Raw genomic sequence first — 288358 nt, 5'->3', positions numbered from 1 at the left:
GAAATGGTGTGGCTGTGTGTATTAGTCTATGACTGTGCTTATAAAGCACTCTTAGTTGTACTAAGGCGCAAACGTTGTATTTTTATCTTAGCTTCCCTGAAAAAGCATCTGTCAGAGAGAACGCTTTTGTTTTAAGCTTCTCACCGCATAGCCTGCTTCATCCTCAAAGTGTCTTGAGTTCCTTTGCAAATGGGTGCACTGTTTTTTCTTTAGGAAACTTCAATGCCTGTGCTATGTCTGCAGTGGCACTGAATGAGGCTCAAAGGCCTTGATTCTGCAGTGGGTATGAAGCGATTTAAACCTTGCTATGGATGGTGGGATCGCGCTTACTTGCACCAGAGGTGAAGCTGGACCTTGGACCTGGCCTTCCTGAGAGAACCAGGGCATTGTTATTGCCTTTAGCTTTTAACATGATCCTCTGGATTTTCACCTCTCTGGGAGCCATTACATGACAGTTTGCAGCTTAATTTGAGCATCTTCACACCATGAGTACTCAGCTGAGCATCTTACCACAGCAGCTCATGGTGTGAAACTCTGTTTGAAACGGTGTGAATTGGGCAAGAGAAAGGCTTGTTAGTATGGGTAACTAATTAGGCCAAAGTCATTTAAATAACTGTTTCCAAAGAGCTTTGAGCCTGGACACCCTTACACTGTGTGCTCCTGAGCTACAAGATTTACATGGGTGTTTTTAGGGGGGAAAACTGTTAAAAAGGGCAGAAAAGCTCTGCACTTACAGTCAGTCAGGTTATGAATATCCCAATCCAGCTGCTTCAATCCTTATAGGAGTAATTTTGAAGTGGGAAATCCCATTAAATCATAATAGAGCTCTTAAGTAGTTCCCTCTGATGAATTTGTGGCACTCTGCAAGGTCCCATAATTCCCAATGTACAAATGAGGAAACCAAGGTCAAGTGGCTTAGCCAAGGTCATGTAGCAAATCGATAACCACTCCAGCCTGTGCAGGCAGCACCTCTCTCATTGACTTCATGCAGCTCTGGTTTCAGCGAGCATGCTGTCAGTGCTTGCCAAATGGGAACAATCGTCCCACCAATTCCCAATTCTGGTGATGGAAACCCAAGGCCTGAAAGGTTGAATCGTGTTGCTAACCAGGTACATCTTTGCGCAGGCATAGCCAGGATACAGGAGCAGTGATGGTCAAGAGACCCTTTTTTGTGGTTGTTTCAAAACAGCTCAAAAGAGAGAAGGAACTGACAGCTCATTATCGCTGGGGCCGTCAGGAGCAGGGCCTATCAGGGATGCTGGTACACGAAGGTGAGGGACTCTTCCCTGTGTTGTCCACCCTGAGGCTGTGAAGATCAACTGCCAGGGCAACAAAGTGCCCGGAGACAGTGACAGACGCTGCAGAGCCCAGTGAACTGGGTCTGGGGCTCACCAGATCCCCTGGGAATGAGTCTGTACTTGTGGGAGCGTTCTGAGAGACTGACCCTATAAAAAGGCACCGTCCTGCAGCCATGTAGTGCATCCCTGCACCCTGGACCCCAGCAGACTCATTGACCACAAGGATCCAAGGAGTACAACTGAAAGAATTTCCACTGACTGACTGAGAAGACATTGCTGGATCCAAGGGATGGTGATCCTATTTCTCTTTTTTCTTCTTTATTTCCTTTCTCCTTTTCCCCTTCTACTTTGTATCTTCTATAAGAATAAGAACCTGCCACCTCCTGACACAGTTTTAGGGAGGTTTACAATAAAAGGAATTGTTGTTTCATTTTCCAGCCTCTGGAGAGCCTGTGGTTTTTCCTGTGAACTGTGCAGAGTATTGTAGAAGATCAGCTCTCCTTTGAAACCCCAGTGGGATGGGACATTTTCTTCCTCCCTGCATAGAGACTTCTCCCAGTTCCTGCTGCTGTTGCTCCCTGCAAGAGCTGGGCTTACAATAAAAACTCCTACATCATCACCTCTTGCTCCTCTGCATGGGGGAGAAGGCCTTAGGGGTAAGGTGAGTGTACTTCACAATGTGGTGTCGCAGCTCTGCTACCTTCAAGGCTCTAAGGCTTGGCCATTCAGGCTGGGGTGATTTTGTTGGTCTTCTACCCTAACCATAGCAACACTGCTTAACTGTCCCTGACAGACAGCTCTCTTGTTCTTAGGATCTTCAAATATGGAGACTCAGCAGTCTCCTGGTCCCCCCACTGTCCCAGTTTATCCCAGTGCCCTCTGCCATCTGTCACAGTACCATTGCTTTCCTGTGGCATGTCAGGCAGCAGTCTGAATCCCATGCACTCCATCTGTGTGAGGTGCTCTGGTTGCACTCCACAGCGTGTCTTGTCATCTGTGGCATTTGCCTGAAAATGCAGTGCGAGCGTGTCTCTTGCAGGTGGTGCCATGTTGGGGCAGGAGCATCTTCCCCGTGGTGGCAGAAAATTGCCTCATGCAAGACCTGTTGGCTGTGATGAAGGCGAGAGCCTCTGCCAGCATCTGTGGGGGACTTGTCAACCTGTTCTCCTTCCTCCCTTCCCACTGCTCAGCTCTTATGCCTGTATTTCAGCTTCCTCCATTAATTTCTTTTGCTTAGGTTCGTGAAGGGGAATGTACTAATATTTTGGGGGTATTTCAGGAGCAGGGATTTGTGTGTTCAATCTAAGCTTGCTTCCCATGTGGCTGGTCCCAACGAAAAGGGTTGTTTTTTCCGGAATCAGGCTGACTAATTCTGGGTCCCTTGGGTTGCTTATTTCAGTAACACTGATGTTCACCTACATGAGTCCTCTTTATCTCTGGTTACCATTCCCAGCCCTACTAGCTGGAGTTACAGAGAGTGAGAGATGCTGGATGTACACATCTAGTGTTGCCCAAGCAGGAGTGTTTGGCAGTGGCTTGCTTCCTGTTTTCTTTTCTGCACCTTTTCTTTAGCTAATTCATAGCTGTTTGATTGTGGATTCTGCTCTTGCAGTTACTGTGGCCCAGTGCTAATGATCTGCTGTTTCCTTTCACAAGTAAATGGTACAAAGGAGCAGCAAGTAACCTGGAACCTGCTGTCTGAACAAGCATGTGTTGGGATAAACCTACTGCCAAATGGCTTCACTATGTTTTCCGTGGTGACTCCTGCAGCCCCATGAGATGGTTCTCTGGAAGGCTGAAGAGGAGAGGTGAACTATAAGGTGTTGTTCTCCATGTCAGGCTACTCCTTACTTTGCTGTTAGGTCTCTTAAGGATTGCCTGTATTTCATGTATGTTTTTCTCTGCTTTCTGATCAGTATTTCTATGTGTGTTTGATACTTGCCACACCTCTGACATCCCTACTCCCATTCAGCTTAGCCTGCAGAAAAGGAGCTCTCAAGAGTACTGCTGGTAGAGTTGGGGCAGGAGGAACATCAGCAGACTGTCACCATCTCCTATAGCTTTATGGTTTTCCTGCCACTCCAGAAAGGCCCTGACCTGACTTTTGCATTGTTGTCCTGATGTGGACCTGCATGGCCAGCACTGGCCTCAGTGCTTAGCATTTCTTCGCAGCACAGCATGAGATCTGGTATCTGCCCATTATGATGGGATGATGGATGGGAGCTCCTGCAGAGGAAAGTTTGGTCTTGTGTTGCTCCTAGAGGCTATCCAAGCCCGGCTTCGAAGCTGGCAAAGTGGATATCTTGTTTTGATGCTTTTCATGTCTTTGGTGGGCAGTTTTCTGTTTTTATTTTGGGCTGAAGATCTCATCATCACAACTGATGCTGGAATAACACCCTGAAAGAGAAGCATCCCTGAAGAGAACCCTCCTTCAGCAGTGCATGGCAAAGCACTGATATTTCAGGTTCAGTGGGAGGCACAGGAGATATTTTGGACTACAAACTGTGGCTTTAAAAAGAATACTCAACAGTGGTCTGAGGCTTTCTTCGTGAAGACTTACTAACTTCGGATATATATTGTGTCTCTTTTTGTATGCAGGCTCTGCAGCAAGACAGACTTGTTCCAGGGATCATTATGACCACAGGTATTAGCTGTTCCTTTTGTATAAGGGGTGACTTTAGGTCCCTGTTCCCTGCCATCATGTGGTTTGATTTTGCCTTCATTCACATCAAGGCATTTCTGACAAAGCTGCTTGTTTTATGTAGCAGCTGTGTTGTCTTAATGCAGCTGTAATGTGTGTTTGTCCAGGCATTGCCTTTGGGTGACAGCAGGACTAGGAAGGTGTTTTATCAGATCATTCACAAGTACTAATAATCTCTGAGTCTCTCCAGTATCTTTAGATGTCAGCTGTGCTGCTTTCGCTTTGTGGGATGGGGTTGTAACCTGAAGATGGGAAATTGCTTGTGTATGATTGTCTATGTTTCATTTTAGCTCTCCCCTTCTGGCTGTTTCCAGCAGTCAGAGAAGAGTTAGTCCTTGTATGCCAGTTCCTTAATCATGTGTGGGGAGTTCAAACATACAGCATAGTGGCATCAGAGAGGATCCTAACCGCTTGGAGCGTTGCTTGTACTGCTTACTGGTGGCACTGGAGATCTTCCCCTGCAGTCTGGACCCCAGGAAGCATTCCTGTCCCTGCACCTCTTGACTGCCAGTGTAGAGATTACGGTAATGCTGCTGCTTCCCTGGCTCAGAAATGTGTGGTTTGTGTGTGTTCTGATTTCAGGGTTAGAGTTTGCTGATTCCTTTAGCTTTTGACAAAGGTCACTTGTTATTCGGATGTGAGCTCTCTGGCCGGGGTGAATTTGCTCAGTTGCACGCAAACGTTTTGTTTGCTAGGCTCCTTTGCTTTTCACCTTTTCCTGTGATGGAGAGATTTCTGGATCAGAAACGTCTATTGCTCTCATAGTGTTTCGCATGCAATGCAGTGTGTTCCCAGTTTATATTGCTATTGTAATGTGCTGCTGTGTTGCTCTCTTTTTATCCAGTTCTGGTTGTAGCGTGCTGGAGAGCCATCCCACTCCTTCAAATACCATTTGATATTTTTCTCATGAGTGGATTGTGGAGGTCACTCCCTCTTTGAGTTTCTTGTTGCATGTGTGTCTGCTGTGTATTCATTTCCTGCAACTTTTGCATTGAAACTTCATGGATGAAGTTGTATTTTAGGCTCATGTAACAGCTTCTGCACTCACTGTACTGCTTAGTATTTCAGTCTAGTTTCCCTTGGCATTCAGTTTGTGACTTGTATTTTCTTCATGGTATTGTGACTGGTAGAGACATTTTAATTTGGTTGTATTTTGTTGCACCTTTGTTTCCTTACAGTGCATCGGTCTTTGCTGTGCAGCATGTTCACTGATGTTATGCTTCACCATGTCTTTGCCTGCTTGGTTGTGAACTGCTGGTTTCATAAAACTCAACCTGGAAAGGGATGTCAGCCATGTCGTTGAGGTGTTCCAGTCCATGTTCTGAACCAGCATGTGCAATACTGTGTTGTCTGAGCAGCTTCTTGCCCCTTTATTAGGTTAATTTTAGTAATGCTTACAGTGTTTAGTGGAATGCATAGGGGTTTTCTTATTCCTTAGTCATTATTTACAAGTCTTCATTCAGGCAATTTCCTGTTGCTTTTTACTTAATGGTGTTTATTTCAGTTATTCTTGAAGGCCACCAGAAAGTTGGACATCATGGAGCTAAACACACACCAGGGTAGGGAATAGAGGTAATCCAGATATGCGTGACCCCCAGAATTGGGAAAGCACCCATTACAACTCTGACTCAGACTCTGAGATGACGGAAGGTTCTGGACAAGAGTGTGGAGACAGATATTTCTAGATCCAGGTTGTCTTTTCATCAGGGTTGATCCAGGCAAAGAGCAGCTTTTCATTCAGCCCCGAGACCGGTTCATTGCATTGCTTGGAGCAGCAGCCTTCATCTCAGTTCTCCTGCTTGTGCTGGGTTGTGTCTTTGCTTTCATAGAAGACCCTTGTGTGCCTTCCCTGAGCTGTTGTCTGAGTCAGGTTTTTCTACTGCAGGCCCTTGCAGTTCAGACTCTGTCAGATCATGTGTCTTTGTGGCATTTTTTGGGTCTTCCCTTTGGGCTTTTGCATCTTTTGTGCCTACTGTACACAAAGCAAAGGGTACTTCTTTAGAGTATTTTTCTTTGTGGTGTGCTTGCTATGCTGTTGAGAAGCATGAAGGCACATCTAGCATCAGGTCTACAAGAACAGACATTTTTGCATTTCAAGTTTATCTCGGTGAAAAATGGCTTTGTTGAGCCTATTCAGGGGTTTATGTGTGGTTTTTTTCTCAGCTTGCCTGCTGCCATGACCAGAGGTTCTTGTAACATGAAGCAGCCTTTCTCCACCTTAGCAGTGTGCTTGCTGTTGCTTTTTCTCCTTTATCCAGCCCCTCTTGTAACTTCTTATTTTTCCCATAGTGAGCTAAAGAGTGTCCTATTGCTGAGCACAATGTCTTTCAAAACCACCCACTCAGGGACAGGATCTGGGGCTCCTTTGCCCTGTTTGTTTGGGTTTTCTTTCTTGCCACTTTCATACCATTCCCTTTCATGTACCTGCAGGAGCTGACTTGCTTCTGACACTGAGTTTAGTCTCCAAACATAAAAGAAGAGAAAGTCAGGACAGAAAGATATTTAGGCTTTCTTCTTCCTCCACACCTGCTGTTCTCGCTCTTCAGGCACTTCCTAAGGATAGAGTTCTCCAAGTTCCCAGTCATTATCCTTTATATAAGCATAATACAGTACTGTAACACTTCCTACGGGGAAGCTATCTATTGTAGCAATTTGTAAAACAAAAGCTGGATTGATCCTTCTCCCATTGCTCCCCAAAAAAGCCTCATGCTGTTCTTCAAATGGGAAGTCTGAAAGCCTTCATCAGAGTAGTTCATTTTTACATGACATTTTTACACTCAAGCAAAACTGAAAGCAAGGCATAATTTGAAACAGCTAAGCTAGGCGTTAGAGCAGAACCACACAAGTAAAGTGCCTGGGATGATGTAGTTGAATACATTGCAGTTAGAAAAATGACAGTGTACAAGGACCAAGGAAAACTAGACAGATTAATGTGAATTAGTAAACAGCAGACTTTCAAGGCAGAAAAATCAAATTGAGAACGTTATATTCAAAGGAATCAGGTAAGAAGTACACTAAATTGTACCTTAAACAAGAAAATAAGAAGCTCTGCCTCCAGGCAGGGTGAATAAAACAGAGGCTTGGGACCATGGAGACCTAGCTCCCACTTGTGTCCCTGCCAATGGGCTTTGTGACCTTGCTCAGATCACCATATGTCCTTGAGCACTAGCTTCTGTGCTTGTGCAATAGAGCAGGTACCTGACATAAATGCTGCTTTTTAGGATCAGCAGATGTGGCTAGCTCCAAAAGAGCCAGCTGAAGGTCCTTTCTGTATGGACTGCCTCAGCACCTGTCATCTTCCAGGGATATCACTGATGGCTATTGTATGTAGCTGATTCTTTGCTTATTTATTTTTTCCCTGACGAAAAAGGGCTGTACAAGGTGTCAAATGGTTTTAGCTTACGTTGGATTTTTAAAAATCAACTGTTCATGATTATATGCAGGGAATTGAGGCAGAATAAATATACTTCACATACAGTGGCTCTTTCTGATCCCAAAACCTGCATTTCAGATCAGATTCTTGTTCTTGAGCTGTCCTGCCTGGCCAGGTACCTTCGTGACAGTAAGTAGTAAGCAATATGAACCATGTCAGAAACTAAACAAGATTTCCAGTGGACTTTTCTGATGTGTCTAAAAGAACCAAGGTTCATCTGACTTCCCCACAGCTGCTATTCTGGTCCTGTTCCCCTGAAGCTAAGTATTTGAGCTGTGTATGGATGGAGCGGATTTCATCCTAATGAGTAATTTGCTAAATGGTCTTTTCCGTTGTTATCTTGCAACTTCACCAGGCCCTCACCTTGCTTTGTTGATCTCTAATGGATGTTAATGAAATCAATGGGCTGAAAGGTATCAGGCAAACACAGGGACAGTGGGAGGTGGTGGCTCAGAGCAAACATGTTTGGGGTTTAGCTGCATGGAGAGAAGGAGGTACAGAGTTAATCTAAAGAGGTGAAAGCCTCTAAATCTAAAATGATGAGGTACCAGTGGAAATCAGAGGTGCTCAGTGTCTTAGTGGAGGTACACAGACCTCACAGTAGCAGGGGAGGAGAGTGGGATTTTGCTTGATGCCAGAACATGTTACACCAAATAGAAACTGGGAAAGGTCAGTGAGACAAATTCCTTTGAGCACAAGAATGGAGGACTTAGAGAAGAAATGAGAGCTGGTCTGGGGAGCAGCTGTGAAGGCAGATGGGAATCAGTGAATTATCCCATGACTTTGGTCTCCTATGTGATCATCCCAGCTCATGGTGCTCCATGCAGCAGCCATAGCCAGGCCCCTGGTCATGTTTTTCCAGCTGCCTGTCAGGTGATGGATCTCACATTTGCTACTTGCTGAATGTTACTAATACTTCATGATTTCCAGGCAACTTTATTTTCAAAGGCATTTTAAATCTGCCTGGAGCTGTGTAGGTTCCTGCTGTCCCACTGTACCTAGAAGGGGAAAAACTACTTCACCTTCTGCTTCAGTCAGTTGGCTCATCCCTCTCTTACACTAACTCAACACTATTTATTTTTTCCATAATTCTGGAATACTACTCTTTATTATGTAATAAATGTTATCTTTTTTTTTTTTTCTTGTTAAAAGCTTTATTGTTGAAGGTGTTCAGCCTGCCTAGGGATTTCCATTTCACTTAAAAGCCTCATAGATTTCAACCTACTATCCACCCATCACAACTTGTTTGCCATGAAAGGTGTTACCATGCCTGCTTGGTTGGCAAGTCTATGATGTGGCTTTATACAGCAGTTAAGAAAACCTTTGCACATCGTGTTCATCAGAGGCTTGGTTGTTGGGGTTTTTTTGTTGGTTTCTTTCTCCCTCCCAGTTATTAACTTTGCTTTATCCTAAACAAGTGTTCTGGCTGCTCTAAACGTTGGTTAAAATCTCATTGAGTGGCTAGAGTTTTACAGTGCATTTCCTCTTGTCTCTTCTAGCTATATTTTACTGTGTGATCTTTTGCTGCTGGTTTTTGGAAGAGCTTTTCGGTGACTTAACTTGGGAGTTAATACTGACCTGCTTCCTTGGCTTCAGCAGCTGTTCGTGCCCTGGTGCATCCTGATCTGACGTTAATGCTGTAATGAATTTTCTGTCAGCCTTTTGCAGTCAATAATTTTGGCTGTTGCTGTAAGTCATTCATTTCTGGAGCAAGCTCCCCTGTGATATCCTGAGAGTGAGAGGAAACATGCATCTGCACAAATAGTCGGTCTGAGTCCTGATGGAGAGGTTCTTAGGGGGTGGAGAAGAACTCAGCCTATGGGCTTGTCCAGAACAGTGATAGCTGTGAACCCATGTTCTGACATTTTAGTTGTCCTAGGAGACTATTTTACCTTTTTCAGGATGATTTAGGAGGATGTGAGGTTTAGGATTCCCATTCGAATGTTATTTATCAGTTTTGTAGTATCTTCCAGGCTGTTTTCTTCAGCGCCGTGTTGATTCTCTGGGGACAAAGGAAACAAAGGAAAATGCTTGCAGGAGTGATAAAACAGGAATATGACTAATATCTCCTCTCTCTCTCCATAGTGTTTTTTCACAGATCAAAAATCAATTAAGGGCAAATTTCACTGGGAACTCTTTAAACAGTGTAATATTTCATTAGAGATTATTGCAGACTTTCACATTTGCAGCACAGGTGTGAATTACAAAATTAGCCCGATTCTTTTAATAATTTCCTCAGAGCTAACATTGCTCCAAGCACCCTGTGTTTAGTGCAAGCTGTGCAGCTGCTGTTGGAAAAGGTGCCATTTTTGTCCTCCCCCACATCCTGACAGAGACCTAAGACTGAAGGGTTTCTTAGTGTGATGGCAGCCTTGCTGGGCACAGGGTTATGGACTGGAAGGAAACGATAACTGAAAAAGACAAGACTATTCTAGGCAAAATAGACAGGGACTATAAGATGAGTGGTTTGGGTTTTTTTCCCCTATCCCTTCTTGAGTTGTCTGTTACTAGCATAAGCCTCTCTCTTTGTGAAATGTCCCTCTATTATATAACTTGCCACCTCCTTCCTTAGTCCCTGGATCTGTCCCTTCTGCTGTCTAAACCCCACAACACTGGCAGTGCCAGTGCATTTTCACCAACATCTGGATTCCTAACTGCCTAAGTCCTCTGGATACAGCTCTCCTTCTAAAATCTTCCTTTCCTGAAAGCCTGAAGAGCTGAGCAGCATGGCTTCCTCTGCTCCACAGCATGCCACCCCCTCAACCCCAGTCATTATTCCTCCCTAGAACTTGCCCTTTTCAGTATCCATTTGCTATGTGGTACATCTTTCCTTATTCAAAACCTGGTTATTGATTCTTATTTGGGTATCATCTGTCTTACTGAGACTCAGTGAGTCAAGATTTGGAGGGAGAGGCATCATCTTTTATTAGTTCAAGAGTGATAAACCTGTGTGAGAGTGAAATAGGTGAGGTTTTGGGATGCACAAGGGCTGCTTGAGATTTATTCATGGGCTTGATATAGGGTGTTTGCATATCCAGAAGGCTGACTGAGCTTGTGCCTTCCTTGAAGATGTTACCTTTCCCTATAAACTTCAGCTTCCTCTTCTCCTGAAACCGTTACAGCTACAATAGCCCAGGTGCAGAAACTTAGCCCTCTCCTCCCTTTCACTTGAAGCCAGTAAGACCTGGATTAGTCATAAGAGCAACCTAGACAACAAGTACATCTGTGGTCATCTCATGTACCTCCCCCCCTCTTTTCCATTCTTGTCCCTTGATATTAGTTGGTTTCTCTCTATTCTTTTTCCTTCTGCATGGCTTACCCTTCTCTGGGAGGGTGTTGAAGATCATCTTGGTCAGGTTGATACTGGCACTGCAGGGAGGTCCCACTAAAGACAGTTGCCAGGAAAAAAAACACAAACATCTGCAGAAACCCACTGGCCATATTTGCCTTCCTGTAAAACAGTAGGAAGAGGCAAATAGTTATACATTGCTTGAGTACTCTTGTGAGCTCTAATTATATTCTTAGAGTATTTTCTGTGTCTGATACTTCTCATCTGTCTTAATAATCCTTGCTGGATTGCCCTCCTAAGTGTTTGCCCAGCCTTTCCTTGAGCCCCTGTAAACTTTTCACATCCCCATCTTCTCATAAGCACCTACCACTTTTCACAAAGCGAACCATTTCCTTTCATTTGCTGTGAGCCTGTTTGATTACTTTCCTTTGATACTCCTAGTTCTTGGGTTGGACAAGATTGCTAACAAGTAATCCTCACCCACTCCTACAGTGGACTCAAGATTTATTAAATCCTCCTTACCTGCTTCTTTTGTAAGCTGAAGCATCCCAACCCATTGAGCTGTTCTTTACAGAGAAGCCGTTGAAGACCTTATATTGTACTTGTTGTCCTTCTGTGAACCTTCCCCTGCTGTATTCCTTCTCTTTGCACCTCTGTAACTGTGGTGACACCATCCATGTAAGTTTACCTGATTGCTAAAGGGAGTTTTGGGTCACTTTGTGTTGCTTGAGTGACTAGAATTAGCTATCTGTTTTGGAGAAGCTGGCCCTTATTTTCAAAGGCTTTTTATTACATGAACGTTTTCAGTGAAACAGCAATTATTATGAATTCTGAAAGAAGACTCTTTGCAGCTTCCAATTACAATTCTGGCTGCATCAGATTTGAATGTCATTTGCTATTTAGGGAACATTTGAAAATGCATTTTGGGACATGTCTTTCATTTCATCTATGGTGGCTAACATTATTTCTAATGCTAAAGGAAATTAAAAAGTGCTTCCTGCTTAGAATCAATTAGTTTTAATGAAAAGGTAAAAAAGAAGTTGCTATACTGGCCACATGGTAGCTTCACTGTAGAGAGAGGAAACCAACATATCTGAAAGCAGTGCCAGGATGGTGTATCTGTGCTGCTTTGTAAGTTCAGCTGCACTCAGAATGACTTGGTATGGCTTTGATGGCCTTTGAAATGGGAGGCAAGATCAAGCTGCAAACCAAGCTGTGTCTGCTCTAAGGCATGTCCTAAAAATGCTCAATACATCTGATGTGTGCGCAGACAATTCAGTTCAGATGGGCTGATTAGGTCATATGCCATTTATTCTTTTTGCCTGTTGGAAGTTCAGCAAAGTATAAGGGGTAAAGGCTTGTGAGATTTTGGGGCTTGGGAGCTGTGGTTTCAGGATCTTCTGGTTTGGGAACTTCCAGTTAACTCACGTTATGTGAATTTAACTCATATCAGATGCTGGCGTGTTGCTTCACCTCTGTTGGGTTATCCAGATCTCATGACATGGGGTTTATGCTAGCCAAGGAAAAGGAGTCGACCTGGCATAAAACCTGCCATGACACAGCCTAATCAGATCTGAGCCATCAGCAGAGCCTCAACTGAGTCAGTACCTTGTGTCCCATTCAGGGGGTGCTGCAGCAGGATTTAGTACACTCAAATGATGCCTGTGGGTGCTTTCTTGCACTTGTGTTTGTGTTTATACCTTTCTTGTTTGTAAACATGTGCAAGTAGATGGAAAAAAGGTGGCATAGTGAATTCCAGCATTAAGTCAAGTGACTACTGGATTTTATCAAGAGCTCACCCAACTCTACTAAAAAGTCGGTTGTCTTGTGTTAGTTTGGAGCCCTTTGGTTTGGTCTCAGCTGTTTTTATTCTCTTTATGGTATTTACTGAAAGAAAAAGAAGAAAATAACTCCAGGTGGCATTGCGCAAAAATTGCATGTTTAGAATGAGAGTGCTGCATTTTGACTTTTTCTCAAACACAAGTGTGATACCTTGCCCCCTTTTAAGTCAAGTACTGGTTTAGAAGAGTAGAAACTAAAATTATAATCCCCCCCCCCCCCATCAAAATCCCACTGAAAGCAAACTCTGCATTGCACAGTTTTCCTCCTCTCTGTGTGGAGAGAGGTGGTAAGAGGAGGTTGGAACAGGAGGATATGAAGAAGGTACCATGTGTGACAGATGTTAGTCATGTTGTTTGACGCTCAAGCTGCAATTAGTTCATCGGTGAGGATGGGGAAATGTAGAAACATAAATAAAACTTTAATTAAACATAATTGAACATACTCATCCAATCCAGGGGTGTTTTTGTTTGTTTGGTTGTTTTTTTTATTTATTTTTTTTTTAAGATGCATATTATTAAGGAGTCTGGTAAAGCATTTTATTTAATGTCTGAGTAACATTCCTAACTTGATTTGTATTTTGTACTCCCAAAAGCTGTTTGGCTAGGAAACTCCAGAAACACTTGAATTTATTTGAACTGTATGTCCTGGAGCCTTGCCTTGATTTGGATGATGTGTTTAAGCTGAGGGGAGACCGAATAAAGGAGCCTCGCCATGTGTTTTGTGCAGTGGCAGAGGGTTTTGCAGGCAGAGATTTAATAAGGGAGATTTGTTACGTTTTGTTCAATGTTACTGTTATTTGTATGCCACTTTTCAAAGCCTGCATGCTTCCTGCAAACATCTTGGTGTACTTGCAGGCCTGTCTTGTGTTTTGATTTTTGCTTGAAAATGGAAGGTAGAGTTAAGGTTATTACCTCTTTTAGGCAAATAGAGGTATTTACAAAGCATTCATCTGGGCATATGTGTGTGACCCAAAATTATGCTGCTTTTCACCCCAGAGTGATCGATAAGTTAAAGCTTTCACAAGTGCGTTTGTGTGTGGTTAAACCTAGCTGAAATCTAGAGCTTGTGGAGGTGATTAAAAAGATTTAATCAGATACTGTATTAGGTTGCACTGTCTTAGTCCTGACATCCAGACTTCAGAGAGAGCCTTTGGTCTGGGCTTCCCAGCAGTACTGCTTCCCGTGATGGGCTAAGCAATGGGGTGTGAAGCAACCACCAGCATCCAGGAGCTAGAATGCCCTGCTCAGCCCTGAGGGACGCCATTTGTTTCTCTCTTCAAGCCTTTCTTCCCTCTTGCTTGTTTAAACGTTGATAATCTCCTTGGTACAGTGGATATTTGTTGGACTTAGCTGTAAAGCTCCTGCAAAGCTCAGGGTGAAGGCAGGGAGCAGCTGGCAAGACGTTCCTCTAATGGATTCAGTTAGCCCTCCCTGCCTCATGTTCTTGTGTCCACTCACCTCTTTATTTTGCTTCCTTTCTCTTCACTGCCATCTCCTTGCTCTCTTTATTCCACTTCTCGCTTCTCTGTTCCTAGCACCTGCCACTTGGATTGAAAAGTTCCCATCTGCTCATCACCTGATGGGACACATCCCTGCCCAGAAGCTGGGAAGAACTGGTACTAAGTAGGAGAGATTCAAAGATGCAAGAAGCAAAATACGTGTAATCTTTTTATTTCAGGCTTCTGATGGTCAAAGTGGATGACAAACCCTATTTCTGCTGCTCCCTCCCTTTGTTTAAGTGAAGGGGAAGAGTGTGGCTCTGGAGGATCAGTCTCATTTTGTCTGGCCTCTATGCCATTGTAGGGAGATCCTCAGAGAAATCATGTAAAAGCATGTGCCTCATGGAAGTACTGCCTTCTGTTGTGAATTCATAGCACCCTGTGGTGTGTGCCTTTCTCTGAGCAGGACCTGAGTGCCGCAAGCCAATGAGGGAAGAGCCAGAGCAGAAGCCTGCTGAGTTGCTGCATATTCACACTGACTCAAGATACTCACCACCTTTTTCAGCTCTAGTTATGTGGCAACATTAAATATGACCATGGGCATCTATCTAAAAGATTAAAGTGTATCTGGCTTTTTCTAGCCATGCAGGTGAATGAAATTTTCCCTCCCTCTCCAGCTCTCCATAGAGACCAGCTCCCTGCTGCCTGGGTTGCCAGCCAGCCACAAGCTTAATTGGGGCTGTCATCAAAAGAAATGAGTTTCCAGATGAGCTGAGTTCAAGCAGGTCTGGATCTGAAGCGTGCAGCTGCCCATTCCCTTTTGTCCCCCTTTCCCTTCTGCCTTCTATTTTTTCTTCTCTCTTGCCTCTGTTTCTATTTTTTAATGTTTTATTTTGAGGTTATGAATGCAATGTGCTCCCCTGATCATGAGGGGTGAAACTCGGTATCCAAGTAACTTCAGAGGGGCACGCAGGCAATGCAGTGCAGTGCAGGGACCTGCTGCTTGAAGGGTGGTGTAATGCTAGTATTGTGAAGCATTGGTCAGGGGCATGTTCCTTAGAATCATAGAATCAACTTGGTTGAAAAAGACCTCCAAGATCATCAAGTCCAACCGTTACCCCAGGACTGCCAAGTTCTTGGCATGGAGCATCTCCTGCCTGCAGCCAGGCTTCTAGAAAAGGCTGGGAAGGAGAGAAAGTCTGGTGCAATTAACATCTCTTACAGTCTGTGTCCTAGCATCCTTATTCATCTTTTCACTTGAACAGTCTCTAATGCTGTGCCCTAGACAGGGTGGGCTGTTTCTATTAGGCCACTGCTCTGTGTGTTGATCACTTGTACCATCTCAGTATTTTTTCAGTACTTAATCTCATGTTGTCAGGTTTTAAAGGCTGGGCTTTGCTGCTGCCCTGGAGTGGCCAGGGCTGATCATTCCTCTTTCTGACTCCCTTCTCAGTGCAGTGCAAGTGTGATTAATTCCTCAGAGCACCACTGCTTTCGGTAGCACTCTAAACACTCCCAGTGTTCCAGAGCTATAGTAATGATTGAAGTGTGATAGGACCTCCATTATGCCATGGAGCAAACTCTTTCCAAATGCTTGTGTCCTCTAGGTTTGTCTGGGGCATAGAATGATCTTGAGAGGTTGAGCTGAACAAAACCTCTCAGAGACTGCAGATTTTGGGCTATAACTCCAGTATCTCTACTGCGATATCCTCCATACCCTTAAAGTACTGAAGTCACCAAGTACTGTTGTTTATCCCGTTTTTCCTGAGCATACCATGTAGCCTTCTCAGTGCTGTCATCACTAGCTCAGGTCACCAGATAATACAGCTCTATCTCTTAGAGATAAGTTGTTCCCTATTCCTAATGTCATATGGCAGTTTGCTTCCTAGATCTCCTGAAGACCAAACGTGATTCCCTGTGCATCTAGTCTGGCAGAAAAGGTCAAGGGAGGTAGCAGGAAGAGGCATGACAGATGGAGAGACCACTCTGTGCTGTGAGAGAGCTGGCAATTACTTATTGATTAGCTCAGGAGGTGATGCTTCAGCTTTTGTAAGTGGCATTGGTCTGGAGGGGGCTCCAGCGCAGATGCTGAGTGAGCACCTGCATTAGGGAGATGGGTTTTTTTTGGTGAGTAGGGTTGAGGAAGATAAGGGTAAATCCCACCCCAGGCTTTGCTGTCTCTGAGAAGTCTCACTTAGCCTGGTGCTGACAGCTGTGTTATTGAGTGAGAGGAGGTGAGGTGAAGCCTGGGCTCTCCTCCTTTACCCCCATGTCAGCACAAAGGCCAAGCCATTGGCAGTGAAGAATGATGCCAGCAGTTCAGAGCTGTAAGTGTTATCTTATTCTTTTCAGCACTTTACCCTGCACATCACCAAATCTACTGAGGGCTGGACTGTGGTAAACAGGGACCATGCTGCCCACAGCAGCAAACCATTTGCCTCTTGACCCACTTTGACAGGGAAGCAAAGCAGGGCTTCTCCCACCACATGGGGATTTGTTCTAGCTAGCAAAATTCATGGTTTGGGAAGCCATGGAGCCAAATGCCACTGATAGGTTCCATAAAGGGCTGGATGATTTTATGGCCAATAATAACATTTGTAGTTATACATGCTACAGTAAGATAAGGCTAATCAATTCTCATGCTTCAGGTCAGCAGATGATTGCTGCAGGGGTCAGGAAGGAATTATTTCCTCACCATTTACAGCTTTACTTAATTGGCCAGATGCATTAAGAGCCTTTTAATTATTTTTTTTTTCCTCTTCTGTCCTCTGAAGCATATGGAATTAAGCACTTCCAGAGACAGCGCTCTGCACTGGTAGGGCACCAGTGCTCCTGTATGGCAGGGCAAATCTTGCCTGCATTAATGAACCCTTTTAATGCTGGGATTTTTGCTGGAAGTTAGCAGGGTGGTTTTTATTCCAGAAGAGGATATTTCATTACAGCTTCCTGATGTAACTTGGAGGAAAATTCATTTGGTTCTTCAAAGCGAGTAATGTGTTTAGGACCTGCTCTAAGCTTGGGGCCAGAGCTGGATGGGAATTTTCCACTGCAGTGGAAATGCTAGTTGCATGGGCATAGCAATTTCTGTAATTCTTGATTTATAGCTTACACTGGACAAAAAAGCTAACAAACAAACCACCAAAACCCCAAAACTGGGGCAAATCCAAATTGAAGAGCTTTGTTTGGAATTGAATCATATTCTTTGCTTTAAATGAACCGAAACCTGCAGTTAGTAAATGCAATGCTGGAGAGCTTCTGCCAGGGCTGGTTTTGGGGAACTGTGATGCAGATGCTCTGCTCCTTGGCATGGGCTGTCCTCCGTGGGGCGAGCTCATCTTTACTGTGCTCTCTAGTGCCATGCCCTTAGCCAGGGGAAAGGAGCATCCTGGAAAACAGACTGACAATCCCAAGCTACAATTCCTATGACTCCACATGACTTTGCAGAAACACACACCTTACAATTCCAACTCTGAAAGGATCTTAAGGCATCCCAAGTTAAGATAAAACTGAGTTTTTCTTGATTCTATTCTGAGTCTCACTTTGAGGGAAACTCCATTACATCAGAGTTGGTTAAGCAAGCAGCAGCACAGAGCTGTTTGGGCTCCTCATACCATTTCCTTGCTGCTGGCTGGAGCCGGGTATGTTATAATCCACCTCTGCGCCAGCTCAGGATTTGTCTAGAAGTGCTATTCTCTTTCATCAGGGAAAAAGACACATGCCGTTCATTTAAATGAAAAATGCATAATGTCTTTTCCTCTTCAGAGGAAACCTGCAAGAGAATTTTTCATTTCAGAAGCTTTCCACTGAAAACCTGCTTTTTTGCCAAGGAATATTTTTTAAAATTCCTTTTTCCATTTGATTAAAACAAACATAATTTTAAAAGCAGCAAACCTAGGATGTTTAAAATATTCTCTTTAAATTAAAAGCTCTGGTTGCTTTGTGGGACTTTGAGATGAGCTGAAGTTTGCCTTGATTCAGACTGGAGCACCAAATTTCTTCTCTACTGTTTATTTTTTGTTTTGTTTTGTTTTGTTTGTGGGTCGTTGTTGGTTTTTTTTGTTTGTTTGTTTTTGTTGTTGTTTTGCAAACTTTAGGAGTTGCTGAACTTTTGTCTGACTTATGAGAGCAAAATACATAAAACATCTCCCCTGCTCTTCAGAACAGCAATACTGTATGCTTCCTTACTCTAATTTGTCATATTTCTTTTAGCAGGAAGGGAAGCTCCAGGCAAAGCCTGACACTGCCATATATGTTCGACAAGTGGGCTTCATAATTTGCTCCAATCTCCCTGATTTGTAGCCATTTTTGGCTTCTCGTTCTGCCTTCTGTCTCTAGAAGGGCTGTCCCCCTCCAGCCTCAGGGCAGTGAGCTTGATGTGGGAAAGGCTGCCTTGCCTCTCCTGGTCTGTCCCCATGCTGGAGTAAATGTGAGGTGCATAATGAGGTTATTAGGATGATTATAAGAAGACAATGATGTGAACTGTGTTATCTCCTCTGGGACTTCGACTGAGGTGACTATGTGGGAGACTGGAAGTTGCAGCAAGGTAAGAAAGAGGAGGGTGGGAGTGAGACTGGGGAGCCTTAACTTGGGCTGTGATGCTAAGGAAGGTCTTAACTGACTCTGGGGTTAGGCTCCTCTTGAGGCAGCTTCCAACTTGTGCAGATCGTCATTTTAATTCTTTCTGCAATGAAAGAAACTCAATTTATTCTTGCTCCTTAAAATCCCACTCTGCTCCAAGAGCAGATGGGGTCCTGGGGAGTGTTGTGGAGATTCAGACCCTTCCCATAGGCTGGACCAGGTGAAGAGTTTCCATCTCAGTTCTGCAACAAATGCTTCCCAAAAAATTTCATTCAGCTCATCCATAGGTCAAATAAACCCTGCAAAAACTCCACACTGAGGGAAAAATCCATATTTATTTTACCTACGGGAATCTCTGCTTCAGGATTCAGCTTTCTGAAGTACCTTGCTTGGGATGGAAAGGGTTGCAGGCAGCTCAAAGCATAAAGATTTTAAAAGGGAGAACATTACAAGGGCATTCTCCTAGCTGAAGGCAAGATCCTGCTGGGCTGCTATGCTCCAGTGCCTTGCAGGAGAGATGTATCCTTCTGTCCCGGCTTCTGTCTCCCTGTATCTGAGCACATCAGAAGTTTAAGTGCACTTATTGTCAGAGAATATCTCTGAGGGGGTTTGGTCCATTCCCCCATGCTCACAGAAGGGGTTTTGGATTCTGAAGTGCTGCCTGGGAAAGCAGTGACCCTTGCAAGCTTGAGTTGTCATCCTGAAGTTGTCAGAGTTGCTGGGCTGTGTCTTCATCTGCAGCAGTCATACCTCTCCTTTTGCCTATGGAGAGACAGAAATAAATAAATCAGGGGTTATTAATCAGATTAATTGTAAAACTTACACAAATCACTGCCCTCTTTCCCAGTCTATAATCACTTGCCTTCGACAATCGATCAGATAGTGCCAGTCAATATTTTAGTCTTTTTCAATACCAAGGCAGCAGTACTATGGTTTGTGCATTGGGCAGGGATAGTATAGACCACGCAATTATTATTGCCATTATTTTAATAAAGACTGGGAAGAGTGAAGTTCACCTGCTACAATGGGAACTTTGGACAAATGCACCAGGAAAATGACAAATATAAACTTTCAGCTGTTTTGCTTTTGGTCTGCATTTATTTCCTATCTGGTTGAAACCTCCTGCAAAAAGCTCTACTGGACCTGCATGCAGGGAGGTCTTGGCTGAGTTTCAACCACTGTAGCTTCAGTTCTGCCTTGTTTTTGAATCTAATATTCAAGTTATAACTGAGTTCCCTCTCAGCAGAGCTGTCAATAGGGGAGAGGGAGATTATACCTGTTCTCCCAATTGGAAAAAAATCTGCTATTACTAGTGAAATGTTGAGACTTTAGAAATGCAAGTCAGTTCTTCATTTTAATAATGGAGAACTGACTGTATGGGTGGGAGAAGCAATATGACTACTAATTACACACAAATTCTCTATTTCTTTTAATTGTTTCCATAACTTGATTTACTTTTGAAATACTCTGTGAATACTTTGCTTATTTACTGTCTCTTCATATTACTATCACTTTTCCTGCCCTGACTGATGAGGCACATTCATCATTTCTTTTCATTTGGTATGGACAGGTATAGTTGGTCTTAATATAGGAGCTTCCTTAGAAAAGGAGCTTCTGGCAAAATGGCTAATATAAATTTAAAACAGAATAAGTGATCTATAGGGAAGAGGTAGAAGTAGTTTGAAACTGAAGAAAACACTTCATGAACATCACTTCAAGAGCAAGGAAGAAGATCTAAGCAGGATCAACTTATTTTGTAGATAAGGTGTCCTGGTTTCTGCTGGATTAGAGGTAATTTTCTTCCAACTTTCAAGTTGGAAGTGTTTTCAACATTATTCTCATGTTAAATTCGAAACACAGCACTGTACCTGCTACTAGGAAGAAAATTAACTCTATCCCAGTATAAACCAGGACATGGGGAAAGGAAAAGCTTGGGTCAGTATAACTGGGGAGATCAAAGAACAAGTATTGAGACTGTGTCTTTCCTTGGTCCTTAGGCCATCAAGGTTCCAGTGAAATACCTCCAGAAGCATTTCTGAATGGCTTTAGGACTTCACTTGGACATTCAGGCTTAACTAGAAAGGTACAGCCACAGTGTCTGCATAACCCCTAGTGTACAGCATATTAACAGACACAGATGCATGCATTTATCCTTGTGTGTGTCAGGACAGCAGGGGAATACAGCTCAATTTCTATGACATCAGAGGAAGATGTTGCTAACCCGACCCTCTTCAGCAAACCTTTTGCTTCCTTTCCATATTGCTGCCTTTCTGCACATTTTGGTCACACGGTGAGCCTACCTGTTATGCCTCAGAGATGTTCCTCCTGCTTCTGTAGGTAGCCAAAAATACTTACTAGCTTTCTCTCCTTTATTGCTGCATCCAGGGATCCAGCCAGGTGTTTCTTGCTCAGCTGCATGCCCAGTTCTCTTCTTCTTTCCCACCTATTGCAATAGCATTTCTTCCTCCTGTGGAGCTGTTGGACAGCTGTGTTCAGCTACAGACTGCAGCTACTGTCCTCCTTTGCCCACGCTTGCTGAAAAAGAGGCTGTAACAGCTATTTTAATTTCCTCAGGTTTAGCTTCAGCTTACTGCTTCTTGGCTCGAAGGACCCTTACATAAATCTAACCTAACCAGTTTTCGTCCAAGATTCAAGACCTATTCTGTATCTTATTTCCCGTATGCTCTTTATAATTCTTTGTCTGTGGACAATTTTTGCTTCTAATTTTGCAGTGCAAGTAACCTAAACTGGCTGAAATAAGTGTTTCAAAGATGACTTGATTGTAAGCCAGCGCTGGGGGCTGCCTTATATAGATGTTTCCTAAGCATTTTCTTCAGAAATAGTCAGCCCAAAAGCTGGTCTCAGAGGAGGGTCGTGGTTCAGAGTTATCAACGCAGGTTTTTATGAATCATGAGACTCGCACTCAAATTTAAATTCAGATAAAACATGCCAATTGAAGTGTATCTTTCCCTTGTCACTTCTGCAGAGAAAGATTTTATTAACACCAATTGCATGGAAACAGGGGTCAGCTGCAGTGCCCCCATGTAGATAAAAAGACATTAATGCACTTAGGCTGTGACAGCAAAGTGCAGCTGGTTTTATTTAATGTTCCTTCTAGATCCAGTGGGAGTTTTGAGTGAATGCTGCTGGACTCAGGCTGAGTTCAATGACAGATCCCTGGGGCAGAAAGGCTGTGAAGGAGCATCCTGTGGCAAGTAGTGTTGGTAGCAAGATCTCGAGTGGCCCCAGTTTATGTGGTAGCATGTTGTGAGGACCTTGGGATCACTGGAAATGAGTGAAGGATGCTGGATCTGAGGACCAACAGATGATCACAGGCAAATCCTGCCCAGACACCTGCCAAGCTGCAGTGGCTGGTTGCTGGCATACCTAGTGTCAAAGGGCTGGGAGCATACATGGAGTTATTTCTACCACTCACTTGCCTGAGCTCAAGCCACTGTCAAGGTTTGTGTATCCTGGTCTTTTCTTTCCAACAGATTCGTTTTTCACTAGCTCTAATTACTGTCAGTGCTGGAGATGAACTGTAGCCTGACCCAAGCAATGGATCTGGAAAGCTTTGGGAAAGGACTGTCGTTGATGTGAGAACACGCATCCACAACCCAGTCCGGAGTCCTGCATCCACTGTGATTTCTCTCGCAGGGTCCCTGAGCAGAAAGGCCGTGGCCCTTGCACAGAGCACAGGGCAGGAATGCACATTTCCCAGTCCCATGATACTGTCCGCAGCATGATGTGATGCTGCTGCGACTTCCTCCATTGCAAGCTCAATCACAAGCCTTGTCTCATATCACAGGACAGCATTGTTAAAAAGGCTGAGGTTTTAAAGCTCTGCTGCGCACTCTGCTCCTGCCTGGCGTAGCCAGCTGTGATGATGGATGTATCTCTCTGTCCTCGGCAGGAATTGTACAACACCTCATGACTGTGATGCCCTGTCAATTAGTACATCTTCTTCCATCAAGCAGACTATTTTGATGAGCCTGAAGCCGGCTTCCTGAGGTGTGGGCTGCAACCTGCCTGTGCCTTTTGCAGCACATGCACCATCTCCCTGCTGAAGGGGGTGGGAGCTGCTTCTGGAAAAGCTTTCTCCTTCTAGGTCATCTAATTTGAACCTTTCTACTAAATAGGCTGCTTGACATTTTTTGATATAAAGGTCAACATCCTCTGATAGACTCCCGGATTTTAAGGTAAGTGGAGGAAATGGCATTGGTAGGCTGATTTTGATAATGATACTAATCTTGTATCTGATCTTTGATAACGATACTAACCCTGTCAGTGTACTGCTCATATCTCTGAAAATGTGGCTGGTGTCTTTCTTTGTCACAACCAATGCTTATTAGCACAGAGGAGCTTTACTGGAGACTTTAACTTGTGCAAGAGCTGCCATACTGAATGCAGAAAAGGAAGCTTGAATTGTTTTTAGGTAAAAAATCAATGAGAACAAGTGGTTTTGGCTAAATATGGTAGCAACCTCCTGAAATAGTTTTCCCAAAATTGATACGTGTTTGCTGATTAATTATTGTAGCGATGAGTATGCATTAGACACACCAGTCAAAATGCATTGACAAGTGGGGACTTTTTTGTTTCAAAAAACGTCTCCAAATGCTACAAATCCTTTTATTCAGGCAGAGGAGGACAGAGGCTACATTTATTTGTGCTACTCAGGAAGCCATGAGGTTTGGGAAGCTTTGTGCTCTGGGAAAGGTAAGAAGTGGTTCAGTACAGGGTTGCATTGCATCCTTATAGGCTGTGGGCGATGGATTGTGAAGCACCTCTCATGCAGTATGTTGGAGAAGGTTTCTGGCCATTGTGTAAGGGCTTTTGAATTGCATAAGGTGGAGCAGAAAGAAATATGTTAGGACTGGGAAGATTTATCTATCCTTCAGACCCAGTGGTTACAGTGCTGGGGTGTGGAGATTTGGGTTTAGACCTTCTTGGGCTCAATGGCTTTGGGACCTTGGTCTTCGAGGCCAGATGCTTACTCTTAAAAGCAAGGCTGCAAGCATGGCAGGGAACAAAAGCTGCTAGCTTTCCTCCCAAGAGCTGCTTGGTCTCTCTGGAAGACTGGTCCATACTACCGAACTGGTGATGGCATCACGATTGCTGCAGTAATCTTTTGAGCTCTTACTGAGCCTGGAATAGGAAGAAGGTCTACCTCAGTAGACCCTTAGTGTGTGGTTGCACAGTACACATTTATCTAGAGAAAAATGCCCAGATTAAGACTGCAAAGTATGTTCGGGATTCCTGAGAGGACTCTCCCAGCAGAGCTTTGCCTTACCAACTCTGATCTCCCAAGGACTCTTCAGGAGATCAGAGTTAGCAGGGTCTGGTTTCCTGTGTATTGCTGCCCTTCATGCTTTGCTGTCTCATGTGAATGCTACATTAAATTTCTCAAGTTAGGATGATACAATGGTCTTCTAAATGGTCCTCTGGTTCCAAACATGATACATAGCATCAATTTCCAAGTAATCTTAGAGCCAGATAACTTGCAGTTTTCTCATCTTCTATGTAAACGCCTGTTGTTTTTTTCTCAGGAGCTCCACGTATTTTGTTCTCGGAACCTGGCTTATCCGAGTTTGCTTTCTCCTCTGCACAGTTTGTGTCTCTGCGTATTGTCATGCACTTCCCACAGTCCCAACAGCCTTTATTCTCCTGGCTTATGATCTACTGCTGAAAGCTGATTAACATCTCTCATCAGGTGGATCAGTTATTGCTCTGTATCTGGCTCAAGCCAAGAGGCTGTAGATGTTGGATTTCTTTGATAAGGTGCCAAAGCGTCGTTCTGAAGTCTGAGCCAAAGCACTTAGTAATGCTTTTCCCATCTCCCACCATGGTAGACTCCCAAATCCCAGTAGAAGCAACTTAATTCTATTACTTGGTCACCTTCTATCAAGGATTATCAGCCGTATCAGAAGATTTGTGTTTCTTCGTTTTCTTTGTGTTTGTTAGGTTCTCGCTATCGTTTGTTCCCTGTTGAGAGAAGTATAAAACTCCTTCCAGGTGACATTTGCAGAAAAAATCAATTGTTTATCAACATCCCAGCAATCAATAAGTGCAGTGATAGGTGCAACTGTCTCTATTGGAGCTGAACCTTGATTGCTAAGTAGCCAGCTTCTTTGCTAAAGCCAATTGTGCCTGATGCTTGGCTGTTCCTGTGTGGTCAAAGCTTGGAGGTGATCTCAGAGCACAAGTCTTCAGGGGAGCAGAGAGTTCCCTTTTGCTGTCCCAGGCCCTTCCCTTCCTCAGGACAGTGCCTCTTATTGCTCTGTGCTCATTCTCTCTGATCTCTGCTGTCTAGCTGTGAGAGCTCTGTAGCTGCTTGCACAAATGTGATCAGCAGTCAGGAAGGCATCTGGTCTTTGGGTATTTCTATACCAAGCCACAGTTTCACAGTGAAGAGGAGAACCATGGAACAAGATACCCAACCCAGTTCCTCACCCAGAGGTGAGGATATCTTTGCTTACAGACAAGCAGATACTACTGCTTGCAAGCAGTGTAGTATAGATACAAGCACTACAGTATAAATACAAGCAGTAGTATCTGCTTGTCCCTAAGTATTTGGGCAATCATATTATGGATAGGCTTGCATGCTTGACTAGACTCTCCTAGTCTCTCTAAGACTCTCCTCCCTTTTTCTGAAGCATCCTAATGACTGTATTGTTTTGCCACCCCATTCTCTGGGTAAGCATACTGTACTAGTAGCTATCTCTAGTCATCCGTTGTCTTCTTCCTTCTGTGCTACCTCTACCCAGCTGGTGCTGCTGGTGGGCACAGAGCTGTGCCCTTTGTCTGGGATAACTGCAGGGCTTTCACTGTTGCTTTAAGCTGTTACTTGTTATCTCATTAAATGAGGGAATTTAAAGATGGCCCTATCTGCACAGGGTTCCTGAGCATGAGATCCCCTATCTTAACCAACTTTGAGGTCTCCTAGTGACTGCCATGTGGCCAAGATACCACTTCACAAAAATGAGGCTAGGAGCTGGAAGAGTTAACATAAGCAGCTCACAGACACGTTGGAGAGTTACATCATGTTGCTGTGGAAACTAACTTTCTGAAACCACAGTGATATATGGTAAAGCTTTGGGTCAGCGGGTAATAAATTCTGTTTAAAAAGTGATTTTTTCCCCATCTGCTGATGTAAACATCATTAAGAGAAATGACGGCTGAGAGATGGATTTCTTTTTATATCAATTTTCAGACAAAGAAAATAATTTTTTATAATAAAAAAGTTGCTGGAAATCAGAGAGTGCTATAAATAAAAAAATAAAGAAAGAGCACTGGTGATGGAACAGAAATTTTCTGTGGTGATTGGTTTACAGCTGTCTGTGATTTAATGGGAACTTGCAGTTTCTTGTGGGAAGCTGCAGCAGAGCCCTGGACGGGCTCCATAAGGTGAGGCTTTGCAAATTGTAACCTGGATCTCAAACTTTTGAGGACTTCAGCTCATCATTCTCCTATGAGTACGCTGTCATCTGTGCTTTCTTGTCCTGCCCATTGCCATTGAGAATGCGTGTTTCCAAACAGCCTGCAATGGGTCACAGACTGGGTCACAGTGTTACCAATGGGATGCTTGCTAAGCTGTGGGGTTTTTTGGGTTTGTTTTTCACCCTTTGGGATCCAGGAAGGCGTGGAAGGAGGCAGCAAAGCTATGTCAGTTTACACAAAGCAGTGTGACAGTCCCAGCTAACTGCAAGTGTGTTACTGGGAATGCAGACAAAGGTGTCACCATGATTAATGGGGTAATTAATAAGCAATTAATGTGCTTTAGAGCATGGCTATACCTTTTATCTCAGCCATCCACTCAGCACTGATCCACTTTCTCTGATGGCGAGGGTTCAGAGTGGCTTGGGCAGACAGAGATGATGTTTCCCAATTTCCTCCTTGATGCCACCAAGAGCACCACTATAGCACTCAGAATTGGCACATCAGGGAGTCTGCTTTGGAGAGAAGGAAATTTGGTTTGGTTTGGTTTGTTTTTTTTTTTCCACTAACTGATGCAATTTAAAATGATTCAGTGGTTTGCCCTTGAAGTGAATGCTCTGAAATATCCTTCTTTGGCAGCTTCTCCATTCACATCCCCAGACTCTCTGAAAGCTGGCCCATGTGCAGGTCCCCCACCTGGCATCACAAATTCACATTTCCCTGACCTACAGCATTGCTCTCAGCTTGTCCTTCTGCCTCCTTGCTCTCCCAGCTCAGCCTGCATTTTACAGCTGCCCCTGTTAGCCCAGTGTGTTCTCTCAGTTATATTAAAGCTTATCAAGGTGTTATGCTCATGTCTAGAGCTGAACAAGAAATCTATTTTCTATTTCCTGGCAAAATTCTGGCATTTAATTTAAATAGAGTTTTTGTTCAAAAACGCCCTTGTGAAACTATTTAAAAATTTGTTATATATTTTGAGTTGATTTTGGCATTTAAAATCAATTGGTGTATATATATCACGTCCAAGTGAAAACTTGCTTTAGAATGAAAATCAAAGCATTATATGCCCTCATATGCAGGAAACTTGATGTTTTGATGTTATCTAAACTTTCAGGTAATTTTTTTGTTTGGAAACAAGAACATGTTGGTATTGGCATGCCCAGATGAGTTGTTTTTTTCTTGCAAGAAATCAGCATTCTCCTGATGGAAAATCCCCAAGCAGTTCTGGTAAAAGCAACCAAACCTTGCCCACATGCCATCCTTTTCACTCCTCAGCCTTAAGACTTGTGCTCTATGAGCAATCCCAAAGGCTGATAAGTAATCAGTGTAGCTACTATAGAGAATATCATAGCAAAATGTAATAATGCTTCAACGTTTGTGAGCTATGGGGATAGTCACAGAGGGCAATTGATAAATAATGCTGACCAGGTCAACACGAGGCAGAAGGTGCCACAGCTCTGACACAGCAGAGATGGGAAATTTTGCACTTTGTCATAGACTAATGGAAACATTAGCAGGAATGAAACCTCACTGGTTGCTTCTACAAAGCAGAGGAGGAGAAAACCAGATGTGTGAGATTGCAAGAAACCTCATCCCCCAAAGGCCAACACGTGTGTCATTTGAGCTTGGTGTTTCAGGATCCTAAGTGATTTAAGTTGCCTCTTTTTATGAAGACCAGGTGCACTGCAGAGGAGCAGCCTGTGCGCTGCATCCATCCGTAGGATAGATGCTCACTCAGGAAAATGCTTCTCTCAAGTGCTTGGCTGAATTTGCTGCACACTGGATGTGGTCACGAGTATGGAGACCATGTTGATTCAGGACCATGGTGCCAGTCTTGCATGGTATTGGAGAAACTCATTCCTTATTGGATCCTTGTCTGTACTTCCAGGAATGGGGTTGTGCTTTTGCCCCAGGAAGCTCTCCTCAAACTGCCTGCACTTTTAAGAGCACTTACAGTCTTTTGTTTCTCAGGCCCAGCCTGGCACATGGGTAATTTAAAGGCCACTTTTAGCCTGCCTATCTGCCAACACAGCTTGCCTACTGTAACCAACCCATTCATGTCGGCATTTGCTGCTCCTTCAATATTTGTGTCAACTGTGATCTTTGCTGGCATCAGCCTCATATTTTCCCTTCCAGACTGTGGAGAAAAATCTCCAGCATCCCTGGGCTGAGAGCAGAGCTTTCTCTGAACCCTGCCTGAGCTCCCTGTTCCCTCCAGAGTGAGGCACTGCTCTTTGGAGGGGTCAACATTTCAAGTCTAGGGCCCTCAATTCTTTCACCTCCTTTTTGTATGCCTGGCAGGATTACGGGACGTGTGGTGGTGAAAGTGTCTGAGCTGTGGCCTTAGCTTGCCAGCAGTGACGAAGGGGGGAATGATCTTTCTGTTAGTGCAGTGCAGGCCATCGCATGCTATTGATTTCTTTAATTTATTTTATTATTAAGCAGAACTCCATTCACAACAGTGCAATGCACTGCTTTAAATATTAATGCTTTCCCCCACTGCTCTCCTTCTCTGCCCCTGTCCTTCTCCTCCTGTTCTGCTGCAGGTGCCTCAGACTGACAGGCAGCTGGAGGGTATTCCCACCAAATGATTAGCAGGTCAAGGACAGTGCATAAAGCACTCAGCTGCGCCCCTTTAACATGGAAGCAACTTGACTTTTATTGCCGGTGCTGAAAGCATCTACAAACATAGATTTAGCATCAGCCTCCAGGCTTAAGATACAGCTGTTATATTTTTCTTTCTCCCTTTATTTTTTTTCCCCTCTCCTTTGCACTAATGTAATGCTTATTTAGGAACTGCAGCCATCTGTGTCTGCTATGGATGGCACTGTTAAATTTGCTATTGCTTTCTTTCCTCTGGTTTGATGAGACTCCCAGTGCATAGAAAATTTCCCAGGACAGCAGAGACTTTCCTTGATTGCTTTTTTGATAACCTCCAAAGGAGATTGTTCACAGTGCTCTTTCTCTGCTGGATAAAGATGGACAGCCAGAGAGCTGAGGATCCTGCCTTATGTTGGGTTAACAGGTTTATAAAGAGACAGCCATAAAAAAAGCATTGATGAAGTTAGAGGTGGTGGCTTTATCTGCAAAAAAAAAAGGGTGGGAATGAGGGGAAGGGCTTTGACCAGAGCTCTTCCAGCTCCTCAGAGCAGCTTGCGTTTGACGGTGAGACGGTTCACGTGGGAACTGGGACAGTTGCAGTACTCCAGGGAATTTTTTTAGTGTTTTCAAGTGGAATAATTCTGCCTCAACAGATGGACAGGGACCTATCCCAAGTCAGCAATCTGGCGAGCAGCATGTGCCGCGGGAGCCTGTGGCACAACTCCGTTCCAGCCAGGCAGAGCAGGGATGGGTGTGTGGCTTTGCCATCAGGCACTTGGCTATTTTTGTCAGGAGAGGCAGAAGTTGATATCTTCCTGTTTTGTCGCTGAGTTGCTTGTAAATGGCTAGTGTTCGCCCTTGTGAGGAAAGGTAAATCTCAAAAACACCCCTGAAGGGAAGAAAAAAACCTCCCTCATTTGGGCAAAGCCCTGTAGAGAGACCTGTGCTAGACAGAGCCTGCAGTCCTACAAGTTATTAATCTTTCAATCCCCCTCTGATTTTGTTCAGTGTTTTCTATGTCATCTACTCCTTCTATGTCAACTCTTCTCCCTGGGAATTATAGCTCCTCTTTGATCTAGGTTCTTTACCCTGCTGACTGCCCTCTTAATGGGAAAGTTTATCTGAAAATGCTCCTGCGTCTGATGAGGAATCATGGGGCTTTGGCACCAGGTGGTGGAGGTGCTGCTTTATGGTTTATAGGTGCCAGGGAAATAGATTGTGTCTGACCAGAAACCCTTTGGCTGCATGTATTTGGGTACCCATAACTGTTCCCTGGCCCGTGTCTGTACTTCTGCTGTCTGAAGTTTGTTTATTTGAAATGGACGAAACAAGCTATCAATCAAACTGGTGATAATTAGCCCAGTTCAAAACCATGTCAGGGATTGCTGCAATCGTGAGATGATGGAATTGGCCAAGCTCCAGATGTCAGGAAATTTGGTTTATCTTTCTAGGATGCCTGAACATCCCTGCATGCCTGAAGTTCACAGACTTGATGGAAGCACTTTGGCTGCTACCAAGGCTTTTACTGATGCCTCTCCATCCTTTGAATCCAGGCAGTCAGGAACATGTGATCATGCCTTCCACACTCGGATACAGATCCTGAGATATGCTGCCAGCATCCTGCAAAGAGCATGGTGTGTTTGGCTCCCTGAGCTGGTGGTGTGGATTAGTACCTGCAATGCCACAGGCACTCACACACACACCGCTAGCACATGAGAGCCTGCAATATGTTCCTGCAGCTGTCAGCATGATGAATGGATGTTATGTTTTGTTTCCTGCTTTATCAAATACTAATTATGTATATGATAATTCTAAGCATCATGGCTACTTTTGGCTCATTTGGTTTTTCACTCTCCAGACGTAGCAGGGTATTTCTTCCCCCTCCTCCCCTCTCATTCTTGAAATTCTGCTATAATTGCTTCTCTCTGGCTTTTTCTACTCCAAATGGGTCAGTGTATTGATCCTGCACTTTGATAAGGTCAGAAGAGACCAGCTGTGACATTTCAAAAGAGATTTGCTCCTCCCCTAATGGGCTTAGTCATCAAAGAGTTTTACAGGGGACAGGGCAAGGGAGAGATTGAATTTAAACTTACATATGTTTATTTAGGCAGTCTGCAAGGCTCTGAATAGTGGTAACTTTTGAAAGACCAGAGCATCTGATGTATGGGTTGCGAACTCTGTATATGATACTGACCATCACAGCAGAACTTCAATGAACCTCAGTGTCTATGACCCACGTTACAGCAGATGCTGTCCAGGTAACTGGATGGAGTGGCATTAACTGATCACATAGGGTACAGCAAAAAGGCAATCCCCATACCCCACTTTTGGCACATCTGTAAACCCTGGGCTGCACCTTCAACAGGGTGTCTCCAGCTATAGTTAATCTCTGATCATTCAGAGGAAGGGAAGGAAAAAGAAACCTAAACCAAGCATACGGAAACAGCAAGCAACATCTGTCTGGTCAAATGAGCCTGGAGGAGGAAAACAAATAAATGAATTCCTTCCTTATGTCTTCAGGCAATCAGCTGAGGTCTTGGGGAATGAGATTGGGCTGCAGCTACTGGCTTAATGAGGAGCTCCGAGGCTGAGAAGCAGATTATGCAGAATTTCCTGTTCTTGTCATGGTTGAGGGGAGAAGGAAGGGAGCAGGGGCACGGAGGTATGCCCTGCGCCATCCAGCTCCACTCCCTCCAAGCCTGGGGTTTGGATTTCCCCCTCCAGCTGGATTAAAGCCTAGCTGTTCAAAATTTATCTGCTGCTGGGCTAATGATGTCAAATGAAGACAATCCACACCCTTGTGAGGTCCTCCAGTCTTCAGTTTCCCTCCCTTCTGGGAAATTGCACTGTATTTTAGGATTTATCTGACCTGAACTTCCAGGCATTGAATCTCGCCATGTCATTGTCAAAGGCCTAGGAAGTCCCCTGCAACCCAGGATATTTCCATGTTCGAGATGTCTAGACATATTGTGATCTCTTAAGCAACAATTTGACAAACTGAACGGGCTGAGTTATGAGTTTTTCCACTCTCTCTCGCCTCATTTGAATGCCCCCTGGTGTCTCCTCTCCTTGCACGGACACAAAGGGCTGAGGCACAGTCTATGGAAGAGAAGGCTGGTTGCACATGGTTGAATATTTAGCAGCTTTGTTGTCACCCCCATGTCCTGCTTGGCCAGTCCCAGAGGCAGTACCTTAGGAGGGTTGAGCGGCTGGTACTGAGCCCAAACTGACAGCATCCTGTGTTAACCTTTTATGGTCCACACTTGCCTCACAGCTCTCCTGGAAAGGAATGTATTGATGTCCCCTGCCTCTGAGTGCCTCATGGTTGCTGAAGTTTGTAGTAGTTGTATTTTCTGCCTAAGACATCCCTGCATCTCCTGGAAAAGCTCTCTAAATGGAGAGCTATGGAATGCTCTGTACAAGGGCTAAACTTCAATTTAAAATATTGAAGGGCTTGGTTTTGTTCTTTTTTTCCATATGGAGTCATGTAAATGGAGATAAAAGAGGGGCAAAATGGTGGGTAACAGAGAGAGCAAATGCAAAGGGGCAGGGAGAGCTCAGTTCCTATCCCTGCTTGGATGAATAGTCACTCTATGGAAAGCATTTTTAGTCCTCGCTGCAGTCAGTGCTTTCTGAGGTAATCTCCCATATTGTAAGTAGCTGCAATTTGCATTCCTGGTTCCCAGAGGTGTTATCTTGCATTTAGTTGCATCAGAAGACATTTTTCCCCAGTAATGTACCTAGGCAATGTAGATCAGGGGTGAGCAGCTTGTGGTGAAGGGACCATGTATGGCTGAACAAAACAGCCTGTATGTTATGTCACCTGCTTGTTGAAGGTGTACGAATGCTTATCCTCTTGAATCCATGGATCAGGGGGCCCTCGATCGGGGTAGGCTCTGTTGACACCTGATAGAATAGGGTGACTAAAATGTATTTAGTGGCTCTGTAATGGGCCATGAATCCTGCCCCTTGTATCTGATCTCATTTAGCCTACTCTGTAGCCTACCCTGTTCTCATCATTACTTACTGCATGACCTCTCTTTCTGCTGTCTATAAATGTGCCCAGCAAAGAGTATAGCTCCAGCAAAAGGTGAATAAAATGCCAAATGATGTGAACAGGGTGCAGAGCATTGGCATTGATTTAAACTGCCTGGAAGTACCTGTCAATCCCAGAGCAAAAGCTTTTTGTTGGTGTTTTTTAGGACTAAGAAGTGAGGTCATAAAGTTTTCAGGATATTCCAGGCAATGGCAGAACAGTTCCATTAGGCTCTCTTATCAGATTCTCTTTGTCTTATTTATCTTTCCCTTCTCTTCTCCATCAGGGTTGGAAATGCTTTCTCTAAAGGGCTGGTTATGCATTGCTAGAATGGGCAGCTGCAGCCTTTAACAGAGTAAGCAGACATGACACTGTGAGGTAATGCAAAAATTCAGCTGCTTAACGAAACATCTGGCCTCCGGGTCCTCCCCAGATCCAGTCCTGCACGCTCTCGTGCCTTGAGGCTCGCCGTCAGACTCCCCAGGATGGGAAAGACGTGTTTCTTGCCTGTCTTATGTACACAGAATGTTTTCCATGGAGGATTTCCAAGGTACCAGTCTCTGAAATGCTTCTGGCTGCTGCTTTTGGAAGCGCTAGGTAGACATCTGTCAACTTGAGCCCACAGAGGGAGGCTAAGGGAAGGTCACTTATTAAAAAGTCACTTTAACTAACTTTTTCTCACCTGGGTCTGAATAATCTTGAGGAACAGAATAGCTTTTGGTGTTCTGGCTGTGATCCCAGCTCTAGCCCTGCAAATCCTGTGTAGCTCAGTAAAGGTAGAGCAGTCTGAGAAAGCAGAATCAAGCAGGATGTCTCCTGCAAGCTGGGGTGTTACAGAACCATGCGGATGTATTAAGTTTTGTGCCATTACTCAGGTTAATGCTTTGCAAACACTATTTCCAGACAAGAAGCAATAGCTCCGATAAAGTTTAAATGAGTTTAAAGCCTGGGGACGAAGTCCTTCAGCCTTGGAGTGGATGCAGCAGGACATTTGAGTCCTCAGAAGTGATTCTGAGATATACAGCTCCCCTGTTTCTGTGTCTGTCTGGGGTATAGTGTGAGTTGGGCAGGCACAGGGCTTCCAAGGTTGAGAGTTTGAGGTATGTTGGTATTGCCAAGCTGAAAAGTGCTGCATGGGCTGTGATGGTACCAAGTCCCCTTGAGGACCTTCCTGCATGCTCCTGGATGCCGTGGCATTGCACAGGCTGCATTGTTAATGGAGATGCAGTGAGCTGCAGGGTTCAGGATGGGGCTTGGATGCATTGGGAAGCTGGTTTGCCAAATGTGGCTTTGGGTTCAGTGCTGATGGGGCCTGCCAAAAAGTGTCTGTGGGCAGGCAGTTGAGATCTTCATTTCCTTTTCTTTCACTCTACTACTGCTCCTGTTAAACCCTCTTCACTGCACTCACCCTAATGGCCCCTCTCTTGGTTTATGTCCTTCAAACTCTTCCTTTTAAACACTTAGTTATCACTTAGCTGAACTACTATATACAAATATAGCTCTTTTGATCTTCCTAAGTAAATCGATACCTCATGCCCTTTAATCTTTGTGTAGGGGCTTTCTTGCAGCTCTCTTCAATTTACTGTCTTTGTAAGTGTTGTCTTTGGGCCTGATTCTCCACAATTTCAAATTTCCCAAAGCCCTAACACTTGCTCACAGGCAGGAATACGTGGTGGCTCCTTGTCACCTCCATTTATCTCCAGTGGCACAAAGCGTTATGTACAGAGCATCTCTTGTCCCCTTGGACTTCTGTGGCCGTTCACAAGCAAACTCAAACTGTACCTAGAAGTGAACTGTGATGTAGCCCAAGCTCACATTCCCATGACAGGTCTTATAGGACACTGGAAACTAAGGCAGAGAGCCAGCCTCAGGGCTGCTGTGCCATTTTGTGGTGAAGGGCAGTTGTTCCATTTGTGTTACGGAAAGGAATTTCTGTGGAAGTTGGTGGCTGTAGAGATGAATCCTGCGTTCTCTGCAATCATATAGCAAATATATGACACAGGTACAAGCAAACCCAAGAGGAGTAAAAGGAAATGAGCTGCAAGTAGCAGCTGTTTGTCCTTTCATAGTGGGTAATGTGGGCATCACTTCCTGAGCAAGGCAGCGCTAGCCCTGCCTGGCTGCTGCTGGGGCATTTTCATCCATGACTGGTGAGGTTAGATTGCAGGCTCAGCAGGAAGCTGGACCCCAGATACCCTCCCAAGGCACATGTGGGGTGAGAGGCACTTGTCATCACTGCGGCAGGGGATGATTACCTCTTGTCAGCTGCTTGGTTGGAGCCACAGGAGCACCAGGAGTGTCTTGCTGATGTACAGTGTGGGAGGTAATCTTGTGCCCTGATTTAATGCAGGTGTCAGACACAGAGTCCAGCTCACACTTTATCCCAAGTATTTAGCCTGTTTGGTATGTTACACTTGGTAAATAAAACTGTCACTGAAATGGTCTTGAATGTGGCTTTAGGGCAAGAATTAAGGCTCTCTGTAGGGCTTGAAGAGACCATTGTGCAATTCCTCCCCCTCTCCTTGCCTGGACTGTTACCTCCAGTTACCCTGGAACTATTCCACCATTGGATTGGGAACACTGGGAAAGTCATTTAAAGCCATTACAGCAAAAAGTCTTCCCCCCTCCATTTCAAATGAAAGGTTTATAATAGCAATAAACCTCTTATTTTAGCATCTTGTTATGGGTCAAATAAAAGCTTACCAGAGCATGAGACAAGAGAATCTCACCGCTCTGCTCATCCCCAGTGGATAAATGTAGTAGTGCTACCATGGATCATATAGCTTAATTAGTCACTATTCTCTGCTGTTCTTAAAAGGAAAAAAAACCAAAACCCATCTAAAAACCTTTGCAAAGCCTAGGCGGGCTGTCCATATCATATTTCCTGTGTTCTAAGAGGTGTTAATGAATTCATTAATCACTTAATGGCAAGGAGGGTCTTTAGGGACCAGCATCACAATTTACTGCTCCCAGGAGGCAGACTCTCTGTCACTGATCTAAAGTTTCGGCTCCACTAATTTGTGCCAGCACAGCCACTGAGCTTCTTTCTGCCTGCAGTCCTCCCAGCATTGTGGCTATGAGAAGCATTGCAACGGTATACCAGAGTGACAGAGCCATGCGTTTGCTGTGTAAAACCTTGCAATGAATAATGTTCTGGTTCTGAAGTGTTCAGGGGCTGAACAGGGCAAAGAAAACATCCCCCCACCCTTGTGGTTGTGTTGCTTTCATGTCTTCTTTCCACTGGGACAGGCTTCCTGGGAAAACTACTACAAAAGCTCCTTGCTATAGGCTTGGGAGTGCATGGTGAGCCTCAGAGGTTTCTTGCTCACTTACAGGAAATACAAGCTATGGCAGCGTGGCTGTATAATTTGGCCTGGGACGGCAGGCTATGCCATGAAATGAGTCTGTGAATCTCTTCTAATTGAAGAACGTCAGGGTGATGTATTTTGACTGAAACTGTCAGTTGAGATGTGAATTTGAATGTTTGCATTTCTATTCTGCAGAAAATGTTGATTATTTCAGTCTCTCGCCCTTGTTGCAGAAGAGTGGCTGGTGCCAAAGTTCCCTACAAAATGGCTCTTTTGGCTAATCACATGGCAGTTCATGGAGAGGAGGACGTGAACAGATCCCTCCTCTCTGCTAATTCCCTTCCACCAGCCTGTCATCACTTTGCAATTTCACCTTTTTAAAGTTTTTTTCTTCCCTGCTTTTCTGTTATCCTGTTTAACTTCTGCTCTGATTTCTCTTTCCTTCTTTCCTCTCAGTCTGTTACTTTCCCAGATTGGAGCCAAGGGAAGTGAAATACGTAAGACTAGGGGTAGCAGTGTGGGCAGAGCTGTAAGCTCTCCGTGGCTGTCTGTATGCAGGCATTTGCTCCCCATGCCTGGTATCCTCTTGGGATTCGCTCCCTGCAGTTGTCTTCTTTGCTCAACAGTCACCACAGGGACATGTTCAGATGAAAGGCAGGACAGAAGCTACATGTCAGACTGAGAGGAGAAAGGAGGGAGAGAAAGTAGGAATACAAAACCACTTCATCATAGCAAATACAAAGGGAGGCAATTTCAATAAATGCCAGATGGTCAAAATTAAGCAGAGACATGTAGAGCCCTACATGTCCAACTGTTTACTTTGGCAGGGAGCTTCCAGCTTTTTAAATGAGAGCTTCCCAGGCACCTCTTCTCCTGTGCTTTCTTCATCCACTTTGCTCATCCTCTGGACCCCTCTTCTTACTCCACCCTTTCTTTTTCTCCCTTTGGTCTCTTTCTTGGCCTCTCATCTCCTACTGCTGCCCATAATTCACATTCCACCTCAAATGCTGCCTTACATAGAATCACAGATTTGTCTGGGTTGGAAGGGACTTTAAAGCTCATCCAGTTCCAACTCCCTGCCATGAAGTGGGACACCTTCCACTAGACCAGGTTGCTCCAAGCCCTGTTCAACCTGGCCTTGAACACTGCCAGGGATGGGGCAGCCACAGCTTCTCTGGGCACCTTGTGCCAGCGCCTCAGCACCCTCACAGTAAAACAATTTCTTATTAATATCTAATCTCAGTTTCCCCTGTCAGTTTAAAGCCATTCCTCCTTGTCCTGTCACTACAGGCTGTTGTAAAAAGTTCCTCTCCAGAACATAAGAGCAAAGGTTTATCCATGTATGGAAACTAGTCTTCATCTACCACAAAGGGATGTCCCCATTCAGTACCAGGCTTGTTGAATATGGGATCTTACTTCATGGCCAGGCAGATGGCGTGTCTCCTGCTGGGGCATCAGGATGGTATCTGCATGGGGCAGAAACATTGGAGTACCCCAGCTCTGGGGTTGTTCTTCCCCTGAGCACTGTTTTTTCCCTCTCCTCCCCGGGGACTTGGGTCAGCCTTCAGTTTTCTGTTCTGGCTGGAAAGCCAGCAGGATGCCTTGCAAGCAGAGGCCTCAGCATGCCCCACTTATGCCAGCAAAGTGAGGGGAACCTGACGTTGTTCAATTTGAGCACCACCACACGACATGTTGTTCCAGACAATGTAATCAGGAGGGCCCTTGTACACCACAGGTGGAGAGATCCAGCTAGCTATGGGCTCTTTTGTGTGCCCGTGTGCTCTCTGCATTCGAGACATTTATTATTCTAAATTGCCTTCTGCACATTTTACAATAATTACGACTAGTGTTTGCCTTGTTATCTCCACAGTTACTAACAAGAATGCCATCATTATTCCAGTCATTAGCAAAATGGATGTTGTTGTCCGGAGCTGCTGGCTGTGGGAGTGCTTTCAGGAGGAGACTCGTGCTCTCCGGCCTTGCTTGTTCCATCTTTCTTACAGGGAGATATTGTTGTTCTCAGTAGGGTTGAACCTAGGGGGGTGAAGAAAGAATGGAGATTACATGGAGAAGAACTGGTGTGAGAGAGTGCTGGTGGGTGTCAAGTTTAGCAGCAGTAAGCTCAGAGAAGCTGCTAATGGCAACATCAGTAGAAATTAGAGAAAAAGCAGCCATTTTCCCATGCTCCTTCTGTGTTTGGTGTGCCTTAGGTCTGCTCCTGGCAGTACAGTCTGATACCTCTCCCTTTAAACCCATGTTTCTTGGACATGAAGAGATGCTTTTGCTCTGACAATTGAAATACACCAATGAAATGGAAAAGCCCGGAATTCAGCTGACAGCACTCAACTGCTGTGAGTCCAGCAAACCCATTGCCTGCATGGTGGCACCTATCTCATTAGCAATTGGAAACTATAGCAGAGACTGTGGACTCAGTGGGTCTCCCTTGATAAACCCTTGATAGAGCGTTGGGTAGATTACTGTTTTCAGTTGGGGTATTTTTTTATTGTGGCCTCCCTCTCAGTATCTGGCAAACCTGGAACATTTGGAAATTCATTTAGATTTCCCTCATATAAGGGTGAGGGGAATGGGAAAGAAATTGTACCCCCCAAAACCTCCTGTTTTGCCTTGATGCCTTTTGTCTCATGTCCTAATGAAAATGTTGGACTTCAGATTTCAACTCTTACACACATTTTTCTGGAAATCTCACCAAGCTGTTTACAGATGCTTGGTGACCAAATCAAGCATTTTAAGTTGAGTAAGAGGTTTCATTCAAACGCAAATGATTGCTTTTCTCATTTTAGTAGAAAAGGAATTTATCAGAAAAAAAGGAATTTTAGTAGAAAAAGTATTTATTAATTTTTCCTCAGGTTTTTAAATCTTTGGGGAACTAGAGGGGATCTGTTTCACTGTGAATCTCCAGGGAAGGTCTTATTGTCTTGGAGTGTTAAGACAATATGCACAAACACAGAGGCAAGTAACAAGTGAGGTTTCTTTGTTTGTATTTTTTCTCCAAAATATTGATGTTTTGCACCACAGTGCAAAAATTGCCGCATTCTCCCATGGTTCATTCTCACAAGGTTTGGTTTCTCAGTGTTTAAAACATGCTCACATTTTTGCAGGACAACCATGTCCTTGATACATTTTAACTATGGAATAACATTGGTTGTCCTTGCTTTTATAAGAAGCTAGGGAAAAAAGTTACTTATGATCATATTTTCCTCCTTTCTAAATGCAAATTATTAATTCAAGGGAAGATGTGTAATTGTTTCCTGATATTAGGTATTTTTTGGTGTGCTCACATCTGAATACTAGCAAGCAGGCCTTTTTTCCATTACACTTTGGAAAGAAAAACAAATTTCAGTCGGACTGTATTTGTTGAATACTGATTAAAGTAACTAAACAGAATTGAGAGTTTTCATGGGAAATAAGGTATAAAATGTGACCTACTATGTTCAACTATTTCCTGTATCTTAGAAGGCTATCAGCAGATTAAATTGTAACTATGATAAAATACATCTCATAATGCAAATCATAGAATAATGTGAAAGGATTTGTGTTCTACCAAACCTGGAATACAGCAGAAGTAGTAATATACACATGTAATGAATGACCCAAATCTGCTACAAAACAAGTCATGCATGTGTATATCAACTTACCCCAATGTGTGATATTTAAAGGGTCTCCAAGTCCTGGGTAAAGCCAAAAGAAAAGGTGATCTGTGATTTCTGTGGAAGTGACCTTAACCCTGAGGATGATCCTACAGAAACAAAATTAGGACAGTCTGAGTGATCCCATAGGCCAGATTCACAAAGATGCCTAATTCTTCTGGTTTGTGACATAAAGAGGAGACAATCTTGTTCTTCAAGAGTTGTGGCTCCCATCAACAAAATCTGTCTTGCCCAGTATCACCACTTTTCAACATGGGAAACCTCAAGTGGTTTACCATAGCTTGATTTCAGCATGCTGTTTGCCCTGGGTTCAGCAGTAGCAGTCATTTTTCTCCTTCTTAGTAGCTGGTGCAGTGCTGTGGTTTTGACTTTCAACCTGGGAACAGTGCTGATAACACCAATGTTTTAGTTGTTGCTCAGTAATGTTTACTCTGATCAAGGACTTTGTGAGCCTCATGCTCTACCAGGAAGGAGGGGAAGCCGGGAGGAAGCAGAGACAGGACACCTGACCCAAACTAACCAAAGAGGTATTCCATACCACAGCACGTCATGCACAGGACATAGAACTGGGGGGAGTTCCCTGGAAGGGCTTGATCACTGCTGGGGCTGAGCTGGGTATCGGTTGGTGAGTGGTGAGTGGTTGTATTCTCTTCCCTTGTTATTTCCCTTCTCATTATTATTATTGGTGGTAGCACTAGTAGTTTGTGTTGTACCTTAGTTACTGGACTGTTCTTATCTCAACCCATGGGAGTTACAGTCTTTCAATGCTCTCCATTTCTTCAGGAGCTGAGGGAGGAAGTGGGGGGAGTGAGTGAACAACCTGTGTGTCTGGGTTTAAACCACGATGCTGTTGATAGGCAGCCCTGTGCTATTAACTCGTGTGACCAAATGCCTAGACATCTAGTGTCTTGTGGTGGCTGAAACTCGGATTAAGATTGAGACAATGCTGGAAACTATGAATTACATCTGCAGCTTTGAAAAAAGGTTAAATGGATTATGGGCTGCACCAGAGAAAGGAGAATTGGTTGGAGTGAAGGCAGAAAACTGGAGTTTTGTGACCAAAACTGTGACTTTTCATGTGGGCCTAAGCAGCTTCTTCTGAGAAAGACCTTGCTATTGCCCTGACTGTATTGTATTGCTTTTGGGCCATTTTAGTTCACTGGTAACTGGAGGTCACTTGAGAAATGGATCTTGAGCAGTATGCTCATAGAAGGGCAGATTTACATTGACAGCTTGCAATGCTGCATCTCTGTGTTGACTTTAAACCATCCAGCTCTGTACCTAGCTGTGATTTCCTACCACAGTGCAGGGTTTAGCGTGAGTCTGGATGCTAGTGAAGAGCAGACAGGAAGCTGTGCTTGAACATTACTCTGAAAGAACAAGGGATCACTGGTGGCTAGTTAATCATCTTCCTAATATGGTCAGCTATTGTTGAGGGAAGTGTGCAGAGCTTCAGCCTTCTCAAAAAGTCCTTCACTGTTTGGCTGCTGTAAAAGAGGGCAATGGTTTGAATTATGGCAGGCTCAGGGCTTCTACAAGATGAGCTGAAATGCTCTAATGGTGCATTTCAGTCTTCAGAAAGCTCTAATTGATCTTTGATGCAATAAGCCCAATTCCTGAATCTGATAAATCCAGCTATAAATCTGATAACTTATCTTTGTTGATAACCTCAAGTGCTTGAAAGGAGACAAGACTACCATTTGTTGGCAGTATTTGTTTGTACTAAAGACCCTTCTCCGCTGCTGTCCTGCATGTCCTCTGGTGTGCAGTGTGTGTGTGGCCCGTGAACCTCTGAGCAGGCCCTTTGAAGTAAGTTGGACTTGGTGACTTCAGTGTCCTGTGCCAACCCAGGATCTTACTGCTCCCGTTGAAGCAGTAGTAGCATTGCTGGACTTTCTGTCCATCTCTGGTCAGAGACCCTGCTGAGAAATTATAATTAATTCGACAAGACAAAGAAAACAAGAGAAGCAGAGGGATTAAAACTAGGGCTGAGTAGCTGGGAGCTGCCACTGCTCTTGTTTATGCTGAGTCTCTCCATGGGGAATGTTCTTCAGTTTGTCTCAGCATGCCAAGAGTCCTTTAAGTGAGAGGCTGCGGTTTACAGAGTCAACAGATTTAAGCAGGCTACGAATATTAATTATTAATTACTCTTGGAGAGTGCTATACATTAGATTGGTGAAGTAGTTAACAGCTCTGCCTCCTCCTCCCTGCAGACACACTCTTGCTGTCAGATTTCTCTCCCTGACTAAGACCCCAGTGCTAGAATTAGGCCAGAAACTATTTTCCAGTTGAGTGGCTTTTAATGGGCTCTCCAGACTTGCTTTTTGCGTTCTCTGAGTGACTAGGTATGTGGAGAGGAGAGACAGTGGGATTGATTCATACTGTAAGAAGTATTAGGGTTTTAACTAAGTGGGGCTTGGTGCAGCTTGAGGTTGTATCTCGCTCTCCAGATGTGCCCACTAATTACCCACAACATAGGGCAGGGCTCTGCTCTGGAGAAGCCCATTTGTAGGACTCCTAAAGGAAGCTGTATTTTTGATGAAAGGCACAGCTGTGGCCTTTTTTGAGTAATATCTTGTAGAGAGAGCATCTTATCAGAGGCTCAGTGTGTTGGAGTCCCTTGTCCCACCTCAACTGGGCAGAATAAATGAAGTGGTGGTTTGTGTAATGAGTTTTGGATACTGTGGCATGTCCCAGCTCTCTGCAGCTGTTAAGGAGGTGTTTGAGTGTTGCTCGCAGCTTTTAAAGTCATTAAGGTACGGATTCCTTCCCAGGATGCTCCTCTTTGTGTGATACACCATGTCTTGGTTGGGACATGTGCTCTGTTAAGTTCATACCTTCTTGTGATCTGAAGTTTTGTCCATGTGAAGGGAATTGCCATGGGAGAGGAGTGCCACAAGGGAAGCCATTTTGGTATTATGTTGTCGGGGGTCTCCTGCTGAGCTAAGCCAGTCTGAGTTTGGGCTGGTGATGTCTTACAGCAGTGGATGGTAAGAGACACTCCAAAATTAGAAGGTGAGAGCCCAAGCAAAGAATGAGCCATGAGTATCTGGGGAGATGCAGCTTCCCATTGACTCCAGCTCTTGAACTGTTTGGGTTCCTCCACCTCCCTGGATGAGTCCCTGGCGTGGCAATCTGGGATAAAGCACAGTCCTAATTACAGGAATCACTCAAGCAGCAACAGAAAGGGCAATGGAAAAAAGGCTTGGGAGCTCCTTCTGCAAGAGGAAGAGCTATTGTGATCTGTTAGCAGCTGACTTGTTTCCAAACACCTAGTACGCTTTGTTCGTGCGCTGTATTAAATAGCCTGCAGAATTTAATTCCTCTGGGAAAAAACCCAAACCAGAGCAGCCTCCCCACCCCCATAGTACGGCAGTGTTGTAATTGGGCTGTGACAAAGCTGAATGCCTCCTGATCGGGGAGGGGTTGCTGTTTGTAATTCTGCGTTGTAAGAGCGAGGCAGCACAATCCTCTGTCTAGGCAGACAGTTTGGCAGGGAAAGTCACAGCTGGGTGATTCCAGCTCCCCCAAGCCAGGGATTTTAGAGTGAAAATGCTGACAGATCCGCAGCAATAGCAGGCAGGACTCTCATAATTTATTTTTAATGCCATGCTGTCTTTAACTGTGCAATTTCCTCCAGGGTGTTTGCTTTGAGATTGCGAGATAATTACATCTCAGAAACCAGGCTAATTACAGTTAACAGCCTGAAAAAGTGAAAGCCCCCATTTCCCCCCTTCTCCCCCCTCCATCCAGGTTTTTCCACCAGCTTTCCTTCTGACTGCCCCTTCACACCGTGGCAGCACCAGTAAGGAAGTTGATTTGGCACGGTGCTGGGACGTTCCCTTCCGTTCTTGCCCCATGGAGGTGACGCCCCATTGATTTGTGTTGGGTGGGGAAGTGGCAACCACTGCCAGAAGTCTGATGGAGAACTGGATAGTGGGAAGGTCATCACTGGTGTGATGGGGAGGAGAAGGTAACGCTTGTGGGGAGGACTGGGAAAGGATGGTGCCATGGTCAGTGTATCAGTGCCCTCTGTTGGGTAGACTAGCCTGCTTAGCCATGTGCATGTTGCTCTGTTGAAGAATAATGCTTCCTTCAGGCAAGTGGAAGGAAACACAGTATTTTCCAGGCCTCACTATATGTGAGCTACATCCAGCATTGTGCATGCATGAAGTTAGCTGGAGAGCACATTTTCTCCCTTCAGCTTTCATACCTCAGTTCATCCACTCCCATTATCACCTTGAGTTATGCAATTACATGCAGGGCATGAAGTATGTGTTGGCAAACCTTGGGCTGAGATTGATGTTGGGATCCTATCTTGAGGCCTACTTCAGCCTTCCACTGTCCCCCACTGAAAGGTGCTTCCCCACTCCTCCTGCCCCTGTGCTGTTTTTTCTCCATCTAACATAGGCATTTATTTTAGTGATGGAGGGGTTGTTAAGTGTGGTGAATTGGTTTTTATAGGACAGTTTATACCTTTATTAGTCCAAATGGGAGGAAAAAAAAAACCAACAAAAAAAATCCAACCCAAACCTGGCAAGTGTGTCGGCTTGGAGTCTCATGAGACAAGAGCAGCATTTGCATCCAAGATGTGTCCTTGTTTCTGTCTCTATCAACTGGTCTAATAAAAGCTCTTAATGTTTCCTACAGGCCTTGTTGCCTTAATTTATGAGTTTGGTCAGGGACCAGGAACCCACTCGGCTGTCAGAAACACGGAAGGGTGGGAGGAATGTTAATTTTAATGGGAACGCAGTGTGGCAAAGCAGTAAGAGCTTCCTAGGAAAGAGGCATGTGCTTTCCCCAAGAGCCCAGGGGTGGCAGGCTGTGGTTCGGGTCCTCATGGTGTTTCAGCCGGCCTTGGCTCTCCTTGCTCAGGCTGAAGTGACCGCAGTACAGCTCCAGCACATTAACTGCAATGCTCAATGCAGCCCATTCTCCTTTGGAAATAATTCTGAAAGCTTTAAAGGCTCATCCTGCCTTGAACATCGCCTTGCTCTATCACAATGTGGTTGCCAGGCTCCGTAGAGAATGACAGCAAAGCTTCAAAGCAATGCAAAACCCCCTCCCATCCTCCAGCAGCCTCAGATGCTGCCTGGCAGCGTAAGCAGACGCTTGCTTTTTCGTGTTTTAACACGATCTGGAAGGTTGGCCCCTAATTCTTGCAGTCTTAAAAAAATAATTAATTTTCTCTTCTGGGATTCCAGATCAAGGATTAATTGAATGATTTATCCTTTTTTTTTTTTTTTTCCTGTTTCCTATTGTTTGTTTTTAATGATTAAGATGATAGTTGTAAAATATTAACAAGTTCTGGTAGAAATGTGATCCCTGGGAACTTTTTTTACTCTGAATAAAATACCAGTGAGATTGATTTAGCGAAGCCGGTTGAGTTGCTATGTCTTCAAAGATAATCTTAGTTCTGCACGAAGGACCAGATTTTCGAGAAGTATTTAGGCCTAACTGAAATCAGGTGCTTAAGCACCTTCAAAATAAGAGAAGCCTCCATCTGTAGGGAGTGATAGTACTGTGCGTTAAATCAGCCAGTGTGTGAGACCTTACTTTTTTGGCTGCGTAATCTTTTCAGGCGGATCATTTCCTCTGGCAAACCACTGAGCTTGCATGGAGTGATTACTCTATGAATAAAGCCTTTCCTCTGCTGGAAACAGCCTGTTTCCCTGGAGGTCACTGTGGCTTGTAAGGTTTGAAGCTGCTGACAGCTCCATGGGTGCTTGATGTGGTGGTATTTTGGTTCAACTTGGTATGGGGCCCATGGCTTTGCATGGAGATAGAGCTTATGGTGTTGCTTTGGCCCATTTTGCTTTGCTCTCCTTCTGCTTTGTGTTTGCTGATCTACAAAGCATTTACTCCTGGCAATTATTCTGATGAGGCAGGGGGTTATTTGAAAGCTGCAAACGGAGCTTTCTGGGGAAATGTCTTCAAAGGATGATCTTCCAACAGAGGCTGTAATTGTTTAATGATTTTCTATATGGATTTCTGTGTGGGCTGCTGTGGGACAGCCAGAGCTGTTCTGTCAGCAGAGAGCTTCTGCTCGTGCTTCGTCCTCTCTTCCCCTGGCACTTGGTGGCTGGTCAGCTGATTTCTGGGCATTGTTGTAGTCTTTTTATATACATTTCCCTTGGTTTTTACTGCTCTACGTCAGATCCAAACCTCCAACTTGTCACGTTTTTTTTTCGAGCTAAAGCAGTTGACTGTGCACAAATGTGTGGTCTCTCGCTTTGCCCCTCTAGCATCCTTAGTCTGCAACACTGCAGTAATGTTGCTTTAACAACCAAAATAGGGTGGGAGCAGGACCTCCAAGCCATCAAGTCCTGCTTTCTGCTGATGAAGCCTCTTGTCCCTCTCTTAGGCTGAAACACCCCTTCATATTGCATTGGATTTTCCCTGAATTGTTTGGACAGTGAGAAGCCTTATTCTAGTTTCTCACTTAAATTTATTCATGGGTGATTTGTGACCTTTTGCTGATGTTGTCCTTTCACCTTAAATAGCACTTTCTCTTCCTTCATGTTAAACCTCCTGATACACGGAGAGAGAACAATTTTATCACCTCTCCACCTTCTTTTTCTTAGACTGACAAGTCAGGCTTTCCTAGCAGCTGACTCTTGTGAAAGGCCACCACCACCATCCTCTGATGGTCTGGATAGCTTTCCTCTGAGCCAGTTCTAGTAGGAGCTCACCATCCTTGACTCCAATTTTGGGTTACAAGGGTTGCAGTGTTTCATGTGAGGTCTCACCAGACTTTGTACAGTGACCCTTTGCCCACCTGAAGTACATGCAGATGCTTAAGAAGCCCCAGTGTTTACATGGGCTTCTGTAACATGCAAGACCATTGTGTTTGAGGAATGGTATTTTAAAAGGTTTGATCCCTTTCTTAAGGAAGTCATAGTTGAAATTCCTATTGATTGCGAAGGTGTGTGTCCAGGACTGAATAAGTCTCGTTGCTCAGTGCAGAAGTGGTGAATTCCTCTTGATATGATAAATCACGTACTAAAGGCATTGGTATGTCTGATTGTCCCGGGTTTAATAGTAGCAGTCATTTTTCTCCTTCTTGGTAGCTGGTGCAGTGCTGTGTTTTGACTTTCGAGCTGGGAACAGAGCTGAAAACAATGATGTTTTGGTTTGGCCAAGGACTCTGTGAGCCTCATGCTCTGCCAGGGAGGAGGGGAAGCCGGGAGGAAGCAGAGACAGGACACCTGACCCAAACTGACCAAAGAAGTATTCCATACCACAGGAAGTCATGCCCAGGAGGTAACTGGGGGAGTTACCCAGAAGGGCTGGGTGGACTGCAGGGTTGGAGGAGGTATCGGTCAGTGCTTGGTTGGGCTGGGGGGGGGGCGAGTTATCAGTTGGCTGGTGATGAGGTGTTGTAGTCTCTTCCCTTGTTATTTCCTTTATCATTATTATTGGTGGTAGCAGTGGTGATTTGTGTTATACCTTAGTTACTAAAGTGTTCTTGTCTCAACCTGTGGGAGCTGCATTCTTTTTGATTCTCCTCTCAGTCCCTCTAAGAATAGCGGGAGGGCAAGAAGGGGGGGTGTGAGTGAACAAACTATCTGACGGGTTAAACCACGACACTGATAGAGAGCTGAGAGGAGCAGGCTTGAGCAGGCTCAAGCAGGCAATGACAGTGTGGAGCCAGTGACAGGTCTTCTCTTCCTGTCTCCTTGGCTTTGCTCAAGGAGTAAAGAGCATATAAAAATTGTTAAATCCTCTTTTTTGTAAAGAAAGAGAAGAAAAAAGGCAAAAATGTACCCTTGTCTCCCTGACGGATGGAGGCAGGGCTTATGCAATGCTGAGAAGGACTGCAGAGGCCTGAATTCTGAGCAGGCAGAGAGATTTTGGACAAAACCAGTGCTGTGATCTCCATCTGAGCTGATTGAGTCCTTTTACACAGGTGGGAATGCAGGGAGTAGGCAATCAGGAGAGGTGCAGGAAGACGCTCCTTTCCACAGAGGCACATGGTGCTGGGAATGGCTGTTGAGTCCCAAGGTTGGCTGGAGATCAACTGGAGATTCTGTCTTATGGAAACAAAATCCTTCTGTTTCCTTATCTGAGCCCCATAACACAAAGCAGATGTAAAGGTCTAGTCAAGTCAGGAAATCTTTTGTGTGCAAGGTGGAGGCAAACAGCAACGATGTGTGCTGCCTGCCTGAGAAACCCATGCAGAGGGAAAATTAGGCACCTCTGTGCCAGAGAGATCTGGCTCTGCAGGGGGAAGGGGCACCATGCCTGCTGTAAAGTGTAACCTGACTTTCTCAAGTGGTCCTGAGTTAGATAATGCCTGTGGCATGATCTACGTCTTTTGCAGGGTCAGGGGGATGCTGCACCTGATTCTGCCTCGCCTCCATCATCTCCAGCTCTGCTCCGTGGAGGTCCCTTCTGTGAGCAGCTGCCTCCCGCATCACGGCACTGCAAGTTGCTAAACAGAGCAAGAGGAAATCAGGCACAAGCTGTGCAATTTGCAGATGATCTGTGTACCTGCTAGCTCGTAACAGATGTTTTCCTTTGCATGACCATTTGTGAGTTTCTTTCTTGTCACAGTTTGTAGTAGCTGTAGTGCTCGGGAGTGAGTGATATCTTACACCTGCACAGAGCAGCATTTCTGCCTATAAACTTGCTTTGCAATTCCAGAAATCTCCTATTGCATAGAATTTTATATCCAGTGAAAACAATGACAAAATAAGGCTGCATAATATTTTTTACATGGGCTTTGGGATAAAAAAAAAAAAAGAGAGGAACTGCAGAAACTGGATGGGATCCATGTAATTTCATATTATTTTCAAGGGGTGGCCAGAAGCAGGTATTGCAAAGGGAGGTTCAACAGAAGGCAAACCTGCCCTGTGTTAGACCTCCTCCATCACCACCAGTAGCTGGAGAGTGCCTGCAATATTAATATCACTTTCAGCAGCAATGTTGGTATTTAGCAGTTGTAGCTCCGGCTATTCTTGTTATCCATGTACCTGCCTGCTTCCTCTCTGAAATGTCACAAATTCTTGGCTACAATAACTTCCCATGGAAGTTAGCTCCATAGTTTAATTATGCATTGTGCAAACCCTGTGTTTCCTTCTGCAGGCCTCTGCCAGGGTGGTGTCAGCAGCACAGAAATGCTGGGTCAATCATTATCAGATTGCTTCTAAATGGCAAAACATCACCACAGCATAACTAGTGCAGGCTCTGATTGTGCTTTGCTTTTCAGTCAGGCCTCTAAAGGATAAAAGGACTGCAATTCCTCATCTCCAGGGCAGGTTGGCAGGTGTATGGGAATATGATACCTTCTTTTGGGCTACCCATAAGGGGAAAGGGGAGTCTGTCTCAGAAAGGCTGTCGATTTTTCTTGGTTCCTTGCAAGCACTACCAGTGAGCTGCCAGACTGGGATTTTGTATAACTGTGCAGCAAAAATTGAAATGAGCCAAGGAGAGTCTCACGCTGAAGAGATGAATTTTGCAGAGAGCTTTTTCCCTGGGATGTGCCACTCTCCAGGATAACTAAAGCCTTTTGGTAGCTTAGGCTCGAGTGTTCAGGGATAGGTGCACGTCTGTGATGGGAGAAGGATGATCTCTTTGGGAAGACAGTGATTGTCCTGTTGCTGCACTGTGTATTGACACTCCCAGAAATGCCTTTCTTGTCTGCTCTGGAGGCAGATGATGCTAAACTATGCAGATGACTTTTGGAAATTTGCTCCTATGTGCATTTTGCACCGAATTCCCATGTGGGCTTACCTACAGAGATTTGTGGGAGCCTGAATTCCCCATGGGTGCTGCCAGAGCATGCTGCAGTCTGTCAAGAACGGCTGCTTGCCATCTGTTGCAGAGCTGGGCAGTAGAGAGCAGGGGACTGTGACAGGTTTTAGCAAAGTACCTTTAGGCACAGCATCCTTCAGTACAGCTCGGTCCATACAACAGGATCAAGCCTCTCACAGTAGCTAAGCTAACACCAGAATATGCATTTCTTTTCTACATACAAGCCCCCTGCCTCACAGTGTGAACTTGGCTTCATGGAAACACTTGGAAACTGGTTGGGCAAAATGGGTATGGGCAGTCAGGTGTATACTTGTACCCCTTCAACTCAATGCCTCTTCTTCACTTCACAGCATGAACCAGTCTACTGTGACAAGAAACTCAAGGAGATTTAAGATGGCAGTTATGGGCATCTTGCTTCAGGCATCCATACTTTGGAAGTAATGGACTATCAAGGCAGGGCAAAAAAGAGGAGGGAATGGGAAAGCAATGGGTATCCCATGTCACAAATGAAAGGCAAACAGACATTTTTCTATGTGTAGCTTCAAAAACCTGGGACAAAATAGAAGCCTAAAAATTCCTGAGACATAGCTCTAAACAAGGGCATGGTCAGTTCAAATGTCCTGGCCATCTTATTTGAAGGAGCCCAAAGTGATATTTAAGTTGGAAATCTAGAACAAGGTCAGGGGAAAGGCGGAGTCTTTGCCCTGGGTTGCAGGCTCTGACAGTGTGATCCCCTCTTGCTCTGTATGCAGGTGGGAATCTTTCTTCCACTCCCTTTCCTGTTGTCAGATTCATGCCCAGATAACTGACAAATTCATCTCTTTGGAGATCAATTACAGTGTCTGTCTGCAAAACCTGGAAATCCAATTAACTCCCAAATATGTTTTTTCCTTGTTCTTTCTTTTTTTTGTTTGTTTGTTTGTTTGGCTTTGTGTTTTGTTTTGTTTTTTTAAGTTAAAAAAGGGAGGGAAGAGCATGAGACAGAGAGAAACGCACTGCAGAGGGGGTATAAATCACCTCGAGAACTTTTCAAACATTAACATAAACAAGGACGAATTTCAACTTCATTTGTCTCTTTTTGAGATTCTGTCACTGATTTATTTTATTGCTCTCTCTGAGCCTCTTTTTTTTTGTCTTTGCTTGAATTTGGGGTCAGATGCTGTCTGTGGAGCAGAGCTGCAGGACTGGATGGTGGACACCTGTGGTGATGCCAGGATGTGCTGCCTGCGTAGGGCACCCTCCATTTCACAGGGCTGTGGTCCACTTACCTGAGGTTTTAAGGGGTTAAACGGTCTCCATCTTGTAGGGCATTTGAGGGCTGATAAAAATGGATGTTCAGCTCTGCCTGGGTCTGAATGAGCTGGTAGGCTGGGGAGGAGCACGACCCACTGAACTTCCTAGGAGGAAATAACTGCTTCTCAATCACAGACTTCTGACTTCTTGCAGCCACCCATAGCTGGCTCTTCAAATTGAGCCTCTCTGTCTTAACTTCATGTCCTTGATATTTTAGGGGACTTACTCTATTTGACCAACTCTACCATGTCCTCAGGACTCTGAACACCTTAAAGGAGACTTTTCTATGTGAGACAGTCACATGTTATCCATGGGAAAACACACTGTGTCTGTTGACATGCCTGAAGGTAAGCAGGGCCCAGGTGTGTCTCAGGCTGATGAAATGTACCTCTCACAGAGATCCTAAGAGAATGATTGGGAAATGTTACAAGATATTTAAGGGAAAGAAATAAAGACTGATGTATTTGTGATGTTTCTGGCTTTGGGAGTTGGCCAATAATGAGTCTAGCAAGCAGTCAGTGATATAGCTGCCTATCAAAGCAAGGAAGTATGAATGGTAGTGGAATCGGAAGAAGCATCTTTGTCTGAATAAGAACTTTTTCTGTATCTCAAATGCCCACTATTTGGCTGAAGACATTTTTGAATATGAATGCAGACACCTAACTGTGGTGTTTGGTACTAGTGACAGGTACCGAGCATCTGTACAGTAGCTGCAGATATGATGTGCCCATCTGGAGTGGCAGCAAGCTGGGATGGTGGATATTCTGGGACATCCCAAACAGGATAGTATCAGACCTGGTTTCTGGGGCTGGAGAACCTCTGTCTTGCTCAGGCACCAGGGATTTGAACCTGAGGGATCTGCGCTGCTGTCTGTAGTCCCTGTCCGCCTCCTTCAAGAAGCCTTAGTTTTCATTCCAGATAAGGATGAATAATCCTTGGGGGTTGGTGTGAAGAGGAATTGTCACCCTTCCATCAGCTCTAGCAGAAACTCTTCAAGAGGCAGTTAACAAATAACCTTCCCTTGGGATAAATTAGCTCCCAGTCCCAATTCAATAGCTGCTCATTTTAAGATGTCCTTGTTACCTTGTGTGAGTGGCTGATCTTCCTTTGAATCCTGCTGCGTTTTCAGACCCCGTGATTGCTGCAAGCAATCATGAGTTCCACATTAACAGCTCATGCACTGATTGCACTGAGCAGTCCCAACACAACCTTTTGTGAAAAGTTTTGGAAAGTTGAGCTTCCTGCTATGCTATCAGAATGTTACACAGGTCTCACTCCATCGCATATTCTGGCGGCTGAATCTTCAAATGAGGGCTGGTTTGCAAGGGCTGGTGTGCAGAGATCTGTGCCTCAGAGTCCAGCTTTAGAAAGAAAATCTTGTAGGCATTGTCAAAGAAACCTGGTGATGGCACAGAGTTGTCCAACAGCCTCCAGGCAGCCTGGAGCAAAGGTTCTGAGATGTGCAAATAGTAATCCAAATGGATTTTTATTTTTTTATTTAACTCCAGTCTAACATTGTTGCAGAGTGGGAAAATGACATCAGGATAGCTCCAAAGTAAACAGCATCAGAAAGAAAACCTCCTGCTGTGTCATATTGCACAGACCTTCCAGTGGGACAGTCTTTCCCAGCTCTGTCGAGGCCCATAGAATCATAGAATAGTTAGGGTTGGAAAGGACCTTAAGATCATCAAGTTCCAACCCCCTGCCATGGGCAGCGGCACCTCGCTCTAAACCATATCACCCAAGGCCTCGTCCAACCTGGCCTTGAACACTGCCAGGGATGAAGCATTCACAACCTCCTTGGGCAACCCATTCCAGTGCCTCACCACCCTAACAGGAAAGAATTTCCTCCTTATATCCAATCTAAACTTCCCCTGTTTAAGTTTTAACCAATTACCCCTTGTCCTATCACTACAGTCCCTAATGAAGAGTCCATCCCCAGCATCCCTGCAGACCCCCTTCAGATAGATACTGGGAGGCTGCTATGAGGTCTCCATGCAGCCTTCTCTTCTCCAGGCTGAACAGCCCCAACTTTCTCAGGCGAACTTCATACAGGAGGTGCTCCAGTCCCCTGATCATCCTCATGGTCCTCCTCTGGACTTGTTGCAACAGATCCATGTCCTTTTTATGTTGAGGACACCAGAACTGCACACAATACTCCAAGTGAGGTCTCACGAGAGCAGAATAAAGGGGCAGGATCACCTCCTTCGACCTGCTGGTCACGCTCCTTTTGATGCAGCCCAGGATATGGTTGGCTTTCTGGGCTGCAAGCACACACTAAAGCCTGGCTCATGTTCATTTTCTCACCAACCAGCACCCACAAGTCTTTCTCCTCAGGGCTGCTCTGAATCTCTTCTCTGCCCAACCTGTAGCTGTGCCTGGGATTGCTCTGACCCAGGTGTAGGACCTTGCACTTGGCATGGTTAAACTTCATGAGGTTGGCATCAGCCCACCTCACAAGCATGTCAAGGTCCCTCTGGATGGCATTCCTTCCCTCCAGCGTATCAACCGAACCACACAGCTTGGTGTCATTGGCAAACTTGCTGAGGGTGCACTCAATCCCACTGTCCATGTCAGCGACGCAGATGTTAAACAAGACCGGTCCCAACACCGATCCCTGAGGGACACCACTCGTTACTGGTCTCTAGCTGGACATTGAGCCATTGACCACAACTCTTTGTGTGCGGCCATCCAGCCAGTTCTTTACCCACAGAGTGGTCCATCCATCAAATTGATGTCTCTCCAATTTAGAGACAAGGATGTCGTGTGGGACAGTGTTGAATACTTTACACAAGTCCAGGTAGATGACATCAACTGGTCTACTGCTGTCCATCAGTTCTGTAGCCCCGTCATAAAAGGCCACCACATTGGTCAGGCAGGATTTCCCCTTAATGAAGCCATGCTGGCTGTCACCAAGCACCTTGTTGTTTTTCATGTGCCTTAGCATGCCTTCCAGGAGAATCTGCTCGAAGATTTTGCCAGGCACAGAGGTGAGACTGACTGGTCTGTAATTCCCCGGGTCATCCATTTTCCCTTTCTTGAAAATGGGGTTATATTTCCCTTTTTCCAGTCGTCGGGAACTTCACCTGACTGCCATGATTTCTCAAATTTGATGGCCAGCGGCTTAGCAACTTCATTTGCCAGCTCCTTCAGGACCCGCGGATGGATTTCATCAGGACCCATGGACTTGTGCACGTTCAGATTATTAAGATGGTCTCGAACCAGTTCCTCTCCTACAGTGGGCCCAAGCTCTTCATTCTCACAGTCCCTGCATCTGCCTTCCAAGACTTGGGTGGTCTCTCATGTACCAAAAGCATTGCCACTGTTTGCAAAGATTAAGACATCCTTATTAACAAGGCTCTCCAAGAACAACAAACTGAAACATGCAGGCTTCCACATGTGCTCTAAAATAGATCTTTGGCTCTCAGGACTGTTGTGAGGTTTTTACTTCCTCTCACCCCAATGGCAGCTGTATTGTCAGGTATTGTGCATTGATTAAAAATCTCTGTAATCAAATACTGACAGGGGAAGATCCAAATAGTTGAAGAATGACTCCTAAAAGCCGCTACTCAGCTGTGAGTGAATTCATCCAGAGACTGGTCTGTCAGACTGGTGTGCAATACAAAATTTCTGCTCACCTTCATGTCCAAAGCTCCTAATGAACTGCAGCGGTGGGTATCAAGATAAGTCTGTGTCCAACAGGGCAGAGTAAGCTACAATCAGTTCTTTTGTGGGAGATACTGCTCCAAGAAGCCATTGTTTTAGACAAAACCCATTACTCAATTTGTCAATCCCTAGTTACGCTTCAAATTCCTATATCCTAAATCTATGGAATGGATTGGATAGTTTAATTGGAAATGTGAAAAGTAGGGTGGAAATCATTGCTGTGCAAATTGTATAGAGTTTGGGTTTTTTTTCTCTTCCATGGATGAGCTGGACTTCAAAAGAATAAATAAAATCTGTTCCGGTAGCTCCCAGTGAGGAGTATATTTCTTTGGAGGAAGGAAAAAAAAAAACCAATCACTCCCAATATTTTATTCAACTCAGAGTGAAGCATTTTGATTTGGAGGAATACAGCTAATTTTCTTATGCCTCAAAATAGGTCAACTTTGAAATAGAAAATGTCACATTGAAACAGAAAATTGAATAGAAATGTTTAGCAAATTTAAGATTACATAGACATATATTTGGAAGTTTAACAAGCTTATGAATGGAAAGAAAGCATCCAAGCTATTTATAAATCAATTAGGCTTAGATTTAGGACTAGTTTTCACACTCTGCAAACTGCATTTCTTTTTCATGTAGAACAATCTCCTTCCTCCATCAAAGCCTCTTCTCTTAGCCATAGCTAAAATTATATAGCTATAATATAGCTGGAATGACTATAGCTATACTGGGTTAGCTAACTGCTGTATTTTAGTTTCCCAAGGCTCTCCAGGCATCTGGACATGTTCACTTGGGAGTGTTGGCATTTGTGACCAAGGTATGGAAAACCAGGGTGAGTGCTGCTGGAGCTGGTATTATTCCTGTAGGACTTCTCAAGGTTTGGCCTCTTTCCCCCATTCCCCTGAAATTGTCCTATACCACATCTTCTTTTCACTTTATATATTTATATTTATGTATTTATATATATATATATAAAAAAAAGTCTTAAAAAGTGTTGTCTCCTTTCTGTTGTTTTTGTTTGATAGCTTTCAGTATTCCTTCACCATGTCTCTTTGCAGCATCAGTTACATATATGTAAGTAGTAAGTCAGTTTCTATTGTCACTCTGGGGGGGTGGTTACCAAACTGTTTACTGAGTAACAAAAAGAGGAAATTACAAGCCATTAACCAGGGATAATGTGTTAATAATTTTATGACGGGACAAACAGTTGGAAAAGCCCACAAATGGTGGTAAGGAGGAATCCTGATATCTATTGCCAAGAGAACCACCCCTGAGGAGATAAAACCTCACCGTTAATAATCGAAGTTGATGCAACAACTGTGAGATATTAAAAATTACTTTGGGGATGGGTGGTAGGATGATTGTTACTACTTTCCGAGTAAAAGTGGCAGATAAGCGTTTTGGAAGGTGTTTAGAAGTTAGTCCTACACGGAGTAAATGCAATGGACCACTATATATGCTCTTGTTCGGTTCCATAGAGCTGCTGGGCTGGATGCTGGGGATTTCTGGAAAAACAGGCTAAAGGGTGTTAATGCTTTCAAGCAAACATGAATCATCCCAGAGATAATAAAGGGTTTGAGGTTTTTTGGGTGCCATCTAATTGCATGACACTTAAGTCCACTGAGCAGTGCTTCAGCTTTAATGCTGTGGAGCACAGAGCCACAATCTGCTGCTGCAGGTTGCCTGTTGGTTTGCACCTAAGATGTGTGATAACATGCCCCATCCCTCTCACCCCAGACTCTGTAGTTTTAATTATTTCTACTTTAAAGCCCATATCTGTAGCTGGTTTAGTTTCCATCTAGAGAGCATCCTTTGAGACTCCTTATGACCCCCCTCGGAAATGCTGTGGATGTACAACAGGAGCTATTAGTTAATAGGCTAATCATAAAGTGTGCCTCTGACCGTCGTACATGGTCAACTGCTGCCATTTAATGAGTCATTTCAATTGCCTAAGACTTAGGAGTAAACTGCACTGCTCAGCTTGCGTATCTTAAACCAGTCTGAGAAGTTTTACCCCATTCACCATTTCCAGGAGGATTTCCTAATCCTTCTTGGGGGCAGAACTTCATATCTACAGTATCTTCTTTCCCATCTCTCATGAGGCAGGATGAGCTGTACTTCTTCCAAACCAGCAGCAGATCCAGCTCTTGAAGTGGGCAGAAAGCCATGCAACTGGGAGTAGCTGTTTGCAGCTGCCAAGACCTCCCATTTGTATGTTTGTGGTAGAATCTCATAAACCAGTCTCTGCTCTGCTTTACTGCTAATTTAATGATTGGAGGAAAAACTTGACTGTTTATTAAAACATTAGACAGTAAAGTTTAACAATAGACAGTAAAGGGTTTTGGTGTTCCATCCTTCTGATTGTTAAAGCAACAACAGGTCGGACTGAAGAGGGACCTGCTCCCGATCTCCGAATCCAGAATAACAGTAAGGATTTGTATTATGACTGGGTAGTGCACTGTCTGTCAGGCAGGATGAAGAAGTTGGGATTACCGCTTCCGTGCACAGCAAATCCAATATCTGAAGAAGGTCGGGGTCTCATCACAAGGTTGACCTGATGATGGCAGAGGGGATGGAGCAGCACAGCTGTCTTTAAAGCCCTCTGTTGTTGCTAATCAGCAGCACTAAGTCTCTGAATCTTGCCAAAGGTATTTACTCCATCGTTTTTTCTCCTTCCTCCCTGCCAGAAGGTATCTCTGCTAAGAGGCCTTGGTGGGAGCCAAGTTCTCCAGTGGCGGGTCTGGAGGATGAGAAATCTCTGCCAGCTCTTCTCCTCGTAACACCCTAAGCTTGTTCAGGCACAGAGCTCATGTGATAATTGGGTGTAAAAATACGTTCAGGCAACCTGGTGCAGGTTGATACCTAGCTCTGAACTGTGAAAGTGATTTCTTAAGGTTGGGTTGTTAGTTTTTTGCACTTTCTCTGGGCCATAGGGCTCTCTCCCAGTGTCACCTCTTCAGCCTGGCTCCTGTGTTGAGCTGGTTGGCCTGGCTGCTCTTGCAATTAGAGGAGAATGACAGGACTTCCTAGGGTCACTCATCCTGTCTAAGGAGAGCAGAGTATCCAGAGGGGTTGACCTCTCTGGACAGATCATAGTTTGTCTGTACATGGTTTTTTTTTTGGACATCTGACATGTGGACAGGCTAACAACTTCAGGAGCAAATCTGGCTTCAGACCCTAAAATACAGTAAATGTGTGCTTCAGCATCCACATTCTTGGGGCTCCCTTGGACAGCCCTGGCTGCAAGCACAACAGTCCTAGTGAGGGGTGATGGGCTTCCTGTACCTTACTAAGCTCTTTCAGTCCTGGGCAAGCCCAGTGCAAGTCATCTTCTAGCTCAAGTCTCAGTCCCGATAGAGGTTCCCATTCACTGGGTGCCTGGTGGATCACACAGGAGGGTCAGTGGTTCAGATGCAGAAGAAGCTTCTACGCTTCTCTTGAACTGCAATGTGGTGTGAAATTGAAGTGCTGCTGGAGATGAACGTGGTGGCTGAGGAGCTGGTTCTTTTGGGAGCTTTATCCAATGGATCCCCAAATGTGAGAGCAGGGTAAGATGTGACTTTGCTAGCTTGAAGGGGGACAGAAAGCAAGTGTGCACGTGCACCAAGATAAAAAGGAGAGTGCTGATTTCTTGTGGTCCTGGCATAAAGCAGTATTTGCATAAGCTCAGAAAATTTTGGGCACTGGGCTGCTTTTCTGAGTCCTCCAAAAAGGCTTTGGAAAATATAGTTGCCATGGCATAGGAGTGAAGGTGCTGTTGTGAACCAACAGCCTTCTCCAGTGGTGTCTGAGAAATAGCAATCCCTTTGCACACAGATATCATGTGAAGTCTTCCAGGGATTTGTGGCAGGGCTTTTGCTGTCTATCTACAAGGGACCTGGGAAGAGGAGCAGACAGAAGAACAAAATTTGCAAGGACATAGCATTATTCAGGGCAGTGCCAGCAAAATCTGACTGCAAAGAAGTCCAGAAGGGTCACAGCATACTGATGGCTATGTGACGACACATTGCAAAGGAGATTTGTGGTTGCCAACTGAACACGGAGAAAAATCAACAGTGGCCAACCTGTACAGTGGCATGATCTAAACGAGCTATTTATCTCTCTGGAAGGAGATTATAGAGGCATTGCAGGCCATTTCTGGAAATGTTAGCAGTGATCACAAGGGCAAGAGCAATGTGAGGAAGAAATGGACAATAAAACAGAGCCTGTTATTATGTGACTGTACATCCCATGGTACTTGGGTGCTGTGTGCATTTCTGGTGTCTGTTTTTCATGGGGTCAGGCACAACAGAAGATGTGAAAGGAAATTAGAGCTACTTATTGTAGCAGCAGGATTTTCAGTGACCAGGAGACCTTAAACTGAAGAGGACTGAAGGAGCAAAGGAGGAAGAAAATTACGAGTGGCTTGGAGAAGGTGAACATGGAGCTGGGAGGATCTCTTCTCTGGCCAGACCTAATGCTGTACAGAGGAATAACTATGGGTCTCTGTATTCAGCAGTTAGGACAGCTGAACTGTGCCAGCACCCAAAAAAGTAGATCAGTGAGGGCAGATCAGTAAGAAGTAGCACACCTAATTGGAACCCTGCTGCCATTTGCCTGTAGACAGAAAGTTACACCTTGCCCCCATTCCTTATCCTGGCCATTCCCAGTCAGCTTCTTTTGCTCGGTGGAGGGTTGCAAGCCAGGTAGCAAGAAGGTGCCATATGTGCATCGTGCTGTCATCTGGGCTGCACTGGGTGACAAACTGCAGTCCTAAAAGACTTAAATGGACTCACCCTGACTGCTCAGTACTGGAAAACCTCTGTGCATCTGAGGATTAAAGCCTGGCCCCAGTGCAAACAACGGAGTATTTTCTGGTTGAAACCAGTGCACCAGAATTTAATTCCACGTTTTAAAGGCTCTTTAAATCAGCTGTGATATATAACCAGTCTTCTTAGCCTCTAAATACCTCAACAAGATTGGCAGTGCTTCGGAAGGGCCATGGGCAGGATTAATGGCAAATCCGTAGTCTGGGAGAGAAACTGGGGAGCCCAGCCAGGGCAGAGCGAAGCTGCAGAGCTGGGATTGCTTCTGGCTGTGGCTGTGGTGTGCAAAAAAAGCTGGGAGCAGGTGAAGCCCTTTGCTTTTTAAACACCAAAATGCTGTTGATGGATTTCTGTTCGTGCATATGCCGCTTGGATTGTGTTTGTGCATGTATATTTATATACATACACACACATCCTTACCTCTCCACAAGTACACGCACCAAAATACGTACATTTCCTCAGCCTGCATCTTTCTGTACGTTGCAAAAATACGTACAAAAGAACAAAATCAAGTCCCTTGCCATTGCTAAGTCATCAGAAACTAATATTACAGCTACTGGGCTTTTTTTTTCCCCTGAACTATCTCCACTTCAAGATCCTAATTTAATGATTCTTTCTGTAGCTCTTTACATTCTATTATTTATAAGAAACAATATTCAGTCCTCCCTTGACAGTATTTGCAGGGCTGCAGAAAGCAGTGCGGCAGAAAGGTGGTAGAACAATTTTGGTTATGTTTCCATAGCTACCTAGCTGCTAAATGTGGTTTATTCCATTTTAAAGTCAACCAACACACACGCATGCACACATACGTACCCTCTCACACGCAGGCACTCACAAATTACCAGATGAAGTATATTCAGACTAATCCCTGGTCTGCCTATTACAGCCTAATGTTCCTGCGATTTGTATATTTAAAGGGCTGCTTGCTGCATAAATAAATGGGAGGGCAGTGTTCTTGCTGGATATAGCAGGATGATAAACATATTGTTTCTTTCTTGCTCTCCTCTCCAACGTGTGTGTTCCAGTCGGTCGCTGTAATATTATTATGGATATTTTTACCCAGCCGTTGTGTGTGGAGGAAGTCGGAGGTAGGATGGTGTCCTCTCGTGGTAAATGGCATTTCTGCAGTCTAAGAGCAGAATGGTGTTAATAGCACCCATGGAGAGAAATTGGGGGAGGAAAACGGGGTCTCCTGGAGCTTCATGGGTATTTTAGAGACAAACCTCTTTGGCTGGAGCTTCCTACTTCTGCAACTGCATGCAAAGCCATCTCAGCAGCCCCCATTCCCCTGAGACATCCCTATGACCTTTGAAGGTTCCTTCCAACCCAAAGTATCCTATGTTTCTATGCTTGTGTTGCACAGCGTTCAATGTCAGGCTGGAAGCCACTGGTTGTACTCAGTTTTCCAAGCCCATCACTGATTTGAGTTGAAGGAAGAAGAAAATGAGGCAGGAGGAACTTGGTTCCAGCTTTCTAGAACAGAGGAAGTTTGTTGTTAGGAAAGATCCCAGAGATTGTAATGGTGGGCAACAACACTGCTTTCCACAAGGTAGAGGGGAGGGAAGGAGTGAGGATGTAAAGAGTAAGTTTAAGGTCACCTTCAGAAATGCCTAACCTGTCCCCTGGTACCCCACAGGGGCAGCATCTTGCTCCTCAAGGGGATGCTACAAAGAGCTGGGAGGGGAGGAGGCAACTCTTTGTCCCCCTGTACACCCCACCCTTGCTGCTCTGCCTCTGCACAACAGTGATTTTGTTGCGAGGATGTGAGGATGACAGGTAGCCTGATGGTTCCCACTGCCTCCTTGTTAGTGCTGTGCATTTGCAATATGTGCTCTGATGGCTCAGCCTTGACAGTGCCCTGGGGCAGGTAGTGTCCATTCTAGCTGGTAGCTGAGCTGGCTTTACAAATTCTTCCTAGCCTTGCTAAAGAAGGAGACCTGTAGCTTGGGCATCTGATTGCTCTGGAGAGACTTTGAGGGATCACTCCCTCCCAGTTACACATTTTGTAGTGCTTTGCTGGTAAGCCTGCTCTCCGTCTCTGTGAAATGGGACAAGTAAAAGCCAAAAGCAAGACAAGAAATAGCTACTGACAGGAACAATAGCTAGAGAGTCCATAAAAAAATAAGAGAAGGGTAAAGACTTGCCTAGCAGGAATTTCCTGCCTTAAGGTTCAACCTGATGATCTTAAAGGTCCTTTCCAACCCCTTCCAACCCAGCTGATCCTGTGATTCTATGAGAAGGGTAATACATATATAAGGAGGGTATAAGGGTTGTGTGTATATATTTGGGTAGGGTAGCATTTAGCTCTTGTCCATCCACACTGGTCTGAGCATCCAGCCCCCACTCCCTCACACACCTCTGCAGCGTTATCCTTTGGTCATGCCATGACTCCTGAGAACTGCGGGTGGCCTTGTTGGTGGCATGTATCCGTAGCACACAGTGGTGGGAATAGTGGGTGTTGGAGCAGCGACAGCTTTTACTGTGAGATGGCATGGTTAGTGGGATTCAGCCCTCTGCTGTGTCCTGGCAGCCCACGCAAGCCCCTCTCAAGGGATGCTCTGTGGTAAATGTGTGCCAGAGCTGTCTTGCTCCTCTAAGCAAGGTTAGTGATTGCTTGTACACATCACGCTGCAAGAAATCTCTGTGGTATTATCAGTTTACCAGTATTTTCTGTGCCCTGTTACTTTTTTTCTCTCCCTGTTTCTGTAGAGTAGGAAGTGTGGTCATGGTGATGTTATCTTCCCCTCCAAAGCAGCAATACTGTTCAAGTTTCCTCTAAATCTCAACAAAAAGATCTCATAAGTGGCTTTTTGCAGTGACAGGGATAGGAAAGTCTTACCTGAAGTGGAGAATTTTTGTCACCATTTTCTTCTTATTCTTCTGCTTTCTTCTTCTTTTTCTGCTTTCCTAGGAGAGTGAAGACCTACATTATTAGCATTTGTAACCAGGTGCAGAGCAAATAAACCACCATTCTAAACCAAACTAAAACCCTCTGACCATCCTTCATCTGCTCATACTTCTTGTTTTGCAGATTCCTTCTGCTCCACAAGGTTTCCTGGAGTCTGCCAAGATGCCAGGCACAGTCACAAATTCATCCTTCTAGGTTGCCTCTACTGCATAAGGAGTAACAGAGCCAGTGGATACCTTCAGGTGGGTCACTGGGATTCAGCTCAGCCCCATGCAGCTGTGCCAACACAGGAACACTGTGGCTGTTTTTGCATGGAGAACGCATCTGGGAGAACCTGGTTCAAAGCTTGACAGATTTTATTGTCCCAGCTATATTTCTTTCCGGGCACAGACCTACTTGTGTACCAGACCCAAGCTGCTTTGTGCACCAGCAGTTTGGGTGTCCAGGCTTTTCCTGGCTTTGTGGGGAAGATGCTTCCACCTTTCTTTGTGAGTTCTTTCCATAGTGCTAAGCAGTTAATGATGCTCAGTGCAGAGCCAGCCTGTTCTGCCATGCAAAACTGGATCCCTTTTTCTTCCCAAGCTGCTGCAGTCGCATCCTTTCATAGACTTGATTTTCACCTTTGATTGACATATTTTTCACACTTTTCTATGCAGGAGACCACAGAAACAACCCCAGGGCTGTTTTGGGCCAGGCTGATGACTGTGGTCATGAGCTGCTCACATGGTCATCACCTCAGGCCTTGGTTGTGGACCCTGATATGCAAGCAACATACGCATGAAAATGAAAAACTGAAACATTATTAATAAGGACAGCCACAGCAGCCCCTAATTATGTTATTTTCCTCCAGAATGTGAGATGTAATATTGGGCCAAGAGACATCGTCTTTAATGCAGGTGTCCACTTTGTGACCAAGATGTCAACATGATTATTGTTGACTTGTCTTGGCATTTAGGGACATTTGTCTTTGTTGCTTTCTGTCGGACCTGGACGGGATGGTGATAAATCAATTCCCTATGGCCATGGTACTCTTCAGTGCCACCACTAAGTGTGATTCTAAGCAACAGCAATAATCACCATGTCACTATTTCCAAGGCAAGTTTTGCTGTCTTTGTATTGGCACTCTTTCATCTCCAGCTCCCCAACAGCCAGATGCTGGAGGTCAGTGTGTTTTGCTGGCTCTGTAGTGGCAGGTCATAATCTTAAAGCTACAATATTGTCAAAGGATTGCACTGCAGGCCCCTCTCTGGCAAGAAACAGGTATCACAGAAAGATTTATTCCTGTGTTTTCTGCCCCTTTTGCCACCAGCACAAGGCAGGAAATTAGTGGAACCTGGCAGAACACAGCTTTGGCTTTTCTGCTGTGGGAAAGGGATCCGCTTTCCATTGCCCTGGGAAATGGCAGAGTTAATAGGGAAAGCTGCTTCCATGCAGCAAAGACATGGCTGGCTGAAACACTCATCCAGCCCTCCCCTCTGGATTAAAGAGGGCTTTTTTTTTTTAATCAGTTCAATGTTTTACAGCTCAAATTCAAATAGGAGCTTAAGAGCTTAATGAAACATAAGAATGTGTTGGCATGGATGGGCCATTTTTCCTCTCTGTGCCTGATGAGCCTGTGCACAGCTCTGCTTGGTGTCAACCTGGGGAGGAAAATACCTGTGCCTTACTATCACAACAATCAGGTATGTACAAGCTTTTCATTGGCTTGCTGGGAAGGTGAGACACTCAGTCAGACCTTCAGCTAGTCAAACAGGGTTAATCCTCAAACAGGGTCATGCCATCTTAAACTCACTGACCCAGTCTGCCTGGCAACCCTTTGCATGGTTTCTCCCTCTTCCCCAGTGCTAACAACTGTGGCTTTATGAGTACTAGATGCAAGTGGTCCTTGGGGCTTTTGGAAGCTATTGTAGGGTGCATTAAGAGCCATCTCAGGTGCTGCCATTCCCAACCTGGTTCCAGATGCTGCCTGAATTTAATTGCAGATAGGTGCCCAGCACATTGGGAAGCTTGTTGCTATTAATCATCTGTGGTCAGCCACTGTCTGCTTCTTCATTTGGAAGCCTCTGAATCCCAGTGAAGTCTCACCATCATCTGCCTCTGGCTTGGTCTCTCTTGTTCAGTCTCCTTCACTCTTGGATGCCTCTTGTCCTCTTTTGCCAGCCTCAGCAGCTGCCCCTCTCTTTCTCTCTCTCTGCATGCCCAGCTCATATCACAGAGCAAATTTCCAAAGCAAGAACTTCACCAATAACCTTGTAGTTACTGTGAGAAACAGCGATTGTCCAAGAAGCCAAAGAAACTCCAAGACACAGATCACATATCAGCAAAGGTGGCTTTCTCTGCCCACTGTGATGTGTCCTATGGAAGTGCAACTGGCTATTGTGTAATAAGGTCAGAGAACAGGGAGTATATAAAGCCTGGATTTAAAAAAAAGGCAGAAGAAAGGGTGCTCCATTTGGGGAAGGAAGAATCCTCCCAGGCTTCTGGACCAGATCCCCCCAGCTGGCATAAATAAAAAAGTGCTAGACTGGTTTACTCTAGCTGCAGCTGCTGTAAAATACTTTTCCCAAAGCATTTTCCTGCTGAGCTGGTTTTCTTTTTCTACTTTCCTCCAACTTAAAATGTCATTCTCAAATCTAGACACGCAGCCCAATCGGCAACTAGCAGCCAGCAGGATGGCTAAGAAACATCAGGCCCAGGCTGAGTTCAGAGACAGAAATGCTGTGCTTCCCATGAATAAGTCCAACCTGTTCTCTTTCCCAGCACTTCCAATACCCTTCCTCCAGAGCACACCACAAGGATCCCTCAAAGGCACAGGGCTGTTGGACCTGACAGCTGGCAGATGCACCAGATCAAGCTGGAAGGAGGAGCATCATCTTAAAGGACTCCTCTAGCGTTGGCATGTGCAGCTCTCTCAAAGTCCCTGCTAAGCCCCAGCACCTTTGGTGTCATGGTGCAGCACTGACATGGGGTTGGCCACACCAGCTGGAGGGCATGGACCTGTGCTGAAGGGGCCTCCTTAAGCATTTCTGTTGCTGCTGGCTAGGTAAGCTTGTGTTTAAAGGCGTCTTCCTCAAAGTCAGCCATCTGTGCTGTTTTCACTCTGAATGATAAACACTTAAGGGTCACCTGCTTTCTTTAATCTCCTCTGGCTTGTATTCATATGAGCTGTGCATCATATTAATTATGCTTCTTTTATTCTTGTCTGTGCCAACACAGGGGTATTATTACTGCTATTGCTTTCTCTTTTCATTATTGGTATGCTCTCAGTCACTAGTGCCTAATATTCTGTACCACGAGAGTACACTTTCCTGATCACCTTCCTTCATTAAGAAAACTTAATTTTACTGCTGATGGGAAATGAATTGGATTAAAGAAAACAAACCACCCTAAAACAACCATGAGGCTTCTGGTTGGATTAAATATTAAAATTAATAATCCAGTGCTGCATTCAGCTCTGTATTTATGTTAATATTTAATTCAATAAAAGCCCATGTTTTAGAACATTTTCCCATTTGTTTAAAGCTACAGATGAAATTGCAATTTCTGAATAAAGTAGAACAATACGTGGCTAACTGTTTTATGGTAATGAGGGGGAATGGCAGCTCAGAAATCTTCTACCTGGCAGGGAGGGGGGATTTAGCAGCGGGAAAGGGAGCGGACAGCAAAGCTGCAGAGGAATGCAAATCCCGCTTGCTGGTGGAAAGCTTGACAGCTAGGAAAGAGGCTGCAGCTTGCAAGGCAGCAGTACAAAGCCCAGGGACAGTGAGAGTTCTACATGCATCAACCACTTGGCTTCAAAATGTGTGTTGCCACTGTTGCATGGGGTATTTTCTTTGTAGCATCAAAGCGCTTGATGATGTTTGCCCTTGGGAAGGATAACTGATGGACTGCCAGTGAAGATTCAAGTCCTGGGCTGGGGGTGTATCCTGTCTGGCAAGGACACATTTGGATGCCTTGCGGGTTCACCACTACTCATGCCTGGGATGTTTTCTCTAGCAAAGCCTGATAGCAGAAAAATGGTCCAGTGGGGGTGTTGCCACAGAAAGTCTGAAATTTGGATAAGACTTGGGATTGAATGAGGATATGGAGTCTGGTGTGAAGCTGGTCTTAGACTGAGTTTTCTGTTGATGGCTTTGAGATGCCCTGACTCCTGTTGGAAGTACAAGGCAAGGTGAGCTTTAGTTCATTTCCTTTTCTAGTACTGAATCGAACCTGTCTGAAGTAGACCTCAAGCACTACCACAGTCCTGAGATTCAGGACATCAAGCATTCCAAGCATGGCAAGGTAAACCGAGTCTGGGAGGAGAATCCATTGCCTAGCAGGTTTCATGTTTCAGTGTAGAAAATCAGCTGGGAAGGACTTCAAAAGTCCTGCTCAGTTGTCCTTATTTTCCAAGGGCTGGAAAATGGATGTTCTTGCAGACACTGGTGCTGGGGTTTTGGCTATCGGGAGATATTACAAACCCCCTTTTCTTTTTCAGGAGAGCTGTGATCTTGAAAACCAGAATAATTATGTTACGTGGAGCATGTAGCAGTGATCAGTAAAATTGAAGTGCCTTGGAATTGAAGTTACAAGTGAGTTTTCTGAAGTTTAGATGCATGCCCAAACTTCCTTGAACCTTTTGGGGCCTAATTAAATTTGAGGGGATTTATAAGAACCTGCATGGAAGATAATACTTTTTTCTATTAAGAAACTGCTTAATAAAACAGATTATGTGTAAAATAGAAATATGGGCTTTGCGAAGAAAGAGTGAAAAGACACTAATGAGCAGTGTCTGAGTGTTAATGAATCATATTAGCATGCCATTACCTGTGAAGATTATAAATAGACCAACCAGTTTTAGGTTTCCTTTCTCCAAAGAACCTTAAGTGATTTCTGAAGGTGGCCTGATGTAGTTAGTCCTGCTTTGTAGAACAGGAAACTAAAACAGAAGTGCCTCACTCTCATTCACTCTCAAGCTTAGGTGAAGGTGACAATGAGGACATTGTGGTTATATTTTTATATTGTATGGTTTGGTCCTTGAACATTGAAAAGTGCCAGGCGCCATCCTGAACTCTAGGTGCGGAGCAGCTCTTCCACCTGCCTAGAGATTGAGAAGCTCACAGCTCCAGCAAGTACCTCCCTTCTTGGATACCAAGTGTTTTGCTCCTTTCTAGACCTTGTGTGGACTGTGTCTACTCCAGAAAGTATCCTACATGGGTGATGGTAATGGGTCCTCAGGGCACTTGGCAGGCACTGAGTTCCAGGGCTCTGCTGACATCAGAACTTGTCCCTTCTGCGTGGCTGCTGATGCCTGCAAGCAGTCCCACCAGTCAGGCAGTGTTGGTTGGGGATCAGGGATCTGTTTTATGTGGTACCTGTGGTTTGTTGATTACTGTTTAAAGAGACAGTAAAGCATATCTCTCCTTCATCATCATGTCATCTTCAGCCTGTTCAGTGGAAGCCAGGAGTGATTTAATTTTTGCTTTCTTGCTCTTTTCAGCTCTTCTGGGAGCTGGCATTGACATCCGTGATTGAGAAGAATCCCAATTATAGCCAGATAGGACTAGGAAAGATGGGCTGTTAATGGTAATATCATTAAATATATGTTCATGGATGTCTTTGTCACCTCAGCCGGTACTGTGGAAAAGGAAATTACTGCATTTCACTGGGGCTTAGCCTACAGAGACTGACTTTGAGAAGGAAGGTAGAAAAGGGACAAAATGCCAGTGTGCTGGGGAAGAGGGAGCACAGCTCGAAGGCGATGCTGGGCCACACAGGAGCACTCCTTCTTTATTATTTACAGCAAACCGCCCTGTTGCAGCGAATGGACACATTCAATAATATTCTGGATGAAGAAGCTGGGAAGAGGCGCTACTAATAATTGTGAAGGATGTCATGAAGGAAGAGCTAATGTGTTTAAACATATGGGCTGGGATTCCTCTCACCTCACCCATCATGTAAATTAGGTGAGTGCTCATTTTAGGTCTCTGTAGTCTGTGCAGAAGCAGGTTTCTTCCAGAAGATGATTTGTCCTGTCCCAAAGGGAGCTGCACAGCCTGGTGTTGCAGACCTGGGAGAGTAAGGAGCCTTCCTTGCATTCTTCCATGGAAGAGCTGTAGTCTTACCAAAAGCCATGGGACTTCACCTTTGACATCCTCTAATAATGTAGGCAGATTCATGAGCCACGTATGGGTGGACTGAAAAATGTAGCTATTGCATCACCAAAGTGGAGGACAGAGTCTTCAGCATAAGGTTGGAGTAGAAAATAATATTTTTTCTGTCCATTTGCCTGAACATTTACTGTTGCTTTGCATCGCTACCTGGTTTGGGGATTTTTTCCCTTCTTTTTTGGAGGAGTGTGAATGTGTTTTACATCTTGAAGCACCTGGATTAACACCAGCTTGCAGAGACAGAAATGGGCTGGGATATGGAAACAGGCATTGTTTTGGGCTGGACTCGTCCTCTGCTCCCACTGTGTTGCTCATGCTCAGTTGGGCCAGGATGAAAGAATCACTTGATTGGAAGGTGTTATCTTCTTTCAGGCTGGGGATCCCAGCATGCCCTTGCAGTGGAAAGACTCTCACTTGGGTGTCTTGCTATTTTTTCCCCTGTATTTTTGAACACATGAGGTGAGAAAAAGGCATCGATGACAATATTTTGTCTTTTACTGCTGGAAGCAAGGATGAGTTGCTTTGTTTTACCAGACGTGTCTCTGCAGGATCCTGGCAGGTTGTCCACAGACTGCAGTCCATGATGGCTGTCCTGGGGAGTGGGAAGGCTGTGACACTATGTGCTGGGGGAGAAGGCTTTTTTTTCCCCTTCTTATTTCATATATGTTTTTGGAAAGTCTCCCCTGTAATCACAGCCCTCATCCTGCTCCCAAGCATTGCCTTGAAGGCAGCATGCGAAGCTGAGATTCCTGCAAGGAGATGAAGGTTTACTGATCACAGGTACCTGGCGCTCCATAGCTCTCCCAGCTCATCTTGCCATGTTTATAAATGTGCTTGAACTCAGGCTTACAAGCTGCCAGTCAGAGCTATGCCAGGATACACAGGTATCTGCTTATGGACGCTTCTGTGCCATCAGGGAGATGTCTTCAGGAGAGTTCCAGGCTGGGCAGTGGTCCTTGCATTTCACCTGCCACCCTGTGAGCACAGCATCCACCCTTAAAATCCTAAAAAGCCCTTTTATTCAGAGCAAGCAGCATCTTCCTTCCTGCAAAGAGAGATGTAGCAGAATTGCAAATGTTCAAGCCCACTAGGATTTTGCTGCACATTCAGAAGCACTGTGTAGGGTTTTTTTTCCCACCTTAGGGGTTTAGGCTGCACAGCAAGTCCAGTAATGAACTGTTACTCTGGAAAATAAGACTTTCATTAGGTTAGGATTCTGCCAGGGTATTTGCGTTCCTTTATAATGAACCATGATATTGTGCAAAGCCCTGGCATGGAGCAGAGTGCTGCTTATCTCATTGCTATCATTTACCCACTTATCATGATCAGATACCCTTGCCTCAGCCAGGTGCTACAACTGGAAGAAGGGAGGAGGACCGTGGTAATGTTTCTGTCTCACCAAGAAGATTCTGGGGGGGTTTCAAGACAAACACAGGTCAAACAGTAGTTTTAACTCTTAATTGCAACCCTGCCTTCTTGTTACTGATCTATAAAGAAATGCTGATTTTCTTCCTTTTTTTTTTAGGTGTTTATTATTCATCACTAATAGGTACTGAAATTGCAATGCGTGTGTCTTCTGGTGTGAAAACATTAATAACTGCTTTGGCTAAGCGTGGAAAGATCATTTGTTTTACAAATACACAGAAAATTCAGGCCGGCTGGGATTAAAGCACAGCGTTTCTTTGTAGGTAAAGGTTTTAGGGCACGTTTTATCATGAGAAAGAATTAGTTTTATATAGATCTGTGCCTCCAAAAGCAGATGTGGCCAGGCTTCTCACCCACCAGCCACAACCTCAAGCCACAGGGCTGGTAAAGCAACATATTTAGATAAGCAAGGCACGAGTGCGGGGACGGGGAACTATTTTTTCCCTAAGCAAGGCATGAGCACGGGGACAGGGAACTATTTTTTCCCTATCTAAGGGTCTTGATCAGAATCCATGCTTTCTTCCCGCATCTCTCCTTCATCTCTGCACTCAAGGCTGTGCAAGGTTGGATCCTGCCATGACATTGCTATCACCTTGCACTATTCTCATGTGGCTGTGGCACCTCCTCCCTCGTCCCTCCACCAGGTTTTGAATGCTCTCCGTGCACCTCACCTCCATCAAGGACAAGGAACGGTAAATCCCAGCAGCCTCCTAAAAAAACCCCATTTTAATTAAAAAACCCCATCATAACAGAGCTCTAAAGGACATGAAACAAAACAGGTGTGGAGCTCCTCTCTGCCTCCTGTCTCCTGCCTCCCCCCTCTCTGCAGTGCTCTTCAGAGCAATTTTCATTTAAAGCTTTTTTGATTTCATCAGCTCTGGAGTCCATCAGCGGTTTTCAGTGCTGGCCATGCAGGCAGCCTGGTAAGGATGTTGCTCAGCTTGGAGTAGCAAATAGCCTCTGGGGCTGAGCAAGGTCTTGTCTGGGCAGGGCTGGCCGGGGCTGAATGCACAGGGTAGCAATGTGACTTCCCCAGTCCCAGAGCAGGCTGATGCTGCAGAGTGAACGTTGCGGTTGGAATTGGTTGCATCAAGGAGGAAGAGGAGGGTCTGAAGGTCCCTTGCTGTCAGGACTGGCTCAGATGAGTTTGGGGCTACAGCCCAGATCAGTGCAAGGACTAGGGAAATCATAGAGAGGTGTTTTGGTGTCCAGCTGGAGACATGGCATGCTGCTGATCTCACAGGGCAGTAGGTCTCTTTTGGAGATGGCCAGCTATCAAATCTGAACCCAAGATTGTCCTAGCTTTTCTGGTCCATTGTAGTGAGTGACCTCTTTTACCCTATTTTACTTAACATATATTTCATGACACCAGCACTCACAACACCAGAGCTGGGGATGTCCAACTATCTTGCCTGTCCAGGATCAGCACATCTGAAGACCACTAATCTAGGCCGGGCCAAATGTTTCAGACAAAGGTGTTTCCAAACTCTGTTGCTAATGTTAAAACATGATTTGAGGTTAAACATGTGGCATTATCACTTAGAGGAGTCATACATCACCTTGAAGAGGGGAAGATGATGCTGTGGCCATTCTTTTATTTAATAGCCTCTTCCCCACCCCACAAGTCCAGCAGCTAAGGCGAGCTGGACAAATGAAAAACTTCTCAGCTCACTGCTCAATCATCCACAAAAAAGAAAAAGAAAAAAAATTAAGTGGTTTGGATCAATGAAAGTACAGACCCTTTGATTTTTTTTTACTCTCTTACTAAAATAAACCCTTTTCCTTCCCACCCCAATTAATTTTAGATCGAATGAAATGATTTATTCGATTTCAGACTGAAATGTCATTTCAGAACATTGACTAAAATAATATTCCTTTTTACAAAGTGGCAGAGCAAAAAAGTTCAACTTCTAAAACTCCTTCTCTTCCCACATGGATGTAGGAACAAATCTGTTTTCTGGTGAAGTTAACCTTTTTGGTGAGTGCTCTATGGCATTGTAAGGCCCTGGAGAAGGGGATGCGACCTTGTTGTAACTTGGCCAAAAGCATCTTCATTATCCAAGAGCTTCCTCCTACTTCTCTGCTGACTGCTCTTTAATCAACTATTTAAAACCCAGCTTGGAAACTTTCATCACTTTCCAAATCCTTAGGACTTTTAAACCAATAAATAGAACAGGAGAAGATGTCATACTGGTGGCCTGACCTGTCACACTGGTCTGAGCCTGACCCATACAGGTGGGCTGCAATGCTCGTGCATGGGGAGGTGGTTCTGGGACAGGAGGAGAGGGAGGTGTTACTGAATGGGCAATCAATCTGTTTTTGATGGAGTCTGAGGCCATGAAAACTACAATTTTCAGGCTGATCTGTAGGCAGGGCTCTACAGGGATTAGTAAAGATTTATTTTCCTTTTTCTAGAGTGAGATGAAAGGGGGGAACGCGAGGGAGTGACGAGTAAGAAATCCTACAGAAAGGAACTCATTATTTTTTATCTTTTCCAATGACCTTGTTTGTTTTATTCTTATTGAAAGCAGTTTCTTTCCTTGCGAAAGCTTGGAGATATCTGGAGACAGGGGCCAGAGAGAAAGGGGAAAAAAGGGATCTGGGTAAAGAGAAGGAACATGGAAAATAAACAGAATAAATATAGACCAAGCTGGGAAAATCTTCTGAGTGCTCACAGATGCTTCTCCACAGAGAATCGCGTGTTGGGGTTAGGCACTGTAATGAAGTACCACGTTTGGAGGAGATGGGTTAATGCTCATAGGGAGGACAAGGGCTCTAGGGAGCGCAGTGTCTTTTACCTCCATTGAGAGCTCAGGATTACACACACACGTGCATGTATGTGCACACGTGTCTGTGTGTGTGTGAGGCAGTATTGCTGAGCCTGGCCCAGGAGGCACCTGCTGTTGCACGTGAGTGAGCGCTTGCAGAGGGAAGCAGATGCCCATGGTACTTTACAGGGTCTTTCTCAGCCTAGCTGTATTTATTATATGTAAAACCAGACCACGTGGGGAGCAGAGGCATCTTTTGTATGACTCTCTTGGTCCTCACCTAATTGTATCTGTGCATTTTCTAACGGACTTGCTTCAGAGTCATTATGAGAGGGAATTTATTTGTTTGGTTTTATTTTTCTTTAACCTCCCTGTTCTCTATTTAGCCTCCCTAGTGGGAGCATGTGGACTCTTAAAGAAGGTAGCAGCATCACAGAAGATACCATCCTGGAGCTGCAAGTCATGGTGTGAGGGACTACCATTAGATCTTGTGAGTGACCCAAACCCAAGGGCCAGCTCTGCCCCAAGTGATGCTGCCTTTGTGGGGTGAGAAGAGCCCCCCCCCGGCCCCTGACAGGTGCTCCATGACCCTGTTAACCTTCCATGGTTCCCATAACCTGTATAGCCCCTGGGGCAGGAAGCACATGTCCGTGGCCACCAGTGTGGCTTTGTCCTTGAATTGCAAAAACACAATGGCACATTCCTCCACACTGTCCCTGTAACTGCATTGACAGCTTCTTCTCTTGCATTAAATCGGTGGCATTTATTCTCTAAGCCCTTGTGTTAAAAAAAAAACAACCTAAAAAGCAGGCCTCTCAAAGGTGCAAGGCCAGCTGTTAACCTGGACAAAAGCCCTCTCACCAACCGGAGTGTGCCTAATTTTAGATAAAACCAACCCTTGCTTTCAGCTGGTGGCTTGGGTTAATCTTCTCATGGTTACTCATAAATACTTATGAAAATGCTTCAAGTGCTCAATTTACATAGCTATACTGTCTCATAAATAATTCTGAGTACTAGTATTTAATTATGTGACCTATACTGTGGAGGGATTTTTGCCTCATTTGTGGAGATCAGAGTCTTTCTGAACAGAAACCACAGTATTAAGTGGACATTGAGTTGCTGTCAGAGTAGCCATAGAGAAGAAAGGGATGAAGACCCAGATCAAATGCTTACCTGTAGCTTGTTATCAATACTAGCACTAATCAAGGATAGTTTAACTTATGTACAACTTTCATGCCTACTTTTAGGAGCTGCATTTTAACTGTCAGGAGTCCTAGAGAAGACCACTTAGGAGCAGGGCATTATCTCCCAGTAATGGTCATGTACTTGGCCCTTGGTATGTGCTGAAGACTCTGCTGTGCAAACTGGAGGACCCTGTTACCTATAAATAATGTGTTTGCAAAGAGGATACTGGATATTAGCCCTTAACAAGTGCAGATGCCAGCCAGCCATGCATGGAAAACTCAAACTAAAGGATTTCAGGCTGGCTCTGATAAGCATTGCATTCAGTGGGAAGGCTCCTTCTCTAGATTTAGCCCTTGGAATTCAAAGGGAATAAAACCAAAATCTGTTTTGTGGTGTTTTTTTTTGTTTTGTTTTAACACACTGAACTGAGTTGCATGTAAAGCCCACCGAAAAGGAGTGACTGAAGGTTGTGTGATGGTGAGCAAAGGGAGAGAAAGGAAAAATGAAATGGAAAGGTCTTTGTAGTAAGTGTGCTTCAGCAAGACTTCCCAGCTTGATGGCTGGGCTCCTGTGTCCTGGAACAAAGCTGAATCCTACTGGGCTGCCCTCTGCTTATAGGGGTACACACAAATAATCCCAACCCCTGCCTCTAACTGCAGCAGCAGAGATTAGGTTTTAAACAAATTCTGTCTTCTGTCTTCCTCAGACAGAAGAAAATACTTTTTGATTTCAAGGGAAAAACACTACCACAGTGTTCCCCTATAAAAGGCAGCCGGATGGACCCAGCCATCACCTCAGGGGTTTTAACCTTCCCAAGGGCAGAGAGCAGCTAAGAAAGGCAAACCTCTACCCATGGCACCCGAGGTGCCTACCTGGTGTGTGGTTCACTGCCAGCAACCAGCATCACAAGCAGTGGCTATCTGCTAGCATGAGGCAGCAAGGGGATTATAAATAATTTATTCTCTGGGCAGAGGGGGAAGGAAGAGAGTGAGCTTTTAATTAAAATGCTATCTTACAGATCAAATAAATATGAATAAGATGCCAAAAACAACTGTATAAATCCCAAACATTCTCTTGTGTTTTAATTATTTGTGTTGATAAAACAAGAGTGAAGGCATTTTACTTTGCTTGGAGGACGAAGAGGCAAAAGGTTATGCTGGCATTTTTTATGTTCTTTTCAAGGAACAAATGTTTCAGAAGCACAGATCTGACAAACTATAATTCATATCAGGAATTAAATTGGAATTTAGAGAACAATTGTTAATATTTCAAAGTAATTGTTTAAGAAATTATCATTTTGGTATCTGCCTCAAAAATAATTACCCACCACTAATTTTTCTTTTTCAAAGGCTGCTATTTGTTGGAATGGTGGAAAGATGAGGAGTTTTTGCTGTAAGCTATTTATGTAGCTCAAATGAAGAGATAAATACAAAGGGACTTTCATGTTCCTAGGCAAATGAGTCAGACATTAGTATGGCTTCAAGCTCAAAAGTGGGCTTTGGAATTATTTGAAAATTTGGGGTATTTATTATGGATGGGATTTGCAAGTCAGAACAGGCAAGTGAAGAATCAAAACCTGTGCATATTAATCAGCCACAGGTCCTCAAATAAACCCCTACTGCTTGGAGAAACCCTGCCTGTCTGGTGTGGGGTACTGGAGCAGCAACTCTTCATCCAGGTATATTTCAGACCAGAAATATTTCCCTTGCTTGGTGTCAAAGAGGATGAAGTCGAATATGTGTGCTTTTACCATTGGCCTTTCAAACACAGTCAGCGCAGCCTCCTAGATAGTCAAAGAAGATGTGACTGTCTGCTGCACAACCTTACTGCACAGCCCTACTGCCTTTGCTGCCTTTTGGGATGGGTATTCCTATTTCTGATCTTCAGATAGGGCATCAGTAAATTGAGACATCTGTGTTCTCATGAAAAGCAGGCTGGTAACTGAATATTTAACAGGTCATGGGAAAAAAAGACATGGTAGAAGAGATCTTAAACATCATCCTCTGCATCCCACAGCTGGAGGTGGTGTTGCCCAGATCCTGTAGCATCCTGCCACTACCTCTGCTGTGCTATGCTGCTGGAAAGTGTGTCTTCCTCCCTTCAAACATTGCTTTCGTCAAAGGATGAAGAGAAACTGCAGTGGCATAGCACCTGGAAGGGTTCAGCAAATGACAGTTTCAAGGAAATGCTGTAGACATCTCTGTTCAGTGATAATATAGTGAAGGGAAACTGTTTCCATGAAAACACAGTTTCAGCTGTAAAAGGAGAAATTATTGTCTGGGTTTTGTTAAATTTTTTCTGTAAAATTATTCATCCATCTTTGTTAGGAATAATTCTTAAATGCATTTTGAAATATCTCACTGACACACACACTTTTTTAACCAGGTAGTTTTACCCTTAAGTAGCGCTGAGGTAAATGGTAATTTTTAAAGTGCATAGGGCAAAGCAACATTTTTCACTAAGTCTTCTAGAAAAGGCTATTTCTCACCACAGAAACAATCCTTTTTTGTTTGAACTGTTACCTCAATGTCAGGATACTTTCTGGCACTGTTGGCACCTGGTACACCTCCTCAGTTGTCCTGTTGGCTGACATTTCCCAGCAGGTTGGTCCCTGCACCCTGTCAAGGACCTGTCCAGCAACTTTCTGGGGGAAGATCCTATGGCTTTTGGGTTGTTACCTTGTCTTTCACCCCCTTCATGTTATAACTCCCTCTCCCCTTTGATCTCAAGGACACCAGACTCTCATGGAGATACTGATCTGGAGGCTAATGAAGAATACAGTCGACCTTTGCAGATGCTGTGATTAAAGATTAGCTGAGAATGTGTGGGGAAACCCTCTTTCGGCTCCATCCTCCCAGGTTGTTGTGAGTATCCCGATTATGAAGCAGATCACAGGGGTTGTGTTGGAAGACACTGGTATTAGGAAATTAGCAGGCTGCAGCAGGAGCAGTAATTAAGGCAGCTTTGTGTTTGACCAGGTTTGAGGATGTCATTCCTGTTTGCATGCTGCTTGGATTCAGAATCCCCTTACACGCCTGGGGTTTGGGATCCTGCTGTGCCGTATATGCCGTGCTTTTGAAATAATTGCTGTGGTTTAGGAATTAATTGTGGCGATTGCCAGAGAAGAACAAAACACAGGCAAAATAGGAATGGTTTGTGTGGTCCCACTGCTGCTGCTGCCCACAGAGGTTATTGGTAAAACTTCTGAGGATGGGGAAGAAAAATCGGGGGGGAGGAAATGTTCTCCTTCTTCCTGGAAAATGAAGGGTGATGGATTTATACTGTCCCAGACCTACTAAAGCAAGACAGCATGAAGGTTCATGGTAGCTCCTGCTACATGGAAGAGCGTGGAAAATGTGGGGAATCAGTAGGCACCTTGCTCAGCTGGCCCATCTGCTGCTGGAGGACCAGCATGGTCTCTGCTGCATGATGGATACTGGCCTGGCTTTCAGTGGATGAGGGAATAGGGTTTGGAACAATTCCTTTGGGAAGTCAATTTGTAGCATAGATCTGTTCATAACAGATGCCTCTGCCAGGAAGTTTTCCCCTCCTTTTACGCCAGTATTTCCCTATGTTTAATTTAAACTCATACTACTTGTTTTGCATCTGTGTAGAGACATTAAAAAATGTAATACTGATCTCCCTTTCATGTTTTTTATCATCTCTAAATATCAGAGCTAACAACCCAGGTTTCCTTTGCTCTTTACAAGTGTGCCTCATAAATCATCCACAGGCTATTGGGATCGTTTCGGAGCAATTCCCCGCCATCCCTGTCCATGGGAATGGACTGCAATTTCCACATGGATCAGATCTGAATTAGTTATCTAAACCTACAGGCTAAAGCAACTGTGATCCTCCTCTCTCCTGTAAAACATTAATTTCATTAAGGCTAAAACTGTTTGATGGATTTTTTTGTCTTCTCTGATACACCACAATAACAAGGGGGGAAGTGGAAAGGGAGAAGCCAGTCCTTTCCCAGGTAAGGCTTGCCACCTGAGAATATCCAGGGTTACGTATTGGGGTGATTTCCTTGCAGTTGTTCTGAAAGTAATCTGCCCACCTTGCAGATCTTGCCAGCATACCAAGGAGCTCCTCAGGGTTTTGAAGTAGGATTTGGCCACTCAAAGGTAACATTTCCTCGACATTCGTCGGCGCAATCCCAGGCACAGCTACAGGCTGGGCAGAGAAGAGATTCAGAGCAGCCCTATGGAGAAGGACTTGGGGGTTCTGGTCAATGAGAAAATGAACATGAGCCGGCAGTGTGAGCTTGCAGTCCAGAAAGCCAACCGTATCCTGGGCTGCATCAAAAGGAGCGTGACCAGCAGGTTGAAGGAGGTGTTCCTGCCCCTTTATTCTGCTCTCGTGAGATCTCACTTGGAGTATTGTGTACAGTTCTGGTGTCCTCAATATAAAAAGGACATGGATCTGTTGGAACAAGTCCAGAGGAGGGCCACAAGAATGATCAGGGTACTGGAGCACCTCCCATATGAAGATCGCCTGAGAAAGTTGGGGCTGTTCAGCCTGGAGAAGAGAAGGCTGCGTGGAGACCTCATAGCAGCCTTCCAGTATCTGAAGGGGGTCTATAGGGATGCTGGGGAGGGACTGTAGTGATAGGACAAGGGGTAATTGGTTAAAACTTAAACAGGGGAAGTTTAGATTGGATATAAGGAGGAAGTTCTTTCCTGTTAGGGTGGTGAGGCACCGGAATGGGTTGCCCAAGGAGGTTGTGAATGCTTCATCCCTGGCAGTGTTCAAGGCCAGGTTGGACGAGGCCTTGGGTAATATGATTCTATTCTGTGATTGCCATGTCACCGACCTGTCCCCCCTGGGAGCACAGCCTGTGGTAGAGATCCTCTTCAGCTGCAGCCAAGGGCTGGGTTTTGAAGCATTCCTGCTCTATGAAGGATGCTTGCAGGATCAGCTTGGAGAATGCTAGGAGAAATAGCAGATGCCCAGGTAACTTTTCACACTGATTTTCCAGCAACCCAAACATGACCAGCTCTACCTAAAAGAGTGACTTAGCATAGCAACATAACCTGTGGGTCAAAGCTCTCACCTTCCTGTTTTTAGTCTTTAAAGGCTTTATAATATTAGAGCAAGTAATTTGACCTATATAGTGCTAGATCTAGAAAATGATCTGACAAATCTGTGAGCATCCAGAGCATCTTCAGGAGCTTAAAAGAATAATCACACAGCAGTTCACTGCTAAGTATTTGGAAGAGTTCATTCACAGTGGGACATCTTGGGCACCCAGGATGCTTTATCAACTTGCATGTATATTCACAAAGGTTCATGGTAAGACATGTTTACTTAATCATGGCATAGTGCCATTTATCATAACAGCAGTGGGGTACAGCCAGTGCAACTGAAAATAAGAGAACCAGGTTTCTGAAAAAGATTTTGTAAATGTGAACTAGTTCTCCCCAGTAATCACCAAAGAAGCAAACCATCAGAGGCTCACAGGCTGTCAGGAATGGACTGGCAGTGCTCCACAGAGCTACTAGTGGGCATTTGGATCATGCTGGCTTCTTTGGCCAAGGAAGCGACTGTTCTGGCTGAGCAAAACCAAGGGGAGTATAGGAGAGTGTGATCTGTTGAAATGAGGAGGAGAGGAGTTGAACAACTTTTTCCCTCCTGGGAAAGCTATGTATTTGCACCAAGGATAACTTAAAAGAGAGATATGTGTTTATCTGTGTTGGCAATGCTGCAGGTCCCAGGAGGCTCTCTGGGTAGTGAGGGAGGTGTCAATATATTTTTTGCATACAGGATAGCTGTTTGTGAGGAAAGTACTCTAATTAGAGGAAAATATTTGATCTCCATAGGCTTTTGGTGGAATATCTTAGAAAGGCAGCAGATGTTGCTGAAATTATTTCATTCAACTGTTTTCTCCCCCTTTTCTTCCCTTGTTTTTTTAATGAGGTGCATTGAATTAAAACTTGATAAACAGCTCAAGGCAGTTTATTAGGGGGCATCAAAAAATGCTCTAAATCAAAGCTGACACCTCATCCGAAGCAAAGTACATGCACATGCACCAACATTTCTCTGCCTTACTTTTGAAAGTCCCAAGTTACCCATAACCAGCAGCTCACCCTGGAGGCTATCAAAGGCTCCCAAAAACATGACATAACAGAGCCAGCTCATATACCTCCACTGCGGTCAGCACATCATCCTGATGATATGCACTCTTCATGTTCCTGCCTTGTATCACTCCTTTGTCCCGTAATTCACCTTCTCCAATGAGCCAGAAGGATGTAAATATGGCTCCTTAGTCTTAAAAGAAAGCGCACATAAATATAGGACTGCCTTAAAGACCTTCCAGAAGGTCTTATGGTTGCATCTGACTTGACTTATTCAGAGTGGATTTGGGTGAGGAAGTTTAGAATGCAGGAACCTGAAGCCAAGTGTGATCTTCCATTCAAGGAGACTTGTAAAAAGACCCATTATAGAATATTTTGCCCAATAGTAAAATATGATATTACAGTCTGTAATGGGTTGGTTGTGGAAGTACTGAACTAGTTCTGAACTGAAGTACAGTGAGAGACAGCATCTGCCACAGGCTCCACTGAACAGGTGGAAAATGATTCCTTCTGTGTAGATTAGGAAATGGGGCACGTATGGAGAAAATGTGTGGTGGCCTACAACAAAGGGTGGGTGGAAGCTGACAAATGCAAAAGACCGTACCACATCCCTGTGTGAAATGCTGTCTTTAATGACAGAAGTAAAGGGGTTTTCCCCAGAGAAGGGGGTGCTGTCCTCCAGCCCCTGCAGAGTACATGCTGAATGCTGTCAGTGTGTCCTACAAGCACCAGCAGCTCTGTTCAAACAGGGAATAATCACAGACCTTTCTCCTTGAAATGTTGTATACCGAGGGTCTACAGAGAACTAGTTACACAGGCTGACATCAAATACTGCCTGAAATCAGAAGCCCTGTCAATGTGATTACAGAGGCAAAACAAGGGTCTTTATAAATTTGCTTCTCTTGTGTCACCCCAAAAGCATTTGCAGGACACCACATTCAACCCCACAGGACAGGTCACTTCATTATGTTGAGTGAGTCAATACATTGATTAGTTTATCAAATGATAAACAAGGTTTCAGCTTTCATCAGGGTTGTGAATATTAATTGATTTGACAGCCTGAACCTGAGTAAAACAAGTAGAAGGGGCATCAGGGCATCACTGTATTAATTAGCCATGTTGAAGCTGCTTTTAGCTGCTTCCGAAGTTTAATCAATATGCTACATTTGAGTCCCAAAAGGCTTATGAAAACAGTCTTTGAAATCCTTTAAATTGTTGCCTATGTGAGGTTTTAGATTTTTGGCATATTCTTATTCTGTTTTTCTTCCTCCTTTTTTCTCCCTCCTGAAACCCATAGTGACCCATAAGGACTGGTATGGGTGGGCTTTCTTATTTGTATTCTAAATTTACATTTACTAGGAATAGAAATAAAATGAAGATTTTCTGGTTTAGTACAATAATAATAATAATCCTGGATATTAATGAGCTGGCCTCTGCCTTCCAGTTTCTATATGCAGTAAATTACTTCTATAGACTTAATCTGATGTGAGTGGGCACGGCACCATTAAAATCCTGTTTTTCTGAGCTCTTCCATACCATTCAGAGTTGAATTTAACACAAAGCAAGGTTTTAGCTTGTTAAGATGTTTTACTAAGAGGGAGGAAGGAGAAGGTGGAGCTGAAAATAAAGCTGGGAAGGAAGCTGTGAAGAGAAGGGGATGGAGGGACTGTGACCACAGGATGATGTGGGGAGATGGGGAAGGCAGAGCCACTGCTGTATGATAAATCTCAATATTGCCCTAAGGAAAGGAGTTGGAGGAGACAAAAGGAACACAGTGTGCATGAAGAGGAAGTGTGCATGAAGAGGAAGACATGAAAGCAGGGATGAACTGGGAGACAGTACGTGTGCTGTTAAACTTTTCTCCAACGCTTGGATGATGAGGGCATGAAAACACTGTTGAGGAAGAGCAGTTCAGCAGGGAAGGGGATGAGGGGTTGTCCTATATAGGTCTTTGGGAAGTATCTCTGACCTTCATGCTCTAAGGCTGCCTGAGGATGGCACAGTACCTCTGCCACCAGCCAGTTTTACAGGGGGGCTGATCAAAGTGTGATGAAGGAAAGGCCATGCATTCTTTGCAGAAATGTCCTCATGGCTGTCTTCCCACAGTCTTTCTTACAGCTTTGTGATTAATTCAGTGCTTGCTCTAGACCCCAGGTGGATATGGGACACCTCCTGTCCCACGGGATGCCTGAGGGCTGAAGTCTTGTCTGTCCTCTGGCCACTGCTCTAGCAGACCTATGAGTATGCAGAGACCCGAAACAACTTTTCTGAATCCATGAATTTTCTAATTTGTTGCAGTGTTCTGCTGTTGTGACTTCTTATTCTTTTTCAAGACAAAACTTCCCCAGATGTGCCCATAGCAGGTTTCCCAGCACACTTCCCGTCGTGCCTCCAGCGATTCCGCTTGTGTTGACTCCCCAAGGTCACTGCTATAGATGTCACAGCAGTGCAGTCAACACAGGGAGACCAATAGTGCTTGAAACAGTTCTCAGGGCCCCAGCATAATTATAACAATTATAAAGTCAGGCCCTGAGCTGTGCTTTCTGATGCACGTATCTGCCATGCTCACTTCATTGCATGCATAGATCCTGTTGTTAATAATGGAAGATGCCCCAGTCTCTCCAGGGGCAGCACTCTTTGCTACGGGCAAGGTACTAAATCACATTTGAAGTTTCTAGGCCAAAATATTTTACTTTTATTTTTGAGAAATAAAGTGTGAGGCAAATTTCTAGGCCAGACTATTTTGGCACACCTGGTAACAGGTAGAAAAGTAGGCAGCCTTGCAGAAAGTGAAGGCTAGGTCATCCTGTAGTGATGGTGTAGAAGTGATTATATGAATTAGAAGGACTGAAAGGGACCCAGAAGTTGTTTGTGGCACACGACTCCATACGCAGTTAACTCTTCCCTTGTCATTGCCAGTGCAGAACCCCAGGAAAGTGAGAACATCTCAGCAAAATACTGGGAGGCACCCGTTGTTTTTCAGGTCTTTGGATCACCAGCAGCTCAGAAATGAAGAGGATGACACTTGAGAAGGAGTAATCAATGGTAAACTGCTGTTCCAGTGCTCAGAGCATGCAGTGGGAGATCAAAATGATGCTGATGGCTTCCAGTACCACTTACAGAGCAACACTGCCCAAACCTGTCCCCTTGATTTTCCTCTGAAGACTTTTGAAGGGTTTGCTGGTCCCCTGCCTTCCTGGACCCTAAAGCAAGGAGTGAAGCCACTTCATGTGTGGGACATGGATAGGAAAGGGCGAGGCAATGCTGCAGGACAGCATGAACCAGTGAGTGAAGAAGGTGCTGAGGAGTGTCACTGTAGAGAATGCCCTGACAGCTTCAAAGCTGTTTTGGGAATGAGCCCTATGTGAGCGCTTTACTGTTATGTCACTCCTTCTGCTTACAAGAGACCAGAGGGAGACCCAGGATTGTGCATTTATGGTGATCAATACTTGGGATTTGTCCAGAAAAATAGGAACAAAATACAGTAGATCCTGGTTTTATTCTAGGGAAGCCACGAATGGTGTCAGAGGAAACCCTGGTCAATATGTATCATGTATACAGTCATGTACACTCACCTACTTCTGCGTTACAGCAATGGGAGCTGTCTGCCATATACTGTGCTCTCATCAGCCTTCCGTGATGCTTCTCCCCACCCTACTAGGGGTTATCTAAATGAGACTCACCTCATACATGGGATTAGTCCTTCTCCTGTTAATCTACCTCCTCTGGGGGAGAAAGTCCTTTGAACAGAAATAACACATGCTTCATGTCATCATTAGTTTTAAAAATATAAAGGAAACCCTCCATCAGCACTGTCACAATTACCTTCCCATTTTCCTGCTTCACCTCATTAAAAGGAAAATGTTACAATTAAGGCACGGACGGGAGGAACAGATGAAGTGCCTTGATGAATCAGCACTTAGTCAAGGGGTTTAAAAATATTAAACCTTTCTCAAGACCCATCCTAAAAGGGAGCATTTCTTATTTGAGGGGTGCTTTCTCAGCTCAGATCCATCACTGGTGCTAAGGATATATTGTACAGTGGTGTTGCCAGAGGAATGCTGTTTACTCAGGCACATCTGCTGGTGCTCCACAGCAAGGTCATACGCTCCCAGGACGAGGAGATTCTTCTCCCTTCACACCAAAGATGGGGTGGGGTTTTTTTTGTACATGGAGTATTTTAAATGGAATTGGACATCACCTGCCTTTATTCTTGCTTTTCAATCCCATTTCCCTCCCTATGGCATGTCTTCGTTAGAGTTGTGCCTTTGTTCAGTCAATTACAAAAGCCCTTCAGGTTTTTATTTCATTTTTTAGGTCAGGTCCCCACTGTAAGAAGGGAGTAGTGAGCAGGCATGGGGAGCAGGGGAAGGGTTGTTCTCAATACATACCAAATCCCATACCAAATCCTTATTTCCTTTGGGATGGCAGCATGCCCAGGGCCACCCCATGAGTTACCCTGGGGTGTGGTGTTCCCCTTCAATGCACTACTTACTAAGCTAAGGCTGCTTCACAGGGGACATAACAATGCCTATAATTCATATCCATTTTCAACATATTTTTCATCCCATTTCAAAGCCTTTTTTATTGCCCTCGTGACCTGAAGAGGAGATTTGGGACCGGCCATTCTCACGTTTGCTACACAGTTGGTAAGTCCCAGCCCTCCTATAATGAAAATGTCACTAATGATAAATATTTAACGGGATGTGATGCTTATCTTTATATTTACTACCCTGACCTTTATATATTTGGATTTTATTTTATGTTTTATGTGGCTTGCCTCTGCCTTCTCACAGACAGACAGCGCTGCAGAGCAAGAAGTACTGCAAGGGCTCAAAGATTGCTGTTGCATTATAAACATGAACACAGTACATACAATTAAAGAACTTTAATGCCTGGTATAATTACTGTCTGCCGTTCGTATTAATGCTCAGGGTGATATAGTGAAGCAAGCCATTCAGACACCAAGGGATCTGCATCCTGAGGGACAATGGAAAATCATTGCTTATGAGCTTGCGATTAATTATTGTGCTTTGCATGGAGAGACTGAGACTTTCCAAAGCACTTTGCACCCATAGTTGATTGAAATGCCTACATAGGAATGACGCTGCTGTGCATAGCCTGCAGGCAGGGTGCTGCTTTATAATCAAGCAAGGACATGACATTTTTTCCCTGTAATACAGAAATTGAAAATTTGAGAAAAAAAAGGTGTAAGGAGAATGCATGGTTAAGGCATCTTAAAAGGTAACAACTGTTTACTTGTCAGACTTCTCTGGAAGCCTCCTTGGCTTGCACTGGGGTATGCTGGGACCATGGGGAGCTTACCCCTGCTGCAGAGTGACCTGTCATCCGCCTTGTCATGCTCCTCCTGGGCAGGGCAGGTTGGCCAGCCTCTTGTCAGAGCCTTCCAGGAGCAGAGGTGGGATTTACAGGTGTTTAGCAGATCCATGTGGACATGGCTGCCAAGAAACCAGGCAGCACCCACAGCAGTGGGGATAGGGAAATTCTGCAGGCAGTTGCATTTGGCAGCTTTGACTGAGCCCCACGTCCATTTCCCCTTTAAGGAGGGGGGGGGGGGGGAAATGAAAGAAAGGAGTTAATAGGCTTGATTGGACTTTGCTGAAAAACTTAAAAAACAAGGGGAAAAGAAAGTGCTGAGGCAGCTCCTTTCTGAGTCTTTGAACTTCAGGCTTTGAAAAAAGGTGGGGAAAATCTTAAGGAATTAACGAGGACTACTGGGAAATTACTCAGGAGGAACTTTCAGTGCTTTCAGCTGGGAAAGAAATAGAAAGAAAACTCTTTTATATATATATACACACACACATGCACACCGACATTTGCATGCACGTATATGTGAGAGCGTGACCCCTTCAGCCAGCCATTCATCATCTTGTCTCTGATTTTCTTTTAATGACATATTAATTCTTTGACTTGTTGGCATGGTGGCTGGGAAGGGTGAGAGCTGCCTTTCTCCCACTGTAGGGGCTGTGGAGGAGGCAGCTCGGCAAAATCCCGGGGCTGCCACCGCTCTGTCAACATTTGCTGAAGCCCAAGCCTTGATCAGAATAGCTCTCCTTTCAGGAAATATCAACTTTTTTTTTTTTTTTTGGTTAAAAAAGGCCTCAAGATAAATATTCTTGGATGAAAACCTATAAAAAGCTCAGACTGACAAACTATTTTTTTAGGCACTTCTTTTTCTCCCAACAAGAATATAGCTGTCAAGAGAAACAGATGTTCCCTATGAAAAATCTTCTTTAATTACAACTCTGTCAAAAAGCTGGAGACAGATTTCTCCCTTTTTTCCCCCAAGCCCATTAAAATGTATGTGAAAGGCCAAGGTTTTAAAGCCATGGCTCCTATCATAATATAATATTTAAATAAAACATTGCACTATTAAGGAGGCTGAGTACCAGCAAAGCCACAGGTTGAAATGCATGGACAAATTCAAGTTTCTTAGGGTTTGCCTTTTTAAAGTGATGTGTCAAGCTTAAACTTGAGCCTTCCCTGTCCACAGAACCTGCAGTACTGACCTGCTTTGGGGGACCACTAAAACAGACCAGCATCTCTGTGAACAACCAGATTTCTCACTTAGTCAGGTAAGATGAATCTTCCATCCAGAGTTCAGGACTTCTGCAATTCAGGCCAAATATTTGCATAGTAAATCAAGAGTTTCAGATCTGGCCATTAGCCAGAAATTTCTTTAAACCTCACACTATTTTTTCAGTAATTCTTGCCATGTGTCCAGTAAATACTTTCTTTACTAAATATATTAAAGCACTAACTGGCAGTCTTCACTTTCTTGGGGCTATTCAGCTCTCCAGAAGCTTGCAGACGATGGCAATGTGACACAAATGTTAAAGAAGGTTTCTCTGGCTCAGCATTTCCCTGAGGCTGGCAGATATGTGTTATCCAGGGGAATAAAGTTCTACTGGAGATAGTGGCAAGAATGCAAGGTTGATACTTCTTTATTTATTGTTTACAGTAATTGGCTAGAACGTGGCTGAGTAGTTGGATGAAAATAATCAATAGTTCTTGTAGTTCTTGTCCACTAATGAATGATTTTCCAGCAGCCGCTAATGCAAATAGGTTTCATTAAAATAGCAAATCCTCCCAAACAAGAAAATTAACGAGAGCTTATGAAACCTATGAAATTGTGTGGGTCTTGAGTATCTGACAGAGATGACAAATATCTGCTGTTGATATTTTTGGTAAACAGATTTTCTTTTCAATTTTCACTCTTGTCACTTAAGTAATAACAATATTTAGCAAATGCATTATTCCTTTCTTGGAAATCTTCAAGTGCAAAATGTGTCAGCTCCAACCCAAGAAAACATTCCTTTCCTGAGCAACCCTCACCTGCATGTGCTTAAAGTCCTGCAAATTCAGTGCCCTGTAACTGCATTAATAAACTGGGAATTTTAGGAGTTAAGTCTTTTGAGTAGCCCACTACAAATGAAGGGGACAGGGCACGATGCAGCCGTTGCTTTTCGTGACTCCTGTGAATAAAGTGATGTGAACTCAAACATCCACTGCTGTGTTTCAGCCCAGCAAGTGTGTGTGCAGGGCAAAGGAAAAAACCTGGGACTTTGTACCAATACTGCTGGAGGATTCTGGGGTCAAAAGAGGGTGGGATAAAAGAAAAGAGATTGAACTGCTCGGTGTTTGATGATATTTCTTGCTTGGTGATTTTGATATTTCTTTCAAACTGCTCACTTCACTTCCATTTCTTTTGTCCAAAGAAGAAACCTCAAAAAAAATATTTGTTTTGGCCAGCGTAGATCATAACTCTTTTTGCCCTAGAGGAAATTGGAGCTCTTCATCCACAGCCCCTCAAAACACAAAACTCCAAAGCCACTTGGTGAAAAGTTTCCAGAGATGTTTTCTCAGTTTCTGCTAGAAGAGTCAAGAGTCCTTTGGGGAGCAGTGAGGATATTTTTGTAAGTGACAAAACACATGCAAACTCTCAGTGACAGAGAAACCTATTGCTCTGTTTCTTGCTCTGGGATATCTTTTACTTCTTGTTTTCTCCTTCTCCTCCTTCTCCTTCTCTTCTTCTCTTCCTTCTCCTTCTCCTTCTCTTTCTCCTTTCCCTTCACCTTTTCTCCTTCTCCCCCTATCCCAGTCTGTCTCCCCTTGGTCTTCTCTCCCTTTCTCCTCCCCATCAACCGTCACACACTTGATGGAGAAGGTTCTCAAAGGCAAGAGCAGGTTTGAGGCACCATGGGTCTTTGCCAACAGCATCAACCAGAAGCAAGGGTTTCGGATGGGAAGTGGCATTGGTAATCTCCCTTCAAGGGAGGCGCTCTCATTTTTCATGACGACCAGTCCTTTTGGGATGTGGATTAAAAGAAAAATCATTTCATTCGCTCTTTGGAAGCCAGAGCTATATATCAAGGTCCTTCTCATTCCCCCAAGGACTAGAAATCGGTTTTTCATGCAAGGATTGAGGCTATCCTCTGTTAAAACTAAAACAGTTGTCTGCACTTTCATCTAGAGGTCAGCAGTAGAGATTTTTCTCTAAAAGCTGGATAAATCCAGGCTATTAGTGACTTTACTTCTCACTCCTTAGTTATTGTTTTTTAGTACACAAAGGGTGAAGAACAAGCAAATACCTGTGCTTCCCAACTTTGCTCTTGTCTGTACGCATTGTCCAAACATCTCATGCTCTGGACTTGCGTAGTTTTGGTGCTGTGATATTCCTCTTTGCATGCCATGATGTGGATGCAGATGCCCACGTCTGCTTAACCCTGGCAGATGGCATAGGGAAGGTTATTTTCAGAGGACAACATGCAGACTGGCTGGAGATTCAGATCATGAAGGTGGCAGCCCAGTACCTCACTCATCAGGTGGGATGGGTTTTGCTTCTGTAAGGGTGTCTTATCCTCTATCCAGTGCATCCTACTGCCACACACCACTCGTTTCCTGCTCCCTCTGGGATGGTTCTGTGGCGACAGTGACCTTTCAATCTTTGTCCCATCTTGGCTGCATGGAAAGCTAAGAATAGAGTTCCCCAGTCGTCACACTAATAGCCAAGTGCTTGTGGGAAGCCAGGCAGAGCTCTTGGGTTGTGTTTTTGGTACCAGAGGGGTTTGCAGAAATCTCAGCAGTTCAGGCTTAGCTCTGTGAAGAGAATTCTTTGCCATCAGCCATCCCAGTGCAAGTCCTCCTGTCTTGTGATTCATAGCACTTAGGGACTTTCCAGTATAACACAGAAAGTCTTGTTACAGGGATAGGGAATTGGGAATGTGTAAGCCAAAGCTAGACAAGTATTTTGGCCATTGGAACAGTCTGGTTGCATAATATGAAGCCCATTAACTCAAAACCCAGCCAAAGATCTCAACTAAAATTGCAGGCATAGCCTTAGCACAAGGAATGTGCTTGCTCTTGGCTCTGCTACAGGCGAAGTCACTTCTCATTCCCTTCTCTGCCCCTCTAGAGCACCACAAAACATCTAAGACAGAAAAATGCCATTCAAGTGACCTCAGCCAGATCCCCATGTCACTGAAAGTCAGGAGAATAAAACTCCTTAATATCAATGTAGTAGTAAGCAGCAGCTAGCACTGGGTGCTAGGTGGAATTTCCACAAATCAAGTACACCCCATGCTGCTTTTGTTGTTACTTTTATACACAAAAATTGCAAGTTAGTTCACTCACAGTTACAATGATTAATTGTTGATTTGCATATAATTATAATATCTGCTGTGTCATTCTCTTCTGTTACTACGCTTGTGTGGAGGAAAGGTCTTCACCTGGGCAAGGGAGTTCTTGATCTGCAGGTGTTTTTTTTAGTATTAGAGTATAAAGAGGGTAGTTCATCTAAAGGACACCCTCATCTTATTTTGTTTCCAAGTTGGCTGGCTAGATATCTACCTTGCCAGACTGTCAAATAACTCATCCTATATACAATAGACCCTAAGTGCTCTGGTTATGGTCTAGAGAGTAAGGACTAAGGCTAACATGTTACAGAGAACAGGGACTTCAAGCAACACAGCATCAGATTTCAAGCAGCACAGCAACCCATGCTAACATAAAGGCCAACTTCTTAAATCAAGATGTTCCTATAACTAACTGTTTACAAACACAAGGTATAGACAGATTCAGTAAAACTTATTTCAGTAAGACTTAACTGTGCGTCTCAACCTTGTCTTGGTTTCACTGTAATTGCTACCAACCCTGTCCCTGCTTCACTCACCTGGCATGGGGGCTGTGGCACTGGGCCGTTTCTGCTGTCTGGGCCCAGTATCATTGCAGATAATGGGTTTCTGAAGCTATGCTGCACTCCTGTGTCCATGATCTTTGCAGCCGTAAATCCTGTGTCTCTGTCAAGAACAGTGATTGAGCCTGTCTGGCATAATTTATTCCTTTGGAGCCCATGCAGTTACAGCAGAAATTATCACCTGCTCAAGAAACAATGCTTGGGAGAAAATCTTTCCCTCTGGAGGGCTCCTATGGAAAAACAGAGCAGTGTTCACAAGCCACCGCCATCGGTATATATCCTGTATCCCCACCTGCCCACTTCCCTGTGATGTCTGGAGCCTCAGCAGGTTGCTCACACCCATGGCCTTGTCCTTTCCAGCAGCTACATCACTAAAAATACCCCAAATGCCCCCCACCCTGCAGGGCTTTGCCTGGTGATGGCAGCCAGGGAGGGGCTCAGCCTGAACTGAGTGGGATGAGCCATTTTTCTCCCAGAGAAATCTCCCCTGTAGCATTCCCTGCTCTCCCTGCAGCCCCTCACTTCATTGTGGCTCTAGAGCCAAGCGTGAAGTGTGCTTTATTGTTTGTCACCTGAAGCACCTGAAAAAATTACACAAATCCATCAAAGTAATGAATCTTCTCAGCAGCGGCAAATAGACAGAGACAGACAGGCACTCATCCGAAACAAGCCATCTTTAAAAATTAATACAAAATAAATAGTTGGCCTTTTGCTCTATTTCTAAGGGGTGGCTACCTGGCTTGGCCAAGGGAACAAGCAGGCGGTGGCTTTCGATAGGAGTGTGACACAAGGGTAGGGACTAGTCCTTCTCCAGGTCCCTGTCACCCTCCGCCCTCGGCAGCATCTGATGAGTCTGGGAACGATGAAACAAAACAGCAGTCGACGCTGTGTTACGCTGATGACTGCCAACATAGGAAACAGACGGATTTTGAAGTGTGCTGAAGCCTCATCACTTTCTTCCAGCCTTTTCCAGCTCCCTCCAGCCCTCTGGGCTCTTGCACCAGTTTGTCTTTGTCTAAGGAAGCTTGTAAACTCCTTAGGGGAGCGACCGCACTTGCTTTTATGCCTGTACACTGCTTGTCAGTGTGTGGACTCCGTAAATAATAAACAGTAGTGTTCCTGTCTCCTCCAAGCTTTCATTCTGTTATCCAGAATGAAATATAATAGATCTCTCTCTCTCTCTCTCTCTATATATATATAAAACAGATATATTAACAGAGATAATAGTATATATTAATAGATATAATAGATCTATCTCTCTATAGATATATCTCTATATAGTATAGTATAATAGATCTATCTATATGTGCATTTACATATATATATACATTGTGTATCTGTGTATAAACGCAGACGTATAAATGTATTTAGTGTATATATTACCATTATGTGGACTAGGAGGGGACAGATCTGAGACCACTGCAAGCAGGACAGGAATATATCAGGTGCACACTGAGCTCCTCTGCTCCTATGCTATTCCTACAACCATGCATGCATCCCGTCTCCCAGTGCTTCCTCCCGTTTTTGAAGCCTTTTTAGCCGAGCCGTTGCAGTGAGTTTTGAAAGATGTAAAAAGACTCTTCTTGCTAAAACTTGGATAGTTTTACAAAAAAAGCCTGCCAGTGGGGGAAAAAAGAAATTGAACCCAGCTCTCATTGGAACAAAACCTAGAGAAAACTAGTGATTAACATACCTGGGAGGAATTACTTTATATGGGGTTCTGTAAACCTTAAAGGTTTGCGTAGTTGGTGCTGTGTCTTGAGGCTGGTATCACTGCTGAGTGCTGTCTGAGCCAGCAGAGAAGGAACGCTCTTGGGGACAGGGCATTTCACTGCTGGCCATGATCCCACTCGTGCAAACCTAAGGGAAGCAAAACAGCAGAAGGCAAATTGCTTTTGACCACAAGAATCCTTCTTCTGTTCGAACCTCTCCCATCTTGAGTTTGTTGATGATTTTTTATTTATTAGTCTACAAAAAGGCGGCTGTGCCGGTACCTGCGGGGCCTGCCCTTGCCCTGCAGGAAAGCACAGGGATGGAGAGTGGGAAGGAAGACGGATGGATCCTGAATTGTTTCTAATTTATGGGGCTCTCTGATTCCTGCTGCCGTATGTCTCCAAGAAATGACACCACTACTTCAGGAGCAGAGATTAATCTGAGCCGGCAGGAGAAGGACAAAACAAATCATCTACTGCAGGAATCTCATTTGATGCCTGTTAGTAAGAGCACTGGGATGAATGGCTTTTGTAAAGACTGCACTGCAACATGCTTTTTTCCCCTTTTCTCTGCTGTTGTGCAAATTAAAGTCTATAAGGTGTGCGGCAGAAGCAATCTCAGGGTTGCTGCTATGAGAGGGCTGGAAGCTAATCCAAAGGTGCAACAGTACATGTGTGCATAGGGACAAGGTGGACTCATCCTGCAGTGCGCTCCCTCTGATCACATCAAACCCACTTTTTCTAACCATGAGATCACCAGGCTGCTGCCCAATTCAGCGCTGTGGTGCAGCCTGAGACAGCTTCTGCACCCACAGATTTGGGCCTGTGTGGCTCTGCAGCAGTGCTGCAAGTCTCCCGAAGGGGCAGAGCAGTGCTTGCTGGGGATCATCCCCATGTGACCAAGGAAGAGCCCATCCTTCATTAAAACAAGAGCACAAATTCCCAAATAAGTAAGCTGGCAGGGTCAGGGCAGCCTGCAAAGACAGCTGTGGACTTACAGGTGAGCCATACAGAGCTATGCAGAGCCCAGCCTGTGCTTTTCTTACCTTATTTTGTCCAATCTGTTGCCCACTGCAAAAAATCCTATTATCTTTATCCTATCCAAGTTCAGCCATGGCTGGAGCGGTACCTAACACTGAGCACTATTCCAGTGCTACATGGTGCATTTCAGATTGATACAGAATCAATTTCATAGATTTACTTTCTCTTTTTTAAGGTGCAGTCTTGGAATAGCTGAGACTGTGTAAGGTGCAGCTAAGCATGTACTTCCACAAAACAATTCGTCAGGCCCCACTGTAGAAACCTAATGATGACTGTAATTTATTGCTGACAGACGATATTTATCACCCCAGCATCCTCTCTTTCTCTTTCTCTGTCTCATTAGGAATGGCATCAATAATGTTTATTGTAGCTTTTAATTTTTTATCATTGGTATTCTTACCTGTGCTGATGATGGCTGGCTGCAGATGAGAAATGGCATTAGAGCAGACAGAGGCTTTGATAAGTATTCAAGGGTAAATGATGAATTTAGGAAATTCTTCCTGAATGCTTACACAGGGTGTGTGCTAAAGCAGAGCATGTTCTGATAGAGGGGGAAAAAGGGGGTGCTTACTCACCAAAGCTCGCCCTCCATTTCCAGTGGGGGGAGTGTGTACGGTCTGCGGAGGATGCTTAGACCCTGAGCCCTCCCTAGGGAAAACCCTAGTGCTCACCCATGGGGTTTCCTCCAAATCACCCCAAAACACTGCGCTCCTGGCCCCAATCTGGTGCCAAGCAGCTCCCATGACAGTGAGCAGGAGCATCCTCTGCAGTGTTTCTCGCTGCTCAGTTTACAAACAGTACCACCTTGCCACCCAGACCACCTCTGAGTAAATGTTATTTACTTGTTTTTTTCTGCACGATTTGCCATTGCCCCTCCACTAAACGAAGCTCGGCATTCCTCGATAGATGTTTGCATTTTGCATGCAGCCTCTTTTCACACCTATTAAGCGATACTCTGGTTAAATGGAAATCTGTGAGTGTGCTGGCAGTTGCTTCACTGCAGGGGGTTGTTTGCTGCCTACACTGGAATATTCAGGTGTTTGGACTGGCTGACAGGAAGATGCCCTCGTGAAAAATTATTTTCCTAGGGCAATACTTCTCCGCTGAGCACAGACTGCTCACATCATCTCACACGATACCAAGAAGCCCCAGGGTGTCCCAGCTTTGCTCCCACCTTACGTGGCCATTTGCAAAGTTATAGGGCACCTATTTGTGCCCATAAAAATAGCTGAAATACCCTCAAACCTTGAAATTTTTCCCATTTTCTTACATTTTCTACTGACCCTTTAGGACTGTGCTGCACTGGGGTTTGAAGCCCTCTGAACTGTTGGGACCAGCACTTCCCAACTGGTTCTTTTCTTCCCCCTCTTTCCAGACATGAATAATTACCAACCCAATGGTTATTTTAGCATCATTATAGGAGCCTCTCAGACTAGCTGGTCATTTACAGATTAGATAGACATTGCTTACATTGTTCATAACTGATTATGAGATTGACAGTTTGGCTTTCACCCAAAATTTGAAGTCCCAATTTAGCGTAATTGGAACCGAATAGCTGAGCAGACTGGGGGAAGGGAATAGTGGCTGCTGACAATTTAGTTAACGCTGATTTTATTGATGCCTGAAAAGCCTTTGATGTTGCAGGTTACTCTTTATAGGGCAATAAAGTTTATAGTTTGGGCTGTCCTGGGGGAGTAACTTCTACGTGTCTCTAACTGCTCTCAGGCGATTGCAGAAGCCATTGCCAACCCCAGCCTCAGTTTGCTCATGAATAATCATAATCCAAGCAAAAAGCTGAAATACGGTTCTTATCTTGGAATAAAAATTCCTGAAAAACAATGGTGACCAAATTAATAAGTAATCCCGTACAAGTGTAGGATTTTATTGCTTAAAAAACCTTTCTAATTACTGTATTGTGTTTCCATCCTATTCTTTTATTTAATTCTTCCATTTCTTCTTCATAATTTTGTCCCACAAAATGTTGTGATTTCTGATGCTCACTCTTAACATATTTATCGTCTTTTGTACTTCTATTTTCACAATCGCTCTCTGGTGTAGGCTGGGACTGGTACTTCTATAAGCACAAGAAGATCAAGTGTTTTGTCCAATGCAATAAAAAAATCCATGGCAGGAGCAAAACAGATTCAGGATCTCCAACTGCCAGTGTTAATGACTGACCAGTGAAAGTCTGGCCAGAGCCACTGGCCCTGCTGCTAAAACACCAATTAAAAGATACCTTGCCCTGAAGCATAAGATGAGCAGGATGGAGCTGAGGATCCTTCAGCAGGCACACTGCCGCTCAGCTGGGGAGGGAAGCCCAGCACAGATGTGAAAGCAGCAAGGCCACTGAACAAAGGCAAATGTTTAGGCAAGTCCCAAACAGGCACCAGGTGGGTTTCAATCTGCAGCCCCAGGAACCTGAGTAATTGCAAGCCAAGATGCTGGGGGCATTTCTGGAGGGGGCTGAGGGCATTTTTCCCCATCCCAACTTCTACTCTCCTTCCCTCTGACCACTGGATTATCTATAATGTACAGGCAGAGCTCCGGTTCCTGGTCCTGTGGCTTTGAGCTCATTTGTCAAGCCCAGAGATCTTTATGAAAAGCTGTTAGCAGAGCATTTACTTCCCATTTCTCATCCTATGCTGTCATCACCCTCCAAGATTAATTAAAGAAAAAAGAAAGACATCTCGTCTCTCTTTTGTTTCCCCCTTCCTTGCTTTTTTTCTTTTTTTTTTTTTTTTCCAGCCCCTTTCTCTCCATTCCTGTCCTGAATATTGCTGGGGAGCAAAACTCAAAACTTTCCTCTTCCCTCTTGTGGATAATATATCAATTTTTTTTGTTTGCCTCTCTGTAAGTGGAAGTGGTTGGGTGAGCTTTGTCCTGAACATCAATTCTCTCACATGGCCTCAGCTGCTAAAGCTAAGCCAGGAAAGATCCCAAATCCATTGACTTATGATAGCTTTAAGTGCTCATTTCAGACTTACCGCACCAGTCCCAAGGGTTGGTGTCCTGATCCTGAATTGCCTCCAGGGTCGAACAATGCTATCCATCTTGCTCACCACGGGGTAATCGGGTGCTTTTGTTCAGACACCAGTTCATATATGAGCTCCTTGTACCATTTACTTCTATTAGGAGCCATAACCTATGCTTATCTGGTACAACAGTCTCTTCCACTGTCCTGTGTGCCTAAGAACCCAAATACAACGCTGTGTTTGCTGTAGCTCAGGATATTCAGTATGCTTCTGAGCCCACTGCTCCCAGCTGTGTAAGCAAATTATGCCAGTCCTACTCCTTCCCCTGCCACCTTCCCAACCCCGCTGCCTTGGTCCCCACTCCATCCACGTGCCTCCTGAGCTCCCATTAATGGAACTCCAGTAACACCCTTCTTGGGTGACTCCTTTTCACACTTTTACACCTTTTATTCAGTGGCAAATTCACATGTGTTATACAGAGGTTAATTTTGCAGTCTGACTCTCCTCATGGCTCTGCTTCTCTCCCCAGTCTGACCAGTCCACCCAGTGGCTGGCTGTACCTGACCTGCAAGTTCCCAGCACACTCCCATAAAATGGTGCTTTTGGTCCCTCTTTTGGTGGCACAGGGAGGAGGAGATGCCTTCTCAGGCACGTGTCATTGCCACACACAGAATAAAGATGAGAAACCGTGGATCCTTGGCCAACGTAAATCAATATGGATCTCCCATCACCAGTGGAATTAAGCTTACTACCAGCCGGGGGAGTAACCCAAAATGCTGCTCATTGGAGCAAAAGAAATTTCTGCAGTAATTAGATCTGGAGCATGATTACCCAAAGGGAAATGAAAAACAAATGCGAGTGACAGATATTTCCAGGATAACTGCAGTTATTAATGCTTTTCTCTACCAGTGACAGGCACAAGGGATTAGTATTGCCTGAAAGAGTCTGGTTTACTGTGGGAAAAAATGAGGGCTGGAAATGGAGCAAGTAGAAGGCCATATGCTGCTCGGTGTGCTTGTAAGGTCCTGGGAGAATAGCTTTAGCCAAAACAACAAAAGGCAAATATGTGAGGCATATGTGAGAAGAAACATGAACCTGTTGCTTGTAAGTTTCCAGTTAAAAATAAAGTTTACTCTGAATTAGTGACATTACTTGTGAGTGCCCTGGCACTGCTTAGCACACGGGGTGAGTCCTGGACTACAGAGCTGGGGCTTGGGGTAAGCGTGTTCAATTTAAATGCCTTTTTCTACTGCCTTGTGTTATTTGGGTAGTAGCATGAAATACCAGCCCTCTCACTCATACCTGCACCAGTAGATCTTGGCACGAAGGAGGTGTCCATCACCTCTGTGCAGCTGGTAGGGCAGTGCCAAGCTGCTGCAGAGACCTGTCTACAGCACAGAGCTGCAAGAGATCTGGTTCTTCCCAGCAAAGCAACAGTAGAAAAAGCATGAGCTGGCCCACGTCCTTGCTGCACAGCTTGGGCAAGTAACCTCAAGCTCCAAGTGTGACTAAGCATGGCTGGGAGCTGCGTGTAGGCTGGTGAGGGCATGGGAATAGCACGGGCTAATCCACCCTATGGTTTGCTTTTGGGTGTGTGCACTTGTAAATGCCAACTCTGCTCTGAGAGCATCACTCAGCATGTCTGGCTTCCATGAACCATATGTGCTCACTCAAAACCATCAAATTCTTCTTTTAATAAAAAGTTCGCAAGCAAGTAAGGCTAAAAAAACCCAGCACTAAAATAAGAACAAGGTTGAGGGTTTTTTTCTTTTAAATATAAGAAATGCTGACATCCAGGGAGTAACAACATCGATTTCTAGCACAGTTGTTCATCAATAGGCACAATTTAGATCAGAAAGTTTGTTTTCTGGCATCTGCTGTGGCCTGTGTCCCCCGTAGGTGCTGGAAATGGCCTGGCAGAGGCCCCACCAACCCATGACCCCATCTCTGCCAGCCTCTAGATGATTCAGGGAAAGCTCAAGACCTTCATAGCAGGCAGCTGTATGATAACTTGTCCACATTGAGCTGAAATTTTAGCTAAAAATCAGATATTTAATAGACCATCCAAAACACATGGCACCATAAGGGCTCCTAAGCATAATCAGTCATCTTACCTGATGAAAAGCCACTTAACGTTTTCATCTCTCCTATAGATTTGATACAATGGGCAGCTCTGCAGTTGGGGCACATAAACGTGGTTCTGCTGAGTCAGGTCTTACGTTTAAAGCATACTGAAAACCTACCTGCCCCCATGGCAGGGGGTTGGAACTAGATGGTCTTTAAGGTTCCTTCCAACCTAAACCATTCTATGATGATTCTATGACCTGTCCTTTGGGTGGCAAACTGTAAAGCATCCCACCAGTACTGGGGAGGAGAACACCCATCACCTGGCTGCTTAGGTGACAATAAGGTGTGGGAAGCTACTGGGGAGGTTGGAATTGCCATGGCTCAGGGAAATATCAGTATTTCAGATGAGGCCTTCCCCCATACCAGTAACCATCATCAGACAGCCCACCTACTATAAATACCTAATTCCACAGGATGTCTGGTGTATTCCAGCTTTCAAGGCATTTAAGGATGATTTGGCCTTTTTTAGAATGAAATCTAAGTCTGACATGAATTAACTTTTGCTGCTGAGGCTCTGGTTCTCCACAGGACACCTGGCCTGAAAATATGGGAAAGGAAGACAGTATCTGTGATTTCCCACCTGGCGCCTGTGTCAACTTTCACAAGAACTCATGGATGAGATAATGCTTTTTTAAGAATGACACTTACCTCTCCTCTTTACTTCAAATGGGTCTTGAAACATCCCTTCAGATACCTGGCAAATGCTAAAACCTGGGCTGAAAGCAAAGTGCAGCTTCCTCCTACAAGACATATGCAGTTAGAAGCCAAGCATCTTATAAGCAATAGTCAGAAAATGACATAAACACCAACACCCCAATGCTGACAAGAGCAGCAAGAAAAACTTCATCTTCCCAAATCTGAGAACTGCTTTTGTTCATGGGTGGAAAAATCCTCCTCTAGTTGTTACCTAGCAGAATATTTCAATAAACACAGGGACTGCCTCTGTCCCTCCTTTAGAAATGGTAACTTTTCTCTTTGACCTGAAAACTGAAAGTCTTTGGCCAAAAGATAACAAAACACAGAGGATGGTGGGTGCAGACTGTTGGAACTCCAATTTGGTATGGCTCTTCTTTGTCTAAAGCCAATTTCTACCCCACCGCCACCAATCCCACAACCTCCAAACCCTCTTATGATTCCATAGCTCAATATTCTGATGAAGAAAACTCAGCTGGAAAGACGCATCCCTGGTAGGAGCTCCTGGATCTTTTCCTATGGGAAAGCCAGATATTTATTTAAAAACTGGACTGAATCACTACAGACACAGGGGAATGTCAAAATATTCCACAAGTAGGAAGAGGAAGGAATACAGCCTGTATATAATGAATAACTCACAACCTGGGCAAAGCAGAAGTTGTAGTGCAGCCAATCAAAGCAAAGCACTGCTAAATCCATGTTTACAAAGGGGAATAGCACTTTGTGCCTTGGTCAAATCATCTTCAAGCAGACAGTGTAAACTGAGCACTGATACATCAGGTAGCAAAGAAAAACATAACACAATACTCGAGAAATATAAGGAAGGACAGTGAGAACCGGGCAGATGTGTCATTCCCTGAATATGGTCACCTGGAAGCAAAGCATCTTGACTGAAGTAGCCAATGTGCTAGGAGAGACTGGTGTTGCTGGTGCCAATTTCCCTCTGAAACACAAGGGAACCACAACATGGAATTTATGCTTAAAACCTCAATATCGAATGGCTGAAACTAGATGAATGATCCCCCTCCCACATGCTGTGTGAATGATTTGCAGCAGAACAGAGGGATATGATGAATTAAAGTCTTTGAAAAATCCCGCTTGAAACCATCCAAGAACTGCTTTCCAACAGAGATGCATTCTGGGGAGGACAGAACTAAATTTTGCTGCATATAGACTTGTATAGTCCTGCCAGTTCCCATTATAATGCCTTTATTTATTGTCTCTTAAACACAAATGTGAGATAACTTCAATAGGCAAAGAAGTTGTTTTGCTCAGTTGGCCAAGACTGCCACTTTTAAAAATACTTTAGAAGATACTTAAATTAGGTGGGGAAATGCAGAAAGTTCTCTAAAAAGGGACAGAATAAATTTAGAAATCAGCTTCAGAAGTGGCTGGATTCTGAAAATGTCTACAACTAAAAATAGAGGGGAAACAGATGATTTTTTTTCACCCCTCTTAATTATATTCTCTCTTGTGTTTCGCTCCTCACATTGGGGTCTTTTCTAAGTGTACATCCAGCCTACGAGCCTGTGCATGGTAAACATTTTTGCTGTTATTCTTGACTAACTGACAGCCCTGGGAGCCATCCAAGCACAACCACAACAAACTCTAGTAAGCCAAAAGCGAGCATCAATACCAAAATGCCTCAGAGCTGGTTGGGAGCAATGTCATGACCAAATTCATTCCTGCTTGTGGGACTGTCAGCTGTATAAGGTCCCTGAGCCACAGAGCTTCTGGGGGTTTCTTGGATGGGATCTGGCAGAAGCAAAGCCCTAGTGCAGGTGTCTGTCTCTGCTGAAAGCATATTTTGGGGTGTGTAAACTGCAAAACTGGCTCATCACTAACCACATCTGCCTTTTTGCACCATTGTGCCATCTGCTTATTGATGGCACCTTACAGCTCTAATGCAGATGAACCCTGCTGCAGCACCACAACCCAAACCAGAGTCTCTGGGTGAAAGGAAGAGAGGCATTTTTTGACCCTTTGACTTTAGTAATAGGGGTGACAATGACAGGAGCATCAGGGATCTCAGCACACCCTGGCTGTTTCCCAGCAGCTTAGCTTGTGGAAAGGTTTCTGCTTTAGACTTACCAGCTGCTTGGCATTTGGGAGTACTCCAGCGTCGATCAAAGCTGGATGAATTAATGCAGAAAAAAAAGGAGAATCTGTGATGAATTCATCCTTCACTGTGGCATTAGCACAACCCTAACCCTGCCCCTCTCCTCCTCATCAGCAATGAAAAATGCATCCTCTCTGCCAACAATTACCTGTTCTGGCTCACCCCTCCGAACGCCGGCCCTGCTGTAAATGCTGTGCCCGCAGCAGTGATGGATAAGCCCTGGCTCGGCCCTGCCACACAGCCATCTGCCACCCCAGCTCCGTCCCTGTGCCCCACCAATTGACACTCTCGTTCCTTTGCTGCGGATCAAGGGCAAGCAGGGAAAAAGAGTGGCAGTGATAAAAGGCACCTGGAAAAGTGTGAATTAGCCCACGGAAAAGAGGAGATGAATGAAAAGGCATAGGGAACGGGAAAAAGGGAAGGTGAAAAAATGGAAGGAGATGCAGGCAGGGACTACCATGCCTGTGTCTATAACCCTCACTGCTGGGAGCAGTCATGTTCCCCCCTGTGCTTTATTAGGCTCCTGATGGCTTGTTTGCTTGCTCTTGGCAAGCCCTCAGTGCCAGGATGAGAATGTTCCTGAGCTCTCCCTAGCTGACACACTGCTCATCACCCACCATGTTCTACAAGGCACAGCAGAGGAGGGCACTGGATTAAATTATTCAAATGGCAGCTGTCAAGAGCAAAACTAAACAGGGAGGTGCTGAGCAGCTAAAGAAAACTCCTCTAGTGGCAGGGTGACCAAAGCAGAAAGTGTCTTGGTAGCACCTCCATATTTCTTTTATGTTTCATTCTCCTACAGGTTGCAGCAAGGTATTTGAGGATGGGAAGCTTTACGTGGAGATGTTTGGGAAGTCTTTGGAAACCTCCTTCCATTCTTAAGGAGAGAGAGAGGCAAACCTCTGAGAAACTACTGCTTTGCTGACAGAACTTTTCCAGGCTGGGTGCATCACTTCCACCACCAGAGCAAGCTGAGAGGGACCAGGCTGTCCAAAGCCCCTCCCAGCCCATTATCTTTCAGGTTTACCATGTCTTTCAGATCTTCAGTTTGAGAAACTCTGCTTTCAAGCAGAATCACTTTGGAGGGTACTTGGTTATTTTCACTAAAAGCTCTGGATTAAATTTATAATGGTAATAAATGCATTTTGGTTCATGGGTTTGATCCCAGATTTGCCCTGAGCTGCTCAGGTAGGAGGAAGCTTTATGTTTGAGCTGAAATCCTTCTTCCATCAGGATTTATACAGAAAAAGCATACAGCAGGGGAGAGGCTGGCACTCCTAAAGATGCTCTGAAAACACTCACACTAGCAGAAAAAGTCCCACAAGAATTATTCCCCCAGTGCCAGCCATGCCAAAACCCAGGACACTGTCCTTGCCCATCTGTCAGCTCTGCTTCTGATACTGAACAAATCACATTTATGGTGGTCATAGATTTAGAGAAAGCTGCACAAGGGCCATAATATGGTGAGCCCCTTTAAAATGAGAGATAAACCATTCTGTTTCAAGGCACGCTATAAACACCAACATGCCTCTCAGGGAAGCTGGAGAAGAGGCACAGCAGTATCTTGCTTGCAGTTGTCTGCCTGGATGAGACCACGTACCAGCTACCAGCAGCAATGATAAGGATCTCTTGAGAATGCTGGGGGGAATAAAAGCAATAAAAGCTTTCCTCAACATGAGGCTTTCTCCAGCATTAATACAATAACAATTACTTGAGAGGATCCCAGTTAGTCCTTTCTGGGGGTAGGAAGAGCTGGGTTTACTCTGTCCCTTCTACTTCAAAAGTGAATTTGAGAATCATGCTATAGAGGAGGCTTTCAAAGGCACATTTGGCCTCTGCAGAGTCAGGACAAGTATTGATGCATTAGGGATCAGGATGTTGTCATTCCAAAAGCATATTTTGGAAAAACACATTTTCCTCCAAGATTCAAAGGTTCTGAGTATTTTTGTCTAGAAAAGATGTGTGTTGTCTGGTAGACAAAAGTTTGGGAGTCAAAGAGAAAATGGTGGCAACAAAGAGAAAAATTACATTTCCCTTTACTCTGTTTTTTAAAGCCTCCTAATTTTGCAAGCCACCTTAACACTTGTAAGCTAAAATATTATTTTTAAAATAGAGAAGCAGTCTCCTTCCTTCCTTCTCTTCCCCCAGTCCTCCTCTCACACATTTTTCTCTAATAGAAAGGGACGAATTTGACGTTTTGGGATATATTCCCTGCAGGAACTGTAGAAATGCCACCTGCTACCTGCATGCTAGCTTTGATCACAAATCAACAGCACCCAGTTCTGTACAGGATCTCTTGATATTTTAATGGCAAAAAATGTCTGGCCACTAATAGCAATACATCCTGAACTGCACAGCCTACGGTTTTCTGTAAATGCCAAACACTACCTTGTTATTTGTATCATTCCTAATTGCACCTCCTTAATTACAAGAAGCAAAATAATTCATTATATTCAGTTAAAAGACCTCTAAAACCTTGCACTTCAGGCTTGGCTCTCTTGCAAGTACAGAATTATCATTGGGAAGGGCATTTAGCAGCTCTGTGCCCAAGTTCCTCTTCATCCATGCCAATGGTAGGAGACTTGCTCAATCCCCACCTACTGGCACCATGTGCTGTTACTGAACCAACTGAGCATGAGTAGCTCAAGCTTTCTGCTGAGCCCAGCTGCCAAAAGCCAAACTGGGAGAACACAAGTACTGCTGATCAGAACTGGAGGGCTGCAGGGTCTCCTAACACTGGCTCCAGAAGTCCTGCTGTCACTAGTGGGGTATTGGGATAAATGCTCACATTTCTCAGCTGAACCCCCAGAAAAGTCTTAATTAGGAGAAAAGGGTCTAAGGGACCTTGCATCAACCTCTGCCATCTGGAAGTGGGGATCCTTCCTCCTCTCGGCCCATGGATAGCCAGGCACCTCCTGACATACCATGAAAGACAGGGAGGCACACTTAAAGATTTCTAAAGCATTGTCCTACAAGGCTCCTTCACATCCTCTTCCTTCAGGTATTGCTGCAGACCAGTGTTCACAGACACAGGCAAAAAACCCATCCAACCTAGTGCCAAGAAGGATACTAGTATCAGTCAATGTGACAGTGAGGGAAACAAAGATACCTGTATTTCCAGGAGCTTCTTTTATAGTTATTATATCAGCCACCATGGCCAAGTTAAGTTGAGGGACTCACTTGACTTGTGTATTATGGACCTTAAAACACCAAGTTAAGATCCACAGGTTGACTGGCTGCTTTGCTGTCAAGAAATCAGAGGCCAAATGGTTGGGTACTCCCCTAAGTCTCATACCAGGTTATTTAGCCACCTGCAAACCCCTAAGTGAGTTGGGAAGCCTCTCTCCACTGGTGAATTCCCCTTGCCATAGGCTACAGTTCCTATACTTTCACTGGGTTATAAAACTGAACCTGCACTGAAATAAGATATGTTTGCACTATTTTTCTTGAGAAGCCAAGTGACCACAACCTTTCTGCTCAGTGCTGCGTGGCTGGAAGAAAATTAGGTTCAGCTTCCAAGGGTTCAAAGTAAGGGAGGAAAGAAAAGAAATATATATAATTAATTGGATAATGTTAGTTTGATCCCAGGCCTTAAACTTACGAAACACAAATACATCCCCTATAAGGAACCCTGTTTGAAAGCAGAGACTTGACCAACATGTGCAAGTGAGGCAGAGCTTCCTAAGGCTGCAGCATCCTATCTGAAAGGATGCTTCCAGACAGTAGATCTACCACAACATCTTTTTACCGTCTGTTACCTCACTTCTCTGAGGACCAGGATATGGCAAGAAGCCCTGAATATAGCTCAGAGAATATAGCTCTCAGTGCTGAGGGTTCTTCTGACATTGGGAGAGGAGCATCTTGACCGTCTTTGTGCCAAGCTGTATTATAAACAGCACTAGAGCCACTCACAAGTCTTCAAAGTTTCCACATGATTATGTGAGCAAATATTTGGACTGGAAGTGCTGTTAGTCATTATTTGCAGTTCATTTTCTCTTATTTGTTCTCTGTCTTTTAAATAATAAAAAAGAGAAAGCCAAGATGACAGCTTACAGTGTTCACAGAAACGACACCTGGTTTTTTGAGCAAATACCTCGGATGCAGCCAGCCAGCCTCTGCAGCTCCCTGGGAAATGCTGCAGCAGGGGCAGCCTGTGCCAGGCTGGAATTGGCCTCTTGTTCACAGCCACACTGCTGGGTACCACAGCTGCTGCGGCAATAACAGGCCCTGAGCATCCACTGTAAAAATCCCTGCTCCTGGACTGGCCTTACTCCTGCACAGACCTTTTCTGGACTTGGCATTCTGGGGCCAGTTCCCTGTTTCCAGGCTTCCCTGGATTTGGACGTTTCACTACTTCATTGCTATTTGGAACCTAATTTGGAGGCCTGATCTTGGCAACAGCTGTTAGTCAAGCTCAGGGTTTAGCACCATTAATCACATCAGAAGGCAGAGGTGTTACCGACAGCAGGAAACACTGCAGCTGGTGGCAGGTGTCTGCAGATACAGCCCCCAAACATGTCCACCAAGGAAGAGTTTACACCTACCCATGTAAGTGCAAGGCTCCCTGGGCACAGAGGCACAAGAGGAGCTATACAGTAGTAGAAGAGCTCCGCGGTAATGCTGGCATCAAAACTTACTCAGGCATCTTTGTCTCCAAAAAACCCACCTTTCCAAAACACCTACAGATTATATTTCCAGCAGCATATTTCTCTGTGTCTCCAACACCTTATGCCTCCAGCTGTGTTGAAAGCAATACGTACTGAGTGCTGGAAGAAGCACTGGGCAACAGCTAGAGGTGAGCCAGCACTTCAGTATAGACAAGCTGAAAGCAAAGTGTGGTATTCTTCCTTTTGGCACACTCATGGCTTAGCAAATGCAGGGAGCCAGGACCCAACGCCTGGATCTGGTACCTTCTGCATTAGGGTCATTTCTGTCTATCCTAACACCTTGCTTCCCAGACATGAATGGATGAAGTGGCTCCTTTCAAAAGGAAGTCTTGTTTACCCCAGAAAATCTGGACAGAACATGTCAGTTTAACTTAAGCTCCCTGGAAGCATTTTGATTTCAACAGAACATCTCCCCAGAAGGCAGAAACATCTTGGGGCGGATGTTTCTGCTCTGACACCTGTTCCCTCAGGTCTGAGTCCACAGGGGAGACCAGCAATATACAGAACCGCAGCAAAACCCTCTAGAATCACATTCAAGGCCTTCCACCTCCAGTGAGATGTTTTTGGCTTTACATAGTCACTTGTAGAATAGAAAGGATCTTGTTTCTGTGGAGAACATATACTTATTACAAGCATTTGTGCTGAGAACAAATAGGTCTTTCTGTGGGAATGACTTCAAATATCCTTGCTGGGAAGGAAAAGAGAAAAATCCCAAACTGGGAGAAATACTTGGCTCAACAGAAATAAAGTTAACGTAATATGGCAATATCCCAAGCAGCTTCTGTTTAGCAGATAGTCTCTCCTCTGACTCATGTATTGATGTGGCTATTAATAATGCAGTGTTATAAAAATCCATCCTTGTAGGAGGAAGGATGCTGTCAAGACTCAAGCAATTCCTTATTTTCAGTGAAATATGGGTAACATTTGTGTTGTGTTTTCAATTCCTCTTTTCAGGTTATTTTCCATTTCCACTTTAATAATAATCTTTATGCCTAAAAATAGCATCTCACTTTTACAACTGGAATGACCTTTTATATTACGTGTGGATTAGCACGGAAGAGCAACTTGTTCAGTTTAGAGCTGACAGTAAGTACTGCTGCTTTTACCTCTGTCACTTTTATCAGTTTAAGTTGTTCTCCATTACTACAAGTTTGCTCATGGGGAAACTGAGGCAGACAGCAAGAAAACCACTTACTTGGCACTGTCAGCAGGGTAGGGTCTAGGAGCAAGGCTAAGGATGCTGTGCTGGTTAGGAGATGCTATCTTCCTTGGAAACACAACCCTGGAGTCCTGAAAAATGTAATTCATTTAATCATTAGCATTTCTTTGAGTTTTTCTCCCCTTTCTTATCCCAAAATAGTGAAAATTGTCTCTCTGAAGAGGGGCTTCTCTTTCATATAGAGAATCACTGCAGTGTTACAAAAACTCCTGTTTCTTCAAAAAGCCATGGCTTGTAATTAATGGTCTTTGGTACAGCACCAACAGGACATTTTTAATTCAGGTTTCAGGTTCAGTCCAGCTGGGGATATTTCCTGTTCAAGCTGCCACAAGTATCCTTCTTAATTTTGTACTTTCTGGGAGCATTTGAATTCAGTAAGGACTACAGCATCAAGTACCACTTGATTTTAATATTAATAGCAGCTTCTTCTGATTCTGGAATTATCTAGCTTAGTTTAGGAAATACATTCTCCGTGGCAAAGTCCTCATCCCTTGTTTTACAATGGACTCCCGGAATATTTCAGAATTTCTGTTTCCTTGGACTGCTTCCTTCAAGAGCCCATGCTGATATTTGCTAAAATACTATAGGAACCACTTAGCAATTTCAAGCAGGATGTTTTTCTTGGCCCAATAGAATAAGTGTCCAGATGCTTTCTCCAAAAGAAGTCAAAGTGGTGCCATACTAAATGCTTAAACCTTTTAAAGAATAAATACTCCCTCCACCCAGCACACCTATCAGGGCTGATAGAAATGGGGATAAATGCAAGTTCAGCATTACAGATGCAATCCTACTCAGGCCATTGCTTCTCAGAAATCAACCTATATGCAAGCAAAGTTATCAGATTTTCTTGCTGCAGGGTTCAGGGCTATCCATGAAATAAGTTATACCTGCAGAAAGCTAGTAAGTCCTCTATGCTGCAGCCAAATGTTGGAGAGCAATCCGATAACCAAACCACCACACTGGAGGCACCTTGGCGTGATAAGCCATGGGAAGAAACAACAGTTCTGCTCCCAAGAGTTCAAACATCTTCAGTCAAATCAGACAAGCAGGAAGAGCACCTTAAAAAGTAAGAAGATATTAAAATAATCACTGAATGTTGCATCTGAATTGCCATGAAAGTCTTTTGTGCCATTAGAGTGCATTCTGGTGATGCCTTCTTACAGCCTACATGGATTAGAAGTGCTGAGGATGAAAACAAATGCTCTCTTCTGTGCATGTGAGCTCAGAAACTGGGATTTCTACAAGAAGCACTGCAGTCAAGACAGTCTGAGGTCACTGAGCAAGTCCGTAGTGACAAGGCAAGTCCAAGGTCTAGCTGGGTGGTTCAGTCCACATGTCAGGGTTTGGATCAATGGGGTGTGTGGCCACCACAGTTATGGCTGCAAGCAAGGACCCCAAAATATCACTCCACTGCCTTCTGTCTAAAGAAGGAGATGCAAAAGAAAAAGGGGAAAGCAACCCACAGACGAGCATCATGCTCTTCCTCATGCATGACCTAGCACCAGCAGCAGGGTGACCTTGCAGGCGGGAGCATGATGTGCACATTTGTGAGGTCTTTGTCTGCTCAGGTTGCATCATCCTTTGATCATCCTTGTGTGGCCAGCAGGGCTTGGAAAGGTAGGACCAGCTCGCCTCTTCATCCATGGCACTCAGCTTTTGGCCCTGAGCTGGTCATCTGGGAACTGCAAAGAACCAAGGCCCTTGGTAGGTGCTCATGTCTTGCAGCCCTCAGAGAACCTCCTCTCTACTGGGGCAAACATTCCTTCGTTAGAACTGACCTCCATCAGTAATTTTTTATTCAGAAAGTGTTTTAAAATCAAACAAAACACACGCTTAGGGTTTTCAGTCTGCTCTGTTGCCACCCTTGATGAAAGAAACACTTTTTCTTCCAGCTTTTGAAATGTTTTTCCCCCCCTTTGGCAAGACCTTGGGCTAGAGACATACTGAAATAAAGAACATCTCCACCCCCCACCTATTTTTTTTAAATAAAAGATTTTTTCTTTCCACTTATGATGGACTTCAGTTCTGCAGCTCACTCTAATGCCAATCAGTGCCAAGCATGGGCTGCCTGAAGATAGTTTTTTAAGGCTAACTGCGTGATCTCAGACCCTGGTTTACTGCCAACCTCCCAGTCAGTCTGTGATAAAGGCTGTATTTGGAATTGTGTATTTTTCACATGTCCTTCCCAACTGCAGTCTCATCACTACACTAATTCTACTCTTTTTCTTCTTAACTGTTCCCTACCTTGCTTGTAGAAGAAATATGATGCAGATGAGAAGGAGGGAGTATGTTTCTAGCACCCAGTAGGGTGAATCAACCACCATATCCAGCTTTACCAGGCACTGGATGCCAACCTGGAGCAAGACCTTCGAGCACAGCCTGGGCACTGTGGGGAAAAACTGCCCCAGCCATCCCCACCACTCTTTGCTTTACATTTTGCCTCCAGAGTGAGTCAGCAAATACAGACTATTTTTTGTTATATTAAAAACCAGCAGCAGTGATTAACTATGGAAGGACATCATGCCAAACCATGCTTGCATGCACTTTAACTTGCTTAACAGGAGCTAAGGAACATGCTGGTGCCAGCAGGACTAAAGCAAATAACAGCTTCTGATGGGGAGAGGGGAGGTTAAAGACACCAGGAAGCCGATATCAGGGAGGTAGTAGCTCAAACCAGATGAGCCAGCAGCAGAAGGGGTTGCCTGGCTGCACTCTTTGCTCCAAGCATTACCCTAATTCGGATGACTATGTGCAGATAACACTACAGCAGGCTCCAGTGTGGACCACATGCTCTTTTATCTGCTGGCACATGTCCTCTGACAAACCAGCCTCAGGGCACATGCGCCACCCGCTTGTACAGCATTAGGGTTGCTGCTTTGAAGGACTTCCAGAAAGCCCTGGAGGTCTCCATGTGAGTGAATAGAAGTCACCTTTAATGACCAGATGCAAGACAGCCTCTTAAGAGGCAGCTGCAATATCCTTTCCTCTGCCTCATATCAATTTCCATAAAATGGAATCTAGCTTCTCATCAATTCTTTTGCAATCACTGACCCATTTCCCTTATAAGAGGGAGCAAGAGCCATTGGAGCTGGCAGATATCTATTTTCTTCCAGGTTATGCCTTAGCCTCTCTCATCATGAGCTAACATGAAGTGTCTCTTCAATTTGTCCCACTCTTTCCATCTCCCTTGCATTGAGATTTCCTGCCAGCCTTGGAAGAAATATCCTGTGTCTCCTACATCTCCTTCAGGGATTGGGCTTGGAAAGCCATGATGAAGAAATGTTCCTGGAGAGAAAGTGGCTTTTCCCACAGTAGTTAGGCTGAGGGCTTGTGGATCACCTGGCAATTCCCCATCCCATCCCACCCTGCAAGCTGGACCAATGTCGAACCACCCCAGAAGCTGATTACCTGTACTGAGGCAAGTGTTAATTTTTACCTATGTTAAATGCTTCTTTGAATAATGTATTGGTTATTTATTCTGCCTGAGAGGAAGGTCAGAGCATGCATTTAAATGGAAATGCTCTTTGCAAAAGCTACAGAAAAGATCATTAATTACCTCTGCTTCTCAGCTGGACCAGATTCTAAAACTGGGCTGATCAGGAAGATCTTGTTATTTATTTTAGATTACACTAAACTTCATCTGCTTTGCAGAGGGTTTCCCAGAACATGCCTTAAGTTTGTCAATAACCTCAAGTCTGCAGTGTTCCCTTCTCATCACCACTCCCGTAGAGGTGGAAAGGGTTTCTCCACACTTTCATAAATACATTTGATGTGTGAAGCTCTGAGATTAAGGCACTCCAACATCCTTGCCTTCCCCCTGCCACAAGCCTTCAAGCTGCCCTTTGCTGAGTGAGGGCTGCTGCTGACTTGCACCATCTTCAAAGAGCAAGCACCCAAGGTGTCCTGAATAAACAAGAACAAGCAGGAGGCTAAAAAATAATGTGAACTAGATAACTGGGCCTTAACTGAAAGTGAAGTACTAGCAGGCCTCCCTGGGATGGTATCATTGGAGGAGGTCTCCAAACATGCTCAGCTTTGTGGTACTATCAGAGCTGCACTAATACATGACTGATTTTCCAACAGCACCCTCCAGAAAGAGATACTTTATTTCCTGACAAATCAAAATTAAAGGCACCTCTGATTTTTTTTTCCACTAAAAGCTATAGCACTTCTCATTTGTTGAATTACTACATTTTAATCTACTTTTCAGTAAAACCCTATTAGCAAGGTTTTGGTGGGACAATGGGAAAAAGACATGACCCTGAAACAGTCCACCGCTGAAGACAATCAATCACTTTTTCTACCCTGAAAGTAAGATTTTTTCAATTAAAAACCACAAAAGTTTTGTGCTTTTTTGGTTAAATCCTGCCAGCTCTGCTTGTGCTAACACCAGCATGTACATATGCAACACAGATTTATCCTGGGACTACTGTAGAAAGCCAGATTTGGGTGGGTTTGATCCCTTATAAAAAAAATTGTTTGTTAAACCTAATAGCATCTACTTTCCTCCTAAAATAATGTCTGCAGCAAAATGATCCTATTGGGATCCATATGAAATAGCAGCACCATATAATTAACTGGAATACGGTAGAGATATTGGGGACTTTGGGTGATGATATTGCAGAACTGTTCTCTCATACAGGCAAACAGATCACTGTATTACAAAGGGGAAGACAAAGGATTATTATTATTGTGTTGAAGAGAGGCTTGGTTTAATACACAGTAGTGAAAGGAAACCTACAAGTGAAATAAAAATCCTCTAATTCATATCCATACTGTTAAAATTACAGATAAAAGAGTGATCTTGGATGTTCAAAAGGCAAGTAAAATAGCAAGACAGATAAAAATAATATACATATGGCTGATACCCAAAGTACCTCAGACAAACCCTATTGGATGAAAGAGTTTATCATGAGGGAGAGGAGGGGGAGGCTGAATGTATAGGCCACAGCAGAAGAGGATGAATTATTTTATGGGCTTTCATACTTAATGGTCCAGTTGGAAATGACATGAAAGTCCACAATTTTCAAGGTGACTGGTTTGATCTGTCTCAAACAGACCCTCCATCATCACTGGCCACTCTTGAAAATCTCAGCGAGGCATTCTGAAGTTGTCCCCAGAGACCTGCTGAGCAAGAGGCAGCATGTCTCCACGTATGGCCCCAATCCAAACTCTTTAAGCAAAGGCTGATCTCAACAACGTTTCTGCTCTCTAGATTGGATTCAAAGAGTTCTTTCACCTTTTCTGGCCCAGCAATAAAAATATTTTCATTCAGGAACTAGGGTTTGGGGTTGTTTTTTGTTGTTGTTGAGTCCTATGCTGTGAGTGCTTAGATGGTGTCCACATCGGTGATTTTTGTCTTGGATGCAATAAAGTCATTAGTGACTTCAGTCATTTTTGCATGTCCAACCTCTAGCAGCTTGTGCATTGCAATTGCTGTGATGATGGCAGGCAAGAATGGCCCAGGTACCTGCTATAAGGCAAGTTCCTAGCCCCACTCTGAAGCCTCACATGAGCAAGGCAGCAGCTAAGGCTTCCTCCTGACTGACCCCTTCTCCTTCAGAGGGAAGCGAAAGCCCAGCAGAACAACCAAGACCCCCAGCAGCAGACCCTGCTTTGATCTGCCATCAGTTGATCTCTCTTTAAATGAAAAAGACTTTCAGCAGCATCTTTAGCATAGCAGGAAGACTCCAGGGCTAAGTGGGACTCTGCTCTGGGCCACCCTCTCTGCGTGAGTGATCATCAAAATGAGGGTACCCCACACCTTTTCTTAGGGGCTTTCAGTTTCACAGACCTCAAATCCTGGGGCAGTCTGGTACCCATGGGCAAGGCAGTGGGATTTCTGAGCTCCAGCAGCTCAGCCAAAAGACAAAAAAATCCAGAGTAATTTGATGAAAAGGCCCTCTGGACTCCTCCAGCACTTGCAAGTGCTAATTGCCAGTAGTCCAATTACATTCATGTCTCTGATGGATTTAATTGCCTAGTTGCTGAAGAGAGAAGTGACCTATTATGCATTATTGTTTACAGCAAATTAGTTCAGGAATTCCCATCTTTCTGCCTGTCATGCTCAGAGGGCAAACTCCCTCAGCTCTGCCACAGTCAGCCAAGGACTTCACTGGCTGCAGCAGATGCAGGCTCATTCACAAGGAAAAGCTGAGCAAAGACATGTCTAGGGCAGAAACACAAACCTGTGCTTGGTAGAAGAAAGCTCTGAGCTGACAAGGATCAGAGAGAAAAGGCAGTAATAGCTCAAAGATAAAAAAATGCCCAAGAAGCTACAGTGTTCCTGCAGCAGCAGATGAGGGGGGCTGGCACGCACACCTACAGGTTAAAGCTCAGACCTGAGCTCAGATGAAGCTGGTGGAGCAGAGGATGGGTGAGTAGAAGTCCCAGATGAGGCTGCTCAGGGCAATGAATGTCTATAGTGCTTTCATAGCTTCAGAGAGAGCATGTTTGCTTCTTGAGAAGGCTCTAAAGGAATGTCAAAGGAGACAGTTACAGGACCTCTAGGCAGTTTGAAATCTAAGAGAATAAAAGGAGCAGGGAGGGAACATTTTCTTTTACAGGACATATATGGGGCTGGGCTGAAAAGATGTTTAGGACAATTTTGTACTTTTTTCTAAATGGGGTAAAAATTTGTTTCTGATGGCTCTAAACCTCCCTGCCAAACCAAGGGGGTCTGCCTATCAGGCAGACTGAAGTTCATCTTCCCTCCTGTTATTCACACTGGTGAGGTCTTTCAGAGGTGCTGTGGCTCCTTGCAGTACTTCTGTGGGAGCTCTTATGGCCTTCAAGAGTCAGCCCTGGGTAGTCAGAGCTGGAAAACAGGGCTGTCCCCTCCCTGTGTACAGCAAGGCTGTGCGCAGCTCTCCAGGTTTGGTTGCTATTGTACATGGACAGCACTAGGACAGCATTATCCAGACTGTCACCTAGAGATGAAAATAATTAAAGCAGGGGAACACAAGAAGCTTCAAAACAGGCCTGCCCTTGACTTGCGCTATATATTTCAGCAGGCCCATAAAAAGATCAGGGAATTCACTCAAGCATGCATAGTTATAAGCATAAAAGAGTGGTGGTATTATATTTATTATTAAAGCCCTTTAAAGCCCCCTTTTTGCAGATGAATTCTGAGCCTCTAGGGAAAGTCAGAGATGGGATATTTAGTAAAAATGTTATTAAAAATAGAAATTGTTTCCCATGACTTAACCTTATTGCCTAGGGGGAAATCACTTAGGTGATGTTATTGGAGAGCGTGCAGTTACAAGACCATGATTGCTGTAAAAGAGTACACACAAAGTTTCTGGAATAGCAGCAATATTTCTGCTTCCAGGAAAGCAAATCTATTTGTGCACCACACCTACTGCCTCCAGCCCCACTGTCATCCCCATCCCCTACTGAGGAGGGATTTTTCCTTAAGTCCACATGCTTTTAACCAACCGACAGTCCCTTCCACAGCTCTTCATACCCCAACAATTTATCATCATCATGTGTCAAGTCTGCAGGTCCAAGATGTGACCAGTTCACCCTCCTTGGTCTGAGGGACTTGGGAACAGTAGCATGCAAAATGGTGTCATGGTTTCCTTGCTGCTCTAGCTCCAGCCCAACATTATTAATGGAAAGTTTTTTTCCTAACCAAGTTTTCTTCAAAACCTGCAAAAAAGTTCAATTATGACAAGTTGGTGTTTTCTGACAGAAAACCTCCTCTGCCCCACAGCCCTGGCCAAAGGCTGTTTGTCAAAGCAGCATCAAGTGTGATTCCCCCCTGGAAAGATGTCCTGACGCTCTTTGAGAAATATGGCTCCAGAGGCAGTGGAAATGCCAAGGGGATTGCTAAGCTGATCAGATTGTTTCTTGCCTTCCTCCTGGGGTACGCATCAAGGAAGATGGGCAGATATTAGACATTCATCACAGGCACTTGTCCCTTCAACACCTGACATCGGTGCAGCAAAACAATTTTTGATCACTTGAACATAATGTCACTGCAATCATTGTCTGGAATGTAATTTTGTCTTAAAAAAAAGGAGGGGGGGGGAGAAGAAGGATAAAAAATAAGCCTCAGAAGTCTCTCTGCTTTAGAAAAGCTGGCCATGAAGGTTTGCTGTACATATTAGATCTCAGCAAATTCTGTAAAGCCCTCCCCGCCACCTGCATTTGGACATTTTCCTCTTACTTAATGATATTCCATCAATTATATAAATTCACAGATACTGGAGATCAGTATTAGGGAGTTCAGCTTCATTATTAGTACTGTTATTGTCCTTTGGAGACTAAGCTAATGGCTATTTGTCTTCTTCAATTCAATTAACAACAATCCTCTCTGGACACCACATAGGCTGCACTCAGTGACATGCCGCTACATCCCCTCCTCCATCAGGACATGACCCCCATCTCCACAGACAAGATCTGTCTCCTCTCTTGCCAGCTGCATGCTATATATTTTAGCAGTGCATCAGGAAATGGCACACTAAATTATCAAAGAACTAAACTGGGCAGGGCTTGAGCCAAGAAAAATCCATTTATTGATGGCCATTCCCCCTCTGAAGTGCTCAAGTAGGTTTACAAGACAGGAACATGCCTTTCCCTACCAGCCAAGAAGACTCTTCCCAATGAGGATAAGGTCACCTCTTCCAGCAAAAGATGAAGGGTAGAAACTGAAGGTTGGGGCCAGACTGAGGAAGGACTTTCAACATTCTTCAAGAAAATGGAGCTTACAAGCTGCTCTGATATGCAAGTAGGGCTCTTTATAAATGCAGATCATGGATCTTTTATTTCCCCCTTATCCCTGGCTTGTCCTCTACGAATGCTCTTGTTGGTAAATTCAAGGAGCCTCAAGCAGGAATTGTTAAAAACAAGGATGTTCCTCCATGATGTTGTTACTTTCCAGCATGTAAATAGTCCCCTCACTTCCGCAGAACCCATGGCTTGTCTTTATGTCCTCATCCCTTTCCAGTTTCAACTCTGCAAGGGCTTTAATTAGAGCAAAGCTTATACTGAGAAGGTGTGGGATCAACTCACAATTTATGGGTATGGAGAGCATATGGGAACAGACAGGAAAGCTGGGCAGTCTTCTCACCAGCCAGTATTCAAACTTTTCACAATAAGAGCTGCTACTGCAGTTTGTCTACAGTGATAACGCACTCCACCCCTTGAACAGCCTCCCCAAGGCTTGTTCCCTAGAAGGTCCACCAAAAAACAGTATTTGGTTTGTTAACATGTCCTTTTGCTTTAACAAAAGCAGAATCCATCCTGCCTGCCCCTGGAACAAGCACAGCCGTGTGCTGCTGCCACTGTAAGTAACAATGACAGGATCACTGAGACATAACAAGATTTATCACTTTCTCCTGAAGAACAATTGCCTGCTTGCTGTCCTCAGTAAATAATGTTCTGCCTGCATCATCTGGGGACATCATTAACCCAGGAGACAATGACACCACTTAACCTTTCATGGGCTCAGTCAGCTCCCCTAAGCTGCCCAAGATGTATGGTTACTCAACAAGTCCTTTCAGAGATGAGGTGAGGATATGATGCCAAAATTCACACACAGAAAAAGGAACACAGCACAAACATCGAATATCATGCAGGGGACAATGGCACATCAAGCTGTTTCCCAGCTCTCATCTATAGACATGACCCCTTCACAGTGCTCTTCCCACGGAGTGCCTGGGATCCCATCCACAAGCACCTCAGTGACTTTTTCAGGCAGGGCCCAGACAATCTGGTCCTGAAGTGTGCCAAGACTTTGGCTTGTCTGGTACTGCCTCCTCACTATCCTTAATAGCTCCAGACTGCTTCTTCACTGTCTATAACCAAAACATTGGATTTATTAATGCATTTTAAATTAGCAAACTCAATCTCCAGGGGAAGATGTCTTGCATCTTAATGACCTTTGCTCTGAACCTTTGCCAAATTGCTCTTTATACTGTAAACCTGTATCCTCAACCAAGTTTTTCGATGACCCTTAACTCACAAGCTGAGCATCCAGGGCAGGGGAGGCTGGTATGGGTGAGGAATCTGGTAAGTGGATGTCATCTGAAGCATAGTCCAAGCTGGTGCGAAAGTTATAAGAACTCATTTGAGTATGAGCAAGTCATAGAAAGCTTACAAAGCGTCTGCACAGTTAAAGAAGTGCTGTAGGAAAAGCTTGCTGGAACACAGCAATGGAGTTCAGATGATCACGGGAGATGGGGAGGGCTGAGCAAAGCTACATGCCTAAAGCATGCTGGGACAGGAGGCAGCCTGACTGCACACACCAGCCCTCTTGTTCTCAGGGACAAGGAAAGGACCACAGTTATTTTTCTTTGGAGCCTTGTTTATGCCAGTTCACAGCCATGTTACTTACAGCATCTCTCCAGGAGGTGCCTCTTTGCAAGCCACACCTTTCCAGATCAGTTTGTATTATCAGAGGCCAGCACAAAGACCTGTTTTTCCCTAGGATTTAGTGACATTTGAATCAACGCTTTCAGATGAGAGTAACACACTTAAATGTTATGCTGTTTGTTTCATCAGATCTCCACAGGCATTTCATGGCTTCAACATGGTTTCAATTATTTTCTGTATCCCTCCAGTTCCAGATCTCACTTCAATCTAGCCACTACAATTGAGCTGTTCCATGCTGATGGGTGCTGCAGGAGCCCACAGTCCTTAGCTCCACGGCAGGATCCACTTCCCACCTCTGGGAGGAGCAAGGGTTGAACCTATTTCCTTTTATCCCTTGCTTTGGGACCTGTCAACAGCTCCAACAGCTTCATGGTTTATTACGCACACAGCTCTATAGATCTATACCTTCAAAATGCGTTCAAAGGTGCTGTGTGCCTAATGCCAGCTGTTCTTTGATTTTCTGGCTGCTCTGTCACACAACCTGTTAGTGATGCCATTTGTCTCCATCCTCCTCTGAAGGGCACATCCCAACGGCGCACAATTGCCAACAGTGGCTGTTTCCCTGCTCTCACCCACACGTAGCCTTATCTTCACTATAACCAAGCAACATCATCTCCAGAGGAGCAGGAGGACCTGGCATGAAAATCCTCTCAGAGCAGAGAGTAGCAGATGCTAAATATTCATACAGCTATTGGTTTTCATCACTGTGCTACATACGCAGGAGGTATTTATGCTCCATTGAGTCTCCTGATGAGCACTGCATCCTCAGCTCCTTTGGATAACCATACAGAGGCAAAAGTACCCCAGAACTTAGCAGTGCTGGTGCAAACATCAGCATTAAATGCTGTACTAGAAACACATGTGTGAGACTTATTCCCACAGCAGGACATGTATTAATCCTTCCTGACTTCTCCACTTATTCACATCCTTGTCCTTCTTTCTGGGCAGCAGCAAATGTGAGTTTGCCTTAAAGGCCCATGGTCGTCCCTTTACCATGCGCCAGGCATGCAGCCAGACCTCCTGCTGCTCAGTAATGCCTCCTTGAGCCTGCTGAATGATGTATACCCACCCCTTTGGCTTAAACTGTACTCTGAGGGACTTGGGAAGAAGCTTCAGCAATGTTGCATGACTCAGTCCTCCCCCTTAGATCTCCCTTCTTGGAGGAGAAGCATGAGCCTGCCCGTGACCTCCAGGAAGGTCTCTCACATGGTCCTGTGACACTGCAGGTCCACTGCAGCAAAGAGCACCATAGAATTTCTGCCCTCCATGCAATACTGTGCTGGCACCTATGGTTTGCCAGAACTGGGGCTATTGCTGAAGCCCAAAATCAAGATTGTCATCCTGCTGCTCCTCCAGAAAACACCTGAGCTGCAAGGAAGTGTTTCCTGAGTTGAGTGCAAGATGTGCACAAGAGATGCAGCCCTAGCAGGGTGTCCCACAGCCTGGCTGTGTACCTCACCTCACAAGGTTCCTAGCAGAGCTGTCTCACCCATACCAACTCTTTTTACTTTGACCCTCTCATATGAGGTTTTGGGCACAGCCACCATTAAGATGTCTCAGTGAAGAAGTGAAGACCTTGCAAAGAGGCTTGCATCACATGTTCAAAGCTGTCATGATTTGCTTTTGGTTTTCCCTCCTGCACATGATTTATTTTGATAAGTCAGGCACTGCCCCACTTTCCCTGTGGGTTGCTCAGTTCTTATTAAGTGGACAGACACAGCAGACCAGCTTTTTGGGGAAAGACGGGCTCGTAGAAAAGAGGGGTTTGGAAGCCTTTTCTCCGCCTTCTTCCTCCAGGCAAGACAGAACAATCATTTAATGCAGCTCGGTTTCCTGGTTTCACAAACTCTTATCAACCATGGAGACTTGCTATTGCTACTCCTCCACCTTATGTCATTCCTCTACCTTACCCTTTTCAGTAATCAGCCTAACTTACCAGCAGCACTCCTAAAAGTAGCAAGAGGTGTAGGGTCCCTGCACAGTACAGGTTGGGAACCTCTGTGGGGCAAGGCCAGGGTCCAGAGACACCTTGCATCTCCCCAGAAAACCTCAAAGGCTCATGCTGCACAGGTAGCATTTCAAAGCCTCTGAGAGAGGAGCCATTCATTATGCCCCTTCTCCCTTAACACAGTCGTTGCTGTCCTGCATCCCCAAGCACCAATATCCAGCAGTTTTTCTAAACCAATTTATCATTGGGTTGTTTCACCCAAGTCAGCACATGCCCCTCTGCTCAGGTTACTGGCAGATCGATTGATGTCAAGGCCTCTGAGAAGCTACTTGCCAGGTCTCAGGGTTTCAATTCCCTTCCTCTGTCAGTGAGATGTGGGAAAAAGGAGGGCAAAGCCCACAGGAATATCAAGTGCCAAAGACAGCCAAGCACCCTGCAAGGGGTTGCTGGTCCGGCTGAAGGGCTTTAAGGGGTGCAAGGACAGCGTGCATGAGCTCTATACATTCCCCAGGAGCAGCCTGCAGTTGCTCACTCCACCTCTGCTTGAAAACCAATGGCAATCATGCACATACAGCAAGCAATGCACCCTGCACAGTGACATACAGCACCTACCCTTCTCCAACAACTTGTATGCTTTGGCCCTTGCATGATGCTGCTCAGGTTTGGTACCACATGTGGCCTCCAGCTCTGCCTACCCACATCAGGTTGGGATTGAGGTGGACCCTGCTCTAACAACAATGCTTCCCATTTTGAGCTGTGGGGTGGGAGCTCCTCCACCCCATGGCCTCCTGAATAAGTCTCAGTTCAGCCCCTGTAGTGATTCCGGCCTCAGCTCTTTTGGCCCCACAAAGATGGCCCCATTGGAAATGGAGGTTAGGGTCTTCCTATTTCTCACACTCAAGAGAACCACAGTGAAACATTCCAGTGAGATTTAGGCTGATTTTATGCTGCATCCTTCTTTCGTTCTGGAAGACGAAAGGTGCTTAGTGAGACCTAGGGGAACCAGTGAGTTCCCCATCTGTCACTACATGGAAAACCTGACAGGGTGGTACTGGGATTTAACCATCTGGACAAATAACAAGGACATTTAACACTTCACCCTCTTCCCCTGTGAGAAGGACACAATAATGTGGCAGGCATTTCTCAGGAGGAAAATACCTGGGGGTCACAACCCAGCAGTTTTCACACTCAGGGTTCTGAATAGATTTCTTCCCATCCCAGTCATCCTCCTGTATATGCAGTTGGTCCAAGCTCTATTTTCTAAACGCACCGGAGTGTTTGCTGAATTCTCAATTAGATACAAAACCTCTCAAGGAGTGAGACAAAGCCTCCAGAAGTGGTTTTATGGCATCCAAGACACAAAGCCCTCCTGCTCAGAAGCACTTTTCTGACAAATACCCATTCCCTAGTTATCCAAGTACATTTTCAAACCAAAGCTGTAGCTGTGAGAGGTGACGCGGACAGAAGACTGGACTCTTACCCCTCTTTGGTGCTCTGCCTGGAGAAGACCTTCAAAGAAATCAAATGGAAATTTCTATTTATTTTACTCCCTGCCATGATGAAAAGCTCTTAACTGTTGTGGGGTGGCTACGCAAGGAGAGCAGGACACCACACGTGTGACAGAGATTTCATTGTTCTTATCAAGGAAGATGCAAACCAACCAGTATTAGTAAGGTAATTTCCTGGCTTAGTCTCCTTGTTTGAGGGACAAAGCACTCACCTCCAAATGGGAATAACAACAGCAAAGAGGCAGTGAGGGGACAAAAGTTAAAGCAGTGCCACTGGAAAGATTGGGACAGACTTCATCAGACCCATGATAGAACTGCCACCTATCAGCAAAATCCAGTAAGATAAAGAGCTTTAGTTATGCACTGTCATGGTGTATTAAATAAAGGTGTCTGCCCTCAAGCCCTCATTCCTCAAGCCCTTCACCCTGCTCCCCTTGGGAGGGGTGGGTATACATCATTAGAATGGCACACCAGCCTCAGACCCAAAGGGTCACGCTACCCAGAGTTGGTGAGCTCAGCATAGTATAAGCAACTCCGCTGAGATGCATCAGAGTGACAGTTAAGGTCTTTGCCCTCTCCATTAGCTTTATTTTAATTTGAAGCTGCACTGTTCATTACTTCCATTATATCCAGTCTCAGCTGGCTGGCACGATGCTTTATATTGCTGCTGACTTTGGGCAAGAGCCTGATGCTCTGGTCTCTGGGGTCTCAGCTGCATGCATGTTATGGCAACAAACTGGCCAGCAGTGATTCCTGGGCATTGGCTTTAGCACGTGCAAATGCCATGGGTCTGCTAGGACACTGCTACGCTCCATCACACCAAACCATATTCATCTCTGTATCAGAAGGCAGCTGTCAGGGATAGTCCACACTGTTTCCATTCTCTTGCACAGAAATGCTTTAATTTACTGAAGGATGGAGTCAACATGACGTGTACCATCAGAAGTCCAGTTAGTCTGCTGTAAGACAAGTTTCCAAGCATCTGCTCAGCTTCTGGAAGCTTATATAACTATGAAGCTAGCCCACAGGTAGCCCAAGACCACACGGTTCAGATGCTGGAAAGCAGCCTCTGACTGCAGCAACGAACTGGAGAAGCTGGGTCATCACTGATCAGTCTGGAGTCCCTGAGCTAAGTGCTCTTCCAGTGGCGTACCTGCCCAACTTCCCAAAGTTTCTGGAAAGCTTCAGAGGAGCTACTTGTATCAGGAGCATAAGGATCCTCAACCTCTACCACAATATTGTGGTTCTCTCCCCAGGACTCCCCCCATCAAAGGGAGGTTGGGAGAGAGTTGGAAATGTAGATATTTTCCAGCTGCTTATTTCCATGCATTGAAGCACCTGCTCCCTACTCTCCCCAGCCCTTCTCCCAGGAAGCCAGCCCGGGCAGGCAGTCCCTGGGCTGCTCAGGATTACAAAGAAATCACTGCAGCTGGCACAAGACAAACCCCGAGCCTCCTCTCACTAACCACAGCACACAGTCTTATGCTTTGCTTATCTGAAGGGTCATTTGCCATGTGGTTCAGTGCTGGAAAGCAAAGCCCTTTCAAAAAGGGAATTTGGAAGCCATACCTCAAGCTAAGAGGCTGCTAGAGAACAAATACACTACACTGCACAAATAAGGAGGGAGCTGTAGGAAAGCTGAACATGTGCTTTAAGACAAGTTGATCTAAGAAAGATTTTCTGCTATCCTTTGATATAAAGGAGGAAGTCTTGAAGTACAATCTTTCCTTGGTAAAAAATGCTAGTCTGCAGCTACTGACATTTCTAGCCCATATATTTACAAAGATCCTTGAGCAGAGACAGGGCAATTTGCTGGGATGAACACTTAGAAAACTAAAGCAGGTTTCTTCACAGAAAACACATTAATATGCTCCCCATATCAAAGGCCATTACCTTCGACTTCAGTTCATGTGGGCACCCAAAGGAGCCTAACAAATACAAAAGTATTATTAGCTTACACAGTCGGGACAAAGCAGCAGCTAGGGAAGAATAAAGCAGGATGCAAGAGGAGGCCTCTTCAGCATGACAAGGATCTTCGCTTTTTGCAAGCGTGGCTCAGACACCGAAGTATCCACAAAAGCCAAACGTGGAGAGCTTATATCCACAGCTCTGAGCCTTGTCGGCCAGGAAAATCCTAATCCAACTGCTTTCTGCAGTAAACCATTAATGCTGGGAGAGTTCAGATACCCATCACACATAACATTTCCCTTTCATCAAGGGATGATAGAGCTGGACGTGGCTGGGCAGGGGACCTGCAGAGCTGTGGAACAGTGGTGCAGGCTCCCATGAAGTATTCCTCCCAACACACTCAGAAGAGAACAAAGCTGAAGTCCTAAAGGCACTGAGCCAGAGAAGAAAGAATTCTCATTGCACAGGGAGTCTCTGCCCCAGATGAACTCTACTGGAGAAATCCTGCTTTTCTATTGGAAGACAAATTTGACAAGTCCTATGCCTCAGCCAATCTAGGGTTCTATCAAACAGGAAAGACCATTAAAATGTAAAACTGGATTCCAAATAAAACCTAAGATACCCAGGCCAGGCTCCTGCATTGTGCCAATACAGCTGCAGGGTCAGGCACATTTTGAGGTGGTGACGACTGCTTGGCAGATTCTGTGTTCATGCTGCAGGCTGACGCGTGGGGATTTGGAGTCCCACTCCAATGCACTTGTCCCACTTTGCAACCTCCTGATGGGGTGTACAGCTGTCCCAAAGCAAATCTATACCTGTACCAAGTGCCTGCTGTTGTAGGAGGCTCACAGGTACAAGAGTCATTGAAGCTCCTCAGAGAGGAGGCTCAGAGCTGTGTTTTGAACAGAGCCAGAAGGAATTTTTAGATCAATGTATGTATCTGCTGAGAACAGGCTTAAAAAACAACCCATTTTAGTAATACTTGAAGTACCTTTTGGGGGTAGATCAGTTACACTGAAGTAGCTGACAACTGAAAAGCATTCTCAAGCAACTAGTTTTCATCAAAATTAATTTTGAGACCCTTAATTCAGGCACATTAAGGGATATGCTTGTCAATAAGGTTACATAGTACCTTGTAAACTAAATATACAGATTCCCACTCCCGTCCTACCAATACTGCAGTTTAAGTACAGACCACTCAGCCATGGAGGTGAAAAGTACTAAACCAGCTTCTGAAATGAAACGGATCACAAGGAAAATCCTAGCAGTCAGTGTTAAAAGGTTTTGTGTTGCAGTAAACCATATATTTTTGTTTTGATTTAATGTTAATATATTTATACATTGTTAGTGCAGTTTGTTGAAGCAGTTTCCTTGCTTGCAAAAGCCTGGGTTTAGCAAATATTGGCTGGTTAACTATGTTGTTACTTAGCAACCCTAATTGGATTTCAAACTGGAGATTTTTGTTTTGGAAATATTACCTGTGTCACTTAACACTATGAAATAAGTTCCTACCTTCATCATGCAGATAAACCCAATCAGCATTCCTCAGTTCACAGGGGCTTAATGTTGTTTACCTGCTTCTAAAACAAGAACTGACACCTTCCCTTCCTCCCAGATCAAGACCTGCAATATTTCACCAGCGTTTGGAAACCCCAGACCAGCATAAGCTCTTGCTGCAAGCATCAGCTCAAGTGGCCACCATGGCCACCTCATGACAACACTGACCCTGTCCCCAGGCAGAGTGCCAGTCCTGCAAGTTTGGCATGTCCCAGCTCTGCTGGTGAGCACATCAGAGGTAGCTCCAGACCAGGCAAACTGAGCTTAAATGTAGCTGCTGGGCCATTGGCAAAAGGTCCATGGGTAGAGATCCCAGCTAAGGATGGTCAGAGCAATGAAGGTACACCCAGGTCCCTGGCACCATGGCTGCTCTGCTGACCCCTGCCTGCCTGTTACAGTCCACCAGCCACTCCATAACTATCAAGATGGCCAAGACAAGCAAGGAGACCTGATGCAGCCCACAAAAGGACATCAGCTCCAGAAGCCTAGGACCTCTGACCTAGAACACCTCTGTAGGCTTTGAGACTTGGGTGTACCAGAATCCCCCATTCCTCCAGATGAAAACCTCCTCCAGCTGAGCCAGAAATCATCCCACTACACACAGCTGGGATATGAGGAAGAAAGCTTGGTAACTGCCACCTCTGAGAACCAGTGAGGAATTGTTCTGGCATTAGCTAGAGGCAAGGACAGGCTGACCAGGTCTTGACACAGCCATATGCACATTCCCGCTGTGCTGCTGCCTCACCCATCATTATTCGAGCTGAGGCTGGGGAGAAGGAAAGAGAGCACTGAATTAAGGGCCATTCTGCATCCCATGAGCTCAATGTATCTGTTGCTGGAGGCACCAGCCTGTGGAATGAAGCTTGCAGGTCTCTTGAAGATGGGGTGGACTTTCTCTTCCCACCATCTTCCTTTCCCCTTTCACCATGCCCATCTGAAGTAGAGCCAATGGAAGGGCCCTCTTGGGCTGGCACCTCAGTGGGCTCATTTATGGGGTGAGCAAGAGGCAGACTGAGCAGCAGACAAATCACCCCTTTCCCCTGGTTAGACAATGCCATAACTAGGGGATGCCCAAAAGTGCTGTCCATCTGCCTGCAGCTCAAAGCCTCCAAGTAGATGTGGATCTGCTGTGCAAGGCTAGTGAGCAAACAGCAGTGTGAACTCCAGCAAAGTTTTCCAGGTCTGTGGAGGTTTATTTCTGGTGTGAGTGGAAGGAGGCTGATGTTATGCCATTTAGCAATGCTAACGGGTAAGCCAAACGTTAAACTAATTACAGCCTACAAACTGCACAGTAACACTCTGACTTCCACCATGTGCCAGTGATCACAGGGAATGAGCATTGATTGGTGGCAGGGGCCCTGCAACACCCCTGCCACACCTGCTGCCCCCTGTCACTACCCACTCAATAGCAGGGAGCACTCCTGGTCCTCCTACCTGCCTGCACATCAACCCCTGCTCCAGCACTGCAATCCACACAGGAGGTCTGAAAGTTTGGCAAAGGCCATGGGAGGCACAGAAGGGAGTTAGGTCTCGTAAGAATCAAGCATTTTGGGTTGTGCTGCATAGGAGTTTTCTACCTGGCATTGCAGAAAGAATTCATTCTGGCTGGATGGCTTCTTATGAAGCCAGTTATCTCCTCAGAGATGTGATGAGTGAGGGAGTTAACAATTAAAGAGAGATGTTGAAGTTCTTGTGCAGCACAGAAAAAGAAGGGGCAATTACAGGGAAGTGTCAGCCTGCAAACTAGGCTTTTTATACTCTAAAGATGTTAATCTCCATGTTCAGGAGGGATGAGGGTAAGACCCTGAGAGTCTAGGGGTATGGAAGAATGTGGGAACATGTTGTCCTTAGCCCCATGCAAAGGGAAAAGTCCAGTCCCTATCATGCCAGAGTGATGCCATGCTCTGAGCACTGGCAAAGCTGTCCTGTTCAACAGGTCATGCAAATGCAGCCTGCTCAGGTACATGCACTTCCTTCCTTGCTGCTTTCTAGACTGTGCCCCAAAACCACTTCATGGTAACTCTACACACCTTGAGACTAACCTAGAAGATGGCAGGAACTTCTTGGTCTTACTTGGGCTACTCCTTTGCAGCAAAAGGGTCTCCAGGAGGTTTGGCAAGAAACTCTAAAGCAGAGGAGGATCAAATGAAAGGAGAAACAAAATCATCTCAGGTGAGCCCTCTGATTTTGAGCCGGGCCAAGAAAATGCCATGGATTGCTTCTTGATGTTGGAAGAAAGTCCACTGGTGACTGCGGTGTACTGAAGGGCTGTTTTCCTTCAGGTGGAACTAAACCATTTATTCAGAGGGGAAACGGGCAGGAAAAACCAACGTTATTCTGCTGAGAGTTAAATGAAAGTAGATTTATTTTGTCTTTGTTCCAGTTCCCAGGAGATGGTGTTGACTTACGTGTTGGAAAACCAAACCCTGCAAACAGCGACTCTGAATTGTTGTATTAAACCTGCCACCTCCCCCTAAAGCCCTCAAGCAAACAAAAGTCTGATGGAAGCTGCTGATTTTTTCTTGACTCAAACCAATCTGCTTGTCAGGTTCCAAGTGCATTTTACAGTGGTTGAGGGTTTTTTTTTGTTGTTGATGGATGATTTTAGCAAACCAAATGTTGAAGAAGAGCAGATCTGAAAGTAAAAACATTTCTCCAATAAAACTCAGGTTTCAACTGAAAGTTGTCAGGGAGTTTTCAACCAGGATTAAGCTACAATTATAGGGGATCTATTTTAACTGAGAATTAAAGAGTGTGCTGAAAGAAATATTGTTGTGTTCTGTTTGAACACCCACAACCCAAAGAACATCCTTTATCTTGAAATGCACATTAGTTTTACCTTACATTATTACTTCAGAAGCACTGCTCTGTTACAGCTGAGGCTTTTGCACTATATGATATCTGCCAGTTGATCTTCCTTTGCTAAGCCCTCCAGCATACCTAGACAGCTACTATTTTAAGATCTTAAAATGATATGAAAAATAAAACGTTAAGAGAACAAGTGGGGCTCTCTGCACAAACGTTACCTTTACAGCCCTATCAGCATTCAGCTCAGCTTCCAAATGACCCTGATAGGCAACAACGTTCTGTACATTCCCACAATTGAACAGCATTTGAACTTGTGTTAATAGCAATAGAACAATTATCTGAAACAGGCAACCACTGAGTAAGCAAGCCGTATCATCGAGAGTCAATATTGGTGCAAATAAAGATTTACCCTTACAAAGGAAAGGGAGTAAATTCTTCAATGTAAGGGATAAACATTCTTTATTTTACTAGTGGCACCATAAAATCAGCACATTAACAGTATATTGAATGACAGAAGCAAATAGCCTCTGAAATTTAGGCAGCGTTTCATGCTTAATTGTAGACCTTACTGACTATTCCCACTGCAAAAAAAAAATCCTTAGTATTCTGAGACTGTAAAGAGACATTTGCCTGGTCCTGGTATCAAAAATATGCTTATAATGTCAGAGGTTTGTGTAAGAAATGCAGAAGTAGCACAACAGACTGTTACAACATGGGGGAGGGAGCAAGGAAAGGCTTTTAAGGGCCTGAATTTATTCTAACAGCTTAATGAGAGAGGCATGCATTATATTTTTGGAAATTTTCAAAATAAATGAGATGGGGGCTTATTTAAAAGGAAATTTTCCCTGGCAGTTTCTCTTTTGTTTCTCACTGAACAAACATATTCCATACTGATAGGAGAGGTAAAAACAAATGGCTTTTGGGAGGGTGAGGGCAAAAAGGCAGAAGAAGCATCCCTTCTCCAACGTTTTTCTCATTTTTCCTATCCCCTCCATTCCAATGACAAGAAAAACATTTTCCTCTTGAAAAACGAGGAACAGACCTGCCTCAGAACCTGGCTCAGAAAAGGACCGTGAGTTGACCAAATTGCCAAAGCTGCTGTAAGCATGAAACTGTTACAGAAACATTGGGAAACTTTTGATCAGACCTTCTGAATTAGAAAAGTTGTGCTAGCAGAGAGCCCCTGCCACTTCTTCCAGATGGGAGAGCATGGTTTTGGAGAAGCCTAGTGCTGTGCTCTACATGGCATCGCTTACCCAACTGGGGTGTCTGCCTCTGGCATGATAGAGTAAGAAAAGAGGGTCTTTTCTTAATGCATTTCTCACCTTTTCATCTAGTGAAGCTCGTTGTTCATTCCCAGTTGAAAGAAGACCAAATAAAACTGATGGCAGGAAATTGAAGGCTAGGTGGGGTTAAAAGAGACAATAACATAACTGCTTTTACAGGGTAATCTGCAAGCTTTCTCGGTAGCTCACACTAAAGAGTGCTCTGAAATCAGCAAGAGAATTAAAAATATTGAGATCAGCTAAAACATTTCTTTCCTTTGCACATCAAAGAGGATACCCACAGGGACAGATTTGCTGGAGTAATTTGCACCACTTTTTAGTCTAAAAATGAAAGCATTTGGTTCTTCTCCCCCATTCCTTTAACAATAATTTACTGTAAGGAAGAAATTACCTTTCTGTGCTCCCTAGAAAAATCTCCACCTAATGCAAACAGCGATGCAGTTAAAACATGGGGTCTTTGCCTGGACATGGGGGGAATAGGTCTGCAGTTCATTAGCTGAGTCGAAGAGCTGAGAGACAATAGGTGGAAAGAGAGAAGGACGACTGCTTCCAGAAACAGCTGACACATCTTAAATGTGCTGAGTCCAGCTGCTCAGATTAGCCCAAAGCCGACCCAGGGTTTTCCAGCCAGGCCCAAGCCCCCACTTCCTTGCCACTGGGACTGCAATCTGCATTAGGTGTCACATAGCCAGGCACAGGGAGGTGAGCTTTCTTCTAGAAAGCTCATTCCCAAGGAAATATAGGGCTGAAACCAAGGAAAATCTGCCCCAAGTGCTGCAACAGGGGATTTAGGTGTGATGGAGCATGAAAAGCATAGCAAGATTCAGCAGCAGACTGGGCTGAGTGCCTTGTCAAGCTCAGAAGAAACCTTTCAGGGATTATTCTGAATTCCCTGAAAGTTAGGCAGGAAAATCTACACATGTAGATTTGCAACCAGTCTGTGAGAATGATCCAGGGCCTGTCCCTATGCTTGGAATAGAAGCCGCATTAATAAGATGGATAAAATTAAATGTAACTCCTCCATAAGCAAAGCCTTCCTTCTCTTGCTCCAGACCTGCCAGAATCTTTTTTACCTTTCCTTGCTGAAAACCTGTCTTGTTGAAAATAGGCTTTGTCCCCAGGAGCAGTTAATTCCTGGGCCTGTCCCTGGGACGAATGGAAGATTAGGGGTGCAGGGCACCTCTTTCTGCCACAAAACTGCAGAATTCCTCCAAATCCTGTGTCAGGAAGCTGGCTGGAAGCACTCAGCTTGGCTGCTCTCCATTAGCCCTTCCCTGATGCATGACTTCACCCTCTTGTTTTCTCCTCTTCTTTCCTGTCCTGCTTCTCATCTCCTGCTTTTTGGATCTGGTGATCAGTCAGCTTTGGGGCCAGCTCCACCGCACGGCTCCAGCACGGCACGGAGTGGGGCAGCAGAGTCCCTGGATTCAGCACAGCCCGGGTGGCAGGACGCCAGCCAGATGTTGCTGCTGGGACACAGGAATCTGTGTGACTCGGTGGGCCCTAAATGAATCATGCAGCACGTACTTTCTCCATATAAAAGAATAGCTGGACGCCAAAGCCGTGCACTGATATAAACCAGACAGCCCCTGGCTATTAATTGGAATTCAAGCTCATAAACATATTGCTTCTGCATGGTGCAGCTACTCCAATTTGCTTTGTATCTCTACTCCTGCAAATAACTAAAATCCATTTCTAAAGAGATGTCAGGCGCATGACCAGCAGCACATGGGCTGCTGTTAGTGTGCTCCTCCCTTTGGCTCATCCAGGCCCAATGTGTCTGTGGGTGGCAAAGGAAAATGAGGGTTCATGTGTGGGCTGAGTGGGGCTGAAGTCTGCCCTGTGCAGCCTTCTTATCTAGGGTAGTGACTGCAGCTGCTAAAACTTGATCTCAAAGCATCCAAATGAGACTTGGGAACCTTGAGCTATTCTCCTCAAACACGGTGTAAGAGGTAGCGTAGTAGATTCTGCATGACATGGCCATGAATGAGAGCCTCATGTTAATGTCTGGCCCATTTTTAAAGTTCAAAGCACCTTTGCCATGGCAAGGGGTGAAGGGAGAACAAGGCTGGGCTTGTGGTAGGCACCTTGGTCATGCTGTTCCCAAGGCCAAGCATCTCTGCCAGGTGAATGTCTCCATTTGCTCCAGAGAAAATACAACATTCCAGCTGTGAACCTGGAGCAAGCTCAACCAGGACTGCACCTTTCAGAGCTGTGCCCTCCATGAAAAGCCTCTCAAGACAGTGTGAAGGAGAGGGTGAACATGTCAATGCACCTGGGTTCTTCTCAGCCCATGGAGGAGATATGGCCAAGCTGTTTCCCCTCAAGTCCTTCTGCTCTCTCCATTTTAGCTGCCCTTCCCCTTCATCCCATGCATGCAGAGCACTGCTGCCACTTCTGTTTTACTATTCCCAGAGACTGCTCTGCACCAATTCTGCAGCCATCACGGATGGAGACGCTAATTAAATTGCTTGAAAATCCAATAAAAATGCTTTATGAGAGTGTCTGTCATTGGCAAAGGTTTAGGGAAGAAAATCAGGCTCCTCCAAAAGCAAAAAAAAAAAGTCCTTCTTCCCTTATTAGACCCTTGATGTCTTTCATTGTAAATGGTGTCTGGGTGCTACAAATTTAATCTGGTCCAATGGGACCAATTCCCTAGTGCAGGGCTGATGGAGAGTGCAGGAGACTTTTCTGGTGAGAGCTCAGATGCTTTCTTCTCTCCCCTCTGAATGACAGCACTGGCCCAGGCACAAGCTGGGATGGACAAACCAGACCAGTTTATAGATTTTCTCATTCCCCAGCCAGCGCCAGAGAGCATCAGTAATGCAACCAATTAAGAGGATTGAAAGTTATATTTTCTTCTTATTTTTTATGACAGCGACACTGGCAGTTCCTGTGGCTGTGATCAAGGTCTCCAGGCTGTTCTTGTCCCAGAGGACTTAAGGATTGATTCATAAAAGGGATTATTGTTCCGCACCGATCCTACAGCTCTTAACGATGAATGTGGCACAACGGAAGAGGCCAAAGTCTCCAGCAGGAGTTCACAGGATGCCATGTTCTACCTCCTGTTCTACCTCCTGTGTCCCAAAGGACATGCAATTATTTACACGAAGTGGAAGAGTGTTTCTGATGATGTCTGTCACCACTGCATGCTCAGGCTCTAGACCTTGGCATTTGCTTGGCTAGCGTGAGAGGGAGGATCTCTGAACCATGCTGGGAAGATTGAAGAAAAACAAATATCACGAGGCCTATGATGTAAATGCTACAAGCAAGCTAAATGTTCTGTAATTTCTCTCAATTATGCAAACAGGAAAGAGAAGAAACTGTCAGGGAGCACATTTTCCACTCAGAACAGGGAACACTTGTGCAGAAGCATTTGTGAACACAAAGCCCGTTTACAGTGCGGAAGCAAACAGCATCAATCCCTATCTAGGAGGCATGCTACAGAGGGCAGAGTTTTGCCACTTGTGTGGATGAGATGGTATCCCTGCAGGTGAAATGCCCCAGGAGGAGGCAGGGCCTCTGATAGCTCCTGTTGATTCCCCTTGTGTGGGGCCAACTTGAGTAGGGGGGCGGTCCCTGTACCACCCCAGCCCCAGCTGCTCACCCAGCGCATCGGTCACCTTGTCCAGGTATAAGATAGAAGCCTGACTGCAGGGAAAGAAAGAGAGTATCTGAGAAGACACACTTCCTCTGAAAAGGGGTTAGCTTGCTTTCTGCGGGAATCTGGAAGTGGGGTCACCCCTTTGAATCTCCTATGAACAGCTGCTGAAATCAAGCTGGCTGCTGAAGCCCTTTTGTTCAGCAGATCTCCTGCTAGGAGGGACTCTTATTTTATTTCAAAGACTCAGCAATTTGGATTGGTTTAACCTTTTCTAGGTTTCCTTTGCACAATAGCACAGATGAGCTCTAAAGCCTCTTTAAGAACACAGGTTGAAGCAGGAGAGTGGGGGAGGAGGAGAAAAAGAAACACGTAAAGCCAAAGGAGCTGATACTGTCACTTCCAGACGTGATTTGCTTGCCAACCCCCCCAATACCTTCTGCTCAGACAGAACAGAGCTGGCTTTTCTGCAAGAAGCAGCTGCAACAGGCTCTGCCAGCATTTCTGTGGCCAAAGAAGCGCAGTGGGGCCATCTAAAGCCATGCCATATGAGAGCTAGGGACCAAACAACACAAGGGATTGGAGAACAATCAACAGGAGACAAATAAACCCCACTCAGAGATAAGAAAGGGAAAAACCCAAGCCCCAGCCTTCCATCAGATGGGGTGGCACAGCATCCACTGTGGTGTCCCATCACACCACTGACATCTTGACACCCTGTCTTTCAGACGTAATCCTCAGCCCGTAGCAGGTCAAAGCCCATCTTCATCTCAGGGCTGTGGAGGTTCCCTGCTTCCCCATGCAGAGCTGAACCCTTCCCCAGCCTTAAGACTGGAAATACCCAGAATAACAGGGGGGAGGCCATTTCTTAGTGGAGCAGGGCAGCATTCCTTTGATGTTAAAACAACAAAGGCGGGTGCAGCAGAGAGAAGGGTGATCTAAATGCCAGCGAACAGCAGGATGCATTTCAAAAGCAACATCAATAGTTTTGAAAATCAATTCATCCCAAGTCAGAAACTGCTCTTCCTGGGCTCCTCAGGCACCTCAAGTCTTGATCCCCCACTTCCAAAGTTTTTGGAGCTGGACCTCTTCTAAATGCAATCTTTGGGAAGCTGTTTCTCCCCAAGCTAGATACAGCCCCCACTCCTCAGCTCCAACAGCAGGGCTGGGAGCAGGGTGAGAGGTTTAGGTTCTTGCATATGAGTTGGTCTGATGCCTGCTTGGCAAAGGCAAGAGAAAGGGCAAGAATTATTCTTGGGTCACATCACCCTCACAGCCACAAGGTACATGGGGAAACCTGCTAAAAGCAATTATTTACAGAGCAGTTGGTGTATGCCTCTAATGTGGGTGTAAGCAGGATTCTTTGGAGAGGGAAAGGAGACGGAAGGCCAGGATGGAGAAGGGAGGAGACCCCCTCACCTCCCTCAGGGTAAACAGCCTCCACTTCCACTGACCGGGTTAGAGCTCAGCTCTCTAAAGCATCTTGGCCAGATAATTTCCTAATCAGAAAAGCCACAGCTTTTGTGTTTGTGTGTGGGTTTTCTAACAAAAGCTGCAATTCTGCATTCTCAAGGCTCCTGGACCTGAGGCTTAGGAACAAACAGTGACCGCTTTTACTACCTAAACATTTGTTAGGGCTCGCTCACATCACATCTTTCAGATTCATGTTATGGGAACTGTTTATTTTGGAACAGTTCCCTGGAGAAAAGAAAAAAAAAAAAAAAAGAGGGAAAAAAGGAAAAAAAAAAGAAAGAAAAAAAAAGGAAAAGGGAAAAGCTGGTTTTGTGTCAACGTTTTCTAAACAAAATATTTTGATTTATTTGCAATATTCATTTGTGCAATCTTTTCACATCAGACACAACACAGAAAGGAGCAAGAGCTTGCAGTTAGTTCCTGTGATCATGAAATGCTTCAGTTTTACTTCTTCATCTGCTAAACATTAATCCACAAAAACAATCTGCCTCTCTCTCCATTGCACGTTTCCTTTTAAAAAATGCCAGCAAGCTTAAAAAAAGCCACTTGGAGCTGCCCAGCTCAGCCCCAGGGACCTCCCCTTGCACAGCTTCCCCTACCCCACACCTTCTTGAGCACACGGAGCCAGGTTTACCATCACCCTATTTGCATTGTGTTTTAGTGGTTTATTATTTTGATTTTCATGCCGAGCAGCCTGTTCCAGCTCCTCATAACAAAGACAATTATGCTAACTTTATTGGATTTGCATTCAGGGCTGATTTGTCAGAATTGTATATTGGTTCTGGGAGATGGAAAGGGGATGAAGAAATGGTGCATTTGCTTTCCATGAGGGAAGAAAAAGAAAGGTATAAAATTCATCTCTGTTTCACAGTCTCTTCTAGCCAAGCCCCTTCTCAATGCGCAGACCCACTGATGCTGCTTGTAACCCTCAATCACCGCTGCAGTGCAAGCACTTGTGCTTAGCTGTGGCAGTCAGTGACTACACACAATGAAAATGGAATATGAAAGGTTGCAAACTGTCAGTGTTTTTCTCCTGCCAGCTCTTGGGAAGAAGTCACTCGCAACCTTTCTGATGCTGTGCAGCACATTGGACAAGAGGAGCTGGCCTTCACGTTAAAGCAGCAGGGTTGTGTTGTTGTCACAGCTTGGTGTAGACAAAGAAAAGGAGAGGTTACACTATGCAGGGATGCTGCTGGGATCGGCCCTGACAAACCTGATTCCTATTTATTGTTTCTAATGCAATCATAATTAGCAGCCCCAAGCAGGATCACAACACCTTTGGGCAAAGGGACTGCACAGAAACTGGACCATACCAGTTTAGAAAATCTTGACATTTGAGGCAAGAAAACCACTCAGGCTGTTTCTTTCCTTCTACAAAGAGACTGAAACATACATAAGACTTTGTGGATATTATGCGATAAGAAGCAGCTGTGAACATGGCAAGTCCACCCCTAAGGACACACTTATTTATAAATAGCATAGGCATTGAGGAAGGCTGGTCCAGGATTTCATACCCACCTGTACCCTACCTGGGCTCCCACTGCTGCACTGAAATACTGTGTCAGAACTGCTAAACCTCAGTCAGGCACCACCAGCCCATAACCATCTTTCTTCCTGAACCAGGCAAGTTGATAGCTCACCATCCTCAAGAGCACACCAGGACTGTTGTTACCATCTCAAAAAGGGCTTGAGGATGGTTTTGCACTGTCTGCCAGAAAGGGCCATCCTTAGAGATTGAGTGATGGTGAAGCCAGAAAAAATTGCCAGCGGGTAGGGAGATGGAAAAGACTTACCCAAAGAGAAAGGGGCGGGAAAATGGAAGGAATGATGAGAGAGAACAGTGAACAGCTCTAGTAAGTTTTTGTAAAAGAAACCAGCAGCAAATCTCCAGCTAAGCTGGTGTTCTACAGCCCAACCATGGTCTACCATCTGCACAAAGCACTTCTTGAAACACAGTTAACATAATGTGCCATCATGAAATATCACCCTTCCGTCTACCAAGCAATCTCGCAGTCCTTTGATGAGTGCAGGTATTCCCTAATCACTTTTTGGACTTCTGCACAAATCCCATTTTGCTTCATTTTAATTTTTATACTCTCAAGGCCCCTATATTCTGTTTGTACATAACCTTGCTGTGCATTTATTGATGCCATCCTGGTAGTCTCCATGGCAACACAGCCCATCACAAGGCACGACAATCCCGAGGTCACGTCAGCAAAGTGGGAATGGTCGCCTACTAAAGAGGGATGCAGCTGTATCCATTCCCTTTATTAAAATGCTACAAATGGCTGTGCATTTTTATGACCACGCTCCTCCCCTCCTCTGGCTTCTCACTTTCACAAAGCTGAGATTAAAATGTCAGGCTCTACTTCAGCAGCTCAAAATGAGCAATACTCATTTTGGATTTCACACCTCTCTGAGGACACCCAAAGGGAAGTGAGGGCGGATGCACATGGCTCCCGCACTCATGCAAAAGGTGCTGGTGCTTGGGGGATGGCACACAGGGGACAGCAGTGCTGGTCCTTTCTTGGGCTCACTGCTGCATGATCCCCATGCAAAAAGTTTTTTGATGGCTTTTCAGAAGCTCAGTTTTTGCAGGAGCTTGGTGGGAATGGGTACTTGCCTCCCTCTTCTAGCACATCATACACATCAGAGAAGGTTTTAAAAGAAATATGCTATTGGTTTTTCCTCTATTTTTTTTTTCCTCCTTTACAAAGATAGATCGCTTCCACCTGCACTTTGTCCAGATGTTTTGTGCATGACTAAGAAGGAATGTTTTAATTGTCTCCTTGATATAGGCTCCATACTTAAAATCACTGTGTTAATTTATTCTGCCTTTTGGAGCTTCTTGATGTCTATTAGTAATTGCAAAACATCAATATTTTTTGGCTGTCCCATGTTTCTCACTCCAATTTCAAGCAAGTGTTGGAGTTGTCTTTTTTCATGACTCTTAGGGGGAAAAGCTCATGCCTATAACGAATGCTGAAGTCGGCAGCAAGAGAAATGATTCACAAGGCCAAATAATGCATACCAGAACCTAGAAAACTCTCTCCTCAAGACATCTTTTCTGGTGCACAAAATCCTGCAGAGGAATCAGGATTAGCTGCCTGTGCTTGGTAAATATGACCTACCATGCACAGCTGACAACACAGCCGCTGTTTCACCACAACCTGAATGTGCAAAAGAAGGCTGGGAAGAAAGAGGTGAGCAACCTCTCACAATAAGCCCTCATGCTGTGCATGATAATCAGTCATAAAAACCAACTATAACCCTTCCCGCTTAGACAGTTGTAATTAATCTGGGCTCTTCCTCTTACCACTGCAGGAGCTATTCTTCACTGGGCCTTTTTCAGCTCAGTCCCAAAATAAGGCATGTTCAAGCTGCTTCCAGACAACAATAATTTTTTCCACCATTTGAGCTGTCACAGTGAAGCTGAACATAGATGAATTGATCCCTTCAGAGATCACTGGGCCTCTTTTAAGAAGCTTATGCATGCCCTGTGTACTTTCTGCACGCCCTGTGTACTTTCTGCACTTGGCGAAACACCCATATTGACTCATTTTGCAGTACTTGGATTGCAGGTAGTATGAAGACACCACTGAAACCCAGAGGAACTCTTAATACTGAGAGATTTCCTGCACAAGATTTACATCCCGCTGGCATCTGACTTTTTTTGCCAAAGCCAGGCAATGAAATACCACAATTCAGATGCCAAGCACGTACAAGATAAGCTTAAAAAGTGTGATTAAAATATATATATATATACTAGACTTGGTTCTTCTTTTTAGCTTTCTGGTGCCAAAGCATCCAGACTGTCCATGGACAAGACCTTCTCCAGAACCAAAGGCAGCCGAAGCATTCCGGTGCTTAGCTCAATACATGAAACCTTGAGCTTCATGGCTGGGCACATGATAAAGCATGCTTACCAACACGCAGCTTAATGAGGCCCCCTGAACGAAGCCAGTGGAGGAAAAGGTGCTGCAGAGACAACAGTGTTAACATACCTTGCCAAAGCAATCCTTGGATATGAAACCAGTGTGTCCACACATTTGTTCCCATCCCACAGCCAAAACACTTAGTGGAGTACTTGACTCTCCTTAGTTCATGCATTTGAACATGATTTCAGCTGAAGCATTAATAGAAAGTAGGCCTAGCAAATATGATTAAATAACAGATTGAAAATTATTTAAGTGCATGCTTTAAGAATGGGTTAAGTGATACAAGTGAGTGATATGAATCATTAAAGGCAGTGGGTGGATCCTATAGTGGGAATAAGAACCTAGGCTCTACAGCCCACAGGCGTGGGGGCTGAATGCCATGCATCTGCCCTCCTTCCCCAGAGAGCCATCCCCGTGGCCCTGAGGCAAGCCTACGTCATGCTCCCCTGCTGCAGATGCTGCTCTGAAACACTCTTTGCACTTGGTGAGAGCCCTCCCCCAATACTGCAAAGGTTGAGCTGATAACCTGTGACTGTTCCACTTTGGTTCTACCAACTATCAGTACCCAAAATGTAAGACAGTTTACAGCAGGCCCAAATGGAACAGTCTGATTTTTAGGAAAGAACATGGTTTTTGAAGTCATCAGGTTGCTCTAAGAGGCACAGTGGCAGAAAGTGTGTCCCTTCTCTTTCGGTAAGTATACATTTCTATGAACGTGTGCTTAATGGTGACTTGTATATTCCTGTTTATCCCTGGTGAAAGCAAAGGTGCTGCACTATGCAATCCCTGTTCCAGCAGCTGCTGCTTGAAGAAGATGACACAAAACATGAGATTACATCCCAACCAAGGGACCTCTCTGAAGAAGCCTGGTTCACAGAAGACTGACAGGGCTGTAGAAAGCTCCACGGGGGTTGGATACTCCAGTGACACCTTGAAATGGGCTGGGCTCATCTTTAAAATCTCTGCAGATGCAGGAGGGTGACACAAAGAGGGGGAAAAAATGTTTTTCTCGATCTCTGCAAGACTGTACATATACTTTAATGTTTTTTTTGCCTAGGGCTCTGTCCCTCTTTGGTTGGATCAATTCAGTCACTGTTTCCAGAGGCAATCACTTCAGCAGCTGAGCAAAGCAGCTGCTGTGAAATTTCTGGGTGCTCTGATTTGCATCCTGCTGTTTCTTATGTAGAGTTATTTCCAGCTGCTCGCCTGCATTAATGCAAAGGAGCCGACAGTTTGGCTCCACAGTTTATTAAACTTTGCATCTTTGTGACAAGGTGAGAACCTGTGCTCTATGTTAATTTTCCAAAGCTTTTGCATGCCAGGGAAATTACCAGCCATAGAGCATGAACAGCAGGAGAAAGAGCAGGCTTCACATTGGGGATGATCATTTGGTGTTGACCAGACAGAGAAGCAAGTGATGTACGAAGAACCTCTGCACTACAGACCCTAATGAAACGTGGAACAGGCATCTGTCATCTTGATCATCACATGAGGTGTTATTCAGTACCTTCTCACCCATCGGCCAAACCTAGGTGGGGCTCCAGAGGCTTGTCCTAGTGAGGATGCAGCCCAAGGCATCGCTTCAACAGCTGCTCAGCAGCTCATTTATTCATCTCCACGCTTTGTTCCTGCTCTTGCTTCATGAGTCAGCTTGCCTTGCTGATGACAGAAAACTGATGATCGTCATGACCCACAGTCTTGGCTCTCTCTGCACAGCTTGGCATTTTGCAAGTGGGTGTTTTAGATGTGGGACTCTGCTCCAGAAGCAAGTGGGCACCAGCCAGATCAAAGTCACTCTGCTATCTCACGCCTGGATGTACGTATGGATCTGTGGGTTGTTCAGCCATCACTAAAAGCCAAACAGCCTGCCTCATCATTCCATCACATCCCGTGAATCACTATCAGCCCAGGATTTAGCCTCATTGTCCCTCAACAGCACCTCCAAAAGGTTATCCATGCCAGAGCCATGCCCAAGGACAGTAGAACAGGTCTCTGATGAAGGATTGAGAAGATGGAATATTGGTGACTTACCAGGTAGAGGCATGAACAACAGGGAAGCAAGGGGAAACAAGGCTTTTCAGAGCAAGCAAGGAGTCACACACAGTGCACACATGAATAAAAGCTGCTTTAGAGATGGAAAATGATGTGTGCCATTCAGAGCTAAAAACAGCATTGAAACATCTGCAACCTCTTTCTCTGGAGCCCACAGAGCTCACATGGCTTGGTGAGAGGCCACTGTGTCAGATGCAGCTGGATGGAGGTAGATGAAGGACACACTGCCTCACTTGGTGTTCAAAAACAAGGATGGTAGAGCTGGCTAGAGCTGGCCAATATCATTATTCCCTTGCTGTAGGACACACATAGTGCCAAGAGACCCAGCAGGAATGGCTGAGTGCAACACAGATGCTCACCTTCATATTTCCAAACTGTAGTAAACGGAAGGATTCTTCTGATTTCCTGGGTTTCAGAGCTGAGCTCTCTGATGGGAAATCTAAGTCCCAGGATCAGTTCATCCCTTGCATGCCAAATTCATTGCTCTCCTAATCTCTCTAGTACAGGCCAAGCAAGAGCATGGAGATGCCAAAGTTTTATCAGCAAAACTCAAAGCAGACAGCAAGACATGGCCTTTGGTGAAGTGGTAACTCAGCTGTGGCTTGGAGGAGGACGACCTCTTCTTAAAGGTTGGATATGATGATCTTAAAGGTCTTTTCCAACCTAGCTGATTCTATGATTCTATGACCTCCTTAGAGTCTGTAACATGCTCTCAAGATGTAAAAACCAGGCTCTGTACAAACGTCACATTTGTAGGTTATTTTCTATCACATGATAAGAGCAACATGGGCTGGCTCAGCACAATCCCAAGGAACTCATCAGCCTTAAGCAACCAGGGCAGGCTGGGAGCATGGTCTCAAGGTCTTTTCAGTCACAAAGCAGAGACCTTCCCAGCTTCATCTTGCTGCTAGCTCAGCCAAAGGAATCATGCAAGATCCCTGCTGCGGCATGGAGATCTTCTTCCTGACTTTTCACATGCTGGACTAATTTCATTTCATTTTGGCAGTAGCAATAGAGCAAAAATCAATTCTGACACATGTTCCACATTGCACTGTGATGATTTCAGTAATAACACTTCCTATAAGCCTAATTCACTGCTCAGGCATTAGTAGGTACTTAAAACAAATAATGCATCCTATTGACCAAGAAGGGACAAGGGAAAGGGAATGTGAAGCTGTCCATGCTGTACAGTCCTTCTGGCAACACCTTCACCTAGCCTGGTAGTTGAACAAAAAGCTGTTCTACAGTTATTGGAGAGAGATGGTCTCGGAACCCCATTGTGTAAGGGCAGGGCCATCTTTTGGAACTGCCTATCTCTGAATATAGAAGCCCAGAAAACCAGGCTTGCCTGGAAGTCTAACTTTGAGGACCCCAAGGTAGGCAAGGTGGATCCATCTTCTATGTAAAGGTGAACCAGATCCTGCAGTGATTTCTCTGGGGATCTGGCATGGGATGTGCTTTATGCTCACACCACACAGACTCCCTTCATAGTGTTTGCATTATGAGTCAGGGGATATTTAGACTGGTAATTTACACACTGAGATGTAACAATAACCCTTTCCAAGAAGATACCAGCACAGAGAGAAAAGATGGGATGAGATGGGCAGCTTACTGCATCTATTCTGTTGTGCTAGTCTTCAGTTACACAATGTTTCATCTACGTCCCGTGAGTCTGAATTAACACCTCAGTTTACAGTCCCTGGCTATATTCCATTTCTTTAGAGAAGTGTCTGCCCTGAGAGCAAAAATGAAAACTGCTGCTTTGAATGAAATCCAGGAAACATATCCTGGACTCCCTGATGCACCACAAAGCTGCTACCTGACAACAAATGGCATTCCTTTGCTGTGGGCCACCACAACCTGTAGTATCATTAAAAATCTCTAACTCATACACCATATGGGGGCCACACTGGCTCTACAACTTGTACAAGGATTACTGCAAGAACAGGAGGACCAAATATATTAGCTTCAATGGTTGTACCAATTTGGTCACACCTCTTCTGCACGTTTTCTTGTGACACTGTTTTGAAAGTCCACTTCCCAGTACACCATATACATTTTCACTGAGTCTCTGACCACATGGTACCATCTAGAGCTCATTTAGTTCAGTCTTGAGGAGACTATTTGGATTCTAACAGTTTTATGGAGTTAAAATTAATGAAAAGTCAGCAGGTTACTGCTGGGGCTTCTGCCTATTTCTCTGTTACAAGCTACTTCTGCTTATCAGAGGAAGGAATTTTTGAAAACTTTACAGAGAAATACTGTTCATCCCATCCTCTTCAGTTTCATTTTGCACAGTCTCTGCTTAAAGTAAGTGCTTTGGCAGCTTTCATTTCTTTGTCAGCCTAATCAGTTTAGTTCCACTGGGAACTAAAAAGGAGGATTTAAGTGAGGTGAGGTGCTGAGGGTTCTGTTTCTCAAGCAGCTCCCCACAGGACCTGTGAAGAAGTCTTCTACAGCCTGATCTTCTAGAAATGAGATGAATATAAATCCCAGGAGCTGCTGTTCTTTCAGTATAACCTCTGACATGACTTTTCTCTACAGACTGAGCTCTGAGCACTGGAAAGGAGGGTGGAGGTTGTGGGGGAAGGAGCTAATCTGAATGTCAACGAAAGGGGGTGGCTGTGCACTTGGGGGATGTGGTGGATTGAGGAATATAATAGAAAATGATAAAAAGGGTTGAAAGAGTAATTCTGGTTGTAACGAGAATCTACTTGCTAACTGTGTTCTGCAATGCAACAGCAGCTGACTCTGTGGAGCTCCACAGGGTAGCCGCCATGGGGATATCCAGCTCCAGGAAGAGTTCTGCTGTTTTGGATGAATATAAAGGGGCCATGCTGGCATTGGTGTTTGTACAGAAGCCTGGATGGCTCAGAAACAGTAAGGTCTTGTTTGCAGACAGCTATCCCAGCTGGCTGCTTTCAGTAAACACCTCTTGGAATGCAGCAGAAAGATTGGAATATGAGAAGGATGGCCAGGTTTCAGAGAAGTCCTTCTTTCCATAATACCAAAGACTCAGCAATAAACCTGGGAACAATTACTTCACAAACTCTACAACTCTGTAGTCCAAACTCTAGTGTTTTGGTCTCCCACAGGCTTCTTGGTGTGATCAGCAGAAATCTCGATCCTCCATCTCTGGCCACTTGCTCCTGGCTGATGGTGCACAGCCTGTACAGGAGCAGATGTGCTAGGAGGAGACAGAAGCTAAAAATAAAGATAATGAAAGCAATATGTCACATCCATAGTACTGGCTGATAATGAAAGAGTATGTAGTACTGCTCTCTTGCCTGCAAGGTGGCATGGATCCAGTGGATGCGAGAATTGCTTGGAGGCCTTCCTGGTGGGATCCACCCAAACCGCGACAGGAACCTGCACTTCCCCTGTAACATTCACACAAAGACCCGCTCTCTCTCCAGACCTGCTCCATCACCAAGAGCAGCTTGACTGCAGACTGGCCAGAGAGGATGGATTCAAGCGTCAGCTTTCTGCAAGAGGCTTCCTGTTTCGCCACATACCTGCTGTCAACATGGGCCAGCGCTTGGCCAAGAGCACATCTGGAATGAGGCTGATTCTAGCACAAATTTTCTGGCAAAGAGAAATGTTTGAAAGAGCCTACAGTCACATTTGAGCTCTTCAACCAGTCTTTCAGGAACATGAGGTGGCCTCGCCAGCCTCTTATTTTTCACACTGACTCCCAACAGAAGAGCAAATTAGGATAAGGTCTTGCTCCTGATTTTGAAGGTACTCCATGGCACTGACTTGGGCTATATCGGACACACACAGCCCACTGTGAAGATTGTGCGGACAGCCTTGCTTTGTGGCACCATGGGTGCTCACAGACAGATGGAAGCCTGCCTGTGCCACAAGAGCAGCCACTCCAGGAAGGCCAGCTTCAAATGCAATGAGTGCTTGCTTGGTGTGTTTTTTCTAACGTAGCCACAAACCCGTATAGAAACTAGTTATGAGTAAATAAATGGAGACCAAACCAACAGCCTTCCTCCACCTCAACTCTCCTGCATTAACTTCTGGAGAACCAGATGAGAAAACAAACCACACAAAGCAGACACCAGCTGAATTGCTCTAGGCACTACCAGGAGGTGTTCAGATAGCAAGGCATTAGGAACACACAGAGAAAATGGGATAATGAAACATACTAGCAAAATAGTGAATTCTGCCAGCGTTCAAAATCCACTGAGTAAATCACTCACTGGAAGCAGCCTGCCTTGCCCAAAGCTCTTAGGGACATGAAATATGAGCTTACAGTTGGTTGTTATGTGCCCAGCACCAGCTAGAAGAAGGTTGACGTGCAGCTGCACGGCCTCTTCCTCATTCAGTCCCACAGGAAGTTTTGAGCAAGAGCAAAAATTTAGGGGGGTTGAATAGGAGGACAACAAGGAAAGAAAAGGGCAGTGTGACACATACCATCGCTTCCTTTCTTTCCATGCAGCTCACCATCCTTCCATGTTTTCATCCATGAAGGTGGGAAGTGTATTTTGCCAGCCACCCCAAAATAAATAAATGCCTTGAAGCACAGGCTCATTGGACATGTGCTCTAAGGCTGCCCAAAGAGATGAGCACTACTAGATGAATCCCTGTGCCCATTGCTTCTTCCTCAGCCCCCTTCTACCACCTCTGCTGCCAGAGGTGTGATTCAACCCCACAGCACAATGCTCTTTGCTGAAAGCAAGCTGCTGGTTATTACAGGAGACTCTCTACTAATAAGGTCACGTAACACTCCTCCATTTGTCCATAGCCTGCCAAACTGTGATGACTCATAAACAAATTGCCCATGCCTACATCTTGCTTTGGGCTCAAATTTGCTGCTGATAACATTAACAAAAGCAGTGACACAGCATTTTCAATGGATGCCAAGAAAACTCTTCCTGCTTTGGAAGAACATGAACCTTTCATGCTCTGTACTTGAAAATCAACAGAAATCTAGTTCTCTGTGGTGAAATTTGCTATTTTCACAAAACTCAATCCAGATTAGATTAAAATTCATGCTTGGGGATCTTTTTTCTGCTTTCACACAGTAGTGTTTGTGAGAGGTGCCTCCATTTTCAGTCTTTCCACAAATGATGAATTCGTGCATGAACTGCGGTAGACCTCTGCAGCCCTAAAGCCCTTGGTACCCCCATAAAACACAGTCATAGAGAATGAAACCCAGTTAATTCCTCCTAAAGAGAAAAGTACTGGGTGCCAGCCAGCAGATCCTGGGTTTAGCTCTGGCAGTGCACCTCAGCCAGAAAAGCTCAAATCCTTGCTACAGGAAGCAAGGAAGTAACAGTCCCCTAAGTGTCCATAAAAAGTAAGTGAAAGGCTAAGTTTCACTCCTAGGGATGGGCAGGAACAGGTTACAGATGCCTCATGTGACAGACCAAAAACAGTTTCTTGGTCACATCACTGCCTAAAACCAGTCTGTCAAGCCCAAGGTACTGGGAACCAGAAATGGGCTATTCAACCATATTCACTACAACCCCTCAGCACTTCAAGCTGCTCATGTAGAGAACACCAGACTTTCTATGCTGGAGTTGGCCTCTGAGTTTTGGCAGGAGAGTTCTGTTCTTGTTGGTTTTTCAGCAATGGGTTCAAAGTTACTGGTATGAAAATGGTTGCACAGAATAGCATAAATATTTTCTTTTTCTCTGTTGTGTTAGGAGTATAGGAATTGCAAAGAAAATAAACCCCTCAAGGTCCAGCCAGTCCTCAGAGATCAGAGGGGCTGAGGGCAGCCAGACTTCATTTATGATTATAACCAATTCAACATGATAATCCAGTCATGTTCAATAAGAACTTCCATGATTACAGACTGACAAATAGCACAGTCTACTGAAGCAACAGAAATACAGATTGGGAGCTGCTGCTGATAAACTCACTCACTGCATTGGCACCAAAATCCAAAGCTAACCAGCCATTAATGGAGCTCCTACAGAAATATAACCAATTGGTAATTTGTTAAATTTAATTTCACCCGATATCACCCAAAGCAGTCAGAGGCACAAAACTTACCCAGGAGGATCCCTGCTTTGGGGAGAAGAGTCAGCAAACTTGTCTCTAGAATGGGGTCATGTTCTCATCCCCTGCCATAGAGGAGTTCAGATCCTAAATTATTACTTTTGAAAGACATGGAGGTGAGACTGCAGTCAAATTACCTGTTGCTGCTGCCATAGATGGTGTGTGAGGGTCACCACTTCCTCACTTTGGTGCATTCTTTGTATGTAAATGAGGGTTAACAAGAGTTTCAATTACCTTCTGTCAGGCTGCTCAAGGGCTGTCTTTTGCAAGGGCAGAACAGAACCATGAAACATTAGCATCACTCCTTCTTCCACCTGACTGAGGCAGTATTAAGGGTCATCAGGCCTCTACCTCATAGCTTAATCACCCACATCAGCAGCCCATCACCATTATCAGGCTGTTGCAACTAACACACCTCATTAATACCTTCACCACATATCTCGTGGCCTCAGGACTCATTTTTACACTCTCCTCCCTTCTTCACCTCTCCCAGCCTATTTGTCTTTCTCAGGAACATGCACTAAAGATCAGCCTGGTTTCAAGAAAAGTCCAGCCTGCCCACAACATGACAAAGGACTGTGTAAGACTGCAAGAAACCATCTACACCACTTCTACACCATCTGCCATGAAGAAGCATTTGTCAAGACTCAAACAAACTTGACCCCCAGAATGACATCCTAACCATGCAGGGAAGGTCAGAGGTACTGCAGACATCTTGAGGTGCTCTCAATCTAGGAAATCAAAAAAGAGAGCAAAGTTCTCAAAGTGGCGATTGGCAAGAAAGCTTTAATCACCTCTTCTGCATTTACCAAAGACCACTATGCAATGCACTATATGACTGTGCTTCTTCTTCCAGCCTGATTTTCCCCATGAAAACAAGCTCCAGTGCCAAAGACTATAAAAAAGATCAAAACCTCCTTATTGAAGTCCCTGAGCAGTCACTCTTAACTGGCACCTCCTCTGCCACCCCTGAAAAGGAAAGGTATTGAGTTCTAGTCAAAGCCAATAGCAAAGGCGGATCTGTTACAGCTACCTTCTCTGTATGCTTAAATACCAGTGTTAATAAGGTCCCTTCTCCAGCAGCCAGAAGACTTCTTCATGGCTCGCTGGTTTGTATCAGAGAGTGAGAGATTCACCAAGAGCAGCTGCACTAAGTTTGACAGAGCTGGTTTGGCAAATGTCCTTTGCCTTTGCCTGCTAACAACGTGTTCCCCCTGGTGAATGCAGCATGCTCCATTTCAGTCCTTTTCCATCCCCATCACTAATGAAGCTGATCAAAAGCAAGGAGTAATTGTGTTTGCAGGTGACAGGGTTGGAAGTGCATTGCTGGGAAACACATACTTGGCAAGAAGTCCTGGTTCGGAGGTGAGGGAAGGCAGCCAATTGTGAAATCCCTGGCAAAAATGTTTGTGTCAAAGTAATGTTGCTCTGCTCAGCCCAGCTGCTGCAGAAAATACAGGAGAAGTGTGCTTACAGAAAAGCATCATAGTCAGAAAGGGCTGTACAGTGCTAGAGAACCTGCCTCCAGGGCATGGCAAAAGCTCTTGCGATGGCTTCATTTCCATCACATCCCCAGATTTTGTCCATGGCTGCTAGAGTCACACTGCAAAAGACACCCCGTGTTTGTGTAAAATGAGGAGGAACCATGGTCTCTCTAGTGGAAGCAAGGACAGGAGGCCTGGGAAGAGTACAGGGTTATTGTCTGGGAAGCTAGAGACCAGGCTAGGAAAGCTAAGGCCCAGTTACAATTAAACTTGGCTAGGGATGTTAAGGATAACAGGAAGGGATTCTACAGGTACATAGCAAATAAAAAAACAGATTAGGGAGAATGTAGGCCCCCTCAGGAAGCTCTCAGGTGAACTAGCTACACAGGATTTGGAGAAGGCTGAGGTTCTGAATGACTTCTTTGCCTCGGACTTCTCTAGCAAAGGCTCTGACTGCACCACCCATGTCTTGGAAGGCAGATGCAGGGACTGTGAGAATGAAGACCTTGGGCCCACTGTAGGAGAGGAACTGGTTCGAGACCATCTTAAAAATCTGAATGTGCACAAGTCCGTGCGTCCTGATGAAATCCATCCGCGGGTCCTGAAGGACCTGGCAAATGAAGTTGCTAAGCCGCTGGCCATCATATTTGAAAAATCATGGCAGTCAGGTGAAGTTCCTGACGACTGGAAAAAGGGAAATATAACCCCCATTTTCAAGAAGGGGAAAATGGATGACCCGGAAAATTACAGACCAGTCAGTCTCAACTCTGTGCCTGGCAAAATCTTGGAGCAGATTCTCCTGGAAGGCATGCTAAGGCACATGAAAATCAACAAGGTGCTTGGTGACAGCCAGCATGGCTTCACCAAGGGGAAATCCTGCCTGACCAATTTGGTGGCCTTCTATGATGGGGCTACAGAACTGATGGACAGCGGTAAAGCAGCTGATGTCATCTACCTGGACTTGTGTAAAGCGTTCAACACTGTCCCACACGATATTCTTGTCTCTAAATTGGAGAGACATCAATTTGATGAATGGACCATTCAGTGGATAAAGAACTGGCTGGAGGGCCGCACACAAAGAGTTGTGGTCAATGGCTCAATGTCCAGCTGGAGACCAGTAACGAGTGGTGTCCCTCAGGGATCGGTGTTGGGACCGGTCTTGTTTAACATCTTCGTCGCTGACATGGACAGTGGGATTGAATGCGCCCTCAGCAAGTTTGCCGATGACACCAAGCTGTGTGGTTCGGTTGATACGCTGGAGGGAAGGAATGCCATCCAGAGGGACCTTGACACGCTTGTAAGGTGGGCTGATGCCAACCTCATGAAGTTTAACCATGCCAAGTGCAAGGTCCTACACCTCGGTCGGAGCAATCCCAGGCACAGCTACAGGTTGGGCAGAGAAGAGATTCAGAGCAGCCGTGAGGAGAAGGACTTGGGGGTTCTGGTCGATGAGAAAATGAACATGAGCCAGCTGCAGTGTGCACTTGCAGCCCAGAAAGCCAACCGTATCCTGGGCTGCATCAAAAGGAGCGTGACCAGCAGGTCGAAGGAGGTGATCCTGCCCCTTTATTCTGCTCTTGTGAGACCTCACTTGGAGTACTGTGTGCAGTTCTGGTGTCCTCAACATAAAAAGGACATGGATCTGTTGGAACAAGTCCAGAGGACGGCCACGAGAATGATCAGGGGACTGGAGCACCTCCCATATGAAAATAGACTGAGAAAGTTGGGGCTGTTCAGCCTGGAGAAGAGAAGGCTGCATGGAGACCTCATAGCAGCCTCCCAGTATCAGAAGGGAGTATATAGGGACTGTAGTGATACGACAAGGGGTAATGGGTTAAAACTTAAACAGGGGAAGTTTAGATTGGATATAAAGCGGAAATTCTTTCCTGTTAGGGTGGTGAGGCACTGGAATAGGTTGTCCAGGAAGGTTGTGAATGCTCCATCCCTGGCGGTGTTAAGCGGCAGGTTGGACAAGGCCTTGGGTGATATGGTTTAGAGCGAGGTGTCCCTCCCCATGGCAGGGGGGTTGGAACTTGATGATCTTAAGGTCTTTCCAACTCTAACTACTCTATGATTCTATTTGGGCTTAGGAAAGGCTGTTCACTCCAGGAGGGTGTTTGAGTTGTGGTACCCAAGGAAGACTATTGCTGGGAGAACTATGTGGGTTCAAGCTCTGGGTTCGTATGTAATATAGAGAAGTGTGTTGATGTTCAGACAAGTCCAGTGTAATGATAAATAAAAGCTCCCAAATTCTGCTTTTAAGTATGGTAGTGCTGCAAATGTGCCACCTTTACTATGTGATTGAGCCACGAGTTTGGTCCCCAGTTTTTATTTCAAGAATATGCTCTTTTCACAGGAATACAGTACTGGAAGGATAAGAGCACATGGCATGGGAGATGCGCAGACAGCCATCAGGGATCTTTCCTGGGAAATAGAGGTGTAGGTGTTCCCGAATGTTGAAGTACGTGAAGAAAACACATTTACACAAAGAAAGCCTCTGGAAGAAATGCCCGCAGTCCCCAGAACACACCAGAGAGGACACTGCAGATGCTAGAGGCTGGTCTGCACTTCCATCTCGGCTTCTGGTTTGAGTTTGCCAAGTTTTAATTGCACATGAAAGCAATGGCATTGTCTGGAGTCCACATGCCATTTGGGGTACAGATTCCCATATGGGACATACAGAGATCAGCCCCTTGACATACACTGTCGAGCACCACAGTTGAAGGGGAAAGGAGTATGTATCATTTCTTCACTCAATATCTCACCAAGCTTCACTCTAAAAGTCTTTGTTTGTCATGGAGATATTGCATGATTGTGGATTCCCCAGGGCCATGCAACTTTATTTTCTTAGTTGTTTCTCCCAGTTACTTCCCAGTTTATAATTGAGTTAATGCCTGGTATTTCATCCGCAAATGGGAAGTGGGTACCAAGGCTACGTTATTTCAGCAGGCAATTGTTTCTTCCTTCTCCATATGCCAGTTATTTATCTGTATCATGCCACAAGTCTGGCTGGAGTAAGGGCAGGGACATTGTAACCTCTTCAAGGCAAGGGTATTGTCCTGTGCTTGCTCTAAGTGCCATGCACATTTATGTTACTGTAGAAATAATAAATAATAATAGTAAGTCATCGAAGAAGTGCACCTCAGTGAGGAGTCAAATCACACAATGCAGCGAGAAGCTTTCACTCCAGGCATAACTATTATACATGAGCTCGTTATTGCAGAACAATTTCCTTCAAGGGTGTATAGCCTGAACTCTATTAAAATGGATGTTCTGATGGTGACTTATGAATTTAGAAACCAAGAGCTGCACTCTGCTTCCAGCTAAACAGGATGGAAATCTGGGGTCATTCTGCTGGCCTCATTCACACAGGAAGACAGAGATTCAAAAAGCCAGAGCTGCAAAAATTCATACTGCCAGAAGCACAAAGGGCTCCTCATCTAGTTGCCAGACATCATTTTGCCCTAAATTCTGCCCAAATCAGCAGAGATTTGCAGCAATATGAAGGGTGGGTATGCATCGAGTGAGAGAATAAAACTGATTAGTGGGGCAGAAAGGGTAAAATGCAGTGGCACAAGTTCCACTTGCCTCACATCAGATCCCTAGGGGAGACAAAGTGAAAACAGCCACTTCCTGTCCTATTTAGCTTTTACTTGTGTTGCATGACCGTACATTAATGAGATTCCAGCAAGCAAGCAGACAATCCTGAGGAAAAGGCACTCATTTAATTACAAGGCCTGGTTGCTAAACCTGACCTTAGGAAAATGAGGAATATTTTATTAATTGAGGTCTTCCAAATTTAAAAAAGCCTAACTTCCCAGCAAAGGAGACCTTTGAGCCTTCCATCTGCTTCTCTAAGCCCGCTGGCTGAGGTGCAGCAATTAAAAGCACTTTGAGAAGATGAACAGTGTTTTAAACAGCTGTGTGGAGCTTGTGAGAGTGGAGTGAGGTGGCCTATGGTAAAAAAAAGATGGGGCTACTTCAACCCATGAGGCTAAAGATGCAGGTCAGCAAAGCAATGATAAGGAGGGATAGACCTTGCTGGGGAAGGCAGTCTCCTCTCCTGAGCATTGGGATCCTCCTGAGGCAGCCACTTTAAGCAGCACTGAAAATTAGGTATTGCAGGTAATGAGGCAGCAAGAGACTAGTGTAGGACAGGGAAAACCCAGCACACGGTGTCCAGAGGCTTTGAAGTGCTAATACTGTTTTGATTAACTGCTTCCACCAGCAAAGTCTCTGTTGTTAACATGGCCATTCCTTCCCCTCTGTGGCACTTTGCTCCCATTTGGTTAGCAGGGTTGGCACCTCTAATAGAAGCCATCATTTCAGAGGAGTTTTGGGGAGATCACAGGAGCTAGATATCTAAAGCCGACTAGAAACCCAAGTCAGAGCGTGCAGCAATATTAAGCTCTGCTGTATAGATTTCTTGTGGGAGACCAGAGCAAGGCTTGACCTCCAAGTGATGATAGAGTTTTCTAAACCTCAAGGCACCTTGCAGGACTGAAGGCATCCTAAAGATTCCTTTACAAAAATAAAGGTATGTTTCCAAAAGACGCGAGCAAGAGGCGGCAGAACACATCCTCCCGCTATACATATTGCTAACAATGGACTCTGTGAGCCTGGTCCAAAGGGTTGGGACTCAAAAAACATCCTCCACATCTCATCTCTCCCTTTTCTTCTAGCTGTACAGATGTTCTAGCTGTACAGTGCTCTAGGTGCCAGTGGCTTATGGTGCAGGACAATGCTTGGAGCAGACCATTTGTCAAGGACACACAGACTGTCCCTGACTGCACCAGCTGGATAGTTGCCTTTGCCTGAGACACTTCTCAGGCATCCTTTTCCCATGTGATCAGTTCTAACTCCACATCAGGGAAGACAACATTCCTATGGAGTGTACCCTCTCCTTAGTTAATAGAAGGCTATAGCCTGCCTAAATTTGCAACACACCTATGGAAATCGTTTCCTTAACCCTCATGATTGGCTATTTTCAGGACTGACTGCTGCCTCTAGCTATAAGTGCTTTTAGAAGAGAATCGGTGCAAATGACCCATTTTTAACTAAAGATGTGAAAGGACTCATTTCTCTCAGCAGCTCTAAGAAGGGAGGTAGTACTGGTGCAAGGCAGGAACCTGGTTAGAAAAGCAAGTATGGAGCTGGGGCTGTGAGAACACTGAGAACATTAACAGGGAGGAGGCTGTTATGGGAGAGAACAAGTCAGGAGGCAAAACTCAGATTTCAGTAAAGGCAGATTAACAGAGAAGCTTTTCAAAATCGACAATAAAGTGACAGGGGACAACAAGTCAGCAAAGGCCTGTTCTGGAGCCCAGGGAAGGCAGTGTAAAACCTCCCACTGACTGCAGCAATCTTTCAGTCCTCACAAATTGCATCTGAACACTTAAACATTACCAACAAATCCATTGTAAGAGAACACGGGCCATGTTGCAGCGATGTTTATTGGCACGGATAATCCATACCCCTTTCAGGAGAAAAAAAAAAAATTATAATCCTCTCTCCTTCTTTTCTTATTAGCAGTGTGCAGAATGCTTTTTTATAATCCCAGAGTTATAATGGTGCTAGCAGGGCCCTGCACACGCAGTGCCTGCTGTGGCTCAGTGCCGGAGCCCTGTGCAGCCAGCGATAAGTGGATTCTCTCTCATCTCTTCTCAGATGTGTTAAAAGAAGGGGAAAAATTAAAGAACTAAAAAAGAAAAAGGGAGGTGAAGGGGAAAGGAAAAACACAGTGCAACAACCAGATGAGAAACATTTCATTCTTCCCAGCAGCTGGAAGCAAGGCAGATAAGTGAGCGCTGGCTCCCCTCCAGCATCGGATTTTCTTCAAACGAGAAACGTACGGGATTGGAAGCAGTTTTCCAGCCTAACCTTACGCCACAGCAAAAACTGTGAGGTGGAACGATCCATTTTGAAGGTGATTAATGGCAGTGTGCTCCTGCAGGGAACTCAGCTGTGTTGTGGGCTGTCAGGGGGTAATGGGGGGAACAGTATTTACCTTCCAACGAATCTGAGATGATTTACCTATCTTTTCTCTGTTATGAACAACATATCTCACCTGGGTTGCTCATAAATGGGAGTCTGGCCAGTGACAAGAATCCCGGCCAAATGCATGGGAAAAAAGGCAGGGAGGAGCTGGGACAGTGGTGCCTCTGCAGCCAAGGGGTTGCTGAAAAGCAGCTGAGGGGATCAGCAGACAATTCCTGTCCCCTCCCAAAGTTATGATTTGCATTAAGAGGGGAGAAGGCCAGTGCTGCACACCTGGGACCTTCTGAAGCTCAGCACTGGGAGGTACTGGTCACACTGCAGAAGGCACATGTGGCTGGGAGGGCAGTGAGGCCATAGAAATGGAATCAACTCATTCTCTCAGCACACCCTGTAAAGTTTAAAACAGTTCTTGCTCAGGGCTGTCTCAGCCCTACCTTGTTGAAGAGATAATAGACAAAGGAAAAAAATCCTTTTTCTAGACAGAATCATATGATGTTTTAAGTAAAAGACAGCCCACTGAATCAGCATTTCCCTTTCCTTTTTCCAACTATTTCCTTCTTTGCTTCCTCTCTGTCCTGGGTTTAGCAGTAGCAGTCATTTTTCTCCTTCTTGGTAGCTGGTGCAGTGCTGTGTTTTGACTTTCGGCCTGGGAACAGAGCTGAAAACAATGACGTTTTGGTTTGGCCAAGGACTTGGTGAGCCTCATGCTCTGCCAGGGAGGAGGGGAAGCCGGGAGGAAGCAGAGACAGGACACCTGACCCAAACTGACCAAAGAAGTATTCCATACCACAGCACGTCATGCCCAGGATGTAACCGGAAGTTACCCGGAAGGGCTGAGGGGACTGCAGGGTTGGAGGAGGTATCAGTCGGTGCTTGGTTGGGCTCGGGGGGGCGAGTTATCCATCAGCTGGTGCTGAGGTGTATTCTCTTCCCTTGTTATTCCTTTATCATTATTATTGGTGGTAGCAGTAGTGATTTGTGTTATACCTTAGTTATTAAACTGTTCTTATCTCAACCCGTGGGAGTTGAATTCTTTTCGATTCTCCTCTCCATCCCTCCAGGAGTAGGGGGAGGGCAAGAAGGGGGGGAGTGAGTAAAAGCTGTCTGGCTGGGGTTAAACCACAACACTCTCCTAACACTTAATATAACCCATCCAAATGACTGTTGTCATAGGAGTCACACCAAAGTTCACAAGCCCAGCGCTGAGGGTCAGTATGACCCATACACACCACCTCTTCCACCTTAGACAGGCATCTGCCTAAGCACCTCAGTGCCAAGGGCAGGGTCTTCTGCCCCAAGGCTTCTCGCTCTTCACTTACAGTGTATATCTCTCATGGAGTCCAGAAAGCCTGAGCAAAGACACTGGATGTAGTCCAGTAGAAGCACGGATAGCAACATCCAAGGCTCATACAGCTATCATAACAAAACAATATTTTAAACTCCAGCCAAAAGCAATCACACAAAAATATCCCTGTACTACTATAGCAATGACCCTGAGGTTAGTGTTTAGCCTTACTTTTCCCTGGGTTCTTCAGAACTTGTTGATGGCAAGTTTCAAAGCTGAATGCAAGAGAGGGAACCTGAAACATGTTTCTGAAAAAGGGAAGCTGTGAAAAAGCAAGGAACCATTATCTATAAAGCTTAAAAAGCACAGCCTCTAGGCTTGATTTCTCCTCCACCTCATGTCTTGTTTTCCCATGGGATCCTCTCCACCCAACAATGAACTGCTCCTGCCACAACCTTGCTATCCACTGCGATTATTTCTGGCCCTTTCACAGTGGTATGTAGCATTATTTCTCCTTTTGCTTTGTTGGGATTACAATTAGAAACAATTTGGCCCAAAAATGGCCACTATCATCATTTCAGTCTCCCTCAGCTCCATATTGCTCTGTGGCAGTTTTTACCATGGGCCCTGGAGACAAGCCGGCACAGATGCTTTCCTCTTGCTCAGCCTGCTGAAGGTCAGGCAACAGTGTGGAGTAGCCCAGAGGCTGGAGGTAAAATCAAAGGAGAATGATTGTTGTTCGTGAGAAAGGTGAAAGGCAGGGTCATTCAGCCAATATGTGTGGGAAGGGCAAGGGATTGATTTTAAGAGGGAAAAAGATGGAGGGAGACAAGGAAAATCTTTTTTATTCCTTTCACTAAGCTCCATGGCTGTCTGACAAAACCAGGCTGCAAAAATACTGAGGATATCAACCCACAGCAGCTGGTTTTCTCTTGCAGACCTTCTTTAATGCGTATTACATGCTGTCCAATCACACAACAAAACTTCTACTCTAATTCTTCCTTTTCACTTACTGCTCTTTCTAGGCAAAGGAAATACAGAAAAAAAAAAAACAAACCACTATTAGTGACAGGATTTAAAGAGGCTTTGGATGGAAAGGATGAAGCAATGCACTGTCTCCCCCAAGAGCTCCCTGCAGCCTGGATGCTTTGCCATGAGCTGATGTAGATACCGTTTCCTACTGAAACTGTATTTAAAGAAAGAAAATGCTGTTGATGGAAGAAGACCAACAAGGGTCTCCAGAACTCTTGTTGGTACCCAGGGGAAGAGACTGGGTAAGTGCTGCAGGAACAACACTGTGGGGATTACAAGAGAACATTTGTTGGAAGGAAAGCAGTTGCCTGGGCTTATCTCTACTGGGGTGTTTCTGTAAACATCTACACAAGCAAATGTTCTTGGCAAACATCAGGACATCCACAAACAGAGACAGCCTCCAGAGTCTGCAATCTCATAAAGTTGTAGTTAACTTTAAGCATACACTTAAACCCCAGCCAACTTCACTAAGTGCAGCACATGCTTTAAATTAACCATGTGGTTAAGCACCAAACTGAAGGAAAATCCATCCCAATCCCCTCCATTGGGGAATAAAAGCTCTAAGGTCCACATGAAACACTTCACCCTGAAAACCCTAGATACAGCAGGAGGAGGCTTCATGCTGATGCACAGGAAAGCTGTGGAAACCATCATTGAAGAACCCTTCCCAGAAGGGTTTGGGCCACTCAGGTTTTGTGAACACCTCAGGCCAGGAAGAGCCCATAGGTAGGGATTTTTTTTAACTTCCTAGCTTTGGCCTGAGAATGTAGATTTGACACAGAAACTCTTGATTTCAATGTGAAGGTTTTCCAAAGGCCAAATGACAAAGATGAGGGAGAGTCAGACCGAGGAACGCTGAAGGGATAGTGTGAAAGCCAGACTCCAAACTGCACTGAACCACTGTTTGAAGCATGTTTGCACTCACTTCACAGCCCCATCTACCGGGGCTCTTCTGCCTTCTCCACACAACCACAGTGGCAAGGAGAAGAAGCATGAAGAAAGCTCCGGATCCTAGAGATTAGATGTAAGGCACTGATGTAGCCTACTTCATGTACAAGCCCTAGTTCCAAGTTAAACACATCAACTCAAGCTTCCCCATGACTTCTCTAGTCAGGAGGTTTCTCTGCAGAGCTTTTCCCTAAAATAAAATTTATTGTTTTATATGAAAGCTCTTGCAAGGTCTAATAATATAATGCAGAGGAAATGCCAAAGCCATGAGATGTTTTGTAACCCCCAAATCCTATTCCTCATCCAGTTTCCCCCATGATAACCGAGACAGCTTCTCAGGAATAGCTGAGCTGTGCCATGGGCTTCCCTCATCCATGGACCACTGCTGCACCACTGTTAGGCTCTGAGCCTCAGACCATCCATCCCAGGTTCTTGCACAACCTTTATCCAGTTCAAAACTAATTCAGTAGGGCACAGGCTGAAACAAAACCTCTCAGTCCAGTCTGGGCCCTGAGCAGGGCAGCCCAGATTTCTGTGACTCCTGGCTTTTCACTCTCCATCTTTTTCCCCATCTCCTATTTGCGTATTTTCCTCTCCTCTGAACCAAAGGAAGAGGTGCAGCTTGGGAAGGAAAGCTGCTACCCAGGGGATGAAGGCTTGTCATTTATAATTCCAGGGGAGGTTACTTTTCAAAGGGAGGAGGAAGTACAGAAGAGAATAAGAAATCAATGGCGGCAGCTTTATCCCCCTGCTTGTTGGCATGGTGACGCTGCTTCGAGGCAGGTACCCAGCCCAGAGCATGCACACCTTTCCAGGATGCCTCCCAAAACCAGGGTGCAGGGGGGGCTGCCCCTTGGAAACACAGCCCTTTCATTCCCTGAGCTCTTTAGTATTCCCCACAGCTGCCACTGAAGCAGGTTATTGTCTAACGTGTCAGGTAGAAATCCTTTCCTTCCCCTCCTCTCTTTCTGCCGGGGGCTCAGCAATCTGTAGATAAAGTTCATATAATGCAAAAGCTGCTGCAGGGCCGGAGGCTGTCGTAAGCCATTACCACTGACTTTGCCAACATGATAATATTGTCCTTCATCAGCAAGAGGATTAGGAGCACGATGGACCGCGCAGTGCTGTGGATTAATGCGTTCACTTTTCAAGGTCAAACATGGAGTTTAGTGAACTGGGGATGGGAGTTTACCGGTATCCTTACCCAGGAGTACAAAGCTGGAGCACCCACTCTGGAAGCAAGCATGGGTCAGTATTTGCATAGATCTTTGATCCCTTCATCTGTGTTAATCATAAATCTCCTGTGCTCCCCTCTTGCAGCTCCTTTTAGTTTTTGGAGCAGGTGGGAGAACTGGATGGCACAGGGCAACAAACACCAGGGGCTAGGAAATAGGAAACATATTTCTGAAGAGGAAAGGAAAATATCCAGACAAACAAAATTTCCTCTTATGGTTTTAGTTAGCTTGCTGAAACTGAGCAAAACTGTCTTCTTTATGCTTAAATTTTCCAGCTTGTTTAAAATATAGTTTGGTTTTCAAAACAGCAATGTGTGAAGTGGCAGGAAGTTTTCTCGATTTGTTTGTTTAACAGCAAAAAAATGCTGCAATGAAAACATTTACTCCAACTACTTCTGCTTTGTTGAAAAAGACAAGTGCTTTCAAAAGGGAGAAGAAAACTAGGAAGGGTAAAAAGGCATGCAAGCAAGTAAATTAAACTTTCCTGCTGAAGCTACAAAATAGCTTTAGGTACCAAGTCACTACTACAGGAACTTACCATTGCTTATAGCTACACCACACAGTTCTATTCAATCCCATATTCTGAAAACTCATTTGTACAGAGAGGAAGTCTGGTCTGTTAAGTATGGACTTAAGCAGAGAGCAGTGATATCTGACAGAAAACCATGGAAGAGATATTAAAACAAGTTTTGTGACATTTATGAAGTTAACATAGACTTTGATGACTGCACACAGACTGTTCACACCAGGGTTTCCACGTCAGGTTGATAGTGGGCACGGTTCTTCTCCTCAAGCGTTAAAGGAAAATAATTTAACTTGATATATTAACCAGTAATTCTATTTTACCATCACTGCACTGAAGGATAAATGGAGCCTTGTTCCCATTCCTGGAGGACAGAATTCAGACAGGCACAAATAAACACATCTCTCCTTTACCTTCCATAATACTATTATGGGATAGAAGTAAAGACAAAGTAAAGGACAAATGAACACATAAAAATAGAACCTGTCAACATTGTACCTGTTGCTAATGAAGTCATGTCTCCCATCCTCTGCCATTCCCCTTGAAAATCTGTCTAAAATGAGGGGCTGGAACTATGAGTATCCTAACCTTAAAATATGATTGCCTCTAGAAACTTTAACCTCTGTTTAAAGTTGTCTAAAGTTTGTTTGGTTTTTTTTCTTTGTTTTTCAGAATATAAGGCTTCAATTTACCCCAAATTTCACCAGAAACCTTTTCCAGTCTTTCCCTCTTCATAAAGGTTGTTGTATTTTGTTGTACTGATTCCAGAACTTTTCCCTGACTGAGGAGGAAAGAAAGAACATAAACTAGATTTAGTATTTGATGTATGGGATTTACATTCAAATTGCTCTTTCTACCTGTGGTACCTACACAATTCCCATTGCAGGCATACCTAGTTACTGCACAATCTTTAACACATACCTGGTACAACACCCATGTCTGATGGATGAGCACAACAAACCCTTTCTCTGTAATGTAAGACCTGTTCCACACAGAGTGGTTTTCTTCTAAATCTCCCCAGCAACTCTGGGAGCCAAAGGGACATTTTCACACACAGCTGTGAGGCTCACATTTCAATTAAACTGACCTTGAGTCACTAAGAACTTTCTTCTTTCTTCCCCTACCCACAGCCATACAAAAACCCTTCGAGAAACTCCAGTAGACTTCAGGGACCAGGAGCACCCCAGACATGTGCAAAAGGACCTTGAGGCTGGTCAACTTTGTGGCCACCTCCTGTCTATACCTGCCTGCATCTCTTCACCTCTCTAGAAGCGATTCTCTGCACAGACTGTCGTGAAGAGGAAGAGCACCCACAATTTGCATTTCTCTCTTCTTCATGGAGAAAAGGTAGATGCAAATTTAGTGCCTTCCTCAGACTGAGCCTCAGATCTTCTGTCTCTGCTAAGGATGCCCAGACTCCTAAGATTTTTGGAGAAAGCTGCCAGAGAACATAGGGATCATGGCTCAGTTTTCTGGCTTAAGCTATGCAAGTATACAGTGAAAACATCAAGATACTTAGAGGAGAGAGAAGGAAGAGTTTCTTTATCAGGAGAATGTGGCTCCCTCACTTAGATGTTGGGAGTGCTCACAGGAAAAACTTCAGACTCTTTCTAAACTAGCTAATGAGTATTTTACAAAATAGCCATATCAGAAACCAAAGCAACAATCTCTAGAGTAGGAATTACACTCCCAGGACCTCTCTTAACCCAGCACCAACTTACAGACCATTCATCTGCTGCACTTCCATACCAGAGGACAAGCAGCTGGGTCTGTCTGCATGCTAAGGCACTCAGAAGCACAGAAAGCCTTTCCAGACTCCGTATGCTTACAAGAACAAAATTTCCTCTCTGTACATTTGTGCAAATAAAAATATTTGCACAGACATGGTTGGATTGAATCCTGAGTTGGAATTGGCAACCATTTGTGAATATTTTATTTACACTGCTCAGCTGAGGGTAACCTTGACCCACTGAGCAGTGCAACATGTCTTAGCAACACCAGCAAACACTGAGAATTTACATCTTCTTTGACTCTTGACTTACACTCTGAGAGAGTGTTATTATTTTACAGAATGACTTATATATGGCTGACGTATCTACCAGCAGTAGTAGTAACAATGATGATGTCTTCATTTTATATAGCCATCCGTCCAAACATTCCCATTCACTTAAAGGATCTTTTTCTATATAGGTAACTATTAGAGATATGGCAGGTAAGCTCAGAGATAAAGAAAGGCACAGTTTTCAGGCAGAAACATAGTATTTTTCAGTAATGACATTTGGTTAGGCCATTTTTCCTGGGGTGGGGGCAAACCAACAGAAATGGCTTTTTGTAGATCTCTGCTTTCCCTCTCCTCCAGGGGGACAACCCATCTACTCTCAGTTTTACAGAAATGGAAATGACTACACTGTGTTCTTTACTAACGGCCATCAGAAACTCTTCTGAACATAGCTTTGAATATCATATTGCCTGGGGAGCATTGCCTTTTTAATCTGCAATATCTTTGAGAATACCTGTCATTACAGTGAGATATTAGGCCTTTGTACAAATAGGTGATTCTTCCCTAGCTGGGCTTGTTGAGAAACTTAAAACAAAAATAAACATGCAAAAAGACCAAACAAAACCCCAAAATCAAGCCCTTTCATAAATCAAGGTTTCTCTTAACACTGATAGTTCTGACAGCCCTTTGAAAGCAGGCCACTGGGAGAAGATCCAATCACATGAAGCTTCATGACTGCAGGAGAACCCAGCTCTTTGGTGTCTACCTCCCCACCTCCTGACTATAGGAGCAGAAACAATGATCTGCTGGAACAAGACTGGATTTTGAAGTCTTGTGTATAGTTTGATCTTAAAGTAGGGAAGTGCTACTGCAGTAGTATAGTCATATTCTCTTCTGGGAAAGAAAAGAGCTACAAACCCAAAGAGGACACGTGCAAGAAAGATTGGGTGAATCTGGTTCACATTGCCTGCGTTACTGTTCCTTGAACAAGACTCCAGAAGATACTTCTCATCTTAGGATGGCCTGTACAATGTCACTGATGACAGTTGTTCAGGAGATTCCCTGTTCTTGCTGCTAGCACAAGTAAAATGTGATGCTGAGTCCTCAAACATCTTGTGTCCAGATCCAAGAGACAGAGTAGCCCCCAGAAGATAATCATGAGACTAACAGAAGACCAGCACTATCTGTATTTAACACTGCTGAGCCATGGCAGCAGATCAAATATGTGGGATCCAGGGACTCACCCTTGACTGAGGGAGACCAGCACTTGGGTTTGGAGAAGAAAAGATCTGCATTTCATCTGTTAAAAAACATCTGTCCACCCCTCAGTGGAAGCTGCAGTGGGATATCTTTTTCCAGACAACCAGCTCTGCCAGCTCCTGACATCTCCCATGTACCTGCAGTACCCAGAACATCAGAAAGAGCTGCTCCACTCCGTAGCCAGAGAAAAGCAGTAGTAGCAGGACTGAGAGCACAACAGCGGCCTCAACAAAATAATGGACCCTTTTCCCTCTGTGGAGATTTGGAGAATGTCTAAGAATAATTGCAGCTATCAGCTGGTGAGCATGAGCAGGTGGACTAATGACTTGTCCTAGCAAAATTCCACACCTTTTTATTTATGGACCAAATGGCATTTGCTCCCGCTCAAAGGTCAGATGTGCTTTCTCGTGTCCAGCATTCAAACCACCACCACAAGCTGTGTTTTCAAGTAAACTGAAAAGTGACCTCAGTTACTGCTGTGTGGCAGGAACATATTTCTGGTTGCTGCAGCTGCCTGGTGTGGTTTCTTGCCTAACGTATTCATTAGAGATTAACTGCTACTTATAACACTGCTTGGTACTAGCCTGGCTTCTCCATTACATCATTAGAAAAGCATGAATAGCCCACCAGGGGTTTTGCTCCCTATTTAAGTAAGGCAGAGTCCTGATGTTCAGATTTCTGCTACTACCTTTGCTGTAAGGGAACAACTTTGTCAGTGCTTTGTTCCAGGAGCAGCAATTAAGACACAGCGAGAGAAGCCCTTACAGAATATATATTTTACATGGATGCATGCTCCCTTGCTGAATCTCTTCTGAGCTGTACCAGGAGGAGGAGGCATTAGTCTTTCTCCCTGGGGGTCTGCCAGCTGCCTGGCCCCATGGCAATGAGGGAAGCAGAGCCCCGTGGTTGCAGAATCGCTACCACAGAGGTGCTGCAAGCAGTTCAGCACTTAGGGACTGCCCCTCTTGAGCTCAGCCCTGTTGTGCCACAAGCAAATACCCCCCACCCAGATTACAAATGCTGAGAAGACATCCAGCTGCTGCTGCCAAACTCCAGCAAGTAATTTAGGAGTGATGATGATCCATATCACATGGATGCTGCCTGAGCCTGCCTGCTCTTTTTACTCCCTTTATCTAAATATGCATATATGAAAATGTGTTACTTGGCAAGGTATAATATACATGGGAAGACAATGGAACATAATGCAAAGAAATGTTCCTGTATCAATTTGAATTCTCTGAGTCACATAGTGGTGTCTATAAATGCATGTGACCAAGAGAATCTGTATTTCAAAACACATATTAGAAAAAATATAATTGAAGTGGAGACACCAAGATAAATTTGTGTTATCAAGTGTAGTTACCAAAGCAGTAAATCATTGTCACAGCAAAAGCTCTTATCCATATTTCCATATTAACACCAGACTTATGCTCTGTACTGGCGCTGCTGCACATAAAAGGTATCAGCACGTCCTAATGCTGTCTGTTGTAGCTGGCATCTGCTGTTAGGTATCAAGCAGAGACAGCACAGTGCTCCTTGTGTCGCTGGCACCAACACCGACCACAATTTATCCCTGCACTGGTACTACTCTGCACTGTTGGAGGGCTGAACACCCCAGTCTGTTCTCATAACTTCTAGCTTGTGCACAGGAAAAATGTCCCACCCAAAGTGGAGTGAAACATCTTTGTGACACACAGGGAAACTCATGGCCTTGGCGTGGCTGTCTCAGCCTCCCCAGGGAGCAAGCAGGATAGCACTGTCTTTTGCTCTGTGCTCAAGTCACCCAAAGACTAGGCACAAAACATAAAAACTATGACTGCATGATGGCTGGGCTCCAGGGGGAAAAGACAAAGGTACCTCACTTGACATCCTTAACAGCCTGCCTGTCCCTGGAAATCAGCCTGTGGTGCCTCCAAGTCCTTCAAGTCTCCATCTTCAGAAATACTAATTCCCGATGCCCCCACCGCCCCAGTAATCTCTGTCACTTTGTGGCTTCTGCACAATACTTTCCAGAGGATCCTAACTGCTAGCAAACCCCTTGCCACTTGGCATGACCCATCCTGAAGCACCCTATGTTGGTCAAAGAGGCTTGCAGGACCATCCAGGCCCCTAACTAACCAGGGCATGCCATGACTGCCCTTTGTATTCCCTACCCTTTGCATTCCAACCAAAACATACTGAGAATACTCTGGCTTGGGCCAACCATGTGGGCATATGTTATCAATAACAACAAACAGAGTCAGCATTTGCTTCTACTTGAGATAATGTTTTGGCCGTAAGTGTGCATTTTTACAGGCAAGAAATAAAACCTTGCAGAAGACTCGTCTAATAAACACTCTTATTCTAGAAGCCTTTAAAGACTCACAAGAAAAGCTGGTTTAGTTACCAACCTGACTGATGCTCATTAGCATCAGTGAAGCTGAGATAAATCTTCCCTAAAACAAGTTGCCAACGAGAAATGTACTGATGGAGATTGGTCAGTGTTGTCATTTTTGCTCGTTTGTTTGCTTTATTTGGAAGAAGACGAGAGCAGAGGGTCTCAACAAAGTGAACACTGTAAAAGATTAAGTAATTTTAGGGCAAACTGTCAACTTTTCAGTCAAAACTCCAAATCTTTTTGCTGAAACCAAACACTTTTCTGGTAAAAGCTGTTGGTTTGTGAGTGATTTTTTTTTGTGCTACTGGGTCAGCACTTTCTTTGTATACCATATAAGCAAATTACTGCTCTCTGCATTCAGATTGCCTTTGGAGGAAGGGGCTGTAGTTACAGAGACAACACTTCCCATGCATGGGCTGTCCCTGCTGAACAGGGGAGAGGAATAGTGAAGAAGCCAGCGTAAAAATCATCATAAAAAATGACAATGGCTTTTCCTACCTCTGTGTGTTGAAAATGTGACTACCTGGCCATTAGTCTGTTGCCAGCTGTGTATTCCAGTAAATCTTAAGTGAGAATCTATTCCTAAAGTAGCCTCAGCCTGAGCTCAGACAATCCCTATGATTAGCAAAAGAAAATGCAGCAGGGTGATCCCACTGAATTCCCTCCTTTCTGTTACCTTCAGCCACCTTCATAAATTACGTATCTGCTCCAAGCTTATTATTCAGGTTCCCCCTGAAGAAGCCAGAGAAAAGCACCCCCAGATGACAATCCCCCTTCCGCTTGGGCACACAAGATGGAGCCGGTCTCCAGCTAGGCACTACACAGGTACCAGTTCATCAGCATCACAGAACAGTACACGAGGTCTTTAATCACTGATATGAGTAGGAGAGTTCGAGCCTGGCAGGATTTAAATGTGATTTTTAGTACTGAAAGTGGACTATTCATCTGGGGAGGTGGGGGGAGCCCTCTGGAGAAACCGCAATTCCCTTTCAAGCAGAACTGCTGTGGCAGGGGACAGGATATACGGAGAATGTCCCTTTTATTTTCCAACGGACAACAGAAAACCGTTGTGACTTGCTCAAACTTCTCACATCAGAGCAAACACATGCTAGGGGCTTACTTATTTTTGATGGGCTGGATGTAGTCCAGAAGCTCCATCTGTTTACCTACACCACCCCATGTTGGCTCTAACCCACCCATTGCCCCCTTCCCTTGCCTTGGATTTCCTTAAAATTTATTCCCCAGTTTCCTGCCTGAGTAGGAAAAGCAAAAGAGAAACTTGCTGATTGATTTCAGTCTCCAAAAGTCCCTGTCATTTTGTTTGATGACTTCATTGCAGAAATGAAATAGGCAAGGGAGAAGCAATGTTTTCAAAACAATTTGGAGCAAGAGAAGGAAGGTAGGAGGAGGGGAGCCATGGGAAGTTGATGGCCTTTATTCTTCAATTCCCATGTTGCGTCTGGCTTGCTGCAGGCTATAGCGAGAAAGCAAAATTGTTATGATTCTTATTAGCTTTTATTTTATAAAGCCTGGACTACACTCTGTAGGGGTTTCAAACTTGAGCTGCAAATCATACGCATGCCTGCCTGCCTGGCCATCTTATCTTTCCATTAATGTACTACCTGTCTGCAGGGAAGAAGACTTCTGTCTTTTTGCCAGTCACAAGCAAGGTGGCTAGTTAGGCGACAGAATCTGTCTTGGTGCAACACAGTCCTTTATTTCTATGTTACAGAAACACATCTGACACGTGTCAGGAATGGCTGTTGTTCGTCACTCACCAACCTCCGAGAACAAAGAGAGCAGTCCCAGCTCAGTTCCCTGCGATAACAGCTGAGCTGGGATAAAATACAGCATCAGAATGAGGAGCTGTAAAGGGGTCCACATGCAATGGCTGCTCCTGCATCCCATGGCATGTTGGCTGGTCGTTCCTTTCCCACACTAAGGGTGAGCTCCCCAAGGTGCCAGCAGCACCCCCTAAATCCTCCCAGCTCTGTAGAGCAGCTTTTCTTTCCTCTCATACAAAGTTTAAGAAAAGCAGGGTGTAAACAGAAGACTCACCTACAGAAGAAGGTGAAACCTTCTTCTAGGTGAAACCTAGAAGATTTCATTCTTTGCACTGGCAATGTCTGTGCTGAGACTTTTACTAAGCATTTGAATTTATAGCCACTCCATGCACCCAGCACCTGAGCTTTGATACTCTGAATGCCCTTTTACAACCAACTCATTTGGTAGATGAATAATAAAACGAACAGGCTACGTTATTTATACTCGTGTTACAGCATGCAGGGAGGCAGCAAATAACATGGAGCACCATGGTGCACACTGGCTCCAGTGAATTCGCAGCCTAACTAGATGAGACAGACATGGAGTTGGAGAGGGAACAAAGGCCAAGAAAGAGACTTCTTTTGTCCAGCACTAATCTCCAAGCTGGCAGCAATGGTTTTCTCAAAGCAAGTGAATGGGACAAAGAAATACAGACCAGATTTGCAGTGAATGGAGATGCCTAGTTGAGGCGTAGGCAATAGCTTCTTCCCTCTCCAAAGAGGCGTCTGCAGGTGTATGGGTTTTGGAAAGCATCAGGCACTATGCTGGGTAAAGAATGCAGCCTTAGAAAAGCACTTAGGCTGGTTTTACCTTTATGCCATTGGCAGCTTCCTACTTAAACCAATAATTACTGTTTCTGAAAAATCTCCTCTTCCTTCTCTCCAGGCCATCTCAGAGAACTGGCAGAAAGTCCAAACTCTTACACTGCACTTGCACACCGCACACGAATAAGAAAATATCCTTATCCTAACCCTAGCAATAAGGAGCTCCACAGGATCCATAAATATTAGAATGCTCTGAGCTTCTTTTTAAGATAAGAAGAACAGTCTGGAGAAGACACATTTCTTAAGAATCATTACTGTGCAGAAGATTTAAGGAAGATTATGCTAATTACTAGCACAGGCATCATGTTCATTTTTCCTACTGTGTTTGTCCCAGCAAATTTCAGTATGTTCCCAAATGCATTTCTGGCTACTGTCTTCATTTGCTCTCATGTTTATTTGTGAAGGATACTGGCAAAGGAGGTAAATTATTTTTTAGAACAGAATTCTTAGATTTTGCTGATAAACAAGATACCAAGAAGCCAGCATGGCTTGGACACCTTGTATGAATGATAAAAGGGCAGAATTTCTTTCAGTGAAGGAAAGGCAGCAAGATTTCCCATAACAATGCCCATTTTCTTGGCTTATGAGAACAGCTCACAGGAGCCTGACAAAAAGGAGATGTTTTGGGGGTTGTAACAGAAAGTAAAGCACAGAGAATCAATAGAACCACATTTCTATGCAATAGCACTGTAAGAGGCATCGACCCGCACACTAGTGGATGACTGCACTTTCATGGGAAGTAAGAGGGAGATAAGTCGTTTTGGTTGGAACTAGATGTTGTTAAAAGTGCCTTCCAACCCAAACTATTCTATGATTCTTCTGCAAATGTGTCTGATTTGCATGGGAGTAGTAAGGCTTGGTTGGAGGAAAGCTTGTGGAATCCACAGGTTAGGAAGGCATGTCCCAGGACAGGGTCAGGATCAGGAAGCAATCAGCACTGGCCACAAATTACATGCCCTTATCCACAGGAGCCAAAGGCTATCTGGTCTCTAAATCCCAGGTCCCAGAACTGTTGGTTTACGTGGGAGAGTACATTTTAGGGATTTTCTGGTTTTCTCTGGAGTCACAGTGCAGAGCATCCCAGCTGCTACCCTACGTGCCCAGCCCACCATTTCACATACCAGGAACATTAGTCCCAATGCCAGCACTGAGATTCACACCCAACACCAGGTAGTGAACTCGGGATGCAGTAAGCCAAAGCATCACAAGTGCAAGCTTGAGTGCTTTCGTGAGCCTGGCAGCTTGACAAGAGCTAAACAATCTAAAACAGCAGCTTTACAGAGGAAACATTAGTGAGATGAGAGGTCTCGTTACAATGCGCTTGTGTCAGATGCCCAGATACAGGGAAATGCATCATTAACCAAGTATGAAATACCAACACCAGACTCTGCATTTTCAGAGTGTTATTCGTTGCTGTTGCAATGAGACTAATACTAGCATGTCTCTGTAGAACGTGCCTGATTTATTGCTGATCTGTCTATCAAGCATCAATAAAACTACAAAAATCATTCAACTATAATCCCCCAACTCTATTTTTGTTCATACATGCAGGGAGCACATAATCAAACTTCAGGAGATTGATGCTAATGTTTCAGTTTCAACAGCTTTGAGTGCTTCAAATCTGCTTCATATTTAGCTCAAACAACTTCTTTTTCTGCTCAAGGTTCCCAGCTCATGAGTTGACAACACTGAATCTCCTCTGCTTATTAATTAAATAATTATTAAGCCTCCAGTCTCCTTCAGCAAATCACCCCTAAGCCCCACATGATTAGCAGGAGGCTATCATTGTGTTGGCTCCACCATGGATAAAAACTTCGGAAATAAGGAGCACAGCCACAGAGAAGATTTTTCCATGTCATTTCTTTCCAGAGTGAGAGATCCTTTTCTTTTTTCATTAACTGGCCCTGTGTACAGATGTTCAGCTCTGCATCCACAAGCAGGCACCCATTCCTGTTTGTAGCACTAGTACCTCTGTTCCCAAGTGTTGCTGTTTGGAAAAGGCTACAGGCATGTGTTTACAAGCACAATACTACACTGTCATAACAGGAGAACAGATTGAGAGTCCTTGGAGGATTGCACAGGAGAAAAAAATGCAAGATAAAAACTGGTCCAGAAAATGGGTAGACAAAAAGTATGGATGAACTCGCTACTGCAGGTGATAAGAATGATGCTGGCCAAGAAAATGTAGTCCAGTGGCAAGGGGCTGGGAGGTGGCCTTTGTTTTTACCTCCAGCCATGTTATCTTAATGTCCTACTAGCCTTATGAGGTACGGCTCTAGGAATGTCCTGGAGTTTTTTGAATCCACAGAACTGAATTTAAGCAGGTATGTGCACCGAGCTGAACTAAGGTTTAAAAAACCTTTGTATGAAATAAAAGAGAGTCCCCAGAGAAAGACTAATTTACTTTTATTCCAAAAATCTTAAGGATAATAATGGAGGTCAGAAGGGTGGTTACTTACTTGGACGATATCTTTGTACAGTGCACTGGAACAATGTGAATAGCTGAAACTGTATTGAAGCGACATATTTATTTGCCATAACTTACTGTCATCTTCAAAGAGATCAGATTTTTCATGGCACTTCATACTCTGCCAGGAGAGCAGGACCGATGAGGTCTGATGCAAAGGCAATGAAAAATGTGAGAGATCTCCATAAAGCAAGGCAGTCAGCTTTAAGGTTCAGCTGGATGAACTCCTGCTGAGGATTTATGTTGTGGAATGCAGAGCTATGGCCACTTCCAAAATCATTACTGAAGTCACACAGAAAAGGGGAATGGACTTCAGCTTGTGTGAGGGCAAGGCAGGAGTCAAAACAGGTTCGTCTCTCACAGCTTTCTCTGGCCTGCTTGATCTCAACACATCCATATTCAAAACACACTTAGGGGAATAAGTGCCACTGCCTTTCAGTGAGACTTTGCTTTCTTATTATTTATATGCTTTAGGGAAATTCCTCTCATTGTTTCCAAACCACAAGAAGTACAGACTACAAGAGAAGGAGAAAAGGGCTTTCCTAGGGCAGAAGGCCAGCAAGGGAAGTCCTACGCTTAAAACTCCTACATCCACCTTGCAAGTATAAAATGCTACAGCCATGCAAAGGGATTTTGCAGTTCATGAGGGAAACACACCCTTTCCTCTCACTGATCTCTGCAGAGCTACTTGTGACACCAGAGCCTGCTCACTGCAGGAAGCACATGTATCAGGACCAGCTTCTCATGCCGTATATTTGGCATTTCACCACTTTCAAACTAGGGGAAAGAAAAAAATAACCAAAGCCAAAACCCTATTTTTATCAGAAAAATGTGACTTCACAGCATTACCTAACCCACACCATTTTGTGGAACTGCATTTTATAGTTAGGCTGCAAAAACACTACTGTTGAAGGAAAACTAAAGCTAATGAGCTCAGCCTTCCCATTTTCAACCAAACAGATATATCCATGCATTGGAATAAGGTGATAAATTGGGTAAAACTAGTTTGAGGTTAATAAATAAGTTTTCTCAGAATAACACACTTTATTGATTTGCAGATCTGTAAATAATGATGGAAAGGTATCCTGAAAGCCCTTATTATATAGCCATGAATTTATATGAATGTCCCAGAATGCTTAGGTTCAGCAAGCAAAAGAAGGTAACATTTCCTTGTGAAATCTGTTGTTAATGAGGCCCATGCTGAGCTTCCAAAGAACAAAACACTGCACACAGAGACACAAATGAAGCAGTAAGTTTGGTGGGTTTTTTTGGTGAAACAATGTAAAACATCCTTAGCTAGCATCCTGCCCCAGCAGCTCCTTGTCTGGGATTCGTGCATGGCATAAGGGACAAATCTGTGTCAAGGAGTCAATAACCCTCCAAGATACAAGATACAAGAAGATACGAAATACAAGAAGAGGCAATAACCCTCCAAGATACAAGAAGATACAAGAAGAGGCAAAGAGGGGTCCTGGGACTCAGCCATGGGCATAACAGGAGAGATGCTGGTGAACTAAACAGCCAAGAGATGCTTTTAGATAAAGCCAGAAACTACCCAGCTAGATGCTCTTTCAGCAGAGATTGCCAGTTCACACAAAATTTCCAGACAGGCAATATTGATAGGCAATGACATTTCACAAGGAGTTGAATGAAATGGGAATTTGCCAGAAATAGGCAGCTCTTACTTCTTCTTAAAAGTTTCTTTTAACATTACATTCAGTTATCAACCATGAAATGTATTTTTAAAAGCTCACATTAGCAGAGCACTGACAATTTTATTCCAGACTGACTTTAAAGTTTGGGTTTTTTTGAGAGAAGAACTGAAATAGTTTGTGCCTGTTTGTGCCCCAAAAATGGGGAAAGGAGCAAGCACAGGTTTGACAGGTATCTATAAACCAAAATAAACAACACAGGCTGAACCTGGTTCAAGGGATTTAATGAAGACATGACTTCACAGATGATCGAGAGGAAGAAAATGAAGCAGTAAAGAGGAAGATAATGCCCGTAGCAACATTTTTAGCACGATAGCAGCATTCAGAATTCAGAACCCTTCCTGCCCCCGTCGCAGCAGCAGGAGCACACAGTGGTTTGGAAAGAGCCTGCTCAGAAAGCCTTGGCATTAATCTTGTTTTTGGAGGGCCACTTCCTCCCAAGACCTGCTGCCTCCTCCCTCCAGCCCTCCCCTCCACACTGGGGTATCGCTTAAGGGTTTTTGCATTGCAAGAGCTGGATAGCACAAGCCCTCTGGGAGAAGCAAAAGAAGTTATTAAAGTCTCTTGTCTCCATCTCCCCTTTACAATGCACCTTTTATTACAGTGGAATTACTCTGGTTAATGCTCGGGATTAGATTGTAAAGAAAGAAAACAAAAGGAAGCAGTTGCCTGGGTTAGGAACATTTTGAGCTGCGGTTGTAGTGCATCCCTGCTTCTTGCCAGGTGTTTTGTTGAGTTCAAGTAAAACATCAAAGTCTATTATCTTCCACGCTTTCTTCTCCGCCTTGCCCTCCAGCTCCTCAATTCACTGCACAGTATAAAATTAATTTGGTTTATTCCAGCACACGCGATAGCCGCTTGTCTCTCTGACTCCCTGTCTGTAACGAAACAAATTTCCTCCTTAAGCACTTTCCACTTGACCTGCTCTTTTCTCCACTGAGAAAATTGAGGTCATGGAGCTGCTGTTGCACAGTGGCAGCCATTTCCCAAGTGCCCTGGGTGCAAGCGGGAGTGCTGCAGCCAACACAGGCTTGGGGTCCCTGGACTGCTGCTGGCCGCAGCTCTGGATCTCCTGCCTGAGATCTGTTCTTGCTCCCTGCTCCCATGAGACATAGGCAGACTTAGGAAGGCAGTAGCTGCATTTCCCACTTGGTCCAATTATTTTTCAAGTCTCTTTCCTGTGCTGTTGGAAAGGTTATATCTGGTGAGCCCAATAAAAAAAAACAAAGAGCTGCAGTAGAGGGTAGAGCTGCTAGAAGGTGCCAGGGCACCAGAAGCAGTTACTGATTCCAGCCATCCCATTTGTGTACAGATGTTAGTGGACTACACAGAGCTGGAAATATAAGAAGAGAGGGATTTGTTCCTGTGTTTCTTTCCTCCTTTTGTGTTTCTGCATAGAAGATCAGCACAGACTCCCAAGACCCTATGCACCCTATCTGCCTTGCATTGGGTGTGCCTCAAACCACATGGAGGGGTGGGTGGCCTCTTTTAACCCCATGGGCATAGCACAGGGTGAACCCTCAGCTTCCCTACATGCTGCCGGGAATTTGGCATGGGCCCATATCCCAGGGTTGTTCTTCAGATACTTGCTGTGTGCTGTATAGGGCACAAGAAGCAGAGCAGAACCTCCAAGTGCATCCCCAGCCCAGTGTCACTGCAAGGGGATGTGACTTGGGGTCATGTGCTATGGTCAAGCTGCCTTTGGATGCGTGAATCCCATCCACACTTCCACAAGGGCCTCAAGACTCCCAGCACAAGTGACACCACCCATTATTCTCCTGGGAAGGATTGCAGGGACTGCTGGAATGGTATCCTCATCTGCTCCCTGTCTTGCTCTATCCAAAGGGGTGAGGAAGGGAGAGAAAAGGAAATCCATGCTACCTCTGCAGACACGGCTCTGACAGCTGGCTCTCTGCAGCTCACTGCACAGCTAACTGACAGCAGATCCCTCGGCTCCAGCCTCAAACAGTTTGCTTCATCAGGGAGCAGACCTCTGCAGCTAAATGTCCCTGTGAGCTCCTGCAGGTTCCCTCTCCAAGGACTGTTCTTGGATAATGGGGCAGAGATTTCTCTCTGCCAGAGCAGTCCTACTCCTTCACTCACTGTTTCCAGGTCAGAGTGAAGGGGAGTGGGGGTGAAGCTGGAGGACCAGGCCAGGTATAAGGCTGAGCAGGCAGGGGACAGCAGCTCCTGGCCTTGAGAAAGATCATCCAGCAGTGAATATGAGGGACCCACACTGCGAGAAACCTGCGTGCTTGCAGCTATTCCATTCCTGTGATGAGTGGGGATGAAGAGAAACCCAATTTAAATGCACAGACATGAAGGGACTCTGAGTCTTCTATCTCAGGGGGAGCAGTTTGGTTTTGACAAGAAAAGGGTCCTGATCCTGTATTTTCTTTACCGACCTCCACCAGATTCATAGAATCATAGAATCAGCTAGGTTGGAAAAGACCTTTAAGATCACCAAGTTCAACCTCTATCCCAGGACTGCCAAGTCCACCACTAAACCATGTCACTAAGGGATTGATCTACCAGGTTTGTTCAGTATCCCACAGGCACTGGCCCTGGGCGACTGTGGGGAGACCACAGTCCACTGGGACGGGCCCAACAAGCAGAGCCAAGAACTTATCTAGCAATCATTGCTTCAGGAGCTTGTTAATATGGATATGCAAATACATCCAGCACTGGCAGAGATGATGTATTAGTGCCAGCTGTGTACCTCTAATGGTTGCTGGTCTATTAGCTACATCTTCAGCACTCCTATTTCTCCTTGATTAGAATTTATTTCATAGCAGTGCTTGGGGAACCAAAACAAGACCAAAGCCCTGTTGGGAAGCACTGTGCAAGCCAACTGCAGGGCAGATCCACCCAAAGGGCTCAGTGCAATGCCAAATGCATGCAGCATGCTGAGACACCAATATGTGTGTCACCACTTCTGGATGGATATGCAGAGGAGAAAAACTGGAGCATAGTAATTTCAGTATAAGTAAAAAATATGTATAAACAAGGATGCATCAGTTAGAAACAAGGCAGCAGACTTACTGCCTGGTTCTCAGATAATACTGTTCTCTCACTCATATTAAAATGAACAGTAGTATTTCTGAGGTACCAGGCAAATGTATTTTTCCCTAGTTTCCATATTTGGTTACTGATTTCTAAGGAAAAGTTCCTGCCTTGCTAGTACCTGTAATAAGATAGAGTAACTTACAATAAATGACTCAGATGACGAATTCAGTCTCTCTGCTCATGGAATGTGCAAGAGCTAATTGTGGTTTCTTTCTGTTGAAAAATTATTCAACACAGTGGCTGGTGATTTTGAGGTTGGGGTGTTGTTTTTTTTCCACCATGTTAGCTGATTTTGGGGAGATACCTGATGTCAAAATTGGATATTTACAACCCTATGATTGTGACTTGTTCAGATTGCCTTTTTTTGTCTCCTTTCACAAAAAAACCAAACCCATCTAGACAATGCAACCAGACAAGCATTTGAGAATGCATGCCAAATAGTTCTTGTCTTAAGTATAAAGAATTTGCTCAGGCCACCATGTTAAAAGTCTCCCAAGTCACACAAAAGGGCCATCACACCAAAGGCTAATACAGATTGCTAAGTAGTAATTGTATTTTAATTGCCTATCATCTCATTTTCAAAAACACAAGCAGTTAAAAGACGAGTGAAGATACCAGGCTTCTTACACTCCCCATCTAATGAACAAACAGATTGTCCATGGCAAGCTCAGAGGAACATATCTTTCATTATGATAAAAGAGTCTTAACCTTGACCAGCACACTGCTGTTCGGTTGGTTTGCTTGTCTTCATGTCAGTTGTTCCAAACCTCAAATATTTTGTTTTCAAGCTCTTCGATTAACACAAATTATTACAAAATAAAATATTTCTTATTCAATAGATGCACATGAGGAGTTTTCTGTATTTTTTGAGATCCCTTTCTTGCAGAGTGTAGAACAGAAAATGTCTGGCTTAAATTTATGATTGCATTATTAATGTAGAAAGGCGAACATCTGAAGTTAATATATTCCATTAATGGGTGCTATATAATACATTAAGTCAGGTTAAGTGTGTCATATAATAAAGATCCGTGGTGTGAGATATTTTGAGACTCCTGATTTAAGCATAATGGTTATTTTGGTCAATGGTTATAGGCTTTTAATAGAATACCCATCTAAGAGCTGTCTGAAGATGCAGAAAAACTTGGTATTTTGCATTCTGTACTAAGATGACACAACCTGGTCTTATATTCATATTTTTCAGAACAAGTTCCCTGGCTATTTCTTAATCTTTGTGAAAAAAAAAAAAAATTATATATAGAAGCTGTAATATGCTAGCATCTGTGCAACGAGTGAAGAATTTCTTGGTCTACATATGATACAATTTAATGGTAATTCTGCAGGTGAGTGTAGTTTATGGGCTGATCCTGAATATACAAGGAAAAGTATCAACTGTGCTTTAGGATTTTTTCCCTTTTCTCTCCAGATCGACAAATTGAACATATTTTACAATGGAGAAAGTGTTACCTTCTAGTTTCAAAAGGGATGAATAAGCAGATACATTGCAAAGACATGATAGGCAGCAGCATTGCCCTGAACACTTTACATTGCAGCTTCCATTTTCCTTGGCACAAAAGCAGAAGATATTAGCTTAGCTCAAACTAAATGAAAAAATTAATGGGATGCTTAGAGAAACCTGTTCTTCAATCCTATATTCTTTGGTGATTTAGTAGAAAAAGGAATTCACCCCTAAGAAAAAAAACCCACCCACATTCTAAGGCTGGTCTGAAACCCCCATGGGCTTTGTGAACAATTGCAGTGTTCTCCTGAACACTGTGTTTTATTCTGTACCAAATTTCCCAGGGAGAGTTTTGAAGTGTAGAGCCCACTAGCCTACAGCAGTATTGCAGAGCCAAGCAATTAGTGGAGGGAGGATGGATGTGCACAAAAAAAGGATCCTCAGGTTCATCCTTCACTGTTACTTCTGACAAATGCAAGGCTCTCCCATGCAGTAGCATCATTAGTGATGAGTTAGAGGAACCTAGGTTTGAGCACTGCCCTCCCCACCCTCCCTTGGCATAAACTAACACAGCCCCACTGAGGTTAACACAGCAACACAACCACAACTCTGCAAAGAGAATCTCTGAAAAATAGCTATCGAAGTAGGCCAAGTTCAGGATTCCTTGTTAACAAAGTGGAGTGCCCCACTGCCACAGGAACCTTCTTCTGAAAGCCACAAAGGTGTGACGTGCACCATGGGGTTCCTTAACAGGATGACGAACAATAAAGAACACGTGAAAAAGTAAGAGTAATTCAGACCCATGGGTCTTTTCCAAATAACAGATTAATTCTGCAGTAAATCTAGGTTTAAAGAGTTTTTTCAGTTTTTGTCTCTCCTCCTCTCTCCCCCACCACCTCATATGCCATGGCCTTGCTGAGATCCACAGGAGACAATACGAGGCTGAACAGTAATCCCTTTTCCTGGACACCACCCAGTAGCATGAATAAACAGAGGCAGAGCAAGCCTAAATAGTTAAAGACCTACATCTACAAGTAAAAATACATAAAGTGTCCATACAGAGCTCCCCGAATCAGGGATTTGGCTGTAAGGCAGGCTGTCTTTCATCTGACTCAGGACGGGATTGGATGCATCTGGAAGTGCATGTTGCCCATCGCTGATGATAATTCACACAATTAGCTTAAGACAGATGCCTAACTTTTAGTGAGAAGAGATGTGTTTAGCAAAAAGAATGCTGCTTCTTAGTGCCTAACAAATTTCTTTTGGATACATTTGTGACCTATTTCACAGGCTATACAGGTAGCTCAATATCAATTGGTAATTAACATGCAAGGACTTCTTTATGATATTTCTGATTAAATTATCCTCAAACAAACAAATGTATGGTAGCAAGGTCTTGCTGAACGTCTATGAAACCCCTACCCTGCCCTGTGTGTGGCTGTAATGACAATGAGCCGTTACTCCAAGAGTAATGACAGGCCCAAGTTATGATGCTGTCACATCTTCTAAAGAGGAAGGCTCGCTTCAACCTGACAGAGACCCACAGTCCTGATACAACTCCACAGCTATTGGTGGGTGTGTTCAAAATGTAGATAAGTTGAGCTAGATCTTTGTGCTGGCTGCTTAGCCATGAGGTGTACCAACCAAAACCTTGGCTGACTTTCCCAGCAGTGTTTACAGAGGATTATTGTCATTCTTTGCACAGAGCTTCTGTAACTGTTCAAATCACACATCCCTTCCAGGAGATGGCAGAATATGGAACCAGGAGCCTGGATGCTGAGCACTGAACCTGACTGCTGACCCTCGGTGTGAATCCAGCATGATGTTCTCAGCTCATGCAAGTTTAGTCAATTCAAAAGCCCTCCTGATTTCTGAGCATGTGATTTCTGCAATCCCATGCACCAGAAATACTAAACTTCTGTCTGTAAAGAGCAAGATCTGCCTATTACTCTGAGTGATGCTTGCAGCAGCTGTGACACACACCCCCTCCAATCTATGTCAGGTCTTGAAAGGCAGGGATTGCAGCTGCTGGGAAATGCCTCTGAGCCTGCTCACAGATTTTCAATGTGGTATTCACCATGATAAACATTGGCAGAATTTGTAAGCATTTGGCTCATCCTGTGAGATGAGCTTCATCTCTCATCCTGGGAGAGCTTTCCCAGTCACAGGATGATCATGTGGCTAGTAACTGCTCAAGAGGCTAGTATCTGCTCAAGTAAGATCACTTACTAGAGAAGGCTTGAGCTGGATCAGCTTAGGTTTTCATTTTGGATTTACAATCTGCAAAGTAAACTGGACATAGTTTGGTGTTGGATTTACTGCAAACAGAGAAAATCTTCCCTAGCTGTTAGAAAAAACTCTCAAGCACAGTAAAAGCAAAAAGAAAGAAAATAACCCCAAAACTTAAGATGAAAAGCATGAACTTGAATGAGAAAAGAAAAACCACACCAGATAGCCAGCTCTTTGGGCCTATTGACCCAAAGACCACTGACCTGAGAAGCTAGAGAAGTGACCCTGGAGAATTTGGATCTCTCTCTCTAAAAGCCATCTTTGAAGGATGTGCTGTCTTAAGAGTTAGTCCTGACAGTCCATGATTGCAGACAGAGCACTCCTTCACAGGCAGAGCTAATCTGTCACAGTGGGGACATATTTAGGAGCAGCTGACAGCCAGCTCTGGGAGGTGATTGATACTGATCTGAATTGTTATGCAAATACACTGCTGCTAATCTCTTTGATACAAATTTTCCCAGGTTGTGACAGTGGCCATTTTTTTCTAGTTATTTTTATTTTTAATAAGGAGCACACGAGCTGGACTCGGTGGCCTCAAACATCCTCAAGTAGAGCAAGTAGCATGACAAACCCTGAGGATGGATGCTTATCAGTGCCAAGCTACAGAGGTGTTGCTTTTACTTTCTCTTTTCTTGCCTTTCATGCTACTTTGCAAGTATTTGTCAGCCTCTGTTGATAGATACAGTTTTCAAAGGTATCAGAGCAACTTAAAGGATCTAGGTCCCACCTTTGAAGTCAGATCTGGGTCTCTTGCAAACATGGGTTGCAAAGTGCAACAACAAAAGCATTGACTGAAGTTAACATGAACCCCTAAAGACTCATCCTGGGGCAGAGCTGAGAGAAGGGCAATTTAAATAAAGAGGGAAACTGGAAATAGTTCATACCTAGAGATTACAAGCAGGCTGTAGGGGCTCATATTGTCCTTTGAACTCATGGAAGAACATTACTTTCTGGTGTCCTCAACAACCACCTGACTGCACAAAGAAATGAAGAATTAGTTTTAAAATTTGGAAGATACACTCACAGCACTTTGTCACTTTTCCCTGCCCAGGATTGCTTTGGACTAGAGAAAACCACTTTAACCTGGAATGAAGAGCTTTGTATTCAGGAGGTACTTCTTAATTTCAACCTAACTAATGAGTTAGAATGGAAAACAAACCATTTAGATCTCAATTAACAGATTAGGTTCGGTTTAGACCCTGTTCTTAAATATTTACCTCACTGGGAATTTTTTCCATTTTGTTTTTCACTCTGTACCCTTTATACAATCACTTATTTATGCTCAAGCTATGAAGCTTTCTAGTGCCTTGCAGAAATATACTTCTAGCAAAGCAGCACAGTACAGAAAAACTGAGAGAAATCCCAAAGCTAGCTTGATCTGCTCATTTTACTAAACCAAAAGTGATCCTGAGGTGCCATTTTGCTGAACAGGAGGAAGAACAGAGTTGGTATCCATTTGCCTATAGCAAGGAGAAACTGAAGCAAACAATGGAGCAGTTTGACTCCTGAGAGCAGCTGCACTTAAAGGACTCTCCAAAGGACACCAGAGTGCTTTCTGAGAACTGTGGAATATGCTGCTTGTTCTTAAAAAAGCATTCTTTGGTGACCCAACACCCTGCATCCTTAACCAGAGGCCTTCCAAATACATGCCCTCATCTCACTCTCTTTTGTCTTCCTTTGCAAAACCCCTCTTTTATTTCTAGTAATCTCTGCTCTGGACTAAACAAAAACTACAGCGTCAGCATCAAATCTCACAGCTTCTGTCGCTGGGTTCAAAGAGGGCTTCGTCAACCACCTCTTGCAATCGGTTACCTTGTGATCATTAGATTAGGCTGAAGGTTAACAGATAAAAGAATCACACCAGTGGGATCTCAGACGTGGCTTAGAGCTGTGCTTTGTCATCAAGAAAACACCTTAGACCATGATACACGGAAGTAACTAATTTTTGGTAACTCTCCCTGCTCGAGCTGAAACCCCAGTGTCAATCTGCTGCTCCCTGGGGCTTGTGTGTTCATTAGCACATCACCCATCTCTCCCAGTAGGCCTGCTAGGTTTCAATCGCTCTTCAGCCTCCCAGTGACCCTCACTGTGCTGCACAAATGCATCCATGTCTTGAGCTGTCTGCAAACACAACAGAAAGCCTTTATGTTTGAGGTGTGCAAGGATGGTGTTAATGAGAGCCACGAGGATCCACTGTAGGAGTTCTCTGCCTACAATTCCCATCGATCTGCTGCTACCTATGCTCTTTAATCAGACACCTTGTAAGGGTGGAAAGGTACATTTACAGCCACACTCTTTCTCCTCCCAGACAATCAATGGTTATTAAGTGCATCTTTCAGGTGGGTAGACAAGGAAAGAGACAACGATTCACATTGCTCATCAACCTGAAGAAACTTCATTTTCTATTAGGTCTGATAAACAAGCTGAAAAAAAATAAATCAGCTACCCACTTATACCTGACAGGCATAGCCAAGGAGCTCCATCTGCATATGACACGCAGCAGTAGGTTCAGAAGTACTTCTGTGTATGTTACTCCTATGAAGGAGGGGCACTGCTTCATTGCTGCTGTGTATCTCTTCCCCTGCTATCCTTCTACCCAGAGATACTTATTGATTCCATAGGGCACAAACAGTCTTGCCTTGCACAGAAATACCAGGGATGCAGGAATGCCGACAGCTTCTTAAAGAGGTTTTAGTTTTTCCTCTTTATGGTAAAAATGCTTAGGAGACTGATTTGCTATTGAAGGCTCTGGAATCTGGTTTAGGTTGGAAAGGAACTTAGGATCGCCTAGGTCCAATCTCCATACCATGGGCAGGGACACCTTCCATTAGACCAGGTTTCACAATTTCTCTGGGCAGCTTGTGCCAGTACCTCATCACTTTCACAGTAAAGAATTTATTCCTTATATCCAAGCTAGATCTCCCCTGTTTAAGTTTGAACCCATTGCCCCTCATTCTATCACTACAGTCCCTGATGAAGAGTCCCCCTTTCTGGCATCTTTGTAGGCTCCCTTCAGGAAAATGGGAAAAGCATTCCAGGTTGAACCCTGCTGGATGTTAGGTGGCTTCTCTCAGGGTCTGATCCTGGGAGCAGGCACTTAAACGAGAAGGGTCCCATTGCTTCAGGAAACATCTGGGGCTGCTACATGACCATGAAGTGTTTAAAACCCCTGGCCAGTCAAGGAAGGCAAGACAGCCACCTTCTTCCTCACCCAAGAGAGCATGAGAAGGGATTTAAATGCAAGCAGTGTGTCCTAATGCTAGGCTGTGTCCAACCAGAAGGAGAGCTAGGCAAGCACAGTAACAAGATTAAAGACTATCAGTTTAAGGCTGTCACAAGATAAATCAAGGTGCTGAGTTCATGAGAAACATTTTCCTTTCACATCTGTATCAGGGCTTCCATAGAACAAGTGCAGTTAGACAACTTGGTTCCTGATTCACTACGCCCATCCATAGGAGCATGAAACAAATACGAGTGTCTTCTTAATAGGAAATTGCAAACGCTTCATTACACACCCAGTTATTCATATATTTCTACTGCCTTTTGACTCATAGGCAAGCCTTCAGCTCTGAAAGAACATTTTCAGAAACATCAGCGATGTGCCTTAATCACTGCAGTAATAAATCATACCTTAGAGCATGGGAAGCTCAGTCTGACCAAAAAATTAGATGCTATAAGAAACAGTGGATCATTCTCGCCTTCTGTTTCTGGGACATAGAGGAGACTTACATTAGGATAACAGAAATTCCAAAGAATTTCCAGGATTTCATGGAGTAAGAGAGGATGCTCCAAACTGCTGTTGCCAAAATAAAAAATGCAGCAGTAAGTGCACCTTTGTCAAAATTTTGCCTGAATGTAGATCATCTGGCAGAAAACATGTCTCTCCACCTCAAAACTTTGCCATAACAAGGCAGGAGAAATAGATAGCTAATTCTGGGAGTAATAAATGAGACAAAATAAAGGAGTCAACAGTCAAGATAACTGTAAAATCCAGTCATTGTCCTGTCTGCATACATAAAACAACCTGTGACCAGCAAATTCTAAACTACACTCTCTCAACACTATATATATATAAAATTCCCAAGTGCTGGTTTGCAATCCAGTTATATCAGTACAGAAAAAGAGACACTAAACATTGTTAGAAAATTCATCATTTATACTAGTTTCAGTTAGCTATAATGAAGATACAAGACCTTTCAGTTCAATTCAATCAGACCCATTCACAAGCCACCTTATGATCCATTAGTTCAATCCCTCCAAATTTGATTGCAGTGTGTTTTGATTCAAATCAATTGTTTTCAGCTCTTCTCCATTGATTTCCATGGACTCACATTATTCTACCGAGACTTCAGTTAAAGTTGGGGATTTGATCCAAGGCAGCGTATCACTGTGAGCACCGCATGGGAGGCATCTGTGGGCTGAGCCAGCTCTCTCCAAGTCAGGGCAAGGGAGGCATGCACCTGATGGGTCCCAGCAGACCAAGGAAAGATGACAACTTCAAGCTTGAAGGTTTCTTTCAAACCATCTTTGCTACCCTGTATCTCTATGGCCATGGCTTCAGGGGCAGCTCAGAGAGCAGAACTGCACGCTGGGACAGAGAAAACCTTGTCTGTAAGCAATCTGTGATCTAACCAGGCATGACAAAGAGTCAAAGGGGGAAGGAGACATGCACAGAGGAGTGTTCAGTTATTTATTTAGCATCACAAAGCCAGTTGAGGAATAATGAGAACTAAAGCAGAACTCTCCGCAGTCTCAGGCTACTGATATGCCTGGAAATCAGCTGATTATTGGCCTAAAAGCTGGAAAGAAAATAAAGAGCATCTCTAAAGAAGGGGCCTGAACTGGGGACAGTCGCAGCTGGGGAGCCAGAACAAAACCAAGGAAAGCTCTAGGAGACAGTGAGTTTGTATCCTGGCATACCAGCCTATGCTCCCAACTGTGAGCACATCTGAATGGACAAGCAGCACATGGACTGCTGGCTGATACAGAGGAAGGCCCTCATCTCCCCAGAGGAGATCTCTCAAAGGAGACTGGTTCACTTCTCTCCTGTTGACGCTTTCTGCAGTTTAATCAACGGGGCATATTTCCTTCTGAAAACCTCCCAAGTTGGCCTAACTCATGCAGAACTGACATCTGTCCTAGCAGGATAAGGCAGCACAATTCTCCTTGAGCTTTGTCACAAAATCAAGTCAGCAAAATAAATCCAAAAAGAATCTTTCAGATTCAATGGAGAGGTTGCTGTCAAAACCCCAGCACCACATTCTTACCCACAAGTCTGAAACATAAGCATGGGTTTGTGGAAAGTTTCATGCAAATCCCAGGTTGAGGCAAAAACAAAATCAGCTTGCCACCTCCCCCTGCAAAGACAAAATGTTGACCAGACATTTGGAATGTCAATGACTTTTCTTAAGCTGAAACCCCGATGAAGATCCCCGAGCCAGCAGTAGGAACAGCATTTTACCCTGCAGCTCCAGGAAATGTTTACAGTCCAGTTACCTCATTGGGATTCCCAGTCCCACCAGCCTCAGGTGTTACAACCATCTCCAAAACCAAGCTGCAAGCACTGCAGAATGCAATCGCTTTTGATCATGGGTACCTGGGCTTCTAAGAGGTGACTCACTGTATATAACTGGGAGAAAAAGAACTAGGGAGAGAGGAGGAAAGCTTCACTAGCATGTTGCTTAATGGAGTGAGAATGAATTGGACAGCACTCCTGCTAACGCGTCAGGATTATGCTTAGCAGTGTGAATGACCTTGTTGAAGCTAAAAAAAATGAACACATTCACAGCTATACATGTAGGACTGTCTTACATGCTCAACACAAATCCTCAGTGCTACCATTCTGCCACTGCCTCCAAAGATGTGGGGTGCAATCAGCTCCTGCTCCCATTCGATTTACAGACCCGAAACCATGGAGAAACTGAGCCCTTTGTGGAGAGTATCGAGAACATTTGGGCAATTGCTTTTCTCAATATCTGCCCTTGTAATAAAATATCAAACATAACAAGTACAGGAATTGCATGTGCCCTAAATTAAGCATAGAAGCATGTGGTAATGGGCCTAGCTCCTTGGAACTCCCCACATGCAGACAAATCATGGCCTTTGCAGTCCCATGACTGCACAGACACAATTAAACTTAGTGGTTTATTTAGTATGCAATTACAACATGCAAGTACCCCCATGTATCTGGATATTTTCATGTGGGCTTTTTACAAAATGTGTCTTTGAATAAGAAAAAAAACAAACAAAAAACCCCCCAAATGCCCCCAACAAATACATGAAACTGATGGAATTCAAGGTGTACTTTTGGTCTTTGAGCAGAAATTTTTGCTCAGCTCTACACATTTTTAAATTCTTTCAGTTAAAGAGTCAGAAATGGTACTGTATACTATCTGTACTAGCATTAAAAAGTATAAGCAAGGAAGAAAGCTTACAAAGAATGGGAAAAGGGGAGCATCAGTATATAAATCACTGTCATGGCAGACAGTAAAGAGGTAAGTGAAACACCAAAAATCCAGCTGAGTTAGTGCATACTGGCTTGTTCACATTCAAGCTCTCCTGACCTGTGCCCACCTACATTCCCAGCTCTTAAAAACCTTCCTTTTTTTCACACATAAAATCTTGCAGATGCACAGTTGCAAGTGAGTTGGTGAGGCTGCACCAAGCATGACTATGTCATGTCACTTGCACTGCCCTTGATGCAAGCAACAGAGACCTACAAGCACCCCTATTATGATTCCCAGCAGGTGTTCATGCAACTTCTGTATCCTGGGGGAAGAAAAGCACCTTTATGTATTAATCAGTATCAGGGCTTAAGGCACAAGAGGGCAATAAAATTAGAAAGGGTGGCAGGGGATTTGGGGGATTGAGTTTTTTTAATTCTTCCTCTTCCCTCCCCTGATCTCACATTAATATTGGAAATTTCTCACCACATTGCTCTATCTCAGAGAGAGGGAAAGACACCCTGCTGCAGTTTAGCATAAAATCCTCTTATCAGAAACAGGAGGCTGCTGCCTCTGTCCCTTGCCCAGAGGAGCTCAGGCTTCCTCTGCTGTGCTTCGAAATGCCAAGACTTTTTGGGGAACAGTATAGCTTAAACAGGATTGATTTATGCCCCCTGTACAGTATTCTCCGGGGCATCTGTATGCTCTAAATGCAGTTATATACATACTCCCTAACAAGCGTTCCGATGCACTACTTAGACCAACGTTATTTAAAAATGACTTTTCCACGACCTGTAACATGCCTACCTTTGCTTTTGTACAACATGCAACCGATAACAGATTTGTCAGCGAAATTGCTTTGCTATCAAAACAATAAAAGCCAACTTGCAAGGTGACATTTAGGTGGAATTCAATTCACTTCTTTGCGGTTTTCTTTCTTTTTGTTTTATGTATGATATCTTTTTCCCTTTGATTCTCATTCGAAGGTCAGCAGAGTGCAGGAAGTAAGTTGTTATTAAAAGGAAAAGCTTTATTTGATTTAAAGTAGACTTTGAGCTGTTAAGGAAGATTTCTGACAGAGTGACATAGGATCATTCATTTCTTAAGGTGTAGTGCAAACATATAGCTCTTAAAGGTACATGGTCAACACATATGGCTCCAGATCTTCTTCCTGCTCAAAGAGCAGTCAGATCGTAACACGTAATCTCTGAATTCCCAGAAGCTTTTTGTTGAGACTCACCAGTTCTTTGGTCACAACAACATAAAGCAACAGTTAGCAATTAATTATAGATGCATTTGAGTCCAGACATGAGCTCACACTGTTGGATTGGCAAGCAAAGTTAATTAATAAATAACGATGATGATGGTGACTAAAGAGGTGAATAAACAAAGGGGTCTCTATAGTTGGCATGACATATTGATGTTCAGGCTCTCAGACTACTGCTGACTCCTCACCTCTCTCTTCACAAGACTTTATCAATTTCTAACCACCCCATGAGCTACTGGCAGTTACAGGATTATAAACAGGCGTCAGAACCCAGATGGAAATCTCTCAGCTATGACATGAGGAGAGACTTTGACTCAGGATCCTTGGCTCAGTCTGTAAAAACTGGGTGACTGGGTTAATACCTGCCATGATATACCAAACCATGGTTTACCAAAACAAGGTAAAGATAAGTATTTGAACCAGTAGCTACCACATTCAACCAGACATTTCAATGCAATGTGAACAGCTCCTACCACTAAGGAAACTTATTTAGGAAAAATACCAGAGGATTTTGGTATATCTTCATACCAAGCTTCTGGACATCATATGCAGGCTGTATCCTCCGCCCTGTACCTCCATTCTTGACAAATCAACAAGCATCTCAGACAGGATGTTTCAAGCACTGGCAAGTTCTAGTTTTGGAGAAAGCCCTACCTGTATCACTTGTGTGCGTGTTTCAACTCACCTGTCCTCTTGCTCCCTGCTCACTTGCTTCTTGTACCATCCCCATGCTTGAGGAAAGGATGCTATATTCTACCTCACCATTGCCACATTCACAGGACAGGTAAGAGAACAGTGAGCAGGTCTTGCACTATGGAAGACAAGGAAAAGGGAACAGACAGAAGGCATGCCAAGCTGAAGACACTCAAAAGAGGTCCTGAGACTCACTATGTGATTTATTTTAGATGATACTATGCTAACCATCAGTAAAGAAGAATCAGAGGGTGATGCTGTTTATTCCTTTCTACCCTCTCTCTGTCCCTCTGCCTCCAAATCCTTGTTTTATTTGTCCTAACAGAAGTATCGATCTGAACAGAAATGATTGATGAGGGAAAACACCAAGCTTAACTGAGTCTGAGTCTTTCTTTCCTTCAAAACAGAGCTTTCAGCAAGGACCCCAATTAAGGGGTGTTTCATAGAAGGACACAACCTACATTAATGCTCATTTAATTTTCCCCATTCATAAAGATAATAATATAGGGGAAAAATGTTTTCCTTTTAAAGATTAGACTACATTTAATGCACTCTTCATGGAGGTTTTATGTTCAGCTGGAAATCTGATGTTTAGAGATGCAAGCCTCAGCCTCCAAAACCAATGGCACATGAAAGATCAGGCTTTATGTTGAAAATCATAGGGTTCAGGCAGTAGAAAACACACCAGGAGAGAAGCTTGCAGCTGACTGAAATGACTGCAGTTTCCTCATTTCTAATGTTTTTTGCCATCACTACTGTTGTCAGTCACTGTTAAGTATTAAATTGCATAAAATACAAACTCTTGGAAACAAACATCGGTGCTTATCAGGCTATGTCAAAAGTCAATTTTTTTTCTTTACAGCAATTTTGCCTAGAAATTACTTTTGGTGAGTTGCACTCTGTGGCTCAGCCCCATGCTCCAGGCAACACAAGTCTCCACAGCACCAAAGCCCTTCCAAGGACTAAGAGACAAGAGCAGTGTTTTTCTTCTCTTTCCCAATACAATGCCTGATCCCCAAAACCTGCAGGTTGGATTTGTCCTCTCTTGGGCCTGTGTCCCACTGGACAAGGAGTTCATCTGCACACATGGTGCATCTGTACCGGCTATTTTTCTTTCTCCTCTACCTACACCTCCAATTTGTAAGGAAGAACAAAACAAACCCAAGGAAGAGGTAGCAGGGTGACTCTGGTGAACATCACCTGGTTGGGAAAGAGGTCACCTTCCAGGTAACCAAGTGGATTAATCTGGATCAAAAGTGACAAAAGACTGACTTGACAACATCTGAAGACCCAGTGAAAGACAGAGAGATGTTTTTGGCTGCCTAGTGCAAGGCTTTGGAGGCCAAGGCTGCTGAGCAAAGGCATAAATGATCCATGCCCCGAGGCCTTTCAGAAGAACAGTACACAGAAGTATCCTATATGCAGACCCCTGCACAGAACTCTAGGGAAAGTGTTATAATACATAAAGAGAAAAACATCCTACTGTGCACAGAGACCCAGTTTGAACTTTACTTCTAAAATCTGAGGACAGGTCATACTGGAAACCTAAATTATTAAATCAGCACCTACGTTAATAGGCATTGCAAAATAAGAAGCCTTATGGAAATTATACTGTTAATAAAATCCTCTGAGTGTATTCCTGACAAATAGTTTGTGAATTAACACAATAGACAGCTACAGTTTGTTGATAAATTGCATCTGTATCCAAAGGGAAAGTGAAATAATAGAGATGGGTTAAGCTGCCTGCTGTCTACATAATTAAAATGAATTCTACTTTATGATACCAACAACCATCATCTCAGACATATGAATTGCGTCTGTGGGTTTCAACTAGCATCACACCCTGTGTGATGCTGGACAGTTTCCATTACACCTCGCAGAGCTCAGGACATTGCCCCTCTGCTCACCTTTCCCACACGTATTTTACTCTACAGTGAATACTCTTGGAAAGTCTGGATGAAACTTTTCCTGCTAGCTTTGACAAAAGTGGAAGCAAGCTTTCTCCAGAGTAGAAGAAAAGGTGTTAACTTTGAAATATGGTATCAATGTGTAGAGCTGACCTTTATTTAAGCTCCAGAAAATGCCGCCTTTAACGCAGTGAGCTTTGAAACCCCCAATCACTGTAGTAACATTGCACACATTAGTGCTGACAGCACCAAAACTGACTAGTGAAAATCCCTATATTACTCCAGACTAGCTAAAGACACACAAGAACAGTCATTGTTCTGTGGAAGTTGTGAATGCTCCATCCCTGGCGGTGTTCAAGGCCAGGTTGGACAGAGCCTTGGGTGACATGATTTAGTGTGGGGTGTCGCTGCCCACAGCAGGGGGGTTGGAACTTGATGATTTTAAGGTCCTTTCCAACCCTAACTATTCTATGATTCTATGATGTTATTTTGGGAGGACTTGAGGAAACCTCCTTCTTTCCTCATATCCGAGAGTAAACAGCAAGCACTATCACACACTTCAGAGGAACTAAAGATCTCTGTCCCTCTGTATCTCGATGACTTCTCACCTCTTCTTCTATTTCTACATCCATAAAATCCCCCTTGAGGTCACACCTTGTTCCTCAACTCTAATGATAAAGCCACAGAGAAGCAAAGAGGTTGAATGTCTTGCTTGGGGTCACAGACTGTAATGGATTCAGCTTACTGGCCTTGCAGCCTACAAAATAGAAGTGGTCCAGGTAAGTAGGTTCGTGTTCTTCCAGCTATGCTGAGAGCTGCAGCCAGCTATTTAAAATGCTGAAGGGGTGCATTGCAGCCTGCTCATGGTATAGCAAAGTATCTTGCTTCGCTGCCTGTCACACAGCACAGCTCTTGCAACAGAGAGCGAAGGATACCTGGCCAGCTTTAGACTACAATTACAGACAAAAAGACATTGTATAAGGACCCACGTTATTGGCCCCATTTTACTGCTGAGAACTGAGATCACTCAGCCACTGTTGCAAACATTAACCTTAAGCCTTGTGATCACTGACCTGAGCTGCAAAACCCTACATGGGATATTTTGTGAGGTCCCAAAACCTCTTACTTCCTAATCACTCAAGCATACAACAGCAAACGCTCACAAAACCTAAATGCTTCTGATTAATGCAAGTACTTGGTTTCTTGGCTACTGCTGCCTTCCTGTCTTTAAAGTCAAACCACCACGTCCCTCCCACAGAAGCTGAAGTAATCCCATGTACTGGGAAACAATCTCCTCTTAACAGCTCTCTGCCTTCATGATCCTGGGTCAGTTTTTGGCAGAATAACCCAACCATGACATTTTCAAACTGAAAAACTTGAGGGAGTTAGCCTTTTATGGTTCCTGAATACCCCCAAAACACCTATAACAACGACAAAACCCTCACAGCAGAACCTTTTGCCTTAATGCTTTAGGTTGGTGAATAGGTGCATGGCTTTGGTTCCTTAATCTGACACTTTCTTTTCTTTTTGACCTTGGATAAACCCATTTACTGCCTGATATTTAAAGATCCTTAACCTTATAAGAATGTTACCGATGTCAAAGGTGAGATGAAGAAGGAAGAATCTCCAGAAGCACCTAACACACCTTGATTTTAAAGTCAATGATCAGTGCCTTTGATCCTCTGGTACTCCCACCACATCTAGATCCCAGCTTTCCCATTTGCAAAAGCAGAAGCCAAGGCAGCAGCCAGGAGCCAAGATGATCTCTCAGAATTACCCGACATTAATAAAGCTGTCCCTGAATTGCAAGAGAACTGTGCTGCTCCCACAGTGCCCCACATCAGTAGCTAAGAAGAGTTTGCACAGGACCAAGGTAATATTTGCAGGAACACGTTTGCACATTCTCACCCACCACAGGAAAAGGCAGTATAGCGCGTACGCTTTGCCAGCGGAGGTTGTGCTGCCTCTTATGCCAAAGTCATAACTCACTGCCAATAGCCTTAATTAAAAATATTAATGCTGGAAAAGTGTGTCTGAGAAGTCTGCTGTTCCATTCTCCTTTCCATACAATTGCTCTGTAATTGCAATAATTCCTGTATCTTGGGGAGGATCACTCCCCAGGGCCTGCCTTCCCGTGCCTCCAAGTGCAAAATCCTTTATTATTTTACAGGCTCGCTCTGCCACCAAGGTGTTACCACTTAATTAGAAAGAAGGAGAATATACATTAGGCAGAACCCATTATAGACTGGGAATGAGGCCATGCATATGAGCTGCTGCTGAACTGCTCAATGAGAAGCTTTCTGCATGCTGCGGCTGACTTGGAGGGGAGGAGAGGATATACATCCACCTTGCTGGCAAAGCCTTGACTTGGCAGGGAGGAGATAAAGCAAGACATTTCCCAGCAGCAGGCTCTCTCCTCCTTCTCTGAGATACGCTGGAGCTACAGGGAACATAGGGAGAAGCTAAGAGAAGAAAATCATACTCCAGAATGCAGAGATTTGGAGGAAGTCAAGAGGATGAATGCTCCTCCTGCCCTCTGCTTCACATATGCCTCTTTCCCACACATGAATGTGGGGATGTACCCCCACTGATGAAACACTGTGGTAGAGAGGGATTTTATAAGCAGAAACAGTTGGGAATTTTGAACTATGGAAACAGATAAAGAAAAACCAAATTAATAAGGAATTGGTTTATTTCAGGCTTTGGTATATAGCAAGAGATGTAGGACTGTGAGCTTCAGTGGAAGTCACTACTGCATGGAGGAGTGGTGGACAGGGAAAACTGAAGGAGAGCTCTATCAGGAAGGCCCACAAGCATGCAGCTGTACCAGCAGGGTGCAGAACAGCTGAGTCCACAGGATGATGCACCCAGTGCTGCCAGGGCTCATGCAGGGGCTGGCATAGGACACCAGCAAAACACATGGCCATTCAGTGTCTCCCATCGATAGCCTACATTGCTGCCTGGGTCTTTGTACAAATCACTTCCCTTAATACAGCCTTTAAACTCCCTCTTCATGCCTCCTCCACCTTCGATTCATCTTTTCTCAGTGTCTCTTGTGTTTTGTATACATCAGGCAGAACAAAATGCACCGCATTTTCTCCCTTGGCCATTTCATCAATGCCCTGGTTCTGGCTGGGATAGAGATAATTTTCTTCCGAGTATCTGGTACAGTGCTGTGTTTTGGATTTAGTGCAAGAATAATGTTGATAAGACACTGATGGTTTAGTTGCTGCTAAGTAGTGCTTACCCTGATCAAGGACTTTTCAGTCTCTCATGCTCTCCTCAATGAGGAGGAACACAACAAGCCAGGAGGGAGCAGGGACAGAACATCTGACCTGACCTATTATTGTTATTTTATTTCATTTCAATTATTTAACTGTTCTTATCTCAACCCATGGGTTTTACCTTCTCCAATTATCCTCCTCATCTTGCTTGGGGGAAAGGTGGGAGGAGTGAGAGATCTGCATGATATTTAGTCTAAATGATAGTTGCTGGCTAGGGTTAAACCACACCACAGACTTAACCCAGCCACAGTCCCTGCCAGAATTTCCCTTTCTCAACACCAGCTCTCTGCATCAGATACTGTCACTCCAGCCAGCCCAGCTACTACCTGCATAAGAGGCAGGGAAGCAGCTGGTATTAAAGGTCAGGTCTACAAATCTCAGATACCTCCAATCAGTGGCCTGGCACTTGCAGGACTGTATTCTAATTCACAATAAATAAATAATATCCCAAATTAATCCCCATTATTACACACCATGTGCAAGCAAAACCGTTAATGCTCACCAGTGATGCAAGTTAATTACTACACTGTCACCAGATGTTATGAGTCCTGTCAAGATGTGACAGGCTCCTGTATCACAGCTCCTTATTTCTTCTGGGAAGGATGGCAGAGCATTTCCGTGTGGCATTACTGTCACATCATCCTGTCATAAGCCTGTGATGAGAACCCTAGGAGTACATCTGATAAAGTTACTCTATTTAAAGTAACTTTTGTCTGCTTTGTTACATTACGTATTTCTAAGAGAAGCTGGTAACCCTGGAATGATTAGTCTTTAATTTGCAAACATGTATTCCCCTGTGTGCAAAGTGATTGCAGTGTACGCAGAACATACACCTCTGCAGCTTTAGTTAAACCTTGTTCCAACTCCAAAAAGACACATGTAGCAGAAAGCATTAGGTATGGAAGATCTCCTTCCTATCGATCATGATGTGGTGTAAAAAGTGTGGTCAAATCCTGTTTTTCCCAGTATACTTTTGATTAAGTGTTTTCACACGGGAGAAACTTTTATTCCAAAGGTTTTGACTCTTCCCCAGCCCCCCCGCTCCGAAATATGAAAGTGTTTGGGGGCTTTGGTGGCAGCAATTGCACAGCAAAATGGTGCCTTATGCTACAATAATCCCCACCAAACCCTCCGAAGAAATTAATCCCTGCATGCTGGCAATGCTTTCTCTTGGGTAAATCTCCTTCCTTAAGGTAAAGGTTTAACTCAGCACTGCTCTGTGACAAGCAACTGGCTCTTTGATCCTGAGGCAAAACATCTCAACCGTGTCATTTGTATTAACTCATTACATTTAACATGAACGTCTTTCTTCCCAAGTACCTTAAGGAAAAGCATCCTTGGTTTGCAAGAGTCAGTTTAATGATACATTTCCATAAGCTGTTTTCTCTACAAATTGTAGCTAGAAAAATGTGCAGTTACCACCATGAATGCCAGGCTGGCACTGGGCAATCACCTCATGCTCCCTCTGGCTCATTGTTGAGTGCCACTGAATGAGGAAACAGCATCATGAACCTCTGTAAGCACAAAGGGAACAGCATAGGCAAGCGTGGGCTACACAGTGAGCACTGGAAAGCAAGAGTAGATTTTGCGGCTGTTCTCAGATTTGCAAGGCAGCTGCAGCTCTCCCCACAGGCTGACTTTCCCATCATGACAGAGGCATCACAGCCATGCCACATCCATACAGCTATTTCTTTGATCTTCAGGACCACTTGGAGCAGACCTGTGAATACCAACCCTTGGATTTGCATTTTTGAGGGGCAGAGATACAATAGCTCCAGATGCTTCTTAACCTCTTCATAGTACTGCAGTAAAAATGCAGTACTGCCCTAAAGAAAGGGAGACTGCTTTCTTCATCTTCAAACAGCCTGTAAGCCACAGAGATCAATGTCCCCAGGTCTGGGATCTTCTTTGCCCTTCTTTGGCTGGGTAACAGCATTATGGTTTTGTTTACGTTCAATGCACAATTAAAATCAACTACCTAATCCTAAAAGTACCCTAATGGAAGCAAGTTACAACACCATCTAAAGCAATAGAAAGTAGTGGGGTACCATCTTCCCTTTGATTATTCTTCTATTAGAACAGGAAACCATTATGGTTTCAATTTATTTTCAGCTTTGTACTGCATTAAGTGCTGCAGATTTTGCAGCCCACTGTGAGCAAGACATGGCAGATATCACGGTCTCCAGGTCCTTGCTCCATTTTCATCAGCCAGCCCATTTCTGAATTTAAACACATACCTAAATCTTGCCTAGTACACCAGAGATGACAAAACGACCTCCAGAGCAGCAGACTTCAGGAGTACAAATCAAGGACAACACAACAGCTCTCTTCTATGGAACAAATTACTTAAAACACCCCTGCTACAGCTTTGGGTTTTGAGCTGACCCATAGACCATGGCTGTTGGACCATAGGAGCAGCTCCCACTCATCCCTGAGGCAGCTGCCAGGGGTACACAGGATTAATTTACAAGTCACACATCACAAGTTTCAATGATCTAATTAGACCCAAATCATTGTATGCCTTCAAAAACATCACCAGTGGTGGGAAAGATACTGTGCATGTGAAAGCCTTGCCTGCAAGAAACTGGTTTACCCTGCCAAAAGCACATGCACACAACATTTCTGGCTCTGGGGTGCCCTGCCACAGGGCGAATTTTGCTCATGGCAAAGTTGGCTGAAGCAGATCTCTATGCCTGCCTGGAACAAAGCCTGCACGGAGAGGGCAGACAGGAAAACACAGGTACAGCCTCCATTCTCCTCCAACGGAATTCTCTCCCCAACAAGCTCCCTGCAGCCTTTGTACTTGCTACTGCAGTCTTAACACAAGGCTTCATCTCCTACAAGGGAACAGGAGAGGAGCAAAGGCAGGAAACTTCTCAATCCTTCAGCCAGGAGCACAGCAAAGCAGTTGATAGCCCTCTGATTTGTTACAGATTGGGCTGTCTGGCCATGCCCCCACTGAGCTGCTCAGCCCCAGTGCCAGAAAACAGATCTATAAAGCCTAACACTTCACAGGCAATCCTCCTGCCTCTGGCAGCATTGGGATCACACGTCCGAAGTGGGTGGCCTCCTCCAAGCAGCATCTCCCTCATCTCAGCGAGGAGTCGGTCCAACCAGAGGGGTTTAAGTGAGCACACAGTGGGGCCTGGGAAGCAGCCGAAAAGCTGCTGACATTGCGGGTCTGAGGAGAACAGTCTGATGAGAGAGTTCTGCTGTTAGGAAGACTGAAATGATTAACAGAAATCTGAACCCAATGGGAACAAGGCTAATACCTCGATTATTCGCTTGCAAGTCATGTCAGAGAGACAGGCATACAGCTGAACCCTGCACTGGAACAGCGCAGGGAAAGAAAGGGATGTAGGCAGTTACCATGCCCAAAGCAGCCCCGCAAAGCCCCACTGGGGTGAACTCACAGAGGTCTGAGTCGTGTACTTTGTATACACTCTACCAGACATGCCAGTCACAGGCAGGGCTGTGCTCCTTGTATAAGACTTTGTCATGCTGTCATGCAAAAACACGATGTTAAAAGCATCACCCAGATTCAAACACTAGGTTCCTTCAGGAAAATGGAAGAATAATGAAGTACTGTAAAGGGTATCTATGAAGTGGAATAAGAAAATAAAGTGGGAAGTGAACATGCCACCCTTTGCCTAGGAAGTGAATCAGAGATGCTGCCTTACCCCTTATCTTACCAACTCCCGAGAGTATGGATACATAGCTCTGATTAAATATAGAGAAGCCAGGGGAGGGCGTCATGAGAAAGGGTGGATTTGACTATCTGTTATGACCTTTAACATACTATTTGATTTACTCAAACAGAAAAAATATGGAGGACAGGCCGAGAAGGTGCGGAGACTCACAGTTGGGGCTCTAGAGTCACCAACCATAGACCTGGAAGCAGAGCAGATGCAGAGCAGCACCTCATATCCCTAACCAGATCACTACAGCCCATGCAGAGTTGAGTTGTTGCAGTCACACACCCCAACAGCCAAGAGATGCTGCACCACATCAAGTAGGCTTAAAGATGCTGGATTCCTATTTGACAGCAGCTCTGATCCTTGAAGGCACTTATCACCTGCAGCTCCACAGCTTGGTGTGTTACCTTCTTATGTTTGAAACACAAGGGGTAATGCACAGAAATTCAACCAAATTACCTCAGCACCTTCAAGAGCTGATGTTTAGAGAGACAAATCTGTGCTTGGGAGAATCCACTGCAGCCTGTAACTAAGCTGTCCAAATAGCCAAGTACATTTAATTTTCTCAAAAATCCAGCTTCAATCTAGCTTCAAATACTCCTGCTTCTGTTTCTAGCTGTGTTTGGGAGCAGGAGAGCCTCCTGCTACCTGAGCTCTGCACTTTAGAGAGATCTTGCATGACCAAGTCATTTGCTGACACCAGCTACAGAGAGAGGCCACATTGCCTGCATAACATTTGCAACACCAGTGCTGCTGGTTGAAACCCCACTGGCCCTACATAGTCCTCGGTCCTGCTGCACTCCTTTATTCTTTTCACTCCATTTTTTAATCAGTGTGCCTTGTGATAGGGCAGAGGACTTCAAAGCAAAGTGAAGGTGCTCCAGCCCTTGGCATGAACACTGAATGAGACAGCTGGTACTGTCTATGCAGGTAGCCCAAAGGGGATGAAGATATTAATTTAAAAATCACATTGTAAGGTTTGAATACTGTAATTTGTTTCAGCCTTTAATTCTCAGATCTTCCATTTTCTGGTTCAATCGCAAGGAAAGAGCTTCATAGCCAAGTACTCCCACACCAGTCCAGATCTGAAGGTTACAGACATTCAGCTGTTTCGGCCATCACTGCCTGGTGTAGATCCCCAATGCTCAGTAATAGCCACTATGCAATTAATTCTGTTGCAATAATAGGGCAGCACCAATTACTGAGCAGACTCTTGTAGCAATAAAAAAAATAATATACTAAGTCTTACTTTCTAAGTCACAGTGCAATAAATGGGTCTCTTTTGGAGGACTTCCATCTTTATAATCCTACCTCTCAGTTCCTTCCTTTTTTTTTTTTTTTTTTAAACCTAATACAAGTCTCATTTGTAGAGCATTAATCCTGAAGCTATGTATTCACCATCTGAGACATACCAGATCCAACAGTCCCTTGGTCTGACTTGTATAACACAAACCATTGAGTTTCATCCGTCCAGCTGTACACAGAGTTCAGCTCATGCCCAGATGAAGCAAGTTATCCAGCAGGGCAGTCATGCTGTTCCAAAAGACATTGGGAGAGAAAGGTACAGCCCCAATGAGAACCAGGACAGCAGGGATCCAGGGTGGGTTTAACAAGGAAAACTATGGAAAAGATGGAACTCTGAAGGCCTCCTGTCTGGAAGCCTCTGCCACCACAGTTTGGGGGACATTTAATGACAGTAAGGAATTTGAGAGGTCTGGATCCAAGGAATAGAGAGTGACTATTCCAGGGGAGGACTCAGAAGGGTTCCTAGCTGAACTAAAGGCTTTCCAGCAGTAACCTTGCTTCAATCTACAGGCAATGCCTGCATTGGTAACTGCTCTCCACCATCCCACCTCTTGAAGTTCACTGAAGAGTTTGCTGAGCTATTTCAAACTACAGCCCGGTTTTAAGGCAGCTGAAAAGCAAGTTTTATTCCGGAAGTTAAAACTGTGGTTTGGTGAAAGCTTCATTCTTGGCCAGGTGAGCCTAGGCTCCCCAGGTATGCCGTCCTGCCCACAATCCTCCTGTCAGTGGGCACTGTGCTCTGGAGGAACAGCTCCTAATCACAAGCCATGTCTTGCTCCTCTCTGCATGCAACTCCACTTTGGCACAACCATCTACTGAAAGGCCCTACCTGTGTGTGTATATTTGCTTTTGTGTTGACTGATCTCCACAGCCCATGCAATCCTCACCTCCAGCCTGACCCTGTGAAGTAGGTTTTGGCCAAGACGCACATACATAAGTCCAGATTTAGCCCTTGCTTGCCAATTACCTTCAAACTCTCATCCCTGTGGTTCAGCTTGTTCCCTTCTCTCTCTTCACAGTCTCTGCTGTTGTGTTCCCCACCCTTCACAGCATGTGTAAGATAATATTCTTCTCCCCAGTCCACAGCTACTGTTGAATTCAGCAGAGCACCATGGAAGGAAAGGATTTGCCTATAAGAGGTTTTCCATTCCATACTAGAAGGCATAAAGTTCTTGAAAGGTGAGGACAGATACTCAGTGGGATTTCTGAGTCCAGAAAAAGCAAAAGACATCAGGAAAATGAAAGAGAGCAAAAGAAAAGGGTCAATCCCTCTGCAGCCAAGCAGGGAGCCAGGGTGCACCCAGGGCACCCCATCCCGTGAATGCCGAGTCTCCTCTCAACAGCACATATGTGCACAGAGCAGTGACAAAAATGCTTTTTGCCCCAAAAAAATTGGACTTTTAAAAGCTCAAAACCAACATGCTGTTCAAGTAAACTCCAAAGTGAGATCCTGATGAGGGCCTCCCCACCCTGCCACCTGCAGACAGCCTCTATGTGCAATTCAACAGTCTGTCAGGCTTGTTACAGGGAAATGAATTCCCTTCACACTGACATTTCATACACTTACTGATACAGCATATAATGAACACTCCACCAACCCTGTCAGCCTCTTGCAAAACTAACTTTTTAGTTAGTTTACATGTTTTTTTCATTATTATATTTAAATTTTCTTTTCAGTCTGTTTTCTTGTCATTTTTTTTAAAGAGCAGCCCAGGGTAACAAATCTCACTTCAGGCTCCTCCTCTCGGACAGGGTCTTGCAGAGACCCCCACCACTGCAGTCAGCTCTCAGGGCTCCCCAGAACAAGGCACCAACTTTGCAGAAGCTCAAGCACCAGCATTGCCGGGCTGCTGCAGAGATTTGAACAGGGACAAATTATTAAGCCCTGGTGTGGCAGGGCACTGAAGCACCTTCTCAGCATTAAGCACACAGCAGTCCTCTGCTCTACCATCATACACCTTACTGACCTGGGGCTAACCACATCTATACTATCAGCAGGATACTTACACCTAATATCTCTGACATTATGATGACTTATTCCACAGTTAGACTTACTTGCTTTCACTCTCCTACAGCATCTAACATTGAGAGCGGCAGTGCACAATAATGGCTCCCGGGCAATAAAGCAGAAATACTCTTAATGAAAAGCAGTAGAAGCTGTAGAATAATCCCTACAGCACTTTAGCTACAAGTTTGAGCACTAAGATGGCTTTTGGTTCCTGTGGCTTTATTTTGGGCTTAGATATCTCTGATAGCTGGCTTCCGAGCTAGGAGTGGGTCTTCGGAGATGAACTCACCAGCAGCAAACGGGAATTCTTCAACATGCTTTGGGATCATGGCCATCCAATGCAAACAATCACTTCCCCAGTTCACCTTTTACCTTGGGCTAGAACATCAGATAAACAGAACAAACTGCTCTGAAACTGTGACAGGAGCCTGAGAGACCTGAAATAACAGATAGAAGTGACAAGTGCTCCCAAGAGTAGTTTTCCTTCTTTCCTTGCTTGACACTTCACTGTTCTCTCTCTGCAGAAAGGTCTGATGATTTTACACATTGTCTAATCTCACTTAAGAAAACCAGAAGCCTCATGGAGAGAGGAACATATTTTTTAGAGCTTTTAAAGGGCCATGAACTCCTATATAGAAAACACTTGATGAACAGCACAAAGTGGTATTCTGGAGCTTTTGCAATTTTTATGTTAACAGTGAGACACCACAGTATGATATGGAAACCCAACAATGTGAAAATACCATTTGTCTCATTTTTTATCCCTCTCTTCATGGAAGAATGACTATGCTGCACCAGATGAGAGGTCTATCAAACTGAGCATCCAGGCTGAAGGTACCCTCTGAAGGGTAATGTACCAATATTTCTTGAATACCTGTTCCAAGCCTCCAGCACTTGGAGCACCAGGAGAGGTTTGCAAGTACTTCTTGATGTATTGCTCCCTATAATCTATACAAATGTTATTTGAACTTGCAACACTCAAGATAGATACAAGAAACCTGTTACACGTTTTAGGAAGAACTGTCACCTCTCATTTGACTGTTCCATCTGCATTTTTTTATGGCCCAAGTTCTTGTGCTGTAAGAGATAGAAAATCTCTTGTTTCAACTCTCCTTCCACTCATAGTAGTATTGTACAACTAGTGAACTGCAGTCCCCTGCTCTATAGGTTTTATTTCATCATTCTTTACATTCAAGTGCTTCCCATGTTGATAGCACTTGCTGGTCCTCTCTATGCCTTCCCTAGCTCCAAAAAGGCAGCACTCAGATGAGAAGACACGGAGCCCTAACTATAATCTCTTTTGCCCTTTGATTCTTTTCCATCAAGCCTCTTACCTTTTGACAGTTGCTGGGCTCTACAATGCCATTTCCATAGGATAATTTACAAGTAGCTCCAAGTTTCACCGAGGAGTAAGATCCCAGCTCAGAACTCAATTTTGTGTATAAACTGACAACTGCCTTTCCCCATGTGCATCACTTCATTTATCTGCATTGAATTTCACCTGCTATTTATTGCCTAGTCACTCAAGTTGGCTTTCTTTTTACCACCATTACTATAATCATCAGTCTTCACACTCAGTCTTGGTTTGTCTCCCAGATCATTTAAGATACACAGACCAGGAATGCTGCTGGCACAGTCTCTGCAGAGCACCACTGCTGACTTCCCTCCCTTGCAGAGGTGCGTGGCTCTTCCTGTCTTTTAAGCAGTTACCTGTCAGATGACTTTTCTTCTTAGCCCATAGTGGCTTGGTTTCCTTAAGCTCCTTCACTGAGGAAGCTGATTAAAAGCCTTCCAGAAGTCTAAGTGGATTTTGTCAATTGGACTTACCTTGTCTACATGCTCTCTGACACCTTCAAAGATTTCTCAAGAGATTTTTGAGGCTTGATGCCTGCCCTTTCCAAAGGGCATACTGTCCTACTTACCCAGCTGCCTGTTGATCCAGTTCTTTCTTTTCTCCAGTTATCTCAGTCTAAGTCTCTTTCTCTGGACCTCCACAGAGCCCTTTCAAGGATCACCATCACATAAGCTTCTTTTCATAAGACTACTTCTGATGCCAATGCAGCTTTAACTGAATGAAAAGTTGCCCACTGCAGTTCAGCTTTTCCATCCTTAAGACTCACAAATAGATCTAGTAATTTCTGCACTTGCAATATGGTTTGCACAGCCTTTTTTTGAAGATATTTTCTTTAGAGGGGCCTTTCTACAAGGTCATGTAGTGACAGGACAAGAAGGAATGGCTTTAAGCTGATAGAGGGGAGATTTAGATTAGATATTAGGAAGAAATTCTTCACCATGAGGGTGGTGAGGCACTGGCACAGGGTGCCCAGAGAAGCTGTGGATGACCCTTCCCTGGCAGTGTTCAAGGCCAGGCTGGACAGGGCTTGGAGCAACCTGGTCTAGTGGAAGGCATCCCTGCCCATGGCAGGGGGTTGGAACTGGATGAGCTTTAAGGTCCCTTCCAACCCAAACCATTCTATGATTCTGTGGCATGTTAAAAAGGCTGTAGACACATTAGCATAAGGCCTCTCATCTGTGTTGAAACATCATGAATTGATAGGGAGTCTTCAAGAGCTAAAAGTGCAAATTACTAGAGCATGGGCTGAAGAGACATAGCTCCCCAGCAAAGGATGCAATGCGACCCAATCTTCTGAGCCCTCGGCTGCATGCATCACTTGCCTTCATCCCCAAAGAGCTTACAGCAACAGAAGGAAACAGTGGCCACAGCAGACTCAAACTGGACATGACATACATTTGAGGTTGCACCACAAGAACTCTTTCAATACTTCATTACTGAAAGAGACGTAGAACCCATGGCTAAAAAATTCTTACCAAAAATGATTTCTTAGCAGCTCACATTATGCTGTTTTGTCTGACTCTCCCATCCATTGTACACAGCACTTTTGAGAAGCTGGAAGCTCCAAGTTCCAGAGGGAGCAAGCATGGGGGAAGCCCAGCAGCAAGCAGTGCACACACACCGCTCTTCCAAGCACAGGCACCCACATCATCATCCTCATCCTCCCTCTTGCTATCTCCAAAACACATTCATCCTCTCCACAGGCACTGCTAAGACACAGCACTGTCTCCCCAGAGGCATTCTGCTTGAACACTGCTTTGACAGCCACTGAAGGGAATTGAATCTCTAAACTAGCCCAGTGAACAATCCCCTTGGCTCTTCCAGCAAGGTCCAGTGTTTCTGCAGCACAGGGAGCAGCTCATTATACTCAGGGCTCAGCAGAGCATGTTCCCATGGAAACAGGCAGCCTTTTTATGTCTGTTGACAGCTTTGGATAGCTTTTTTTTTTTTTTTCCTCTAAAATGCTTGGACACAGAACAGGTATCTCCAAGCCAGGCAGTAAACAGAGAGTGCAAAGCTAGCACAGCCAGATAATGAGACAAGTGTTTGAGATGAAACATTTTCAGCCAGAGAGGTAGTGAGTCTGTAGCTGTACAGTCCCTTCTGCAGGGGCATGCAAAGGCATCTGCAAGGCATTTGATGTCCACAGTCCATCAGCACGCTGGCACAGGCTGCCCACATCCAAAGCACTGCACGCTGGAAGCAGGGATATGGGGGGATTGCCTTCCCTCCACTCCACAAATCCTGTGGCAGGGATGAGTAATTGACTCCACCATACCAGGGCTGCCAGCAAAGTCTCATTGCCACAGTGTGCGCAGTCAGGACTCTCCCTGTAAGCCTGTCTGACCAGCCCAGCAGTTATCTATTTGCAAAGCAGCAAATAATCTCCCTACTCCTGTCTCTTTTCTTATGGGGATGGACTTTCAGTGAACTGAACTGAAGGAAAAAGGGTGGATCAACAAATGTGCTCCCTTTACTCAAGCCAGTCACCATGCAACAGCCAACTCTCCCCTCTCTCATGCTATCCATTCAGCATTTCCATTGTTACCACCAAGACACCATAAATTGTTTTGTTTCTTCTATAGCTCAAATTGTTACAGTGTCCGAGTTTCAGCCAGAAACCACAGAGTAATTTTGCTCAGGAATACTTGTAATCGGTAATGTGGTGTTACATCAAAAGCGATCTCGAAGTACTCAGGTTTCCGAGTCAGGTGCTCAGAGAGTAGACTGTGCCAGGTTTAAAATTGCCTGTGCAAATTTTATTGTGCTCACATGTTATGGTACAGTCTAATTACCCAATTGCCTCCTATTTTTCTCCCCCCAAAAACACCTGCCTTGTTCGCCGAATGGATAATTGTTCACTACAGACTTTTATCACCCTAATTATTATTTAGTATACGACATCCAAACCCTGTCTCAAGCAGAAAACTGCGCATTTCCTCTTGAACCTGGCTAGTCTTTTCTAACCGATGTAGCTGAAAGCTTCAGAGCATTTTCTTCTCAGCACAGCGTACTATATGTAAGTGATTTCATATATAAATTCATTTCTCAGCAACATCAGATATAAAAGCGAAGACTGAAGCACAGGGAGATTAAAGTTACTGAATCTAACAGCTAGTTTTGTAATACTCCAGGCATCACCAGTCTGATGAACTCCAGAGCATTTAGCATGTCACTGACTTGAATGTACTGAGTTAAACCTTCAAATAAGCTTCTGACTGAAGTTATCTGCATTTCTACACATCAGCCCTACAATCTGCATTCTGAAGATGAGGTATGCAGTTGCTGATAAGTTCAGTTTCTTGCTCTGCATCACAGAAGATGCACGGCTAATGATTCCTATCTTCCAACCTGGCCCATGACTTCAAGAGGCTGTTCTTTCCTGTCCCCACAGCCTGTGGTGCACTTTGCACCATCCATGCACCATTCCTACAGGAACACCCCTCTTATGCACAGTGCAGGGCATCACATGTCGCCACCCAAAATGCAAAGCTGTTCTGTGGATGGACTTTGTGAGGGATTTAAAAAGTCACCATTTCATTTTTTTTTCGTCCAAACAGCACGAGAAAGGCACAATGCTGAAGTTGTTTTCTTAATGAGCTCAGGGCAAAAGAACTGCTCAGGTTCAAATGAAAGGTCTCAGTTTTAGATCAACCTTCCTTATTTCAAAGTCCTTAATGTAAAATTCATTCCAATCCAAAAGAAAAATCAACCCTACAGCCAGGAAGCAAATGCAAAATGTTAATGTTAAAAAGCATGCACTTCCAGTATTACAGGCATTTTATAGTGAAATACAATTTCACAAGAAAGAAATACCATTTAATTCAAGCCGTATTTTACAACGGGAATTGTGACACTGAACATTTCTAACTAGCTTTCATTGCAAGCACTGAGCAAGGTAGCAGGCAAAGTAAGTAATGTATGGTCATCTATTAGAGGCTGTGCAAGAGAAAATCTGCACAGAGGAGATGAAATAAAGACCTACTCCTATCAGTCCCTAAATGGACATATTTTAAGTGCTTGATAGGGTAACCTCATCACACTTTTTATCACAGGGGCTGCTTTTCTTTGGAATTCACTGGAACCTGTTTGTGCCTATTCATTGGAACCTGTTTCATACCCATTTTGTTCATAGCAGAGGTCAGAAGGATGCTTCTCTGTATTGTTGCTGTCATGATGATGGAGAGAGAGAATGAAGTAAATTTATACAAAGCATTCGGAAGAAAGAGCTAAAACTGAGGAAATACAACAAATTTATCCCTGAAAAAAACCAGGAATGAATGGAAGATGAACGGTGTTATCGGTGAGAAGATGAAAAAAGAAGAGAGGAAACACCTAGAGACAGAACATGGGGAGAGATTTTTGTCTTGTAAGATTGTCTTTTCATTAGAGCTGAAACATTTAAGGTAAGAGCGGATTTGTGTGTATTCCACTCCCTATGCAGAAACAAATCTCAGGGACTGACAGCTTTTGCCCCTCTTCCTCCAGTCCTCTAGAAGCCTCTTTTGGCCATGCTATAGCCAGAAAACAAGATTCAACCTTCTCATGGCAGCCAAGCATCCCTCCTATCTGCAGGTTGTCTTTCTTCATTCGGGATCTGCAACACCATTCCCCGACAAAACTGAGGGGTCCTCAGCCCTCACTAGCCTTGCTCAAATGCATCACTAAAATACTTTGAAGCAGCCTCTACTTCTTTCCACCTGGTAGCTAACACTGAGAGCAACCATATGAAGAATGACTTGAGGGTGTTGATGAGAAACTCATCATGACCCAGCAGTGTGCTTGCAGCCCAGAAACAACCTGTGTCCTGGACTGCATCCCCAGCAGGGTGATCAGCAGGTCGAGGGAGGGCATTTTCCCCGCTCTTCCGTGCACTGCTGTGACACCTTGCAGTCCTGCATCCAGCTTTTGGGCTTGTTCAGCCTGGAGAAGGGAAGGCTCCAAGGAGACCTTACAGCAACTCCAGTGCATAAAGGGGCCAACAAGAAATCTGAAGAGACTTTTGACAAACACAGATAGGGACAGGGCAAGGCAGAATGGCTGTAAACTGACAGAGAGGAGACTGAGGTTAGACATCATGAAGAAGTTCTCCACTATGAGGCATTGGCACAGGCTGCCCAGAGAAGCTGGTGCTGCCCCATCCCTAGCAGTGCTCTAGGCAGGCTGGAAAGGGCCTGAAGTAACGTGGTCTAGTGGAAGGTCTGAGCACATGCAGCTGTATGGTTTAACCCTGCCACTCAGCTCCCTCTGCTGTCCCACAGTCTCCCCCATGTACGGTTATACTGCAGCTTCACGTGATGGGTGTTGCGAAGGAGGGCTGGAAAGCATCTTGGTTTTCAGCCCCTCTCAAAATCGCATTCAAACCCAAAGCTGCCCACTGATACTGCTGGTGCAGCTCTACACTGTACAGAGGAAACTTGAGCTGCCTGAAAGGCAGTAGACTTGCCTTCTCGTCTCACTTCAATTTGATGATGTTGCGTCCCATCTCTGTTACTCTTCCCAGCTCTCACACAGTGACCAATAAACCATGGTCCCATTCTTTCAGAATGAGAGCCAGAGCTGTCGAACCCTTTCCAAAAGGAGACTTAAAAGTATTCATGGTTCACGAGATGAATTCACTTATTATTCAGCTCAGCTATAGTTAAACCAATTTAAGCTATGCAACATAAGAGTTATTAAAAAAGATCTGTGCCTGTCAACTTTTCATTACATTACTGCTCGACATTCACCTTGGAAAGAGACGGAAAAAAAAAAAAAAGGGGGGGAAAAAAGAGAAGATTTTAAAATTAAACTATGTTAAAGTGTAAACCAGGCACAGAAGAGGAAGAAATTAAAACACTATCGCAGGAACACAGCTTGCACAAGCTGCCCTCTCTCCCCTCCCAATCCCAGCCAGCCTGTTAGAGCCCAAGGGCATCAAACAGCAATTCAAAGGAACAACACCACTGCACTCAATTTTGTTATTTGTGTTTTCCTTTGAAACAGATATTGTTGCTGAGGCTGAATTTGTCCTCCTGGTAGGGGTCACTTTCTCAGGTAGAGACTGAACCGGGCACCTGTTTGCTAACAAGTGCCCTCCACCAGCAACACGACTTGTAGGGGCTGCAAATCAGAGCAGCAGCTTTTCACCTTCCCCAGAGGGTCTTTCCCTCCTCTTCTTCTCATCCCAGGCAGCAGAGGAGGAAAGTGCTGCCCTTATGTGCCCCAAAGGGGTCTTTTTTTCTTCAGAAATATGCTATTACAACAGCCAAATTACTGTTCTTTGTACCTCACAGGGTGTTTATTGTCTCACAGAGCATCACACTAAAACTGTCCCTCTCCACCTGCTAGGCAAGGTGGTTCATGTTCTGCTTTACTGATAAAATTGACCCTCCCCATGCATGGAGCAGAAAATCAACCATGCAAGGACAGCCCAGGGCTAGCGGGTAGGAGGAACAGCAGACTCAGAGGTGCTGCTCATGCACACAAATATAAGAGAAGAATGCATCCTCATCTTTTTCTAAGCCTGCTCAAGCTAGCCTCGGAGCTCTTCAGACAGCTCATTCTTGCAGTCCTATGAGCAGCAGAAATGCTAGCAACCTCATCTTCACGCTTAGAAAGCAAAGCAGAAGACAGTGAGTGATTCTCCAAGAGAGGACAAAATCTGCCCAGCACAGAGCCCTAACCACTCCACCAACCTCTCCTCCCCTCTGACCAGAAGCTGCTCTGCTGTGCAAATAGTGCTTACACTGTTAACGTGCCCCACTGCAGGGCACAGCCTTCATGGCAGCAGTCATCAAACATGGTGTGCTACCTTCAGCCTAGCACTGAACCCATTCCTTTTTACAGTGCCAGGCTCACTACCTTTGTCCCCAGCCTTCAGTACAGGCACAGTGAGGGTTGCCTCATTAAGAGCTGTTGCTATCAGCTCCCCTTCCTCACAGCATTCGCCCTCTTCAACAGCCGCAGGAGTAATGCAAGCTCAAAGGGCCAAAGAGGATTATTTATCTGCATTTGATGCCATATAAAATCCTCTTCTAGCTCCTCTCCCAAAGCCCCAGTTAACCATTTTGCAGGAGAAAGCCACGTAGTTTGCTCCCTGTCACCTAAGAAGCCAAATGAAAGCCGCAAGAACTGCATATTTCTGTTATTACTTGTTCCACTTGAGTGAAACTCCACAATTGGGCAGTGGCAGGAAGGACTTGCTCTGAGCAAACACAGTTGTGAACACACCGAAAGTTTAATCTCCGTGTGGGGAATTAAGCGATCTGCAGTGCAGCAGGGAAATCCAAAGCTCCTGGTGATGAGAAAGGAGACACAGCAAGGAAATAAAGATTGAGAACTCTAAGCTTTACATCAAATTAGATCACTCAACTGGGCAGAAAAATTCAAAGCCAGCCCAGCAACAGACTGCTTCATGGTAATTGTTTCACCAAAAGGCACGAACAGAGGTTGCTTAAAACAACTATAAAAGGTTTTCAGATATTTGATAATGAAACTTCTTTCCTGCCAGAGCCTTTTCCCACCACCCTACACACTGAATTGTGATTTGGGCAGCATGGCTTTTTAGCTTGCTCAGGAGCGCTTCTTGCAGGTTATTACGTATTTAAGGAGATACAAAACAAAAATAAACTATTTGTTTTCAACAAAATTGCCATTGGAGACCTGATCCGACAACCCTACAGTCTTTACTCACCCAGCAATTCTGCTGTTGTCCAAGCACCACTTTGTATGTAGAATGGCATCAGACTGGGAGCTGGAATTGCACGTGATTTCCCCAACAAGAGCTGGAATACAGGCTGGCATTGGCTGAAACCTGAAGTCAGCAGAAAATCCCAGAGGTTCTATCTAGAAAGCGTTATGTGCTAAATTGTTAAAAACGTGAATCCAGGACTGCAACCCAAGCATGCAGCTAGGATTCAGTATGAAGTAGTTGTAGGAATCCTGTGCCCTCATTTGCAGGACTAAACCTACACCACATCACCTAAGAGGACAGAAACACTTACGTACTCACTGGAGGGAGCTGACAGGCAGTATGCTAGCTGAAGTCATGCTAAGATGAGCAGGCTATGAGCGGGTTTGTGGTATCCCACATGTGAAATATCCCCTGTGAAATACACTAATCTCATCCTGGTTTTGGGGACTCTTATGGGTCTGAACCTCAAAGAGAGGTTAATCAGCATGAATCTGAGGTATCACAGGGTGCTAAGAGCACTATAAATTTTCTCTAGTGGATTTTTGAACTGCTTTGTATGACCAAGGCTTGGGTCCCTGGGGTATTTTGCTGTCCCTGAACACTACAGGCAGTGACTAGGTGGGGAGAGTAATCACTGCTGCTTTCTTAATCATCAGTTGTGTAAGGATAAGAAAGTTATTTCTACTCTACAACAGGGAATGATATTGTGGGGGCTAAGTACTCCCTTCTTCACCTCCAAGAATAGAGGTACAGATCCACAGAGCAGCTCTGTGCTTTGTAAGCAGTCCCCACTGCCAGTACCTAAATGACTGGTAAAAGCTGGGACTAAAGTATTATCATCCTGATACTTTACTAAAGGCATAATGAATGGACCTATCCATAAAACACAGGGACAATTTCTTTGGAGTATCAGCACAATGTTAGACCAGAAACAGCAATTCTTCAAGTATGGAAAGCATCTAAAGATGCAAATGCTGCAAACAGTTGCTAAGAAGCACATTTAAATGAATATTCCCACTAAGTAGATACCAGGATAAACTTCAGAAAATAGGATAATGCATGATGAAGATTTATGGCAAATATTTAGATTTGGTATTTTATTCCACTTCTACATGTTCTCTGTGCTAACAAGTGTTAATTTACATTCTGTGTGCTCACAAATATTGATTCTTTTTGTAAAGCAGATCTCAGAGTCTTACACAGGACCCAAGGCATAAGGGTAACACATGATTAGCAAGGAAAGGGCAAGTACTCACTGTGCTTAGCCTCATAAGAGCTGGCCAGTGACCCCATTCCCAGATAAGAAATCTGTTCCACTTATGTGAAGCCCTCAGTGGAAGGGGAAACAAAAGGTATTTATGGCCTAGAGCCTGTTTAAAGAACCTAGTCAAATCCAAACCATCTGAAAGATACAAGTCCACCAGGTTTGCCTCCAAAAGATGAAAACAAAACTGGACTTTGGGAGAACATAACCAGCCAGAGGTAGGTATGAATCCTGTTAGGTTCATAAGAGGACTTTCTTTTAAAACCAAGTTGAAATTATGTACGTTACAGCACTTGGAGCAAACAATGTGACTTCTGCTCTAAGGTGACCATTTCTGGAATACTACTGGAACCTACAGACCTTTAAGGAACTGTTTCACTTGCATCCCCACTTAGTGTTATGTATTCCAAGAAACCCAAAATACAAAGGCAAAATAAAGAGTATCCAAGGTTTCTGCAAACTATGAGTATCCCTAAGAAAGAAAGAGGAAACATACGCACCTGCAACTCCTCACTCATACACAGGATGCATGAATAGAGAAAGATGCACTTCTTTAACTACTTGCTTCTATGACTACAAGCTTCACGGTCTCAACATACTGTCCCAGCTCTTCTAAGGGTAAGGAATGGCTAACATTCCCCATTCACCGGCATGGAAGTAAAGTACAATACTGCTGCCTTGTGAAGGTTCTGAAGCTCACCACGTGCACAACTACTGCTTAAATTCATAATTTATCTTCACTTTCCATAGAACTGCTGCTCTTATAGTGCTATAAAGCCACTGCAGCTGACTGTACATATCAAGCTAAGCACCAGGAAAACTCAAGCAGTTTCCTACTTGAGGACTGGCATAGGATGGATTGCTCTTTAGCTTTACAATAGCTCAAAATCTTAGCGCTGAGACTGGAAGCGGTCTCAAAGGGCTGGTGTGATCTCCCAGTAAGAAAGCATGAGGCAGAGGGACTTAATTCTATACAAGCACACATATATTGCAAAGGAAATGGCACTCAGCACCAAAAGCAACAAGTGCAGAAGAGAAACTGCGGAAATGGCTGTTGCTACATGGGAAATGATCAAGATTCAAGCTCTGGGTGGGAAACACATTTCCTGGTCCTTTTCTTAAAGGTGAACATCTGTGCACGTAAATTGTACCTGCTTTAATCACTAGCTTAGTCTTCCATGGCTTAAGCATTAATATGAATCTCTTGAAGCTATCAGGTATCTGTATGTGCATGGACTGCGGCTGAACAGCCAGCAGCAGTCTGGCTCAGTGCAAGCTGCCTTCTATAACAGTAAAACCTTTTCCTATCTAGCCTTCTCTGCTCAGAATCCAGCCAGATTCTTATTTCCCTCCATAATTCCTGGTTCTTGCAATACAAAGTACATGAAGAATGCTCTGGAGACACTAGCCATATTTTATCTCCAATGACTAATAATTACCAAGGTCAAAATTAAACAGCTGACCCAGATCCAACCCCTCTTGTATCTCTCTGCCTCATTGACTCCCCATTTCTCTCTTCATCTCATCTGAAAATACATCTTTTCCTCCCTTGGCCACAGCTGTTAATGTCTCTCTGTGTGTATGTGTGTTGTTATTTATTATTTAGCACTGCAAATCACCTTATGAAGCAGTTTCCATGAAAGGCACTACCATAAAAGCAAGCTGCTTTTGAATATTTTAGGAACCTGGCATTCTGGTATTGATATTCTAATTCCATTTATTTGAAAATCAAGTCAGGCCCCAACAGGTTATTCAACAAATTAATAAATGTTGCGGCTTTTGTCTTCCAGAGGGTTTTTAGCCCCTGGGATTTGCACTTTCATGTTTTTCCTCTGGTAAAGCCTGCTGCATTTGTTTGTTTAAGAAAGGAGACCTGATGTTCTTGTGTGATCCCCTGACTCCAACAGCTGGGACTTGAAAAGCAAACAAACACTTCAAGACGCAGAGGGAAGAAAAATAAAATCAAAATCAGAGATCAGCCACTCAGCATCTTCTTCCCGTCAGCTACCTCATGTAACTTTCTTCCTTTTCCCCTCACTAAAGTCTCTGGAATCCTGGCAGACTTGGGGTCTTGCAGAAATTTCAACCCCCATGATATCACAGAGGGAGTGTTAGAGCTGGAGCCATCTGAACTCAGAGCATCAACAGTGGAACCAGGAGGTTCCTGCAGTGTGGACAATGTCTCTGGCACAGCCAACACCTGCTGTCGTTGGGCATGGGTTACCCCAGAGGAGGATAACCAGGATTAGGCTGCAGATTTAAACCTCAGATATGCCTGCCTCAACTTTTTCCAGATTATCCCCCCCGCAGGGTTTCCAAGGCCTTCCCCTTGGTGGGAGCTGATGCCCTAAGAGTTGTCCAATTCAAACAGCTTCACCTTGTCATCTGCAGTGTCATAACCCATTCCAGCTGCTGTGACATACCCCAAGCACCACCCTCAGCTTCATGCAGTTTTATGGGAGCATGTTTTTAACACTCTTGTCTTAAATGAGCTGCTGAAAAAAAGAAATAGGCCAGTATTACACAATGAAATCTCTTTGAAAACCATGAAGACTCTGCTGAGCTCTGCAGCTCTCCAGGACCAAACTTAGATATTTTTTTGCTACAGGACATGAGATACTGTTTTCAATTAACACAAGCTCACTGGCCTCTTTCTGACCTAAAATTTCCCTTACATGAAAGTACAAGGACCTATTTGTTTAACCTGTACATTTAAGCCTCCTCAGAAAAAAACAGAAATGCCATCTTCCTACTCAGACTTTCATCTTGTATACAGAAAGAAGGAGGGATAAAAGGGGAAAGATTATTCAGAGAATTTACCACAAACCCCACATACTACATAAGAAAAAAATAAAATACGTATTTCTCTTAAACATCAGTGTACCACTTTTTTTTTTTTCCCCTAGGACATAGCCCATAGGCACTCAACCAGCCCACATCATCCATCCAAACAGAAATGCTGAGTTAACCTGGAGAAGCACAGGAATTAGATGCGGTAAATACACTTTTCTCAACAAAGAAAGTCATTTCAGTCGCAAATTGGCAGAAAAGCCACATAAATGGTTGCAGAACATATCTGCCCATTACGTTTGAGAATCCAAATAGCACTAGCGCATCAGTGGTAACTGTGTTAGCACAGTAGATAATGTAAAGAATAATGTCTCCTCAGCTGTACATAATGAAGTTGCAGTTCCACAGAGAGACTCGAGGGCCACAAGAAACCACAAGTGTTAAACTGGAGCCTTCAGCTCCTAGAATTATTGTCTTAATTTATGTGCACTAAAGTGCAGGAAACAACATCTACTATGCTTAGATTTTTAAAGGATTTTTCCCCGTTTGCCTCTTGTCCTCTCCTTTAACCTTTCAGTAAATTTCCATTGGTTGTTGCTTCCACACAAGCCTGAAATTTTCCTTTAATTCCGCTTCTTAAGAGCCCAGCTTCTTTACAGGTCCAGGTACTTGGAAATTAGCAAGAAATGAGAAAATGAAATGTGGAAATTTAACCTTGAGGGTTTTTATCCCTCTACCTATCACAGGAGTAATTGAGCAGACGACAGAAAGACTTACATGCTATTTTAGCATCTATATATTTATGCTCAAGCATGCGTATATATTTATATGTATTTATCACGAAGCTTCTGAAAGGTACACAGGAGCACTCTTCACGTGAGCCAGGAAATGAAACTGATTAATAGAGCTCCTTCCTCCAAATGGAGAAAGTAAATTTGGCCTAAATTATAATCAGTGAGTTTGATTTTATTCATCCCTTCAGGATCAAGTCTGAGAAACCATTTCAAACAGAGAAATACTGACATAGACATCCTTCCATTCTGTAAGTTTGCTTTACATTGCAATTACTTTATTTTGCAAAGGCTAGGGGGCTGATGTTAATGTTGGTCAGCAGGTTAAATATTTATAACATATATAAAAACATATGCTCATTTTAAAATAGTAAACTAAGCTTAGGACATAGCTGGGGGCAAATTTTAACAAACCCGTCAAATCAAGAGCCATGTTTTATAATAAAGCCATAGGCAAGCACAACAGGTATAACTCTGAATTTGCTTGCTATTAAGGATAAGCACTAAACTCACAGTGCCATTTTGCATACCAATGGATACTTGGAGCACTTAATGAATGTGTCACCAGAGCCTGTGCTACAGTCATTTCTAACAGGGTAGCAATGTTGACCCACTAAATCATTTCTCATGCTGACCAGGAGCTGAGGAAGCAATAAACGTTTGCACAGTCTGTGGTACGCTGGTAATGTGAAACTTTGTCAGTGATGCTTTGGGTAGAGAAAAGAGTGACGGAACACGTGCATTAATCTTTCATGAGAAAAGGAGGTGGGGAACGTCGCATTGCATCACGTTGCATTGGAATCATAGAATAGTTAGGGTTGGAAAGACCTTTCCTTTATTATCCATGGGAAGAGACTTCAGAGGCTCTCTGCTGCATAGTGTTTTCAGCAAAGTATGTGAAGAGACAATTAGCAGAGGAGTCTGCTTTCTGTATATTCCCAGATCTGGTTCTCTCACTTGTTTCTGCTTCTAGTCCCTTATTCAATCACTTGGTAGGAGCTCTTTTTGCCCTCTTTATTCAGGGGAAAAGAAAAGGACTTTGAGTACAAAAGCAGCACCACACACAGCACTTCACTTGCCCTCTGCCCTGAGGTTTCTAGAAAACCCCATGAAGGGAACCAGTGTTATTTGCCCCACTGACAAGAAGGAAAAAAAGAAGCACAAAGCAGTAAAAAGGCTCTCTCAAAGCCACCTGGATTCCTGAAGAGCTATTCAGGTACTCTTTCTCCTACAGACTACATTACTGCATTTAAATACACGCTTAGATATAGGAATAAGGTTTGACATCGGGCTTACTACAAAGGAAAGGCAGGCCCTGTGCTTTTATCCCATTTCCAACTGCTCTGACCAGTTTGTCTGGAGACTGTAGATAGCTCTAAGGCTGCAGTTAAGGAGGAACAAGCAGCTGGTTTGGTCTCCCCTTTCCAAAGGCAGGTGATTTCAACTGCAGCATCACCACCTCTTAATGTATACAGCACAGCATTTAGAGATCTAAAGATCACAACTGGAAACTCCCATGTAATGTACCCCCCAAAGGGAAAGGTGAGGCAGAGAGAAGCTTTTATGAGGAAGGAGAATGAGGGACTCATAGAGGGTGAGGCACAGCAATGGTATAGCTGGAGACAAAGAAGAAAGGTTGCTTTCCTGCCCGATCTCTGCCATCCTCTACTCCCTACACCAAATTGTTCAGAAACACAAACCTTTGAGAACTCCCTCTATGTTTCTATCCAAATTACATTTCCATATTTCAAATCTGTGAGGGAAAGAAAAGAAAACCCAGATCTTGTGCTTTTTATAATCCACTGAGGAAACCTGACATAAGGGCTTTGACCCCTTGGCACCTCCTGGGCACAACTATGAAATATTATTAGCCATATCCTCCCTTTATTTCTCTTTAACAATCAAACGCAAACTATACAAAGCAATGATGTCTACTGAAAACTGCAGGCTCTGTCAGAAGGTATTATTATAGCAGACTAGGGATTTGCATTTCCTCTGTCCAGAAGAAAATGCTGCTCCAACCTAATTCCTTCCAAAACCCAAAGCAGTATGTAAAATCAGTAACATGGAAATACTTAAAGAAACTTGATACCCAGTTGCAGTAAAGCATTCTTCCTGAATCTCCACCAAGACATTTCCCCAGTGATTCTTGTGTTACCAGAAGAAAGTAGCAGCACTGTTTGACCACTTTTGTTTTGTCTCTCCAGAACCTCATGAATCTGAATCCTCCCTTCCAAAATCATGAACACCAATAAATCCACAATCTGGTCTGGATAGTCAAAACCACTTCTGTTCGTCAGCTCCACTCTCCTGCTCTTTCTATTCCTCTTGCAATAACCAAGCAACATGGGAAGGAAGGGCATAGCAGAAGTTTACTGTAGATTATTGTTATTGCAAACATAAGGGCCCTGGAGATTATGAACCATACATTTAACACCCACATCCAAACAGCTTGCATTCTGGCTGCAGCAAAAACAAGAGCGTGGACAAACACATAACTAAAGGATTTGGAGGAGGAAGTCATGATCACCTTGCACTTCACGCACTAGCAACATAGAAAGTGTTAGAAAATAACCGAAGCAGAAATGCCCAAAAATCCATCAGTAGAAACCTCATCACTCTCCATTTTTTTCAGCTTTTTCTGGCAAGATCTTTGGCCAGAACTGCCCCAGAACTTTTATCAGACCTTCCTGTCCTCGTCCAAGCCCTATAAAATGGTGCCAGATTAGAACTGTTCTTTTACAACCAACTTTTGCTGATGGTGCTGACAGTGGAAGAGACAAAGCAAAAGAGAAACAGTGGGATAGAGTCTGCAAGGCCCTGGCTGTGTGCCTGAAGGATCACAGGCTTATGCAGCCTTCTTAATGTTTCCTGGAATTTCTGAAGCCTTGTTCATATATTTAAGCCAATACATTAATATTGTGTGACGTTTCCTTTGCCCACAGAGGTTGATACACTAGATATCCCTGTGTTCACCTACAAGTGAATGAAAGGAACACTGCGTTTGAGTTAGTCCATAACTGGGGAAAAAGAGCTGTATTCTCTGTTCCTTCTTCCTATCAGGACAGGAACCCCCACCATGGATCAGCTGTCACCTCACACACAGCAACAAAAAGTCTTAAACACTGCTTAAATGCCTGCAAGCAAGCACACTCCAAGCACAAGTGACTGCTGCCCTCATTAGGAAGGACAAAGCATTATCAGCATTGGAGGAAATAAAGAAAGAAAGAAAAAGCAGCTTTGTGAAACACGGTGGTGTGATTGCAATGTAAGATGCAGGCTCATTTCAATGCTAACCAGATTATTTAGCTAGCTAATGGCTACTCTGAAGGGATAGTTGGAATTAGTTGATAGTGATTTAATTTGTGCTACAGATTGCTAATTAAGCCTGTGAAGAGGACAAAAAAATTAATCCATTTAGTTAAGGAGATACAGTGATAGATGTGGCATATTTGAGTCATTCACATCCAGGAATAAATTAAAAGGTTTCACTCCATCTCGACACTGAGCAGAGAGGGGGTGTGTGTGCATGGAAGGTGGGATACAAGGCCATGTATGGCCTTGACCACCCCTCAGACAGCACCAATTCCTCTAGCTGGCAGAATATATGACCCTCAAGTGAGGGCTATGGCTAACCCTGCAGTCTTTATGTATGTGTTCATACAAAAATTCCCAGTCGGTCAGATCTGGAGTGGTGCTTCTCCATTTTTCCAGCTGCTGTGGGGACTAAGGAAAGCACTGGATGCATTGGGTGCTCTGCAGCTGTATGGTACCAGCAAAGGTCTCCTGCTTCCATGGTACTCACTGTGGCTACACTCTTTGCTGTAAAGCACAAAGACAGAAGCAATATTGCTGAAGCCAGCCTTCCCCTCCTACCACACGGTGCACAACAGATCAATGTGGGCTTTGTTTGCAAGCATCAATACTGAAGCTTGACCCAAGAGGGAAATCTGAGGAGAGGTAATTAATAGGTAGCTAGGGGTGTCCTCTGAGAATGCTCCCAAAGATCAGAGCTTGCATAGAAAGGAGCGCCCACTGCAGTAATTCCATCTAACCCACCTCCCCTTCTGGAGAGGAGATGGCTGCCCAGGGATTCCTGCACCCCTCCCACCTTGATTTTCAAACACAAAGTGATAACAAAAGTCAGCTCACATCTCAGTGAGTTTCTCCAACATTTAATTAACCTGTTAACCCCTAAATCACTCCAGGCAGTGGAAGTCATTTTAGAAAAAATGCCCAGATACCTTCAGAGGAAACCTAAAAACCCTAAAATTATTTTGGGATGCAGAATTAAGTTTACAAAACAAACAAAAATAACCGACAAAAAAAGCACAGTACAACAGCCCGAATTTTGAGTGCTTTTTAAAGCTATATATAAAGTATTTAAGAAATTATTAAATCAGAAAATATCACTGATTTTTTTTTAATCTAAACCTTCCACTGAAGATGCTCCAGTGTTTTCCTCAATGTATACCAGCTTCCAAGAGAAACTGCTTCATGACTGGTTGGATCTTTATCACAGTTTGGCAAAGTAACCATGAAATCTTAAGAAGCTTGATGTCTGGATGACTGCAAAGCAGGGAAGGGCTGTATAAGGGCAACCCACTTGCTGGTGACAAGCATCTCCTCTGATGTAGCCTTTTTGCCTTCTCCTACCCTGCCTCAATTTTATTCTTCCATCCTTTTTGATGTAAGCTGACATGCTGCTAAAGGCAAACCCATTCCAACAATCTCTCACGCCAGCTGGGATCCAGTTGCCAGATTTGAGCCAGGGTGCAATCACACCTTGCTTTGCATCGCACCAGTGGATTGCAGTCTGCATACAGCTCACAGCAGTGAACTGAAACTGCATCCTGCTCTCACCAGTGCACTGAGGAGACATGGTGGGAAGTCCATCCTCAGCTAATGCCTGGGGCTGTACTGTTAATAGATGCTCAGAATTTCAAGGAGACCAACTCAACTACATCCCTATTCACACAGATCACATACAATAAACCACCTCTTGAGAAGCTGCATGTTTCTGGATAGTGGAAACAACCACTCCCTGCTACCACCCAGCTTAGGGCAAAGAAGATCAAGCTTATCTTCTCATTCTTAGTACCTAAGGACCAGGCATACACACAAGCTCCTTGGGGTTGCCTGCATGCCACTCATTGTGCAAGCCCAAACTCCAGCAAACAAGCAAAACACAAGAACAGGGTCTGGTATTGCCAGAGAAAATGTAACAGCTGAATGCCTGTCAGTAAAGAACAATTAAATTACATCCTACTGTCTAAGATGTAAAAGAAGCAGAAGGCTTTACTTTAACAACTGTTACTAAGCCTGAAACAGTGTGGCTATGTGTCTACCTCTGGCAGTGATTCTGTGAGCACAAATACATCTGTCTCTGCAGGTGAGCCTTTCTCCATTGCTTCTCACTTCCAGAAAAGACCGTCACCACGGCCTGGTTTTTAGCTGGGCAGCTGTAGAAGTCTCGTTGCAATACACAAAACATCCAGGGGTATTAATATAGTATTGAAGGCAGCAAAGAATCATTTGCAAAGCCCAGTGAATATCTACTACTCCAAGACCTAAGAATGCTAAAAACCTTTACCTCTCTTGTATTTTTTTAGTCAAGGTGTTAGACCCTGCTTCTTCTTGATATCAATGAAAACTAAATTAACACAAGGGATAACAGACACCTTAGGATATTTGTTTGAAGATGGACTCTTCAAATAGCATCATCTTTGCCAAAGGAAAGAAAACATTTCTGTCTGGCTGTCATCCCTCAAGACGTGTATACATACAGTGTGATGAAGGCTGGAGTAGCAAACAGGCTCCTAAACAAGCACAAGCTGAATGTAGCTGACACCACCGGCCATTATGCCCTACATAGCACACGTCTGCTGCCAGAGAAATTGGTCCTAGAGTCACCATACTGAAGAACTGTTCACTTGTAAGTGTTCTGCCTAGACTCCATGTCACTTTACCCTCAGCAGTTAAAACAACTGAAGCTGGAGCAGCCCTACTAAAGATCTCCACACTGGAATGATTTCTCTGTCCAAGGAAAAGGAACTTTCTGTTTCCACATCTATTTGAAAGATTAGCTAGGGAAGTTCAAGTACCTTTGAAGCTGTTCTGAGTCTAACAACATGCCAGACTGTTTCTGAGTAATAGTATGGCAGTATTGCTCCAGGAAGAGTAACTATAGGCTTTAAAGCAGCTCTAAAGGAGTTAAAGTGCAGCACTTGCCTGTGGGAATCCTTAACCACACTATAAGGCCTGAGAGATACAAGGGGATTGTCTGGATAAAAGTTGATTAGCCCACATTACAGGGATTAGCGTTCCTTTTGAACTTTATCAACTTCGTTATGTCTTCTACTTGCCTTTTTATGTAAAAATAAATAAATAAAAAGATGGAGAGTTTTTTAATCTGATTTTTTTTAAAGGAAATTATTAATTCTCCTTATTACCAACAGATAAAGCCCTGGCCACACTTGAAATGGCGAGTCAATAACGTACAGAGGTTGGAAGAACCACAAATCCCATTCGACATGCTCTGATTGGCTTTAGATGTTTGCCTTTGTAGCAGGAGCATGGCTGGATTCCACCGCAGCTCAGCAGCACACACTGCAGAGACAACAAACTGCACGACAGCACAGGAGGGGGCTGAGCTGAAAGGAGCTAGTGAGTGGAAGAGAAGACAATCCCATTACACTAGCTCCAGGAAAGCCACGGAAACAGCAGGACTACTGGTGCAAGCAAGGTCAGGGCAAGCTGCTCCCCATGAGCAGTCTGTCTAGACTACAAAGCATTGGACGCTGTTTAGAGGCTAACAAGCAATACTGTTTGGACATGGGGATGCACTATGATCAAGGGGCAAATGGCAGGCTTGGTATCCAGCAGACAAGCCTGAGCCAGGCAAGATGAAGTCAGAGAGAGGGGTAGTGAAACTATTACCTTGGCCCACAACAACTAAGAAAGCCATCCTAGATGGAGATCTGGTGGGAGAGAATCCCAGTTCCCCCCTTGCTTCTCAGCTCATTCCAGGGTAGAATTTACCAAACACTGGCTGGCTGCTGACCTGAGAGACTTGGACAGTTCAGTAGTAGGTTGAAAGAGCTTCTCCTCCCAGGGACTGCTATGTTTTGCACATACCTCTGAAGAAGGTCTTAGCTCTAAGCAGGCATTTCCCCATTTACTTTACATCTGAAACGGAGCAGCAGTCATCCATATCCAGCCACTGTATCCAAAATTCATTTAAAGTACAAATGCCCTGAAAATAGTTGTGAGGAAAGGTGAGAATTATAGGCAGAGGGGTAGGAAAAGCAGGAGCCAGACTTATGCTGATACTGTGCAGTCTCCCACTGCTCCTCTCAGGTTCATTAACAGGTTAGTTACTTCTGCTGGCAAACATCTTGTTACCTTCTTTCAAGTGTGGCTCATATAGAACTTGAACGGTCACCCTGACCCCAAGACTACTGTCTAGAGACTTTTCACCTCCTTTAGGCTGAAGTGCTGCATTTATTTAAATAGCTTTAGCAACATGAAATGTGAATTGTGTTCCAGAGTTGAAATATGCTTTTATCCTGCTATGTGAGAGTGTTCATCAGGAACCGGGCTGAAATCACAACACTCATTCTACCTGGCACTGTAAGCTTGGTTGGAAGATGAGCTGATAGACCTGAAAAATCAACATGTAGCACTACATAGCCTCAACATGAAAAACTGGTTATTTTTCAAGACCACACTTGCGTTATAACAGGATCGACAGAGCTGGGAATGACCCAAAACTGTTCATCTATGTGCAAAAGCATCTTCCTGCTTCTGCAAATTTAATGATGTCTAGTGGATAGGTTCTGACACAGCATCTTCTGGGTGATGTTTTAACCAGCCCAGAAAACAGAGGCAACCTCAATAATCAACTGCTCTACAACACACTGTTCAACTGGCTGATGACTAATACAGTGCCATTTTAGCTTCGGATAAACAAGAGAACCTCATTCTCTAGCTGTAAACACACTGCCATCACAAAGAAATCCATATCATTTCAAATGCCAAGCCTCTTTCAAATCTCCAGCCAGTATTAGCTAGGAGAAAATGGGAATATCAGGCAGAAAGACTACACTATCTTGAATTGAGGACAATTAATAATACATGCAGCAAGCCCCTCAAACCACCTCCCTTCCTCCCCTCCCACTGCAGACAGAAAACAAACTGAATTGGAAATTCTGTCAGGAAAAGTACATCCTCCAAAATTAAAAGACAAAGGCACAGTGAGAAAATGAGCTGTGTCAGGCTCACTTATAACATCTGCAATACAAGGCACAGATAATTCCCTTCACAAAGCAAGGCAGCCATGCACTCCTTTGGCTCCACAAGTACCTTAGCATGCATTCAGGCTGAGCTGGTAACACTCCTGAGCTTATGAAGCATCACCTGAAATAATTCTGGAGAAAATACATCACTGTTGGTCTTCAGTTCAACCAGCAAGGGAGGAAAAGCACTGTCACTACCAATTCTTGCCATGAGAGACAGCCCTTCATCTCTGTATATGGAGAGGGAGGCAGCTCAGTCAAGGAAGCCTTGCACAGCATCTACACATCTCAAATCAACCAAACCTGCCTACAACCAGGCCACAGCACGACAACATAAGAATGTTGCAAAGCGGGAGGTAGCGCTATCTCCTCACACAGCATCTACATGTCCTAGCTGGGGCATGTTTTGATAGGACACTGCAGAGCTCTGAGTGGCCTTTAAAGAACACTTGGACAGGAAAAGAAACCCAATCACAAAAAGACAAAACAGCACAATGCCCCTCCAGTTGCTATAGCCAGTGTTGATGCAGTCAGGTACAGGCTTTCTAAATAGGGCAAGTGTCTCATTTGCACTCCCAATACAAACTTATTGTCTCAGGAACCAGACAAGGATTGCATGTGTCTCAGAGAAGCACATATGCATAGACTTTTAAAATTATTAATTAGATTCTTACTCTTATTAAAATGCTCTTTCTGCTGTAATACAGGATGCAGCTGCTGAGATCAAAGACTCATCATTCGGCATGCACATACATAAGTGGAAATTCCTGCCCCAGAGCACATACAACAGAATGGATATGACAAAAGCTGAAAAAGAAAAGAGATGAAGTGAGTTGTTTCAGGCCAGTCAGAGCTTTGCCTGGTGCTCTGTGCACTGCATGCATAGTGTTTTAGGGGCCAATTTTGTTTCCTGTGGTGATCGGGGAATGCTACAGCCCTTTGCTCCAGACTACTCTGCAGTCTCAGAAGTGGAAGAGGATCCCATCACAACCAGCAGACTCCAACACACAGATGCAAAATTGCTCAGGATTCTGACTTAATTAGTGCTGTGTTCTTATCTCACACAAAGTGAACATAAAGTGACCTGAAATGGAAGAGATTGCTGTGAAGTAGCAGGAACTGCTGGAGAATGGCTCTGGCTACTTCTTTTGCAATTCTGGTGTCTACAGGTTAGCAACACCAGTACTGGTGCGGGGAGAAACCAGTCTCTGGAGGAACAGCAAGCACAAGCTAATAGTGTCCTGCACCAGTGCCGCGTACTTTTAGACATAACGATATATGACATTTTGGTTTTGCAAAATGTTCTACATGCCTACAGAATAGTTCCCCTGATTCCTTACAACTATCTATTTATGTTCAGAAGCAACATCAGTGCAGCTCGGTTACTATGTTTTGGGATACCAAAGCAGGAACTTTTCAAGTAAGGGTTGCTGAAAATAGTACTGCTCATTTTCTCCCAGCTTCACTAAGCAGAAACTAATTCAGTGAAACCTAAAGTTGAAGGGGTTTCAACACCCAGGAACACATGCCTCTTTCTCTTATTTCTGCTCCTGGAGGAAACAGGATCAGGATGGATGCTCCTCAGTGTCCCTTGGAAACTGGAAGTCCTACAGACCAACTGTGTCCATCTCCCTGACCAATTTGCAGAACAGTCCAGCAAGGTGACACAACCAGTACTGAATAATCCCTTTTAAATACAACTCCAGTCTTCCACTCCATCTGTCCCTGGTCTACAGCCTCCAGCTCAGTTCAGCTGTGACTTGAGCCAACCACAAACTGTACCTAAGCCATAGCATGAGACAAATGCTTGTGGTAACGAAAATAAACCAGCCCCTTACACCTCTACAATACTAACTGCTGAGCAGAATCCCTTTGGTAGGGAAAAGTATAAACAGTTTCAAAGCAAACTAAAACAGCTAAACTAAGTTCCTGGGAAAAAGCGCTCCCTCCGGGCTACCCAGATGCAACAATTGATGCACTGCAGGGCCCATGAGATCCATAGCCAAACGGCAACTCACTTGATACAACCTTTTTGTCTCCTGGGCACCAGACAGCCTTTTGGCCTGAGACTGCCTGGATGATCCCAGGGAGCATTGGGGAAAGCAGAAAAAAGCCCAGGAGGGGAATCTGAGCTTTGCTAGGAGAATGTAAACTATAAGGGAAAATATAATCCTATCAAACACAGCTTGTAAGATTAGATATGGCAAAATATGTTGTGAGCCTTTTGTTGTCTAAAATTCCCTTTCCCTCTGATGTATTGTTTTACTTAATGAAGAAACATACTTTCATTTAGCAGACTGTTACTTCCTACCACCTAACAGATCTCCCACAGAGCTGTAACACTGCAGCCATTATTCTATATAGAATCATGGAATGATTTGTCTTGGAAGGGACCTTAAATATCATCTAGTTCCAACCCCCTACCATAGGCAGGGACACCTTCCACTAGACCAGGCTGCTCCAAGCCCAAACACTTCAGTACATACCTGTGCATTAGTCATCATGTCTCACACCAGGTCTCCTCAACACTTTCACACCCAGTTCCGCTTTGTGCAGCTGGATGAACCCATTCAGATGCTGGAGCCAACCCTGCTGGACTCTCAGACTGTTTCTGGGGGAGCACAGCTTCATTATTGCATCTTCCCAAGGCAGAGAAGGATCAGCAATGCAGAGGACCACTTCTTAGCCACCTCTCCTTGTAGAGCTTGTATGCTTATGGCATAACCACAGCTCTTCAGACACAGCCTGGCTAGTAGTGACTGGTTTCTTTACTACAGACGGGTATTTTAACTTACAACAGCAGATGCAGCAATCACATATTTGAAGAGACAGAGGGCAGGAAGGATGAGCACTTACTTCCATACAACTACTACACTAGAAAGCAGGATGTTGGTTCTGGTACAGAATGCTTCTCTAACAATGAGGGATTGTGTAAGTCTGCAAATAATGTGGATGGACAGGTGAGAGCCAGGACTGGCAACAGTCCCCACTCTGCCTAAACCATGCTTACACATCCTCTTTTACCTTTACTTGTGGATAGAATGGTTTTTATCGCCTTGCAAGGCAGAAGTCAGAGCAATATGCTCAGAAAACGAAACAGCACAAGTGAGACTTTACTTCCTGTGCCTCAGGCTGTCCATGAGACCTTTTGACCTCCAGTTTAGCTTATGATATGTCTTGCTTTCCTAAACCATGTGGTAGGAGAGCACCTAGCCTCTTTCAGACAAGTAAAATGCACTGGATTAGCCTTGGCACAGCAAAGTGATCTACCTTTGCATTTCCCCTCCAGTAGCAGGGGTAGCAAGCACACCACCACCAGCTGACAAACTGTCTGGGCAGATGCCAAGAGCTAGGGGTGTGCAGGCTTCAGCTTCACCCTGGATCAACCCACCGAGAACAAATCCAACATATACAGAGCGCCAAACGTGCTGGTACCACTTGAGCTAGAGAGCAAAGCCTCTTGCTGGGGTCTGCAACATTTCATACCCACATGGGACTGTATGACAAGCCCATTTTGGTGCCAAATTCACATAGGCAGAATCACACTCTTCCACCAAGCAGCAAACATCTTTCAAAAGAATAAAGGAGCACAGTCCAGCTCCATGAAATCAAATAGATTATATATGCTCCCTTGAAGATTTCTTAGTTTATTCACCAGTGGCCACACACTCATGCATAATGCACTTACAGTCACTCATGAAAATAATGTATCAGTGACATCTGAGCCATTTGAGCAGAACGTGGGTCACAAGAGATCAGAGATGGAATTTCTTTATTGTTCCACTGCTACTGTTTAGTTATGTTTCTCTCATTCAAGGTTAAATAATTTCTGTTTGGAGCAGTCATTGCATTCTGCATTACATGCTGGCAAAATTAATGGGCCCCCCTGGGCTAGCAAATGCTGGGCACCTCTCCCGAGGATTACTCCATACTTCTGTTCCTTCTCTGGGTGACTTCTACACCCTGTGCTACTCACTAATTTGTGAACTGCCTGCGAATCAAATCAGATGTTAGGTCACATTAACTACTGGGTAGAAAAATCTGATAACAGTGCAAATTGTTTTCTCTCCCCGGTAGTATTTCCCATCAGAAGGAACAGATACCTTTACTGGGAAGGCAACAGGTTATTGCTTTCTTACCATACAGAGTTCTAGTAACCCATCAGAAGGGAGGCAACTGCTGTTTGTTGTTAGGATACTATTTCTGAGCAAGTGATTAGCTGCTGATTTAGGGATATGATATGCCTTCAGCTCAGTGACAGAAAAATCCAAGCCTAATATTTGGAGACTGGTAGCTCGGTTCATTATTTGCTTTCAAGAAATGTGCACCTTTCCCACACTGCTTCTGATCTGAGAAAAGGCTTTTATCTTTACACCAAAGACTTCAGTGACTCCCTCCTCTCTCCCCACAGCCTGAATTACTCCAAGCCTGGTCACCACCATGACACAGTACATCATCTGGATACTGTTCTCCCTCTAGGTTTGCTTTGCTCAGTACAAATTCCAGATATCCAGCTGTGCAGAGCTGAAGGTCAACAAGTAACCTGGACCAAGACATGGAACTGTGTATGAGGGTGAAACAGGCATGAGAAGCACTTGGTGGAGCACCCACCTGCCTCTTAATTAAGGAGCAGACATCCGTCTAAAGCTAGGTGTCCTATTCAGCTTGAATATAAAGCAGGCTTCAAGTCACCCTCCAGCTCAGTGGCAGAAATGCCTTCCCTACCATGAAAGTACATCTCTTTGAGGGGAAAAAAAATGCAGATACTCCTCTCCTTGTAAAAGTCAAAGGTCAACATATTAAAAGTATGGCCCACCTTGACTTAGGAGTTCCTGGAGAAACAGGGCAACCAGGTCTCTTGAGCACACTGAAACCTTTTGCCCTGAGAGGGGAAAAGAGGCTGCACTAGAGTCAACAATGCAAAGCCACACAAAGTGTGTTTCCATGTAGCTGTATCATACCCACCTCAAGAGGTGCAAGCCTTCCCTAGTGTAAAACCAAGACAAAAATAAATACTGTGTCAAAAAAAAATATAAAATAAATAAAAATGAAAGAGAAGCAGCAGCACAATAAAACTCAGCAATAGCTCTCACCAGAACTGCTCACTGACATCAGCTAGCCAAGCCTCCACTGGGATAAATGACACAGAACTTCCTATGATAAACTAATAAAAGAGATTTCTATGAGTAATCATTGATTTGACAGGAAGTCAAACAAATCTATCCATCACTGCTGACATGTGTCTACAACCTTCCAAACAAAGCAGCGTCTACAGAGAAAAATTGAGCAAACTGCCCACACTGTCTGAAATGCCACATAAAGACAACCAGCGTCTGACGCCTCGATCGAATGCTCCCTGCCATTCACTCCTAGCTCTGTCTTTGATCCCCTCTGGATTCATTTCTGAAGCCTACAGACATCAGACAAGCACTCGGCTTCTCCTCCCACATCCTTCCCCTGCATGATACAGTCTCCATCTCCATCAAAGATAAGGAGAACAAAAAACTGAGTGGTTCCATCCCACCCCTCTTCTGCCCATTGATGGAATATTATCTACTCCAGGCTCTTTGTTACCAGGTGGTGTGTGTATCTGGCCCAGAACTGAGCCAAATGATTCTTGGTCATTGTAAGAATTTGATGCTCTGTGTATAGCAAACTCCAGCCATCACAGCTTCACAGCTCTGAGCTCTGACCCTCTGACCCACAGCAATGAGTCAAATCCCATCCCTCAGCCCAGGAAGATAGGGGCTTAGCCACTTCCTTTAATTCTGGAAATGCATTAGCTATTAGCAAACAAGTCAGGAATTTATAGTGCTTCTCCCAAGTAAATGGTGATCCAACTGAGCTCTGTGAAGCCTGGCTGGGGGCAGCCTCAGGAGGTGAGCAACATGGAGCTCAGCAAGGCTGGCCTGAGTCCCAACACAGTGAGACCCCACCACTTCTAAATTATACAGGTTCTCTGTCAGTGGGGTGTGACAGCAGCTCAAGCTACCATAAAGACAGTCATCATGCTCAGGCCAGTAAGGTTGGGCTTTAAGGGCTCCATATCTGTGTGCCTCTAGAGCAATGTCAGCTTCTGGACCCTTCCACAAGTACCAATTCTACCAGGCTCACAACACACCTTATCAGTAAAACAGACCAGATGGACAGTATTTTGGGTTATCCACTGCTTTCTCCATTTCTTCCTATGACTATTTGCCCTCCACTCTGCCCCTCAGAGGTTTAAGCAGAAGCAGTCCAGCTACATGGTATAACCCAAGTCTTCCTTGTTATCTGCCTTCTCCTGGAACATCTCAGCAGCCCTGTGAGATGCCACAGCATGTTGTCACACTACCAGAGAGCAAAGTTTCAGAGAAGGCAAAGCCAGACTTTACCAGCAGAGCCTGGAAACTAGGGCTCAGGTTCCATCTGTGAACTGAGCTCATACTCAGAAACACCAAGAATACTGCAATAAGAGCATGACCTGCTTAGTTTGCAGCAGTGACTTTGGTTTGCTTCTTCCCCCCATCCTGTTGAACTGATGAGCAGTGAGATCTTCTAACATTTTCCATACGGATAAGTACTCTCTGAAAGAGAGAAAGTTCTTGTCCCAGTATCTGGGAGAAATGCTACAACTTCAGCCAATGTGTACAGAAAAGTCTGCTGGACCCACAGTATCCCAGATAGCAAGACTCTTTTGTGTTAATACTGTCTGCAGCTCAAGTAAAAACATCCCTGGAAATGGCAAATGAAAGCAAACAAAGAGGCTGTGCATGGGCACACAGCAAGGCTAGGTTTTGGGCAAGGCTTTATGATGCTTCAGTCAATCTCCCTGAGCTATGGGTTACCTGATTGCTACAGAGAATACCAAAACCCTCAGCTTCCCCAGCTCCACAGTACATTGGCTTTTCCAGGGCAGCTTCTGCAAACACAGCAACTCCCAGAAAGCAATCACTAAAAGGATCTGAAGGCAATCAAAGGAACTTCAATTAGAAATGCAGATGATGCTTCACTGCTGATTCAGGACAGCATGGGCTTAGTACTAACCTGTGCAAACATAAACACAACCAAATTCTTTAATCATCACAAAATCAAATCCCTCCATGCTGCGTTAGCTGGGCTGTCCTGTGCGTCTGTGCTGGCACAAGAGACAGCTCCCAGCTGACACCACAGTACTGATCAGCAGGACTTTTATGCTGACTTTAATCAGCACATATAAAAGAGATAAAAATCCTGTTTCCAGTTCTTCCCAAGCTGCTATGTTGATACATACACAACTGGTAGGCAAATATTAATAGGAAAGACTTTTTTTTAATTGTAGGTTTTACTTCTGATTTCAAAATCTGTATTTGATCCTAAAGTCCTTGAGGCTTAGATATTTATAATACATCCAAATGCAATCCAAACAGAGCACATACCTTTCTTCAAAAACTCCCTGCTGCTAGACTCATCCCCTTTTAAGCAAAAAAAAAGACAGGATTTATTTAGAAAATTTGTACACTGGTTCTCAATAATGTGAGACAATTTGAAGCAAAACAAAATTTGCAAGCCATCCTCCAGACAAAAAATGTGAGCAAGTGGAACTATCCCATTCCCTGAAAAGTAGCCTTGTCTTACTGGATATAGGTTCTACTTGCTTTGGGCTTTGGTGTTGGAATTCACCTAGGTATGTCACACTAGGATTTCCATTTTTTGTACCTAAGAATGATGTGGACTAAAATGAAAATAAAGAATAGCTCAGGCTTGAGCTCTGGGGGGAATAAAGTTTGGGGGCATCACTTGAAAACATCTTGCTTGTGGAAGTGGAGTCAGAAGAGGATGTTCTATGCATAAAAGCTTCTTATTTCTGCTCTGTGACATTTCTCTTCTTCCCTTCCTCCCTCCATACAGGCTAAACTGAGAACCAGGCATTCCTTCATGCCTCCCCTCCTTATTAATCCTGAATACCTCAGCCTTGAAAGCAACTTTTATGTCCTACCTTATCCTTCAGTTCACTGAGCGGCTTCACCAGTTTCTCTGCTCTCAGCTCTATGCTGTAAGCACCCTTCAGAAAGTTGTAACTGACTACACAACTCCCCAAACAAGCTGAAGCAGTGGCCATGCTCCATCCTCCACCATAGCCCTTCAAGCACAACTTGGGGCAGGCAGCACTAAGGATCAGTTGAAAATCTTTAAGGTTGGTACTAGCTTCCTCTAGGCTTTGACCACAAACAGTTCTGGGTGCAGGAGCTCCAAAATGCAAAAGCATAAATCACTGCAATCCATGCATCCCAAAAGCAATAGTCCAAGGCACTCAAGGGAAAATCAGCTCTTGTGCCAAGAGAAATGCACAATCTGAAGACTCCTATGCTTAACACATTCACCGGACAATAAGGGAAAAGAGCTCCCAGGTACTTTATACCACTGCCAAGGAGCAGCAACTGAAATCACTAGCAGCAAAGACAGGAGCTGGAAGCTCCAGATGCTGCTAAAATAACAGCTTCTCATTTCAATGCAGTTAAGATTTTCCAACACCTTGCAATGTTTTGGCTCAATCCCTATGACAGAAGCGGGCCGCCAAGATGCAAAGTGCAGTGGCAGCAGGTGATGGCAGGATATGGAGAAAGGAAATGCAAATATTTGGGAGACTGGCCCAGAACAGAGACAAAGACTGTTTGAGACTTGGAACCTCCAGACTAGAGGAAGCAGCTCATAGGAATGCAGATTAGCAGAGGACTTTCAGCAACTACCTGAGAGGTGGAGAGTGGCAGGATATGATACTTTATCCAAACACATAGGTGGGTTCTAGAGCTGGTGGGAAGTGTTCACATGCCTGGCTGTAGAGAGAACTGATGTTCTACCCAGATGCTCTAATCACCCTAGGTCAGAAAGGGCCACCTATTTTCAAGGGTGTAAACGAAAAAGCTGAAAGGTCAAGTACATGACATGACTCCTAGACCTCAGCACTTAAGGGGCAACAGGTAGCTGCACTAGAAGGACTGGAAGAGATTCTCTTGAAACTAGACCAATTCACCAAAACAGCCAGTTCGCATATACCAGCATACAGGAAACCTCGCAGGGATAGGCCTGCACCTCTTAACCAATGGAAAGAAAACAGCTCATGAAGAAAGGTGCTGCTAGGCACAAGCTAGTAAGTGGCTGTTCCATGTGGTGAAGGGTAGCAGACTGTGGTCCTAATTGGCATGGAGGGAAGGAGGAGGCGGGATGGAGTTCTTGGTTCCTCCTCCACTGTTCTGAAATCAGGAAATGCCAAATGTTGATATCCTCCATAAATATCTATTTAAAAACATTGCTTCCCCCACCCTTCCTACTGCCTACCCTCCTACACTAACCAATTTATCAGCATAAACACAACAGCAGCTCCTGGCTCATGGCAGTAAAAACCAACCTAGTTCAGAAACTGACCTTCAGCTTTGCTGTTTTTATCTCATCTGCTTCCTCTCCATGGAAGTGAGTACCCTGAGAAAGTCTTCTGATGAGCCATCTGGAGGAAAGGGCAGCCAACCTCCCACTCCCAAAAATCTAACACCCAGAACGTAGATTCAGAACAAAAAACTAGTGTTGGAAAGGTCTCTACACACACCAGAAATAAAAGAGAAACCCCGCCTCCCGCAGCCAAGGCATTACTATCAATGTTACTTTAGTCAATATTAAAACCTAAAAGCCTCAGATTTCCTTTCCACAGAACTTTCTTACTTTTCAAGAGCCCCTATGTATCAGTCTTTCTAGTATTGTCCACAGCATGACACAGTCATCCAAGGGGAGCCACAGCTTCGCCATTATGACCAGCATGAGACAATCCCATACCTTAATCTACAGGCTGAGCTTGCTTCTGTGCCACCAACCTTCTGAATCAAGATCACCCAAGCCCAGCAAGAACAAGGACTGCAAACTGGTCTCCCACAACAGTCCTCTAAAGATCAAGGATGAGTCTGAGGCGCATTCTGCTGACCCAGTGAAAGCCCCAATGTGCAGATACACCTGCTGTGTAAACCTGGCTCTGTAATGAGCAGAGGGAAAGGAAACCTCACTAGAAAGCCCTGCTGGTGATTTGATCCAGAGCAGCCTGGCAGCCTCAGGACAAGGACAACTCAGTGTCTGACACGCTGCAGAAATCAAGGTATCAGCCAGAGAAGGGTTTTGAACATCTTAATACTGAACTTATTACCCAGAAAAATACTTGCATCTTTTTGCTGAATAAGGCTGTTACCTATCCATACCTGAAAGAAGGTATTAGTACCTACAACCATGGCAAGGGTTAGAAAAGGCCCAATGAATAGTTAGTAATTGTCTGCTAACAAGCTGAAAGAAAGCCCCTGGGAATAGGGGGAGACTGTCAGATTCCTATTTCCAGCTGGATAGGAAACAGAAGAAAGGTCTCCAAGAGGACCATAGGCTGAAGGTATGAGACCATATACCCAGAAGAGTGATTCCCAGAAGGGAGTGGGCTGTATCCCATCAAGGGACAGAAGAAAGTCTCTAGTGGGAAGTAGGATCATGATAGAAAACCAGCAGAGGTTAAATTGGGAATGCTCCCCAGGGAAAACAGGAATGAAGGAAAAATCTCAGGTTGCAAGTGATAATGGATTGCCTTGAGGGTCCATTTGAAGTTCTAATCCTGCTCACGAAGCAAGCATCCATTCACACAAAGCAGCTGAGCATGGGACAACAGCACCTGCATCTTTTGAAGACTCCCAGGAACAGATCCCAACCTACAGCAAGATCAGATCCAGAGAGACAAAATTCCAACACCCCCCAGTCTTCCCACAGCCACCAAGATCTTGCTGAACTTTCCTTCTCCATGTGCAGCCATCTCCTCAGACAAGCATCCTGTATGTGTGTGCTATTGAGAGGACCAGGTCCTCACCAACACTGCAGCAGAGGATCTCAGAGGCATTAAACAGAAAATGCCAAGGAGCAGCAGCATTTTAACTCTTACAATCACAGAACTAAGCAATCCAAAAAGTGTCCTGTTCCCCCCTCTTCTTTAGCAGGAAGGGAATGGCTGTTGATGAAACAAGGTGACTCCAAACCTGTCTCCAAATACAATCTGTGCCATGGTAAAAACTGCAGTAAGCAGAGAGCTGGAGCGAGTGTGGCATTTCCCAGAAGAACTCTGGGTAATGAACAGAAGCCAAAGAAATGCCTTTCACAGTGTGAATGAAGTAGATATATTCATTAGCATGACGCCTTTCAACAGGAAAATTCGGCTTCTGACAAAATGACATTCTGTGAGCCAAGGTCTACTTTCTGATTTTGGTTTCACTTTTCTGGAGCGGGATGTGTTTGGATTAAAACACCTTTAAAACACCTGAGCTCCAAAATCATTTCATTAATGTCTTTTACAAGGGGAACTCTTGCCAGAAATAGCTGTTTGCTTTGCTTGCTTATTCTCCCTCAAATACTGAGCCTTGCAGAAGAGCTTCATCTTCCAGGATGGTCCCTCAGCTGACACAGGAATCCAGAGTGGTGGTGCGCGAGATGCAGTCTCAAGCACAAAAAGAAGCTATTTTTCAGATTGGTCTGTCTGAGCTGGCACCTGCAGTGCCTGACAGGACTTCCAGCTGGAAACCTCACACTCTTCAAGTGATTTTGAACATCTGGTTACTTGTCACCACTATCAGAAGTGTTCCCGTCCCGAGAATGCCTTTCTCTAAATGTTTTTGTTACAGCTTCATTTGCCTTCACTCAATAAAGCCGCGCTTTAAAGACAAGTAATTTAGATACAGATTTTGTTAACATCTCATTCAGATATTTTTGCAGATGGAATATTTTGGATTTCATCTCAAAATGATTTCCTGGAAGGAAATGTTTCACTTGCAGAAATAATTTCAAGCACTCAAAAAGAAGCATTTTCCAAACCACCACAATGCCATATCTCAGTCTAGCCCATACAAAAATATGTCCAGATCTTTGTGTAATACTGTGATTTCCAGCAAAACAGACTGTTCAGTTCCACTCTTTTGCTATGATGAGTATGAGCAGAACCATATATCTCCTCATTCATGGAACTTTTTTACAACCTCATCTTCAGAGTATCTCATCTCCCATTGTAGATGGCACTTCACCGAATGCAAGGTAGGATGCTGCTATGGAATGTACCAATAGCGTGCATTAAGTTGTCCTTCTGAAGAAATCTTTTCACTCACCTGAAATCCCATTTACTCGAAATCAGAGTCTCCCCTCTTCAAGTGGTGTACAAAAACCCCCTCAGTTCTCATCCTTTTCACCCTGGGAGTCTGAGTGAACCCTTTTCCTAGTAAGCTGCTAGGCAGGAGCATCTTTTTTTGGAGCTATGTGTTGTTCCATAAGATAGCAAGAGGGAAGCTATTTTCTGATATAAAAGATAGTTTATCTCCCTTGACAGATTTCAAGGCAGTTTTAAAACTCCTAACAATATGCTGGGTTTTCCCCATTATAGCTCTGATAGAGAAGGAGTGATAAGACATGTCAGCATTATTAACCTGAAAATGTTGCAGAATTCTTGAGATGTAACCCAAAACCTATTAAAATTCTCCTTGTAACCCAGAGGTCACTAAAATAAAGTGAATGTCTTAATGATGCCATGCGCCTTCATCATAGGCACTGGGTGTATAGACACTCTCCCCTTTCTGGCTGACTGCCCAAAGCCACCAGCACACCTTCAACCAACACACATAGCGAGCTCTCAGCCATGGCTGAGATGAACAAAGTCTTGATGCCTGTGTTAAGACTGTAGCCATCTCAAGCTGACTTCCTCATGCTTGACCAGTTGTTGACCAGTATCTCTGGCAGAATCTTTCATACAAATCACACCTAAATGGTTCTTTTAATATACTGGAAGTGAAAGCCATTCTTCCTCTAAAGGAGTACTGCATATATTTAAAGGGAGATAGGTTTTCTACATAAAGAATTCACCCTTCCCGGGAACACAGGGGTCGTCTTCTAAAGTAATTCTACGTTTACCCAACCCTCATTTAACATAGAATTGTCTTTAACAAGGCAAAGCAGATACCTGAGAGTCAGAGACAGCTGTTTTAGCAGGAAAGTACTCAGTAAGGTGGCCTTTAGTATGAAGGACAGTATCCTCTTCAGGATACACCTCCCACGCTCCCTTGCTTCAGGCTCTTTTGCCAAGGCCCAAAGCTAAATATGTTATTGACAGCCCATTAGTTAGGCTTGTGCAGTTCTAGAGTCCTTTTCCTGTTCATAGATTCATGTCAAGAAGCTTCTGATTTTTGCACGTTTCCAAGCAATTTTTTCACAAAGCATTACTTTAGTATAATGATAGTTTGAGTCTCATGTTCAGTCTGTGCATAATTTTATTCACCAACTTTACTAAAATTAGAAGAAGGAATAACTTTTCTTGCCTATCAAAGGGCAAGTGACAGCAAGAGTTGCAGGTTTACCAAACTTAATCACTGATATTCAGCATTTCATCTACCCTGCATCTTTAGCTGACTGTGTAGGAAGCTGATGGAAGAAGAGAAAGGGAGGCAAACTGAAATCCCTTTCTGACTGCAAGACACTCGTGGTCTCTAATTCTAAAAGCCAAGCATGTGCTTTCCAGCTACAGCAGAAGCAAAATGAAAGACCAGGTAAAACTTAGATATTTGCAAGGCCTGGTACCACAAACACAATTAGAGCTGGGGGAGAGGCAGGAAAAATAACCAATTTAGAGACAGAAGAATCAATGACCTAAAAAACAGTTTCTGCTGCCTTGATTAGCTTAAGTGGGACAGAAAGCTCTGAAGGTTAATACTACTGTTGAGATGCCACAGCAATGAAGTTTCAAAAGAACTGAAAATAGTTTTCAAGAATGTAGCAGGTACATTGGGGGTTTGGAGCTTGTGGATGTGACTATCCACACACATGTAAAATTTGATGAAGGCTTCTTTCAATACTACGGAGTATTATTTTGACTCTGACATGAGTTTAAGCAGTGATTCAGCTTATCCTGAATTTCTAATCTTGAGGTTAATCAACAATTGTCACTGAGAATGCCTCTACTGATAGGTAAGCTTGATTAGACTTCAAATCTTGGGCACTAAGCCTCCATATTTGGGGAAAACAATCATAGCATACAACCAAGTTAAGTTAATGACCTTTTTGCACCATTTTGAGTGCTGTGCATTATAAGCTGAATTTGATCATTCATTTCTCGTATTCTTTGATACCACAATGTAAAATAACAGCATATATTTAGTCAATAACATTAATTAAAAGACCTTAAGTCTGTTCCCAACTTCTAAACAATCTGTGCAAATTTGCACAGACAAGGTTGGTAACAAGGAGATTGCCCTGGCCAGGGATTTCCAGACAATTCTGTCACAATCAGGGGTTGGTAGACATCTCACTGTTTTCGCTTGCTCTCCTGTTTGCTCCTTCTGGCAGGTATCAGATCTTTTATGTGTTTGCATAACTCCAAGCGCAAGCTGGCACTGATCTCAACTGAAGCTTTTGAGTTCCAGTATCATCAAAATGCTAACAAATCCAGACTACGTTGAAAATCACCCAGGAATCTTGTTTTATATTAATATAGATTCACCTAATGGAAAAAATTGAAAGTTACGCTTAGATCTTGGAATGCTTCCTCTATACATAATTCAGCCTGGCAATGACATACTGCTTTGGCTGGGCTAAACATTTAATTACAGATTCTTTCTCTTCTTTGTTTCCCTGATGGCATTTAATCCTTTCAGCTGTTACAAATGACTCCAGAATTGGGTGCTCTTTACCCAAAGCACAACTTTTTTCGTAACTTGTTTTTATTGAAATGTTTGGGGATCCTGGTGGTCTTATTTTTTTAATCAAAACACTGGGTCAAATTGACCAACTGGCATAAACAGACCTGAGTGCATTGACAACTGTGGAGTTACATTCATTGAATATGCTGCCTTCATTTTACTCCTCTGAGAAATCAAAAGAGTGGCTCTTTTCTTGCCAAGCCCCTTTATGCCCTTCTCTACCAGAAAGCAGATGAGATTTCCCCCAGTTCTCTTCCCCTGAAACCCTTGCCTACCAGGATTAGCTTTTATTTTCCCACGCTCTGTCATCTTCATTTGTGGAAAGTACCAAAAGTAAATATTTCACTCCTCTACTCCCTTTTCAGAGGGCAGCAGAAATCCAGCCAGACTGTACAACTGGATTATCCTCATCTAAGGACACAAACATCTATCATTTACTAACTCTTAAAGTCAAACAAGTTATGCAGAGCTCTGTGCAGCACTCCTTTATTCAGTCAGGCCGGTGAATGGGAAATGACAACAGCAGCACAATAAATTTTGGGCCCTTTCAAGATGCTGACTTTGAATGTATTTTCACAGGCACAATGCAACCCCTGCCTCTTTACCACTTCTTCCTCAGTGGCCTGGGTCACATTCAGATGCACAATAACAGACACAGTATTGAGTGTCTGAATCCCAACTGTACCAAAATGAGTTTGGTCATGCTCAGCAGACCTGATCTAATGGCTGTGGAGCTAACAAAAAGAGTCCTCCTAGTAATTGTAGCTAGCTTTGGAGCAGGGCTTGTATGAGAAGTGGTATCAGAATCCATACCTGTGCTGGACCACTGGGCACAGAGCCTGCACAAAGAAGCTGCAAAAAAGTTTGCTCCAATCTATTCCTCCCACATCCTGGTAAACGCTAGAGGCTGATTTTGGCATGCAGGTAAATACCTCAGGTGTTGCACTTCCTGCTGTGGCAAGTACATCTGCCCCCAAATTCCTGCCCATACAACAGAATGGGTTACAGGCCAGGGTGCAAGACAAGCATAGCCTGCTGTTAGAGGGCAAGGGGACACTGAGCCAAACCGCAGCTAAACCTTGTGCCCTAGAGAGGATCACAAATTGGATTTCACTTACTCTCATCTGCCTCATGAGGCAATGCAAAGGCTGCAGCACTGCTGATGAAAGAGTTGAACATCAACACTTGGGCTGAGAAATTAATGCAAGGGGTTGCATATAACAAAGGCACAGTGCAGGGAACAGTCCTGCTCCAACTTCTGATTGCATCCCAGTAAGAACAACATTCGACAGGGACAAAGAAATAAACAGTAGATCATCCACTCATTCCTGAGCCCTCAGTGGCTTTATTTAATCTCCTGCTTAGAGCTTATCTTAACCCTATGGGAAGGGAGGGCATGCCCTGAAGTACATGATACTGGTGGGACAGTTCCTCTGGGAAACTGAGGAAGGACTCCTTCTGTACAAGATAACTGCTCAGAATATCCCAAACATCTCATCTTTTCTCCCAGGCATGTCTGCTGTGCTCATGTCCTGTTCACCTTGCTCAGTTCTTTTCTCTATTTCTGTTTATACCTTGGTTATTCCTGTCTAAGCCACAGCAGTCAGCAGCATGGCAGTATCTGGCTTTCTATACAGGTTACAGGGACAAAGGATACCATGTAGGCTTTTCTAGGAAAAGAATTTATTCTGCAGAAGTTTCTTTCATGCTGTCTGTACAACTGCTCTTCCATCTGACCATCAAATTCCCACTTCTAGGAACTTAATTTTCCCTCAGACTGACAGAAGGTTCAGAGATAATTAAATACTGAGAAATCCTAGGGAAAAAAAATATGCTGGAAATGGGAAGAGACAGAGCCAAATTAGAGCCTCAGCTGTCATGTGAGCTGAAAAAGAATACCTGCTTTTCATGGCAAGCAGGCCTCTCAGCATCAGCACATATGAAGCAACCTGCCACAGCAAGTACCAGCTCATGACTGCCAAGTAGTTAAAGGGCACGGAGGAAGGGGAGAGGAACCCAGTGATCATGTGGGAAGAGCTAACATTATGAAGGGAGAGGCAGAGGTTAGGAAAGTAGGATACAAATCCAGTGGCTCATTAGTTCCGCTGCTTATGGAACAATTGCCTGGCATCACCTTCATTGCTGGCTGCTGAAACAGCAAAGTTTAGCTCAAAATGTCACCAACACCTTTCTAATACCCTACCAGAGAAAAACACCTTTTTAGCAAGCAAAAAGGCAGCAAAACAGCCCCAACAGGCAGGAACGACCTCCCTCCCCAGCAACCGTGAAAATAAGCAAGGTCAGACACCAAAAGCACCATGTTTAAGGTCTAAGCCAAATTCCACTCATGTTAGTGGGAAAACATTTAATGCCCTCCAGTTGTGACCTCTAGCCACCCTTCCTCACAGCTTCAAGATCAAAGCTGACAGCAAAACAAGGCTGTTTCTGCCCCAGCTTCATCTTGACGTCAGAAGAGCCTGTGTTGGGTGCCTGGAGTCTGTTACTGCAAATAACCCTTGCATATAATTTTGAGTGGTGTCTCCTTCAGTCTTAGCCCTTTCACTGGAGCCTTCCCTGTGACCCAGGTAGGCCCAGAGCCAGAGAGTCCAGTTGCCATGTGCCTCATCCACACTAGAGCCAGCAAAGCACCCAGGAATCAGGCACCAAGCTCCTTTCACACTCTCTGTCCTCCAAGGGGTCTCATAGTGACCCCAGATCGCAGCATAAGTCCCCAGTGTCCATGCTGGCTACCTTCTTACACTGACCAGTTTCAGAAGTACAGCTACAAGAGTTTTCTACAGTGCTCCCAAAGGTTATTAAAACACATGCAAACACACTTACAAAATGACTCGGGTTACAAAATCAGGGATGCCTAACAAGGAACATGAGCTCTGAGGGCTCAATATTAAGTGATATAATAATACCATCAGGAAGCATGGCCTTTGTGAAGAGGTGACACGATTAGGAAGAGCAAGCACAGCAATGCTCCAGGTCCCATTTCCCCATTTTCTGTGAATGTCTGGCACCTTCCCAATATGCCCTTTATGGACACCTTATTCCTCTGCAAACCCTTCTTCTCCTCTGTCATCTCCCTTTGCTCCCCTGATAGCAGCCACACACTTTGACCCTCACCCACTGTCTTCTCTCTTAGGCAACAAATGTTTCTGGCTCCCTCTTTTCTCCTTTCTGGTCCCAAAACCACTGAAGAGATGTAGCTGCCAACTAAGGCAGTCTCTCCTAACTGACTGTCAGGCTTAACAGAGCCCATTCAGACTCACAGGGAAACGTCTGTCAGCGATCTGCAGACCACTTGGCTGTGAAAACAGCAGGGGAATGAAAGCATCTCACTACTTATCTTTACAGCAGCAAACACGCACAGGAGATGGACACCAGTTCATACCACCATGAACACAGAAATGAGGATCTGTGGGAGACTTCAGTATATGACACTGCATGCACAGACCCCTGGCATAGTCCAGATCAGCGGGACACCACCATCCTTCACATAAGGAGGCACTTCTCTTGCAACCCTCACTCCTATAGCTCAGTCAGAACCAAGATGAACCTGCTACTTAGACCACATGGATAGCACAGTGACCTCCCACTGCATTTTTTCTGCTTCTCCATCAGCTTTACTAGCTGACATAACTGACCTACTGGAGACAACTGCATGTTTGCTGGAAGGACTACTCAGCAACCCAGTCGCAGTCCAGGAGGTTCCTCCAGTGTATGGATGATAACTTCCTCATGCAAATGGTGGATGAGCCAACCAGGAGAGGAGCACTGCTCGATCTCATCCTCACTAACAAGGAGGGTCTGGTCGAAGGAGTGAAGGTTGAGGGCTGCCTTGGTTGCAGCGACCACGAGATGGTGGAATTCAGGATCTTGTGCGGTAGGGCCAGTAGAATAGCAAGTAGAATTGTAACCCTGGACTTTAGCAGGGCAAACTTTGGCCTCTTCAAGCGATTGCTAGGGGAAATTCCATGGACTAGGCTGCTTGAAGGTAAAGGGGCCCAAGATAGTTGGTTGACGTTCAAGGACTGCTTTTTCCGAGCTCAAGATCAGAGCATCCCGACACGTAGGAAGTCAAGGAAGAGGGTCAGGAGACCTGCATGGCTAAATAGGGAATTGCTGGGTATGCTCAAGTGGAAGAGGAGAGTTTACAGGTCATGGAAGGAAGGGCTGGCCACTTGGGAGGAATATAAGGCTGCTGCTAGAGGATGTAGGAAAGCTGCTAGGATGACTAAGGCCTCCTTGGAATTAAAGCTGGCGAGAGGGGTCAAGGACAGCAGAAAGAGCTTTTTCAAATACATGGCAGATAAAACTAACACCAGAGGCAATGTAGGCCCGCTGATGAACGGGACGGGTGCCCTGGTGACAGAAGATACAGAGATGGCAGAGTTACTGAATGCCTTCTTTGTCTCTGTCTACTCTGCCGGAGGCAGTCCTGAAGGGCCCTGTACCACTGAGACCTCAGATGAAGTCAGGTCAACGGAGCAGTTTGCCTTAGTCGATGAGGAATGGGTTAGAGACCAGTTGAGCAATCTGGACATCCAGAAATCCATGGGTCCAGATGGGATGCACCCGCGGGTGCTGAGGGAACTGGCTGAGGTCATTGCTAGACCGCTCTCCATCATCTTTACCAAGTCTTGGGAAATGGGAGAGGTGCCTGAGGACTGGAGGAAAGCAAATGTCACTCCCGTCTTCAAAAAGGGCAAGAAGGAGGACCCAGGTAACTATAGACCAGTCAGCCTCACCTCCATTCCTGGGAAAGTGATGGAACACCTTATCCTTGGTGCCATCTTAAGGCATATCAAGGATAAGAGGGTTATGAGGGGCAGTCAACATGGCTTCACCAAGGGGAAGTCATGCTTGACCAATCTCGTAGCCTTTTATGAGGAAATAACACGGTGGATGGATGATGGCAGAGCGGTGGATGTGGTCTACCTTGACTTCAGCAAAGCGATTGACACGGTCTCCCACAGCATCCTCGCAGCTAAATTGAGGAAGTGTGGTCTGGATGATCGGGTAGTGAGGTGGACTGTGAACTGGCTGAAGGAGAGAAGCCAGAGAGTTGTAGTCTATGGGGCGGAGTCTAGTTGGAGGCCTGTATCTAGTGGAGTGCCTCAAGGGTCGGTACTGGGACCAGTATTATTTAATATATTCATCAATGATTTAGATGAGGGAATTGAGTGTACTATCAGCAAGTTTGCTGATGACACTAAGCTGGGAGGGGTGGCCGACACGCCAGAAGGCTGTGCTGCCATCCAGCGAGACCTGGACAGGCTGGAGAGTTGGGCGGGGAATAACTTGATGAAATATAACAAGGGAAAGTGTAGAGTCCTGCATCTGGGCAGGAACAACCCCAGGTTCCAGTATAGGTTGGGGAACGACCTGTTAGAGAGCAGTGTAGGGGAGAGGGACCTGGGGGTCCTGGTGGACGACAGGGTGACCATGAGCCGACACTGTGCCCTTGTGGCCAAGAAGGCCAATGGCATCCTGGGGTGTATTAGAAGGGGGGTGGTTAGTAGGTCGAGAGAGGTCCTCCTTCCCCTCTACTCTGCCCTGGTGAGACCTCATCTGGAATATTGTGTCCAGTTCTGGGCCCCTCAGTTTAAGAAGGACAGGGACCTGCTGGAGAGAGTCCAGCGCAGGGCAACTAAGATGATTAAGGGAGTGGAGCATCTCCCTTATGAGGAAAGACTGAGGGAGCTGGGTCTCTATAGTTTGGAGAAGAGGAGACTGAGGGGTGACCTTATTAGTGTATATAAATATATAAAGGGGGAGTGTCACGAGGATGGAGCCAGGCTCTTCTCAGTGGCAAACAATGATAGGACAAGGGGCAATGGGTACAAACTGGAACACAAGAGGTTCCACTTAAACTTGAGAAGAAACTTCTCAGTGAGGGTGACGGAACACTGGAACAGGCTGCCCAGGGAGGCTGTGGAGTCTCCTTCTCTGGAGACATTCAAAACCCACCTGGACACGTTCCTGTGTAACCTTATCTAGGTGTTCCTGGTCCGGCAGGGGGATTGGACTAGATGATCTTTTGAGGTCCCTTCCAATCTCTAACATACTGTGATACTGTGAGATGAAGTCCAATTAGGTGCACCAAGGTTTCTCATGTCCCTGCCTTTCAATGCTGACAAGCAACTGGAACATAAAGCATAGCAGCTGGATATGCTTTGAAGAGGATTGCTCATAACAGGCAGGACAACAGGCCCCCCAGGACTTAAGGAATTTCCGATTTCTGCAGCAGCTCTAAGCTTGAATCCCATGTGTACCACTTCTTAGACTCTGGCACCTGGGGAGTCCACAGCAGCAGCAGTATGATTCATCTGCCCCCTCTTCAGAGTGGTGAGCCAAGTGGTGCAGAGGCTCCTCTTCCACATTCTAGGGAAGGCAGCAACTCAAGTACGATCTCAGTTCATGCCCACAAAGCTACCATGCTTCAGATTCCCAAGATGAGGGAAAAAAACTTGTGCAGAAGTCAAACAGCAGAAAAGCAAGAGGAATAGAACAGTAAAACCCTCTAAATCAAAGCAAGGCAGACAACTTGGAAATGAGCCTTCTGCATTTCTTCTGCCTCAGAACCCACAGAGCAAGAGAAGCAAACTGCATGGAATGTGGCACAGCACAGTGCTATGCCAGCATCCAGCACTGTCTCCATCAGTATACATTTAAAGGGGGACCAAATCTCTACTCTGGCACTCCTTCCAGCTCTGCTGGTGCAAGCTAGTTCTGTTCTTTCTTGCTAACCCTTGGCTTGTCCTGAGCAAGGCCTGCTAAACTCAGCAGACTGCACACCACAGAGACCAGCCTGGCATATGGGTGGTCAGTGAGCACATAAGATCCATTTGACTCAGAACCCACCCACGACCCTGGTGGGAAAGAGAAAGCAGTGACTCAACAAAGCCCTGTGTGCTTGTCAGGTCTTCCCTGTCACTTCCCTCTTGACATTTCCATAATCCTGCTGTGCCTGCAATTAAGAATTTGAACAAAATGCCTGCTGCTTTCCTCCTCCTTCATAACACAGAGTAACAAAACTCCACAGGCACCAACTCCTGCTGAAATGAAATGATAAAAATGAGCATCCGAGGTCAGAGGCTTTTTCACAGCTGCTGAGGGATGCGAGAGATGAAAGGACAGGCGTGTCAGAATTCCCTCCTCAGGATGTGAAAGTGTAGCACGCAGCCCGATTACATATTTATTTATGGGGAGATACACTGATAGCATCTGTCAAACCTCATTGCAGAGCTAGGGATTGTGCTAGTGAAACAGTGCTCAGCCCTGTGAATTGCCTTACTGGCTCCAACAGTAATCACCATAAAGGCAGTGGCAGGTGGGTTTAAAGGTCAGATGAACCATTCCTACCAGGAACCAAGGGACAGAAGCCTCTCCTGCCTGCAGGGCTGTTACACCTTCAGTTCAGAGACAGCCTGTGGACACACACAGCCCAAATTTCAACAGCCTTTATTCTAATAACAATTATTGTCTTCTGGCATCAAACACAAAGATGGGAGGGGATGAAAAGCAGTCTCCAGATCCTCACTCCATGGCTTCTAAAAGAAAAAAGATGTTCTCCAATCCAGTGTATTCCATAGTCTGGGTGATATGTACTTGGTACACTTCAGGAGGGGTCTCCTTTCTAACTACAGCAGCTTGTGAAGGGCTTATAGAGTAAACAGGATGCTAAACATCTGCCAGAAGCTGGCAGGCACCGTGATACATTAGCGAGACTAGTATGTACCAAACCCAGACACAGCCCTAATATTTTACACTACCACTTGTCCTGTACATGAACCAAATCTCATTTTTCCCCTCCAGAAATACATCTCTTGCCCTTCTAAGTGACCTAGCCCTTGCTAAAACATTTCAGTAGCCCTGACTGCCCCTTCTGATGCATGGTTTCTTGCAACAATGAATATTAGTGGTGGTGCCCATTTGCCATCCTCTAATGGGTGCTTCCAAAATCCCTCATCATCTCCTCTAGTTTTGACTGACCAATATAATTATGTTACATGCATATCTTGCCAACCTAACTCCATATTGATAAATGTCTTTACTTCAAATAATGAATGGGAGAGCCAGGGACAATAATTGCTCGTTATTTTCCCATTATTTTTGCTTTGGTGATATGTAAATGAACCAAGGATTTTTGCAGTTCTCTATTTTGACAATTCAATGGCATTAGCCATTTCAGCAGTTGCTTTAACAAGTCTAATTTGCTAGGTTTATTTCCAAGAAATTATGCTACCAGCAATTTGTCTATTTACTCACAATCCCTTCGGCATTCAGCCTGCAACTGTCTGCTTGTATACCCCACTAGAGCGGCTCAGGGCTTTGCCAGTTCCTGTCCTGTGATCCTTACTCTACAGAATACAAAAGAATAATCATTTAAAAATAAATTAATAAAAAAATCACAACCCTAAACTAAAAAGACCAGCAAAAAACCCTATGACTGATACCCAGCCCATCACAGCAATTGGCACCTCCTGGCCAATTCCCATCCCCCCCCACGCCCCCCCAACCCCCATTTATGTACTGGGTATGACCTACTGTGGTATGGAATATCCCTCTAACTAGTTTGAATCAACTGTCCTGGCTATGCTCCCTCCTGGCTTCTTGTGCCCCTCCTCACTGGCAGAGCATGAGAGACTGACAAGCGCTTGATCAGGCAAGTGCTACTAAACAACAACAAAGACACCAGCATGTTCTCATCATTATTCTCCCACTAAACCCAAACCACAGCACTGTACCAGCTACTAGGAAGAAAATATACTCTATCCCAGCCAGAACCAGGACCAATATCCATTTGGACAATCTGGCAGAGCAGGCTGAATTCACCCGTTTATGTATTACTCTAGTTAGCTAACGCCCATTCTGCATTACTGAAGCTCTGCATACCTAGTGCTCAGCTGGGCCAGAAAGCTCCAGCAAAGGATCAGGGCCTTTCTACTGTGCCACAGTCTTGGTCCTTCATGCTGTTAACAGCAGCTATGATACAGCTCTGGAGGTCACTCATCACAACTGAAACGTAAAGATGGGAAAGAAATAAGCCATCCTCAGGAGCTGATGTTGAAAGAGTCACACAGCAAAAAGGTTTTGCTAAAGAGGCATTAGAATAGATGCTGCAGTTGAACCCACCACTCTCCAGTGTGGCAGCTCTACAAAAGGGGAATTCATACCTTGAAAAGCTAAAGACTTCTGGAAGCCTGTGTATATATTGCTTTATATTTTACATTGCGAGCATTCAGTGTTGCTGTAAGGGTGAGAGAAGAAACAGAAGTGCCTCAAGATGCATAAACAGTAATTAGTGTTGTGCCATCAGACTGCTCAAACACAAGAAAATGTACTTTAGTGCCTCACACATCACCCTGTTTCTGGAGTTAATGGGTATTGATCATTCTGCTCCAGCATTTCCACCTGCTCACCGACTACTAACCCATTGCTGCTGGAATTAGAGATGTCAAACATCCATCACTACAAAGACAGACAGACACACACATCTATCTGAGCGCATTCACAACCAAAACAGGGACCAGTTCAGGATTTTGTCATCCCCCTCAGCAAAGGGGAAAAAAGAGAGTTGTCAACCAGGCATTTGGAACCAAGAGGTCACAAGTCCAATCACTTTACCCTACCCAAGAGCTGCTAGATGAGAAGTCCAGCAGACAAACAATACTTTTCCTTTGATTGATTTCCACATTGTGAAAGTTGGAGTCAAGAAGAAGAGAGCAAAGAGAAACCTATTCTGGCTTAACTACACTATCTGCTTCAAAATTGAAAACGTCCTTTTGGAATGCTTCTAAACTTCTCAAAGAATTTAAAGAAAGGTCTGAAATGAAAAGTCAGCTCAACAGAAAAGCAGCAAAAAGGAAGAGTTTGCAAAAATGTCAGCAGAAAATCCTTGTATTTTTCTCCCCAGGGGGTTTTGTTATAAAACAATCTGCTGCAATCACTCAAGAGTCATGATTAGCACCTGTGTTAGCAAATCTTCATTTGGTGCAGAAACAAAATGCATTAAAATACCTCCAAGCACAGCTCATATGAGCAGAGGAGGGCCCAGCTCTGAACTGGTAGGAAAACAGTGTCCTTTAACCACTTCAAATGGCTTTGTAAAGAATTACCCCTCCCTTGGCTGGCCTGAGGCAGACCATGAGGGAAGGAGGAACAGTGAACACAGGCTTCTTTCTCCCTCTTGTCCTCCTATAGGATGTACTTTTGCCCTACACTGACCCATACAGCACAGTAGCAGCTACAGGGCAGCACTGCCCTTCATTCATGAGGGGATGGCATCAGCTCCTGACTATCATTACTAGATGCTGGACTTTCAAGCACAGCTTAATGTGACTGCAGACGTTTCTGCAGGTTTCTGGATGTAGAAGTGTGACCTAAGCTGCCTTTACTAGGCATTTCACTTTGAAACAAGCAAGTATCATACACCTGCATGCTTTGAATTCCTCTGTCTCTCAGGAATGCCCTGTGTGATTTTATGCACTGGGACAGCTAGAACAGCTATGCACCTTCTGGGCCACTGGCAGCTTGCAGGGCACTAAAAGAATTTAACTTCTCTATGCTCACTTAATCACTAAGCATACAGAGGCTTTGTTGGCCTTCTCCCCCTAACCACCACAGAGTCTTTACATTTACCATATTCTTCTTATCAAGAGGGTGCCAAACTATTACATGCATTTTCTGTAATTCTCCAGCACCTGGTTTGCACATACCACTGCTGTTTGCACACTGTGCTGACTATTGCCACAACAGCTTATTGTATCATACACAGTATTTCCACAGCTTGTGCTAAAGGGCCAATTGTGCAACTGGTTGCATATGAGCAAGCAACAGAATCTTATCAACTGAGATACAATCAACATGAATAAGAGTATTAGTCCCAACATGGACCTGAGCACTTCACATCTGCACCAGTTCTGGACTTCAAGGGCTGCTCAACAAGGTAATAGCAATAGGACAAGAGAAAATGGCCTAAAGTTGTAGCAGGAGAGGTTTAGACTGGATACCACAAAAATACCTTCACCAAAATGGTTATGAAACACTGGAAAAAGCTGCTCATGGAAGTGGTTACCATCCCTGGAGGTATTTAAGAGATGTAGATGTGGCATTTTGGGACATGGTTTAGTGGTGGACTTGATAGTGTTAGGTTAAGAGTTGGACTCTGAGATTTTCAAGGTCTTTTCGAACCTAAATGATTCTATAAGGTGACACAGATAAAAAGAGGTATAACCTCAGTGTCCTTGCAGGTGGTACCTCATTACTGTGTATCAGTCCAGGCATTTTGGTGCAGGAGCTGTGTCCCAGTTGAGGGCTTCTTGAAGACAGCAGCTCCCCAGCATATATTCCCTTCTACTTTGGTGATGGCAACCTTTTGCCAAAGGGATGGGTCAGATAACATTATTCCCTGGACTAGATGCCACCGGCTGGAGCACGCATGGTAACTATGTGTCCATCCCATCCTGAGGCAAGCCAGAAAATTTATGCAACACACTGATGGGACTCCCTCAGATCTTCAACAGAGACAGAAACAGCATGTCTGCCAATATGAGCCCAGCTATGGGACAGCATCTGCAACGTTTAGATCCAAACAGCTTCTGAAACCTAACACATCTACAGATAGGGTCTCCCTGGAGTGCAAATCCCCCAAGCAGCATAAAGGTGGTTCTCTGAGTGACAGCACTGACATTCAAGAGCTGCAGCAAGTAACACACAAAGACTGCACAGATGTGATCCAAGCAACACTTGCAGGTAAACTACTGGCATCAACCCATATCATGTGTGGACAGGTACAACAGCCAGAACCAGGAGTTGTGGGAAGAGATAACTCTCTCATCCAGAAAGTTCATGTACTAAGCATTCAAACCTCCAGAGCTCTGAGGTCCATCTCTCTGCCTGGAATAATAATGAATAGAAAGAAGTTGCTGCTTTTTAGTTACTGGTATCATGAAATGACAGCTCCCTGCTATCAGAGTGAAGCACAGAAGGAGCTGGAAAAGAAAAATATACACACCCAAAAGCACAAAAAGCCTGTAGCTGATCTATAGAGGATTCAGGCAAGCCCAGCCAGACCAATCACTGCACATATATGTGATTTCTCACGTATGCCTGGTACTGTGCAGCGTAGAAACTCCCCCACCCTCTCCTCCTCAGGAGGAGAAAAGGGAGGGGAAAATGAAGAGTGTCCCCACATCTCAGTGGTTAGAGGACAATCTTTGCACTCTTTGCTTACAGTTTTCTGTTTTACCACTGAGCTGGTTTAGCAAGGAACTGAATTATGTGCAGGCATCAGCGAAGGCCGCTGCAGCATTTCCAGCTGCCGCAGGGAAAGATTGTTGCTGCCACCTGCAGCCTAACCTCTGGAGGCAGCTTTCTTCTTAAAACACCTGGGTGGGATGCATAGTGCTAACGAGGTGCTGTCCCTGAAAAAGAGGCACTTGGAAAGGTTTCCAGGTACCCAGGATCCTGCTAGTTCCACCACATGTGCCATCTTTTGATGCTAAATGACATAACATGCTTTGCCATCTACCTGACCCTCCAGAAAGTGTGTTATTTATAAACAGGTAACAGAAATCACTGAGGAGAACAGTGAAGCAGCAGAGATCACCAGTCTGGAAGGCATATTGGCTTTATTCTGATACCATACAAAAATAAACCCCAAAGCCTCAGTACGTGAAACTAACAGATCCAACAGCCTATGTGCAAGGTTATTTTTCCAGTAGGGAACACAGTGATAACATCTAGGTTTGTGCAAACTGGGTGATTTGAATCTGAGAGGAGATGTGCAATTAATACTTGAGCACAGATAGGATATATGAAAATCCTCCCAAAGCCAGAGGTAACGTTAAGCATCTACTTCTCTATAAAAAGAGAACAATCTCAAAGGACTTTACATGTTCACATTCTATGAAGGCACAATGCCAGAATATGGAAAAGAGTTACTTTCTTTGTGAAACCTTGCCTAATCCCCTTTTTACTATTAAAATCAGCAACCCCCCTCCATAGGAAATTGAGTTCAGACTTAAAGAAACAGTTCTGCCTTTTAGAACAACAAAATCAAAACCACCCCAGCCAAAACATACCCCCCACCACCACCTGCAGAGCACAGACAAACACACAGCCATAAACCTCAGATCTCCACAAGCTGCAAACAAAATACCAGGAAAACTGGAGAATGAAAGAAAAAGTCATCTGTAGGCAAACTATTCCTCAAACACTGTCTTAACCTGAGGAAATAAAACTGCAAGAGACCTTCCTGGCCATAAAATGAAAGCTACTGTGTCAAAAAGATATACATATATAGAAAGGCTATTTGCTTATTAACGTAACTAACAATGAGTTTAAAAGTCTGTAAAATGCCCCCAGGATTCTCTATGTAAATCTATCTCTAGTTTAAGAGGGAACAAAATTCATACCAAATTATCACTCAAAAAAATAGTTATGAACCAGGAAGCCCCCACAAGAGTTGATATGAGGGATCAGAACCCATGGCTCTACACACAAAATAAATGGAGTCCTAAAGCATGACATTCATCTCAGCCTTACTTTGGTGCTAAATGTCTACCTATTCTGATAGAAATACATCACCCAAATAAAATTTGAGGATCTGAACCCAAGAGTCTAGGTATAAAAATATACTGCAAAGGAACATTTAAAATCCATGTCTAAAATCAGTTGTTTTACAAAGGCAGATATAACACTGCTGTAATCCCTCCTTCCTGAACTCATTGATTTTATCCTATAGCCTCACATATGGCTAAAAGTGTATTTTTTCTGCAAGTTATATTACAGCTTAAAAGGAAGGATTCCCCTCCATGTTCTGCAATATGACAACAGGATCACAATCATAGTATACAGATTGGAAAGTATCTCAAGGATCACCTGGTCTAAATTTTAATGGACCAGATAGTTGCCATCATTTACCGCAAGTCTAATGTTACCTGCTCAGGCAGAAGTGAAAGCACTCAGATTTGCTGACCAGTTCCCAAGATTTAATATAGGTGCAAGTTGTTCAGCCCAGCTCTGCAGACTTAAAAATGCTTTTAACAATTTCAATCATTTCTATATACAAAAGCCCAGTGATATCTACCTCTGCATAAAAGAGGTCTTATCATCCTCTTCATACAGAAGATGCAAAGATGTCCTAATCTTTGAAAGAAGATGTCTTCAAAACCTTCCACACTATTCATGCATGAAAATAAATCCATATGAAAGAGAAGCTCATGTTTTGAATGTTAACATGTTATAGTATCAATTATGATATTTATCGTGTAGCAAATTGGAAGTCACCAACCACTTATAGTAGAATTCTAGTAAACATTATTGCCTTTCCCAGCATATATACGCACCCACACAATTAATCAGAAAGAGGAAAAAAAAACAACACTCAAATAAATGCAAGTTTCTTCAGAAGGCCAGCTTTATTTTACCAGTTCCAGTATGCTTCAGAAAGAATGATCCCCACTACCCTAAATGGGCAGAAAAAACAGTGGGAATACCTTTCCCTGCTCCCTTAAGGCTGCATGGGAGTGCTTGTTCCAAGGAGAAATAGCAACATTCCTCCTGCATTTTGGGGTCTGCAGGGGCTGCTTTGCCTGGGAACAGCAGGATGTGCCAGTGGCATAGACACACTACAGAGGTTCTCACAGCCCTGCACAAGAGGTGGTCAAGGAAAAGAGTGCCTGCACAAACCTCCCTCTGCTCCAAAAGGGCCAGCACTGTTCTGAAACCACCATGTAAAGAGGTACCCAAGCAGCTATAATCACCTATGGGGAACAAGCAGGTTTAGGGAGACCCCAACAAATAGGGCAGCAAATATAAAAAAAAACAAAGTTTTCCTTTAAAAATATAAACCAAAGTCACATTAATTAAACATGAAACAACATGGCAGCATCCGAGGCTGACTTTCCTCTAAGGCTGCCCTTTACCCTGCCCGCAGCAAAACAAGCTCCTTCTCTTGCAACACAGCAAAACCACAACCCTCAAAGCAACAGGCCAAGACTAGTTTGGTGACTGGTTTGACCTACAGAGCAGGAAAGAAACACTAGGAAAGATGTGAAATGCTTCATTCACCTCAAAGGAGCATTAACTGGAAGACCCACTCAGAAAAACATAAACAGATCCATACAGCATCACCACAAACATTTTTCTCCTGTGAAGATGGGCTAGAGAGCTGGGCAAGGACCACAAAAAGACATTAGCTCACCGATTCATTCCTTCACAGTCAAGACTTGAATGGATATTTCCGTGTAGTTTCCACACTTAGCTCAGGCAGGCACAGCTCTTCCCAGAATTAATAAACCAGGATACTCCTTTCTAAACTACCTTTCTGATGAAAAACAAGCTTTAGCATTACCCTGAAAGACTGCCTGGAGCCCAAAGGAATCTCATCAATCCCCACAGTTGTGCCCAGCCCTGAATGACTCCTTAACACTGGGCAGCTCAGGTGTTTCTGAGCAAATTTAGGGCTTTCCTTTGTTTCTGGATGAAATCTCAATGAAACACATTTCAGCTGTTCTCTCCTCAGCAGTCACAGAGCAAGGTGTGAGAATCAGGTGACCCATGCAAGCTTTCTGTGACTTGGTTACCATGTCAGCTTTTTCCTTGTTTATCAGATAGCTTGGGGTGTTTTTAGTCTGGGAGACTAAAGCAAGAACCCAGGGGAAAAAGAAAGATTGTTATATCCAGCCTTGGGTCTGCTGGTGACAAATAACTATGGTTACAGATAAGTGCAGAGACCAGAAGAGGAAAGCTGTTGCAGTTGCTGCCAGTCCTGCCTGTAGTTCTGTGGCATATTTTGGTTCTCTGTGGGCAGGAAGGTGTTTTACAACTTCCAAGGCAAAGCTTGCCATTTCTCCCACTTCCTATGGAAAGGAAGCCAGTACAACAAGGTTAGGTGCTGTCAGAAGCTAGGCAGGAGAAAAGAAAAACCACATATAGTAGCCCAGGGTCTCTCAGGCTTCAGCTACCGAGTGTTAATTATAGATAAGGCCCTTCAAAGACTGTTTTATTTCTTAAAAAACAAGCTGGCTGGAGCCAGCTCTATGAATTCAAGGAGGAAGGCCAATATTACCTGTCCAGATGATCTCATAACACCACTGAGGTCCAACATTTCATTTGGCCTCCCCAGCAGACCTGACCTTGAAGGAATATTTTCTTGGCATGAATTGCAGAGGAACTATGAAGAGAAGGTATTAAATGCTTTCAAAGAAGATGATAGCAGAAGGGGTTTCTGTTTCTCCTTCTTGGTGATAAAGAAACAAACTGACAGAATTTCATAAATCCATGTTTCTTAATGTTCTAGAAATGCAAACCCTGGCTACACATACATACTGTTCTTTTGAAGGAGGTAGCTTCTGCAAAAGAACACATAGAAATCTAACGCTAATATGATGCTAAATAATGAGAGATGTTTTCTCATTCCCCTGTATTACAGATGAGGGTGGAAAACAAAGGGGAATAATGAAGGAAGATAAAGTAGGAAATAAAACTCCTACATTTTTAATAAGTGATGATTTTACTGTAAGAAGGTTTAAAAAAGGATAAGAAAAAGGTCAGTGATTGGCTTTGGCAGTTAGTCTAAAACTGAGGGCCAGAAGCAACAACCTGAAGATATCTGTGTGATGAAATTTTGCACAACAGGATCACAGAAAAGCAGTGGCCTTCCTAATACAGGGAGGAGTTGGCCCATGCTTCACATGGAGACCATTCACATACGTTTTCTGTCTCAGGGTCTGAAGGTATGTGAACTGTGCTCTGAACACAGGACAGCAGCCCATCAGTGTGGCATACAGAAAGCTTCTTAGACTGGTGTGTCTCTTTCCATTTCCTCACTCCCTTTCTTGGTCCCAAAGGTAGGCACATTTTCTCCAGCATTTTTAAGACAGGAACATAAATTGTCTCAGCAGCTGGTACCTTTTCTAGAGCTTCCAGACACCTGAAAAGCAAATGCTGAGGAAAACCAGGAGCTAAAATACACATCTGCCCTGAGAGATGAGCACAAAACGCAGTTACATTACCCCAAGACAATTGTGTAATAGACATTTTCCACCTCTCCTTGATTTAATTCAGGCTGCTTTCCTTGAAAGTGATAAGAGATTGGAATCCAAGTCCATCTCAAGGCTTTAAAGCTTTTTTGATATATCAACACTTCAAGCAGAAACTTGGTTTTCTAAGAGAGTCTCTACAGATCACACCTAGCATGCACAACACACCCGCTTTGAAAGATGCTGACAGCAGGGTCTTAGGATGGAACTACCCCATCAGATCTACTGCTCACATTGGTCCCCTTAGACCACCCACATACTTTGAAACCAACCCACAAATGCTTTGATGCTTTGGTCTGCTGGCAGACTTCTGGCTTTGCACAAATACATAGGCACACACAGGTAGAAATGAAATCTGGGGCTCAGAATCCTAGTCAATGCACATCAGGGATGCAGCCTCAGCCCAAGTAACTTTCACAGTGGTCACTAGACCCAGTGAAAATCCACCTAGAGGAGCTTCCAGGGGATGGAGAACCACCATTAGGACCTCATGAAGGTCAGCAAGTATTTCCTATTGATTTACTGAGATTCCTAAGATGCTGCATATGCAGGGAAATTCTTAGGTCAAACAACTCCAAATTCGGACTACTGACTTTACCCTGCAGAATGGTTCTTTATTGTGAGGCTTTTTACAGCATGTTGTTTGGGGAATGATCACACTTATATGTGATCTCAAAGGCAAATCTCCCTCTTCACCAAGGAAAATATTGCAACAATATTTTCCTTTGACCTTCTTGAAGTGTTTTAATAAGACTGAAACAACCCATATTAACTGAGATTGAAATGGTTCATTTCCACACTACTGCTCCAATTCCTGCATGATACAATATGAATACAGCACAGCAATTTTACAAATGGTTTCAGTAATGTCCCACTAAAGTGTGTCAAAAATCAATTTCTGAATAGAGAATTCTTTCCTTGAGAAAATATCCCTGCTGCTGTAATGCCAGCTTGTCTCAAGAGGCTGAGTTCAGAGGACACCCTACAAACCCCAGTGCTTCAGCAGCACTCAGGTTACATGCTTAGAGGGTACGACTATGAGAATGAGGCCCTGAAAAATGGTTTGGTTTTGTAGTGCATGTACGACAAAGCTGATCCTTCACAGCAACACCTGATGCTACTAAGGGATAATGACAATAATACCAGCAACAGAGTTGGGTCCCTCTAAATTCAAAGCACAAAAGAATGCTTTTGGAGGACAGGATTTTCATGTCACCTGTCCATCTTGGGATACCTGGAGATAACAATACATGCAGTCACCTTTCTGAGACCCATAGATTGAAGTAGGAAGAGCAAAGACATTTTGAGAATCCAGATCTGCTCAGAAATCCTCCAGTCTTCTTTTTTACATAAGGGAATGGGGTAATATGTTGAGTATAGGAATCAAGCAGAAAATAAATGTTCGTGTTCCAGCCACTCTTCAAGAGATCAGAGGGGCTGGGGACAGCCAGGCTTCATTTCTGGTTATAACCAATTCAACACAATAATACAGTCGCACTCAGGAAGAGCTTCCATGGTTACAGATTCATGAATAGTGTGGTTCATTGAAGCAGCAGAAGTACAGATTGGGAATTGCCGTTGACAAACTCACTAGTGCTAATGCTAAAACCCAAAGCAAACTAATAACTAATTGACCTCCTATAGAAACACAACCAATTGATAATTCATTAAGCTTAGTTTCACGAGAGTATCATCCGATGTACCTTCAGGTGCAAAATTTACCAAAGAGGTGCCCCTGCTTTGGGGAGGATAGAGGAGCCAACAAACTTGTCTACAAAGTGAAGCCATGTCCTTGTCCTCTGGCATAGTGAAGTTCAAATCCCAAACTACCTGTTACTGCTGCCCTGAATGGTGCAGAGAAGCACTTCCTTACTTCGGGGTATTTAAAAGAGGGATAATGAGAGCCCTGGTCAGGCTGTGCATGGGCAGAACAGAACCATGAAACAGCACCACTCCCTCTTCCACTTGGCTTAGGCAGCATTGAAGGCCATCAGGTATACACCTGATAGCCTGGTCAGCCCCCAGTAAACCCATTATGCCCATGAGGGCGTTGCACCACACCTTGTTAACCCCTTCACCACCTATCTCCTATAGAATAGCTTCAGAAGCAGGTTCCCATTCCACTTAAACACTGGGGGCGGGGGGAGGTCCATCAGTAGTATTTCCAGCATAATTCGATGTTGCCAGTAAGCAGTATGTGACCAGTAACTTCCCAGAGAGGATAGACTATTGAAGGCTTTTGTGAGTCACTGCTACTGATAGCATTTAACTAAATGTGTGCAGAGTGGAAGATTCCCTCCCTTAACCCTCTTGGCTTGTCTACTCATTGCCAAACGAGGATCAAGCTATTTTATATCAGAAAATCACAATATATGGAATGCGTAAGGTCCTTTCCAACCATAGCCATTCTATGATTCTGTGATTCGGACCAGGGATGTCCCCCTGAGGCCAACATGTGAAGAGAGCTGCACCCCCCTCACCATGAGAAGAGTAAAAGGCTTTTCAGATTGGTGCTGTCAGGTGTATTCTTTCCTGCTTTTAATTCTTATCTCTCTTCCTTCTCTGCAAAAAAATATTCCTGCCACCTCCTGGAAGTATCTGCAATTGCTGCAGTGCCCCTGCAAAAGGGAATGCCTTGGGAGCCAGCTTGAAAAGCTCTCTAGGTCTGGGAGTAGATGGGAGCTCACACAAATCTTTTCCTGATTATGGATGGATTTCCAGCTCATACAATGTGCACACCAGAACTGGGGCTGTGCCTTTTCACTGCTGTTCTCTCTCCATGTGTGCCTGTCTTGCTTTAAAAAGAAACACAACATGGTGTTTAACAGTGCCACAGAAAGTGCTGGATGTCAGTGCTTTCCCCAGGTCATTGTTTTCTCTTCAAGAAAAAAAAAAAAAAAAGAAACAGTAAGAGAATTTAAAGCACAGAAAATTAGTGAGATTTAATAAGATACAAAGGCAGGCATGTGTCTGTTCAGTCAACATTACAAAGTTTGGCTGTGTATTATTTGTGTTATAAAACTAATGTCCAGCAAACTAACCGAAGTTCACGTCAGGCAGTATGCAAAAACAGTAAATGACCTCTGTCTTCAAAAACATATACAGAAATTAATAGTACTAGTTTGATGTGCCAATAAATTTTGAACCTAAAAATTATCAAACTAGCTCTGGGGATCAGATAAATATTGGAATGCAATTTCAGCAGGTTATATTCTTTCATTTGAGATAACTACATTTAACACCAACTTTGTTTCAGCTGAAATTTTACCTGGGATGCTCTCAGTTTTGAATGCCTACTTTGTCCATGAGCATCATTTTAGCTCACCAAGACTTCCATGTCTCTCCAGTCAGTTCTATTTACTGACTTGGAATAGCAAAACCTAAGGCATGCTTCCTAAATACAATACTGCGTTACAGATTATAGCCATAGCAAGTGCTGAGGTCAAGCAGTTATGTTAGATAACAACACAATCCATCTGGATTTTTATTATGTGAAAATCTCTCATGTATTTATCACAAGTTGACCCTCCATGAAGATAAGGATCCACAAATCTTACAGCAAACCTGAGGAATCTGATCCTTTGAGGTTCTCAGTATAAGGTTTGGTATACATATAAGAGGCTTTAGTATACAGGGGTTGATTTAACTACCAAAATAGTACGTATATACATATATATATAGCTGTGCACATATATATTGCTCAAACTGGGAGTTTGGGATGTTCCTGCATTTACATCCTTTGGCTCATAAGGCAGAAACATTTCAGCTCATCATATTACTCTTCTTCCCTAGCATGGGAAGGGTCCCACAAGAGAAGCCAGCAGACTTTCTCTGCAAGGCCTCCTGGATCTTCTTACTCATGGAGTAAGCTCCATAATCCCAGGCTGTATTTTCCTCTGTTTCTCACATCCCACTGGAGATTTTATGCCCAATTCATAAATAGGTGAAAGCATAAAGAGCCATTAATATTTTCTTCAGGGCTGCTTATTCTTGCCAGGCTTGTAGGATCTGAATTGTGCCCTTTTGGATTTGAGTGATTTCAGCCTTTCAGAGTTAATGTGGGAAGGAAAACAGACACAGGCAGAGTATGGTCAAACTTTATGTCTACTGGAGACCAAATCAAGGGGCAAATCCCTCCAGTTCCCCGCATGTAAGCATTTCTTTATGGTTTCATGTTGAAGTGAGCTTTTTATATCAATTCTGAGAAGGCTTGTACTGAAAATGGTCATTCAGTGTCCTTTTAGGGAGCACATTGTTACCAAGAATGTCCCTGGGAATACAGTGGTAGAAGACAGAAGGGTTTTTGCACTGCAGGTCTATCTCCAAGGTGTACTTCCTTGGATGTTCCTGGGTAAATAAACCCTGGGGTGAGCACTGCAGCTCCAGCTGCTTTGAGCTTATGTCTTCAAACACCAGGGGACACTACAAGACTGAGTAGTGACCAGGCAAGACATGGCCTCAAATAGCATCTGGGCTTCACACCCTTACAGAAATACCTACAATGACCAGCAAATCTCCTGCACTTAGCTCCTTTGGGGGTTGGCAGTGTTAGTTCAAAGTGTCCCTGTGCAAGGAGAGGGGAGAGGACCAGAAGAGCAGGGTAAAAGGGGACATTTTCCAATTTCAAAGGGTGATATCCTTCAGAGTGAGGCCTGAGAGGAAGAAACAGGGGTAATAGCTGGATTATGCACCTGAGGAGGACTCTCACCATGCCTCAGAGTAAAGTCTCAGCCCTTTACTCTTTATCCCCTTGTGGTGGCAGGCTGGGGAGCACAGGCTAATGCTGCTCAGGGAGGGAGGACACAGAAGCTGCCAAGACAAGTGCTGGTGTGGTGGGGACAGAAGGAGGAGGGGACTGATGAGGGTGAAGCTGGAGGGGTCTGCTGGCATGATATGGAGCAGGATGATACCTCTTGCAAAGATCATGTGCAGGCTAAAAGTGACTGAAACATTTGGGTATTTGGAGCAGAGCTAGTGCTTTCCCTGTGAGATGTATCAGATAGCTTTTAGTCCAGTGCTTTGCTGTGTCAGCCCTTGTAAGGATCCTGCTGTGAAGGGTGTCAAAATAACTCCCATCTCTCCCCTTTGCGTGGCCTTTAAGTTCTGGTCTTTAATCACACAAGACTCATCTTTCAGGAGCTCTGCTTGGAGTCCAGCACTGCAGGAAACATTTCATCTCATGGTGTGTATTCATAGTGGGCTGCAAACCAGCTATCATTACCCACCTGAGGCAGTCCACAAAGGACATGACAGCACTCACCAGTGAAATATACAGCTATTTGTAAAACAGCATGGGAATGTGGGGAGATGACAATGAAACTGAAGTCAACAGGGCTCAGCTTACACTGAAAGGAATGTCTGAGCTTAATTGCTTTGTTGTATCGTGGTCCAAGAGCAGTTATCTCTCCCTGCACAGTTCATCACAATCACAAAGCCCTCTCAGGGAACAGATGTGTGCCATTTGATGCGACAACAGAGCATCGACCAAGCTGGCAAGCATGGTGATGTGAAGCAGGGTGAAGACATCTCCACAGGGTGGGGAGGCCAAGGGCTTGCAAAGATGCCAGAGGAGAAGCAGACAAAGTGATGCATGGCAAAGCATCCAGTGTGCTGGGCTCTCCAAGTACACTCTCTCATAGTCAATTCACCCACAGTTGAATACATACCTGTTTGCTTTCGTGAGATTGATCACACATTTAATCAGTCAGTGTTCGTATATACAGTATCACTGAAAGAGAGAGATAATAGAGAAATCATTCTTTTAAACGAGTAACTGCATTGCAGATCAATTTCTTCAAAACCTTCATGTGCACAGAAATCCTATGGGATGAATATTTCATAAGGGGAATAACACTGTTAAATTAATAAAAACCCTGCATGCCTAGTTATGAACTACAAAGATTGCTGAAGTTGTTATAAAAAAAAAAAAAGTCATCCTCTTCATACTTAGTACATCAATTTACGACAGAGTCATAGCTGGACCCTGAGGGAAATGGAGGAGAAAAAGGGACCCTTTTGATGTGAGGCATTTTCAGTAAGTAATAAGAGTTTCATGGACACGACTGCCCACCGAGGACAGGCAGCCTTACTAGTAAGGTGAAACTGGTTTCTCAAGTGGGAGGATCAACATCCTAAAATTCGTTATGCTGAATACTACTTTCTGTGTGTCTTAAGATGCAGGTGAGTGACCTGAAGAGCTGGAGTGACCTGAAGTGATGGCTAAGTGACGTCTCCTTTACCCATCTCCAAATACTCCTGGGTATCTCTAGTTTCAGGGCCAGATCTTCAGTACCAGACACTGAGCTGGCAGGGGTGTGAAACTCTTCATTAACAATATTGTGGGACCCAGGATCGGGGCATTCATCTAGATCAGGGGGACCCCAATCTGTGCAACAGGAACTTCAATCTATTTCGCTCATCACCCTTGTGCTCTTGGTCATGCCAGAGCAAGGTTTTCCTCCTGTCTCTTCCAGAAATCACATCCTGTTTGTAACTGCTCCCTTCATTGCTATGCTAAGTCCCCATCTTACGCTTTCCAGGGGAAAAGAAACTGCCACTGGAAAATGTCCAGCCCACTATGCTTCTTTTCATCCTTTCCATCCTTTTTCCATCCATCCTTTCCACCTTTGCAAAAGCTCATTCTCGGTGTCAGCATTTCTGCTAGCCCCAGCAACTTCCTTGCAGGCTTGGTGACAAGTTAGGGGAGGTTTCTCTTCTGCAGGCTGCTAAGAAACTTAAGAGGAACTCATCAACTTTTAGCAGGGAAAGACAGAGAAGTCTTGAAGCCACCATACTGATCCTTTGAAATTTTTCTAAGTAGTGCCAAATAAAAATAGAACTAAAATATGTATCAACATTTTCTACTTGTAGCTGATTTGTCTACTTGGCATTATTTCCTTCAGCAGGGAAAAGGGTGAGGCACACAAAGGGGGACAGAGGCTTGGGATAAATAAGTAAGAATGTAAAATTGGGTGTTTTGATTTTTTTTTAATGTTAACTAGATAATGTATTCATAATCTTCCCTGCTTACGACAAAAAAAATGAGTGCTTGCCTTTTGAAGCCCTCATCTGGCAGAGAGAGATAGCAGATTTCTAAGAGCATTTTTTATGCTTCTTTGATGACTGCGAGGAAAAAAAATATTCAGAGAGCAGAAATGACATTTTTCTATAAATTTCACACTGCTCTGCAGGCATGGAGGCATGGAGGCATTCATTAAGATTAGTTGGAATTACTTAAGCACCATGAATTTTCTCCATCAAGCTGGTAACTGGAACACTGCGGATTAGTTATTGATCAGCTGCCATTAATACTCGGGGCTCTTTCCATGCCTGTTGTTGGGCTTTTTGTTGATTCTTCCCCCCTCTCTTGTGTGAGCCAAATCTGTGAAATTCACAAATTAAACAGGCGCTCTTCAGTCTCTCCTTTGTTTTGGGGAACAAAAAATCAGAACAGAAAAAATAACTCCTTTGTTACAGCAAATCTTTATCTGCTTTGCCTCACTGCTTCCCCCCTCCGCTCCCTATAGCAGTGTTGGATTTTGAATTTCGGGTGGCTTTCAGAGCTAGTGCTGCAACCCTCTCCTGCAGGGCCTCCAGAAGCATGCCAGGGTCCAGCAATGGAGTTTGAGCACACCAATCCTGCAAATGGATTTGGAAAGGCAAAGAGGTGGGAGCTCCTGGGTTGTGTACTGAAGGAGGTCTGGTGAACAGTGTGGTGACCCTCATGACTGGCCACTGGAGATAGCAGGGACCCCTGTCCCAACATCTCTTTCCTATATGGGGGAGATTGCAATGGGCCACAGTCATTCCCTGCATCCTCTGATTAGCCAACCCCATCCATAGCCAGGGATTTGAACTAGGGACCAACAGCTCTCAGTGCAGTCTAGGCTCACTGCTGGTTACTTGATTTAACTGAGATTGAGAGCATTGTTTGAACTCGTTGGGACCTTCAAAGATCTCAGTCCCTCCAGCCTCCTCTCTGTGCCTTTTACTTTTCTCTTTATCTTTGTTTCCTATTGAAAACATCATAGAATCATAGAATGGTTTGGGCTGGAAGGGACCTTAAGGCTCATCCTGTTCTAACCCCCGACCACAGGCAGGGACACCTTCCACTAGATCAGATTGCTCCAAGCCCCGTCCAACCTGGCCTTGAACACTGCCAGGGATGGGGCAGCCACAGCTTCTCCGGGCAACCTGTGCCAGGGTCTCAGCACCCTCACAGGGAAGAATTTAATGATACTTATTGCTAGTGAAAAGTACAGCCACAGATTCAGGTCCTTCCAAACCAAACTTCAGCCCAGCCAGGATGAAGATCCAAAAGTACTTTTGTACTTTTATGCAACAGAGTTGTTTCCACTTGTGAGCTTCAGTAAGACATCCTATTCTGCTTCAGAAGCCTAACCTCAGCCTTACCACGGGTCCTCCTCCCACACACTGCTCATATCTTCTGCCGTATCTCACTGAAGCAATCTTCTCTCCTTTCCTTTCACAGAATGTTTTTCTGAGCCCTGAGGAGCCTTTTTGGGAAGCCAGTGTTACTGGGTAAATCCTGGACACCAAACCCTGATCTTCACCTGACTATTCACAGCCTGTTTGACCTGTACGCTGTGCAGCAGAGCATGAGGTAGTGCTACCTGGGCAAGAAGGAGGCAGTCCCACACAGGCAGGCAGCAGAAAACCTTATTAAGTTTGCTGCAGGATATGCCTCAAAGGAGTTGCACTTGGCTGAACCTAAGCTCCAACCACAACCCCTGAGCAAAGCTGCAGCTCCAGTAGCAACTGTACATCAGGGTTGTTGTGGCTATTCCTTGTACAAAACCACCAGGACCCGCACAGCTCCTGTCACTTTCACCCTTTTCCTTCTCTTGTTTATCAAAAATTCCCTGCACAAAGTCAAAAGGGGTCCTGTGAAGGATTTGCCATGTTTGGGTTTGGAGCATCTGTTCCTCAGCATGTTTCTAAATAAATGACCCAAGGATGACTTTGCCAATGAACAGCATACAAAAAAGCACAAGGCAGCTGTTGCTGCAAGAAGAAAATATGGCTTCCCTTCCCTACCTGCAGCTCCTAAGATAGTTTATGTTTTTCCATGAAGGTCAGTCATCACAAGCAGGAGTGGAGTTAATGTACGCACCTTGCCCAGAGTGTCCTGGCTCAAGTTGTCCTAGGCTGAGGGAAGCTTTGGGGTGGACGTTTCCATCATGTTCAGGCCAGGGGAGGTGATGCTCTCTGTTAACCAAAGAGGGGACAAAGCATCTCAATTGGATATTCCCATTTTTAAAACACATTTAAAGAAGGAGGAAATAACTAATTTAAAAGCCATGTGTTGGAGATAGGGAAGAACAGGAGTTTCTTCCTCAAAGGGCACGCAGCTCAGAAGTGATCAGTCCATTTTCATCAGGATGAATTACCTCCTCTCTACTGGGAAGTCACTAGCATCATCTTTCCCAGGTCTGACTCATTTTGGGGGTGGGAAGGAAGATGTGACAGTTTAAGCACCACATTTGCACTTGGAAGAGCCAGATTTGTGCCCATCCTGACTTTCTACTTGTACTTAGGCTAACTTGTAATTTTTAGACATAAATTTCTGGCTGGTAAGATGCAATTTATGAAATATCCCTCAGGAGTCTCTCCGTTAAGCACTTGAAACTGAGCTCTCTCATTACCCTGTTTCTTGCAGCCATGTAGCACTCAGGTGGGCTCCAGGGGCTCCCACAGCATTCACCTCCTCTTTAGCCATGCCTGTGGTGCCTAAATACCCTTCCCTGACATAGAAGCAGGAGCAGAGCCTTTAGAAAGAAACTGTCAGCTTTTCACCAGGATTCCAGAGCTGACAGAGCTGCAAGAATTTTACAGGCTCAAATCCTCTGTGCCTTATCAACTCTAATGAACCTATGGCCCTAATTTTAAGCTGCCCAGTTGCTAGAATTGGACACCAGAGACTACCATCAAGGAGGAAACATGGTGTCTGACGTGTAAGCTGTCCTTTGGTTTTGCTGTCTGGCAGCACACGAGTTCACAAGGCTGGTAGAGAAGCTCTTAATTATCTCTCCTTAGGGAGGTATGAAGTTCCATGGAATGTCTTGCATGTGACGTGTGCTCCTTTTCTTCACAATTGCTATTTCATGTGATATGTGTCCCAAGGGATGCCTAGACATGGCTGGACTGACTTTATGTACCACTCTGGTTCCAATTCTATGGGGACATTTCACCTGATGTATGTTCTCAAGTCCTAGTGGAGTCCACACAAAAGCCATTTAAAATAATTTATTTTATTCTTGGTATTAAGATTTTCTGCTTTTCGTATGCTCTCTTTCTTAGGGAATCCCAAAGCCCTTGTCTGCTTTTGCAAAGATGCAGCACAAAGCCTTGGGCACAGGCATTACCCTAACAGAAGGTGATGCAGATCATGTAGCACAAAGTACCAAGAAGAACCTCACTTTTGCATTCCTGGATGGGTCAGTTTCTAAACAAAGAAATACTATTTCTGAAAGGCTGAGCAATGAAAATAGCAAGATATTTCCTAAGGGAGCCATGTCACAGGAAGAAAATCCTGGAACAACACTTTTCACAAATTCAAAATCCATCCCTGTCTCTCTCCTCTCCTTTTTCTTTTGGCAAGAAAAAGTTCATCTTTCTTAAAAGCATTTAGGCTGGAGAGGATGGGAAAAGGGGAAAATAATATTTCAATGGAAACAACTCTGCTAGCATTATGTTCAATATTGTAACAAAGTTAAAGGAGATATCACTGAGGAGCAGTCTCCTCTGGTGGAGCACAATGAGGAGATCCAGAAAGGACAGGAATCCTCATGGGAGGGGAGAAGACAGAGGAGGACTGGAAAAGTCTTGGTCTGTAAGGAGAAAAGGCAGACAAAAAGTCACTTGTGTGTGAAATACCTTCTGCTGAGACAGGCTGAGAGCAGTCATTCACTCACAGACAGAGTGGGTAGGAATGAGCTTCCCATCCCACCAATGAATTACATAGCTATGAAAAAGCACACAGACACAATTCTCAAGGTCCACAGAGAACCAAGCCAACAACCCATACCCCATACCAAGTTTCTTGGTCCTGAAGCTTTGTCCTAGGCTAAGGAAAAATCTCTAGCTGCACCAAGAGTGTCTCAGAACTCTTCCCACCAAAGCAAAATACTTCTATTTTGGGGCTAAAAGCAAGAAGCAAAGGGAAATATATTGGGCCCAGCAGAAGTCCTCAAACTGCTTGGAGAAGACCACAGGATCTCATCTGGTGACCCTTTGGCATCTCTGGATACTCCTCAAATTGACAAAAAACAGTTCAGGCTTGCAGCCAAAACTAACCTGCTGTTTAAATGAAAGGCTTGTTGTTGTGGAGATGGCAGTGAAATTGTCAGCTTCAGAGACACCGTAATTAAAATCTAAAACCTGAATTATTCAGCTAGAAATAGCGAGAGCTGCAGAAGAGGGACAAATGTTTTCTCCTTCCTCCTCCTAAACTCAGCCCTTGAACCACATAGCTGATGGAGCCACCATGGCAGACTACAGGAGCCCATTCTTCTCAAGCAGGATAACACATGGCCATGTCCCTGGCACAGCTATTCACAGGAGTATACAGAGGCAATCAAATAAAAGGTGGTGTATGTGTTTTTACAGGTTGCATTCTTCATCTCCCCGTTTTCCTCATAAAAAATGACTTCTTGTAGAGCAGTAACAGCTTTTCACACTTGCGAAGTCAGCCTTTGTGAAACCTTCAGATTTTTAATCAGGATGAATGGCAACCTGTTTTTACACATCAGAAGGCAAATTGCCACCCTGTGCAGCATTTTGGGGTGCTCATTGGCCACATGAGGTTTCTGTCATAGGGCTGAACAGTTGAACAAGAATTTTGACAAAAAACAAAGTCTTCTGCAGACAGCCACCAAACTGAACATACACCCAGGCTTGCCAGATACTTTAGTTTCTCTATTGTTAACCTATTGAAATAATTGGCATTAAATGTTCTTTTTTTTTTCAGTTGAAAGGGGACAGCAGATCATTTTCGGAGTTTGATAGTCATTATTTTCAATTCCGCTTTTCCTCGTAGGGCCATATGCTTGGTTTGAAGTTGTGGGAATATCTTAAACAGTGCCAATGAAATATTTAGGATTGTGTAAATAGATTCAGAATAAATTTTTGTTAAAATATGCCCCCAAACAAAACAGCAGATGGGGTTTGGTGCTGTGTGGGGTAGACCCTCATCTCTGCTAGCCCGTACTTCCTAAGGACATGAACAAAACACAGCAGCAGCTCCTACTCACGTGGCTTTTTACTCCTGACTGTAAGCCCAAAGCTTGGAGACCTTGAGCTCTCTTTTAAGCAGTCTGAGGACACACTGTTCTCCCAAAGTACCTGTGAAAACATCTACCGTTACCATGAGTACTGCAACACCAGGCTCTGGTGTCAGAGGAGTCTGCCTCCTGATTTAGCAATGGTTATACCCAGGCATGCATGAATTGGTTTATTCACAGGAGACACACTGGAAAAGCATCTTCATCTCTACCTGACCACTGGTATTTCACAGCTCTGCTAGAAAGTAAGTTTTCTTTGAATTACATAGCCTATGTAATTCTTTGAATTACATAGCCATTACATAGTCACCTCCAGTGGGACATGACCAGAAGATGCACGAGTTATTAGATGGAGGAAGAATCCAATGGCTGGCATATGGACACAGGCTTGCAAACCAGTGGTGGGACTGCATTTTCCCAGGAAGCTGAACCAAAAAAAAAAACCCTTACTGAGGTAAGTCTGTGGACTATATAGCCTGCTGTGCCTCTCCCAAAGCCCTGCTGCTAGGTGTGTTTGCCATCCACATAAACATACAATTCATTTTTTTGCAGCCTGCCAAGTTTTCAGCCTCGGCAAAATCTCCTGGCAATGATTTACAGCAACTAATTGTGTGAAAAAAAAAGTATTTCCTTTCATCAGTTTTCAGTGCACTGCCCTCGTCCTCAGATTACAAGAACAGAAGTTCCCAATCTGCTTGCCTTATTTCACAGTATATTTTACATACCAGCATTGCCACGTACGGCATTACCATCCTGTGGAGCCTGTTACACATTGTCAGTAAGAAAACCTGCAGCAGGCTGAAAACTGAAAATGATAGGAGAATATCAAATAAATGCAAAAGCAAAACAAATAGCATTGGGGCAGCAATGCTGATCAGCTTTTCCCTCCACTGAATTCATTTAATGCCTCTATTTCTCATGAAGCTGCCACAGGCTTTACTGCCTGCCACAGAATCCTATGCTGCTATCCAGGGACTTTGCTGAAAAATTGAAGACCACATAGCTGTAAAGATGGGCCTAATGTTGTCCTCTCTGTCTTCAGGTAACCTCTGCAGAGGAGACTTCTCATTAGGCTATTTCTCTCACCTCCAACTTCTCTGGATAGACGTGTCAAGCATGTTTTACACATGCACCAATGCAATCTTTTTCTCCATTTGTATTCCATCTGCCTCCAACAAATTCTGAAAACCTTGCCTGGGCTGCCTCATTTGTATGCACTTAATCTGGCTTTATCCTGTTTTATGGAGCGTCTTCTTTAAATTGATTCAGGCAAAAGCATAGCAGGGGCTTTGCATAGATTTTGCATGCATGACATTTCTGCACAGTTGGCCCCATTATACACCATCCTGAGCACATTCTGCCCATAAAACCACCATATTAAACATGAAAAAAATGCATCAAAGTAAAGAAAGCCATGGGAGGAGGAGGATTAACAAAGCAGACCACTGTCCACTTCTCCAGTGTAAGTATGGGTAGCAATTTTCTGGTCTTCCTTACCTGATACCTGGTATCTGGTTCATGTAGTATGAGCTCTATGTCCTCCTCTTGCTCTGCTGAGCTCCATGGAGCTCAGTCAGACAGTGCCTGAGTCCCAGATTTCCTTTGTTTCCACTGTGACTCTCTGAGACTCTCACAAGGGGCACTTTGTGGCTGTGGCCGCAAGCTGACCACAGACTTGGAGGACTCAGGATGGGCTACCAGACCATGCTCAGATTTCTCAGGTGCTCATGTGATGGCAGAAGGCATCAGGATTATCTCTTTGGTCACACCTCCTCCACACCGGCAGTAAACTACAACATCAGAGTAAGAACAGGAATTCAGCTTTCCTGCTCTCTGTGATATTTGCAAACCAAACCAAACCCAACCAAACCAAACCTGTCCACCAAACTCCTGGGATTATTGATAAAAAGTTGCACCTCTTCTCAGCATACATACGTTTATGCTTTCTGCAGCTGTGAAATCTAAGCCCCAGCAGGAGTGATCAGGTGAATGCTGCTTATTCGGGGTGGCTAGGCAACAGCAAAAAGTGTTATTCAATATTTTATTAGGGAGAATTAATATTTCTTTAAAGGTCTGCTAATGATTTAACAATATTATTGTTATGTTAAGGTTGGGGGAATTAGAGAAAGAGTACTTGTGTTAATATGTCAACACATTAAAATCGCAGCTCCATTTAGTCAGACACTTAGGTTAATGTGTTACATATTAAAAAGTCCAATTTCCTTTGCTGGCTACAAATAACAACCAAGATTATTGATACTGAATGATTTGTAATGTAAGATTTTACTTCTTGCTCCTGTGTTTGCGTGCTCTGCTTGATTTATAGCGATTGGAGTTTTTGTCCTAGAAATTTTCTGTTAAGAAAATATGAAGCCAGATATTTAATATACAGAAAGAAAGAAAACAAAAATGTATGCTGCCATGCAGGGACATAGGAATGTGAGTGGGATCAGGTCTTTTATAAAACCCAGTAAAACCATTCTCATAATTATATCAGCATCCTGTGGCTTTAGCAGGAGCCCACTGGACCTACCCATGGGAGCTCCTGCAGCTCTGACTGTCTCTCTTTGAATAAAGCCTACCTCTGCTTGGGGTGTCTACCCTGAATAAAAGTCCCATAGAGCCCAGTGGGTATGGCACACCCCATGTCTAATGGGATGAGTGCATTGCAGGGCTGTTCCGGGATCCTCAATAACCAGCTCTGATGAGACACCGGTGCTCACAGTAGCATCAAGAAACCTCATAAATTATGATCCCTATGCGTCTTGAAGAGCAAGAATGAGTCTTGTGATTGGTGGCCTTCTCTCCAATTGAACACTGAAGTCAAATACAAGACATTAACCAAGGGCAAATGGAAGAATTAGAAAACCAGAGGCTCTTGAGGATAAGCCATGTATATATATAAGTTTTGTAATAAACTAATGACAGAGTGCCTTTTGTGTTGATAAAAACAGACAAAAATACTGCCCTCCCAAATTCCCAGCCATAGGAAAACCCACTCCAGTTTCTCCCAGTACACTGTCCCCACAGGCAAGAGTAAGCTGGAGCTGGTGGCCAGCCTTGATGTCCTCATTTCCCTTGTGACTTTCCCCTTCAGGCTAAAGCAGGGTGTTACAGAAGATCCTCAGAGTCACCATGAAAACATAAACCTGTGCACATGGTTATGATAGGCAGAAAAAGAAAAAAAACACCACTCTTTTCTGAAAGGAATTTGTGAAGATGCAGTAAACTGGCATGGTGCAGGCAGTAGAGAGGAACTGCGTGCCGCATCCCTATCATAGGGTCCCCTGCGATAAGACCACAAACTCAGTTGCTTATTTTTGGCATGGAAAACCATATATTCAGGCCGAAAGCTACTGCTCTGGCTGCTCACATCAGGTAGAGGTAGTACTTTAATGTTTCAGCCTGGGGAATCCACACCTGTGTCTGAAAACAAAGCTGGTGAGCAATCTGAGGTTATGACCTCATTAAAAAGGCGTTGTGTAATGATCATATTACACTGGAGAATCACAGATATTAGAGTTTGGACAGGTACTGTGGACATTTTTGACTTCCAGTCCAGGTAAGAGAGGATGATAACCTTTCCTGTGACATGCCTGCATCACACCCCATACCCATTGCTCATCCTCATGTGGAACTTGGGCCTCCAGTAGATATGGAGAATTCAAAAGCAACTCTTAGATGCAGGTTGCCTTTAAAGTCTGATGATGAGAAGAAGATATTTATCTGCCTAACTGAGCTGTGGTTCAAAGATCCAATAGCTGCATGTACACTGCAGAGATTAATTCAGTGTACATTTCTGAATTGACTTTCTATATACTCGTCATCAATAAATTCTCAAAACCCCTTGAATCAGAATAAAAACTAGCTATGGAAATCATTAGATCTACAGTCAGTAATTGATAACATGCATTTCAAATGTGGAAATGAATTAGCTTTTAGCTTATGGGGGATTTCAGACTGTATCCAATTTCATTAGGCAAGAAATGCAAATGATGAAAGAATAGCCTTTATTGTTCTGCTTTTAAAAGGGAGATTTTTGTTATCTTTTTGCCTTTTCTCAGGCAATCTCTTTAGTTGTCTACAAAGTTTAAAAAGCTAAAAAGTAATCTTAAGGTTTAGTAAGACACAAACTTATATTTTCCCAGATATTTTACCTCTCCAGAACTCAAGGTTTTCAGATGAGTTTTACTCTTGGGATGACACAGTGCACGCTGCACCCCATCACTAACAGTTGAGTTTCCTCTGTCAGTGCCATAACATCCCAAAACCCCAAGCAATTGAAAGAGCTCTGATAAGTGAAATGTGAGTTGAAACTCTCTGACATCCATGTACAGCAGCTTCTCTCACCAAGAAAGTATTTACAGGATGGTTTTCTTCTCAGAAATTCTCAGACACTGCTCTCACTGACTTCAAAACACACACACACAAAACACTGCAAGGAAACAGGTTTTCAAACTTCTGTTGGAAAACTAAGTACAGCAGGGAGCAGCTCTTCCACCCTAAGATGAGCTGCAGAATCCAGACACATTCTTCTCCCCCTCCATCCCACCCCAATCTGGAACAGCAGGGGTCTGGTTATGCTTGAGCACACTTTAGAAAGCAGAGAATGTGAAACAGTTGTTGTTGCTGATTGGGCCAGCTGAAATATTTCATCTTGGATTTCAACAGTTAAATAATAATAATAAAAACCAAAAAAGCACCCCCTCCCAATATTGTTTTGGTTTATTTTAGCTGCAGAAGTATGCCAATTTGAATGCAGGAAGCTAAATTGCCAATCTCAGTGTGTTACAAGGCAAAGTTTTCATAGTTGGGCTTGCTTTGCCTGTTCAGAAGGAGAAGGTCAGGAAAACTAAAAAACATGGGCCTCTTTCATAATTTTTGACAACATTTTGACCATCATTTAGAAATATCGTTTACTGTTTCTGATGTTTCCAAAATTTCCAGTTTCACCAGCCATCATGGAGACATTTTTGAAATTTCAAAGCAGCTGTGAAAGACACAGTGCTCTTTAAAAGGGTTTCCTCTTTTCAGAAAGCGGTATACTTGCTGTACTATGGGCTCAGTGGACACAGTGAACAAAACCTTCTCTTCTCCACTGACACTAAATATACATTCCCAGAGTGTGGTGTCTTTTCCATTTTGTATTCTCTTCTGTGAATTAAACAGTACCAGTTCTCTTATTTTCTTTTCCCTTGAATAGCGCATTTTCTACGCCTCTGACCACTCTTGTTGCCTCCTCCTGGGCTTCCTCTAGCTCAACTCCTTGGGAAAACAGTGGGGACTGTGCCTGGCAACCCCTGCCTAGCCCCCATTATCCCACATTTTTTGCCTCCTTGTTTTAGAACTCTGGAAGGGCCTGGTCCCTTTTCACAGAAATGGGAAGTTGCTGACTGACAGCCATGAAATGATGGATGATACCCACCCAGACCTTTCCACTTAATGTTGGTAGGAGCTCCTCTCTTCTGTCTGAGAGCAATATTTTGCCCTCATCCCCATTAAATTCCATTTTGTTTTTATTCTTCAGACTTTTTCATTACATTACCAGCATCACCCTGTGTTCAAACCTGTGCTCTTTCTTCAGTTTCCTCCATTGCAGAACAAACCACATATTTTGGGAAGATAGTCTGCACTCCGTCCTCCAGAATTGTTCTGCAGGACCAGATGCAAGACCAGTTCTTGCAAAAAGCCTCATTTTTAAGTGTCTTGAAATGCTTCTTGGAGGTAAGGAAATGATTCCTTTTATTCTTGAATATCCAATTTTCAGACTTAGTGGGGGACACACCAGGAAGAGTTGTCATCTTCGGGGTGGTCACATAGCTTTTACAGCTGCTGGAGGGGGAGGAAGGCCTCTTGAACTGGTGGCTCATCCAATGCAAGTGTAGGTGCCTTCAATAGGTGCAAAACTGAGTGCACTTGAAAGGACTTTTAATTTGTCCCTAGCTGCTCACAGCCTGGAGGAAGAGACGGATGTAGTACTGGAGTGCAGTGCATGGCAGAGAGATCTATTTCCTCCTTCAACCACCTCTAATAAGATTTAAAAAAAAAAAAATAATAGACTCCACAAACATAAATCTGAAATTTGTAAAATTTATAGGAGAAAAAAAATACAAAAGAAAAGGAAAAAGAAAAAGTTCACAGCTTCTCTTTTGTTTGCTCTGGGCAACGTCCCAAACTCACACCAAACTGCAGGAGTGATCTTAGCTAGCCTGAAAACACTGAGGCTGTTAGGAGAATTGAATCCAGACTTTTAAAAAAAAAAAATTTGGAATTTTAGAAAAACCCATATGGTTAAACAGTATTGAAGTCAGAGAGTCAAGTACTCAAAGGTTAGGAAGCCTGAGATGTAGGTTCCTTGCAAATGCACTTCCAACAGAAATGGCAAAAACCAGAACTCATCTGGCTGCATTTCCAATACTGATTTGTGCTTGTTTTGCAATGAAAGCAAATGAGGGTCTAAAAGTTTCCTTCAACTTGTCTTAGGCACAATGGCATGCTTTCAGCTTCCCTTACTCTGAGGTATAGAGGGATGCCTTCTCTGCCAGACCTGCAGGTGTCCCAAGCCAAGACACCACTGTGCTGCTACTCAAACTGTGGCTGCACAGCAAGTTATTCTGGCACTGCTGGTGTCTAAAAGGGTGGGGGATTTTTAACAATTCTAACTGAAGAGGTTCCAGAAACATCAAAAGTCCTCTTTGGTTGCTGTGAACGCCCAGGGTCATGCCAGCATGCCAAAATCAATAGTACCCACACTGTATCTATATTGAAATTTGAGATTTAAGCTGATCAGTTTCTACTGCCAGCCAACATCTACAAAACCAAAGTAGGAGTGAAAAGTTCTCACCAAAAGAAAGAAAAGCAAAATAAGTAGAAAAGGAATGAGTTATGTTCCTTTGTTCAAAATAATCAGATTTAACCATGATGAGTTTTAGGTCTCAACACACTGAGTGCAAACAAGACTTGTTTCATTATCATCCAGTCAATGATTCTGGAATGACAGATTAGTAACATCTTAAACAGATGCTTCCAATGAACTTCCAAAAATATATAGGGTGGTTTTCTTTTTTTCTCTACTAGGGATTAGAAGGCTGTACAGTAATTAGTTCTGAAATATTTTGGCCGGATTTCTATGTACTGCTGTATGAAGGATATGCGACACTCACTAGTCTGGCTAATACGTTCCATTTTGTGTTTCAGATTCGTTTATATTGTCTGTGGATTTGCTGAGAGTATAAATAGAACAAAATCCCAAATTTCATTTGCTGGAATTTGTCGATGCACATTCTTTTGAGAATTATCTCAAACACACATCTTTTTTGTTTGGTTGTTAGTTTTTTTTAGTCAAAAACTGTAACAGGGAAGAGCTAAAGCTATGCCTTACATTTTCTGAAATAGCCCCTAGTCTTGCATTTGCAGTTTTCAGGTGTTTGGTCTTGGGCAAGTTCAGAGAACAACAGTGATTTTCTGGATGAAGCCCTCAGGAAAGAAGACAGCTTGAAAGACTATTAGTTATTTGCCTGACCTTAGTGTTTGCATAAGGGCATCCTTGAACCCATTTTCTGAATTGAGTTGAGTATCCAAACAGGTTACTTGGGAAACCCGGTCCATTTCTGATGCAAAGAACTATCATATCAATAATTTCTTATTGGTATATTTTACTTTGGGATGTGTAGGTTCAGTGTAGGAGGACTGACATGAGAGAGAGGCCAGGTGTTTTTGGGCAGCTATGGTTTAGCATAGTTCCATGTGGAAATCACACCCATTCATGACAGCTGCCTGGGAAGGAAGTCTATTGGCCAGGATTTACTTGTAGAAATTGGCCAGCAAGTATTTCAAATTGCAAGAATAAGAAAACCACTGTGCTGCTCAGAGGCAATTTAAAAACCAGAAAAAAAAAAAAAAACATAATTCATCAAATAAATGATTCATAATGAATTATTAGCTCTTTCCTATTGGCTACTGTGTATCATCAGGGTCTGGAAGCAGACAGGGCTGCGGAAAGATTGTAAATCTCATTAACAGTCAGCAGACATATGATCTTGACAGAGAGCAGGGGGAATCCTCCCATTATTTCCTCCAGCAAGGCTCCCATCTTGCCTGGGTTGAGGTGTCTGATTCTGATCTGCCTGTTGAGCACAGTGCCATCCAAAGACATATTCCAGTGGCTTTTCCCCCGTGCCCATCAAAGTGCCAACTTCTTCTTCACTCAAGACCATCAAAATTCTCCTCAGCTGGCAGAAACCCAAAGAGCCTGGCTGTCTTTACAAATGACAGAACCCCAAATTTACCCTCCAGGAGCAGGACTAGAGGACCAATATCCTGCTGAGTAATTGCCTACATCTGATTTACAAATCCTCTACAAATCAGGTATCATCTCACAGAGTATTTCTTTTAAAAGACAAAATCTTAATTTGCCAGGTGCCAAAAAGATGAGCTCTTCTCATGTGTGATACTCTCTTTGGTAGTGCTAGTCTCTGTATTTCACTTCCATTCAGCATTAGCAGTTGGTCGTGGTTCCACAAGTGTGAAATATTTACAACAGTACCCTTTTTATTTTCCAGGTCAACCTATCATTTGGACTTGGCAACCTTAGAAGAAGATGAAAGCAAAGTATCTTTATCACATATCCCAGAAGAATTTACAGTCCAAATGAACCCATCTTGAGGAGCAAGAAAAAGCGGATTTTGAGGTCTTGGCTGTTACTTTTCTGCATTCTGCTGCCTTGGAATAAAATGTAATATTTATAGAAAGGAAAACTGTGTCCATTTAGACTGACATTTGGAAGAAACCTTGTTGTTTCTAAATATTCATGAAGCAAGTAGACTGTAAGCATCTCAACAGCAAGGAAAACACTCCTTCGGCATATTTTCCACACAATTCTCTTTTGCATTTATTACATTTCCTGTACTTTTGTTGCTTTAAACATCCTCTCTTCATTACATGGGTTTTGAGATATGGAGATGTGTAAAATTGGCAATCTGCTGTAGCAAAACACAATGTACACGCATCCTGTGCTCGGTCCTCTGCACCCCATTGCTCTGCCTGGCAGCTTGCCGAGCACCGGCTTCCACCAGCAGCACACTGTAGCACATCTGGCATGGAGCATCTCTCTCTGTACTGTGCCATGGGCACAACCTGGTTATGTATTGTCTGAACACATGCATAAAATCTGCTTATACCTATCCAAGACTATGCACTCCAATGAGGTAAGAAGGCTGCTGTTGAAAAGCATGATCAGTCAGAGGGGTTTGCTCCTTTAGGCTGTAGAGTGGATGGGAAAATTTGGGACAAAAGAAGATGGGAAAGGAAGGAGGTGGAGGCCAGGACCCCCTTCCCAATCTATAATCTCAAGAGGTGAGGAATCATTTTGGCTGCATTACTGACAGTATCACAGACAGTGTCACTGCTGCACTCCCACTGAAAACCCTGGGTTTGGGCAGATGCTGCTTCCCCCCTGCATTCCCATTGCCACCCTCTCTGAATTTTACCTTGCTCTATTATATCCTCTGAAGTGGCACAATACCTAAGATGAAAGAGCAGCACTGCCTGATGCAGGAGCATTGCACTCTCTATTTCGTCCTTTCTTTCTCCCCTTATAGCTTCTGTCACTGTAGCCCCTTTGCTGGTTGCTGCAGCATGTTGGGCTCACAACCAGAAACAACAGACCACTAAGATCTCAATTTGAAAGTAATAGCCAATCTAGTTCCTTTCATGGTGAGTGTAGAGCCAGGTTATTTTCCCCCTATGTGCTTTATGTTGCTTTTAACAACACTGAATGTCAGCTGCCATTTTACCACTGTAACTCAGTGCTGGGAGCTCCTTGTCTGGCAGAACCACAGCTCTTCACTGCTGGAAGTGATGAAGCCAGATAATTCAGTATCACAAAATGGGATGTGGAGCCAGCTGCACCTCGTGGCAGAGCAGCATCCCCTTCTTTCCAAGGCACTCCAAAGGTTAAAGCCATGTTTATTAGTGCACAAACATAATACATCTGAACAAGGTGGTACTGCACAGGGAGTACTGAGCAGCTGGGTGAGGCAGACCAAATAAAAAGGTCAGGAAAAGGACTTAGGAGAAAGGGTCTTTCTAGACATGGCTGCATGTGCTGGACAAACCTCAGACACAGCCTTTAGTACCTCCAGGGAGGCTCTTGCTTCTCTCACTTCCATGCCTTAGAGGACAACTGCATACCTAGAAAACACTGGAACCTGGGATGCTCCCCTGGTCCTCCATCACTCTGGCTTCTTCAGATCCAAACAGGTCTCAAGAGAGATCCTTTTGGGGTCACAACTGGCTAGTCTGTCCTTCTGTGAAAGCTGACAGTTTGTTCCTACCATTTTTTTCCCTAACAGACTGACCTCCCTCTGTGATACTTCAAGGCTTTTGTGGTGCAGGATATAGCCAAAAGCCTTGGGAAGCTGCAGGAAAGCACATTACCAGATTGCTCTTCGTATTTTCCTAGATCTGTGAGACATGAGTGCCAGTTACAAGGCGTGGCAACTCCTCCCTAGAATATCTCATTTTCCCAGGGCTCTAACCCTTTCCTTAATCCTTAAACTTCTGAACCCAAAGACCAGCCTCGCTGGTCTGTATTTTGCTGGGTTGCCCCTGAGCTTGTTTTAAAGATTTGCCTTGCCTGTCTCCCTGGTGCCCAAGCTGAATCCTGTATTTGGCAGCAGCTCAGGGCCATGGTTTCTGGAGATGTGTTGCTTGTGAACAAAGAACAAAATAATCTGTTTCTCTTTTCCCTTTTCCTTGATTGCCCCTGCTTGTCTCTGCAGGCTTCCTGTTTCTGCTGTGTTTGGAAAGGTCTGTGGTTTCAATTTTCATGCGTTCACCATGCCTGTCCCATCTGTCATGAGCTTTCACATTTACTCTGGCTGGGTGCATGCTCTTCTTCATTTTTCATGCTTGAGAACAGCCCCTGTTTTTCACTTCTTTCATAACTTTTTGCCTCCACATGGCTTATAAACATAGCTTCACTCCAACTGGGGAGGAAATCAAAACACCCAGAGACCTCAAAATCCTTCACAAATGCAGAATTCCTGTCCACCTATCACCATTACCCACAGGTTTGGTTGGGTTTTTTCAGCACTGAGACTGCTTTATATAGACATATATTTGACCTGAGATGGGTTATTGCAGCAAAAGAGTAAATAATGCAATGGTGAATTGCAAAAATGAATACCTTAAGATGAAACGTGCCTTAGCACAGCCTGTCAGAATCACCACTCTAATGTGAATGGCTGTGATTTATGACCTGATAAAGATATCCTGATGGAGAAAACATGTGTTTATAGATAAGCAGGAGAGATGTCACACAGTTTATAGGTTTTGAACTTCTATTTTGATGCTAGAAACATATATCTAGAAGGCTATTTATCAGAGCTGGGCAGAAAAGGAAGATCTTTTCTGACAATTTTAACATATTGCCTCAAAATATTGCTGAAACCATTTGGTTTTCCAACAAGAAATTTTTTGTCCAAGTTGTAGATATGGTTTTTTCCAAACTATTTGTATTTCTGCCTATTTATTCTGACTCTGACAGTAAGGATTGCTGCAAGATGCAATTTTTTACTATTAATGTATAGGACTATATATCAATACTTTTGGCAGATGAAGATGTTGGAGCCTTTAGGCCTAGATTTGATAAATAGAGACACTCTAGGGTGAGATAATTACAAAACAGTTGCAATTATCATCGATGCTCATTGAAAATCTACGGTAATTTGTATGCAAGACTGCCAGGTTCAGTTTCAAGAAGGTGAACAGGCTGGATTGTCAAATTTGTTAAATCTGCTTGAGAAGCACAGTTTAAAATAATAACAATAATTAGTAGTAATATAATTGATCTATTTTGTTCTGTGCATGACAGGAATTCACTTTAAATTGAACCAGCAAATTAAAGCAACATTTAGCATACTAAACAATATTGCTCATGAAAACGTCTATTTATATCTGCCAATAATTGTTATCTAACTGTGAAGTATGTAGCAGATTATACAGTAACCTTGAGATGCATCAGAGAAAGGAGATTTAAGTCACTGAAGAACAGCTGAAATTTTCCAATAAAAGAAACCATATCTGAAACAACAAAACAGGTCATTGCAAAGCAAGTCACTGAGTAATCCACCACCATCTTGTAGTATAAACAATCTTGTCGTTTGCATATAAGAGGTTACATGAAATTCAGGTAGATGGCTAAACCAGCATTCTCACTGATATTTGCTGGTTTAAAATTAAATAAACGAATCCTGAAAGTATGGGGAAGGATGGGGAAAGAAAGAGTTTGGGAGAAAAACAGTCTTTGAGAATGAAAACAATGGAAGTTGTAGCATGATCCTGGGAAAATGAAAAGGGCAACTCCTTTTTTTTTCCTCCTAGAGCTTTCTGGAGACAAGTAGAAGGCTTTACCAACTGTTTGTATTGAGACTTATCTATGACTTTGTTCCGTCATTCAGAGTTGAGTTGTAATACTTCAGAGAAATCAGAGCTGGGTTTTGGAAATGATAGTCATGTTCAAGCCCAAATCATAGAAACCCAGACTGGTTTGAGCTGAAGGGACCTTAAAGCTCATCCAGTTCCAACCCCCTGCTGTGGGCAGGGACACCTTCCACTAGACCAGGTTACTCCAAGCCCCATTCAACCTGGCCTTGAACACTGCCAGGGATGGGGCAGCCACAGCTTCTCTGGGCAGCCTGTGCCAGCACCTCAGCACCCTCACAGGGAAGAACTTCTTAATATCCAGTCTAAATCTCCCCTCTGTCAGTGTAAACCCGTTCCCCCTTGTCCTGTCACTACAGGCCTTGCTAATTTGGATAAGATGGAGCATTTCCCCTCCCTCCTGCCTGAAGAAGGAATCTCATTATCTCCCTTGGCTGGGAGGTCAGCATGTCCAGCTGGAACAGGCACTCCAGCGTGAACAGGTCTGTGCTATCAGCTGCAGTGTTCCCAAGAGCCGCTGTCCTGCAGCCCCTTGGCAATCCCCTCTGTACAGAGTGTGTCTTTAACTGTCTGTTATAGCTACTTTTATTTTGGGACTCAAATTCTTGACAGCACTCTGCAGTCTTGTCCATTCTCATTCCCTTATCTTTGCCTTCCCTTGCCCCCATGGTCAGGGCAGGAGGCCAGCATCTACAACATAGATAAACTCTGTCTGAGGGGTTCTTTGCAAAAATATTGACAGGTTGGAAATTTTTTGTCTTCTTTTTCTAGCATCTGGCTACAAATCCTGACTGCAATAGTCAGAACCTCAGTGTTCACTGAGGGCAGCACCCCTCTGTTGCTCTGGGTTATGTATTTCCATGTGCTGCCTCTGCTGAAGTGTCAACCTCCCACAGTGCGGTATAGCTCCCTTCCACCCCAGAGATGCTGGGGGACCTCACAGGCATGTTGTGAGGAAGACAAGTTCGTTGTTCCTAGATATTTTACAACTTCAGGTTAGAAAACATGTGAAAGCAATGCGGGAGAGGGTGCAGTGCAGAGCAGGAAGCCTTGCAGGCAAGGAGGACTTAAGAACCATACTTGCTGCTGTTCAGCCTGTGTCTTGCTTTTCCATGCACATCCAGCTCAGAGCCAAGAATCTTACTTCTGGGGCCCTTTCAATGCAGCTTTGTTTTGACAAAGACTTATGAAAATGTGCTTTCTCATGCAGGTGTTTCTGTAGATTTATAGGGGAAATATGCTGCTTAGCAGTCTGGGTCATCAGGCAGAGCCAGGTTGATGCCACCAGCTGGATCTTGATGCAGTTCAAGTCTTGAGGTGAAATCCACTGAGAAACATCATTTTAGGAAGACCTCTTTTCCCCTCTGCCTTCTTTAAATTTGCAACTAAGCAGATCCACCCTGGGCTTTCCTTCAAGTCAAAATCTCTAACATTAACAGCTTCTCACAATCAAACTTCTCCCTAGCATGCAGGGTCTGTTCTGGGACTCAAAGTCTGTCCAGGTTAGAAACTTCTTTTCAGGTTAGAAACCAATCTCCTGGAGTTAACTTCATCATACCCAACTTAGACGTCTGTCTATGGTGTAGATTCCTCCAGGAAAGCTTCTCTCCCTTGGTACTTGGTGGAGTCGAGTCAGTAAAATTAATGGAGCTCAGAGAGGGAATCGTCCAACCAAATGAGAGTTTTATGGTTTTTTTTCTATTTTAGGAAAAGATGAATACCATCATAGACTCTGCTGTCAATAAGGGCTGCCTGAGTCCTAGCAGAAGCTTTCCCCACAGAGTCCATGTTCAGGTGAAGGCAGCCCAATCCTCTGGAAGGAAACTAAGGAAGCTGTTTCTATTTTCTAGATATTGTCTTTGCTCTTTTGTGCTTGCCAAACCTGAACTTATCTTTTCAAGCAACCAATGACTTCTACACCCTGATTCAAAGTCTGTTAATCTCCACAAGTATTGCCCTGGGTTCAGCAGTAGCAGTCATTTTTCTCCTTAGTAGCTGGTGCAGTGCTGTGTTTTTTACTCTCAGCATGGGAACAGTGCTGATAACACTGATGTTTTTAGTTGTTGCTCAGTAATGTTTTACTCTGACCAAGGACTTTCTGAGCCTCATGCTCTGCCAGGGAGGCGGGGAAGCCGGGAGGAAGCAGAAACAGGACACCTGACCAAAGTAGCCAAAGAGGTATTCCATACCACAGCACATCATGGCCAGGATGTAAACTGAGAGCTACCCAGAAAGGCTAGATCACTGCTTGAGTCAGGCTTGGTATCGGTCGGTGGGTGATGAGCAGTTGTATTCTCTTCCCTTGTTATTTCCTTTATCATTATTATTGGTGGCAGCAGCAGTGGTTTCTGTTATACCTTAGTTACTGGATAGTTCTTATCTCAACCCATGGGAGTTACATTCTTTTGATTCTCCTCCCCATCCCTCCAGAAGTGGTGGGGAGGAAAGGGGGGGGGGGGTAAGGGGAGAGAGAGAGAGTGGTTGCATGGCTGAGTTGCTGACTGGGCTTAAACCACGACACCTGTCCTTCTACAGACTTGTTTCACCCACGGGTGAGACCTTGAAGGCTCCAGGTAATTCCTCTTTCCCCAGCATGACATATCATGGAGCAGCAATATCCACCTCATTTGAAGGGAAATGCCTGGCTGAAACAGTCAGGACTGAGTCTAAAGGTGAGCTTGAGAGGTACTGACAGATCTTCATGGTGGATGTCATACTCCACCTGGCTCCCTGCTTCATTTTAATAAGAGACTTGGTTTCCCAGGGACTAATATTAACTAAGCAAGCTATTTAATTTTACTGACTAATTAATACAGGAAAAAGATCTGACCTTGCTGTGGAGGTAATAGCATTCCTCTTATGCCACCACAAGAGGATGATTTAATTCTGTGACCCCATGAGCTGCTCAATCATTACTGCACATTGAGTATGATGGTGAAATCTTCTTTCCTGAGGGGAACATGGGTGACCCTGGGTGAGCAGAGAACACAAAAAAAGGAATTATCTGTTTTATGCAATCAGTAGATCAAGAGATAACAAAAACGCAGAAATGTCATGAAGTCCATGCCTGTCTCATGTACGTTAGCCATCCATGTGCCAAGAAGTTAGGATCGGAGGCATCTGGTCTGTCAGAAAACAGAGTTAAAAGAAAACCAGATAAAATTTTGCCTTTTGTTCTCAGATGATCAGAGTGAAGCAGACAGGGATGGAGGGATGAAATACTTCTAAAACAACGTGAGGCTGCAGCAGGGCATGGAGTCTGTGCTCCTGCGGTTTGGGAGACCACCCAAAGCCCTTTGATTGATTTACAGCCCACTGACCTCTCCTGGTGGTTTTGTTAACCCAAAATGGCAGCAGGTAGACAGAGGAGCAAAACACTGCTGCTCAGCTTTTGGTTGGGTTTTAGTTGCGAACCAGGAGCCCTCCTGCACCTTCCTCTGCCATTCTTGGTGCTGGCAGCTTCTTTTTGGTGGCACCTCGCCCACTGCAAGGGCTGGCTCAGTGCTTGTCAGTCACCATGAAGGCAGCCCTTCAGGTACTGGTCCCAGGGAGCACTTCCCTCCCTCAGGTCGTCATCTGCAATTAGAGATGAGGTTATAAATCCAAGCACCAGGGTGATGGCTGCATATGCATCCTTGGGAAATTAATTCAGATACTGCAATTGCAACTTCTTCTCCTACTTCAGTCCTTCATTGTCTTCCCGTAAGACCAAGAAGGATTTGGTGGCAACTTCCCTTGATTCCTTCTTCACTCTTATTCTACATTCAAAGTCATTTATCTATGCAAATTCCTCCTCTGGTCCCATTACCCATCCATCACTTCGTCCCATTATCCCTACGAAAAGTCCAATGGCTCTGGCTTCTGCAGGACATCTTCCATTTGGAGGTCAAAGAGCCTGAGATGTCACCATCATCCTATTTTTCTAGGGGCCACCCTTCTAGTCCATCATAATACACTGAGAGCCCTGGATGTCTTTGTCTCCCATTCTATTGTAATGCAGTAATACTGGATGCCTTTTTCTCCTATCATAATACAGTGATAATGGATGCATTTTCAATATCTAATCTGATGGTATGTTGCTCTCTAACCAGCCCTCTAGACCTGTGACGAAGTTCTTGTAATAAATTCAACACTAGAGCCAGCTGAAAACATCTCAGAAGAATGCTGTGGGCTTTTTCTCCCACAGTAAAATGCAGTCCGACTGAAACAAAAACATTTGGAAGGAGCCGTTTAGATTTTGACTAGGATGTATCAAAACAGATTGTTTCAACTTTTTCGTTTGTTTTGACAAATGTATCAAAATGTTTCATTTCAATGAGGTAGAAACATTTGGGTTTGATTTTCTCCTGGTTTAGTTTTGACTTTCACTTTACATTGAAACATTGTATCTTGTCATGAAAAGCCGGAATAGAAGCTTGTGTAAGCGTCCAAATACCAAATGGAAACTCAAGCTCCTCAGCTGCTTGCAGCTCAGCAGCTCCCAAACCAGAGTTGGAGCCCTCCAGCTCTGCCGGCCAGCCCCAGCCCTTCACAGTCGCTGAAACAGAGAAGCAGAAACACATCCAGTCCCAGGACCGGAGGCAGAGCTGAGGAGAAGCAACCACAGCAGCTTCAGGTGCTTTTAAACCCTACACAGCGTGCAATCTATTTGCTCACATGTTGCGCTTTGCTGCCAACTCCTGGGGTGCTGCTGCAATTCCCCACCCTGTGCTAAAGCTTTATAGAAACCACAAAAGCTATGAGGCTGGAGCAAAACCACATCTTCATTTCTCACCTTAGTGTGCTTCAACGACTATTAACAGCTTTTGTTACTGGAAGGAAGGGAAAGTGTTTAATGTCTTCCAGGGAGGTCTTTCTGGCTAGGGGTGAGACAGGACACATCAGCATAGTAAAAAAAAAAGAAACACAATTAAAACAAGTTAGCACATAGAAATTAAGCTTTAGAGGACGATTCCTCTTCCTCAGCCTATCTGTATCACAAACTGGTGATTTATTTATCTGTAGTACTCACTATCATGCTATAAAACATGGGGAAAATTAGTAGGTAGCTTGAAAAGCCCCAAGCATTAAAAGATTTTATCTCCCGGGTCCATCTTCTGTTCTGCTCTCACATTTGCTTGCTGATTTCCCATACAGCTTTTCCTAGGCACTGGGGGGTGTATTTGCATCTTGTGTATCATCATGGCTTGAAAAACAAAAAGGGGGATTAACTTCTGAAGTGGCTTGTTTTCTAAATCTCAGCCATGTCTGAAAGACCCATATTGGTTTAGAGAGAGGAGATGAGTTGAATGAGCTCAAGCTAAGGCTCTGCTGCCAGTGAGGGTATTGCTCATGTGCCTCTTTCTCTCTTACACCTTTGACTTTTTTTAGGACATTTAGTGTTTTGGAGAGGATCTCCTTTCTTCCAGTGGCTTAGGTTAAAACTGGCTGAGAGGTTAACATGTCCTTAGGGAAAGAAAGACCCCATAAGGTTTTCTTCTGTGAAACATGAAAGGGGTGCAAGTGGCCACATGCCTGCTCACAGTGGGAGAGAGGATGGATGCTGGGCTCAGGTGGAAAAATACCCAAAAGCAGAAAGCAACAGGTCAGAGAAGGCCCGAAGAGAGCAAGAGGAGGGGATGGGGACCACAAAATAATGCATAGAGTCCCTTAGCTCAAGCACAAAGAGCACAAATACAGCTTCTTTTCAGAGACAAAGCAAATCTCCTAGCACCTGGAGGCTTGCCTGTAGCTAATTTAATGGGTCCAGCTCAGCCCCTCATCCCATATGATCAGTGAGTCATATGGAGTGTAAGTGGTTTAAGAATACATTAGTAGTGTTATATTGGCTGAAGCCTATTAAACAAGCAAAGGCCCCAGCATAATATCATTTCTTCACCACAGCTAAAAGTAAGTTCATGTGCAGTTTCAGTCATGCAGTAAGATCTGATTCCTTGGCCTCTCCTCTGCTGGCCACCAATGGGACATGGTGTTTTCAGCAGCAAAGAGTCTTGGAAAAAACACAGTATAAAATCACATCACTGGGTTAAAGAAAGTAAAAAAAGAAGGACTGAGAGAGAAAGAAATGGGGCTGGGTGCAGGACAGGAAACAAATACCTCATTGAGCTGTTATTCTGGTCATGGTGAAAGCCTAAGATCATTCGTAGGAGCCCTCACAAGTTCATAAACACCTTTATTTGTAGTTTCCAATTTGACTTTGTTCAAACTGGAGGGTACGAATCTGCTCCTGTCGCTAGCTGCTGATTCTGCTACTTTTCCAAGAAGAAATGGCTTTGCCTTTATTCAGCATGTGCCTCATAAAATAGGGATTAAGAGCAATTTTTTTAAAACATAGTTTTTGTAATAGTGCAGCCCCAAGCCCCTTCAATCAGCAAACTTTAGCATGACTTGACAGACTAAACTGCCATTCCTTAACCCACAGGACAAGAAGTGCCATTTGCACATGGTTGAGTGGCGAGCAAGAAAGATTCATGTCGCTTGCTAATTGCCTTTGGCTCTGCGCCACCGCACAAACACTTCAACACTGACTGCATTTCTGTTCCCAAGCCCATCTTGGTAAATGTCTTTTTCTGTATTCCACTGACTCAGGAGTGCATGTAGCTACAATTCTTTTAGAAAGGTGGGCCAGGAAAGGACAAGTGGCTATTGCTAGAAAGGTACAGGTAGGGAAAGTTCTCCAGCAATGCCTGTGAACAATTCAGGAGCCATAGAAGAGACCTCTTGGGCACAAAGCTCACATTGAAACCTACTGCAAATGTCTCTGGGTATTCAGTTCTTCATATAAAAACAGTGTGAACAGGGAGTTAATGTGGGAAGAGAACATTAACCTCCACATGGAAGAACTTGTCTTGTTTTCAATATTCTATCCTCAGCCATGTCTCCCAGTGATACTGGAGGTATCTGAGATGTCTATGGGAAATAGGGCTTCTTTAAGTGTATTTCAGGAGCCCAGGCTGGATACTCCTTCAAATGATCCTGGGCATCTCTGTGGACTGAAACCAATCACCCAGGTCCCTTTTCTGCCTGCGGACAGTACCACAAATCAGCTCAAAGCTGAGCCAAGTTTCAGCTATGCCTAATTCCCTACCCCTGATCCTTCAGAGATGGGTTGGGAATTGTAGAGGTAACTCCTGCAGCCCTGTCCACTGTGAAAAGCACTGCAGAAAAAAGCCAGGGGAAATGTGCAGTCCTGGGCTTCAGGCCAGAATCTGCAGCAAATAATACAAACAGGAATTGAGAACATTCAGACTAACTAAACCGCTGACCAGCCCTTCTTGAAATCACCTTCAGGTTCATTCAGTGGACAGAAAGATGGATCTAGATAAAGAGAAGTTCAGAGTGCCAGCAGCCTTAGAAAAGGGTTAGCTCTGATTCCAAGTTTAAACGGCATCAAGTCTTTCTTCAAGCCTTTGACTAATTAGTGGTAAATCGAAACAGTTTGTTCAACTGTTTAATGTGTTTCTCCTTATTTTCAAATGAGGATGTATTTCTCTTTTATGGATTAAAAGCTCGTTTGGGGGGGGGGGAGGAATCTACAAATGCCTAGTTCTCAGGTTTTTTGGTTTTTTGGGTTTGGTTTTTGGTTTGTTTTTTGGGGGGGGGGTTGGTAACTGCTTAGGCAAAGAAAAAAAACAACAAACAAACAAACAAAAAACCAAACAAAAAAGAAGCTTTCATAGTAAACATAAACATAAATTTGATCTGTGAATATCTTCTTGAAATGTTTTTCCAAGGCATGTCAGATTTATCCACTTCAGGTATCAAAACACTGTGTGCTACGCACAGCCCCAGACTTCATACACAGGGGAAAGGAGCAGACCTGTGGTGGTAGCATACACTGATAGGTAACGAAAGCATTCTCTGAGAAACCATTTCTGTATGTAAAATATGGCTACAGTTTCACAGGACCCATTACCTGTTTTGAACTTGCCAGGGCCAGATGATAGGAAGAAGCAAGATCAGGGACAGGTTTGTACTTGATGTTCTTACCTCCTCTATCGTGTAATGACTTTGCTACATTCCGATGACAGAGAAGGACTGATCTCAGTGTCTCCTAAGTCCTCTTATACAACCATCTGGGAAACAGAGTAGATTCTCTTTATGTTTGCAGGTGCATCTTCAAACTCCTGAGTCTTTGGGGGATATGGAACAAATACATTTATCCATGAGGGAAAACAAACAAATGAGATAATCACTGCCTTTATTTGTGAAAACACAAGATAGCATAGCCGGCATTAGGAGCACAGCTGCTCACCCCAGCAGCAGAAATAATCATCCTTATTGAGGAGGCATGTCAACAGCAAAGGGCAGATGTAGAGGTTGTGAGCTTCACTGCCATGCTCATCCGTCTGTGTGACTTGCAGAAATGATGGGAGGCACTACAAGGGATTACAGCCAACATCTTTATCCCCACAAAAGGGACTGCAATTGATTATTTCATTAGCATCATGAGGTTCTTGAACATTACAAATTGGTTTGGTCTTTCTTCCAAGGCTCCGGGGGCCAAGAACAGCTTCAACTTGCTCAGTCTCCACAGATTATGAAGAAAGTCACATTTAGAACTGCAGCAGGAGGGTAGCTGGGAGAGTGGATTTCATGCTGGAAATGAATTGCAATGTGTTCATAATGTGCTGTGAAGTCCCTCAGATTTTGCTGCTAGTCTGTAAAAGACAGCAAACATTTCCACTGCCAGCTGGCAGAGCATTCCCAAAGGGAAAGCAGACACTCTCCTAATCCTACCTTATGTAGGGAGGCTGAGTATAATCTGTGTGCATAGATGCAACATTTCACTAGCTCAGATGAGGACGTGGATGTTCAGATAATTGTTTGATAGGATAGAGGCAAATTCTTGTACATTCATGCCCCAGTGTTGGATTTACCAGTCAAAACAGCTTGGACGCTCATGATGTCTGGAGGTGAAGGACAAGCCCACACTTCAAAGCCATTCCGCAGTACTTCCACTGTGGTTGCACTTACTCTAGATCTTGGAAATGAGTCTTCTACTATCCAAACCTGAATTACCATTGAAAATACTACTGATGGAAATCAGAGAGAGGTGCTCCAGCAGGCTGTGGCTTACCAAGAGAAATCTTGCTACCAAGAAGACTGCAAGGAAATGCAATGCTGTAGAGAGGTTTAAAAAAGAAACCAATGTGGCAGAGGATAACCTCCACCCAGGGATGCAAGAGCAGTAGGTTCTCATCTCTCTGATGCTTTCAGATTTGCTCTCAGAGACCTCATCACCTTCTCTCAAAGCAACAACTGAACCCATAGAAAGGAAGATCCTTAGAGGTTTATAGACTGGATGAGTCTGAGCAGATGTTTTACAACTATGTCAAATGACACATTTGTGACAGCAGAGTGACTCTGTGCCAGTTCTCGAATCCTTGTTCCAAGCACTGGAGGTGTAGAGTTTCTCAAATAAACCATTATCAGAATTTGTTTAATACAAATGAAATGGCTTTTTTTTTTTTTCCTAATCTTGTTCTTATTGATCCTTCCTATGAAACAAACCAACATCTAATCAGCTTTTCAATATATCACAGGCTGGTAAAGGTCACCCAGATAACTACGTCAAACCAAAATACGAATTATGGATAATATTTTGAACCTAAAGACAGAATATATCTGTTACAGACAAGAACAGAAGAGAGCAGAATGCCATCAATATATTTTTAGATCTATGGCATGACATAAAAAAAATCCTGAACAAGCACCCTGTTCCTACATAATTTAGTGGTCTCTACTTTCCCCCTCTCTTGATGGAGCTCACTTGAGTTCCTTAAGCCTCACATCATGAAGTGGCTTTCCAGACCTGGATGCTTTAAGACCAGATTTGTTTGAATTTGCCCTGTGCTTCCTGTTGGTCTTGAAGCAATGATCATCAAAACCTGATGCAACACACCTAGAAATTCTCCCCAGCCTGTCCAATGCACCCCTTGTACCACACCAAGAGCTGCAGTGGCAAACTTGTGCAGTCTTGTTCTGAGCACTTTGGGAGAAGTCATCTTTTCCACCTCTCATGTTACCAGTTTAGCCTCCATTCCCTGTTCCCCAAAACATCATGTTTCTGTGCTAAAAAGCACAGAATGCTTTTTTGAAAGGTGAGCAGCTGGGAGGAGGAGCAATAGCACACCAAGTGTCAGTCTTGGTGTTTCAAAACCCCAGCTCTGCTGGCAGAAAGGGCATGAGAAATGGTCTTTTTCACTTCCAGGACTGGAACAGTTTCAGCAGTTGTCCTTGCTACTTACTCAGGAGCTCCTTTGCAAAGTTGGTTTTGATTTCCAGCCTGTGCTGCCAGAGTCAGAACCCTTTTCCCCCCCTCTGGTCAGTGGAGAAAGAAGGAGTCTTCTTGGGAATGACTCAGAAGTGGAGTCAGTCTGTCCTTACCACCAGCTCTGGTCAAAGTCTAAAAAGATTCACCTTCCAGTCTGGACATGAAAGATTACATGCCAGGTGCTGGCAGTTCCTGGTCAAAATTGTTCATGAAGGCTGAGAAAGTACGGACAATTATTTCATTTTAGAGGAGGAAAATGGAGGCACTGCAATCAGAGCCCTCACTTGGAATGGAGACTCACAAAGCTGACAAGTGAGGCTTTTTCTGACACATGAATGAGGTGCTAAATGCAGGAGGGACCTCTTTGGTCATGAATGCTAGGCTACAATTCTCCCCAATATGCCCCAAATATAATAGAATAGGGCCATATAGCAGACACGTTTTTACTCTTGCTTCTACTGTTCACTAAAGAAATTAGAAAGAATGGTTTTGGCAACCACAGTTTCTGGGAACTCCTTGGAATGCCTTTGCCTTCCTGATTGTACCTATGTACATCTTTTTGTTGTGACAGGGAAGTGCCACTGATACCTGCCAACCTTCCTGGCCATGTACCCAGATTGCCTTGCAGGGAAGAACAAACTCTTGCATGGCTAAGCTAAACCAGGGGTTTGCTTTTCCAGATCCTTTTCTCTTTGTTTGTAAAGCCCACTTACATTTCAGAGGCTGTATCGCCGAATATTTAAATGAGAAAGCCCTTCTTGGAGAAAATGAACCATGAAACACAGCACAGAGCTATGGGTCACAATAATAGAAAAGAAACAGATTACTAAAAAGGCAAAAATTCAGTCCAGGTATGGTTCCAGGTATTAGCAGGTGGTAGGAATAAAAGATGATGAATGCAAAGATAAACGCGGTGTCTCCTGATGTATTGAGATGAAAGCACACAGTCTGTATAGCGAAGTCAAGCATTTATGTCTGATTGTTCTCTGGGAACCTTTGGAAAGACAGTTCTGCTTGTGTTTTACTGAAATAGAAGCCAGACTGCATAAAATCATTAGGAACTGTGGTGTTTTTTTTTTTATTATCTGTGATTTTTTTCCATATGCTAATTGATCCCAGACTGCTATAAACCAAACAATAATAGCTGGGGGGAGAGCTGGAAGGATCTCTTCCTTTGCCAGTGATGAGCTATTGAGCATCTAATCATAACCAGGAGGTGGGAACCAAGCCCAGAGCCCTTCAGTGTCCAGTTCCCAGGAAGAAAGAAAGAATGAAAGTGTCTGAATGCAGTTTGGATCCAGCCATTTCAAGCAGGATTCAGAGGGGTACACACCTATGAGAACATCAGGGCCCTTCCCATTGTGTATCTGGAATAAGGAGCAAAAAAGACATGCTGGAGCAGAGCAACGACCATGCAAAGTTTTCCACAGCAACCTGAGCTACAAACCCATTGGTACCCCTGGAAAATCTTCCCTTCTTATACAAGAATAAGAGGATTGCAAAGGAAGTGAGCAGAAGCTGGTCTGGACAAACAGCAGGGCATGGATTCCTCTGCATGCTGTGTATGCCAAAGGATATGGTGACTTGTGAGAGGCTGCCTGCACTTGAGAGCAGAGTAGACAAGCCCATGGTGGGGAAATCCTGAATAGAGAGAAATTGCACAACAAAACCCCTGCTGTTGGAGCCTGAGGGAGTGTTTCTGGGGAGCATTACCTCGCTCAGAACATAATCCACATTGAAATAGATCCTTTATCCAAACAGACTTTAATCTGTCAAGGTCTAGAGAGACAATTATGCTAGTACAGGCTTTCTCCCTCTCTGTGGTTAGTACAAGTCCTCACAGAATACACTAAAACTCCTGTGCAATTATGTTAGATCCTTGTTTACTAGCCATTATCTTCACAGCTGGGAAAGACCTGCTCTCTGATGGTCATTACACCTTATCCAGGTGAATCCAAGCAGATGTAGCCTCTTATGTTCAGTACATGAAAAGAATATTCCTGCAAAGTGGTATCCCTTACAACTCATACAACATCTCTCACCATAAGTGCAGTTCAAGTGTTCATTGTTGCACAGGGTGGAGGTCAGACCCAGGAGGGAGACCTGTTGCAAGTAGGTTAAG

The 288358-nt window shown here is 44.2% G+C and overlaps 3 long non-coding RNA genes across 3 annotated transcripts in view; all 3 read right to left on the bottom strand.

Annotated features, from left to right (window-relative positions):
- Positions 1 to 18994: 18994 nt before the first annotated feature.
- On the bottom strand, positions 18995 to 21901 carry LOC133212703 (uncharacterized). Its single transcript, XR_009725580.1, has 2 exons — positions 20880 to 21901; positions 18995 to 19341 (listed from the first exon to the last, which is right to left on the bottom strand). It is a non-coding gene; the product is annotated as an uncharacterized LOC133212703 (long non-coding RNA).
- A 76384-nt stretch (positions 21902 to 98285) lies between these two features.
- On the bottom strand, positions 98286 to 253093 carry LOC133212702 (uncharacterized). Its single transcript, XR_009725579.1, has 4 exons — positions 252937 to 253093; positions 106404 to 106498; positions 100514 to 100554; positions 98286 to 98469 (listed from the first exon to the last, which is right to left on the bottom strand). It is a non-coding gene; the product is annotated as an uncharacterized LOC133212702 (long non-coding RNA).
- Positions 253094 to 283881: 30788 nt separating this feature from the next.
- LOC133212701 (uncharacterized) overlaps positions 283882 to 288358 on the bottom strand; it is an 8229-nt gene continuing 3752 nt past the window's right edge. The window contains exon 3 of the long non-coding RNA XR_009725578.1: positions 283882 to 284092. This is a non-coding gene — a long non-coding RNA (uncharacterized LOC133212701). The remainder of the gene's footprint in view (positions 284093 to 288358) is intronic.

This window comes from Neopsephotus bourkii, unplaced genomic scaffold (assembly GCF_033783945.1).
Source record: "Neopsephotus bourkii isolate Nb327-2 ecotype Australia unplaced genomic scaffold, CSIRO-AGI_Nbou_v1 NB_739, whole genome shotgun sequence".
Classification (NCBI taxonomy): domain Eukaryota; kingdom Metazoa; phylum Chordata; class Aves; order Psittaciformes; family Psittacidae; genus Neopsephotus; species Neopsephotus bourkii.
The sequence above is the reverse complement of the archived record's forward strand: the minus strand, read 5'-3'. Positions and strand labels throughout refer to the sequence as shown.